Source organism: Lacerta agilis, chromosome 2, assembly GCF_009819535.1.
Source record: "Lacerta agilis isolate rLacAgi1 chromosome 2, rLacAgi1.pri, whole genome shotgun sequence".
Classification (NCBI taxonomy): Eukaryota; Metazoa; Chordata; class Lepidosauria; order Squamata; family Lacertidae; genus Lacerta; species Lacerta agilis.
In genome coordinates this window covers 58,342,686-58,586,478 of record NC_046313.1, presented here as the reverse complement: position 1 = coordinate 58,586,478, position 243,793 = coordinate 58,342,686, and the positions used below count along the sequence as shown (strand labels likewise).

At 42.3% G+C, this 243,793-nt stretch overlaps 8 protein-coding genes across 27 annotated transcripts; 3 read left to right on the top strand and 5 right to left on the bottom strand.

Annotated features, from left to right (window-relative positions):
- Positions 1-2,590: 2,590 nt before the first annotated feature.
- MGAT4B (alpha-1,3-mannosyl-glycoprotein 4-beta-N-acetylglucosaminyltransferase B) lies at positions 2,591-76,446 on the top strand. 2 transcript variants are annotated; one of them, XM_033140264.1, is made up of 15 exons: positions 2,591-3,034; positions 47,379-47,558; positions 48,911-49,051; positions 50,564-50,697; positions 53,829-53,875; positions 56,653-56,766; positions 57,772-57,847; positions 58,782-58,896; positions 60,781-60,911; positions 65,507-65,614; positions 67,114-67,313; positions 68,903-68,981; positions 69,462-69,549; positions 74,085-74,197; positions 75,389-76,446. In XM_033140264.1, exons 1-15 carry the CDS (start codon positions 2,938-2,940, stop codon positions 75,410-75,412), a joined length of 1,647 nt encoding a protein of 548 aa, XP_032996155.1. In that variant the 5' UTR covers positions 2,591-2,937; the 3' UTR covers positions 75,413-76,446. The 2 variants fall into 2 exon arrangements, with proteins under 2 accessions (XP_032996155.1, XP_032996156.1); XM_033140265.1 differs by having other exon boundaries at positions 2,593-3,034; positions 67,120-67,313.
- A 980-nt stretch (positions 76,447-77,426) lies between these two features.
- On the bottom strand, positions 77,427-98,198 carry LTC4S (leukotriene C4 synthase). 2 transcript variants are annotated; one of them, XM_033140268.1, is made up of 5 exons: positions 98,136-98,198; positions 84,576-84,675; positions 80,570-80,640; positions 78,652-78,733; positions 77,427-77,649 (listed from the first exon to the last, which is right to left on the bottom strand). In XM_033140268.1, exons 1-5 carry the CDS (start codon positions 98,158-98,160, stop codon positions 77,538-77,540), a joined length of 390 nt encoding a protein of 129 aa, XP_032996159.1. In that variant the 5' UTR covers positions 98,161-98,198; the 3' UTR covers positions 77,427-77,537. The 2 variants fall into 2 exon arrangements, with proteins under 2 accessions (XP_032996159.1, XP_032996158.1); XM_033140267.1 differs by lacking the exon at positions 98,136-98,198 and adding an exon at positions 90,270-90,586.
- Positions 98,199-99,733: 1,535 nt separating this feature from the next.
- MAML1 (mastermind like transcriptional coactivator 1) lies at positions 99,734-120,889 on the bottom strand. Of its 2 annotated transcripts, none has more exons than XM_033140262.1 (5): positions 120,111-120,889; positions 108,963-110,360; positions 106,538-106,798; positions 104,905-105,016; positions 99,734-103,762 (listed from the first exon to the last, which is right to left on the bottom strand). In XM_033140262.1, the coding sequence occupies exons 1-5, from the start codon at positions 120,534-120,536 to the stop codon at positions 102,783-102,785; spliced, it is 3,177 nt and encodes a 1,058-aa protein (XP_032996153.1). In that variant the 5' UTR covers positions 120,537-120,889; the 3' UTR covers positions 99,734-102,782. The 2 variants fall into 2 exon arrangements, with proteins under 2 accessions (XP_032996153.1, XP_032996154.1); XM_033140263.1 differs by having other exon boundaries at positions 102,783-103,762; positions 108,963-110,357.
- A 6,435-nt stretch (positions 120,890-127,324) lies between these two features.
- Positions 127,325-151,028, bottom strand: CANX (calnexin). 2 transcript variants are annotated; one of them, XM_033140261.1, is made up of 15 exons: positions 150,909-151,028; positions 143,540-143,731; positions 141,674-141,747; positions 140,850-140,908; positions 139,731-139,872; positions 139,023-139,104; positions 137,558-137,750; positions 137,092-137,281; positions 135,091-135,204; positions 132,069-132,225; positions 130,971-131,186; positions 129,210-129,329; positions 128,975-129,101; positions 128,700-128,809; positions 127,416-127,469 (listed from the first exon to the last, which is right to left on the bottom strand). In XM_033140261.1, the coding sequence occupies exons 2-15, from the start codon at positions 143,726-143,728 to the stop codon at positions 127,416-127,418; spliced, it is 1,827 nt and encodes a 608-aa protein (XP_032996152.1). In that variant the 5' UTR covers positions 143,729-143,731; positions 150,909-151,028. The 2 variants fall into 2 exon arrangements, with proteins under 2 accessions (XP_032996151.1, XP_032996152.1); XM_033140260.1 differs by lacking the exon at positions 150,909-151,028 and having other exon boundaries at positions 127,325-127,469.
- Positions 151,029-155,919: 4,891 nt separating this feature from the next.
- CBY3 (chibby family member 3) lies at positions 155,920-162,128 on the top strand. Of its 5 annotated transcripts, none has more exons than XM_033140254.1 (3): positions 158,625-158,973; positions 160,604-160,708; positions 161,489-162,128. In XM_033140254.1, exon 3 carries the CDS (start codon positions 161,543-161,545, stop codon positions 162,032-162,034), a length of 492 nt encoding a protein of 163 aa, XP_032996145.1. In that variant the 5' UTR covers positions 158,625-158,973; positions 160,604-160,708; positions 161,489-161,542; the 3' UTR covers positions 162,035-162,128. The 5 variants fall into 5 exon arrangements, with proteins under 5 accessions (XP_032996150.1, XP_032996145.1, XP_032996147.1 ...); XM_033140256.1 differs by having other exon boundaries at positions 158,625-159,022; XM_033140259.1 differs by lacking the exons at positions 158,625-158,973; positions 160,604-160,708 and adding an exon at positions 155,920-156,556.
- Positions 162,129-168,376: 6,248 nt separating this feature from the next.
- Positions 168,377-183,616, top strand: HNRNPH1 (heterogeneous nuclear ribonucleoprotein H1). Of its 6 annotated transcripts, none has more exons than XM_033140248.1 (14): positions 168,377-168,532; positions 168,750-168,912; positions 176,308-176,436; positions 177,271-177,426; positions 177,604-177,747; positions 178,937-179,075; positions 179,966-180,144; positions 180,227-180,298; positions 180,356-180,486; positions 180,564-180,699; positions 180,961-181,044; positions 181,168-181,218; positions 182,397-182,489; positions 182,865-183,616. In XM_033140248.1, exons 1-14 carry the CDS (start codon positions 168,464-168,466, stop codon positions 182,981-182,983), a joined length of 1,665 nt encoding a protein of 554 aa, XP_032996139.1. In that variant the 5' UTR covers positions 168,377-168,463; the 3' UTR covers positions 182,984-183,616. The 6 variants fall into 6 exon arrangements, with proteins under 6 accessions (XP_032996139.1, XP_032996140.1, XP_032996137.1 ...); XM_033140249.1 differs by having other exon boundaries at positions 176,302-176,436; positions 180,374-180,486; XM_033140246.1 differs by having other exon boundaries at positions 176,302-176,436.
- Positions 170,739-174,711, bottom strand: LOC117041433 (deoxycytidine kinase-like). Its single transcript, XM_033140253.1, has 7 exons — positions 174,503-174,711; positions 173,542-173,657; positions 173,171-173,364; positions 172,676-172,823; positions 171,767-171,882; positions 171,258-171,357; positions 170,739-170,768 (listed from the first exon to the last, which is right to left on the bottom strand). The coding sequence occupies exons 1-7, from the start codon at positions 174,597-174,599 to the stop codon at positions 170,745-170,747; spliced, it is 795 nt and encodes a 264-aa protein (XP_032996144.1). The 5' UTR covers positions 174,600-174,711; the 3' UTR covers positions 170,739-170,744.
- Positions 183,617-184,583: 967 nt separating the features above from the next.
- On the bottom strand, positions 184,584-209,723 carry RUFY1 (RUN and FYVE domain containing 1). 7 transcript variants are annotated; one of them, XM_033140245.1, is made up of 18 exons: positions 209,536-209,723; positions 201,966-202,139; positions 200,875-200,992; positions 199,308-199,409; positions 198,820-198,943; positions 198,207-198,268; positions 197,141-197,206; positions 196,412-196,481; positions 195,651-195,752; positions 195,092-195,208; positions 194,615-194,782; positions 192,594-192,691; positions 191,530-191,649; positions 189,863-189,992; positions 188,984-189,078; positions 187,817-187,865; positions 187,002-187,079; positions 184,584-185,022 (listed from the first exon to the last, which is right to left on the bottom strand). In XM_033140245.1, the coding sequence occupies exons 2-18, from the start codon at positions 202,123-202,125 to the stop codon at positions 184,882-184,884; spliced, it is 1,800 nt and encodes a 599-aa protein (XP_032996136.1). In that variant the 5' UTR covers positions 202,126-202,139; positions 209,536-209,723; the 3' UTR covers positions 184,584-184,881. The 7 variants fall into 7 exon arrangements, with proteins under 7 accessions (XP_032996136.1, XP_032996132.1, XP_032996135.1 ...); XM_033140241.1 differs by having other exon boundaries at positions 209,585-209,719; XM_033140244.1 differs by having other exon boundaries at positions 201,966-202,136; positions 209,585-209,686.
- Between the last annotated feature and the right edge of the window lie 34,070 nt (positions 209,724-243,793).

Sequence of the window (243,793 nt, the reverse complement as noted above, 5' to 3'; positions counted from 1 at the left end):
AGAAAGGACAGAGAGGAGCCCTTCCTAGCTTCTTTTTGTTTTGCATCATCACGAAACCTGAGTTTTTTCTGACTAGCTTCTAGCATTTGTATCCGCCTGAAGCCTATAAAAAGATACAGTTATCTTCTGCCACTGTAACAATATATCTTGCTAGGAATACTGTACTGTATTTCAATGTTTTCTGAGCTTTGCTATTTAATATCGTCCTTGGGGGTACTTGAGCAATTTGTAGGGAAAACTTATCATATTTTGCAATAGCCTCCCTTTGCTGAAAAAGTTCTACAAGCATCTCTGTGTCCCCTCCCTTCCCTACAATAGACCGTATTGGGAGGGTTGCACTGGCTGTGTGGCAGCTGTTCACTGCCTCTTCCAGTTGGGATATTTAAGACTAGGGATTGCTGCAATGATTGACTGACAGCTGTAGGAGTAGATAGAGAGGAACAGTTGGAAGAGAGACATAGAGGGATTAAGGCTAGTTCGTATGCTACTGCAGTTGAGGGGGCATATGTGTGTCTGGGGCAATTAATCCTAGCTGGTGCTGTAATAAATATCCGTGTTTGAGTACTGTTGGGACTACTAGAGAGTTGGGATTGTGTGCATACTTGTGTGAATAAGCAATATAATTTTTGCACAGTGGTGCAGTCTGAAACCAGCCGCAGTCAGTGCTGAACTATAAAAGGAGGAGAAAAAGTCTTCAACCTTGCCTGCATACTGATTCAACCTTGAGTGTATGCTGGCACACAGCATGTTCTAGTGCTGATCCTTCAGTTTAAGACTCTTGACAGAAAATGGATTCCCACCCCCCAACATCTTGCCAAACTCTCAGAAAACTTCACTGCAAATGTTTCAGGATTTAGAACTAGACTGAGATTATACCTATCTTTGGCACCATGTGTTTTATCCACACTTTATTTTTCACTCTTGATATATATGTGTGTGTGTGTGTGTGTGTGTGTGTGTGTGTATGTGTGTGTGTATGTGTGTGTGTACTGTGTGGTGCTGCCTGCAATTATCCAAAGCCCATTTTTATTCTGGGCTCACCTGGTCTGCCTGGCCTACCTGGTCTCCTGGTCTACCACCACCATAACACTTTCCACATTAGGGGGTTGTTTCTAATTGTCTTCTCCTTTGCAAAACATTTTTTAACATCTGCACATGACATGCGTGACCCTGTGTACAAGCAAATGTGTGCAGCATTATGACCTCTCAAACTCCTTTAATTATCCAGATAGCTGTGCTACTCACTGGAGGCGAGAAGACAAGGGAGCTGTGTGTAAAACGTAGTTTTGAAATAATAAAAACCAACAATTGGCACTTAGACCATATCTGGTAACTATCTGTCCAGGAGGGTCCAGTGGCAGACCTGGGATGCCAGGTTGTCACATGGTGCTCACCATATGGGGCTCACCCTAGATGCTCCCTGCTGAAGCTCCCAGCAGCTTCTGACACTCATCACTTGATTACTCAATGCTACATGACTCAAGCTAAATATGAGAACTGCCTCTGCTGAAGAGTATCGAGCTATAGGCAGTATCAGTAATTAAGCAATGAACTGTATGTGTGAATTCAGCTTCATGGAGACAGCTCATGTGTTCTGCAGGGAGCCATCAAATGACCAGACAAATGTTACTGAAGGATATGCAGGTACAGCCATAACTTTGGAGAGACTCCCCACTGTGTGTGATATGAAAGTCCATAGTCAGTTCAAAGATTATGGTCCCTGCAGTGATGCTCCCGTGTGGTAGCTAACATTTGTAAATAATTCACTACAAGGCTGGTGCTGTCATGTGGAGCATGTCTATGCCAGTGCCAACAGCTTCCACATAAATATATATTGGGCAGGATAAGGAAAAGAAGCAGAAGACTTGAACCTGTCTTCAGTCTTCCTTGGAATTGAACCCACTAATGAGCTTGAATGACAAATGCCTCCTATTTATTTTCGGTGCATCATGGTTGCAGAAAAAGACAACTTGGTGGACCATTTACTGAGCACCCATTCACACATGGATCTGCAATTGATGACCAGAAATTTAATGGGTGCACTGGCTCCTCTAAAAAAAAAAAGTATTCTTCTGAGAGGATGGGAAAGCAGTGGTGTTGAACCTGTGACTACAAAGTGTCACAAAACGATTAAATAGCACGTGTGAACCAGAGCAGAAGGCAAAACCCTGCCTGTAATGGTGCCTGAGTTTGCCGCAGGTTTCTCCATCGTGTCCGAGGACCGTGTAACTGGTGTCACTGGGCTTTCCGGAGGTAGGACAAGGTTTCCTCCTCTCCATTATAAGACAGTCTCCCCTCCTTTCGACTGAGGTGGGGGTCTTGCCTTTGGGATGTTCGGCTAACCCAACTATAAGCTCGAACACGGGGGCGTGGGAACGTGTCCTGCTCTACAGGTCGCCCCTACAGTCCAGCGGCTTTCGGCAGCCGCTCTTCCTCACAGCCTCCTCGACCCCGGTTTTCTACACGCGCCCGCCCGCTCGCACGCGTCTGCCTGCACATGTCTGTCGCTAGGCACCCCCTCGCCCGCTTGCGGACTGTTGCCGGCGGCGCCCAGGCGCGCGCGCGCGCGCACGGCTCCTTTAACTCGGTGCTGCCATCTCCGCCCCTTCTCTTCCCTCGGCGGCACGGCAGCCCCCCTCTCTCCTCCAGGCCCGGGGAAAGGCAAACGGCGGCGAGAGCAGCCCCTGCTGCCTGCTGGAGCCGGCGGCCCGGTGGGGCGCGGCCAGTGCATGAGGGCAGCGGGCGGAGGCGCCGAAGAAGAAGGAGGGGGAGGAGGAGGCGGGGGCGGCGAGTCCCGCCCGCCCGCCCGCCCGGGCACTGGCAGCCCCTGCCGCCGCCGCCGCCTCTCCTTGCCGGGCCCGGGAGGCTGAGGCCGCCGCGTAGCGCCCGGGACATGCGGCCTCTCCAGCCGCAGCCATCGCCGAGGAGACGGAGGACATGAGGCTCCGCAATGGCACCTTCCTCACGCTGCTGCTCGGCTGCCTCTGCGCGCTGTTCTCGCTCTCCTGGTACGGGGCCTTCGGCGGGCACAAAGGTAAGGACGGAACTCGCTCGGAGCCTGGTTCCCGCCTTACGCACTGCGCCTGGCCCGGGAGGAGAGGGGAGAGGGAGCCCCCACCCCAGGCAGACCCGGAGGGGAAGAGGCAGCATCTCCTCCCGCCCCAGGGGACCCCAAAAGACCGCCGCCACCTGCTGAGAAGGTCCCCTCCTCGTGCTGGATGAGGCCAGGAGACCCTGACATGCAACTTAAATGTTTTTCTGGGTGCCTCTGGCAACTGAACCGCACTTCGAGTTTTGTTGGGGTTGGAGAGGCGAGGCGTCCCCCGAAAACTACCCCCTCCTCCCAGATTCCTTGACACCTAGCACTGCCTCCTCTTCAGGTCTTTCCTACATCCCAGATTGCTGTCTGGTCATTTGTTTTTTCATCAATTCCTCTTCTGTTTCTGACGCAAAAAGGTTCCCTTTTTCTGAGAAAGTGGTGGTTATTGATTCCCACCTACCCACCACCATTTTTCTCTGTGGCCTCAGAGAGTGTGACAAAATCTGTTCTTTGGTTGTCTCCTTGGAACAGGTTGTTCTCTCACACCCTAGCTCCCTTTGTTTTTGTTTTTTAACCCTTGTTTTGTTTGTGATGCTCTTCGAATGCCCATTTACACAGGATGTTTTTATGTGTGTAGGTTTTTAACACTGTGCTGAAGCCAAAGTGGCCAGGCAGGGCATGCAACCCTTGTGTTCAAAATGGCCCTGAACTTTATACTGCTCAAAGTGAACTGAAGGGGAGGAAATTGAGTTCTCCAGTCTTGACCTGTGCTCTTGAAGACTTTTTGTGTGATATCTGTTAGCTTGCCTGTTGAGGGAAGGCAAGTGGGTTAGCTTGACATTGCATCACTGCTGTCAGTGATTGTTGTATTTATTTAAGGGCAGCCAAGCACTTATCAACTAAAGCAGTGATATGTCGGGTTTGTTCTTATGCCGCTTGTTTTCTTTCCCTTTTTTATGCATTTAGTGCCTCTTTGCATCCCTCTTTCCACATCTTGCATTTTATCTGAATATTAAGCATTTCCCCCATATCTTCATCTGTTGGTGTTTTAAATAAAATAAACATAGTTGTAATCATGAACCTCCCTAAAAGCAATTTACCTCTTCTTATGTTTTGGTAAAGTGATGGCTATGGCACATTAAGGCATTTAAGTAGAACTAGGGACCACATTTGATGCAGGTAGAGCAAGAGACCATTTGGAGGCATGTTATAAGGTCTTCGAGAACTGCTTCACATGCTACTTTTTGAGACTTGTAGCTTCATGTTGGAAAGAACACAATCATGTGTTGAATGGTGGCTCAAGTGTTGTTTTTTCACTCTAAAATGCATATGCTGGGAAGGTGATAGACTATCTGGCAGCTAACTTCATAATGTGGGAGGATGAAAAATATTTGCATCACCACTCACTTGTTTACTTTTCTTGAGCCCACTTCATACATTACTTTTTCATACACAGAAATTGGATCTCCGTATTGGAAAAGGTATTTTCCATGTTAAGAAAAAGTGTTTCATAAAATATGAAAGACAGTGGCTGACCAGTCAGTTATACCCCTGTAAAGTAATTTAATTGGTCACAGTTAATGTATTGTAAATAAAAGTCTTCCCCTATAATCTCAGTGGAACAATCTAACCCTTGCTCCTTATGCACAATAGGAACAAAATCTATCTTGGAAATGTGCATTGTTGGGGCAGGATGTGAATAAATAAAATAAAACTTATACTTGTCCCTCCCAGACCTTCTTGCTGGGCACTTTGATGTATGTATGGTAGTGGCAGTGATAAGGATGACTTGCATGGACAATTACATTAAGAACTTGGGCAAGAATTTATACCTATGATTCTTATCAAGGACTATTGCTGGGGTCCTTGATAACAGGGAGCAAAGAATCGCAACGGTGAACAAAAATAATAAAGTTACAGGTAGGTAGCCGTGTTGGTCTGCCATAGTCAAAACACTGCCTTGTCTTGTTAGCACTGCCACCCACAAGCTAATATATACACCTAGTTCCCATCAGTTATGCTGGAAGAGCAGCAAAAACCCTGTCAATGGTTGTAGGACAAGTTTGCCTTGTGAAAGCAATCATTTCTAAAGTAGGCTCTCTCAAGACTAGTACATTTTTATCTATTCGAGAAAAATTGAGAGTTTTGTCTTCTACCTTCACCTAATAATTGTTATGATGGTCCAGAATATTAACAGAGAGGTAAAAAAAAAAAAGGTCCTGAAATTAATACATGCATGGAATGCATAAACCAGTGTCACACAAAGAGGGCCATGATACATTAAAAGGGTGGGGGGCACCTCATGAAAAAGAGTGGATTGCTATTGGATCTAGGACTGTATTCTGTCTTTACCTGTCAATAACTCACAGTGTAGACAGCTGCAGTCCTGAAGTAGTTTTGGTCATAAAGAATCCATTGTATATATGGATTGATCAGTGCTTGGAATATTTAGGTTTTCCTTTAGACTCTGCTTAACTGAATAAAAGGCCATAGTTGCCTCTGTCTAGTAAATTTAGTGCTGTTTTGTTTTTTACTGTTAGGAATGTAGGCAGCTGCCTTATATGGAGTTAGACCACTGATCCATTTAGCTCAAGAGTTGTCCACATTAATTGGCAGTGGCTCTCCAGGGTTTAAGGCAGGGGACATTGATAGCCATATCTGGACATGCCTGGGATTAAACCTGGAACATTCAGCATGCAAGGCAGATGCTCTGCCACTGAGCTATAGCCCTTCCCTAGTTGTGTGGAATGTGTTTTGTAGAGCTCTGCCAAATCTCACCACCTTCAGTCATCTTACCTGGACACGGGGTTTCTCTTTGCCACTTTACCCAGCTGTTTATACAACTTCTATTAGCTGGCTTCTCAGCAGCTCTTCATCTCTCGGTAAGCTGAGCGCCCAAAGTATTTTGTTTTCATGAATTCTTCATAATATGGTTAACATCATCATCATCATCATCATTAACATCATCATCATTATTATACTGGCCTACCCATGATTAGATTTTGCTATCATGTTGCACCTTACATCTTATAACAGCATAAGAGTATCAGTTCCCATCACATCACTCATGTTTTCCTTTTTAATAGAATGATGTACCGTATGAATGAAGTATAACAAGGAAGAGGAACATATGTGTTTAAAAGTGGATCTAGGTGTGCAGAGGATATAGTAGTGTAGTTAGGCAATTTTAGATTATGTTCTTATGGGGACTGTTTTGATAGTAATGGGTGCTCCTACTCATTCTGCTGAAGAGTGCTGTTGAATTTTGTTCCAGCGCCTGCCTAACGGCATCACTGGTGGTGGCATATGCTTAACATTTTAACCTGGTGAAACTTGTTGCTCCTCTTCTTAACCAGGGTGATTGATGTACACAGCAGAGTACAAGTGCCAGTAAAATACTATGTTATTCCCTTTCTGCATTGATCACATTTGCACTGGGAATACATGTAAGGAAAGGGCATCTGCAAAATCGTTGCCGACAATAATGGGAGCCGCTGATTACGAGGCAGAGCGAATCCATCATGCAGTCGACATCATGTTATCTTTGTGACAGGGGTAGACTGGAAAAGGTGAGGGAAGGACACTGTGCACAATGATTTTCTTTAGCTTTGCCTCCTTTATGGAGCACTCTGCTTTCGCAATGCCCCAAAACAAAAGGTGCATACTGTTAATGGACAGTTACAGGCATGAGCTGTTAGTGCTGCTTTGAGGGTAAAGGATGGGGGCAGCTTTGCTAAGCTTGGCCTCTGTCAAACTGCACTTGGAAGCAACCGCTTAAAGGAATAGCCATTCATGGCTCTTGGTGTTAGTCTGGCAAAGCTAATAGATATTGTGCGTTGCACACTGCTTAGCCTCTTTATTAACTTAGTGTCTCTACTTTTGCTGCTAGTTTCTGCACTTTAAAAGTCATTAGGGCCACATCATCCATCTGTCTCAAGGCTACTTTACTTCCCCTTACCCATTTAAACAATGTGTCTTTGTTACTGCTGTATAATGGGTTTTGGCTTTGTGATGCTTCTGTTACTTGCTTCCTTTGCATTACTCATCAACTAAAAGGTTCTTTCAGCTGTGGTTTAAATCTCATTAAAACCATTTCCCTACAGAGCTTCAGTTAAAGAGATTTGGGGACTGATATCAGTGAAGAAATTCTTTATGGCAGCTATTGCTATTTGGATCCTTTTCTTGAAAATATTACATATGATCTGTTTTGCCACTCAGCTCTTTTGGACACTTGAAAACATGGGCATGTGATTGTGTGTATGATGACTACAAAAGATAAAGGAATGTGATTTTCCATTTAAAAAAGAAATGGCACATAGGTAAGCTCACCTACTGTACTGAGATGATCCTCCAGATTAAAGGAAGAGTCTTTTCTGCAGTTTATTTTTGTTGTTCACACTATTATCTCCTCTTAACTTCATGTAGCAAAATAACAGCATTTTCTCCCTGCCTCATAATTTAAGGGGGTTAATCTTTCAAATTTTTCAAGTGTGTCTATGGACTATGCTCATATTGACTATTTGCAGATAACAAGCAGTGTCTTATACAGTATAGGGTTGTGTCTAATGCTGCCTGTATGTGAGCAGAATGGATTTCCACTCTCACAACAGAGACTTCACTTTCCTCTCTTCCCCCCTGCAGCCTTCCCCTAAACACCCTCAAAATATTCTATGGAGAGTTGGGGGACTCTAGAGCAGATTTAGGGGATGCGGGAAGGAGGAAACCTTGAGTTTATAGAAGAATGTAGGAAGTGCCTGCTGGATCAAGCCAATGGCCCATCTAGTCCAGCATCCTGTTCTCACATTGGCCAACCAGATTACAAGCAGGATTTGAGTAAAAGAGCACTCTCCTCTCCTGTGGTTTCCAGCAACTGGTAATCAGAAACATCACCACCTGCAACTAGTAGCCATTATTAGCTCTCTCCTCCATGAATTTAAGCACTATCTCGGTTGCATTCCATAGTTTATCTACCTGTAAGTGCTGTGGAGTACTGTCTTTTATCTGTGCTTGAATCTTCCAGCCTTCAGCTTCATTGGATGCCATGAGTTCTAGCATTATGAGAGAGTGAGAAAAACTTTTCTCTTGTCTCTTTTTTCCATGCCATGCATAATTTTATAAAATTCTATCATGTCACCTCTTGCCTTTTCTCTAGGCTAAAAAGACCCAAATGCTGTAACCTTTCTTCACAGGCAGGAGTTGCTCCATCCCCTTGATTGTTTCGGTTGCCTTTTCCAGCTATATAATATCCTTTTTGAGGCGAGATGACCAGAAATGTGTACAGTATTCCAAAATAAAATAAAAAATTCCTTCCAGTAGCACCTTAGAGACCAACTACCGTAAGTTTGTTCTTGGTGTGAGCTTTCGTGTGCATGCACACTTCTTCAGATACACTGAAATATCTGAAGAAGTGTGCATGCACACAAAAGCTCATACCAAGAACAAACTTAGTTGGTCTCTAAGGTGCTACTGGAAGGAATTTTTTATTTTATTTTGTTTTGACTATGGCAGACCAACACGGCTACCTACCTGTAACCAGTATTCCAAATACAGCCTTGCCTTAGATTTGTATAACAGCATGATGATATTGGCAGTTTTATTTAAAAACCCTTTCCTAATGATCCCTAGCATGGAATTTCCTCTTTCAAAGCCACCACACACTGGGTTGACATCTTCAATGAGCTATCATCTACTATGACCCCAGGGTCTTGCCCCTGGTCTGTCACTGCCAGTTCAGACCCCGTGAGCACATATGTGAAATTAATATATTTTGCCCCAACATGCCTCACTTTACACTTGTTTACATCGAACTGCATTTGCCATTTTACCATTCACTTGGTTTGAAGACTTCCTTTTGGAGCTATTCACTATTTTTGTATTAAAGACTGAAGAATTTAATATTATCAGCAAACTTGGTCACCTCACTTCTCACTCCTAACTCTCGATTGGGTGGGGAAGCCCATTCTGATGGACAGGGTATAAATATGATGATGATGATGATGAAGAAGAAGTTAAAATGCACAGTTTCAAATACTGAACCCTGGGGGAGTCCATTTCTACTCTCCATTCAGAGAACTGTCCATTCATCCCTACTCTTTGTTTTGTGCAACTTAACCAACACCTGAGCCATATAGCAATATAAAGAGGTTGTCTTTACATCTTATGTCTCAATGTTTTTAGCAATGTGTTCCTCCTTATTTTTTGCACCCTTTTTTGTCTGCTTAAGGGCAGATGGGACTCATCAACCTGGGAAGATAGTCTAAACCTTCACTGCCTTGCAGGATATCTTCGGGAGAAGAAACTGCTAAGGAGTAAACCCTACACAAATCTGGAGTAGAGCCCTTAGGACGGTTGGATGGCACCTTGTACGCCTCCTTCCAGCAACTCCTGCAGCCAAGCTGCTGCCAAACATATTGCTCTGGTTTCCTTTGGACCACATCAGCAGGGCTGAGAAAGGGGGTCTTGTTGTCTGGGCAGCCCAGGACCTCCATACACACTGCCCAGGCTTATGTTGCTAAATGTAGTGCTACTAATGTAGTGGTTTGCCTTCACCCCTGGAGGCACTCTCTCTCCCTCCCTCCCTCTCTCACACTTTCTCTGCACACTGAATCTGTGAAGGAAGCAGAGTTGTGGGTTTTTTCAGCTGAAACCTGCTCATTAGGAAGTTGACGGAAGCCATTTATTTAATAGGCTACCAGGTAGCCTTGACTTCTTCCTGCTGATTGTAGTGACGGGTTTGACTGATGATCTGGAGGTGGGGAAATGCTCTGGTGGCCAAGTAGCAATTAAACGCTTGAACCACTATGTTCCAATGTGGCAGCTGCATTCCACAAAGGAGTGACTCCTTGTCACACCTTCTGAAAATTTTTCAGCAAATTATTTATCTGAATTAGCACTAAGTTCAAACAGAATGTGATCCACTTACCCAATGCAGGCTTATTACCAGCTGGTGATAACTTATACGGATGTCTGTGGTTGTATCTGCTTTTTGCTTAGGATACAGGATAACATGAGATTACCCCCCTCCCCCCAGTATCCAGTAAAAGAAGGATTGACACAATTACACACAAAATTGAATGTAAAGTTGTTCAGTAAGGATGGTGAAATGTTAACAAATGATGAAGAGAAGGCAAAAATTCCCATTTTGTCCCTGTTTTATTTCCAAAAAGGGGTGCAATCTTACATAAGTAGCATAACTGGTATGGGGTGGACTTCATTTTAAGATTGATAAGGAGCTGGCCAGGAAGTGCCTAGCTTCTTAAAATGAGTGCATATCTTTAAAGCCAGATGACTTGCATTTTAAGGAACCTGCTGGTGTACTATCAGGGTCTCTTTTTATAATCTTTTAAGAAATCCTGGAGAACAGGTGCCATGGGCAAGTGTCCCAACTTTCAAAGATCTGAGAAACTAACAGACAGGTCAGCCTGACTTCAATATCTAAAAAGGTAATAGAGGAGTAAAAAGGTTATAGAGGAGTCAATTTGTAAGAAATATATAAGCAACTTTTAAATCCTTGTTTTCTAACTGACGGTCGAATAAAATTTTGATTATGATATAAGCAACTTTAGTGATTAGTAGGAGCCAGCATAACCTTTCCTCCCTCCCTCCTTCCCTCCCTCCCTCTCTCCTTCTCTTCCTCTTCTTCTTGCCAGCATGACTTTCTCAAGAATAAAGTCTGCCAGACTAATCTCTTTTTATCATGTAGATTGTAGGAATGCCGTGATTGTAATTTAACTTGATTTCAACATGGCATTTGACAAAGTCCCCTTTGGTTTGCAAACTGACTGCATGTGGGCCACATGATAGTACCATCAGGTAGATTCACAGCTGGCTGGAAAACCATACTCAAGAGTGCTCATCAATGGTTCCTCATCAAACAGGAGGGAGCTTGGGTCTAGTAATCTTTAAGCCTTTTACCAATAGGTTAGAAGGCATGTAGGAATCCTCATCAGATTTACAGATGACACAAAACTTGGGATGGATAGCTAACACCTCAGAAGAAAGTAATACAATGATCTTGATAGAAGGGAAGGCTGGGCTGCAACTAACAAGTTCTGCATATAGGCAAATTCACCAGGATAGGTTGGGGTATACGTGACTTTGCAGCAGTACCGTATATTATTTCAGGATTGTAGCAGATGACAAAGTTACCATAAGCCAGCAGTGTGGTGCAGCTACAAAAATGACTAATGTGATTTTAGGCTGCATTAGTAGAACCTTAGTTTTCACACGAAGAAGGATATAGACAAATTGGAATGTGTTCAGAGAATGTGGTCTCTAAGGTGCTACTAGAAAGAATTTTCGATTTTGAAAAAACATGAAGAAGGCTTGCTTTGTTTTCAGATTTTAATTCAGCATCATTGCAAAGGTGTGTGTCTGTTATTTGGTTCCCTGTACTTTTGGAGTGGCAGATTGGGTGACAGAGGTGTTGTCTACTCTTCTGCAGTAAAATTAGAGTTGCTGTATGCATAGAACTTGAGATTTTCTGTGGTCCAACATCACTGCAGGGAATACCTGTTGAATGATTTTTTAAAAAGTGTCTTACTGTTTCCATATTGCATTAACACCCCCCTTTTCTTTTTTTTTGCTAAGAGTAAAAGTATTTGCTTCTTTTTCTTCCATCTTTAGGTTAGCTAAGCCTGAGTTATCAGCCTTTTGGGGTTTTAAGAGAGATTATGCTGGAGTCACTTGTTCCCTTTTAAAAAGGAAAGTTTGAAAACTTCTGGTTTTCTAATAATAACAATATAAAATTTTATCAAATCTCTCTTTTCCCTGTGAAATTTTTGCTTTGATTCCTCTTAACTGTTAGAAAACTATTAAGGAGGTCAGGGGAACTGAAAGAACAGAACAAAAGTGGTAATGAAAAAATTGTTGAAACCACTTCAAGATGGCATTTCTTACATGTAGTTAATTTTATCCTTCCTACACATATTTCATTGGCATGTTATTTTTCTAATAGAATATAAAATTTAGTTATGAGATCTCAGCAAATGCTGTTGACTAGTGGTGCTCATCTAACCAAAATAAAGTGTGGGAGATTGTATCCTGGCTTGAAAAATAAGCAAGTGTAAGATGTAGTACCTAAGGAGAAAGGCACATTTCCCCCTTGTAGCAACAGGCATCTCTTGTTGTGATTCTGTTTTTAATTAAAGATCACAGGACATTTCCTTATAATAAGCATTTCAAGTCCTCTGTTGCAAAATAGGTGCTCTGTTCTTCATCTTGACTATCCAGGAACAATTGTGGCACCCTTTCTTTTCTAGTTACTGTAGAGCCTTGTCTGGAGAGTTTAAAGTGAAATGGTTCTCCTGGGGCTAGCAGTTAACTGGATACCTTTTGGTATTTGTTACACTTTGGCTCAGCATTTGCCAGTATCACAAACATTGCAACTTATCCAACCACAGCTTTCTAAGGAACTTGTAGACTTGGAAGGCTCAGAGGTGATGTTTTCTCAACCAAACCTCAACATGTGCTTTGAAGTGCCAACTTAATATGTGAGCCGCACAAAAAAGTGAGTATGTTCTGTGTCTCTTGCAAGCATAGGCAGCCGCACAAAAACACCACAAACCTGACAAGCTTAAGTCCCCTGCACACATTAAAGACAATCTCTACCCACCTTCAAGAGGCATGCCTTAAGGTCCTTCTCCACTGCCATTGGTTCCCATTGAAATTGTCTAATATAAGTAAGACTTTGTCCCCATTATGTTGGAAAGGCTGTTGGAATTATGGTTCTTTTTTCTTGCATGGTGGGCCTGCAAAACTATGGGAAAAGATTTGTTTGCATAGTAAGCTTGGAATTAAAGCCCAACCAATCCCTAGCCCTATTATTGCTGGAAATTGACACAAACCCAGTGATCAAGCACGAGGACCTACTGTTATTTTGTTGACAGCAGCATGACTGGCTAAATCAGAACCACCAGTGGAAACCTGGATTAATTATGTCTGAAGCATGAATTTCAGGCCAATCTTGGAGCCTCTTGCTCCTTAATTGGCTGTGAATCAATTTTGATATGGCGAAAGTGGTCATCTATACCCATCTATTCTTTAGTTGCTACGTCTTACAAGTTAACTGGACAGCATGGTATCTGAAAAGCTAGGCTTTCCAAAATATGACATTGACCAAGAGTTGATCAACAAACATCCACCAAAATTAGGTTAGAAAGTTCTTGTGGGACTGTGCAATTTTGCAGTTTTAAATGGGGTGCATGTGTTTGTGTCACATTTTGAACATTCCTCCATGTAAAATAAACCTTAGCTTTCTCCTTAATGTGCTAGTTTGTGCTGAGTGGGTGGTTTGATGGTTGTTGTTTCACATGGGTAAGCTTAAAAATTGCTGTCTCTCCACTGCAGCAGTTTAGTCCTAGAATTACTTATTTTGCCAGGTGTGTAGCTTAACTGTTTGGTATGAAGACTTGTGGCAAACATTTTCACCATGGTGTTGGTTTACCAAAACCTGCATGTGAATGTTGACTTACAACATGTGCCAGATTGTCTTAGAGTCATGTTTCACTAATCCCGGCTTAAAATCAACCCTTTTATAACTCATTTTCCCACATCTCAGATGGAACTATCCCTTTCACAAACAGGGGTGGGGAGCAACTAATGTTGTTTGCTCATCCTGTTTGGCAGTTGTACTTTGGTATTTGGTATTATTTGTTTAGCTTTTTGAACCAACAGCAACTACATACAGGATTACAAAAGATGTAGCCAAACGGTTGCCCTGAATAATAATAATAATAATAATAATAATAATAATAATAAACCTCATGGTATTTACAAAAGGGGCAGAGAAACAGCTGAGTATATATATTATCTCCTTTTGGAATAATGGTATGACTTTCATGGTGAAACGTTTACTATCCAGTAGAAGAGACCATTGATTTCTGTGCCCATGAGGAAGAGAGCTTATTATTTATGCAGGGTCATTTATAATATAACAGCCTGTGATTTTAGCCCTATTAAAGTGTTCACCTGAAAATGTGTCGAGGGAGGAGCAGAGCGGCACAGCACACACTAGCCCTGCCGCCAACATCCCTATCCCCTCGGGCTAAAAAATCAGACCTTCGTGCTCATTGGGTGGAAGAACTAAAATGGGATTCTTTGTGTGCTCAGCTGAATGCGCTTAGAATCCTCCTTGCACTCTAACCATGCAATATTCCTGATTGCAGGAAGGCTTCTAATAGCATTACACCAAATGTGCTTAGAATACCCTTTCAGACCTTCCCGCTCAGCGTGGGAAGGTCCAGTGGAGCAGGCAGGGCAGGTACATGCAGGGACGTTGGGGGGTGGAGGCCATTCATGCTCACTGCATGCTTTATTCCATCCCCACCCCCAATCTCCAAATAGGGCTTTTGCTTTGTGAAAAGTGCTAGTATGTGATAAGCATGCCTAAGGAAAGAACAGTGCAAAAACATAGTCTGATTCAAAATAAGACAGCTTACTATTGGTCTGTCTGGATTAGTATTGTCCATGTTGACAGGCCCCAGCTCTCTAGAGTTTTAGGCAGACAACATTTCCAGCCGTACTTGGAGATACTGGGTATTGAACCAGGGACTTTCTGCATGCAAAGCAGATGCTCTGTCACTGAGCTATGGCTCTTCTCCATGAGCATTAATATGTGTGGCCAAGGTGATGCACAGTGAGCACATATGTATATGTGAAAGGAAAAACAACAACTCTGAAGGTCAGCTTTGAAGGGAAGCAGTTTTTGGTATTTTCTAAATTGTAGGTCATTGTCTACAAGTTTTGAAATTTGGGTGGCTGTTAATTAATGCACAGATGAATGTGTTCTCCCAGAATACTGAGTTTTGTAGCCACCGTGCATTGAGCACCAAGTGGAACAAGTTTAAAGAGGCTGAGCGGAAAAATGAGTTTGTAACCACAGTCCTTTGGACAAGCTGCAAAAACATACAATGAGCATGATGTAGTGAACCCTTTAGATGAATTAATTCCACTTTGTTCTCAATGCATACCAACGGCAAAAGTCAGACAAATGGCCTTTTCTCCAAATTCCCAAGGAAACATGCTTGGCATGACATTGCACTGTTTACCCTCACCCCCAAAAGGAGCTGTGGGGCGCCATGCCCAATTCCTTTTATTTTGGGCCTTTGAATATGCTGCAATGGTACATTATATATCTATCCTTTGTGCCAAGCCCAGAATTCTTTAGGTGATGTTGAATACTTGACATTATTAATTCTTATTTACAGAGGAGCTGGTTCTACAGCATAAGCATGAATATAATACCCGATTGATGTTCCTGACCAACATACAATCCCTGTGTAAAAGGAACTCAGCAGAATGGAGAATTCTTGCTCCAATATTCTGTGTGACATTATCAGTGCAGCAAATTGATAGAAAAGAGGAAGAGAAACAGTGATAAGCAATATTCACTTCTTCCTACAGTATTCTTATAGATTTCTTCTTGACACTCGGACAACAATTGAGAAAGAAGAAGAATGTAACTTATCATCTGTTGTATGCTGCCATTCCAAAGATACTATTTTGGACTGCATCCAAAGGAGCAGTGCAATCACTGCAAGGATTTCTTCTTGCACAGTGAGATATGCCCAGTGGAGCATACAAGAAGGGGTTAACTCATATGACAAGAAAAGGATCCCCCCCCCCAGTTTCTAGGTGGAAGAGGAGAGAACCTCCCTGCAGTTGAGATCCTGCTCCTGTACTCTCCATTAGTGGGTACAGGGACTCTTCTCTTTTGAGAAGCATAGTCCCCCCCCCCTTATTTTTTTTCTCCCTCAGGGAAGAGTTACAGGTGGGTAGCCGTGTTGGTCTGCCATAGTTGAAACAAAATAGAAAATTCTTTTCAGTAGCATAGTTGGTCTCTAAGGTGCTACTGAAAAGAATTTTCTATTTTCTTAGAATTAGGTGTGGAAAACTCACTTCCTTTCCCTCACATACTGAGAGGCAGGGAAGGTAGGCAGGGCCCTTCCTGCCCTGCAATAGATTGTACACAACAGCTGAGGTAGCTGGAACTCTTTTGGGTCTCCCAGGTGTTGTGACTCTGTTTTCAGCTTCCTGTTCCTCCTGCTGCTTGGAGAGCAGCCTGAATGTCCCATAGGTTTCAACTGGGAATCATTGGACCCTCCCCCAACACACAAAGCATTGGGACACAGACCAGCAAGCCAAGGCTTATACATCCACCATCACTTTCACAGAATATAAACCGTAGATTTGACAGAGGCCTACCTCTACATCTCTCCCCATTTGCCCACCCTTCAAGTTGAACCTGCCCTGGGGTAGCTTTTTATTCTGCACATAGAGTGTATTGAATTTGTGTGGTTTACTCCAGTAATACAGTCAGGACTTCCCACTACTTTCTGTAGCCTTCTCTCATTTTTTCCCATATGTTCTATTCTGTTGCTTAGGATTGATCAATTTCCTCATTGCAAATAGTTATGTTTTTTTATTTAAGTAGATACTGTATAGATATTCCTCTGGACAAGTTCTTACTGCTATTGTAGATGCCAAGTCTGGTGACTGGAGGGAGTTTCCCCATCTCTTCCTGCTAGACAGGGGGAAACCTTCTTCTTCTTTTTGTTTGGTCATCTGACTCTTAAGTCTGCTGAAGAGGCGTTCACTCTTTCCTGTATGCTGCTCTCTCCACTGACCAGAAGAACATTTCCACCACCCCCCACTCTCCTACCCCAGCATGCCCCCTAAATCTGTTCTAGGGGGTTTCTCCAACTCTTCAGAGCAGATATGCGGAGGGTACAGGGCATATGTGGGGATGGGGTGGGGGGAAATCCAGTTATACAACTGGAGATCTTTGTGCTGATGGGACATACTACCCTTTTACCTTTTACCTTACTACTTGGGTATCACCCTCTGGAATAAAACATTTCCTGTGTTTTCTAATCGCTTGTTCCTTATTTGGCTGTAATATCTATTACTTTAGTTAACATATACTGTAGTTCAGGGGAATGTTGCTCTCAGGCAGAAGTCTTCTCAGCCTCCCACTTGCTAAGTCAGACAAGCCTGCCCCCTTTGTGGCATCTTATTTCATCACCTGATAGCCTATTAACATATATTTGCAGGTGTTTTTCCCCCCTAGTTCAAATTTATTCTTCTTTTCACATGCTCTCTTCTTTACTATCCAGAATTCCCAGGCAGATTCCGTGTTTTCCTGTAGATTATTTCTCTTAACAGAGTAGATCTCTACACTTTAATGCAGTCATACATCTCCCATCGACACCAGTCAGCATGAATCGAGATGCTGGAAAACATCTAATTTTCAGCAGGCTATTGGAATGGGATGCATTATGGGTATAAACTTCCAAAATGTCCTCCCTATGCAACACAGCCTGACAATGAAGTCATAGCCTATAGCTATTCTCACTTGTTCAAATGTGCTTCCCCCCCCCCCCCCCGCTAAAGGAAAGGTCCTGCAGTCTCACCTCTTCTCTCCTTTCACAGGAAGAAACTGATTAAAGAATCCCCACAAGCAATGTTGCAATGTAATAGAAATTGCACTGGTCAGAGATTAGATTCCTGCAACACTTTTTTTTTCTTGAAGGGGGAAAAATGTGAATTTGCAACCAAAAGGCCCACTACAAAAAGGAGAATATAAGCTCCAAGGGACAGGGCCTAACTCTCTTGCTTGTGCTACTTGGTAAAGTGCCATGTGTATTAAAGGCACTAGAGTAAAATATATTTATTTCATAACTATGAATTATATAAATTTATTGCATGTAAGACAAACTCCTGGGTATTTTGGAGTGTATTTAAATTGCAAAGCCACACTCTTGTCGTATCTGAGTGAATTTTATGGAAGGACATTATACTACTGTGTAAGTTCCTTCATATTCCCTATTTCATACAGTGCAGCTGTTTCATAACCTTGCAGTTAAGATACTTTGTGTGTGCGGTATAGCATGTTCTGCATTAGAGTTAGATCTTTTGCTTCCTCCCATGCCTCCCCAAGGAGGCAAATTGCTTACCTTTCTTGGTAACTTTGCTCTCTGGTCTTTGACCACAATAAAGATTGATTGATACCTTTATATACCATTTTTATCTTCCAAGGATCTCAAGGTGTGGTATACAGTGGTATCTCAGGTTACAGACGCTTCAGGTTACAGACTCCGCTAACCCATAAATAGTACCTCGGGTTTAAAACTTTGCTTCAGGATGAAAACAGAAATCGTGTGTTGGTGGCACGGTGGCAGCGGGAGGCCCCATTAGCTAAAGTGGTACATCAGGTTAAGAACAGTTTCAGGTTAAGAACGGACCTCCGGAACAAATTAAGCTCTTAACGTGAGGTACCACTGTACATGATTCTCCTCCCTGTTTCATCCTCACAGCAATTCTGTGAGTAGGTTAGGCTACTGTAAGAGATGGTGAGTGGCCCAAGGTCACCCAGTGAGCTCGTTAGGAACTGTAATTCTGTGACGGATCTCCTAACAACTCTCAGTACCCTTAACAATTTGCTTATTTTCAAATTGCTTATCTTTCTTGGTAACTTTGCTCTCTGGTCTTTGACTGCAGTAAAGATTGATTTATACATTTATATATCATTTTTATCTTCCAAAGCAGTATTCTTTGACTGCTTTAAATGTGTGGTGGAGATGTGAGCTGAGACTTTATATGTGATCCCTGCTGGATCCTGTGTCTTGGCCACACATTACTCTCTCCGCCAGTTTTATCTATGGTGTTTATTATTTATTTATTAGATTTTTTTTGTTCTGCCCTGCTTTTAAGTAGCTCAGGGAGGTATTCATACAGTTTCACCCCTCCGTTTTATTTGCACAGCAATCTTGTGAGGATAGGCCAAGAGATTGTGAGTGGCTCAAGACCAGCCGGTGGCTGAGCTTAATAGTGAAGAAGAAATTTGAACCCGAGTCTCCCTGTTCTCAGTCTGACGCTGTAACTACTACACCGGTTCTCCCCCTTCCCTCTTATTTGACAGCAGTAAGCCTATTTCCAGATCTTCTGCCTTACATAATCCTGATTTTAAAATAAAGCATAACTGGTGTAATCTACTGCCATCTTATGTGCTATTAAAACAGTTGTAACAGGAATTAATCAAAGATATTAATGTCTTTAAAACCAGGGTTGGTATTTGCAGATTGATAAAGCCTGCCTTGTTATGTGCCATTCTGTTACATACCTACTTCTTGGACCACCCACTTTTTTTTGGCATCATCTGAATGCAGGTCACTTGACTAAAAAAAGAAAAGAAAGTAGTGATAGCTAGCAAAGCCAATTTTAGCAAAAAGATTGAGGTTTGTTGAATGAGGAAAATGAAGCCAGTTTAGTATGTGAATAACTTCTGTACAGTATAAGATATTTTTTCTACCACTTAAATAAGACCTCTGAGGGATGTGCTTCCTATAACTAAATACTAAATTGTGTCATCACCAGGTTCCCCTCCACAAAGCCCTGCAGTTAAAATGAAACCCAGGGCATTTGCTGACAGTTTTGTTAATAGGGATATCTAGGTTCTATACCTTTCAGTATAGTGAAAGATTTAAGTGCCTGTTGAATTACTAACGCACCTTGAAGGTTATATTGATTTCAAGTTGACTTGTGGGCTGTTGTAGAGAAATCTATGGGAGGACTGCTTGCACAGTGTCCATGGGAATTTTAGTGCTTATTTCAGGAGTGTCTAAAGAAACATTCACTGCTTGTGTGGGAGGGGGAGGAAAAGCTGTGCTAACAGTTTTACAAGTAATATTGCAGCTTTCTTTAGTGAAAGGTGAAAGGAACTCCTACTGGAGGATTTAAGGATAATTGGCACCTGTTATCATTCTCGCTCTCTCCTTTCTTTATAGGCTAGCGTAAATCCCGCTATGTAAGACAGCTCTCCCACGGCTACAATTACAGCGTTGTAACATATACTTGTTAAATGGCTTGCACATATTAATGTGAGATATCTTAGATGCACAATATACATGAAACACAAATGTGTGTGGTGTTTTGTTTTTTTAATGGAAAGTAGCCTGGAAAGGTTGTGGTGATGGGTGGAAAAGTGGTGGTAAAAGGTGGTGTTTGCATTCAGTGCAATCCTGTGCATTTTTCTCTTTAGAGATAAGTATACGTCCTATTGTGTATGTGGAGAATCCTAGATAAATGGCAGAGTTGCAGCCAAAACCTCCCCACTTCCAAAACAGCAGCAGCAGCAACAACAAAAACCACCCCTGTGTTTTCCTTAAAGTTCCAAAAGCATGTTTATAAGAATCCCAGAATTCTGGAATCCCGTGGGAGGGGCGACATTTAGGATTAATGAAAGTACATTTAGGATTAAAATGATTAGTAGGAGAAAGCTAACAAACATCCCTTTCCTTACCAGTCTTCCACTCAAAACCTTTTATCTGCTTTTCATTTATCTGCTTTTCATTAAAAAAAACACACACACACACACACACACACACACACACACACCTTTTTGGGTTTCATCACCAGCATCTGTGTGTAACATATAACTTGGTCCTTAAATATATAACTTCTCTCCTTCCATGAGAGGATCAACCAAGTATATTCTCCATTTGCCCACACTCTTTGGTAGTGTTCCTGTCCAAGCCCCACTTACATGAGCAGAGGTTGCATGGCAGCATATCTGGTGGGCTGCTTTCCTTGTCAGTTGCTACATATTTGATAGGTTTGCAGGATTAAGCAAATAAAATGAGATTTGTTTTGCAGTTAATTAATAGAGAAGAGTACAGTGGAATAAGCTTCTGATTAAATTCCAGATGGGAAAAGAGAGGCATTCTCTTTCTCTAGTCCCACTTTCCTGCTTAAGGGGCTTTAATTGGGATTTGAATTAAAATGAGCCAAACATTGTAAACATGACTATAGAACACCTGTGAGAGGGTCCAATGGTATGGCAAAATGTTTTTTTCTGACCCCAAACCATTGTCTGGAAAAATAATGCAGAGGTTGGCCATCCCAGATTTATACTGTAGTCCTTGCCTTAAAGTTTCACCATTTCCCCCCTCCTCCCTCTTGTATATGATGATGCTTGTAAATATTAGGGAGCATTTGTTACGCCCATTTTAATCATGGGCATACATTGAAGACCGTAACTGGCCACTGTTTTATCTGCCTTTTCTAAATTCAGCTGTAGAGTCCTCTCCTTATTTATTGATAATAAATAAATACAGTGCTTTTCTCTGTCATGTGATAGGGAAGCTTTTGAGCAGAAGGCATTACAGCTAGCCCTAGAAAGTGTGTAATCTTCATTTGATACAACGGTATAGAGATAATTCCAATCTGGATTGAAACTACAAGGACAAATAATGCTTGCACAATCGGCTTATGGTATTCCCAGACATGGATGAAAACTACTAATGGAATAAAGAGGGATCCAGATAATTATCTCAGCTGCATTAACTATCCATCCTTTCAGTAGGTTACTCTTGCTTTTGACACAGTTTCCACAGTCTGGAGTGCTAAACCTGCCTAGATACTTTCAAAATGTAACTGGTTATCTCTTTTTTGAATCATGGAATGGTATTTCAGGAATTGTATTTCTCTTTTGTGTGTTCAGAAGCCTCAGCTGCTGTCACCTACAGGCCACCCTGTCTCCTGCTGCAGTGCTAACCATTTATTTGCAGTTTCCCCCCCCTACTTCTGTGTGCTTATGGCGTTTGCCCTTTTTCTCTATGGTCTAGAATCATAGACCATAGACTTGGAAGGGATGCTGAGGAACATATAGTCCAACCCCTTGCAATGCAGGAATGTGCAACTGTCCCTTACTGGGATTTAACCTGCAATCTTGGCATTATCAGCAGCACGCTCTAACCAACTGAGCTATCTTACTAGTTATGTCTCAGTTTGTAAGGAAGGGTAGAAGAGTAGGAAGTAGGAACTGCGTGGTACTGTATTTTCTAAAGAGTAGCAGATTCAAGTTTACAAAATATATGGGTTCAAACTTCCCACTCAACAATGAGCTCAGTTCAGTTAACATGAACTTGGTCTGCTCCAATCTTTTAGCCTAACCTACATCACAAGCTAGGCTGTACACCATACATGCCATACAAGGAGTATAACATCCATGCCACCCTGTGTTCCTTTAGGGAAAGTTTAGTATAAAAATCAATAATAATAATAATAATAATAATAATAATAATAATAATATATTTAAAACTGTGTACTAAGGAGATTGTCATGCATCTAATCATAGACTTGCTAGCTAAGATTATAGTTTCCTGCTTTTCACCTAAGGTTCAAGTGCTCCAGAACAGTATTGGGATACACAAAGAGAGAAGCTGATAATGGCCTAGTTTGCACAGCATAGTAAACCAAACTATAATTTATTGGGATTATGTGAATGTAAGGGCTCCCAGAGAGGAGTGGCCACACTTTGCTCCTCCCTTCTCCTTTCTGCTGCCACCTTCTGCTGAAACATGAAGGTTTGTTTTTGGCTACAGCTCATAGTTACTGAAGAGAGAGCTTAGCAGCAAGTCCTGGTGTGCATAGCACACTAAGCCAAACCTTGGCTCAGCACATTGCAGCATGGGAGCAAAAGGACCAGGGTTGCACACTTCTCTCCGGGAGTATGTGCAGGCCAGCAGTAAGTTGTAGTTTGGTTTACCATGTGATATGAGCCAGGCCAATGTGACCCACAAATCATTTGGCTATGCAGACAAAAGCTGATTTACACCCTTTAGCAATTTAAGGTTGCAGTCCTTTGAAAAGGTACATGAGAATAAGTCCCTTTGGAGAATACGTGCATAGAATAGGCTGCATGGTGACTGGAATTCACAACTGCTGAGAGTCTGTCTATAATATGTCATTTCTGGCTTCTCTAGAGACTCAGCATCCCACAATCAATCCGTTCACATTTACTCTTAAAAACCCTTTTTGTAGATAACTTTGGGTGCAGAAACCCATATTGGGCATCTCTAATTAAAATGTGACCTGGGAGAGATCTAAATACAAATGCTGCATTAGAACTGCACACAGCAGAACTGTCATAAACCTTTATGTATGTAACTTAATCCACAACTGTCCTTTAGGTTTGGAGACCTAGCATTCAGAAAAGAACAAATGACTGTGAATCCATCAAAGGGATTCGTTTTAATAGGCAAAATCTGTATCTTGTCCCACTTTGCAATGGGAAGGAAAGTTACAGCTGAGTTATACTGGGCATGTATAGCCAGAAGTGACTCATTGTTGTAAGGGAAACAGAAGTCTGGCCTCCTTCCATGTGGCTCTGCTTCTCTATTCATGCTGCTGGGTTTGAGGGAGATGGGATTTTTCTATGTGGAGGCAAAATTTCTACCCAGAACCTCACATTATTGGCCGTGAGATCATTACAGAATATAAAACAGGCAAGGAATCGTTTCAACCCACCAGTAAGATATAATGGAAATAACTTTGGAGTTCAGATCCTGTGTTCACCATGAAGCTGACACCTTTCTCTCCCTCCCCTGCCACTCTGGTTGCTCTGCTCCCTGTTCTGCTCCAAGTTTACCAAATGGTATTGGGAAGGGTTTCCTTTTTATTGTTTGTGTTGTTTTTCAGTGCAGTACATTTGCTACCATGTTACTTACAAGGAAGAGTAATAAACCCATTCCTGACACTGCTTGGTGAGTGTGGAGGAGAGAATGGTGGGCAGATGCTTAGGTCACTCCATTCTCTCCCCGCCGACCCACCCAACCTGGTAATGTTGGGAAGAGCAAGGGCTCTGTTTTGTTCCTCTGATTTCTTGGAAACGGTCAGTCCAGGAGTATTACTGGGAGCAGAGTAGCTGAGAGCCAGCTCCAGTCATGAGTTCTCACTCCCATCTTCATTTTCCAGAGTATTGGTGGGCCCCAGATGGGAGTCCAGAGGCACCTTGGGCAACCACAGATGGTTGTGGCATCTTTCTCCTGGCTTCTTGCAACAAAGTGGTTTCTCTCTCATTTTTAAATGGGATGTTGCCACCTGCCTTTCCTAGTCATTTGGGTGATGCTTGAGCTGGCATGGCCCTAGACCTCTGCCACAAAACCCAGGGCTAACAGCATCACTGCTCTTCCCTCTTCCAACCCATCCCCAGCCCCACTTACTAGATTTATGAATCTAATTGTTTTGTTTCTCTTTTGCTGCAACCAACACATGATTTTGACCTGAGGGTCAATCTCTGTATCCTCCTTACATGAGCAAAGAATGAACAAATATTTCCCTAACAAAAGCTATTTATCAAAAAGTGAGAGCATGGCACAAACACACTGGAGGACTGTGCCAATGTCCAAAATATTTCTGCTTAACAATTAATCTGAATGAGCTCTTGTATAAAACCAGAGAAAGCAATATAAAATACATCCAGATGGGATGAATAAAAAGGCTGGCAGAATTATGATTGTGAATTCGTACAAGACAGCTTCCAGCAGAGATCCTATTTGTACTCGGTAAATCTCAGAAATATATTAGTAGACATACTAGCAGGGATAAAAAGACAAGGTACCTGGAATTTAGTATTAGTGGGCTAGATATAGAAATGGTAGCGGTGTCATTTACCTGGAGTGGCTTGTGGTACCTTGGTTTGCAACAGTTTTGGATTACAACTGTTTTGGATTACAACCACGTCAAACCCAGAAGTGTGTGTCCTTTTTTAAAATTACAACCCTTTCTTTCTTTCTTTTTTGGAGGCCCCATTGGCGGAAGCGCGCCTTAGGTTACAACCTGCTTTGGTTTACAACTGGACCTCCGGAAAGGATTATGGTTGTAAACCAAGGTACCACTGTATTCCTGAGCTCATTTATGCATCCATGGTTTGATTTCCACAGAAGTAGCCATTTTAGTCAGTTGCAACAAGGACAAAAACCCATCTTGTGTCATCTTACAAATGTAATGATTCTATCATGGCATTGGCATTTGTGAACCAGAGCCCCCTTTATCAGACATACAAAGTAAAATTCTGAATTGGCCAGTTTATATTCATTCACAGTGGGGTGCAGTGGATTGTTAATCTTTAAGATGCTGCAGGACTTTTGTCATTCTAATAGAAAATAACAGAACACAAGAGTTTATAATTGGACTGGAATACTTGTTTCAAATAAATGCTGAGCTTTCTTACACACTTGGTTGTGTGAAACACTTATCTTAAGCTTTTTTTTACTAGAAGCTGCTCATATTTTGCGTGCTATTTTTCAGACTAAGAAAAGTAGGATTTTAGAAATGTTGGGGAGATTTTTCAAGCTATAGGAAATTTCTCACAAGGGTTGTCATAAAGCTGCGCAAAACACAAGCAAAATGCTGTTCACTGAACAAAGCATAGAAACAGAGTACCAGCATCTATACATGCTACCTGTTCACCCCTTTTTTAATAGTCTTGAGCTTAAACATTTTAAACATGTTATTACAGTGGTGCCTTGCAAGATGAAATTAATTCGTTCTGCGAGTGCTGTCTTCTAGCGAAAATTTTGTCTTGCGAAGCACCAACGGGGGAAGAGCGGTTTGGAGAAAAAAATCGCGAAAGATTTTCGTCTTGTGAGGCAAGCCTATAGGAAAATTCGTCTTGCGAGTCAGCCTTCCGCTAGCGAATGCCTTTCGTCTAGCGTGTTTTTCGTCTAGCGAGGCATTCGTCTAGCGGGGTACCACTGTATATAACATCTCTCTAGATGCAGCTAATCTGGATATATAGTTTGAGGCATTTGGGGATATGTATCATACATAGTCTGAAAGTGCTAATTTTAGTGTTATATAAAATTGCTTCCTAATCAGTGGCAAAGAAACACTCGGCCTGACCACTTCCATGTGAGAATGGAAAGTATCAGTTTCTTTTCTGGTCATGCGGTTGGAATCGCATGCATGAAATCATGTGAATTCCTGCAGGACTTCATAATTGGATGAAGTCTTAAGATACCTAAGATTCAAAGGGAATGGATTGCATGGCTATGAGCTGGGAGATGGGTTCCTGTTGCTTGCTTTTGCTTCTAGGTCTGTCATACCGTGTTTCTCCTAAAATAAGACAGCCATAAAATAAGCCATAGCAGGATTTCTATGCATTTGCGAAATATAAGCCGTTCCCCAAAAATAAGCCATACCCCAAAAATAAGCCATAGTGACGCGGCACCTCCCATTAAAACAGCCTGGAGAGGCATGGCTATGCAGTGTACTGATGCAACGCGGTTAAAATAAGACATCCCCTGAAAATAAGCCATACTGTGTTTTGTTGAGGGGGGGAAATATAAGACGGTGTCTTATTTTAGGAGAAACACGGTAGGTGTGGCCTTGCTCTCTCACTTTATCTACAGAACAAAACAAAACATTTTAATGTATCTTATCCAAATAGATGTCACCCTTATAAAAGGAGCTGTGGGTTGTATCCAGTGATAACCCTACTCAGAGCAGACTTATTGAAATTGATGGATATGATTAACTTACTTCCATTAATTTTAATGGCTTTACTTTGTTGAACTTAATTGGAAACAGCCCATTGTGCTAAACTTGCCACCTGTTTTGAGACCCAGAATCCATGTTCTGTTTTAGGAAACTTTTAATGAAAACCCTCTTTCTAATGCATTGTTTTGATTACCTTATGCACTTTGGGAGCATCAGGGTGGTTTGCTTGCTTGCTTGCTTTTCTTGCATTTACTGAAAGCGGGGATGGGGGAATGCACCTAATTGTGGTACCCTGAATTCACCACAACACCTGCATAGACTGGTCAGTTGCAGCAGCCTGTGCCTTTTAGACATATTTTTAGTGCACTGTTTGGTTATGATTAATTCTATATCTGAAAAAAGAGATGACATTTACTGGATTAGATTGGTATCTGAAGAAGTGTGCATGCACACGAAAGCTCATACCTTGGTCTCTAAGGTGCTACTGGAAGGATTTTTTTGATTTTTTAATTTTGTTTTGACTGGATTAGAAGAAGCTGTGTGCTGAATATCATGGTCAGCCTCTGGGAGAAGCAAATGGGGGGATATCCTCAGAGGAATTATAAAAGCTTGTAGGACTCCCTAGAGGGAGGCATTAGTGTCTGGTTGTGGCAAGGTTTTGCTGAGGCACTTTGACAGCAAGGACTCTTTATAGCCAACTAGATCTCCTGCAACAAGGCTATTGATTTTAGATGTAGCCCGCTTTGTGGTAGCTGTCCTGTTGGACAGCTGTTACTTGAAAGCCTCTGTTAACTTTCAGTTCACTCCAAGGTTATGGTAAACAAACCTATTATTGTGGTTTTGTAAAACATAGAGGGATTAAGGTACATAAAGAGATAGTTATAGGCTGCAGAAAAATCTTCAGTTGGCAGAGGTACAGCATGTAAATTTCAGGTGTTTTGCAGGATTTATTTGTTGTTTCTATTTACAACCTTATCTTTGCACTACTCACAAGTACAACCTTGCAGATGTTTGTGGCCTGGCGCTGTGAATGGACACTTCTTGCAGGGACTTACCAGTGAACTGGCACCATGCATCTGATACTTGGAAGACAACACTATCAGCTTCATGCTTAATGAGGGCTCTTCCCATCTCTCTAATTCTAACAGCATTTTTGTCTGCCCCTCCCCTTTTATTAATGACATTGTTTTTGGTTGCTTTTCTGTATGTGTATGTAGAAGACCTACAGAAACCATTAATTCAAAAGAGTAAAACAGATTCATTCCAGGTAGCACTGTCAGATTTGCAGGGGAAACAAATTGGGAACACAAATAACTAGTTTTGCCTAGATTTAGTTTTTATAATAACAAGGGGGTGGGAGCTAAAAGTGGCAGAGCAAAAACCTCTATACAGGAGTTGTTATTTTTAAAACTAAAGAAGATTATTTGTTCTTCTAGAATCATAGAATCTTAGAGTTGGAAGGGACCCAAGGTTCATCTAGTCCAACCCCCTGCAATGCAGGAATCTCATCTAAAGCATCGATGACAGAAGCTGCTTGTGCATAATTCTTTGACTTGTCGTGCTGCTTTCTGTAACCTTGACTGCAAATTATAGTACCTTTATACAAGTGAACTGGACCATAAAGAAGGCTGATCGCCGAAGAATTGATGCTTTTGAATTATGGTGCTGGAGGAGACTCTTGAGAGTCCCATGGACTGCAAGAAGATCAAACCTATCCATTCTCAAGGAAATCGGCCCTGAGTGCTCACTAGAAGGACAGATCCTGAAGTTGAGGCTCCAGTACTTTGGCCACCTCATGAGAAGAGAAGACTCCCTGGAAAAGACCCTGATGTTGGGAAAGATGGAGGGCACAAGGAGAAGGGGACGACAAAGGATGAGATGGTTGGACAGTATTCTCGAAGCTACTAACATGAGTTTGGCCAAACTGCGGGAGGCAGTGAATGATAGGCGTGCCTGGCGTGCTCTGGTCCATGGGGTCACGAAGAGTCGGACACGACTGAACGACTGAACAACAACAAGTGAACTACCTTCCCCAGTATTGACTTGGGTTTTATTTTAGGTGATTGGCAAACATTGTGGCACAGCAGCATATAATCCACTAGCAGCATACTATATTGAAACTGCATGTAATCAATGGAGAGAGCCAAGCTTGCGGGGAAGTACCACTCTTTTCCACTTGATTTAAAACAAACCAAGATGCAACTGGTTCTTCCACCCCTAGGATGATGCATATCCTGCCAGGTTTAGAGAAGGTTTACCCATTTCTGAAAGAGCATCACCAGCCAGTTGCCTCTGTGGCAACACATCTGTTTTCTTCACCAACTCTTTAGACATAATGTCCAAGAGACATGACCAGGCCTATTACCTTAATAAAGAGAATGATTTGACAAGTTCAGTGGTTCCTTCTACTACAGATGACAATCTTCCAGATACAATAACACAGATTTGTTGGGGACTAGTCACACGCATAATCCACCCTAACTCCCAAATCCTATAACATATCTGAAGAGGTCTAAAAGAGAGACTAGACATCTGTGATTAATATTTTCTATGATTTTGCTTGTTTTTGCTAATTACTAGCCTCCTGGGCTGTTTTGAAGATCAGAAAAGTATTGCCATGGGATGAAAGGGTTAAAGAACTTCACCAGAACAGCACTTTGTGCAGTCTTCAACTTAAAAAAACAACAATATGAATAAATTATATTTACTTATCTGCTGCCCTACATTTAGCTCGTCTCAGTGTTGGGCTCCATCCTGACGAAATACAATTTCCCTGACCTGCATTTGCTGAAATGTAGGGACTCATTTGCACAGGAGGGTTAGCAGAGATTGTGGTGCTTAACCTTTTCTATTCCTGTCAATTATCTATTGTAAATCCACCCATTAGACATTTCCCCAGTTGGACTTAATTTTGGTCTTGGAGCCTAGCTATTGATCAATACAGAAACCCAGGGTGCATTTGCAGGGAAGCATTGGTGGGTAAGGAAACACTATCATTTCATCTGTTCTCTCTCCTTTACAAGGGAAACAAGTCTGGCTCCAGCATCAGGTTCATTGTGAGAGGCACAGAGAGATGTCCATCCCTTTGATGCCCTTGCTCTAAAGTCTCCAACTTGCAAGTAGCAAATTGTAGGGAAGAGGACATGGTTGGGGTTAACATACCTGAGCTGATAACAATGCAGAAATGGGCACGTACTGCCATCCTAGGCTATGGAAAGGTAGCACAGTGTCTCAGTATTTTGGATGGCACAGAAATGCAAATCCATGACTAAATGGGAGCAATATAATAGATAAGTTACCTAAGCTGTTAGCATCTGTCTATAGCTGTCTGCACTCTGATTTGGGCATTGAAGCTCATAATTGCAAGTTTAGGAAGATGCCTTTTCGTCTCTTCTCCCCCAATCCTGGAATGCCTTGGTCTCCAAATTCCTCAGCCATTCCGATTTGCCAAGTGGATGGACAGGAAAGAAGGGAAGGCTTAAGCGCATGGAGTGTGAGCATCAGATGTGCTGCAGAAGCTTCCTTAGTTCCCAAAATGAATGCCACATTAATGCCCCACTCCACCCAGAAACACTTTCACGCTGTCTTTGGTTTCTAAACATACAAGACTTAGGCCAAAGAATTTAAAATAGTTCTCTCTACTTAAAAACCTTATAATACTGACACACTGGCTCTTCCATTTAATGCCTCCTCCCTTAGGATTTGTGGTCTGATTTGAGGTTGGGGTGGAGGCAGTGGCCATTAAAACTCTGATGGCGGTGTTTTGTTTTAAAGACCGTATTTTGAGACATCATGTTCTTGTTTGGGTGGAGGCTGAAATACCAGTTGAGGTTTTGGGTTTGTGAAGCAGGTTTGCATTTTGGGAGTGAGTGTTCACAGCAGGCGGGCAAGAAGCAATTTCAGGGGGGGGGGCTGACACTGCTTTGGTGCTAGTGCAACCAGTTTATTTAGTGTATATAAGTCCTGCAAGTTTTCAGTGATTTATTCCCATGAGGAAACAGGCGTTCTCTTGAAAGTGGGGAGATGAAATAATCTTTGCAGCTTCAGACTGCTTTTGGGACTTTCCTGCTGGTTTTGCTTAGGTAGTTGTTCCCTTCCAAACAATCTCTTGCTGCACTGCCTCTGACACACCTGTTAACATACCCCCAAGGCTCCTTGCAGTCTTCCATATATATTGGAATTCCTTATTATAGCATGTGGGTTACAGTGGTTACCCACTGTAGTGCTGCCAAGAAGCTTTCCTTTGCTGCAAAGGAATCTTATTGCACAATGACTTCAACACATTTTCCTATCTATGATTAATCTGTAACTGGAAAGTTTTCCTCTCATGAAACTAATAGCAAATGTTCACAGAAATTCTGTGAGTTGGTCTATTTGAGTTGACCTATTAACGAAAGCAAAGTGAAGAAGAGGCAGAAATGCATTCAGCTCCTCTAGGTTTGATTGGTAATAAGAGCCCGCATTTACTGCACCCATGCCGTTATTTCCTCTTGCTCTTGTTAATTTCCATAGAGTTCGTTTTTATTAGAAGGCCTGCTTTCATGCTTGTTTATAATCCCTTCCAACTGTTCTTCTCTCTTGTCTTCCCCCACCCCTTGTAAAATCCATTTCCATAATGCTACTGGGTATTACACAGATTTGCAGAAGCTCTTAATGCTGATGATGTGGGTGAGAATTTGCATGCCCACTTGGTACATATTTAGACTCAGAATTAACGCAAATGGCTATATTTCTTACTCTTGCCAATAAAATATCCTGAACAAAGGAAAAATCAGAAATCATAATGGAGCTCATTTATTGATTTGCAAACTCTAAGCACCACAGAGACATTATGTCCCTGTACTTATTGGTGCAGAAATGTTAATAACTCCAAATTGCTAAGACTTTTATTATCCTGGCCACGTTCCAGGGAGCTACTTCTTTTAGGTGTGTCCTTGTGTACAACTAGAGGGGGTTTTGATTCTGTTTTATTTGGACAACAAACATTCATGTGCTTTTAAGGCTTTCCTGAGTTTCAAAAGCAGTTTGCTACACTAACAGAGCTGCTTTTTGAGGAATCGAGATAAAAGTCCTTTTTTCTGATTTTAAGAAATACAGATTCAAAGCCACGTGGGCATGTGCAGCTAATTTTGTAGTTCTCTAGTTCAGTGTTTTTCAACCACTGTTCCGCGGAGATGTTGCCTGGTGTGCCGTGGGAAAAATTGAAAAATTACTTTATATATAGTCAATATAGGTACAGAGTTAAATTTTTTAACATTTTCTAATGGTGGTGTGCCTCGTGATTTTTTTCATGAAACAAGTGTGCCTTTGCCCAAAAAAGGTTGAAAAACACTGCTCTAGTTTATGTGTGGGGTTTTTTTTTCTTATTCTGTAACATAAAGTTACTCTTGCAAACTATTTAACAAATTTGGGTCGCTCAATCAGCTACAGCTTAAAAGGTGTTAGCACCTATCAGCTTGATAAGTTTTTTTGTTTTGCTATATAACTTGAATTATTTGTCCTGATGAAATATGTAAAGTGGGGTAAAGGAAGAGCAGGGTCAACCCTTGTTGTTGTGCAGTACCCTCCATCCCCCCAAACCCCTCAAGTTTGACCTTCAGAGCATTTGAACTTGGATTCCTCTAATCTTGATATTGAGCTTTTGAATTAGCTTTTTCAAATGCTTCTCCAAATGCCCAAGGACTAAAAAAATGACTCATTTTACTGAAACCTTAACATTGCATAACTTTAGTGAGTTCTTGTTGGGGAGCAGAAAGTGCCAAATATTTGAGAAAAAGAAAAGTGTTACCTTAATTCTACCCTCAGTGTTTATACTTTCATATGAAAGTTTATTTCATTTTAAACCTGTAATCTGAAATCACAAATGATATGAGAAATGTTATAAAAAGTCTAGTAGTTGTTTTTTAAATGTGTTTTATAAACACACACAGTTGCAGTCAATATTGATGCAAGTTTTGAAAAGACTGTTGTAATCAGTTAGGAGTGCTCTTTGTTCAGATGAAGGAGTGCTTCACCTAATGAGACTGTCTGACTTCCTACATGACTTTTGCTTTTATATAGGAAATTTATGTGCATGCTGTCAGTATAATGAGCACACGTCTCTCTCACTTCAGTGCAAGCAGCAGAAAACACTTTGTGTGCTAATTGTATGTGACAGGGAATGTATAACTTCCTACACAAAAGCAATATGAGCATGCATGTGTGTGTGTGTGTGTGTGTGTGTGTGTGTGTGTGAACACACACACACACACACACACACACACACTTATCTTCTGTCCTACTGCCTATGCACTGCCTATGCACAACAATTAAAAATCACAATATCATGTTTAAAAGATACGTTTACATAAAAAATACAACAAAGGCAGGGACTGCCGATAAAACACAACCTCTCAATAAAACACCAGGCATTTAGCTGGCAAAAGCCTTCCAGAACAGAAGTGTCTTCACCAATCAGAAAGTATAACAACTTCCGCCTTGTGCGAAATGGCCCTGAGATGGTGGCTCTGCAGTTACTTGCGCTACTGAATTCTAGCCAGAGGCATATGTGTCTGATGAGACAGATGTTCCCATAGAATAAATCCATAGTTGTACAAGAAACTTGGTTATATCAAGGTTCTGTGGTTTCGTTCCTCCTTGGATATATTCAGATTCTGGCAAAACAATATTTTAAAGTTGGCTGTGGCATCTACTGATCTTATTGGTGAAAAAAATTATTGAAGAGTTGTATTCATTTTCCATGCTTCAGTCGCACATTTGTACATAATAAAAGCTAGCTAGCTTGCTAGCTTAAAACCTGTAAATTGTAAAATAATTTGTATTTGTATAGATGGGATTATGTGTCAATATTTATATATTGCAGTTTGTTTGTTTTTTACAGAATTACCACCTTCTGAGGTAGTCCATTCCACTGTCAAACTGGTCTTACTGTCAGAAAGTTCTTCCTAATGTTTCATCAGAATCTCATTTTCCTGTAATTTGGATCCATGGGTTCAGCTCCTCCTCTCTGGAGCAGTAGAAAAGCTTGCTTCATTTTTCATGTGACAGCCCTTCAGATATTTGAAGGTTGCTATCATGCCACCCCCCAGTCTTTTTCTTCTCCAGATATCCAACTCCCTCAACAGTTCCTCATATGGCGTGGTTTCCACACCCTTCGCCATCTTGGTTGCCCTCCTCTGAGCATGTTCCAGCTTATCAATATTATTTTCAAATTGTGGTGCCCAGAGCTGGCCACAGAACTCCAGGAGGGGGTCTGGCCAAGGTACTATTACTTCCACTGATATGGACACTATACTCATGTTGACTCATGTTGCAAGTTCACCAGAGTTTAAACATGATTCGTGTAAGCAAGGAAAGCTCCTCTTGTGGCCATTCTGCAGTGAAGCTGGGCAATATGAGGACTTGTTTTGAGACAAGCTTCTAATAGTTCACCATCTTATACTGGGACATGGAAACAGGACTTTTTTGCATGATTGTCACAGATGACAAAATATAGTGAAAGCAGGATTTATGGGCTTAACAAAACAGAACACGAAGTACAGGATACTGTTCATAGAGGAACAAAGGAGGAAATGCAATTACGTGCTGGTGATGGTAACATAACTAACAGATGCTTGCCCGCTGAAAACTAAAAACTACAGGTCAATTATGCATGCAGTACATAGTTGCCCACAAAGACCATCTGAAGCTGGAGGGGAAAGTAGCTGCACCTAGTGGATTGGCCAAATCTCAGTGAAGCATAGAAAACACGGTTCTTTTCTATCTCAAGCCCTTTAGGGATTTTAGCACCTTCTTATGACTGTACTGGGTTGACTGGGCCAAATGTTTTTCTGTGCTAGCAAATTTTAAGATTTTTGGGTACTGTAAAATGTAAAATTTTAAACTGTGTTTTGTATCCCAAATATCATTTCTTGATCATGCACCAACTATAGTCTTCCAGCTGGCTTCAAGAGCAGTTTATACCAAGGAGGTTTGCACAGTCCATGCTTAAAGTATGGAAGGAGAAAGTAGGCAAACTGTCCCCAACCCCATCCCCACTGACACCCCCAGCTCATCACCCACTATTCCATCACACAGCCCAAAACTTCCAAATAAAAACTTGGCAAGCCAAAGGCCTATACCGCCTAACAGACTTCTATGAAAATAACAAACCCATATCAACACAAGAAATACAAGACAAACTAGGGGACACCCAAATACCCTAGCTAACACACCACCAATTACATGTTTTCCTAAACAACTCAGCAGTAAAAACAGCAGCCACTAGGCTCTTGACCACCTTTGAAAACCTTCTCCTGACAGCAGAGGGACACAGCAAGGGGATAGTATCCACAATATACAAATTGCTGCTCCACAATCCCACAACCCCCCTCAACACATTCAAAAAAAAAAAACAATGGAAGCATGACATAGGCTACGAAATAAATCCTACCCAATGGACTAAAATGTGGTCTAAACCTCCCTTTAAATCCATCTCAGCCAAATGTAGGGAACTCTCTTTGAATCTTACTTATAGATAGCACCTAACACCATGGAAATTGGCACTGGTTAGTGTTGGTGTTCCTCATTTTGGTGAGGAACCTCACCAAAATCCTGGAGAGGCTGCACCTCCACAGGCATGTAGCTCCACATGTGGTGGGATTGCCCCCAAATCCAACCCTTTTGGATGGCAGTCCTACAAGAAATATGCAAAATAACAAGGCACCCCAGAACTGGTCCTATTGAATATTTTCCAAGTTGCTCACTCATACTATAAAGAGCTTATAACCCACCTACTCTCAGCAGCCAGAAGCATTGTAGCAAGACACTGGAGAGACCTGTCAGGAGTGAACCTGGACCACTGGTACCAAATTGTATGTGAAACAGCATTACTAGAAAAGCTAACTGACAGACTGAAACTGACACAGAGACAAATAAAGGAGGAAGCCTTCACCCTGGTGTGGCTCCCCTTTCTTACACACAAAGCCCAACAAGACAACAAGAATCCGCTGACAGCATACGAATCAATATGGCTAGCTTGGCCCAACAACCCCTCCTCCTCCTCACACACAAAAACACATCTCACTGCAGTCAACTAAAGGCAACCAAGCATGCCCTGAGCTCCCCGCTCAATGTTCTCTCACTGCCCATGAAAACTAATAAATGAATAGAAAGAGAACCTACCCAAGTGACACTGACACAAAAAATCTCACACATGCCCTAAGTAAAAGAATGCAAGTTTACCACCCTGCCTCTCTCTGCACCACTCTTCTACCCCAACCTTATGCTGCATGCAACATGTATGTTTCACATCGAATTAAACTGATCTGTAGAAAAGACTCTACAACCTGAAAATAGAGACAACGCACGTACTTTTGTAACCTAAGAAAATCCTTAATAATTTTTTTTTGATTGATTGATTGATTGGGTTTATTTAACAAGAATAATATTATACAAACAAGTATCCCAGGTTTTCTAATGTCATTTGTATATCACAAAAATAGCATAATAAATATGGGAAAATATCTACAACATAGGTTTTGTTATTAGTGGTCAATGTACAGGTAGCAGTTTATACGAGATATGATATCATCCTTTGTGACTTCCTGACACCTGGTGAAGGAAGGGGTTCTGTTGGGTGTGGTCCGCCCTGGGTGTCATCCCTGAGAGGGGTAACATCATCATGCCGCCCCCCTGGGATGCTCGCCATGCCCCCATGGGCGCCTAATCCATGGATGGCTAGCCCTGTCCCTGGGTGCACAGCATGTGCGCCACTCTGGGTGCCGGAGCAGCTAGCTAGCTCCCCCTCTGCCTGACACTGGCCAACTTTGTTGTGGAATAATTGTGGTGTTTTGCTACAGAAGCATTTTCATACTGTGTGCAAGTTGCTTCTAGCATCACTTATAAACTCAGAATAAGCCATAATTTACTGCCCATCAAGATTGGAATGGCTATGGAAATAAGAGAAAATCTAAATTTGCAAACTTGTCTATGAATTTTGTCAGTTATGATTGTAATTGTATGCCAGAGAACTCTAACTTCAAATCTTTGTTTTCTCTTTCTGGCTAATTTGAAACTGCTCAGAAGACTCAAGTATCTTAGATGCTGTAACGGATTGGTAGGATCAGTATAATTACTGAACTTTTAAATTTACCTCTGCATTACCGAGAATTCAGGTGGCACTGAATTATTAATCTGAGAGTATATACAAGTACTGAAATAATTTTGTGTGTGAGGAGGAATTATATCTGTTTAATACTTTCTAGTGTATGTTGATTAAGAGATTTTTTGAAATGATTGAATTGCACTTTTAAAAAATGTATTTTTGCTCGTGGGAAATCACAATTATAGATAAGTTGCAAAGGGAAGAATTTTTGCTTCTTTGAAAACCTTCCTTCTATTTTTAATGGTTGTCTGGTGAATTCATTAGTCTGCAGGATGCCAAGTGGTGTGCAGTACTTTGCAAAAATAAAAATGCTTTCTGATCTGTACAGTAGCTTTTAAATAGAAGATTAACAAGAATGTTAATTTTACATTAGTTAAGGAGCAGCTGAGAAGTGAGACTTTTAAACAAGTCACAAATGTCAGCTCCTCATTTTAAAACTTTGCTCTAATTTGAAATTTGTGTAGAAAGTGGGATTTAAACCTTGCCGTTTCTCATATGTCTTTATGAAAAGACTTTTCCTGTTGTGTTGGTTAACTATAGTTCATTGGGTTTAACCATCTCTTATATATCTCTGGAATGCTTAATTAGATCCTGCACACCTTACTTCACCTCCAGCCCAAAGTAGCACTGGGTCCTCATCAGATTCACAACTCCTGTCTTTTAGCAATTGCAGTGAGTCATGCTGAACACTTACTGTTTAAAATAGGACTATTACCATTGCACCATGCAGAAATGCTTATGTTCTCTTTTTTGGTAACCAACAGGCATTCATTAACTTAGGAATCCATCCTTTCTATTATGTTATTTTTAGATGTTGATTATCTGCCCCCCCCCTCCCCATAATATGTTCTGTTGTTTATTCCCAGCATGTTTTATTCCCCAATCAAATGAGAATGTAGAAACAAAAACAAAACTCCTGTTTTGTACAGAACAGAGAAAATGCTTAGAAAGCTTTTATTTGTGCTGCACGCCTTGAATAATTAGTCTGTTAATGAAGTAGCTCTGCCGGTAGGGGTGGGGGGCTTAGAGCAAAAATCCACAGTAAAAGAGAGGAGAGCCTTAAACTGTGTGGATCTGCTTTCCTAATATTGGCCTAGTGAAGGCCTAAAGCTGTCAGACAATTGCTTAGGCTGGTGGTTGCCAAACTTCCCCCCACCCCACAGACCACTGAGGGTCTTGGTGGAGCAGTTAATGGTTTTTCTGACTGTTGTAGCAATTGTAGTGTGCTGTGCTAGATGCTGTAGCATTTTTCATCGCTTTTTCCATACATGCTCATGGACTACAATTTGGGAACCCCTGGCTTAGGTTAGCCTTCTCCAGCCTGGTGTTGGGCTACAACTCCCATCAGCTCCGGCAAGCATAGCCAATGGTCAGGGATGATGGGAGTATTAATTTTATTTATTTCACAAAAATTTTACGCCACTTGATTGCAAGAAAAACCCTAAGCAGTTTATGAAAATATATAAACTAATCACCCAAAACATCTGGATGGCGCCAGGTTGGGAAAAGCTGAATAGGCATCCCTGAGCTTGCACCGACTCCTTGCCGTCTCTCCCCACCCCCTTGCATCGTCATTTCCCCCACCTTTCCAGTTTTGGAGTGCACTGTGATTGATGTCACAAGTGCGCTAGAGTTTTGCTAATCATAGTTAGCACCAAATGACAGTTTGCAAACCAGTAGGATGCTACAAAAACACTTGTGCAGACACGATACTAGCCATCATTAGCTCCAAGACTGAAAAGGAGTGGAGAACAGCTCACAAACCAGTGTGGTGCTGTGGATCACCTCCCAAGGGTTAGTTAGGCAGTCAGCTGGCATCACCTCTGTACTGAACTTTTTTGAATGTGAGCTGTAATTGGTTTAAATACTGGTTATGGGGGGGCAGGTCCATTCTCATATTCTAACATGGGTACAATGGTTCCAGTTACAGGTAGATAGCCATGTTGGTCTGCCATAGTCAAAACAAAATAAAAAAATCCTTCCAGTAGCACCTTAGAGACCAACTAAGTTTGTTCTTGGTATGAGCTTTCGTGTGAATGCACACTTCTTCAGATACACTGAAATAGAAGTCACCAGACCCTTATATATAGTGAGAGAGTGTGGAGGGGTATTACTCAGAAGGGTGGTGGGAATGGGTGATTGGCTGATGGGTGTGGAAAACCTGTTGATGACTGTTAACAACTGCAATTAGTCCTAAAGGAAATAGCAAGGGGTGAGATGGCTAAATATAGCTTTGTCATGTATAATGAGATAAGAATCCAATGTCTTTGTTCAGACCAGTCTCTCCGTGGTTTTGAGTTTGGTAATGAGTTGCAATTCAGCAACTTCTCTTTTCTGTCTATTTCTGAAATTCCTTTGTATTAAGACAGCTACTTTGAGATCTTGTATAGAATGTCCTGGGAGATTGAAGTGTTCTCCTACTGGTTTCTTTGTCTTGTGATTCCTGATATCAGATTTATGTCCATTTATCCTTTGGCGTAGGGTTTGGCCTGTTTGTCCAATATAGAGAGCTGAAGGGCACTGTTGGCATTTGATTGCATACACAATGTTAGAAGATGAGCAATTAAATAGTCTTGAGATGGTATGTTTGATGTTGTTGGGGCCAGTAATGGTGTTGTCCGGGTTTATGTGGCAGCAAAGTTGGCATCTGGGTTTATTGCAGGCTCTGGTACCCATGTCCATGTTGAGTACTGTTGTATTATTGTGGGCAAGGAGTTGTTTAAGATTGGCTGTCTGTCTGTAGGCGATGAAAGGTCTTCCTCCCAGAGCTTGAGAAAGGGTACAATGGATTACTTTACATGAGTGCAGAAGCAATAAAAGGTCAGCTTGCAGTTTGGGGTAGGAAAGGTCTACATCAGAACCGGGACACAGGTGGCACTGTGGTCTAAACCACTGAGCCTCTTGGGCTTGCTGATCGGAAGGTTGGCGGTTCGAATCCCCGCGACGGGGTGAGCTCCCGTTGCTCTGTCCCAGCTCCTGTCAACCTAGCACTTTGAAAGCACACCAGTGCAAGTAGATAAACAGGTACCACTGTGGTGGGAAGGTAAACAGCATTTCCATGCACTCTGGTTTCCGTCACAGTGTCCCATTGTGCTGGCCACATGAACTGGAAAGCTGTCTGTGGACAAACGCCGGCTCCCTCGGCCTAAAAGCAAGATGAGCACCGCAACCCAATTGTTGACTTTGACTGGACTTAACCATAACATCAGAACCAGCTGTAAAGGCCTCAGACATACTCTGACATTAGCTCAGGCATACTCCACTCTTTTGCGTTTACTCTTAAAAAATAAAAAATAAACTGCCTTGTGAAGGCTTGCTTCACAAAAAGGCAGCGTGGAAACAACATATTCTCAGAGATGAGGTCACGTTCATCTTGCTACATAAGGGCTTTCTCCCATGCCCCATCCCCTTGTCTAAAAACTAGAAGGCACTTGTGATAAGATCACCCCCTTATTTCTGTAAACAGCAGGTCAGAGATGGCACAGATTATTATCCATCACAATGTTGCATCTGTCAGCTGTGCGCTCCAGCAAGCCTCTTCCTCCTGGCAACTGCCTTGGGCCCCAGACACAGGATGTTTCACTGCAGGAAGATTCCTGTTCCTCCCTTACCATATGGTATAGTGCTTTAGTGTTGGTCTTATGAGCGTTTCAAGAGGCTGAGCTATGTGGATTCACTGGTCTCTGAATGATCACGTGCAAAATTATTATTATTATGTTTTCTCAATTAAAAAAAAAAATCTGATGTGCAGCATTTACTTTTTAACTGTGAGCTTTGGGTGAACATGGTGTGTAATGGGGAGGGGTGTCTCATGGCTAAGCTTGAATTTAGATATATATGAGAACTCTTAAATGTGCATGCTGAGCCACATGTTAAATGCCATTTGGATTATGAATGACATTGCAGCCTCATGGATTTATTTGCACACAGATTGCATTTTTTAAAAACTTCAGAAGGATTATATCATCATAATTCAGGTTGCAGATGATTCAGGTAGGGTTATGTGTTCAGGTTGCAAGACATGAGATTCCTACTAAGATCTTCCTGGCAATGAGGAGTTCGAAAGCAGAACAGACTCTCCTTCCTTGGAGGTTTTCAAGCAGAGATTGGATGGCTGTCTGTCATGTATGAGCTAGCTGAGATTCCTGCATTGCAGGGGATTGGACTAGATCAGGGATCAGCATCCTTTTTCAGTCGTGGGCCGGTCCACCATCCCTCAGGCCTTGTGGGGGACCAGACTATATTTTTTTGGGGGGGGGATGAACAAATTCCTATGCCCCACAAATAACCCAGAGATGCATTTTAAATAAAAGCACACATTCTACCCATGTAAAACACACTGATTCCTGGACTGTCCATGGGCCGGATTGAGAAGGCGATTGGGCCGCATCCAGTCCCTGGGCCTTATGTTGCCTACCCCTGGACTAGATGATGCTCAGGGTCCCTTCCAACTCTACAGTTCTATGATTCTAAATATAACATGTCCAAGAGAACTAGCTATTCAGCCAGCAGCATGGTTGCCCAGTGCAGTGTGAGCAGCCTCCTGACTCAGCTGCCTCCAACAGACACTTGCTGGTAACTCTCATTTGTTTGCTCAGCAACTGCTTATTGCTTTCCATCTCACCTCACTAGTCACTGCTACCTTAAGGTGTGAACCTACTGAGTGGACTTTGTCAGCCTCAGGTCCCTTTCCCAAGTGATACGTACTGTGACGATAATAATGATACCAATTCATAGAGTAGCATAAATATTTTTTAGATGCTGTGTGAGTAAATCTATATAGTTATAGTGGCTGCAGTCCCTATGCACATCTAAATATCCTTGGTCAAATCCTATTTTCAAATCTAAATTGTAAGGGAGCTTTTTTTAAAAAAAGCTGGCAGGAGAAGGGTGCAAAAAAATTGCAGCAAGAAGGGGAGAGTCCAGGGGAGAGAAAAAAATGAAGGGGTGCCTGCTGTTATAGTCAAGTCAACTCCTGATATCTTAAACACATGTGGCCTCTTTCTTAAAAAAAAAACAAAAAACAGCAGCATGCAGTGGGGTTGGTAAATATGGTCATCCCTTGTAAGTCACTGCTTTTGTCTCATTAAATGTTTCCCAGATATGTATTCCTATTTCATTTCAAGTTTTCAATATATTTATACTAGTCTAGAAAGTTTTTAATAATTAGCTGAAATTCTTAGTATTTTCACAGGAGCCATTTCTTGCCATTAAGGTGCACCTGAACTAGCTAATTATTGGGATCTCTTCAGGTTGTTACATGAAGTGGAAAGGCACATTTATTGGATTTTAGGGCCCTAAATAATTTTTTTCAAGGGCATTTCTGTCATCTTGGGCAGGTTCTCTCCTTGATCCCACTGAAGTGCTATCCATCTAGGCTCTGCCGGATTGTTTTGTAAACGGTTCAGTGCAGTACAGTAATACATTTGCCAAGTGGTGCTGTGGCTGTAGATATTTTGGTCAGTGTTTGCTTTGAAATTCAAGGCAGTAAAAGCTGAGTAGCAAATGTGCCAGGTTGCAAAACTTGGCACAGACCCCAAAGTGTAGGTTTTCAAGTCAGTACAGTTTGTTCATTAGCTGGCAAAATACTTTGCCTGATTTGTTCCAGCATACAGCTGGCATGTATGAACTATTTCTCAAACTAGTTTATTTTATGGTTGTAGCATTGTATTCTGGCATATCATTTACAGCATCAGGTTGGAAACTATTCCTGAAATCCCGCTCAACAACACATTTCCTCAAACTTTCTCCACATTTGGCCTCAGAACAATCCCATTCTGAGTTGCGCTGAGACTGATTTTTCTATTATTTACATTATGTTTACTAGGAAACATGCTTCCCGCCCCATATACCGGTATTTGGTTAGCATTGTCATCTTGCCTTAAACAAACAAAAGATAAATATTTGTATGTATTAACTAACCAGACAGGCATCAATATGGTGAATGTGCGGTGAAATGTGGGAGACTGTTTTTTATGCATCTATCACTGCTATAAGTGGCATACATAGCAAACAACTGAACCCCAAATGATTCAGTTTTGACCGCTTAATGTGTCTCTATAGTCTGCCTCCTCGGGTGTACAGCATGGGGTGTTGGTAAGAAGAAGAAGAGTTTGGATTTGATATCCCGCTTTTCACTACCCAAAGAAGTCTCAAAGCGGCTAACATTCTCCTTTCCCTTCCTCCCCCACAACAAACACTCTGTGAGGTGAGTGGGGCTGAGAGACTTCAAAGAAGTGTGAATAGCCCAAGGTCACCCAGCAGCTGCATGTGGAGGAGCGGAGACACGAACCCGGTTCACCAGATTACGAGTCTGCCGCTCTTAACCACTACACCACACTGTTACTTCTTTCATCCTCCAACCTGAGATGCCAGAGATTGAATTTGTGACCCTTCCATTGAGCTATGGTCCTTCACTGAAGTACTTACATGCTTTTTAAAGAAGGCTAAGGATTGCTCCACATTTCAAAATCAGATTAGGGGAAACTAAGAGTATTTCATAAGAAGGTCTGCCTCTGACTTTTAGAATGATGGTTTTAGCTACCGTATTTCTTTGTTTCTGTCTGGCTTTTGTAGGTGGGGGGGGGGACATAGTCTGAATCATATTTTTACAGCCTTTGTGCTAGCTTGAGAACTGATTGCGTTTAATGAAAGGGCTGGTGCTGTGCTATTTTATTACCGGTATTTAACAGGTTTTATTTATGTATCTGGTTTTAATTCTATTAATGTTTAATTGTTTTTAATGATTGCTTTCTCTATGTTTTAAGTGATTCTTGATTTTATCTGTTAGCGACCTTGAGTCCCATCAGAGAGAAAGGTGGGGTATGCATACATATAATGATCATCATCATCATCATCATCATCATTCACAATTAGTGGACTACTTATAAATTGCCTGTTCTGCCTTCACAGGCTAAAATTGTTTGGGATTTGGGGAGAGACAGAGACAGGAAATTGGGAGCAAAGTAGCTCTGAGCAGAGCTGTCAACTTTCCTTTTTTGCATTGGGAAATGGCCATAGCTGTCAACTTTCCCCTTTTTTTGCAATGGGAAATGGCGCTGGAATAAGGGAATTTCCCACAAAGAAAGGGAAAGTTGACAGCTATGGCTCTGAGCCTTACAAATCAGAAGCATTAAAACCAGATACAGTTTCACATTTGAAATTTCCAGCTAATGAAAGGGAATCTCTCCGATGTTGCCTCAGCTTCCCAGGTTAATGAGCAGCCCCACTCTCTGATGAAACAGGCAGATCATTAATGACCCTATAATCGTGACATTTCTCTTCGTACTGCACCTGTGGTGGGGGAATTGGCTTCTTTTTAAACCCTTCTATTCATCTTCCAGGTTTTATGTAAAATATTTGGAAGCAAAAGTTAAGTAGCACCTTGCTTTCCTTAACTGCACTGGGCTGCTCCAGAATTATAACATGGGTATGTTTAGACTTGCCACAATTTTTCCTCCTTTGGGATGAGCAAGACCTCCAACCGGCATACTACTGTTTTGAGCACTGATTTGCTCTTCAGACTCTAAATTGGATCAATTCACTGAAAATGATGTGGAATAATAAGAGGCATCTTTCCATCTGCGATATGTGAATTCTTCCTATTTGTGTACATGCTGTGTATAATTATGAAATGGTCAGAGATTTATTCAGAAAATACCTGAAGGCAGCCCTGTTTAGGGAAGTTTTTAAACTGACATTTTAATGTATTTTAATATTTGTTGGAAGCCGCCGAGAGTGGCTTGGGGGACCGAGCCAGATGGGCGGGGTACAAATAATAAAATAATAATAATAATTAATATGAGGAAGCTATGTCAAATGGTTAATCACAAAACATTATTTCTTATAGTTGAAGTATAGGAAACATCCAGTCCTCAGGCTTAATTAGGCCCACTGCGGCATTTTAGCCAAACCACACTCACCTGACTTGATATTGTTGTTGCAATTTATTACCCACTTTTCACCCAGAGGTCAGTGGGCAGGAAAAAAAGTGACTGGGCCAAAAGTGACTTCAGAAACATTGTACACATGGCTTCTGGAGAGCCAGAGGTCAGCTGATTGGCAGGACCTCAAAGTACTGTGCAAGAAGCTGTCAAACTTGGCTTGTGGGGAATAGGGGTGATACGGATCTGGCCCATCAGATGGATCCAACTCCCCCACCACCTAGTATAACTGGTCCTTATTTTAAACTCTGAAAGCAGTAGTAGGTCTGTGGATATCCTCAGTTTTAAACTTATTTGGAACCTCAGTAAACCTGTTTCCCCCCCCCCCTCTACATCAGGGTGGAGAGCCTGTACCCTTCTCCCACCCTTGGCCATTGGCCATACTTCCTGGGGCTGATGGGGGTTGGAGGCCAACCATGTAAGGAGGGCCACAGGTCCCTCACTCTTGCTCTGTGCTGAGCACATCCTCTGGGATGGGACAGGAGAGCCATCAATAACATAAGCATTCAAGGAATCATTTCTTGTTGTACTCTGTTGAATCCTACTAGCATGTCTAGGTGTAGGTTCCTGCCCCCTACTTTGTGTTCTGGGTCTCTGCATCATATTGTGTGTTTGGCCTTTATTTTGGTAGTCGGCTTGAAAGTACCGGTACTCTGGTTCTCTGAACAGGTTGAATCCATTTTCATTCTTACAACTAGTGTGGAGTTCAGTTTCACATCTTGCTCCTGGAAAGACCTGTTCCCTTAAGCCTTGCCCTTGGCACTTCTGAACAGTTGTTATCTGTTGCAGCTTGTAGAGTCCAAAGGAGGAAAGGGCTTGGCTTTACAGAGAGATTGTTGGATCATGTAAAGGCTGCACTTTAGACAGCGCAAGAATGGTGATTTAAGAGATTTTCTGCAGAATATAAAATACCATTCAATGGTTCTGTATCTGTACTGTTGCACTCAGGTAACGAATACCTTGGAAATATGACTCTGTTGGTGAGTTTGTGAGTCGGCAATGGGCAAGCCAAGCTTACATCTGCCATGAAAAATCACAACCTTTGCTACAGCTTTATTTCTGCCCAAGTGCCTTCTTGTGCTTCATCAGTGTAAATTTCTGTGGAGGAACAATATCTCTGATTTCTATGCCAGCAGGATCTGAGCAGGGTCATCTTGCAGTCTTCACTCATCGCTGATTTTAAGACGGGGAGGGAGGGACTGAGCCAGAAGCCTTTGGTAGATAAAAGTCAGGGCTGGGGGAGCAGCTGCTTGTCCATCACTGCCTTCTGGGTATGTCCTGCTGAAAATAATATGAATTTGACTTTGCCTGCAGTGTACTTCTAGCTAATCAGAAGCATGGTTTACATATAGGACACTCAGGGAATTGCCTAACAGCCTGCTAATTAAATACTCGCTCCATCCATTGATTTTGTTTTCCCAAGAGCTGCCTTGTGCCATCTGTCTAAGGGGGCAGTCTGAGGTCCTGTATCCTTCCCTTAATTATTCATGCAGGTCTGTTCGGAAGCAGCTGGCAGTTCGGATGCAGCTGGAGAGAGGTGCCTTGCAGATCTGACTTTTGAGCCTCTCCTGACCTGGCCATGAGGTGATGGTGGCAAGAATCCTGGTTCTGTAGTCTACATGCATTTTTTTTCATTACAGAGCCTTTGGCCTGGAATTTTAATTTAGCCCTTTTATTACTTTTCCATTCTCTTTAAATTGGTCGCTGCTGGAATTCCAGTTTGTACACAATGCATCAGGAGTGTGGGAAACAATCCGGAGAGGTTTTTTTTAATGTTTTGTGTGTGTGGAGAGAGGCTATTTTTGTGTCTTTCTGGTGGCTGGTCTCGGGAACACTGGTTGCTATAGTAATATTAATAATAACATCACTTAGCATTGTGAAATACCCATTTGAATGTTTGAGATGAGGTTAAACATAAGATTAGTTTATCATTCCTGGTTTCAAATATAGCCCTGAGGTGCGCGCGTGCACCCCCCACCCCACCCCCACCCCCTTTGGTTTTGCAAAGTGACGTTTCCTGTAATTGCTGGGTCTGAAAGGGCAAGCCAGAACAGTATTTCCATGACACAATAGGTTCTCCCTGTTTCCTTAAATGGCATCTTTTAAAATGGCGTTCACTTCCTCAGGATAGGTAAAACATGAACTTAACACCTGGGAGATTAGGAATATCAAATTAGTTACCATTGGTTATTTTCTGAAATGTTTTTTGAAGTCTTATTCAAAATGTCAGGATGTGCTTGGCAGGGCACAGATCCACTAATGTGACCTTACTCCAAATTCAGTGGATCAGCCCACACATGAAGACTCATAAGCAAACAAAACTCAGAGGATGGGGAGGGGAATATAGATCTCTGTGGTAATTATGGTAAAAAAAATATGACATGCTCATCCTGTTGTGTTTTCATTTGCAAATCCTCAGTGGACATGCCAGTAGGCTAACCCTGCCTCCCATCTTACAGTGTGTGTGTGTATGAGCCAATTTCTGACATACTACTTCTTCAAACAAATTACTCCCTTAGCTATTCTACATATATGATCACAGTGAAGCAAAAGAAACTTGTCACTGCTTCCCTCTGTTTTCCTTAGCAGGTATTCTAACAAAATGGGCAATTCTATGTATTGCATAGCAAGCTTCCAGCTCAAGGTGACTTTCGAAGGAATCCAGTTTATATATAAACCATTTAACAGTGACTTTGCTCTCGGCTACTTCTAAATTTATCTGTACTCCTGCCGAAAGGCATTAACCATGAACGCAGGTGTGAATGTTTAGAGGTGTGCAGGACCCAAATGAGCATATTGAACTGAGTAATATACTTCTAGTTGAATCAAAAGTGTCCCCCACCCTTCCAAACCAGTAAGAGGAGGAGGGTGCTCCCTCTTCCCTGCCTCCCGCTCTCCGCATGGTACCAATTTGTCTGCACTACAGAAATCCTTCCTTTTAATAATAATCAGCATTTTCTCTTTTGTGCAGGTGATGTTGTGGATATCTATCAGCGAGAGTTCCTAGCGTTAAGAGACCGCTTGCATGCTGCAGAACAGGAGAGCCTCAAGCGATCGAAGGAGCTGAACCTAGTCCTGGATGAGATAAAGCGAGCCATCTCTGAGAAGCAGGCCCTGAGGGATATAAACCGGACGTGGAGCAGCTTATCTGGTAAATCTGGCTTTAACAAGGATGAGCTCATGATACACTGAAGCTGCAGAGAAGAAGCTTCTCCACAGAAGTGTGCGCATTCACACAGATCATCAGATAGACAGGCATGCCTTTCCACAGGGAGCAGGTCATTTGGATGTTTTGTTGAGCATATAAAGACTGAAAGTATTATTGGTAGGGCGGGTGTGAGTGGCATTAAGACATTTCCCTTCACCTATATCACACCCTCACTATGTACCGGTATGTGATGTGAATATGATGTAAAAAAGGTTGAAAATCCAGTGAAAACATATAGTAATCTTCAACCTGCCAGCTACTGTCACATGGTATGTGAAATCTCTGTGGAAGTTATACTTCTATGTGCTTAAACCGAGTTACTTGTCTCCTCCTGCTTATGATACTGGTCCCTTATGAATTCCCGCAAATATCATTCCTTACACCCACTTGCGCAGTTGTGCTTTCAAATGGCCTGACTGCCTGCTTCTTTCTTTTGCAATTATCCTAGCTTCCCATAGGCCAAGGATGGGGAACCTGAGACTCTCCAAGTATGTTGAATTACAGTTCCCACCTTCCCTGACCATTGGCTATGGTAGCTGGAGCTGAAGCCTGACAACATCTGGAGAGCCAAAGGTTCATCGTTCCTGCTTTGGGCAGCCTTGTAAATGTTGCTTCCTTCTGCAGTGAAAGCCCATTCTTGCCTTCATAGGCTACACTGGTAGCAGAGGCAGCCCGCAGAAGATGGCCTTCAGTGCTCCCTAGTGGTGATTGAATAAGCACTTCAGAGGGGCTGAATGTGGAATTTCCCCCCTTTTCATTATTTATAAAAATTCATGAATGTAATCAAGTGGGATGTATAATATAAATACCATTTTTAAAATAAAAGTTTCAATACAGTTTCTTTTAAACAACACTTTACTACCCTGAGCAAAGTAATTTTTTAATGACTTGTTGGAACTTCTGGTCGCTAGTGTGTTCAGTCTCCACAAATAGCACAGATTTAGTACATAGTAATGGGGCAAAATTAGGTCCTAGAGATTTGGTAAAAGCACAATAATACCAGGTGCAAATTTAGGCCTTTTTGCCAAAGGTTTGGTTTAAGTTTTATTCTTCTCTGAAATGACTTGGGTGTGTGCTTATCTGTCTTGAGCCTTAAATAATTCCTTTTAAACTTAATGGGATTATTGGGTACAAGTGAAAAAGATTGGACTGATTAACCCAAGTTAAGTGATCATCTCAGCTGGCCAGATGGTGCTATGAAGTGGGCATGCCCCTCAAGCTTAACAGTCTCCCTCCTTCCTCATTATAGCATTGGGGGAAATGTCAGAACGTTCCTCTTTTCTTTTCCCAAACAGATGAAACAAAACTGAAACTCTGGAATATCACTAACAAGAATGTGCTGCATCTCCCCACCATCTTCCATCATTTGCCTCATTTGCTGTCCAAGGAGAACAGCCTGCAGCCGGCTGTGCATGTTGGACAGGGACGCACCGGAGGTAAGTGGATGCCATGGGCTTCTTGTTGCTCTTTAGGCCACTTCCCTTCCAACTCTTCCCCCATGCCTACCCTTTCCCAGACCTAACTGGGAATTATCAAATGACAAGCTAAGGATGAATAAGTTGGGTCTTGTTACAGCTGCTGCCATACCTAGGCCGCTTCCTGTGGTGGCCATTTTTGAGAAGCCGGACAGTTGTGTGGCCAGCTTCTGATATGGTTGAGATGGTGCTTCCATGGAAAATAGCTTCCCTTTAGCCGCCAAGGGCATGTATGGACATGAACTTCCCGTCCTTCTCATTCTGTTTGTGTGCACAAGCCAGCAGAGGCTGAAGAAAGCTCCTGGAAATGGTCTCTGGCAGGCAGTTTGCTTTGCTAGAGTCTCTCCTTTCAGTTATGTGAACTGCTCCTTCTGTGCTTATCTCATTATACACCACTTTGTGGCACAAATGGGCAAGATGACCTTCACAGGCTGAGCACGAGTGCTGTGTACCTTCCATTCAGAAACTGTCTTAGGGGTATATTGCCTATGCTATATTATTTTAAGAGACAATGCTTTACTGCATAAAGGAGGGGTCCCCACACTGCACCTTCAGGTACCCCTCCTGGGGCCTGAAAGCCCCCTCAATTTTCAAAATGTTTTTAGTTTTATTTTAGGATGAGGTTGTTTCATCAGGACTTACCTTTCTTTTGGAAGGAGGGTGTTGCCTGCCTTTATGTTGTTGTTGTTGTTGTTTCGACATTTAGGTATGTGCATCACCAGGTTTTCTTCTGTGAAATGGGTATTTTATGGTACCCACAACAGTTTTTTAGATTTGCAGATGTGCCTACTGGCCTAAAAAGATTGTGGGGGCCCTGGTATAGAGTGTCTTTTGAGGATCTGGCTAAGCCTTTGTTAGAACAAACCCAATCCTTCAGAAGGTAAAATACTTAAGTTACATCTCTACTCTTGATTCGCTCAAGTCTTTTTCTAGCAGTGTTGGGCAGATTCTGCTTCCTCAGTCAAAAGCAATATGGTATAAGGGGACTCTCTGCCAGCTTACAATCCCAGCCATGGTGGCCACTGCTACACATCCATCTACACTGTGTTTGAGGGTATTAGCTCATTCTCCAGCAGAAGCAGCTACTGGGTGGTGCAGAACTGCTTTGCTAGCTTTCTGGAATGTGGGTCTCTGTTGCTTACCGGGAGTGGAAGGGACAAGGTGGCCAGGAGGTTGGTTTGGTGCAAACGTAGTGGCAGGATTACCATATTTCGCCCAGTGGTGCATTTGCACTATGCCCATCTTCCTGCTGTCTTGCCCCCCCCCCCCGTGAACAATGATGATCAGCCTGCCATAAAGCTCTTGATGTCCTGTTTGACAAGCTACCTTCATTATCCAGAATATATGAAGAACTTTGCTGAAAACAAGTAGAAAAGGAAATTGTGCTCCTTTGAGATGTGAAGTATGACATGAGAAAGCGTCATACTTTTAGCAAGCTAACTTTAACTATATCTTTGTTCTGCTCATTTACAGTATCGATAGTGATGGGGATCCCTAGTGTCAAGCGGGAAGTGCATTCCTATCTTACAGATACCCTAAACTCTCTGATCTCAGAGCTCAACCAGCAGGAAAAGGAAGACTCTGTCATTGTTGTCATGATTGCGGAGGTAAAATTATCATCTCACCTCCGAATCCAGCTTTGATAACTCCGTATCCCTTTATTGTCCATCTGACAGGGACTTGATGCTGATCCAGGAGCCTGCATGTAGTCATGAAACAGCAGGATGTCTCTCTCCACATGGCTGTGGGCCAACTTCTCCTTTGGCACAGGGAGATAAGTCTAACCTCAGGCTGCTGTCCGACAAGGATCATCGGGCACATCCCGCCAATGGGGCCCAGCGGGCTGTTTCCAGTGTGAAACAATGCTTGGATGCACTCAGCTGTAGAGGGTCAATATGTTAGCAGAAGGCTGCATGGCTGTTGCCAAGAAGGCACTTGTGTATGTCTCTTTAATTTAAATTGCACCCGGCTTGTTGACCTTTGCTCCAGCAGAATGCTAGGCAGCTGTTCTAAAAAAGGGACCTGGTACAAAATTGCCTTAAGGGTGTTCTTTCAGGATCCTGTGCATTTGCTGCCACCCCCTGCTAGAGATCCCAAAAAGAACCTTAACTAAAAAAAAAAATGCCTATGCATTTTGCTGTACTAAATGCCTCTCATCATAACCAGCTTCTGGATTCGAGAGTTAGGATGACCTTTGCACATTAATCCACTGTGGCCACTTTTTGTTTGTGTGTGTATATTTTTTTTCATGTAGCAGTCCCATTGGGATTATTTGTCTCAAGCTTGAAACAAATTAGTTTTTCTTTCTTTCCAGAAATCCTTTCTGCAAAAATAGCCCTCAGTAGCAAATTATTTCTAAGAGAACAGCAGCTCTTAACGACCCCTTTACTGATTCCTTTTTTCAGCATTTATTGATGGTATTTTTGTATGTGAAATTCCTTCCCACTTTGCAATTAAGCAGAAGAAAATGGCTGCATTTGAGGAGCAAATGGCTTCTTATCCTAAAGCGGGAGATACTTAGCTTAGCAGAAAGGAGAACGCAGGGCTGCTTCACATCAGGCCCAGTACAGAATACCTGTATACTCCAGCAAATGGTGAGGCTCTGGAGCCCAGGAGGAGGGACTGCTGATGTTGTTGCCACCATACCTTATATGGCTCAGCTATATTGCAACAGGAACAGTGCAGGGGCAAATACACTGAATGGAGTGCCAGAACAGTGCAGCATGCTTTAATTCACTGACTGCTGCGGACATGGGCAGGCAGTCTACCCACAAGCTACAAAGTTGTCCACGGCGAGGGAAGGGCAGCTACCAGTAGGGGAACATTGAGACCATCTTGCCCAAATTTCCCCCTGTGGCGATCACACAGGGTCCCCGGTCGTTTGATGGACTATTGATCCCTGTGCCACCACGCGCTTCGCTGCCACCAACCAGGATCCCCTCCCTGGTAATAACTTTCACAGTCAGGGTGCAATTTTAAACAAAATAATAAGTGTTTATTTAAAAACTTCAACAACTTAAGATATTGGTTACAACCCTGCCTACGCTCACCACTATACCTCACCACCAACCCTCACAATCAACAACCACCCACCAACCAACTCCCTCGATCAACTGCTTTTCAACAACTCCCTTAACTCCCCGCTCTCTAACTCTAACTGACTCCTTCAGCTGCCCCTAGCTCCTCCCCCTCTGTTTATTGGTTAGCCTAGGGCCAGCCACTTAACCCCTTACTTACTCCAATATGTATACCCTAGAAAGGCAAACGCCACACCCCCAAGACTGGAAGTTGGGCCTGCTTCACATATTTTTTTTCTCTTTACACTTAAGTTGATCTGTAGTGTATCAAGGGCTGTCTGAGTCTCTCTTGCATTTCATGCATGCACTGGAAAGCCTCTGTGTGCCTTTGTTTCTTGTTTTGGATAAGATACTCACGCTGTCCTTTTCTTACTGCCTGGATACATGTTTTTTTTTAAACAAATTATTCAAAGAAAAAAATGGCATGTCAAGTAATTTTAAGGAGCTTGATTGGCATGCTTTGCCTGCAGACAACACATTTTAATGTCTCCATCTTAGCTTTCAGCCAATGTTTGTGCATATTGTGAGAATTTTAAGGAGACAGTGAACTTGAAATAGCTAATGGGTTGTATTTCAGGTTGCCCAGAGTGGAACTCCACTAACTGCTCCCTTGGGCATAAGAGGGGGGTGCATTTTTTGCTGATTTCCCCATGCCTCTGCAGCCCCCTTTTTCTCCCCCAGTTCTGCTCTGAGAAACCTCTGGAAAAGCATGGAAAGTGGCACTAGGGGCTGCCAGGGGGGGGTTTAAATTGGTGAACATCACCTCTTCTCCCCCCCCCCCATTTCTGCAGGAGGCTCTGCTAAAACCAAGTCACTTCCACAAATGAAAGAAGAATATCATTATATATGTATTTTGAATGTGTGAGGAAATTTGAAGATCTGTTGCTCACCAAGACACTACAGTCACATCCACACCCTACACTCACAGAGCTAACATTCCCAGCATTCTTGACAATCTAGAATTTTTTTTGGGGGGGAACCTATGGCTGCTAAAGTGGTGTCTGGGTGCTTTAAGGCACAACTGCAATGGAACAGGCAGAGTTCCTCTAAACTGGGTGTCTGATGAGGAAGTGCCTTACAGACCAAGGCAAGGTGCCATTTTCTGAAGGCACATGTGTGCATCTCATTTTCTGGTGCCAAGTTCTGAGGCAGTTATTGCAGAAGATGCGTGTTGCGTCCATTTACAAAGAACATAAAGCACGTTGTCTTCATTTTGCTGTCTGTATTCCTAGATCAGAAACCACTCCTTGTTTGGGAAACTGAAAGCATCCTTGGATTCTTCCCACCTCCGCTCCAAATGCACTTTTATTGTTCTCTTAACATTGTTTCCAAGATGGTTCTGATCTTGGGCATAAAATCCTGACCTTTCATTCATTCATTATGTTGTTTTGTTGCCAGATCTCACTTTTCAAATTGCCTTATCTTGCTATTAGGAGTCCGTTGAGAATGTAAACGCATACTGCATCTTCTGAAGTAGGAAATTTAAAAATAAAGTGTATCTGGCAGCCCTTGGCAAGACTAGCAGCACTTGGCAACAGGACAAGCATGTTGGCATAAGCAGGGCTAGTAAGCATGATATCTGAGGTGCAGAATATGCATATTGACAACTTCTTAAATCTGCCTGTGCTTATTGACTTATACTCTTCAATTTTCCTTTGCAGACAGATCCACAGTATACAACAGGAGTGGCAGAAAATATCAAAAGCCTGTAAGCAGCATTCTTTCACCCTTTATTACTATTGCATTCATCTCAGGAAAAATACCAATTTTTACCTTTAATTTAAAAATGAGAACAAAGGTTGTTGTTTTTCCCATGTTATGTTTTCTTCCTGAGTAAGGTTTTTCTTTTTCTTTTTTTACTAAGCCTATGCATTGAGTTTGCATGCTGCTTAACCTTTAATTTCCCCTCCCCTGTTAAAACCAGTTGTGAGTCTGCATCAGCCATGCCATCCATTTATTTCCCCTTTGTTTCTTAGATTATCAGGAGAGTCGTTATTTTGGAACAGCAGCATGTGCTATGCTGCCTTTGGCCGGTATTTACGTTGCTTGTGGGCTCCATGTCAGTTAACTGCTGCCTTAAGAGTTACAGTGGTCCTGGGCAGACAGTTCTTGTTATCTTCATTCTACAGCCTGTTCACAGCAGGAGAAGCGGCTGCTTGCCAGCAACACAGACCTCAAACCAAAATAAGGTTTAGTTCCAACATCAATATCCCTGCCATGATGTCCTTTGCTGCATTAGGGTTATATTCTGTCTCCCTGCTGCTCCTACCAGGTCTGCATCTGATTTCTCCAGAGCTCTATGTCAACCTAATAGTTAATTTCCATCTCGAAGCATTCTGTGGGTTTTCCTTTTGCAGTGTCAGGGTTTTCTCATCAATAAGTTGCTCAGGGCATTTTCTGGGGGTTTTAAGGATTTGGATGGGAGGCTCTGGTGGGTTGTTTTTTTTTAATGATTAGCAAACTTGTAGAAGACACTGGGCAGGAATTAGTAGCATCGGTGCTCAGAGGACAGAAGATTGAGAAGATAATGGTAATGGAAGAGTCCCTGACTTCATTACCGCATCTGCATTCTGCATGTTGCCTGTTAATAACAGCAGCTAAGATCAAGACCAGGAAAAAAGGATGTGACCTACTAGCTAAAGTTTTGCTCCCTGGGCTGCACAGGTGATGACAGAAGGCTCTTGTAATAGCTAAGGTGGGAGTCATTGTGTTTCCAGTGCTGATGAAGAGTCTGCGGCTTATGTGGAGCCTGGCAAACTCCTTTCGGCTCTGGACAAGGCCACAAAATTAACATGTCGTGTGTAATGGGCCCTGATGAAATGGATGGACATTGTCTTGGAAAGCGTTCTCTATCAAATGCCTCAAATGTTTCCCTTTTATCAGTTTAGCAATTTTATTTCCAAACACACATGCACGCACACGTGTGCACGCACACAAATGGCTTGCTTTATCTCCCTTAAACTGAACAGGCAGAACCATGTAGGGAGGGGAAACACAGTGGTGGCAAATGCCATCTTTAGTTTAGATGGCTTAGAGGAAAAAGCAATTGCTCCTGTATCAAGAGAACAGCATTCCCAATTAGATGCCACAGTTAAAATAATGCAGAAAGAAGATTAATTGAAAGGAATACAAGGTTGTCAACAGGAAATAGCCACACAGACACCCCACACCCCATAATGAAGCAGTGCATAGCCAGAAAGGCTACTTTTTTATTCCTCAAACCCACTGCTGGTTCCTGTCGCCTTGCAATCACTTGATTAAGGAAAGGCTTACCACAGGGCACATGCTGAAACTGATTATCTACAGGCAAACACTGTCAAAACATGTATTATTTAAGGGCTGCCAAAAGCACAGATGCTTTTTGGAATTTGAATGTGTGCTGGTATGTTGATGTAACCCTATGAAAAGACGTTTAAACAAAGTGAAAAGCAAACGAGTCATTAATTGACCCTTGGAATAATAATAATAATAATAATAATAATAATAATAATGCAGTAGCTCTGCCATGACAGGAAAAACATCCAAGTAGTTGACTTTTCTAAGGAACAGGAAGACAAAATGCAATGATGTAATCTTTGTAACAGAATATTATATGTTGCTTTGGCCTGCCTGGGGAAAGATAAAATGACTAACAAATTTAATAATTAAATATTGACTTAATGAAGATTCAGATCTGCATATAACACAGATAACATCAGAAATAAAATGAATTGGGAACCTGTCTAGTCTAAACTGCCTTGGACTCCTTTGGGAGAAAGGGAAGGACACATATTTAACGAAATTATTTATTTTATTTGCACCCTGCCCTTCCTCCTGAAGGAGCCCAGCCAGCAGACACAGTAATAAGAACACATTAAAAATCAAAACTAAATGCAGTTTTAAAACATTCTAAAAACAGTTACAAACACTCTCAACCAGGTCCTACTCCAACACTCTGCATCATACTGACACACATGGCTAGTGGTCAGGGATGAGGGCAGTTGGGAGTCCCAACAGCATCAGGAGGGCTACAGGCCCCACATCCATGAACTAGGGGGAGAAGCTGGTACCCAGTTGTCTTTTGTAACGATCAGGACATTTAGCATGTAACATGTAAAAATTCACAGTAAACAAACAAGCAGACAGACAAACCCCCATACTGAGCAGCATTCAAAAGTAATGTTCATGTAAGAATGGGGCACGAGTGTGGTAGGAAAACCTAACTTCACCTTCCACAAGCTGCTGTGAGGTATTTGAGAAATCCAAGGCAGGGGTGAGCTTTTCAAAATGGCAACAATTCCCCCTGCTGCTGTTTCTTCTGTTTTAAAATAGGACCTGAAAGCACAGTAGCTCCTGTGGAGGTTTTCTTCCCCAGAGCTTTTAATGTCGTTCTGCCCTGTGGTGTGCCATGATTTTCAAGCTATTAATCGCTAGTGTTGGGTTGCATTCTCCTCTTTGCAGAAAGTGACAGCTTCTTCCTTACCCGTTCCCCCCCCCCCACCTCAGGTTCCCCAATGAAATACATTCTGGCCTTCTAGAAGTTATTTCCCCTTCTCCACACTTCTACCCAGACTTCTCTCGTCTCCGGGAATCCTTTGGCGACCCCAAAGAAAGGGTCAGGTAAGAAAGAAGCTGCTGACTGGATACCTACTGGCACTCTGTGTTTGTCCACGCCTCTCCCCCCCCCCCCAAAAAAAATCATGGTTTTGTAAGAAAAGAAAACAGGCATTTAAAGGGAGCAAGTAGAGGCTGTTGAATGGCCTGTACTTCTTTTAAAAAATGTATTTGCCTGAGCAAACTGCTCAAATTTTGTACAACGCTGTTTCTCTTTTCTTGTGACTCCAATGGAATGTGTGCCTTAGAGCTAGTGCCATTACTCACACAATTGCTAATCATGTGGCAGCTCTTTTAATTTAACATAAGCAGCAGCCGCAGCAAAGAGTGGGTGGGGGGACAACCCTTTGCTCCCACTGCAGTTCTGATCCAGATGTTGTGCCCTCCCATGGCAGTTTGCATCAGGAAGGAAACTCCCACTGGCACCCACAGGGGGAAAAAAAATCTTAATGCAAATAGTAGCCAGAAGGGGGGGGGGGGTGGATAGAAAGCTGCCTTATGTCGAGTCAAGACTGTTGTTGGTTCAGATTGCTTGCACTAAGTGGCAGCAGCTCTCTGGGAATTCAGACCAAGGACACTCCCAGCCCTGCCTGGCTCCAGGGATTGAACCTGGAACTTTTTGCATGTAAAGCAGGTGCTCTGTCACTGAGCTATGGCCCTTCCCCACGAAAGTAGAGACTGTGGCAAGGACAAACTCATGCTGCAGTTACAATCTGGACTGAACCGCCTCCCTGACTGTTGTGTTACTTAGATTTTTAAAACTACATGTTGCTAATCCCATGAATAACAACAGATGTTGTTTGGTCCTAAAATCACCTAGAGTCCAAGCTAGGATGATAGCTATGCACTCAGAACAGATCTGGAACTCATTATGGTCTCAGAATGAGAGTGTACCGGATTCTGAATTCCCTGCTGAACTTGTGTTTTTCTCCATTGAAAGCACCTGCTGCCTGCCAGCAATGGAACAACTTTCTGCCTTGTGTGCCATTATAGTATTTCTCTACTTTATAGGTGGAGGACTAAACAGAACCTAGATTATTGCTTTCTAATGATGTATGCACAGTCCAAGGGCATCTATTATGTCCAGGTAAGTTAAACATTGGCTAAAGTATAGATTCTGTTGCTCCCGGCAAGGAACATTTTGTCTGGGTCCTTGATCAAAACACAAAAGTATGTGTGGGAGGCCTGTGTTTTAGAAGGGGGGAGGGTACATACAGTAGACCATGTTCTTCATTATTTTGATCTGGCTCCTATGCATTGCATTAAAACTGTTAATTTTAACTCTGTCTCTTTCTTGGGTAAGACCTTGGTGTTCTAACAGCAATTGACCAGATGAATTTTGCTACGATTTAGATGGGGAAATGATCCCTTTAATTTTCACAAGATTTGAGGGAGGGCCATAGATAAGGGGCAGAGCATTTGCTTTGAATGCAGAAGGTCCCAGGTTCAGTTCCTGGCAGGGACATGCTCCTGGCTGCCAGTCTGTGTTGACAGCACTGGGCCAGATGGATCAGTGGCCTGACTCAGTATAAGATAGCTTCATATGTTCCTATATCCTGAGTTAGCTGGAGTGGTAGAATGGGGCGTTTTGTTTTTCTAAAAAAAAACAGCATTTCAGCTTTGACATTATGTGGTCTTGACTTGGTAGCCTAACTGTGGAATCAGCATATTGCTGCTGGTACTTTATTATGTAACGTGACGTATAGCAGGGTCTATTTCTAATGCTTGCCTGCTTCCAATGGCTAGAAAAACAAGATCCGTGTTTGATTATGGGAATAGGTATTTTCTTGTATAATGCTGGCATGCCTGGAGCTAATTGACCATGAATTGAGTATTATTCATTATTTTAGTTAATTTAGCAAAAACAAGAAACTGCTGGAAGATTTTGTCTTCCTTATTAAAATCCTGTCCCTGGCTTCCTCCCATCTTCGCTTGTTGGACATGTTGTAGGGTAGAGTTTTTCTTCAGCAGAGTGCATGATCTGTCACGAGTACTGGCATCTCCCACTGTTTGTTTTGTAGCTGGAAGATGATATTGTAGCCAAGCCAAACTATCTCAGCACAATGAAGAACTTTGCTCTGCAGCAGCCATCAGAGGAATGGATGATCCTGGAGTTCTCGCAGCTTGGGTTTATTGGTAAGGCTCCCTTCAACATGACACCAACAGCACCTTCAGGTGCATTTTGCTTAGAGGAGAAACCTCTCCCAGCGGCATGTGCTTCAGTGCTGTGCCTAATTGTGCCTGCAGGAGAAAGAAAAGAACCATCCATGTTTTCAGTTGTGCTTCTTTTGGCACGAATGGAACACATAGTTGTGACAGTTGCACTCTGGCTTCCTCCAAACTCAACGCAGAACACAAAGAACATACAGCAAAGCCAGCCATCTCTAGTTTCACTTTGCTTTTCTGTGTGACACAAATGTTTTATTGATGTGGCTTGTTAAACAGGCCAAGCGTCTTAAGAGGCTCTAGTTACTAGTTGGGAGGAGCAGCTGGTTCATGTGCATGCTTGTCTTGTGGAGATGGAAAGAGAGAGGTGTTAAGCAGCCCTGTATAGGGATGTTTTTAATGTTTGATGTCTTACTGTGTTTTAATTTGTTGAAAGCCACCCAGAGTGGCTGGGGCAACCTAGTCAGATGGGCGGCATATAAATTTATTACTACTACTACTACTATGATGTTAAAACAGCAGAGATCCTTCACTGTTTACAGGTGAGGAAAAAAACAGTCTGTCCTACCACTCCTATCTGGGTGGCAACATTATTGGAAGGGATATGGGGGCACTTAATGCAACTGAATCAGGAACTGGAGAGGTGGCTTTGAATGAAGCCTAACAGGAAATGTTGCTTCAAACCTCCATTCCATTTAAGGAGCAGAGCAGACATGACTCATGGACAAACATTAATAATAATAATAATAATAATAATAATAATAATAATAATAATTTTAACAATTGCATTAGTAGTTTTTCCTTCAAGGAGCTCAAGTTGGCTTACATAGTTGTCCTCCCCATTTTTTTCTCACAACAACTCTGTGAAGTAGGTTGGGCTGCGAGAGTAAGTAACTGGCCCAAGGTCACCCAGTAAGCTTCATGGCTGAGTAGGTATTTGGACCAACTGGTACGCCAAACTGGTTCTCTATAACTTAATCAAGGTTGGGTTAAGAAGTTTCCTCCTCATTCATTAATTTGCAGTGTTTCTGTACCACTTTTCAGTATCACCTGGGCCAGGGAGAGGGCTTTTCACTATACTGATGCAGCAGGTGAAAAGGCCCTGCTCTGAGTGGGTGCTTATCTTGAAACAACAAATGGTACCCCAAGCAGGATCTCATTGGTAGGCCATTAAAGCTCAAGGTGTGTGTTTGTTAGGTTCATTTGTAAGGAAAAATAAATCTGTTTCCAAAAGTTGTAGGAGGCAGACCTATTGCACTCTTAAAATGCAGGGATGGCTGACTGACTGACCTCTGGCCCTGCAGATGTTGCTGAGCTACATCTCCAGCCCCAGGCAGTGAGCGTGGCCAGTCATCAGGGATGATGGATGTCATAGTTCAGCAACATCTGCAGGGCCACAAGTTAGCCACCACTGCTTTGATACTACATTTCTCCCTAGAATAGCACATACTGATTTTAGGCTGTGCCAGAGCAAATGGAGTCCACTCTTATAAAGCCCTCACTGATATGTGGCATTAACTTTATTTACAGTGCCTGACCTCCTGTGAGGGGGTCAGAACATGTAGCAAAATGTACTTCTGACCCGCAGACCACTGTTTGGAGAATAGACTGGCCCCTGAGAACATGGAAGTTGGCCTAAAGTCTTGGTCAAGAGTTGTCTGTAAGAGCACGGCCATATGTAAGGGGTTAGCAGTGTGCCAGTATTAGATTCTGCTAATTGACTCAGCATCAGCAGGCTGAATGCCTTTTTAAAAAGAAGTTCACATCTGTACAGAACACTCCAGGGCAAGGAAAGGGTTGTTTCTCTGATTCAACATGCATTTCTAAATTTTTTTCTCTTGTCCACACTTTCAGGAAAGATGTTCAAGTCTTTGGATCTCAGTCTTATTGTGGAATTCATACTCATGTTCTATAAGGACAAGCCCATAGACTGGCTCCTGGATCATATCCTCTGGGTAAAAGTCTGCAACCCAGAGAAAGATGCAGTAAGTTAACCCCAAATTAGTTGAAATGGTCCTTCTAACTTATGCAGATGTGCCTTTTAACGAAATGATACTGAAATTCTGCAGGGATTCTGCAGTGGGTCTTTCTCTTTTATATTGAGTCTCTTTTAAATTAAATAAAAACTGAATTCTGTTAAGGATGGAATCACTTGTGGTGATGTTAAGGAATACTGGGTGTTGGCTGGAGGGAATACAATTTGTGCTTCCTAAAAGCTTTTACAAGTCATAGGGCTCCTCCCTCTGGCATGCTGTGAGATGCTGCCCAAAAACGAGAATTCCTGGCACTGGAGAGAGATGGGCTGGTTTGCATTGCTTTGATGCAAAATGCTCTCCAATAAAAAACACATCAAATAGTTTGGGTAATGAAGTAATTCTTGCAACTGGATGCAAGGTAGTCAGAAGATAATCATTTGTCTGTGACATCATACTTAATGTTTGCTTATTCTTAAGAGACAACATTTAGTACCAAGAGAAAGACTCAGCTACTGCCTATCTCCTTGCCTGGTTCCAGTCCACCTTTGGCACTCGCATGTAGCCTTTTCTGGAACAAACAAAGCTTGTTCACTCACTCCTGAGCACTTAACACTCAGGAAAGACCAGCAGTTGCCACACAAAGAAATATCTACTTGCCAAAAGAGACACTTTGCTTCCGCTGCAGCTGAGGCTGACTAGTACCTGGTTTGTTGGGTGGACAGTGATTTTCCCTGGTCTGGGGTTTGCCTTGTGGTTTTGCTCTGTGTCAATATAATGAGGTGTTGCTGGTGTATATCTTGTTTGCAAGGCCTTGAACTAGAACATAGTTTCAATGTCACTGTGGATCTACCTTCGCTTGCCTTCCCCTTCCAAATTCCCCCCTCCCGCCCCCTGGCATGCTTTCCAGGGGATCCTGAGAGCATCTAAATCATTGTCTATTTTAAAATGTAACCTAGTTCCAGCATAGATTTCTGGCTCCCACTCCTGCTGCTTGCCTGATTAACTCTGCACAACAGTCTTTTAAACCAGACTTTGCTCTTGTAAATCCTGCTGTGTAGAATCAAATTGGTAACTTGTAGGATTTGTCTCCTTGATTGAAAGTTTGCCTGACCTGAGGTTTAGTGGTGAAATGCTTTGCCTGATCTGAATATCTCTTCCTTTTGTCTGAAAACCAACTTTTAGAGTTCACCCGCTGTAGCTGCTTTCATTAGCTGCATCGGTAACAACAATAAGAAGGCACAAGGCAGAAAGTGGAACCGCTCTTGACTGCTGTGTCCCACTTAACATCAGGCAGGAAGGAGCCCTTTGCTAGCTGCATTCAGGAATTCTCTCATGAGTGGAGCCAGGTTTTTAATTTTCTAAAGTAATGAGAGCTGGATTAGGGGATTATCTTGGAGCAAGGCTTCAGGGAATATGCCTGCAATGCCAAGTGTTGCAGGTAGTACAAATGGTTTTGCGAAGCAACCTGTGTCCGTGAGAGAGGGCTGCCTCAAGGGGCCCCTTCTTACACATATTAGGTAGACAGCTATATTGGCAGTGGAACCACAGGTGACTGCCATTCCTAAAAACGTGCGAGTGCTTGGTCTTAAAAAGGCCTACCCAGCGGGATTTGTGAGTTCTGTTGTTGTTATTTCCTGTTATTTAATAATTTCCTAGCTAAAGATTAACTTAGCAGCTCACCTTGATAAGAATGTACATCCGGACCACCACTTCTTGGGACCAGCCATAAAGTATGTCACACCTCAAGAAACGAGGTGGGAATGCAAACGTGTGACAGACAGGATTTTTGTAGGGGACAAAAATGGGGCAGGGGCAGGGGTAGGTGATGCCTTAAAAAAAGGTCAGTGTGTGACATGGTGGTTTGGGCACATTTCATTTTGCTTTGTCTTTTGCTGTCCTAGTCATCCTAATGGTTGCACGTTTTCCTTCACATAAAATTGCAGGCTAAGATTTTAAATATGTTTTCCTTAATAAATGCTGGCATCAGGCAATCACACCTTTTATACACCCGTTTGCCATTTGCCTCATGAAAGGGAGGCAGGGCAGTGGGGAATGACCTTGGGAAAAGATAATAAAATAGTATTCTTAAGTAGGCAGCTTTAGCTTATTCTAAGAGAAATTAGCAAGTTAAATTAACAAGGTGAATTGGCGCAAGGGTTCAGCGGCATACATCTACAGACTTTTAAAAGAGAAAAAAAGCCTCTAGTGATGGAGGAGGAGGGGTCGATAATGAGTAGACAAGAAGAGAAACAGCTTCAGACTTGAATCTAGACAAGTTTTGTATTTTAGGAAGGTGGTGGTAGAAGTGAAAGTGGTATTAGGCGCAGTTTATACCTCCTTTTCACAGAACTGTAAGTAAAAGAATAGTTTGCGAATGTGCCAACTTCAAAAGCTTATCCTTCATGCCTGTGTGTCTTTATTCTTCATAAGTCTCCTACGTGCAGCATATTTGCATTCACAAATGTATTCTCAAACTCTCCCAGGTGACAGAGTTGGGTAGAGGATTTTTTTTTTTTAAGAAAAAGTGCCACAGATTTGCTTGTTACCCATCTAGAGTTGTTCAAAATTTTCTCTTTTACAAACTGGTGGTAGAAACAGGAGGTGGCTCAGTTTCCTCTTAGCAAAATAGTATTTTATGAACAAACAATACAAACATATGAAGTTGGGACGAAGGCCCATGATTTATCCTGACAGCTACTTAATTAATTCAACAGTAATGGCACATTCATGAGACTCCCTACACCAACCAGAAGGTCATAGCCATAGCTGTCAACTTTTCCCTTTTCTTGCGAGGAATCCTATTCGGAATAAGGGAATTTCCCTTAAAAAAAGGGAAAAGTTGACAGCTATGGTCATAGCATCCAGATGCCCAAGGCTGCCTCTTTCCCACCTCCTCATTCCCTGACTAGCAGGTTGCTAGAGATCAACAATACATTGCTGTTAAGGCTTCATATAAACAGCCAAGTGTGTATCAACAAGATGAAGGGCAAACATGTGTGCACAAGTTTATATATTTATTCTAATCATTATGTTCCTAGTGAGATCCTAACACATCCACCTCTCTTAGAGTTGAATCTAGCAGCCTGGCTCAGTTGAAATCGAATTAAAGAACACATTCCTGAGCTGTACTTCATTGTGACTGGGGAAAATGGCTCACTAGTGGTGACACCAGAATTGAGCTGTACAGCTGATCTCAATCCATATCCATCATCTTTTAAACATTTTTAAGAAGTTGAAATACCGGTCAAGGGAAGATAGTGGTCCACTTGGAACTAGACCTTCATACCAACTTCAATGTAGATGAAGGCATAAGGTAAAGGTAAAGGGAACCCTGACCATTAGATCCAGTCGTGTCCGACTCTGGGGTTGCGGCGCTCATCTCAGGTTACTGGCCAAGGGAGGCGGCGTACAGCTTCCAGGTCATGTGGCCAGCATGACTAAGCCGCTTCTGGCGAACCAGAGCAGCGCACGGAAGCGCCGTCTACCTTTCCCGCCGGAGCGGTAGCTATTTATCTACTTGCACTTTGGCGTGCTTTCGAACTGCTAGGTGGGCAGGAGCAGGGACCAAGCAACGGGAGCTCACCCCGTCGTGGGGATTCGAACCGCCGACCTTCTGATCAGCAAATTTGCTTCATTTTGAGGTATTTGTTTTCAGGGTAGTAAATATGTATTCAAAATACTTTTACAACACTTAGGCTGTGTACACACTATACCTTTAAAGCATGTTCAAAGCACATTCTATCTCTCAAAGAATTCTGGGCACAGTCGTTTGTAATTCTGTGTAGGGTAAACTACAGGGACCATAATTCTTTGAGGAATAGAATGTTTTTTAATGTCCTTTAAATGTAATAGGAGGGATTCAAAGTACAGTCATACCTCGGAAGTCGAATGGAATCCGTTCCGGAAGTCCGTTCGACTTTCAAAACATTCGGAAACCAAATTGTGGCTTCTGAGCTTCCTGCAGCCATTTGAAGCCACTGAATCCCTGCCGGACGTTCGGCTTCCAAAAATATCTTGCAAACTGGAACAGTCACTTCTGAGTTTGCGGTGTTCGGGAGCCAAAATGTTTGAGAACTAAGCTGTTCGAAAACCATGGTACGGCTGTAGTGCTGTGGCAGTTTTTTAGTCAGCACAAGCATTTCAGCTTGCCACATGGAACAATACTCTCTCTCTCTCTTTTCCTCTGCTCCACTCTCCGGGGTTGTCTCGACACTCCACAGAGCCCATTTCTGCTGAATCCCACCCATTGTGTGTACACAGACTTAGGGTGAAGAAGGAAATAGCAGCTTAAGTGTGGTTTGGACATGCCTTCTCTGAAGCCACTTCTTTCACACTTACAGTTGAAAAGTAATTGTGTCCCTAATGACAAACTTGACTGAAGAGGTGTGCATGCACACGAAAGCTCATACCAAGAACAAACTTAGTTGGTCTCTAAGGTGGTACTGGAAGGATTTTTTTTTTCCAACTACGGCAGACCAACATGGCTACCTACCTATAACTCGACTGAAAGTAGTTAACCAACCTATTTCCTACATTGTGCTTCCTCCTAAGCAGGAAGCACAAATCTTGAATTTTTAAATTTATTATTATTATTATTATTTTAGAAACATTGTGACAGACAGAAGGCAAACCTGAGGATACGCTTCAAGCCCTCACTCTTCCAGCACGTAGGAACCCACTCCTCCCTCGCTGGTAAAATACAGAAGCTGAAAGTGAGTATGTGACGTCATAGCACTGGGGAAACTGCATCCCTATGCATTGGGCAAATTTATATGTAAAATGTGATAAGTTTTCAAATAAGTGTAGCAGTTTAGGCAGGGAAAGCAGGTGCTTTCAAATGCAGGTGTCTTCCCTAGGGAAGAGAGGTCAGCTGTGCTTCTTCTGCAGAGAGGGAGTGGATGCTTCACTGACAGAGTATGAAAGAAATTGTTAATGGCTTGGAAGCAAAGGGGAGACATGGGGTCGGGAGCCAAGGGAACTGGAGCATGGCAGGTATCAACTCTGATTAATAGCTGCTAGCCAGCATCCAGTAGCTATGTGTTGCAGTAGCTTTAAAAGCCTCATATCAGCAGTGTTCTTTGGAAAGTGAGTCTGGGCAGAGGACAGGAACTCCATGCAAATATTTGACTGTAAAACTTGGGCATCATGGCACATTCGAGAGTTGTACTAGTTTTAGTGAGCTCTACTAAAACTAATCTAAAGGGCCAGTTCTAGGATTCTTAAGTTTTTCTCTCTCTCTTTTACTTCACACAGATTTTGGTTCTCTTAAGTCCCCCCACACTCTTTCTTTCTTTCTTTCTTTTCCACCCTTTTCCAAGGAGAGGGCTCAGGAGAGAGGGGTATTGCCAGAGGCATCACAGAAATAGGGAGTTTTGAGGACAGAGTGAGAAGGGCAACGTTGCATGGGTGTTATTGGAAGGGAGTTCCAGGCATATGGGGCAATGTGAGAGAAAGGGCAGACAGAAGTTGGGATGGGGTGGGAGGGAGGGAGTTTGAAGAACAACAGTTATGCAAACTAATATTTGCTTATTTGTCTGTTTCTCATTGTTTTATGTATACCCCTTATAGATTTTATTTTTAATTAAGAGGGTTATATATTTTTTCTAAACAAAAATAATAATAAACAGTCTTAGTCAGGGATATATTGACATACAAACGTGGAAAGAAAAGGGGAGCCAAGGCTATGGAGTGCTTTTGAAGATAAGAGTGAGGGGTTTGTGCTGGATCCCAGGGTGGACAGGAGGCCAGTGCTAATATTTAAAGAGAGGCATCGCATTGTCTGAGAGACTGGAGTGATGAGAGAGGTGAATGATAGAAATGAGGGGCCTGAGCAGTGACAACAGAAGCCCAGCAAGGAAAAGGTACAAAGGCGGGAGATGACTGGATTGTGAACCAGAGTTTCTTGCTGGGGTGTATTTTCACAATGTGCAGGCAGAAGTGACATGACTTTGGTAATGGACTGAATATATAGAGGGAGCAAAGCAGAGGGAGAGAACAGAGATAAAGCTAAGGTTTTGTGAAGCCCAAACAGCAGCCTGGATGTTGATGAGGTGATGGAGAGTGAGGCTAGGGAGGAAAGATTTAAGGCCCCCTTAATTAAACCAGCCCCACCACTACCTATGCATCAGAATAGCAGTATTTCCATAAAAGTGCAATGGGAGTAGGAAACACAGTTTTATATAGTTTAAATTGTTTTGCTTTTACCTTGCATGTTGAGGACAAAGATTTTGGAAAGCAAGCACTTCGAAAAGAACACGTCAACCCTCCTGCAGAAGTTAGCACCAGTCTGAAAACCTACCAGCACTTCTCCTTAGAGAAAGCGTATCTGAGGGAAGATTTCTTTTGGGCATTTACCCCCACGGCGGGTGACTTCATACGCTTTCGCTTCTTTAAGCCCCTACGCATTGAACGGTGAGTATGTGGGGATTTGTGGGGGAAGATTAGCTTGACATTTAAAAGTCACTCATCCCCTCTCCCCTCTGGTAGAACAAGAGTTCATCTGAAAGGCAGGTTGAATCTCATCCACTCATCGCCCTGCTTCTCCCACATACGGCCTTTTAGCTTTCAGTTCTACCTGCACAGCCTTACAGATAGTAAACTAAAGCACAGACGAAATTAATTGGCTTATTCAGTTACAAAGGGAATTCTACCCAAGTCTCCATGGTGCCCAAGTCACCTAGACCCCATCCTGCTTTCTAATAGGGCATGCTTAATTAGGTTTTGTTTGTTTTTGGTTCCGATACCATTGTGAATCGTGTATAGTCAAGATTTGAGTGCTTTCATGAAAGTTCAGCCTGTCTGTGTGTGTTTTGCCTCATTTTGATACCACTAAGAAATACTCATGTGCAATAGGAATGAGGAACCTGTGGCTCTCCAGATGTAACTAGACTCCAAATCCCATCAGTCCCAGGCATTGATATGAGGCTCATGAGCGGGAGAATTCTGTTGCACTTATGTCTTGCTTGTGAGCTTCCCATAGCCATTGGGCTGGCCCCTCTGGCTTTTGTGGTCCAGCGGTCTCTGGAGGGCCAGGGGAGGAATTTAACGTAGTGCTGAGTTTATTGCATCAGCTTGCCAAACAGAATGATCTCCCCTCTCCTTCCCCCATATGCTGGTCTAGGGCAGTGTTTTTCAACCACTGTTCCGCGGCACACTAGTGTGCCGTGAGATGTTGCCTGGTGTGCCGTGGGAAAAATTGAAAAATTACTTTATATATAGTCAATATAGGCAGAGAGTTAAATTTTTAAACATTTTTTAACATTTTCTAATGGTGGTGTGCCTCGTGATTTTTTTCATGAAACAAGTGTGCCTTTGCCCCAAAAAGGTTGAAAAACACTGGTCTAGGGGTTCCCCTCACACACACAATTTAGGAAGGCAGTGGGAGATGAGAGGGCAAAAAGTCCTATTGTGCTAGCAAAAGAATTTTGCACTGGCTTCTACTAGCAGAACTCATGAACTAAATCTGGCCCCTGGTCTACAACATACTGGTAAATCATGTGCAGGAATTATGGGGAAATTGAATGTGGTATGTAGAAGTCCATTTGTTTGTCTGATAAATTTCCCTGAGCATTTAATGTCTGGGGTGGGTGGGTGTTCTTCCTCTCCCTCTCTCTCTCTGCCTCTCCCTCTCGATTTGTTAACATGGGAACGTCTTGTGTGTGTGTGGCTTTACCCTTCCCAGAATCCGTTCAGGAAGCACAGGGAGTCACTTCTTACTTTTCCAGCTTGGTATCACTGAATAGTGAACTGTTCTCATCACAGAAGTAGATAATTGCACTTCTTACTGATATTCATTCATATGTGATGGAGTGCTTAATTTGCAAGCGCAATCAAACAATCAGTCCATAATTAGTTGTTTGTGCACTTAGAGTCATCTTTCTCTCAAAGAGGGCTTTCTGTGGGAGGAGAGGCCCCTGTTGGGTGAGCTTATGCTTGGTGGGGTACTTCTGTGTTACATCCCCTATGAAGCTGTGCATTCATTGCTGGTTCCTGCCCCACAGGTTTTTCTTCCGCAGTGGCAATATTGAACACCCTGAAGACAAGCTCTTCAACACAACTGTGGAAGTATTACCTTTTGATGTAAGTTTACTGAGCTTACCATAGGAGTTCAGGTGAGGTGGGAGACCAAGGTTTAGGAGATTATAACCCAGATTTTTGTTACTTTGTGGTTGGATACCATGAGAAGAATATGTATGGGGTCAAGGGGCTTAGCAATGGAAGCTTCTGAGAAGCCTGTGCCACATAATCTGAATTCTAATTCCTGGGGCATTATTCCAAAACCTAGGAGCGAGCCTGCTTATTCATTCTCTACTACCTGTGGCATGAAAAAGGTAGTCCTTACAAGGTATCTTTTAATAGCCTTTTTTGCCCTCACCCCCCCCCAAAAAAAGTATATCGAAGGTCTTCCAGCAACCCAGTATGCTAGAGTAATTCTGTGTCTCTGAAAAAGTAAACATTGCCTGATGTTTTATGACCATAGTGGCTTAAACTGTACCCGCAGCAGGCTGCCTAAATCCTTCTTGCTGGCTTTTTGCAAAGATTGTCTCTTTTCCTGCACAGAGTCTCCAGTCAGATAAGGAAGCACTGCAGGAGGGAAGAGCAACAGCATTCAAGTACCACAGGACATCTGACGGCTACATACAGATAGGTAAATTGCTGGTTCAAGGCAAACAGCAGCCTGCTGGTTGTGGATAATGCACTGTGGTATGTTGCTGTTCAGATAACACAATTACGCAGAGAGTGATTGCATGGAAGGTTTCAGGGGTGGGAGACAAGCTTATCTTGAATTAATTAGCATCCCCCACCCCACCCTTGACCTGGAATTTAGAGTGAAAGTCATTCACTCAGAACACACATGACATTTTTGTCATTTTTCCAAGGGTTAGAATTTGCATATGTCTTTGTTTTAAAGACTTTGCTGAGGTGGATTTTCTTGGCTAACACTGTGCAAATGCAAATGTTGACAACACTGCAGAGGTCAAGTAGTATGGATAAACCTGAAGGACGGAAAGAACAGCTTGATTATAAGTTAATCTCAAATTGTTCTTGGGGGCAGTAAAAAAAAAAGGAAATGAAATGAAATGAAAAGTGTTTTCTCTTTAGTTCTCTTCTTAAGCACATTGATGTGTGGAATCAGTGGAGCCTGTTCTCATGTGGTGTCTTTTTATGATTGGAGCTTTGGCGCTCTGTGGCAGAAACCATTTACTGATCCTGCTGCTCTTTCTGGGCAGCTTCCAGCATCATCTCCTCTGCCTACTTGCTTTCTGAAAACAATTGCAGGAACTAAGGGAGCAAATGGTTACAGGTTTACATCTTCCTGCCTGTAGGAATGGTATCTTGTTGGGTACTTGTGGGTCTGAAACCCTACTCTGAGCACTTTCCACATTGCCAGCCAGTGACTGAGTCTTGGTTGCTTTGTTACCAGTTGTTTTTGTTTTTTTAACAAGTCAAAAACCATGCTAGGGGTTGGACTTAGATTACGTACCTCTGGCCCCAGTAACTTTCAGATCTCACTGAGCGTCTGTGTGTCTGGGATTGGGGGAAGGATGACATGGAAGAGAGATGTTTTGTATTTGAAAAGTTGCAATACCTCCAGGGAATAAGGAAAAGCAAAAGGGAGCAGGAACTGTAACATCAGAAGTGGTCCTCAGCCTATGCATTTATTTTGTGTGAATCAGAGATTTCCTTGATTGTTGAGAGGCACAAGCTATAGCTGAGCAAGTATCATAGCTGCACCTTGTAAGCAATCTGCACATTCTTGTTGCTAGAATGGCTTAAGCCTCATTTAGCACCAAGTCTGAGGCTGCGTACACATTAGTGGCCACTTTTCCAAGTCATATTTGCACATTTCTGTACACACCAGAGGTATGTCTTCACCCAAAGTGCATTTAGCTGTTTGGTTTTGCTGTGCCTTCAAACCCCATTTATAAAACTGTGATCTGCACATGCCCAGCCCAGAGGGTTTGCAGTCTTCTTGAAAACAGGCTGTTTTGGAATTTGAATATGATTTATGAGTACAAAATACATGTGCTATACATCTCAATGTGAACTAAGTCCACAGGTATATTTAGTTGTCTGTCACTTTAAAATGCCCTTGGGTCCTTTCCTGGCCACTGCTCACTTGTAATTTAAAGTCTCATTGAAGTGGCCTTTGGGGAACGTTAAGAGAAATAAGTTGAGAGTGGGAAGGATTTAAGTGGTGGCAGGAAAAATGGAGACTCTAGCAGCGCAGGAAAGGCTTTGCAGAATTTGGTGGATTTTTGAAGGCAGAGGTGGTGACTAGCTGGATAAGACAGGAAGTGCTTTTCCAGGCCTAGGAAACTCCATGATAGCTGCAGCAGGAGAGGACAACCAAAGTGAGATGATGTCACAATGTTGTTGTTGTTTAGTTTGTCCGACTTCGTGACCCCATGGACCAGAGCATGCCAGGCACTCCTGTCTTCCACTGCCTCACGCAGTTTGGTCAGACTCATGCTAGTCGCTTTGAGAACACTGTCCAACCATCTCGTCCTCTGTCGTGCCCTCCATCTTTCCCAACATCAGGGTCTTTTCCAGGGAGTCTTCTCTTCTCATGAGGTGGCCAAAGTATTGCAGCCTCAGCTTCAGGATCTGTCCTTCCAGTGAACACTCAGGGCTGATTTCCTTCAGAATGGATAGGTTTGATCTTCTTGCATTCCATGGGACTCGCAAGAGTCTCCTCCAGCACCATAATTTCAAAAGCAATTCTTCGGCGATCAGCTTTCTTCATGGTCCAGCTCTCACTTCCATACATCACTACTGGGAAAACGATAGCTTTAACTATACGGACCTTTGTCGGCAAGGTGATGTCTCTGCTTTTTAAGATGCTGTCTAGGTTTGTCATTGCTTTTCTTCCAAGAAGCAGGCGTCTTTTGATTCCGTGACTGCTGTCACCATCTGCAGTGATCATTGAGCCCAAGAAAGTAAAATCTCTCACTGCCTCCATTTCTTCCCCTTCTATTTGCCAGGAGGTGATGGGACCAGTGGCCATGATCTTAGTTTTTTTGATGTTGAGCTTCAGACCATATTTTGCGCTCTCCTCTTTCACCCTCATTAAAAGGTTCTTTAATTCCTCCTCACTTTCTGCCATCAAGGTTGTGTCATCAGTGTATCTGAGGTTGTTGATATTTCTTCCGGCAATCTTCATTCCGGCTTGGGATCCATCCAGTCCAGCCTTTCGCATGATTAATTCTGCATATAAATTAAATAAGCAGGGAGACAATATACAGCCTTGCAAAACAGGGAAAGCAAGGAGGGAAGCAGAGTCAAATAAGAGAGTCTGCATTCCATGCCAGAGCTAGAAGCTTGGATTTGATGTGCAAAACAGCAAGGTACCAGCATTGACTTGAGGAGAGAGGTGACACGATTGCACAGGGTGTGACAGGTGGGTGGAGAAATTTTACCAAAGGTGTTTCTAGTTGACACGAGAAAGGAAAGACTGCAGGCATATTGATCAGGACAATAAGTTACAGTAGACTTGGAGAGGCAGGAACTGGTTGCAAATGATAATTTTAGCAGAGAGAAAATACTTGATTTGGGAGATGTTGAAGAGGAAAAAGAGGCAATGCATGGTAATGGTTGGGATAGCAGAAAGAGAGAGGCAAGAAGATTATTCCCTGCTGCTTTTAAGATGGCTGCTCATTTAATGCAGACATAGATTTCAAGAGTACATCATATCCATACATAGCTTCAGTTAGCAAGGGCAAATCTGTGGATCAATAGCTATTTTCCCTTAAAATGTTACATCAACAACAGGCAGTGCTTTTTTCAGCAGGAACTCACCAGAACTCAGTTCTGGCACCTCTTTTTCTAGAAAAAATAGCACTAACAACTGGCATTCTCCATGTGCCATCTTAGATGGGATGTTGCATGTGTGTGTAGGGGCACCCCCTTTATGTTACGGATAGTGTCATTTTCATTACATAAAGATCAGTACACAGAGAATGAATTCACTTTTGTTTGTGAGAGACAAAGATTATAATATATGATAAAGCAGTGCCACCTACTGGACAGCTGCAGCTTTGCAAAGCATAAAAACATGGAACTAAATACAGTGCTACCTCATCTAGCGTCCGCCTTGTCGAGCGCCTGTTCAGTCAAACGTCCGCGGCAAACCCAGAAGTACCGAAACAGGTTACTTCTGGGTTCACCGCATGCACAGAAGCACAAACCGCTCTGCGCGCAGATGTGGCGCTTTGTCCAGCGTCCTTTTCAGCCAGAGACCGGGGCTCTGGAACGGATCCCAGTCGCAAAACGAGGTACTACTGTATTCCTTTAAGTTTCTTCAGGGGAGGGAAGAATTGAAGTTTGCAGCCATTCACACCACAACTTAGTGTAGTGATATTGTTTGGTGGTCTGTAACTGTCATGGTTATGTCTTGTTTGGATGTTGCTTTTTTTAAAACAGATGTCAATAGCCACATCCTTCCTCTTGGGCAATATGGTATTTTCTTTCAGAAAAAAACCTGTGTGTGTGTCTACGGGGCATAACTCATTCACAAAGTCATTCTTACTACTACATGGTTGTTAGCTCTGTTAAAAAGGGAAGAGGTCAGTGTGTAAAAATTAAGCAGGAGGGGAAGCCAAACCCAGGAGGCTGCCTGCATTTGAAACACCTACACTGAGCTAACACGTGGTTCGTCACCACTAAATATTCAGATGTGTGTCATGTGGCATTTTAATGTTAACATGACCACGCCAGGCTTGCCGTACATATTTTGGGTGATAAGAGGCCCTTGACAGAGAGTAACCCTGCAGCAAGTAGGGCAATAATATTGTATGACATGCTTATCACTTAACAATCCAGTCATGCAATTTCACACAAGGAGTGGTTTTTATAAACCAGGTCAGCTTGTAGAACAGTGGGTAGGAAATGTTTCCTCATGAGCACGCTCACCTAGAGCCGGTCACGTAGACTGAAAAGGGGAGTCCGTTTTAGGTAGCTCCACTGACTTCTCTGAAAGAGGGAGATGGTGGCTTAGGAGCCACAGCAGTTACCATGACTGACTGCATCTCACATTGCAAGCAGCGCCCCTTTGTTTTGCTGGAGTCAGCCTGCAGAAATGACCCCCTTTTCACCATGGAGAGCTGAGCGTGCAGTGGTGTTGCTGCCACTAAGAGGAACTGAGAGTTGTCCTGAAGTTTATTTTCTTTGTCCATTGTGCAGGCTCTTTTTCAAAGGGCATTGCTGAAGGAGAAGTGGACCCTTCCTTTGGGCCTCTGGAAGCAATACGGCTAACCATCCAGACTGACTCTCCCGTATGGATCATCTTGAGCGAGGTAATATGTTTTCCTGGGAAAAACTCCTTTAAGTGGGAGCTGCTGTAATCACCACCCTTATAAACTTTCCACCAACTGATCTGTCTAGGCAGGACAGGGAAAGAAAGTTCTTGAAAGATACAGTGCCTGTTTAGGGCCATTGCCTGCTATGCCCCAGACAATTCTATCTGGGGCACAGTGGGGAATTTTAAAATTGTGGCTTGTAACTGCCAGGGGCTGAACACAGATGCCAGTTGGCAATACAACCTGCTGGGGATTCTCTGGGCCTTTCCCCAGGCATGCATTCAGTAAGTAACCACAGTAATTGACCAGAGTCCTCCATAGAGACAGGCTTAGCTTCCTGACAACCACCTTCAAAGGAGCAGTCCCCCACCCCCCACAACTCAAGAGACCTACCTCCCAAAGCCAAAAAGGAGAATGTATGTTGCTTAGAAGATAAAACACACTTTGGTGCTCAGATGAACAGGAGTGGTTTGCTTATTTGGTTGTTGCATGGGGCTTGTGAGGTTATGTGCCAGTGTGGTGTAGTGGTTTAAGAGTGGTAGACTCATAATCTGGTGAACCGGGTTCGCGTCTCCGCTCCTCCACATGCAGCTGCTGGGTGACCTTGGGCTAGTCACATTTCTTTGAAGTCTCTCAGCCCCACTCACCTCACAGAGTGTTTGTTGTGGGGGAGGAAGGGAAAGGAGAATGTTAGCTGCTTTGAGACTCCTTCGGGTAGTGATAAGGTGGGAAATCAAATCCAAACTCCTCCTCTTCTTCTTCTGCAGATGGATTTGGTGAAGTAGAAGCTTGGTAATCAGATCCTCTAGACCAGGCTTCCTCAACCTCGGCCCTCCAGATGTTTTGGGACTACAATTCCCATCATCCCTGACCACTGGTCCTGTTAGCTAGGGATGGTGGGAGTTGTAGTCCCAAAACATCTGGAGGGCCGAGTTTGCCTATGCCTGCTCTAGACAGCAGTTGCACCCACCTGCAGCTATGATTTTATGTCTTTAACTGTGAAATCCCTCCCCATTTCCAACAGAGATTTCATGGTGTGATTTGCTTCAGGTACGGTTGTCCAGAAGAGACAAAACTCTTTTCTCTTGCACTTGGCATTAATTAATAGGGCAATATTCTAGAGAAGAAAAACAGATTTGCCAAGCTCTGACCTTTTTCTGTTGTTTTGCTAATCCATGTACTTTTCAGATATTCCTGAAGAAAGCTGATTGAACTTCAAGACACAGGAATAATGCACAACATGGCTGTCAGCTCTTCCCCTCTTCTTCCTCTTGTCTATGAAACTGCAGACACAGCAGAATAGGAGCAGCCTAGTCAAAGGTGCCTGCTGAAGGGCACCTGCTGCTCCCAGAACAGGAAGAAAATGTTGGTGGTGAAACTTGGCAGGGCCTTACAGGTTTCTGGACCACGTTTACTGGGAGAAGAGAAGCATTTTTTCATGCACAGGTGCTGGACTGAATTTTAAAAAATGAAGCACTAGTGCTGGCCTATCTTGGATCCAGCTGCTTCTGCAGCTGCAAAAAGAGGACCTTGGAGACTTAACTTTCCGTGTAAAAGATTTGTTCTCCCCCCTTCCTTTGAGCAAGGACCACACACTATTCCCATGCCTCTTCCTCTCCCCCCCCCATCCCTGGCCCCTTGGGTGTTGATTCCTGAATGTATCACTAAAGGGTGCATTTAGAAATACGGGTTTAAGGACTATGAAGGCTAACTGCGAGGGCAGCTCAACTGTCAAGCGAAGCACTGATGCATCTTGGGAGGAAAGCACCTCCGGCCCCACGTGTGCAAGTAAAAGCAGTTGCTCCAGACTAAAGCTGAGGATTAAATATGAGGGGTAACTGGTCTGGGGTGGGAGGGAAGGGATGTATGGAGGGGACAGAATGGCAGGGAAATGAAAAACCACACTGTGCCTGCCAGGGTTGTACATGTGCCCTTCATACAATAAGAGTTCCTGTTGAAGTCTCCAGTGTCTTCATGCCTTGAGAATGAGTGCTAAAGTCCATCCTTTTAAATCCATATCTGTTATTTACTGGTTGGTGTGAATTTCGGAGAAAAATAAACCATGTAGGCCAGTCCTCAAATGGTAGGGATTAGAGTAATTAAAAAAAAAAACCAATGTCTCTAGCTATACACTGGAATGCGTTATACTACTTTAATGTGCTGTATTTTTTATTATTGGATACATTTGATTTTTAAGTATATCTATATAAAATATATATATTAAAATGTGCACTGTAAGATTTTAATTCAACTTAAAGTAGCATGTTTTATTTTACTGGCTCTTTCATTAATTAGGAAAGTCGGAAAGGCAAAGCATGATTTTATAGGGCTATTAAAAGTATGACATGTTTTCTGTACAAACACAGCTAAGACAGATTTTGCAGTGGGGAAGATTTCTATTTAAACCAAAACCTACAGACACTTCCTCTACACAGCAACGTATTTAACCCACTGGCCCTTAACGTCGTCAAACTGCATGTTCTCCTCCTTTGTCACAGGTATTCTCCATGTGATAGGGTGATCCATTAGTGAACTCACAATGCTAGTAGGTTCCCTTTGGCGGATAGCACTATGCACAAATGCAAGCGAAAGGGTGCAAAATAGTTGTGACCAAATCAAAGGCCGCCTTCCCACAGGCACCAAAGCTCACCAATGAGGCATAAATAAAAGCAGGGTTGTGGTTTCCAAGAGGGAGGACTAACTGGAGCACAAAGTACAGCCATTTTGCATGGAGGAAGGTCCTACTTTGCCTGAGAGTTGCAGCCACACCGAAGACATTACTGAGTTAAATGTACCTATTGTATAAGGCAGCCACACGTAAGCAAAGGTAAAGGCTGATAGAAAACCTCAAGGAGCGGGGGGGGGGGAGAGAAGCTCTAAAACAAACTGAAATCCAACAACATCAGAAAGACCACAGGTTAGCCCTCACCCTTACCAGAGATAGTAAGTTCTTGCTTCGGACAGGAATTCACTATGAGTTCACAGCTTGGTTATGATAGATACTGTTTAGAAACCATCATGTTGGAACAGGGTTTCTGAGAAGCAAACCGGGCTGGCATCTCAGAGCTCACTGATGATTCCCAAAACTTGCTGGCACATATAAATATTTGTTACTCTGACCCAATGTCACTTTTAATGTAAAAGCTGTTGCAACCACAACACAGCTAAGAAAATGTACTGTCACAAAATTGCTTTTTTTAAAAAAAGAAAGAAAGAAAGATGTACAATCATTTTAATTTAAAGAAATGAAATGAATGTTGGAATGAAAATTGAAACCTATGGTGTCATAAGCAGGATAATTTACCAGCAGAAGGGCACTAGACGCTGACTCAGAAGCTTACTTCGGGAATAAAAAACATGGGTGTGGCACAAAATAGATAAGGAGCCCTGTCACAGACAAGCCAATAAGAATGAAAAGAACTCCAGCACTGAGGTACAAGGGTGCGAGTCTGTAGGGAGGAACAAGAACACAAGATGTTAGTTACTATTAGGATCGGGTGGTCAGTTGTGACACTTATTAAAAGTTTCTCTTGGATAATGATTTCCATAGTAATATGATAAATAGACTTTGAGACAACTGCAATTAGTTTGAAAGTATAGAAAGTTTTAGCTCTCACAACCTCATGTGTACCATTTGTTACATCTGGTTTTAAATCTTTTTCTAATTTATTTGGACCATTCTGATGACAACACCAAACAGAATTTCAACAAATAGAAAGTTTTTCATATAACACAGGATCCTGTTGGAACCGGGAACCAAGGGGGACTGGTATGGGATGTAACCATACAGTTACTTACAGGACTTATGAAGCTCCTATCCAGTGACCCCCTTCCTGTTCTCTCTCCTAAGAAAGTCATCAGTCAAGTCCCAGCCCCACCCCTCTAAAATGATTGCAGGGCAATTATCTCCTGACATGGGACATCCTTAAGCAGGACTGCCAGTACTAGGCCACATGCAATGATACACCTGTGGAACAGCAGGATTGTGGGGGTTTTCAAAGAGGTTTTGTAAAAAGGAGATCAAGAATGTGAGCCACCTGTGGTTGCTAGAGCAAGGTATTGCATTTTCTTTTACCTAGCTTTCAGTAAAGTGGTCAGTTGGTTTGTGGGGTGTATCATTTCAGGCTGCAGTTGGAGCTCACGGGTTTAAATGGACTGCTGCATCAAGAAACTACAACACATGCCTACACATAGAAATCTAGATGCCAGGAAAACGGTAATGCCCCTGATACTTAGTTTTCTATAAGTAAGGAATGTTTTTGGTATGGAAGAGCACTCAGCTCCGTATGTCCCCCGCCCATCAGTAGCCTGAAGGGATACAAGGTTAGGCTGCCATCAAGACTTCAGATGGCAGCTAATATCCAGAGGTGGCATACAGGCAGTTGCCTATTTGAGAGACAAGCTGACTGGCACATTGAAAAATACAGAGCATTGTGCTTAGGACAACTCACCTTCCTTGAGCACATCGTGCATATCCACTAAAGTACTGATAGCGAGCAATCAGATAAAGAACCCCACAGCAGGCAGCCAAAACTATAGGAGGAGACAATCAAAGTAGTTATTATAGAAAGACTCTGGAAGATTTACCCTACTTTCAAACAAAAAACCCATTAAAAGCTTACACTTACAATTCCTGCTCTTAAGCACTATGCTACAGCAACTCACAAGATACATCCAAGCACACAAAGTTCTGCAGAAGTCAATATCCATCAGTTATTTGGAGGAGGGAACTTTGGAGGCCTTTAATCTGAGGTCACAACAGCCCCTGCATTAGGTATAGGTAAAGGTAAAGGGACCCCCTGACCGTTAGGTCCAGTCATGGATGACTCTGGGGTTGTGGCGCTCATCTCGCTTTATTGGCCGAGGGAGCCGGCGTACAGCTTCCAGGTCATGTGGCCAGCATGACTAAGCTGCTTCTGGTGAACCAGAGCAGCGCACAGAAATGCTGTTTACCTTCCCACCGTAGTGGTAGCTATTTATCTACTTGCACTTTGACGTGCTTTCAAACTGCTAGGTTGGCAGGAGCAGGGACCGAGCAATGGGAGCTCACGCCATCGCAGGGATTTGAACCACCCACCTTCTGATCGGCAAACCCTAGGCTCTGTGGTTTAGACCACAGCGCCTTACCTTAATAGTGAAAACAACTATTTACCACACCATCACTACTTGAAAGCATCCTGTGCTATTGTGCCACAATAAATTTGTCAGTGTTTAAGTTGCCACAGGACTCTTGTTGTTGTTGTGACTTAAGCATTAAAATAAGCCTCTGAGGTCTTCCAAATGAATTGGCACCAACTTGGAAAGTCATACCACCTCTCAGCTAGAGGTCAGAGGAGAAGGATTCTACTTAGCCCTCCCCCTGACAGCATAGTGACTTTCCTGGAACTTTAAACATTCCCTCCCCACCCCCAGGCTCTGGAATTACCATGCTACCACAACCAAAGGGAATTTGGGGAGTAAAGGACTTGCTACGTGGATTGGTTCATTATGTCACATGCTACACAAAACATTTTCAAGAAGCAGCTCAAATGAGCATTTGTTTTCACCCTAACTTTCACAAACTTGCAAGCAAAACTGAGGGTAAAAACATGTTAAGAGTGGCTTCACACATTACATGTGGCAGACACAACTGTTGTAGGTTCACCATTGCTTCCTGCAGCAAGCAAGTCAAGTACAGACAGAATACTGACATCTTAAACCCCCTGTGTGCCTGTATCTCTGATTGGGCCATGACTTAAATACAGGTTATATTAATCACACTTTGCAGTGAAAGACACCTGCAGCAATCATGTTTACCATGAATATGTGTGCAAGTGGCAGTGTGTGCATGTGTGAGTGAGAGAGCGCATGTGTCTGCACATGAGAGACATAGAGCATCTATGTGCAGGCAACAGCCAACATCAGCCCAGTGGAATGAGGCCCCTGAGTGGCCACCCATCGTATCATGTGATCTTCAGAAGCAAAATAAGTTTCCCACTTCTAACCTGAAGCATGAAGCCACCTCATTTAAAGAGCAGAAGACTTGAACCCTTTGCTCAAAATATGCAGTAAGATTATGTTAGCATAGGGTGAAATCCAACAGAACAGTTAAGTGTCTTGTTCCACCAGCACAACGATTTCTACTGGCCCAAGAGAAAGTTCTCCCTCTCTCCTACTCCCACACCAGGCAGGGAAGAGGGGTGGGGGGAAGTCCCATGGCACAAACAGAACTCTTGCACTGACATGACACGGCAGCTGAGTGCCACCCTTTATGTAGCAACAAACATCATTTTGGAGCTGCGTAAGTAGCACAGCGGCAGCAGCTTAGCTGACAAAAACGTTTTATGCTTTTCACATTAAGAGTTTTATGAATTAAGGTTTGCTTTTTACCTTGATGGGAAAAGACTCCAGCCACCCACAAGAGGGAAAGAAATATTGGGAAGTATTCGGTGCAATTTGCTCTAAACAAAACAAAGAAGAAAATTAATTAATCTGTAGTTTGGGGATGGGGAGATGACACACAATGATGACTGAGGCTTAGACCCTGGATAATATCCCACCTAACCAGCTTATTTAATGACTGGATTTATCATGAAGCACCCCACACTGGGAACAATATCCTTATCTGTAACCCGCAACACTATGGTCTACTTCACACTGCAGAGAATGGACTGTACCACTTTAAGACATTTTACATGACTGAATGTCCCTGCAAACAAAACTCTTCCCTGAGATGAGGATGTCAGAGAGAAGGCTGGAATAGAACCTTTCTCCCCTGACCTCTAGCTAGAAGGTGAAAGTTGGTACCAATTCATTTGGAATATCTAACAAGCTTATCTTAATGCTTCCTTGACATTTCATGAGGCAAATGCAAGGCTCTGACATGCTCAATCACTGCAATGAATATGACAAGGGAGAAGAATCCAGGTACTATCTGATTGTGACCATACTACTCTGGTACTTGGCGGGTGAGGAACGGCAGCAAGGAACTCCTGTTGAATGCAGAGAATCTAAGATTTCCATTAAAAAGGAACAAAGAAGTTGTTTCTATTGCTGAGAGATACTGAAAATACAGGGGAAATTTTGTGCTATGTAATTCACTATGCTTATATACTGACATCCATGTTCCTTGTGTTACGATTAAGGAAAAAACACATCAATGGGCTCACATTCAAAAATTCAACAAACGGGAAACAAGGGAGGAACTGGGTGGGGGTAGCAAAGGAGACAGATAACAAAGGACACATAGGCAACTATATTCAGTGATGCACACACTTAGGCTTAGATGCAGTTTGGTCAAGGGAGGTTGTGCCAAAGCATTCATGGAAAAGGAGAGGTGAAATTTGAAGGAACAGCTGGCACCCTACAAGTGTTCTATGAGGCAGTTCGAAGCACACACACAGCAAGGGGAAAAGGGTAGAGTCATTTGAGAGGAGAAGAGCTTCAGAGGTAAGAAGAGTGGAGGTTGTGAACAGGGAACTTCAGAGCAGCCAAGAAAAAGCATAGGTCCCAATGCCGGGGTGGGTGGGTGGGGAGACTCTACTTCCTTCATTCCCAGAAGTGTGTACTGATGCATACTCTCTCTGCTCTCTGCTCTGTAACAAAGTTACTGATCCAAAAGAGGAACTTGCTTATTGTTCTGTGACTGCTAAGCTAGATGGGGGGGTCTTTTTGAAAGTCTTATGTATGCTGTGTTGACTGGATCACTTCTGCCTGTATGCATGCCACTCTCAAGGAACTCTGAAAGGTTAGCGTGATGGGATGAAAGAAAAGAGGCGGGGACAAGTACTGCTTGAAGGTTTTCAAGAGAAAGGATGAAGAGGTCACACTGGATGTAAGAGCAGACAGGAAGCCAAGAGGGAAGAGATCTAAGCAGTGGTATCACGGAACTGCAGCATTAACAGAGGTGGACATATTTGCCATTGGAGAGCTGAATAAAGAATAAGGGGAGTGAGGTGGGAGAACAACACAAGGTTTATTTATTTAATCGTTTTAAATCTCACACAGTCCAAAGAAAATATATATAAAATAGAACATATAATAAAATGAAATAGCTATTAAAATCCATTAGAAACCATTCAAAATAGCAGAACAATTAAACAAATCTGATTAGCCACCATCTCCAAACAGTGCTCTTTAGGTACATTACAGAGCAGGAATCTCGAGCATAGGTGCCACCACTCACAAGGCCCTGCAGGCCCTGCCCCTTATTTCAGTCAGCCATATCTTGGATAAGGTTGGCATGTGGGAATGGGCACTTGTTTCCCCAATGTATTCTAGAGTTTAGGTCATTTCAGGTTTGAAACTGCCCAGAAAAAGATTTGTTGTCGTTCAGTCGTGTCCGACTCTTCGTGACCCCATGGACCAGAGCACGCCAGGCACGCCTATCCTTCGCTGCCTCTCGCAGTTTGGCCAAACTCATGTTAGTAGCTTCAAGAACACTGTCCAAGAACACTGGGTGCCAATAAATTTATCTTGGCCCTGGTAGTATCTGCTTCCTCTGCATTGTATCCATCAGAGAGACATACTAGCACACTTTGAACTGATTGAAGTTTCTATTCAGCCTTCAGAAAGATAGGCCGATGTAAAGTTTTGTTACAGTAGTCCAATCTGGTGATTACCAGTACACGCATCAATCATTAAAAGTCTGAATAGGATACAGCTGGACACAGTAGAGCCCATTTAATTTTAAATGACACACATGTGTGTCTGTTTATGAACAGATGTGGGTGGACTGATGCTTATTTTTAGAATGGTAAAGTCTGCAGGCGGCTACATTCAGCTGAGAGGCAAATTACATATTATACTGCAGCTGTGTACAATAAAGGCCCATGGTCCTCTTTGCTCTCATAAAACTCCCACTGGAGAGAAAATTTGCATTGGAGAGGTGAAAGCTACTTTGCTTTTCCTCTGAAAATTGTGGGTAGCAGGTTTTGCCCACAACTGTGTTCCACGTACATGCTTAATTCACAAAAATGGGCCTGGAACCTGGAGGGAAGGTTTAGAGGGAAAGGGAAACATCCAATAAGTGAAAGGTGAAGCCCTCCATTTCTCCCTGTCCTTTGTTCAAAGCAAATTGTCCCCTCCTACCTCGAACTTTGAAGATACGGGGCTATCAGTGTGAAGTACAGATTGCTCTTAAGCAGTTATCACTTCAGTGTAAAAACAGAAGCATCTTCTCTGATAGAACTTACCTGTAAACCCCCCCCCACATATATACTTTGTGACTTTCCATGTGGACACAAGGGTATATGACCATCACTGTTAGTCTATGGCAAGCTTTACTACCTTTAAAATGAATGTGTTAATTGGAACCCATAACAAGGTGTTCACCTTTCTGCAGAATTTAATAGCTCTACTCTTGCAGTTGGAGCCTCTCCCAAATAAATAGCTGAGGGCTGGGAGTGAGAAGAAGAGAGAGAGAAAATGCAAGATAATAATAATCCCTTTTTTTCATACATTGAATGCAGGCTGTCACGATGTCTTTGCAAAATTCTAAAAGCAATTTTAGCATCTCCTTTGAAAGTGTCAGTTAGAAACCAGAGTAGGTGGTCAAGTGAGTTGTGCAGAGGTGAGTGGGTAGGAATTCTTTGCTAAGCAACGCCTCCCAGTCACAGCTTGCTCTTCCCTGCCATCAGAATTCAGCTGCATGCTGGCCAAAATGCTAACCAAGGGACAAAATCACAAGGGCCACGAAATCACTTCAATGCCAAACATTCACTGAACTGCAGAAAACTCAAGACTATTTGTTCCACAAGTGTTGCAATGTATGGAAGGTTTGGTGTTCAAACTCAGTGATCTTGTAGTCACATCACACAGACATGAAGCCAGTGAGTATAATACACAGTTGTTACACAACTACGGCAAGAAGTAGTATATGAAGAGTCTGAAGAGCAAAGTGTATGTGGTTGCACCTCATCTGTGCCAACAGGCATGTCAGTGTCTCTTAAACTGGTCAAAGGTTTCATCAAAATGTCTTTGCCTGTTCTCACATTGGCCAACCGCATGACTGTGGGAAACCCCCAAACAAGACCACAGCATCTCCTGTTGCTGCAACTCTCTTCTAAGAATTTTTCGAACGCAATGTTTGGAGATGATGCTTTGCCAGTCTATGCAGCCTGCTGAAGAGACTGAAATGGGGGCGGAGGAAGTATGTGGTTGGTTAACACCCTGATCACATAAAACATGTGTACACAGAATTACAGCTGCTGATGCCAATAGAAGTTGGTTCTAAGTATAGTTTAGGAACTAAGTATACAACTGTACGGTAACCAATGTCCCCACGTGACTGGAAGTATGCCGTTGGGAGATATGTCTACTTGGAGCAATCTAGATTCACATCTCCAGGGGTGGCATGGAAGGGAAAGGAAGGGAAGGAGGAAGAAGGTTAACTTACTGAGCTCTAAAGATCCTTTCAAATTCTGGAGGACCTGAAGTCACAGGAGGAGAGACTTTGCACTTCCGCCGAACGTAGATCACCTGCATGGCAAAATAGGCTGGATGGAAAGTAAAACAAGGAGGAAAGAGAAGCCAGTTATTTCACCCAATGAAGCACAATGGGTTCCCTATTGTTTTTTAAAATTATGTTTATTACACTAAACAACAACCAATAGCAGCTAGTTGCACAATGGATGATAACCAGTATGCCTATAGTTTGCTCATCTGCACTGGCAAGCACCATTCATGTTTCACTTGCAAGAGTAATAAACTAAAGTCTCATTCATTACAGAATCATCCATTTGCAAACTACCTTTAGTCTCATCATCCTGGTCTCGCCTTCCTCTCAAGAGCAATAAAGGTGCCTGAAAAATTCTAAAATTGTGCAGCCATTGAACAGGGAGGTCCAACAGACAGGTGGCCAGGCATGCCTCCAGAAGGAAAGTCTCCAGAACTGGGGCACCACTACCAAACTGGAGCCATGTGGCTCTCCTCCCCCAACTCCATACACATCCTAACTGGAATGATGCTCTTTTAACATCCTCTCCATCTTATGCTCCAACTGCTCACCCTTGGCTGAGAGACACAAATGTTATTATGGCATGAGCTTTCATGAAATAGGAGTCCACTTCTTCAGATGCATGCAGTTGTAAAACGGAAAAACTGTTGGAGTTCAATGCAAAAATGCAAAAAGATAGCCTGCCACCTGAAGTTTATGCTTCATGTACCTGACAAAGTGGATTCTGGGCTAGAAAAGGGTTATCCCAGGGATTGGGAACTTGTGGCCCTCCAGATGTTGCTGAACTACAGCTCCCATCATTCCAAACCACTGGCCATGCCAATAACATCTTGGGCCACAGGTTCTCCATCCCGAGCTTGTGCCACAATTAATCTGTTAGACTTCAAGGGGCCACAAAACTCTTGTTTTTGTCCCTAATACCCAAACCATTTTCACATTTTTAAACATTTAATTAAAACAGCCTGTACGTTTTCTTTCCAAGCAGTGAAAGCTAGAAAAATGACAACATTTAAATTAACATTTTGATTACACTCCATCCACCCTAACCAAGAGGTGAAAACTTGAGATATAAACTTGATTATTAAGAAAAATGGTTGTACAACATCTCCCTCTCCCTTTTTATCTTCGTTAATGGAATTGGCACCGTCATCAGATCAGTTCTTGAATGACAGTCTCTAGCAGGCTTCCTCAACCTCGGCCCTCCAGATGTTTTGAGACTACAATTCCCATCATCCCTGACCACTGGCCCTGCTAGCTAGGGATCATGGGAGTTGTAGGTCAAAAACATCTGGAGGGCCGAGGTTGAGGAAGCCTGGTCTCTAGTAAGGAGTGAAATTATAATTAAGCAGCCCCTCAAGACCATTGAATTAAGCAAAGAATCAAACCAATGAGGCCATCGCTTCTTAGAAACACAACAGCACAGATTTGCTCCCAGCTGCCCTTAGTCTAGCATTGTGGCTTATCCTAACACAAGAAGGCCAATAAAATCAAGACCTGAGTTCTGCGCTGTGAAGTGACAGCCAGCCATGCTCTGTCCCAAGATACCCATTCCATCTCCTGCCCACCCCCACCCCACCCCCTGCATTTTCCATTTCTCTACCAACATATACACAGAATTGTATGGTCTCTGGGATTGCTCAGTCCGCATTGCACTGTCAAGTGAAAACCATGGAGGGCAGTCAAGATACAATGACTGGAGAACTAGGTGGCTAAGGGGCTGAATGTATCTAATAGTGAAAACTTTAACAGCAATTGCTATACACCCTGGTACTTCGCTTTCAGAAAAAGAGATGCCAGAGCTCAACCCTGGCCAGGGAAAGGGGACACGGATGGGGACACCCACACACCCCACTCTGAATTGGAAGGTCTTCTTTTTTATTTGTATATTTAATTGGGTATGTGTATGGCCTGCACCAGAACCTCTAAGCAGCTTACAAAAACACAGAGAATCACAAAGACAAAAGTTATTACACATGATTATATCTCAAAAACAACCACCAAGCCCCTCTGTTAAACAAAACTATTCATAAAAGGAAATTCCTCATACCACAAGAAAAAGTAGTGACCCCAGCAAACAAAAACATTCAGTTAAAAGATGTTAACTCTAAAACCTTACAAACTTGTGCTACATTTAGGACAAAACACTTCCTAAAGTTACTGAAATATTTGGAGGGAGAAAAGAACGTATTTCCCTGCTCTCAAAAAGACTTCACAAAAAGGGCAGTCAGGCAAGTCTCCCAGGAGGAAGCATTTCATAGATATAGGAAGAGAAAGCCCTCATCCCTAACATATGGAGACCATGAAGGATGTTCACTCTGCACCTGATCAAAGGTGAAGCCCACGCACTACAAACAGACAACACTGTATCAATCTGAGGGTCCATAAAATATGGTCTTTAGCTCTCTAAATTAAAGATGCCAACATCAAGGTGACAAGGAGAAAGCAATACAGATAAGAATTCAGCCCAGGTAGCAATGGTGGTTTGAAGAGAGCCTGGCAGAGGTTGCCAACCCCCAGGGAAAACTAACTTCCGCCCTTGTAATGATTCTGCTCCATTTTCCATCTCAGCAAAGATCTAATCACAGAATCATGCACTGCGTGAAGTAAACTATTAAAGGTTTGCTCGCTTATTAAAAACAGGTTGTGGGAGATCTGACTGAAAACTTGGTTTGTTTCTTAGCCAGTTGCTTCCTGTTGCACCCTGCTTTACTTTCCGAGGGGCATTTCCCGACATCACAACTGCCTCTTATTCCCCAATGATTTTGCTCCATTCTCCATTACCTCCATCTCAGTGCTGACTGCTTAGGAACACTGCCTTTGCAGCACAACATCTTGACGGTGGAGCGGGCATTGAATCTATTTCTCCTAGATTATATTAATTTTATGTCTTTTTTTACTCCAGCACTCTGCCTCTCTTACATTGCCTCGTTCAGATTCAGTCTTCCTCTCCAAAACATCTCTTGGTAATGCTTGGCTCATTTCTCTGGCCACTTTCATCTCTTCCATCATCATCTCCTCAGGCTTTTAGTGTGACTTTTATTCATGCTCCTGCCTTTTTATCTTACTGCATGCTCTAGACATTCTTTACAAATTACTTCTTCACTCCGTGCCTACTCTCACTCCTTTTTCTCTACTGTCTTTCAACTCCCCTTTTCCAATTTGACTCCTCGATCTCTCAGCTCTTATTTTTCCACATACCTTGCATCTCTCATTCATATCGCTGCATGCAGACCTAATCTCTAAGCGGTGTGAATTTCCAGGGGTTAAAGGTGCTTACCTTTGTGTTTCCTTTGAAATGAGGGACTCTGGAGACTGTGGTGTCTTTATGGCAGAAGGCTTATTTACACATATATACAACCTGAGCTTACAATGGAGGGGTTCACAGCATTATCACCCCAAGAGGATCTTGCTTCCCTCAAAGCCACAGCCTTGGATTCCAACAGAAATCAGGCATGGCTATGTCTCCCAGATGCCCAACCTGCAACCTGCCAGCATCTAGCTTCTAGCTCACATAATTCAACTCTCAACTCTGGCCTTTGTCTTTCTAACTCTGACTTCCTTTGTCACCTTAATGGCCCATGCTTAGAGGACCATTACCTTACCAGGAAACTAGCTTAGCTGTTTCAGGAATTGAATAAACCAATATTTATTAATTGTGAGTGCCTTTAAGGAATACTTTAGTTGCTGCAGAAAGCACTCTATAAGACCTGCATTCCTCAGCTGACTTTCATGTTTCTCTGCCTCCACCCCCACTGACTTAGTCCAGAAAAGAAAGGGACAGATTTATTAATTGACTAAGGATGTCAATTTAACGGGAAAGCCAAAATGATAGAGAATATGACTCATATTAGCCTGGGTACTGCCTTTCCAAGGTAAAGATAAGATCACTCTGGCTTCCTGCACAAACGCTTCATTATTTTTGTTTCAGTGGGGAGGGAGCATAATTTCCTCTATTTCTGAAAAGTAGGCATGTGTACAGTTCCTTAAGATGCCAAAACAGCCATAGCCATGCATAAATTGGAGGTATCTGAAAATGCGGAGGAACCCCACAGTTTGCAGAAGTACCACAAAAGAAAAAAAAATGAGGGAAGAAACCCAGGAGCAGCCCAGTGAGGTACTGACTTGACTGTTTGGGGAGTGGGGGAATGGAAAACCAGGGGAGCAGGGGAATGGAGTAGCACAGGGGAGACATGCCTGATGGACTGGAACAAGGAATGGCAGGGCCTCCACATGGCAAAATTCTGTTAGTCAGGGCTGGCCCACCCATGAGGCAAGGTGAGGCAACAACCTCAAGTGGCAGGATCCACAGGGGCAGCTGATCCCTATGTTGCTTGTTGCTGATGTACATACTCAGTCACCCTTCTTTCCTAGCTGGGAGGTGGGGCACCACTTTATGGTTTGCCTTAGGTGCCAAAATGTCTTGGGCCAGCCCTGGTTACAAGTCCTACTTGCTACAATTAAGATCAGTCTTAAAACACACACATACACACTGTTGATTTGCCATCAGGTTTCCATTAAGTTGATTATTTTCTAGAACTCTATTACTAATACTCAAACCTGGTTCCTAAAAATGTGCTAGGACAACTGAAATAAAAAGTAACAAAAAACAACTGCGTAATGTGGGGCCCATCAGCTCCTGTGAGATTGCAGTCTCCTCTTTGGGGGAAAAACCCTACAACTTAGAGTTTTACTTTTGTTGCAAGGGGAATCATAAACTCATGAAAGTTTGTAAGTGAAGCATCCACTTCTGCTCTGCATATTATCCCCTCATATGAAGACCCCACTTGTATGAACAGGTGTTTTTTTTTAAAAAAAGGGTAAGACAGTTCCCAGCATATCACCAGAACAGACTTTCAGATATTATACATCAGCACACAATAAACACACCACTCTAGCTGACATATTTAATTGGCCAAGCTGTCAATATAAGAATTAAAAACAAATCTCACTGTCAGTTTATACCACAACTAAAGGGTTGGGTTTTTTGTTTTTTTGGAACAGGCTATCTATCAAGTCCACATTAAAGTCTCTTTATATTGTTGCCAGATTTGAACAGTCTTGATCATTATTCTTTCCCCTGCTCATTATGTAAAAAGAATAAAGTTGATTTGAGTGCCTTTTTAAGTATTAATCTGCCGTTGCATATGAAATTGCTAGGATGCAATAGAGACACTTTACATTCCATGTACCTCACTTTATGCAGTGTTTTGCTCTAACTCCTGGAGACAGAGATTTAAGTCATCTTGTTAGTACTCAAGGTTTCCCATGAGAGAAGCCTAAATTCCCTAGCAAATTATCCCTTTGATTTAGTTCTGTTAATCTTGACCCTTCTTACAATTTTGTTTCTTTAGGCAATTGTTGGAATTCTAATGAACAAACGTTTTAAAAAGTTGTTTACACCATTATCAACATTGCAAGTATGGCTTACAATCCAGTTTCCATTCCCTGCCACTCTAAAATAGAAGGCAAGAGTTGCAAGTCAATTATATTTTTAGACTTTAAAGTTCATATTTTTCTCCCAACAGCCACATCAATGGTGCATATTTCCTATTTAACTTGAGAGATATTATTTGGCTCATACTGCCTAAAAAGAGATATTAAACTTGTCTCTAATAGTAGTGGCATGTTCCTTACCTTGTTCCAAGACTCCCAGGACAGTAACAGTGGCCAGCAAGGCTATCTGATGCAGCATGCTGGATCTTGAAACTGCGAGACAAAAGCGAGACAGCTACAAAGCTACACAGACTTTGAAGCTATGACTTTTTTGCTCTTTAATATATGCCCACAGTAGCTGTCAATATAATCAGACAGCACAACCCTCCATTTCCTCTTCCAAAGGGCTGGTTAGTTAACTCACTGCCTGCTGGATGTTTATGACTGGATCCCGTCAACAGTGGTACTGTTGAAACAGTCTGAGCTTCATTTACCTATTCAATAGTCTATTGTTAAGATGTGGGCACCTAGCCTTTTACAATGAGCACTATATGCACCACTTCAGCCATGGTATGATAGGAATTAGTGATATTTTCTTTTCTTTTAAATGTCATTCAGTTTTGAGGCCAAAGATTTCTTTTTGGACATTTACTTGCTCGCTAGTGAAATACTGAACCAATGTGACAGCAGATGACCACCTCAGCGACCAACCTTTGTTTTCTTGCTAGCTAAAGCAATGCAAATTAGAAACCATGTGCTTTCAGAGTAAAGCAAAAACACAGCATAGACACATTTGATTAAGCAGATATAGTCACACTGCTTCCTTCCTATGAGTGACTTGCGAACGGGTGAGAATGAGTGACATCTTATGAGCACAGGTGCATGTACACAGTTTAATCCAATTTGCCCTCTGGACAGTCATCTCGGATTGACTCACATCCCAGAGTTGGTTAGGTCTTCCTTTACCAATTATACTGGCTGTGCCTGTATATGTAAGGTTTTTAGGTATGCAAGGTTTTTCTTAAAAAGTCAAGAAAACTTATTTCCTGGTCCTGGTCCTGTTTCTTTTCCCTTCCTGATCACTTTGTCTAAAAGGCAGCATTGGCTGCTGGGCCCATTTCACATCTTATGGGACACTGGGCAGGACCTTCTGGTGGCAATGACAGGCAGAAGCAACAGTGCCCCAACTACTGCTCTGAGCAGCATCAGGCAGTCACCATCTTAATTTCCCCACAACTTAGAGCAGGATGAGAATCCTGTGGCCCTCCTAATGTTATTGGACTCCAGCTCCTATTTGCCCTAGCCAGCACCACTGCTCTGCCCACCAGTGAACTACTTGGCTCCCTTCAAGGTGTTAGCATCAGTGTATCAAGTCCTAATTGGCTTGGAACCAGAGTGCTTAAAAAACACTTAAAATATCAACAATCTTGGGACCTACAACCAACAGGGGAAGCCCTGTTGGTGCTGCCTGCTTTGTGGAGGAGACAACAGTGGATCAGCAGGTTTGCTCGCTGCCACTTTGGGCCATCTTCCTTATCATCACTCTGCTCCTCCTGCATCCTAATTTGAGCGGTGGCAGAAGCAGGAGGAGTGGATTTCCAGGCTAGACAGGAGGAGGAAGGCGGTGAGCAGTGGTCCCAACCAGCCAGACTGGGGATATGGCCTTCTACTGCACATGGGGTACTTCAATCAGCACTTCATTGGCTAGAGCCTCAATGCACTTATTCAGCTTTATGTTGACAGTTTCACCAAAGGTGCTTGTGCTCCTTTGAACTTTGCTGTCCTGGACTGTTTACATGGATCTTGTTTTATGAGTTGTTGTGAATTATCCAGAAATGGGCATCTTTCCTGTTAACTTGTGAAGCCTGATCTGCCCTGAGGATCAAATGTAAAGGCAGTAGAATTGTATTGCTGATGTGAAATATGGCACATCTCTTTGCTTGAGGGAGGAAAAATCTGAAAGCTGTAAGCTTCCTGGAACCTATAGCCCAAGATCAGTATGATAAGAAACAGCTTTGTACGCCTGGGAGAAAGGCAAAGTGCTGCTACTCAAGAGTAAGATTCTTCTTACCCTTTTTCTTGCAGAATAGGTGGCCGTCACATGCTCTTTCTCTAACTGTATTTCCAGAGGACCATCTCCCCACACCTAGTTGCCAGAGGTATTGTGGAACTGTGGGTCCAAGTGATCAGCAATCAATGCCTTCCACAGCCTCGATTATGTGTGTTTTGTAGTTGCACAAGCTGTATGGCCTTCCTCAACTACTCCTCGAACGTCACCCAGGACTGTAGCTTGTGAAGCATGTTGTTTCCACCATGTAGGATGATTGGGCTGTCAGGTTTGCTTCCTAGAGATTCTTCTGTTTGTTTAAAATATTTATAAACCATCCTTCCTCCAAAGGAATTCGGGGCAATGTACATAAAACAAAAAATCATAATATTAAAAAAGAATAGCAGCAACTCATTAAAACACCAATTCAAATATTCCTGCTGAGGATTAAATGTCCCACCACCAATCTACAAAACTATGGAAAAATAGAAAGTTGACATCTTTAGACCAACAATAATGGCATACATTTGTAGGAGGATCATTCCAAAGTTTGAGTCCTACCAAGGAGGCCTTTCTATATACAACCACCCTCCCCAAAATCCAAGTGGGAACTACAAGAAGAACTGCTGCCACCTGATTTTAAGGAGCAAGTTAGCTGGTAATGGAAGAGGCACTCCTGCAGGTATTTGGGTCCCAAGCTATTTAGGGCTTTGTATACCATTGTTAATAATTTGATGCAAACTCAACTGCACACCTCCCACCTGCTCACTAGACATGGAGATTGCCCTGGGGAGGGGAACCTGGAGGAATGTGTAGATGCTGTTGATGTGTTCTGCTTCTCTTATTTTGCAGCAGTCCCCTGTAGTGCAGAGACAGATGATATTTGCCATTGTCATTTAAGCTGGGCTCTCATACAAAGGAGGACACTTGCCTGCCATGCTTGCTGTGCTGCCTAATTTGTCTGCATCTACTGTGGCCGCAGCTGTAGGTGCCACCTTCATGTGAAGAAGTGGATGTGACATTACTTTATTATTGCCAGAAGAAAAGGAGCTGGCATTTATAATTGTGGCAGTGGTGGTTTGCTGCTGCTTCAGAAGGAAGTTGTTTTCCAGAACAAGATGCTGTAGAAGATAATGTTCTGTTGTTTTCTGAGTTTTAGGTACAACTGGATGCAGAATAGCAGCAGACATTATCTCAATCAGGGACACTTCAACCATGGCTAACGCCACATCCACATCAAGTGACTCTTCTAGATCCTCGCCTCAAATTTAGTGGAGACTGATTAGAATGCTTCAACCATTCATCTACTGCCCTTACAGCCCTCCTTTTATTGCAGAACACTGCACAGGTTCAGATGCTGTGCTTGATGCCAGTGGAGTACGGCTGCTGTGGTCTTCTTATTCAGGAGGACACCACTGGTGTAGAAGGAGAGGAGACTCTTAATGCATCTACGCTTCTCCAAGGATGCCCATATATGCTTCATTAAGATTTTCACTGCATCAGCAAAAAAGGACAATGAATGATCCAAAAGTTTAACAGATGCTTTTTCAGTATAAACACACTTCTGTTGTGATTCCTGCAGTGCTGGGCTTGACCATGTTATCTTGGTGGCTGAGTCATAGAATCATAGAGTTGGAAGAGACCACAAGGGCCATCCAGTCCAACCCCCATAGTCCAAATGTCACCACCCATGACTTCAAAAAGGACTGGATGCAATTACCTGGGAAATAAAGACACTCCAGTTCTTTTTGAAAATTTGGGATAACTCCCATTGAACATGGTGGAACTTAATGGTGTGACTGAGTTGGGCAGGGGTAGAGGGCATCACTATTGTAGATCCCTCAAGATAAAGGACTGTTCATACATCTCCATTTCTCTGCCATCTATAACTTACTTTTTCATATGTCCAAGCAGCCAACAAGTTCTCTACCCTTTTCCTGCCATCCCAGGCTGTGCCCTCCTGCTGTTCCTCCCTGCCTCCTATCACACTGTCAAAAAGAAATCATTTCCTTTCTAGCTCTCTCTCTCCCATTCTGTGTCTTACACACACAGACTCCACTGACCAATGCATAAACATTCTGGATGGCTAAAGACACTGACCTATCAGTACAGCAGCATACATGGTTAAATGAGTCCACCTTGCTGCTGCTCCTCCCCCCAAATAAACATTCCTATCTGGATTCTGGGCTCCAAGAGCTGAACATTGGCATAAATGCCTTGACCTCCAAAATAAAACTTGTGCAACTCTTGCCATTCTCTGCACTACCCTAAGACCACCCTCAGTCCTTCCAAGTAAGTCACTTTCTGTATCGGCTCCAGCAGCCAAGATTTCCCCCTCACTTCCACCAGCTGTCCTGGGCCACACACCAATAGTCATACGCAAGCTGTTCACAATGCATTTTTCAGGTATTGTGAATGCCTTGATAGATTATCACAGTAAGAAAATACTGCACACAGATTGGCAAAATGAGTGCCAAACACAAGTCAAGCGTTAAAACAAAATCCAGGGAATGCAAATCACAATTCTTATTTGAAAAGGCCTTTTCAAGGGTGGTCTTTGTTTATGTGCTCTCATGCATGTGTGGAGGAAGGAAATGTAAAACAAATCATCAGATGGTATTGATGATGCAGGGATAGATTTTCAAATAGCAAATCTGCAGCAGTAAAAAACAAACTGTATTGAAGATTATACTTGAATACAAATCTTCCTGTTTTGAAATGTCTAATGTACTTTCTTAAAGCACTTCTTGAAGCTTATAGCAATGTCAAAACTTTAGATATCTCATAGAAATAGGAGGCAATATCAAAACCAGAGTAAACCCATTGATTTAAATAAGTCTGCTCTTTGTTTAGTCGTGTCCTGATTCTTCGTGACCCCATGGATCAGAGCACGCCAGGCACTCCTGTCTTCCACTGCCTCCCGCAGTTTGGTCAGACTCATGTTGGTAGCTTTGAGAACACTGTCCAACCATCTCGTCCTCTGTCGTGTCCTCCATCTTTCCCAACATCAGGGTCTTTTCCAGGGAGTCTTCTCTTCTCAAGAGGTGGCCAAAGTATTGGAGCCTCAGCTTCAGGATCTGTCCTTCCAGTGAACACTCAGGGCTGATTTCCTTCAAAATGGATAGGTTTGATCTTCTTGCATTCCATGGAACTCTCAAGAGTCTCCTCCAGCACCATAATTCAAAAGCATCAATTCTTCGGCGATCAGCCTTCTTCATGGTCCAGCTCTCACTTCCATACATCACTACTGGGAAAACGATAGCTTTAACTATACGGACCTTTGTCGGCAAGGTGATGCCTCTGCTTTTTAAGATGCTGTCTAGGTTTGTCATTGCTTTTCTCCCAAGAAGCAGGTGTCTTCTAATTTCGTGACTGCTGTCACCATCTGCAGTGATCATGGAGCCCAAGAAAGTAAAATCTCTCACTGGCACCATTTCTTCCCCTTCTATTTGCCAGGAGGTGATGGGGCCAGTGGCCATGATCTTAGTTTTTCTGATATTGAGCTTCAGACCATATTTTGCGCTCTCCTCTTTCACCCTCATTAAAAGGTTCTTTAATTCCTCCTCATTTTCTGCCATCAAGGTTGTGTCATCAGCATATCTGAGGTTGTTGATATTTCTTCCAGCAATCTTATTACCAGCTTGGGATTTATCCAGTCCAGCCTTTCGCATGATGAATTCTGCATATAAATTAAAAAAGCAGGAAGAGGGAGATAATATTCAGCCTTGCCGTACTCCTTTCCCAATTTTGAACCAATCAGTTATTCCATATCCAGTTCTAACTGTAGCTTCTTGTCCCACATAGAGATTTCTCAAGAGATAGATAAGGTGGTCAGGCACTCCCATTTCTTTAAGAACTTGCCATTAGTCTGCTCTAAATATGACTAATACTGGATGTCACCCACTGTGTAGTTTAACTGGAGGCAAGTGAAGAACACAAGACTTATTTGAAAGGTATTTTCATATTAACATCCTCCTGCTCCGTTTCATTTTTCCACACTAAAGGAGCTGATAAAAAAATGGAATTTGCAGATGTATTCAAATTACATTTGCTTAGAAATCCCACAGGATTCAATAATGCAGCTCAATAAAGTGTGCAGATGACTACAGTCTTTTTCTGCAAGCCCTGTGCACTGAGGGACGGAAGTGAAACAAGAACATGTGCCTTGCTTGCTCATCCCTGAACCATCTAGGCCATCTAGGGTGCAGGTCTGATATCAGAATACTGTCAAAAATCTGTGGCAACTAAGGTAAGATTTTCCAAGGCATTTATAATGCTTTCTCCCTAGGAAATACAAAAGAAATTCAAAAATGTGTGTGTGAAAAACTGACCCAGTATCCTCCTGAGTCTAAAATCTACTTTAGATTTATTTATTTTTAACCTCTATTGAAACACATTCCAAAATAATTCTAAAAGTCATGACACCTGTGAGGAATAGTCCATTTTTCATGGATCATTATCTTAAGATGGCAGAACAGACTAGAGTGAGGCTCTCTGTACAACACCCTGCAGCCAACTCTACAGCCATGAACTCTAGAGAAACCTGCACATGTGCTTTTTAGCAAGTGGATCCATGGCAAATGGGGCTATAAAGTCTCTTCTGAATGCCAAAGGACAAGTTGCTACTCCACAACTTCATGGTGTGATTCTTATGACAGTCCTTAAGGCATGGCAGCCTTTCTTAAAATCCATGCCAGCTCTGTCCGTTTGTGGCCAGTATGTTGCACCCCTCTTCCACCACCAGAAAAAGCGGCTCTTTTTAGCATCTTGTACTGCAGTGTTTAAAACCATAAGTGAAACACACAGCTAAAAGTTGCATCTCTACTGGCCTAATTTAATATACAACTGATGGCTGAACAAAGTTTGGCAACTCATTTAGCAAGCCCTTAAGTGAGAAACTGATGCAAAAGGTTATTGATACAGTAGAGCAGTGGTGGGAAACCTCATGCCTAATTGCCTATGGGCCAAAATCCAGGCTCCCTATCTGATCCTTAAGGGCTCTCGCCAGACCACAATACTCTCTGCTCAGACCATGCTCTTCACCAGCCCTATTCCACCCCACCCCAAAGTGGCTTTGCCTGTTCAGAATGTATCCATCTCTTGGTTGGCTAGATGAAGAGGTGGATGTGGGTGCAGATGTAGAGAAACACCCAACTTCTGAACGGCTGGGATGCAGCTTAGAGGTACATCTGTTGCTCCACTCACTTTGGTCTCTGGCCCTACCCACCAGTTGCATACAGCCCCTGGTTGCCCAGGAAGGAAGGGGAAATGCCCTAGGAACGGAAAAGGTTCCTCCGTCCTGTGCTGGAGTATCCGTGTACAAAGTATCTCAAACCAAGGAAGTGTTAACCCAATCCCAAGACCCTGATGTAACCCCAAGATCCCTCTGATTTAGCAGCAGCAAAAAGTGGGGGAAAGTAGACCCTGTTTAAACTTCTCCATTCAGCCCAGCACCCTGATGGGAATGGGAACTGCCGCTTCCCCAGTCAATGAGATCAACAATCGTTTGATGAGCATGGAGGGCGCAATAACTGCTCCTCCTCTGCTGGCCTGCACAGATCAGCTGAGGAGCGGGAGCTCTGTGTGGCTGGGTCCATTCTCTGTGTGTACATGCAGGTGATGACATCCATCACTGGCATACAGACCCGGGCAAGTTAACCAAGGGTGAAAGTGGCCCTCAAGCCAAAGGAGGTTAGCAACCCCTTATCTAATAATTGCACGTCTTTGTATAGTGATTACAAAACACACAAGTATCTGAAACGGAATAGTCTATTTTCCCCCCGAGTGATACTGCATCAATTAAGGGTTCAGACTAGAATATATTCTGTAACCACAAAAAAGATTAAAATAGACTCTCAAACTAAAGGCATAATTGATTTCTGCAAAAGATCTGCACTAGAACTGTGAAAATCGCTGATTCAGCTTGGATGGACTGATAGAAGACAGAAATACTTTATTTTTGTTCTGATGCAAAACACGATTCTTCAGTTTGAAAGGGGAAACAGATAAAAGTTACTTACCATGCAAAGCGCTGGCTGCTATCATTCTGTGGTCTCTGCATTTGTCATGCGAACCAGTAGCCTACAAAGCTGAGTTTTCTTGGAAAGGAGCAAAAGAACAACACACAATTGTACATGGGATTTTACTCTAATCTATACACAATAGCAACAGCAGTTAGGACCTCCTCATACATTTAACATTTTAGGTGTATAGTAATCCCTCATTTTATGTGCATTTGAATTATGCAATTTCAACAATACGCATTTCAATTTTAACTGAACCTATGCATAAAGTGAGGGATTATTGTACTTCTAAAAATGCAATAATTGGGGTTCTCCCAGACTTGGTACTATCAATGAAGGTGCAAACAGCATCAGTGACTAGGAGCACCTTTTATCAATTCTGGATGATTCACCCGCTGCACCGCCATCTTGAGAAAGCAGATATTGCCACAATAATTCATGCCCTACTTACCGGCAGACTAGATTACTGATAACACACACTCTTGTGGGGCTGCTTTTGAAGACTGTCTGAAAGCTTCAGCTGGTGAAAAATGCTTGGAATATTTACTTGCGATTCTGTACTGCAATTGTGATTCTGTACTACTTTTAAAGCCCTAAATGGCTTGGGACCAGGGAGACCCATATAAATTTTCCTGACCTTGAATACCTAGTGTGAGGGACCACTAGCATGGTCTATCAGGCTGGCAGGTACAAACGTTTTACTTTAAGGTGGTCAAGTAAATAAAAAGAGGTGACCCAATTGTTATGGCACTCCCTCCTGTGGGAAGTGTGCTTATTGCTGCTGTTTGTGAAATTACTTTTCCCCATTATTTTATGATGTGAACTGCCTTGAAAGGGCTATATAGCCCTGAAAGGCATTACACAAATGCCCACATAAATAAAACATGAAGCAAGAATGTAAACAAATACCGGTATACATCATAAAGGTTAACTTTGTAGCAATCCCGGAGTTTGCCTCTTCAAAATGAATGAAATGGCCCTTAAAAGAGCTTAGAGCAACACACCACCTTCTTTCCAGTGTGTTAATGCTTTTCTACTGTATAATGTTTTCTACAATGTAACTTGCATGTCTCCCTAGTGAAAAATGATGTTAAGAAAATGCCTGTTTTGCAATTTCCTGTTAAGGTAAGTGAATCCTATATACATACATACACACATATATCATTTTGGATGTTTTCCAATATACAAATATGTTGAACATTTTCATTTCTTCTGTGATTAACAAAACCTAACATTGTATGCTGAATGCCTACAAGTGTCAAACAGGCCAGCAATTCAAAATGGTGAAAAATAGCTTGTTTCCAGTATATAACAACTCTTCATGTTAAAGGGTACCAAAATGTGATAAGAAATAAATGGGTAACATTAGTAAAAGCTTTTTCTACCTATTGTTGAAATACTAAACAACAACAATGTTCTTGACTTTCAAACATATTTTAGTTCTGTCTTTCAATATTAGGGTTAGTTCAAGAAAAGGGAGAGAGTTAAGTTTGTTTTCTGCCAGATAAAAGGAACCAGAATTTTAAAAATCAGTCTCCACAGCAAAGCTAAGCTATATGTAGTTCAGGTGATGCTTCAGAAAACACAACTATTTGTTTAATACACTAGCAAAATATTTATTTTTTATAATGACGTAACAGAAGTGAAATATTTCTTTTTGGTGTGCCACAGTAATTGTAGTTAAAGAAAATAAATGGATTAATGGGCTCTTTATACATTTCAATGACAAAAAAGGCTAGCATCAAATTTGAACTGTTCATTTAAACAAGTGTAAAATTTATCATAACCACCCCCGACACACACACACGCACGCGCACACACACATATTATATATATATATATTTAAAGAATTATAGTTTTAAAATCTATAAAAAGTAAAAAATATACACTCAGATCTAACTCTTATTCAATCTTTAATATAAAACTGTAAACATTTATTTACACACAAAAAATGTGTAGTATAGAAAACTGAGCACCCTTTTCGATTCAGTTGTAGGGGGTTTGGAAGGCAGTGGATGTTGAACACCTTTTCACCTGTCCATGACCACAGTATATAAATAAAGCTGAGGCAGCAGGCCAGGTAAAGCTCAGGGGAGCCACATCTTATTGCTCTAAAGCTGCAGCAAATGGAAAGCTCAAGTGCAAATTCATTTATGAACTGCTACAAGTGGCTGAAGGGCAGCACTTAGCCCTTCCCCACCCAGCCTCCATAATCAATTATGACTGGCAAAAATATTCTAGGCCATTCTGTTTAAAACTGTATCTGAACAAAGTTAAAGAACGTATATCCACAGCTGAAAAAGACATTAGCATTTTACTGGACATCAAAATCTGATTGCAGCATTAGAAACACAAGGGGTTTCATTTTCTTTTGACCTAAATTATATTTAGGAAATCCAACTAGAATTTAGTATTATTTAATTCCTTAAACCTACTATTTTTCAGTGTGCCTGAGGGAGAGAGAAAAAATCAGCAGAACCCAGACAATTAAAAAACTATGAGGCTCCAAACACCTCCAATAAGAAAAGGAAGGCACGCTGGTGCAAAATTTCCGAACTGCTTATAAGCCAAGTTCAATTATTTCCATATCTAACCCCTCTCCCTGCCCCTGCATGTGTTCCCTGGCCAAAAAAATAAACAGAGATTAAAAGATTTTCTGGTGACATTTTGGACCAATTTTTTAAATACACCGAGCTCACAAACAATTTCACTCAATCGCTGACTTGTGGAAAATATTAGTAAATTTAACTCTAATCTAATTTACTTATAGTATCAGTCATACCAATGTTTCATTCATTAAAATGAGCCGCCTCTTAGAAAATGGCATTTTAAAAATATACAAACAATGTGATTTGCTTCAGTTTGGACATTCAGCAGTGAAACCATTCATCAACATGCAGCTTCCACGATTTAACCCCCATCAACAGTCCATCAAGATACAATACAAAAATCTGTTTAGCATGGCATACATAACTTGCTCATGGGTGGCAAGCATATAAAACAGAACTAATATCCATGTGTAATTTGGGAAAAGATTAAATAAAAGTAGTGTTAAAGCGGATTTTTTTTCCAAAGTGCACATCTGAGAAAACACTGCAGATACAGTAAAATATTTCCTTCCTATGGTTCAACTGTTGTATCCCTTATCCATTTCCCTGTCTAAAATATCCCAAAATCAAATCTTCACACTTTTCTTATGTAGAGATGCTCCTGAATAGGCCTGAAGAAAATTCTTTGATTCTCAGTGACAGGTGTGATGAATTAAGGAGGTAAACAGTCCTGTTCATTAAAGAACAAAACCAGACCCAGAGTAGGGAACAGAGGTATCTGTGCATCTAAAACAACTTTCAAATTTATTACCTTTATAAACGAAAGGTTAAGGCAAAAGGTGGTTTGTTGGCAAGCAGAAGAATTTTTGGTAACCTGTTAAGAACAATTCTCTCTTTTTCTTGCCCTGCATGGGACTATCCCTACATATGTATGAAGGGGTCTCCAAGAACCGTGATGAAATAGCAGCATCTGCTTCACTGGAGATTAGTCTACATATTTCTAAAGAGATTAAATCACTAAAAAAAAAATCCCCAAAATATGGGGGCTCTCACAATGGAAGAACCTTTAATAAAGTATTTCGCTTCCCCGGGCTCTCTGTGCCATTATTGCAAAGTTTTTCAGGTCAGTAACAGTTTCCAAGGCACAAAACTTCCTTCGCTTGCTTGACCAAAAGTAACAGATCCTGTTCTTATTGGTACAGCATATGTGTGGCAACAAAAGATTGCTAATTATAAATGCCCTCTGAATCCAAGAGAAGAAATAAGCTGTGATCAACCCAACGTTCTCATTTAATGGATGCTAAAAAGGAGATAGAAAAAGTGCACACTTGATTTTAAGCTGATTCTCCGATTTAAAAAAATATCATCAAAAAACCAAGAGCTCAGTCTTCCCCCACAGCAGAGTGCAAATTGCTTAGCTTAGTAAGCCATAAGCTATTTTAGAATGAGGTTCCCAGCTTAGGGCTCTAGCAACCTACTGCTCGACAAGTTTTAACACTCAATGATCTTCAGCACAGAAACCCATCAGCTATTATTATTGTGAACTCTCATATCTTGCTTGCCAAGTATCACTAGGGACTAGAAGAACGACTTCTCAAACTAAAGTAGATTTTGCAAAGAAAGTGTTGCACAATCTTTCCTCAGAAAAAGGTGGCAGAGTGTTAACTTTCACTAGTTTGCAGGTCAAGTTAGAATCAAGAAACCTGTCAAGCACTAGTTGTAGAAACGATTGCCTTAACACTGAGTATTTTGAGTCTTCCTTGCTGGTTTACTTTCTGCATCACCACAGCATGGTTCGCATTTAAACCTTCAACAGAAAAACACTGTTAAAATTGAAACTTCTGAAGGGCTGGCTGGGATGCACACCAAACTGACCAGGACTGTTTCCATGAGCAGTGTTCCAGACCCACTACAAAAATGAGAATGTTATATGCTATCAAATTGGGGCATACTTCTCATGCTGTTAGACTCAGAAGGGAGCAGCTCCAATATATTCCCACTAGTGCCTGTGAATTTTCTCAATTCCACAGGTATTTGGTCCAAAGATAGTTGTAATTAAAAATAAAAGATTCGGGGGGGATCCCCAAACCTCTTTTTAATGATTCCCTAACAACTCATCCAAGTCATTCATCCATTCTTCTGAAGTCCTGTTTTTCAACAAAGTGTCTATAAGATCTGTATCCCCAGTTAAGTTCGGCAGTCCATTACCACCAGATGGGTTGCTGTAGGCAAAGGGCAGTTCCTGACTGGATGTCCTCACTGGATAACCTTGACTACAATGCAGATTGGCTCTGTTAGGCAATTGCTGATTTTGATTCTGGCTGAAAGAATTCATATCTGGGACAGCTTGATTCATGCCTGGCAAGACCTGCTGTGATGGGACTGCCTGCTGGGTAGGAGGGTTTGTCCTCTGCTGAGCACTTATAGATGACAACATCTGTCCAGAGACAGCAGAGTTCATGGAGGTCATCGGCCTGCTGGTGTTGAGGCTTACCTGAGGCATTCCTTGCGCAAACTGTTGATTGGTCAACTTTAAGTGAGTCTGCTGCATATGGAAAGTGGAGTTGGCAGTAAATGTCCCTAAACCACTGTTCCCTTGTGCCTGGTTGTTCATATTCGACATACCTTGGTGCTGCCATGATTGATTTTGGACCCCAATAGATGTTGGCATCCTTGCCATTTGCGGCTTGGATAAGTTGGGATTCAGTGCTCCTTTACTGTGCTGCTGAGAAATGCTGGCAGTTCCTAGGGTGCTCTGTCCATATCCAGCAGGAAGAGCAGTGCCCTGTGCCAAACTGGGTTGTCTTTGCATTTGTGGCTGTCCATTGGCACTTGGATTTGCATGCTGTGGAACCATCTGTGTCATACCAGATGCCATGTTGTACAAGGTGCCTCGCTGAATGCTCTGCAAACCAGGATACTGAGTTACTCCTCGATCTTGCTGATTACTGCTTGAGGAGACAGAACTGTGTCCTGTGCCAATCTGGATCATATTCTGAGTTTGAGAAAACATGCGTGGACTACTGGAGTTAGACTGGCCTAAATTATTTACCCCTGCCATCGCTGGAGATGAGCCTATAACACAAAATGAGAGTTTCAACATTTATAAAAACTAAGCAGAACATATCCTCAATTTAGGTGCAGCATTACACATATACTGCAGCAGGCAGCATTTTGTAGCTGTATTTAGGGCTCATTGTCTTGAACCTTGAGAAGTGCCAGCAGAAGGTGACTTTCCTGCCACCATCTGAGCTGGCTGCTTAAATTTAATGCAAACATAGGGTTGATTGACACAGTCACATTCCTTCACACATAAGCCAAGCCACTCCTGACCGTGCATGTGCCCAAACAAGACAGTGTTATTGTAAACTGGATGATACATGGATAAAATCACAACAGCAGCTATTTTCTCAGCTGCTGTAATAACAGTAATTAGGCAAAATTACTAGAACACTGGGAGCACAACTTTGGCTGTATCAGAGAATGAAGAAGCTCTGAGACTAGGACAACCTGTACCATTATATATGTGTCTACTTCATTAGTGCTGCTATAAAGTCTATAGCGAGGAAGAGGCTGTAGGGCAGAACAGGAGCACTATGCTAACTGCCAAACAAGGGCAAGGAAAAAGAAAACAATAATGCATGAGTTCTGCAATACAGGGGGTGAATTCAAATGAACCACTGATGTGGAAACCTCTGTCCTCATTCACAGCTGTCACTTGCACATATTGAAAAGCTAGCCAATCTGTGTTGGAAATTCACAGTGAATACGCACTAACATGAAAATTACCATCACCACATGCAAAAATATGCCAATCCAGTTTGTCTCCTCTGCCACTATCCTAGTACTGAGCCCTCCCAAAATTAACATACTTGATTTAATTGATAAGATAGCAAGTAAGGAAGATTATCAGCTTACGTTTCTCTTTAGCAGTGCTACCAGTACTGAGAAAAAATAAAATCCATCATTTGCACACTTCACAGTAGAAGTGATTCCTCTGTAACTTGTATGGATGCAATAGTTTGGGGTTTTTTTTTGTTTTTTTAAAGGCCAAGCACTTAAATCCAGAGCATAAGATTATGAATTATGGCAGTAAAATAACATTTTAAAGTTAACTAATGACCAAATCCATAGAAGCTGAAGACACTTTGCTTCTGCATACACCTCTCCTGCTTTCCAGCTAGTCTTTCACAAATCAATCCCACAGTCCTATTTACCTGTGAACTGTTGTTGATATGGATTCTGTGTCTGGTCTTGGTATTGAGGGGGTGGTCGTGTTAGATGCCTCTGGAGCTGTTGCTGTTGTTCCTGATGATGCCTTTGCTTTTCCTAAAACAGGGCAGATGCAAAGCTATAAGAACACACAGCCTAAACTTTGCCATAAACAATGCCTTAATGTACACAGCAATGGTGCATATAGGTTGATCGCTGTCTCAAGCAGTCTACATTCACGTTAATAACATCATAAAAACAATTGAAGAAAAAATGCTACTGCCTAGTATGTAAGAAAATCAAGGCTGCTGTATACACTAAAATAAAACACAGCAGAATATATCACAGAAGGTGCTAGAAAGGGAGTCATATCTATAAAACAATGAGCTTCACTCAATATTAAACTGACATTCCAACTAGGCAAACTGCCTAGAAGAATTTGAGAACAGTTAAGCCTTTTTATCTAAAACAGAAGGGAATGTAGAATAACAGATTTTGCCTTCCACTAGAGTTCACAGATTTTTGTGCTGTAGTTCCTCTCTAGCAAACATGCTCCAAAGTCAAGGAAAAGAGGTATTTTGAGGGACTCAACATCCACATTGCAATGCCTCCTCAAATAAATTTATTCAAGGGGAATAGTGTGACATTTTAATCCTGAGGTTCGTTCATCATGTTCAAGTACAGTGAAAAAATTCCTTTGGGATTCCAGCAATACATTGCTGTACCTTCACTTTAAATAAATATGGTAGTACAGTATACCAGAACCATTTTTACACTGCACTGTGGGGGCTAAAGAACAGGATCTGGCCAGATCTCCCTCATCTCTCACAGGAACCCTCCAGCACATTATCTGGTGTCACAATGTCATCAGGAGAACATTTTTTGTCCTTAAGGTCTGAAATCAAACTGCAACCAAGTGCCTTTCAAAACATTTCACAAGATGTGACAATCTGCTCATCAATGGGTTTTGCAAAGCACTTTGCAAGAGGCTTATCAGGCCCTGACAATCAGCTGATAGGCGGGTCTTGCCAAGTGCTTTGTAGAGCTACTAAATACTTTTTTGTTTAGGCAAGCTTATCCAGACATGTAGAAGCTGCTGAGTGTTTTAATTTCATTTTAGCTTACTGATTTTAATTATTTTTTCATGTTTGAGATACTTGTTTTTAACTGATCTTACTAATATTTATTGTTTTATTCTTTTGTAAACCAGTTTGAGGTGTTATTACAATCCTTTTTTCTAATGATTTTTTTATTTTTGCAAACCTTGGAGATCCATTCAAGTCTGCTGTGTGTGCGGGAGAGAGGTTACCATTTTGGTTGCACAAAAATTCATATTTACCTCTGTGCTTTGTCAGGAGCTAATGAAAGATATCAGTGAGGAGGAAGGTGGTATGTGACTCTTTCTCTGTAATACATGACTGTAATCCCCTCCATTTTTGTTTGTTTGTGGAGCAGGAAGAGTCTTCAGTATTATCAACAGGCAGAACTGAGCTGCTCTTATACAATAAGCATAACATGCACCTTGGCTTCAGCAAAACCTTATTTAATATAATAGGGTAACAGGAAGGAGTTCAAGTCCATCAAAATAATAAGATGAATACAAAAAGGGAAAGTTACACTTATTCTGATGTCCCCTACCTGTTCAGCAATTAGTTGCCTCTGCCCCATTATAAACTGTTTCTGTTGTTCCATTAACAGTTGTTTTTGTTGCTGTTCCCTCTGTTTCTGCTGATCCAGTAGCATTTGGTGCTGCTTCATTACAGCTGCTTGCTGCTGGCTGTTGAGATAGGCTGGATTGCCATGGTTACCTGCCATGGAAACATTGGGGGACTGTGCATTCACACCAGAGCCGGGAACAGAAACAGGAATGCGAGGAACACCAGCAGAAGGGTTTTGATCCTATAGAAGCAAACACATAAATTGGATGGGAGGCCTAGAATTCAGTTTGGGAACACAGGATTAAATCTATGATTCTGCTTCTGATGGAGGACTTGTCATATATTCATAGCTATCTGCCGAGAAGTGATGCTCAACGTAATTTTAGTTTTGACTGAATTTTACTTTAATTTTGATTGAAATCCACTCTCTTATTATGATGCCACCTTTGTGCAAAAGCACAAACCAGACTGGAGAAACAGAGAGACATATTTCCATACATTATAAAGTGGGTGGGGAAGTACAGGTCACAGTCCCTTTTCACCACCTGTGGGGGCCACTTACCAAAGAAAAATAGGTGTGGCTTTCACTGCACAAACACACACCACAGACTTAGATACATATACACATACAACACATATCTCACACAGCACGTGTGTGCGCACACGAACGCATGCGCGCGCGCACACACACACACACACACACACTCCCATTCTTTCCTCTCCTAGCAATTATGCTTTTTCAAGTCCAACTGCTGGAGGAGGACTGCAGCAGCAGAGGGCAGCACAAAGATCACCTTTTCAAAAAGGCTTTAAAAGTGAGTACTGCTTTCAGCAACTATTACAATGTAGCAAAGATGATAAATGAAAGTAAGCCTGTCTAATAAAAATCTTCATTAAATTAAAAGCCACTTCTGAAGATGCAGCAATCATGCATACTAACAGTGATACTGAAACAAAACCACACAATGAAGTCTGAGTCTGTTAATGTCTAGTGAGTGGTAAGCCAAGATCCATGAAATGGCCGCATGGGGCAGCAGCCATCCAGTGACAGGATTCAAAGAACCTCATTGTGAGAAGAAGCCCAAAGGGCTTTTAAAACCAAGAGGATTCATTAAATACAGCACTGAATAGAAACACAGCACACATACTTTCCAATAATAAGGAAAAGAAATGGATTTCCTCTATGGGTTGCACTCTCACTGAGGGAAAACCCCAACATTCTGATGCAGCTTAACAGTACCCACTATATGTGATCTGGTACCCCTGAAGTAGCCACTTTTGTAATATACAGTGGTGCCCCGCTAGACGAATGCCTCGCTAGACGAAGGCATTCGACTCTAGCGGAAGGCTGCCCCGCTAGACGAAAAAGTCTATGGGGCTGCCTCGCAAGACGAAAAATTTCCATCTTTTTTTTTCGTTTTGCGGAGCGCGGCTGTCATTGCCGCTCCGCAAGATGAAAAACCCGCTAGACGAAAATTTTCGCAGAACGAATTATTTTCGTCTAGCGGGGCACCACTGTAACTTACATTACACTGTAATAACAGTGGTATTATTCATTAAGGAGGTGGAAGCATTCTTTAAATTTCTGGTTGGGTTTTTAGACAATTTACACCAGAGATGGAATGTATATCCTCAATGGTCAAAACAGTTATCCATCTTCATTAAGGCCTGATTTTTCTGGCTCTAGGTTCCCATAAATACAGTATGTGAGGTTCAATCCTTACCCTTGGATGATTTCAAGGAAATGAAGACTAATAAAGCCCTATATGTAGTGTTAGAAACTGAGATATAAAAGCTAAGAGCTACCGGTAAATGGCATCTTAAATCTAGGTTATGGGCACCACCGCAATGGAGTGTCTAGGCATGCTTTTTTATAACAAGAATACAAAGCTGAAAATGAATCTAAATCTTATGTTCATTTTTCGCATGGTCTAGTCCTCATCTTAAGACTGCATAAAACAAAACCATACTTCCCCTGCCCGCTCCCCTAATATTCTTATGAGGGTCCCTTCTCCAGTCTTCAGAGTAACTAGTAATATCTCATAAGAAACTTCAATCCTAGTCACACCTATTCAAACAAAATAATCAGAGCAATGAAAAAAGATCTCCTAAAATTTAATTAGAACCTTTTTATCAGATCTTGAAGAACTGTATCCCCGTCTTTATAAAGATTATTGCAGTGACTATCTTGGAACAGAAATAGTATATTATCATGGCATTTATCTTTTCAGAGAATATGAGAAACAGTATGTTTCTTTCTCAATTAAGACTGTTGCTATTTGTCATGTCCATTGTACTATTTTACATTAAGCTCTAAAATATGCACCTTACAATGGAACTACTGTGCTCTACTTATTCAACCCTCCTCATTTACTATGATCAAACCTTCTACTTCAAGCACTTACCTGGCTGTGTGGCCCTAGAGGTCTATAAGCAGTATTTCCAGACTTCTTCATGACAAACATCCCATTCTGCTCATCGCTCATATGAGGCAGAGTAGGTTGCTGACGCTGCTGCATGTATGCCAACATTGGAGACTTGTTCTGTCCAGATACTGTAACTCCTTGACTGCATTCTTTGTAATGTGAAAGAGGTTTCGTATTCCCATAGTCTAGCACAGAGTTTTGACTAGATACAGAGTTCTGGTTTAAGCTGTTTGGTTGATGGCTTAACATATTTCCACCATGATAATTAACTCCAGCCCTCGGAGAACTCTTGTTTGGCATACTAGACATCATGAGTTTCTGGTTATTGAAGTCCTGTTGGTAAACTGAAGGGCTAGTGGGATTTTCCATAGTGTATGAAACAGCTAATGGACTATGTGAAGGTCCAGACTGCTGCCAGCTAGGAATCTGGTTGGGTTGATGGACTTGCTGTTGGTTCTGCAACAGCTGATCTCTCTTCTGCTTAGCAGCTATCTGTTGAAGCTGTTTAGCAGATGACATCTCTTTGGCAACCCCTGTACTTTGACCAGATAACAATGAATTAGGAAGAGGCCTCTGAACATTCTGAGACTGGCTAGATGGCTGCATCATGGACTGGTTGGAATTTTCAGTTACTGACTGACTAGAAGGCTGAATCATAGTTTGAGAATTACTAACTGATGGAGAAGCAGCACTAACAGAAGAGGTACCAATGAACGTTGTGCCAGCAGAAGTAGATCTGACTTGTGGGGATCCCATCTGCTCTTGTTCAAAGTCTGCTGGGGAAAATTCAGTCTTGATAATGATGTCCTGTGGTAATGGAGTTTGTGCAGCTGAATTTGAAGCATCAACATCCTTCTTTTCCTCAAAGTCTTCTGTAAATAGATCTTTCATATCCTCATCAGGCACGGATCTGTTAAGTTCATCAATGAGCTCCTTCCACTCTTGCTCATTAAGGTTAAGATCAGACATCAAATTATTCTGAGATATTGAACTTCCTGGTCCCGTAATCATACAAGGAAGGTCATCTGGTTCTTGTTTAAGCTCCTTGTTAATAACCATAGCAAAGGGGTCGTCAGCATCACTGTTTCCATTCAGCTGAAGGTTAGAGTCTGGCAGACACTTTTTGTTGATGCCATCTAGACCCATGGAATGTTTTCCATTAAGCTGTAAGGTGTCTCCACCAGAAGATTTGCTGTCAAGCTGGTGCAGAGGTGATGCAGGAGGGATTCCATTAGAGGAGCCACTCAATCCAACAAGACCATCATCATGACACAATTTCTTGGGAACAGAAAACATGTCCCCATAGCCATTCTGCTGGTCGCCATTCTGCGGTGAAACAGAACTATCAAGTTTCCTTTTGACTGTTTCATGGAGCTGCTGAAAGAGAGACAGTTCTAAATTAGTTTTATGCCTCACACCATGTGCCTTTTTGGTTTTTTTAGTCTAGCAATCATTCTTTTAGATACCAAGCATCATGGTTTTCACTGCAGTTGAAAAATTGCAGGGGAATAAAATCCCCTTTTCTTTAACTACTTAAAACCATGTGATTTTAAAACCCGTCTGCTTTGGAGTTACTAAAATGCAACAAGACTTGCATCTTTCAAGGTAACACCTAAGGTAACCTTGGATATCTTTCCCCCACATCCCCCCCCCAACAATGCTTTGTTTGCCTGGGCTCAGCCTCCAACACCATTATGAAGTATAACCTGGGAACTCAGTGAAAAGTCTGAGAGCATCTGAGGTTACAGAAATGCTGCACCATTAAATCTATTTAGAAAAAGTAGCAAAACCAATTTAGCTTTGTTTCCAAATCTAGAATTCTCATTCAAACTTCTTAATTCAGGAACATATTCCTTTAATGTGGGTACTTAAAAAAAACCTATTTAATGGAATGCAAGCAATAATTATTAGCAAAACAAGATGCGGTACAGTTCTGGACGACACAATGTGCACCTATATTTAAGAATTGCTTTAAGGACATTCTAAAATTCTCTATGAGGCCTAGTTATGTGGCGCAACAGGGAATGCATAGAAATTCAGTGGAATTTGGCAAGCGTTTCAAGCAGTGTTCTTTAACTGATTATTAAACTCTTATCCAATTTTCAACTATATGCTATGTCAGTCTTCCTCTACCCCTTTTCCTTTGGTTATTGTTTTATTCCTCCATTGGATCAATATTTTTCCCCATTTAAAGTCAACTACCTTCAGTTGGAGAGAACTTTGGGGTTGAAGGGCAGAATACAACCATAATAAATAAGAACTAAGAAGATACTGAACTTCCTGTATTTTCAATTATCAGATTATTTGCATTTTGGTGATCCTCCTGTCCATCAATAAAATATTACTTACCTTGTAATTTTCCAAACCCATGCAACAGTATTTTCAGTGAAACGAATATCAGAACATGTAAACCTGCATTACTTTCAGTTACTATTAGATTTTCGGAGGCAGACCACATTGCTGACCTACTCCACACAATTTGTAAAATCAACTTTTGCTATATATTTTCATTTCCTTAGTCTTATCTGACTACAAACTAACTGGTCTATGTTCCTATATCACAAGATGATAAATTTACTAGTGAAGATTTTCTTCCCACAGCAATTGCAATTGACGATCCATGCTCTGTTCATGAGCTATGATCCAATTTCTTATTTTGTAGTGCCCTCTAGATGTAACTAAAGGAAACAGCAAATTGTTTAGCCATTGAAGTCCACAATGTCTTATTTGTTCTCTGGTACTATCCTCAAACTACAATATTAATAAGTAATCTCTTCTCCCATGAATCAGTTGATTTTCAAGCCAGTTCAGATGGCGCATTTTCCAGCTTATTTGCACAAACAATTGTATATTCACTCTAGTTTTAGTGGCTGCTTTTGTGAGCTGGGATTTTTGTGCCACTTTACTAACTTTTCAGACCTTCACAACTTGTCACCTGTCAGGTGCTCATCAATCCCATTATACTGCAATCCCAATCAGACAGCCAAAAACAAGAACTTGATGCTCTTGGCACACTGCCAAACATGTCCACATTTAACTTTGTGGCTTGTATAAGCCAGATTTAAACATCATAGTACTGCAGTAATGAAAGAAACTGTACTTGTCCAAGTTTCCCCTTCACTATAACTCTTGAAAGGAATTCTATTTCAAATTACACAGCTACAAGTAGAGTAAACTCACCTGCAATAATTTCACTTAAGAATGAGCTACTGTATAATAATAAATAAATCTTATACTACTACCATGTTTCTCCTAAAATAAGACATAGCCATAAAATAAGCCATAGCAGGATTTCTACGCATTTGCGAAATATAAGCCATTCCCCGAAAATAAGCCGTAGTGACGCGCCACCTCCTATTAAAACAGCCTGGAGAGGCGTGGCTATGCAGCGTGCCGATGTGACACGGTTAAAATAAGACATCCCCTGAAAATAAGCCATACTGTGTTTTGTTGAGGGAAAAAATATATAAGACGGTGTCTTATTTTAGGAGAAACACGGTAGTAACAAACTCATTCTCTAGGGCTGATCTGTATGACGCGAAAACAATACCATTCACCCACAAGAGGGTGCTATCAGCTTACTTGAAGGGATTCCCCCCCCCCCCCACCAAGGGAGCCAAAACACTCTCCAAAAACACACAGTAAGGACTGAGCATCCTCAGTGGCTACAAAATGCTACAAGCTGGATGTGGGTCAGCAGCAGAAAGGAGAATTCTGGGGAAAGAAATGGCTGCCTGGTACTCTAAATGGGAGCACTCCACACTGTTGTGGTTCTCATTTGTTTTTCAGTGTTACAAAACTATTTCACTGCAAACTTAACACAGACAAACAAAGAATGCAATAGTGCTTCACTCTTAATTATTCTCAGTTTAACCAGAATACTGTGAACATCACGATAGTGTTCTATGACTTTGCACATGCATGAACTTTGTATTTCATTCTTTAAGACTCATGTAGTTGGCAGTCTACAAAAAATGGGCAAAATGTACACTACCATGTACAGCTCTCTCAAAAGAGCAGTTTACAACAGCTTAGCAAGTGAGTCAGATAGCAGCCCCACCAAAGTATGTCAAGGCAAGAAAAACCTGTTCTAAGATGAAAATTTAAAGGAGAGGAAACAACTGAAAAATAATTCAATACTGTCTGCCAAGATACTACATCCTTTTGATCAGTTTAAGGGATGCCAGACAATTACACTGAATTAAAAATTAATGAAATTGTTGTTCTAGCAATGTGTGTATATTTAACACCCTGATAAGTCTTTCTTAAAAACATTCTGTTCTCTGCTTTCTGAACAGAATAAAAAGGGAAATACTGGACAATTTGTCTGAAGAGCAATAAAAATGTATTCATCTGCTAATAACAATGTTCACAATTCCTTTATTTCCTACAAGAGTACTATTTATTATTATTATTATTATTATTATTATTATTGAATTTATATACCGCCCTATACCCAGGGGTCTCAGGGCGGTTCACAATGTGAATTATCTCCCCGATCAAATGTTATTTGATCTACAATAGAGATAAACAGTTTTCTAAAATACTGTATTGTAAATATAAAATATTTTAAAATACTTATTTCTATATTCTACATATTTCAGTTAAAAGCACTGAAATATAAGCAGATTCAGAACCATGTTAACAATTTGTTCCCAATGCACAAACACACAATGACCTATCTGAAGGAAAAAACAAATTTGAACGGACTTTAATGATAGAGCCTCTACTCCTGAGCTCAACCTATTAGTGAAGTACTGTATTTTTCCATGTATAAGACTAGGTTTCCCCCCTTAAAAATAATGTCAAAAATTAGGGGGTGTCTTATACTCTGGGCAATCTCCCCTCATTTTCTTAAATCTGAGTCCCCAAAAATAGGGAGCATCTTATACATGGGGTCGTCTAACAGACCGGAAAATGCGGTAATTCACAGCTGCAGTAGAAACTTTTTTTTTCTAAATCAGAACTTCTGTGACTTATAAAACAAAATGCTAGCCAGTCCACCTCTTTTAAAGTTGAACAGCATTACTGTTGCTCTGAGTGCTTTCTATCTCAGAAAACACTATTACAGTAAGATGAAATGAGACTTGCGAGAAGACAGCATTAAACTGCCAATAGCATACAGACTAGTAAACAACACCCTACCTCAACTTGTTGTGCAACAAGTTAATCAGCTTGTTAGCAGAAACTTCTATCCAAGCACTGAAAGCAATTGTGGGTGTAATCCCACAAAATGGTCTGCAGTCATTTCAGCTCCACACCTTGCATTACTACAAGCAGCCAAAGCAGATCTTAGGCATGCCTGGAAGGCAACTATCACATGGGTTACAGGCAATGTAACTGTTATCAGTACTGTTCTGTCTCTAATCAATCACAAAATCTCCATATCAGGATGGATACACTGCTTGGGGCAGTGGTGCTGCCTGCAAAATTTCTGGGTCCCAAGTACACCTATGTGTACCAAACCATGGCTCCCTGAACTACAGAAGTGAGTAAGGTAAATGACAGACCCCTGATGAGAGTACACCACAGAAACATGTGGATACCACTATTTTGTTGGTAAGTGCCTACATGTGAAAGGGAGAACATTAATTACAAGTAAGGGACTTAGATTCTAAGTTCCTATGAGTGCAAGTCCACACCTGGGGTGCTGCCACTACCTGACTACCAGAAGTGGGGAAAGGTGATATTTGCCAATTTCCTCTTCCTATGCACTTCCTGTGCCCCAGTAAAATCTCTTCCAGAAGGCTGGCAGATCCTCTGAAACAGCATGGGAGGTAGCTGGACTCATGTCACTTTCATGAACAGTAGAAGCTGCTTCATTTGTGGAAAGGCAATTCAGGATGTAGCGTTTGACATCATATTCAATTGTGGTGGTATATTCATTGATAAAATGTCCCCAACTTGTGCTCATTACCACACTTAATGGTAAAGCAATTTGGAGTTTGACTGCTCAAAAATAGGAGCAGATCCATCCACATCTTTTCCAGCAGTGCTTAAGAATGTTGTTTGGTTTGAAGGAAAAACCTTGATGGCGATAAATACCATCAAGCATATAGTTTGCACATTAGTTCCTTGATGCTAAACATGAAAGGGCGGATAACCAGATTGTATGGTACTTATATCAATATAAGTGCTTTTTTTGTTAAAATATAGATTGTAGATCATCTAAAAATTAGAAGTTTAACCCATACTATATGGTCACATTCTGTATGGTCACACTGTATGGTAAAACTGTTCAAAAGCAAGCATAAAGTTGTTATTATCCGCCCTTCACCCTAACATCTCAGGGCGAGTTACAACAATTAAAACACAATGTTAAAAACAGTTAGTCATTAGAAGGTCATTAAGAGGTCTAATCAGGCTTTTCTTACCCTTTTGCTTTCCTTTTGGCAAGAGGGTTACCGGTACATAGATATCAACACCTGAAAATAATCAGGTGATGTGGAAATTCAAAACCAGAAGGCTTAAGGGAAAATACTAGAGCAGGGTGGTCCAATGCATGGCCCTCAAAGCCTTTTTTTTTGGTGGCCCTCAGCAACATCTGACCCCCCCCCAGCCCTCAGATGTGCTGCAGATGTGCTGTCTTCATGGGTAAGCAAAGCACTGAACTTTGGGAAGGAGATGTGAGGGCTATAGGACCCTGTCAAAGACTCGCAACTTGCTTACCCAGCTTTGGAAAGGCAGTGTGAGGGCTGCACGGTGTACAGTGGGACCTCAATTTACGAGCTCCTCGACATACGTCGTTTTCAACTTCCGAAACACTTCCGGGAGAAAAAAATGGCCGCTGCTTCCAAATTTTTCAACCTACGAATGGAAAGCGGCGGCGCGATACCTCGACCTACGAGTTTTTTAATGCAGTTTTCTCGACCTACAAATTTTTTCCCCTCCGGAGATAGCGCCTTTCGAGTTACGAAAATTTCGACCTACGAGGGCGCCTTTGGAACGGATTAACGTCATAAGTCGAGGTACCGCTGTATGTGAAATATTGGCATATTCCTGTAGAGTGTACAGGAATCAGATGATCTTCAGGGTCCCTTCTAACTCTATGGAAGATTCAATTGCTTTGCTTAACACTTATTTTTGTGACAATAAAGGGTGGAACCCAACATTGCTACTATAGCAGGAATGTCCAAAGTCGGACCCCCTGAGGCAGTTTATTTATTGGGGGGTCAAATCCTAAAAAAGCTCAACAGCTTCAGTCCTAAAAAAAGCTCAACAACTACACATGTTCACTTCATCAAATCTGGCCCTCTTTGAAAAAAGTTCGGACACCCCTGTACTAAAGCAACAAGGAATCACCTTCTACCCTCTGCAGCTCCACACCTGCACACCCCAAAACGTTTTCTGGCAGTCTCTCAAACCTACAAAGCAGTTTTTTAGAGTGTGTGAGGACTGCAGGGGGGAAAGAGGGAAGTGAGCTCCAGTTGTGTGAGTGGAAATCTGTTCTGTTCATGCACTGACAGCATTGGATACAATGCAAAATATGTATAAAACAGAAAGTTATACAGTTATGTTTTATGTTCTTAGCCATTTTCCTTTCTGAAGTGTGTATTTTAAAGTGTACACTTTGAAATGCAACAAAAGTTTAAAGTATCAAGGAATCTACCAAGCTCTACTTACAAAGTTTTGAACAACCTTCTATCCTGGACACATACCATTTAAGACATTGTCAGATCACAGGGCCTTCTTACAACCTCACTGCCAGAAAAAGATTAAAGTGACCCATCCTTCTGACTATGTCCTAGCTCTGTCCAGCCAAATTCTAAAACAGACAAATGACTAATAGGTCAGGCAACTCCCGGCTCTACTAGATGCAAAGATCACAACCTAAAATGTCATAGAAATGGTTACCTGGTTTGTTCCTTTTCTCATTCCCTAGCTTACTAAGGGTATCAGTATCATTTTGTATGCATCTTTCAGATGGGTTATTAACCATACTGACCTAAACAGCTTTAACTTTAACACTTTAACTTTACCAACATAGTTAATTTTCTTTGTTTTCAATATTTAAAAATCACTGTGAGCTCAGGCACAGAAGAAATTCAAGATTAGATATGTCAATCTCTTGCATCAAGAATAAATAGCAATATATTACAAGGAATGTGAGAGATTTTAATTTTTACTTTCATTTTTCTAGCCAAATATTCAGTGACCAATAAAGAGAATACTTCTTCCTTCCCACTTAACCTTACCCACTGGAGACTTGCCAATAGCCACTGGTGATAAAACTGAAGCATAGATTAGTAACATTTTATCTACCATAAAGGATGAAGGCACACAGTTTTTAAAATTTTGTAGGAAAAAATAACATGTTTCAGTGTCAGAGGCAGTATATCTATAAATACCAGCTTCTGGGATTCACAAGTAGGGAGCTCGCTGCTGCACTCAGATCCTGCCTGCAGGCTTCCCATAGGCTTGGACACTGAAGAGAGGATGTTGGATTTAATGGGCCTTGCTTATGAAAAAGTGCTACAGCTCTATCATTAATGCATTTGTACAAATGCACTTGGGAGACAGCTTAGATGATTATTTTAAAAGAACTAGAGGAGGAACCAAGTCCAGTCCAGTCAAGCTTTGCTAGAAAATTAATGTATCGTACATTAGGGGGGGGGGGAATCACTGGATAATACCCAACCATATTGTTCCTGCTGTAATTAATTTGGTTTATGTATTTAAATGATAAAATATTACACCTAAAGAAAGGAGCAATGTTGGATACAATATGCCCTTTGGATACAATCCGATGTATGGTTGCTTATTTTGACTTAGGGACCATCTACAACTAATAACATAAGTAAGCAACTTTCCCCAAGGCATGTCCTTCTCTTCAAGGCTGCTGAAATGCAACTCAAATTACCATGTTAATTAATAAATTCTAAGAATCCATTAGAAATACATAAATATTCAACCCTTACTTAAGACAATGAAAATATGCTTATGTGATGTCTCTGAGTCTTTACCCATCCTTTCACAGACCTATAATATAAAGCACAGGTAAGGGTACATGGAGAACTAAAATCCCGACAAATTTATAGTATTCTACCTCTCCAGTGTATCTGGAATTATACTTCACTATTTCAACACAAAAGTTACAGTCAGAAAGTATATCTTCCAATTCCAATAGGAGTCCAAAATTTTGATACTTATTTTGGAGAGGCCACAGCACAATGATTTGCCTGTCTAAAAGTCCCAGGTTTAAATCCTGGTGAAATAATCACAGAAGTTAAGACTAGGAAAGGCCTTTGCTTCAGACCTTGAAGCACTGATGCCAGATTGAATAGACAGTTGCAGCTTCATTTTATTTTTTAGATGTGATCAAAGTAGCATTCAAAATGTGCCAGGCACCTGGCACATTTTGAACCTGGCCATCGGCCACTTGCGACCAAGTGAAGATGCCCGGGTGCCAGGATAGTGCCTGATGTCTCCATCATCTGGAGTGCATGCCTGGGCATCCTTGGATCTTGACCATATTTACACACTAGCAATTCTATCCACTATATTTTATCTGCACAATCAGAATGAATTTCGGGAGCCACAAAGTCATATTGAAAATTATTATTTTCGAGCTTTCTGGCCCCAAAATGGCAACTAGGCATTCTGTTTTGGCAAATGTAGCCCTGGTTTAAGGAGCCATTTGGCGCCTAGCTTATATATCTAAGTTTCTAACACTGGATCAAAGGTGAGCAAACCTAAACTCAAAGGCATCATCTCAATGTGAACATGAAACATAGTCACCTACAGCTGTTTGGGACTACCCACAACAGCTTTACTGTTTCTTATTTGTGGCTTTCTTAACACGCCGTCTAACTGATTTTTCTACACCTTGCTTCAGCCCCAAAGCACTGACCTGATTCTACAGGGAAAGCTAGCAAAACCTACCCTTTTACAAGGAAGACAGGTATCATCTTTACATCTTTAAACACACAGTAGGAAAAGGCATAAACAGTCTTCTTCATTTTCCACAAACTCATATTCATGTTGTGGTGGATTGAGTCATTGGACCAATATGCTTAGAAAACCAGAACAAGCAGGCTCCACTATATGGAGTAAAATTATCAATTTCTGTGTATGCAGACATTCCATACCAGTTTCCAAATTGGTCCCTAAACCCCCATTAAAAACTCTTCATACTGAAGCTCCCCCTCTGTTACATAGCCAGTATGACAGGGACTAGACCAGTTGCTCACATACAGTAACCTATCAGGCAATATTGCTGTGAAAATAAAAACTGTCTCCCATGTGAACCACTCTAAGATCCTTGAAGAAAAAACAATATATAAATGGGAGAAATACAGTCCTTATTTTTCCTGCCAAACGACTATCTGCACAGGCTTGTTACACTGGGCACCAGCAGAGCTTCAAGAACATTTCACCAACTTTCCTGCCTGCCTGCCTGGATCATTCTCATGCCACATTTCGCTGTAAAGCCAAGATATAGCAGAGAAGACTCCCTGGAAAAGATCCTGATGTTGGGAAAGATTGAAGGTACAAGGAGAAAGGAATGACAGAGGACGAGATGGTTGGACAGTGTTCTCGAAGCTACCAACATTAGTCTGACCAAACTGCGGGAGGCAGTGGAGCTTGGTGTGCTCTGGTCCATGGGGTCACGAAGAGTCGGACACGACTAAACAACAACAAAGGAAGTAAAGAATCGCTTTACCCTTTATTTTGCTCATAACATAACCGGAAGCCTACCATTTCTTACTTTTCCTACATACTTTTCTAGAGATCCACGCTTTTTCCTTAATCACTACTTACATATGTACGCTGCCTTAATAAGCTGGAAGGGACGAGACTATATATATATTTATATATGGCGGGGAATAGGGTAGATAGAATCAGCAGAGCAAACAATCAAGTTTCTCCTTCATGCACAGCTGGAGCGGCCCGGGGGGAGGTGGAAACAAACAATCCTCTTATCTTGTTCCGAATATGAGGAACTCGAGCTCTGAGAGAGGCCTCAAACCTCTCCAGCCTTATTAAAGGAAAGTTCACTCCAAGCTGAGGTCGTTTCTGACCACCGACCTCAGCGTTCACGGCCCTACAGGTCCTTTTCAAGGGGTGGTGTGGATTCCCCCGGGCAAAGCCCAAACCAACCCCGGGGCCCGCCAGCTGGGACCTTACCGCGATGAGGGCGCTGCTCCGGCCGTGCTGATGCTGTTGCTCACCGCCCGCGGTGTCGGCGTCCAGGCCATTGACTCCAGGCCTGTCGGGAGGAGCGGAGGTAGAGGCAGAGGAGCCCACGGAGCCCGGGGCCGGAGCAGGGGGAGGCGGCTGGGACGGGGCGGCCGGCGGAGCAGCTGCCGGGGGAGGCAGAGGCGGCTGGCGGTGCTTCCCGGCCCGCTTGGCCTTGGCCTGCAAGCAGCGCTGGTGAAGGGCGAAGGTCTGCTGGCGCTCCAGCTCCAGCCGCTCCGGGGACACGGCCTGGTAGCGGGACTCGCAGGCGCTGTGATGCCGCCGGCACAGCTCAATCCGCCGGCGGAGCCGCTCCATCACCGCGCTGTGTCGCGGAACCACGAACTCCGCCATGGGGCAGGGGGGCAGGACCATGAGCCGAGGGCGAGAAAGGCAACGCGAGAGACCAGGCGGCCGCTTCACTCCGCCATGGCTGGCGGCCAGAGACACCGGGCAACCCTCACAGCCTCGGCTCTCTTCCCCTGTAGTCGTCGTCGTCGTCCTTCTCCTCCTCCTTCGCTGCCGCCACCCTTTACAGGCCGGGGCCGCCCCGCTTCCTGCCGGGAGCCTGGCTACGCGCCGCCGACTTTCCCTCGCTCCTGCCCCGACCCCAGCTCAGGCCCGGAGCCACCCAAGCCACCCGCTTTCCATTGTTATCCGCGCCTCAGTCGCCGCCATCTTGAAATTGTTTTACCCCTTTTCCTCCCTCCCCTCCCCCGCCGAGAGCAAGCCCCAGCGAAGAAGGCGGAGGAGTTTCCTATGTGGTGCCTGACGTCACGGCCCCCGCACTCATTGCTCACGGGGTTTAACAGACAGCAGGACAAGCCTATCGGACGCGAGAGGGGTGGGTGGGTGGAAAGACGAAGCAGAGCTCCCTTCCCCCTCCCCTCCGCCTCTGATCTCTTCTTTTCCCCTCCCCCACGCCACCCCGCCCTTTCCGGAAGTGGGTAAAGGGCGGGGCTTTAGGTGTGATTAAAAGGTGGTAGAAGCTGAAACTTTGCTGCCGCTCCGCCAACCAAGGAAGGGAGAGATGGTGAAGTACAGTACTTGAAAGAGTGACTTAGTGGTAGTCTCCTTGGCCTGAAAAAAAGAAGCAACAACTCGTGACTGAGTATTATACAAAGCTTAAGGCCAAAATTAAAAATGTAGAATTATCGCCCACAATTCATTTAAAGGAAAATGCCTACCATTTTAGGGTTGAGGCTTTTGATACATAGAAAAAGCAGCACACAAAGCCTGTAGGCTTTATGCCTCTGTCGATACAGCACGATACGACAATTTAGTCAACTCCCCCCCCCATTATTCTTGAGAACGTAAGAATCCTGCTGGATCAGCCCAGTGGCCCATCAAGTCCAGCACAGCCGATTGGATGCCTGTGTGGGAAACCCACGCGCAGGACAGAAGGATAAGAACACTCCACCCCCCTGCGCCGCAACTGATACTCATTTCTGCTCCCTGCCGTGAAGAAGAGCAAGGCCACAGTCCAAAGATTAAATACTTTTGTGCAGCTGTATGGGTCTGATAGTTTTACTGTCTAAATACTTCATTAATTGGGCAATATAGTTGTTCAACTTCAACACAGGAATGAAAACACAGCTACCAGCAGCAGAAACATTTCTTTTGTAGACTATGGAAATTTGGAAGCTGTATTCACAGAAGCAAACAAACAAGAACTTCTGACTTCTTTTATGAAGTAGACGTTTTATCAAGACATTTTACCATTTAGGCAACACTGCCCCACCTCAACCCCCCTCCCAATCAAACGTTTTGGAGTGAAAATACATGAATGTTTAAAAGATCTGGTCAGATTTTCAGTTAAGCATTGGAAGCCACCAACTCTGGAATACTACACAGAATAGTGCATTGAAGTGTTGAGCTTTAATTAAACCTATAAGATAATAATTGGACAAAATAAGACAACTTACTCCCAGACTAGTCAGTTAAGGGGGACGGGACGACGACACATCACATTAACATCCCAAATGTCTTTGAAGGTGTGGTGTGATTGCTTTGATGTGACCAAGCAATGAAAGCTTGCAAATACGGATTAGAGTTTAGTTAGTTAGTGGCCAGAGGACTGGAGATCAGTCTACATCCCAATCCCAAAGAAGGGCAGTGATGCTCCAACTACTGCACAATTGCACTCATTTCACACACTAGCAAGGTTATGCTTAAAATTCTACAATCACCTCCTGGTAAATAGAAGGGGAAGAAATGGAGGCAGTGAGAGATTTTACGTTCTTGGGCTCCATGATCACTGCAGATGGTGACAGCAGTCATGAAGACAGTTATACAGTGGTTCCGCTCCTTCCTCCTGGGCCGTGTTCAGAAAGTGGTGGGGGGGTGAGTGTTCAGACCCCTGGGCTCTCAATTGTGGGGTGCCTCAGGGTTCTGTCCTCTCCCCCATGCTTTTTAACATCTATATGCAGCTGCTGGGAGAGATCATCAGGGGGTTTGGGCTGGGTGTTCATCAGTATGCAGGTGATACCCAGCTCTACCTCTCTTTTAAATCAGAACCAGTGAAGGCGGTGAAGGTCCTGTGTGAATGTCTGGAGGTGGTTGGAGGATGGATGGCGGCTAACAGATTGAGGTTGAATCCTGACAAGACAGAAGTACTGTTTTTGGGGAACAGGAGGCAGGCAGGTGTGGAGGACTCCCTGGTCCTGAATGGGGTAACTGTGCCCCAGAAGGAGCAGGTGCGCAGCCTGGGAGCAATTCTGGACTCACAGCTGTCCATGGAGGTGCAGGTTAATTCTGTGTCCAGGGCAGCTGTCTACCAGCTCCATCTGGTATGCAGGCTGAGACCCTACTTGCCCGCAGACTGTCTGACCAGAGTGGTGCATGCTCTAGTTACTCTCGCTTGGACTACTGCAATGCGCTCTATGTGGGGCTACCTTTGAAGGTTACTCGGAAACTACAACTAATCCAGAATGTGGCAGCTAGACTGGTGACTGGGAGCAGCCACCGAGACCACATAACACCGGTCTTGAAAGACCAACATTGGCTCCCAGTACGTTTCCAAGCACAATGCAAAGTGTTGGTGCTGACCTTTAAAGCCCTAAACGGCTTTGGTCCAGTATACCTGAAGGAGCGTCTTCACCCCCATGGTTCTGCCCGGACACTGAGGTCCAGTGCTGAGGGCCTTCTGGCGGTTCCCCTGCTGCGAGAAGCCAAGTTACAGGGAACCAAGCAGAGGGCCTTCTCGGTAGTGGCACCCGCCCTGTGGAACACCCTCCCACCAGATGTCAAAGAGAAAACCAACTACCAGACTTTTAGGAGACATCTGAAAGCAGCCGTTTAGGGAAGCTTTTAATGTTTAATAGATATTATTATGAAATTAAATGACGCCTGCTTCTTGGGAGGAAAGCAATGACAAACCTAGACAGCATCTTAAAAAGCAGAGACATCACCTTTCCGACAAAGGTCCGTATAGTTAAAGCTATGGTTTTCCCAGTAGTAATATATGGAAGTGAGAGCTGGACTATAAAGAAGACTGATCGCCGAAGAATTGATGCTTTTGAATTATGGTGCTGGAGGAGACTCTTGAGAGTCCCATGGAATGCAAGAAGATCAAACCTATCCATCCTTAAAGAAATCAGCCCTGAGTGCTCACTGGAAGGATAGATCCTGAAGTTGAGGCTCCAGTACTTTGGCCACCTCATGAGAAGAGAAGACTCCCTAGAAAAGACCCTGATGTTGGGAAAGATGGAGGGCACAAGGAGAAGGGGAAGACAGAGGATGATGGTTGGACAGTGTTCTCAAAGCGACTAGCATGAGTTTGGCCAAACTGCGGGAGGCAGTGGAGGATAGGGGTGCCTGGCGTGCTCTGGTCCATGGGGTCACGAAGTGTTGGACACGACTTAACGACAAGTTTTCAGGCAATTTTATCTGTAGCCAGTTCTACAAAGGTTATAGGAGATTAAAATCTTACCATGTCCACAACTACTAATGCTAAAACAAATCCATCTTTAGAAACCTATATGAACAAGCCAAGGCACTGTATTTTGATGACCAGGATTGAAAGCAAGGTGCAATTTACTTGAACTATTCCATTTCTGTAATTTAACAGTTCAGCTTTCTTAATCCAAACAAAAGGATGTTATTCATGAAATGTTGCAATTCAGAGATTTTAAGACAGTTAAGCCTGGGCTCAAGGTATTTCAGTAGCACATGTGAGAATGGAGAACATTTTACTGTTGTGCCTTTTGTATGATGATAATGTCTTCCAGTACTTATTTTGTATCTGTTATTTTGTCTATGTCCCCATGAAGCATAGACTTTTCTTCAGCATTTGCTGAATCCTCTGCCCTTAGATTAGCTGAACTTTAAAAGATAAAAATATAGCAGACTAGACAGTAGAAAAATTGTGATTTAAGTTTCTTTATTAATCAGAGCAAGCTTACATTTGTTTATAACTTAACCAATATATTTATATGCATACCGCATCTTTAGATTTTTTAATAACAGTCAGGACTTTTTTTTAAGAAAGTCACAGTCTTGTTTGCCAACACTTAAGGGGTTTGCATCTGAAACTTGTATGGAGGCAATACTGGCATTTAGAAAACTATAGTGAAGAGAAGGCAGCAGGGTGCCAAGAAATTAGTCTAGCACCATATTTACTGCCACAGATTAAGTGGAACCAAGCACTGAAGATCCAAGATACCTTTCCCCATTCATGGCTGATTGCACGAGACTCCAGGCATCTGTAACATCCACATCTCAGTGGATTTTAACATCAGCATTTTAAAATTTAAGCAAGTTTGCAGTGTAAATATCCTATGAAAAACCACTTTTTCATTGTATACCTTGCTTAAAATCATCTACCTTTTACTCAACACACTAATAACAGATAGATCTGAAATTGCTTGAATGCAGTTTTATCTTTTACATAAAATAAAAAGTCAAATAGGTAGTCTAACAACTCATTAACCTTGAAGTCATCCTCTTTGAAAGGGAACCTTTTCCTTTAGAAGTCTTATCAAGGTACCAATGCAGTTTTAGGATTCAGCTTCTTCCCCATTATATCTGTGTTGGCAATAAAAGATTTCCTACAGCTGAATGTTTTCTTCAAACAAACAAAAATAATCATCCTTCAAGTCAGATAGAATAAGAGCCTCAAATTATTTGGAAACTTCAACTTACTCCATAATATGCAAATTCGTTCTTTAATCTGAAATTGTTGATGGGGCAATCCTCTTGTGTGGAATATTTCTTAATATGGGTTCACAATTACATACCAGGCTCAAAGTCTTTAAGTAGTACATTTAAAACAATTGATAAAAATGATGTAGTGCTTAGCAAATTTCACCGATATAAAAAAAGCCAAAAGATGCATACAGGCATATTCTGAAGAGGTCCTACAAATGCCAAAATATATATTACTTTTAGCTTCAAATTAAGGATTGCCTTATGACTTTCATCAGAAAAGGAAATTAACTTCCCTCAGTCTGGAAGAAAGAGGAACACACCAGAAATGAAGAATAATTTAAGACTGTTCACAAAACACACAGCATTAAATAAAGTATGTTACAATTAGCACAAACTGGGGTGCTGAATGGGGCACTGCAAGTCAACCATGTGAGGGGAAAAAAGACAGAAGAGGCAGCTATGGAAGCAATTTCTTTTTATCAATTAATTAATCCTGTGAGCTCTGTAGTCTCCAATGAGAACAGCAACACTATTGTGGAAAAACAAACAAACCAGGTGCCAGGAAGCATACCTGAAAAGCATATATGCAAATTTGAATGAGAAAATCATACCTTAAAGAAGCAAAACCTCTGTGACTTTGAGAACCTCTTATCCACACATAAAAATCGGGAGTGTCTCTATTCAGTGCACATACAGTAGTTTTGCCCAGAAGCTTAAATGGAGAGCAAAAGGTGGCAATGCATTTACTTTCTTCTCAACCCCCTAGTCTTCCAATACAACAGCACAGAATTACATTTTATCTTTAGAGGCAGAGTGTGTATTCCACAAAAAAAGGGGTTACAATTGCTAGATACAAAATGCAACACATTTTTTAAAAATTTATTCAGCTGGAATTGGAACCCCCTACATTAACAATATAGTTTGATACATGAAGAGCAGATTGAGACTCAAAATGGTACATATACCCAGGAAGCTTTCACATGCTCCTTCCTTAGCCGCAAAATACTGACATTTGCTTTTGGTGCAAATCTTTAGATTGGCTTGCCTTTGCTTCATCTCCGCGCATGAATGTACATACAATGGCAATAATGAGAATGTTAGCAACACTGTACTATCCAGTGTTTGGACCCCAGAAAGTAGTTCTACCTTTGAGATTAAAAACACACATCACAAACAGATTTAATGAACTGAGCATATGCATTCTATAGCGGCTAAGCTGCATTCTGAACAAACTGCATAGCAGCAGCAGAAGCTAGAACAGGAGGAATTAGTTTTAAAACCATGGGGGGCGGGGGCGGGAACTGTTTAAAAAAAAAACAAAAAAAACCCAAACACCATGAAAATAAATTCTATACTGAAAAGAATTCCAAGGCCTAAATCCAGTCTCAGTCTTAGTAACCTAAACCAGAACTTACTCACAAATTCAAGTTGATTATGAATACTGTTTTCACTGGGCAGTACCCATTACCAATATATGTATTTCATGGCCTCATTATGACCTTCCTCCAATAAGAAGGAAAGTCATTTAAGCACTTGATAATAGTTTCTTGAAATGGATTTGAGCTCTCTCTATCCTATTTGACTGAAGTACAAGTTTTAACGTAACTGACCAGCATACTTTGACATGATCAAACTAAGGGAACTGTGATGTATAAATATGTTCATTTTGGTAAAATAAAAAAGAAAAGTAAGAAAAATAAACATTAAAAAATTGTATACCAAACAATTTTCTAAGGTTTGCTGTTCATTTCCATTGCTAGATTAATACATTAAGTTTAGCCAAGGTTTTGAGACTGGCAATTCTATCATTCTATTCAAAAACAAAATTCTTCAAAACAAAAAAATGTTAGTTATTGTAACATTCCAGAAATTCTTAGCTGGGTTGTGTTAAATGCATTCTTTTTCTACAGGAATACTCTATTTAAAAACACAATTGCGAATATTTTACTGCTAACACTCATTTACACTGGAGAGCATTTGACAGGAACCTGTGGATGGTGAAGTCTGAGGTGTTGTTTTTTTATTTGAGTTTCAGCAAAAGGTATCCAAGGTCCTCTCCCAAAACCATGTTGGGGAAAATTAATCAGATCAAGTTTTTAGGATATTTCAATCTCTTCTTGGTTTTCTGTTTCTGGGGGATCTATTCACAGTTTCTTCCTCCTGTAAAGGTAAAAGAACACAACTCTTACATAAATATGAAGTCACTTCCTGTGTTCAATTTCCTCTCAGGTTTAGAAAGCAGTGAGAAAGTATCTTTGAAGTTATTCACTGGGATTTGAACAAAACATTAGGAAGAACTTCCGAAAGATATGAACTGTTCAATAGTGGAAAAGCCCATCTCAAAAGGAACTAGACTCTTGGTTTGAGGTTTTTAAAAACAGGTTAGATGGCCATCTATTATTATTTATTAAATTTGTTAGTTCCTTTTATCTTGCCCAGGACATTCCTAAGTGACTCACTAACGAACAGTCATACATACAGACAACACTTCCACATAAATACATTAGAACCAAGAAGAAAAAGAAAAACATTTAAAGCTAATGTTCTTCAATTGAACTGTAATAATAATAATATAATATAATAATGTAATGCCTCCCCCCCCCAAAAAATTGAGCAGCTGTTATTGGTTGGCATAATGTCTATGATAGTGGATTATCCAACAGAAAGCAGGCATACAGTGGAACCTTGGGTTGCGCACTCAATTTGTTCCAGGGTGCCGTTCGCCCCCCGAATAGTGTACAATCTGGACGGTGCTTTCACGCATACCGCGCTTCTGTGCATGCGCGAACTGCGCAGAAGCGTCCGCGCTCCGTGTTGCACTTCCAGGTTAGCGGAGTAAGCAACCCAAACGTGCGCAACACGGAGCGTGCACAAACCGGGGTATGACTGTAGAAGGAAGTTGTCTGATCACCTTAAAATAGTGGTTCTTCATCTTTTTTGTGATGCTGTAGTGCTAGATTTCCTGTACTAGCAAGCAGGTTGCACTAGATAAAGGATGCAGAATCTGTGGGCCTCTAGATACTGCTGGACTACAGCTCCCATGACCATTGGGGCTGATGGGTGTTAAGAGTCCAACAACATCTAGAGGGCCATGAATTCTTCAACCCTGGACTAGGATCCACTTATATAAACTACAATACTCATATCAACAGTACTGTCTTTATGTTGTTTGCACAAGCTTTTCAAAATTTATTTGAAGGTTACATTGGCTTTTCAGAATTCACAAAACTGATTCCACAGGTTATGAAGTGAAATGATCCCATCAACTGATGGCACTGAGGTTGCAATTAAAATTTAGGAAGCACTGCATTGCTGTTTGGTCTTATAAACAGGTTACCACCTCCAGGCTAGCTCTAGTGCAACGCTTTACAATTAAAAAAAACCCCTTACCTCTGTAATAGGTTTGCTATCTTCTTCGTCTTCATCTTCCTCCTCCTCCTCTTCTTCCTCCTCCTCTTGACTAGCACTTCCTGCGTCACCATCACCTCTCTGCTTTTCTTCTGAAGTGTGTAAAAAGGTTTTATTACTATTATTTACAGGATACTTGTGTTTTCTGCTGACTATTCTCCAATTCAACATTAGGCTTCAAATTTTAAAATATGTAACTTTATAAGGATAAAGCTTTAGTGATTTTGGGACTAGTGAATATCATCAACTTTGCTTACCTGGCTTTTCTTCATGTATTTCTTCTGCTTCTGCTTCTCCCTTGTCTTTTTCATCCACTTTCTCTTCCTCATTTACATCTGGCTGAGGAGCATCAGTCTTTTTGTACTCTGCAGCACTTGGCTGTTTCTGAAACAGTTGTAGGAATTCCACAAGTAAGTTTCTCAGAGACTATTCACTTCCAATTCCAATCCTACTTAACATACTTTTGAAACCAGTTGTTTCCAAAGCACACACCTTTCCAGAGCAGCAGAAGAGGACAACAAGAAACACAGGCAGAGCCACAGTAAGGATGTAGACTACCCAAAGCCAGGGACGCTCTTCAGCAGCTGCCATCATCTGACCCACAACACCGGGCTGGAAGACAAATCAAAATCTATGAAGTTCTGTGTACTTAGCAGTGATTATGGGGCAATATAGCAAGAGATCTAACAATCACCCAACCATGGAATTTTGTCCCACCCCCCAGCCAAAAAGCCCAGGAAAACCCCAAAAAGAAGCTATGTGATCTGTCCAATCACACCTCTCCATTCTTCAGCCAACCAACGTAAGGTAAACAAAGAAGTGAAAAATGCTCTCTATAAATGCATAGCAAGGTTTGGGTACTAACTCCTCATGTTTCGATATGAATTGTCGCATAGGGCACATTTGTAAAGTGGGATCTGTGTGTTTATTAACTGAAAAGAGACATACAAATCTGTTAATGACCAAAGAACAGAACGAGGTTTGGAGTACATTGTCAGCTCTGTTTCTCCTTTATATCTGTAGGTGAGGCAGTGGAAGTGCTGGACCGGTGTCTTGCCTCGATAATGGACCAGATGAGAGCCAACAAACTGAAACTCAATCTAGATAAGACTGAGGCACTGTTAGTAGGTTGTTCCCTAGACCGGATGGGTGGGAGATCACCTGTTCTTGATGGGGTTACTTTTCCTCTGAAGGAACAGGTTTATAAATTGAGTTTGGAGGTACTCCTGGATACTTTGATGTCACTTGAGGCTCAGGTGGCATCAGTAGCGCAGAGTGCCTTCCATCAGCTTTGGCTGGGGGTCCAGCTAAACTGGACAGGGATAGTCCAACTACTGTTGTCTATGCTCTGGTAATCTCAAGATTAGATAACTGCAATGCGTTATGCGTAGGGCTGCCTCTGAAAAGAGTTTGGAAACTTCAGCTAGTGCAGAATTCAGTGGCCAGGTTGCTCACTGAAGTAAGACAGTGTGAGCACATTACACCGATCCTGGTCCGACTGCACTGGCTACCAATTAGTTTCCGGGCCCAATTCAAAGTGCTTGTTTTGACCTATAAAGCCTTAAAGCGGCTCAGGACTGCAATACATCAATGACCACCTCTTTCCATATGAACCTACTCAGACCCTGAGATCATATTCTGAGGCCCTTCTTCATGTGCGTCCTCCACAAGAGGTCTGGAGGGTGGCAACACGAGAATGGGCTCCCTATCTATGGAATGCTCTCCTCAGGGAGATTCACCTGGCACCTTCACTATACACCTTTAGACGCCAGGCAAAAACGTTTCTCTTTAACCAAGCCTTTGGTTGATTGACATCCTATGCCCTTTTAAAATGTGTTGGAGGGGTTATAGGGTTGTTCTTCTTTTTATTTTGATTATGTATTTTGTGGTTTTATACAGTCGTACCTTGTGTTGCGAACGCTGCGTGTTGCGTTCGCCACGGGAGACAAATGTGCCAAACCCGGAAGTACCGGAATGGGTTACTTCCAGGTTCAGCGGTTTGCGCATGTGCAGAAGCGTCAAATGACGTCGTGAGCATGCACAGATTCGGCGCTTCAGGATACGGACCTTTCAGGTTGTGAACGGGGCTCCGGAACGGATCCCGTTTGTGACCAGAGGTACCACTGTATTCCGATTTTATCCTGAAATCTGTGGGTATAGGGCAGTATACCAATTTAATTAAATAACAACAACATTTGGATTCTAATCTTTGTTATCCTGCCTGTTGTCAGAAACAAAGCTTTTATTTCTCACCTCAGCAGCGCCATCAGCTGCCTTCTTCAGACCCCATCCATCATTACCCCAGTCATCTGCCACTGCCCGATCTGTACAGATGATGAAATTATCAAATAATATGTCCGAGGTCATAGACCATAACTCGAGCCCAAGAGCAGCAAAGGGGGTCATCCTGAAAGGTTCCAAGTCTTCAAAGAAATCTGGGTTTGGAATCTTTCTTGGCTTCCAGATGCCCTAATGAAAAACAGAACAATTATAACACAAAAATTCATTTTAATGACCCTTCAGAGATTCCTGAACAGATTAGAAAACTTCATTTTATTCTTGGCTTATATACACAATCTTGTTGAAATCTATATATACAATGTATTGTTATTTCCCTTCGTTTCTTGTTTTGCTATTTTCCCCACTTCTGCAGCAGGTGTCTGTCCACTGTCCATGGCAGAGCACATGGTGTGTATGGAGAAAATCCCAGGTTCAGCTTTTCACATCTCCAGGAAGCAGGGCTGTGAAAGACCACTGCCTAGATCCTGTAGATAGAAACTCTCTCATATGGAGATAGACTACAGGTCTAAATTCAAATAAGGACTTTGTGTGTGTGTGTGTGTGTGTGTGTGTGTGTGTGGTGTTGTTTTTTAATCCACTTAGCTTCCTAAAATTCAGGCACACATCAGTAAAACATTGCTGGAAGTATTTTAATTCTACCCTGCTCTTACACTACAACATGTAACGGCTATATTTACACATAATGATACCCCAAGCATGTTTAGCCAAAATGATTTTCAATTGCTCTTTGCCTTATGCCTCTGTATCTTGGCAAGTTTTTTTGTGTGGCATAGCCAAACAATCCATGGGTAAGTCAGGCTCTTTGGTTTGGACAAAACACCAAACCATAGTTTTACAATGCTATATTTTATTAGCCAATAAACCACTTCACACTGTGGTTTGTTGATGTGCTAGATTCAGAAATTAACTCTGGGTAAACAAACCATGACTCTGTGTTATGTACTAACCAGATCATAGTTTAATCTTAAATAGCTGAATAAAGTAGCAGAGTACAAATAATGTACCCTGAAATAGAGTATGAAATATAATTTGTAATACTAGATAATTTACCTGGTAGTTAGGGTTATCAATCATGGGTGGTTTCCATTTGCCTTTATAGTTGGGATTGTCAATTGTGGGACGTTGCCAAGCACCACAACCAGGGGCAGATTCACATTTAGGATTTGCAATCTGAGGTGCCTCCCACTCTCCATCCATATCTTCATCCCTGAAAAAGGTAGCACAATTTTAGGACTCCATTTATTTTTTAACAAAAAATTTAAAAGGTCTCTGACCTATGGTAGAAATTTTGAAGTAGAAATAATCATCAGTGTTGAAAATCAAAATACACCAATTATGCTAGAATTCATTACCTTAAAGGTAAAGGGACCCCTGACCATTAGGTCCAGTCGCGGACGACTCTGGGGTTGCGGTGCTCATCTCGCTTTATTGGCCGAGGAAGCCGGCGTACAGCTTCTGTGTCATGTGGCCAGCATGACTAAGCCGCTTCTGGCGAACCAGAGCAGTGCACGGAAATGCTGTTTACCTTCCTGCCGAAGCGGTACCTATTTATCTACTTGCACTTTGACATGCTTTCGAACTGCTAGGTTGCCAGGAGCAGGGACCAAGCAATGGGAGCTCACACTGTCGAGGGATTCGAACTGCTGACCTTCTGATTGGCAAGCCCTAGGCTCTGTGGTTTAGACCACAGCACCACCCATGTTACCTTAGCATAATCAAATAAATTCAAAGTTTAAGCAAACTCATTTTATAATAAACTTGTGTCAACAATTCAGAAAATGCACAATTTAGCTTATTTCCACTATTTAAAGACCACCTTTTGCTAATATACACTGTTTAATAAAATGAAAACACAGAAGTGAAAACCTATGTTCATTAAAAAGCAAAGCATAAGCACATTAAACTGAAACAGCAACATACACCTCTGATCCAGAGCAAGCTAATCAAATCCACTGCAAAGCCTGGGTGAACAGAAATCTTTTCCCATGACAATGGAAACACATCAACTAGACAGCCAATTGTGCCTCCGGGGAATGAGTCCTAAAGGCAGGGAACAACCCTCAAGAAGGCTCAACCATTGAGGCAATGGAGTAAAGCCTCCTATGCTGAACTCAATGCCCAGGCAGGCTGGTATGCAAAGAGGTACGCCATTAATTTCACCAACAGCATTCTGCACTAGCTGCAATTTCCAGAGAGCGTTCATCAAGGATAGCCCTACAAACAGCACATTAGAGTAGTTAAGATAGGTGGCTGCCAGAGCATGCAAGACTGTGGAGAGGCTATCCCAAACCAGGAATGACTGTAGCCAAAAAACCAGCTACTCCTCGCCACTGAAGCTACTTGGGCTTCCGATCAGAGACACGACTCAAGCAGCATTCCCAGGCTATGAACCTACTCTTTCCAGGAGGAGTCAGACTCAATCCAGAACAGGTCACCAATTTCCCAGATCTGGAAGCTACTGCAGAAATAAGTTACAGCAATAACTTGACTGGGACTACAACACTTTCAGAGTTACTCTGACTAAATCTACCTGCAGGTTAGTATCTCCCTCCACCAAGTTATCAAATGAGCAACCTAGAGTAATTTTTGCCTTTATATGCAGCCAGTAAATTCAGGCAGAAGGCTGTATTCAGCCAACACTCACTACCTCTCATATAACATCCACCAGTAAGGACATGTAAACTCCTACCCCTACGTTACCACTCAACAACAGGCAAGTCATGTGTCTCACTCTGCCTCACTGCCTGCACCAGGTAACCAAACGCCCAATTCCAACACCACTGCCACCTATGAACATATATATATTCCACCCATCTGGTCTAGCAAACCACCCACTAACAATGCCTCTAAGCTGGTGAGATACAAGTAATGTTACATAGCTTATAGGTTTTGCTCAACTACTAAATTCCTCTTATATGCTGAGTTTTCTCTCACCCTAGCTAATACAAAATTTGGGAATACATGAAATTTCACAACTTGCTTGCACCTTTGTGTGAGGAATACAATGCTGATCACACTATCTGTAAAGCCATTCACAGTTATCTTTCTTTCTTGATTAATCTTATCAACAGCTGCTTAGAGCAATCTCTTCATCAGGCAAAGTCTTAAAGCTGTTGTTCAACCTCCAGCTTTGATTGAACAATAGACTTTGATTACATCAACTTGTGCATATGAAAAGTCTTTTAAGAAACAAATCCAAGAACTTCTGGCTTCGGCCAGTCAGGGCAAGGAGTCACAAATCTACTATAATCAAATAATAATTCAGATCCAAACTCCTGAACTCCGCATTCTGTTTTCTTTTGTGTTGCTCATCTAAATGAGTTCCAATTGTAACCATAACTAGATGGGCTTGAACTAACTATGCATCATGTCTTCCAGGCGTGACCATATATAATAAGAGCGTGCCACAGCAACTCCCATGTATGTCATTCATACAAAATGACAAACACAACTTTGTAAGAAAACCTTCTTAACTTACAGATAACAATAACATCAACCTGCTCTTTTGCTGACTATCTGGACTATCTGGGCCAGTAGCTATGGTCTTTCATGTGCCATATTTCAATGATCAAGTTCACTATGACCATTACTCAGTTTCATTTCAGTCAAAGAAAGGGTACAGACCAATGGTCCATGCAATCCGGCCTTTCCCTATAGACCAGAAGAGCTGCTGGGCAGCAGTTTGGGGAAAGCTGGACTAAGCAGAAGCTTTCCAAAAAGCCCAGTGGCACATTAAGGCAACAGCTCTCACCTGCTTTTGAAAGTGGCAAACAAGCCAAGTGTCTGTTTCAGACCAGTAACAGAATTGTGTTTTTCAATCAGTGAAAAAATGAACCTGAACACACAGAATATATTGAAGTACCGGTACATCAGGCCATGTTCCACACATACAACTAGATGCCAAGAAGACATATTAAACACAAAACAGAACAGAAGTTTAAGTACCACACATCTGGAAATACTTGTTGTAGTTACTAAAATGCTCACCAAAAAAAAACCTATTTTAAAGATCACCAGCAGAGTTACTATTTTAGTTTGAAGACATTGCAAAGTGGAATAAGTTTTAACTTACCAATCTTCTGGTTTCTCTGCATCAGGATCAGCAACATATTCTGGTTCATCATCTAGCCAACCTTCTGGCTTCACAGCATCCTCATCTGGAATCTTAGCAGGAGCATCCTCATCCCTAAAAGATGGAAGAAACCATTAACATTTTCAGGGAGCATGTTGCTCTAGACCTGTAGATGCTGGGAGCTTCTGGGTCATTTCTGGGTACAACTCAATGTGTGAATCACCTTAATGTCCCCAACAATTTAAAAGAAGGGTATCTTTGATCCTGCCCATCTCTTGTGGTCAGCTGGAGAGAACCACCTGCATGGCCACAGCTGGTAACAAGAGAAGGGGCATAAAGACTTCTTTAGGCAAGCTTTGGTTTGCCTTCTGTTTAGTCTTTCATTTCCAAGTTATTTCACTCTGTTGTATCATTTACAATTGTAATAATTGTGACGTTACTGTATCATTTAATTTTTTTAGGGTATCATAAGCTATTTGGAGCACTGTGACAGCACGAGAAGTATGGTTAATAAAATAAGGCCTTGCTACTAAAGAACACCAGCTGTCCTCCATTTTGTCCCCACTCTCAACTTGTTCCTCAGGTCTCCAGTTGTCTGTAGCTAGCAAGCAAGGAGGGTGTGCCTGAAGAACCAGCCACTGCCACCTACTGACAGACAAGAGATCATCCTGGCTCTCCTTGCCTGGGGCTAAGGAGCTCTTAAAAAAGGTAAAGGACTCCTGACTTAAGTGCAGTCGCGAACAACTCTGGGGTTTTGGCGCTCATCTCGCTTTACTGTCTGAGGGAGCCGACGTTAGTTCCACACACCCGGGTCATGTGGCCAGCATGACTAAGCCGCTTCTGGCGAAACCAGAGCAGTGCACGGAAATGCCATTTACCTTCCCGCCGGAGCGGTACCTATTTATCTACTTGCACTTTCGAACTGCTCGGTTGGCAGGAGCTGGGACCAAGCAACAGAAGTTCACCCCCCCCCCCACGGGGATTCGAACCGCCGATCTTCTGATCGGCAAGCCCTAGGCTCAGTGGTTTAGACCACAGCGCCACCCGCATCGCAAGGAACTCTTATAAATGCAAAGCAGATTATGTACTAATGCAACCAGGACATGCTTTAATTAATTAATTGACTATTCAGAGCCATGAGTTTTGGTGTGTCTTCCCAACTTGCATCCAACACCCACATTCAGGGTCAAGTACAATTCAGTCACCCTCCTTCCTCTTTTGTTCATCAGGAGAAAGAAAAATCTACTGGTTGACACCCACTACCCTTCTCTCCTCAGAAAAGTAGGCAAAAATCAAGGAGGCTCCAAAAAATCTGCGACAAAGGCTTTCACCACTTCACCAAAAAAAAAATAAGTGACTGATCCACTGGGACCAAGCCAGGCCAAACAAGCTCATGAACAAGTTAACAGGCTGGCAGTTGGACCAACTGCTATGTTTTTGTTACTTTCACTCTCACTTTGCTAAGGACTGGGAAGCAACACAGAATAATTGGCCTTGCAAAAGTGCTTAAACTCCCTTCCAAGTTATGTCATCAGCAAGTGAAAGCATAGCAGTGTTACAGATGGCGACATAAGAGGTAAAATGTGGTGCTATAAACCTGGTTTTTCCAGTCTCTAGCAACTGCCACCAATTCATTCCCCTGTCAGGTGCTAAGTTGGGCTACATGCTGGCATCCAGAGACACAAAAGCAGGGGGATCAGCAGCAGCTAGCTCAAGGCCTTTCTAACAGCACAGACTGCAGAAAAGACACAGACTTCAGCTGATTTGTGAATGAATCTGCAGAAGAATAGTCAGACCAACTCCCCTCAGCCTATTTCTAACCTTCCTGAGGTTCAAACACAATCAAGTCTGTAAGGATTACCTAGAAAACCAGAGAATACGCTAGGAAAAACTAGACTCCAGTTACTGTACTTCCATTTATGCTTCTTTTCATGCCACTCTCAGAAAAAGCTGTTGTAGCAAGCTTCTCCCAAGGTTCCTTAAATTTCAACAGCTACTCACCAATCATCTGGTTTAACAGCATCTGGGTCTGGAATCTTAGCTCTCTCATCCCAATCCTCTGGCTTCTGGTCATTTGGGTCCTCTATCTCTCGTGGTGGATTCACGGCAGGGGTCATATCAGAAAGAAGATTCCCACTGTTTACAACAGTTTGATCAACCAGGATTTCAAAGCTGTTGTCTGGGTTCAGAACTAGGATGACCAAGGAAAATAAAGTTAACTTGAATACTTTTGAGAAGAACCTATAAAAATATAGGTTCAAGAAGGTCCATTTCCCTGCTTTATAGTCTACTCTTCTGCAGAAAGTTGTTCTATCATTAAACGTTTCTTACACAGGAAATAAAATAAAAAGCTCTTTACTTCCTGCTTTACAATACATTCCATTGTTGCAAACAGCCTCTCCCACATTCCATAAAAGCCGTCTGCACTTGACTTTCACAAATAAATCCAAATATGTGGTTGCTTTACCCAGTGTATAAAGATGAGTCTTCTTATCAGTAAAGTAGTTCTTCAAATCAGCATCAGGACGCTTTGCATGCTTCTCCTCATACATGCCCGTTTTGGGGCTCTTGTGCCGGAAGATGAAGTGCAATTTATAGTCTTCTCCACATTTGTCGGGGCCAAACATGATGGTATAGGGAGTCTTGTCATGGAATTGATCCTTAAAAATATAAATATTGCCCAAGCTTCAAACACACAGCATAAGTTAACTTTCAGGACAAGCTCATCTTATGAACACTTTGATTCTACAAATCTAGAAATCAATAACCTCTATATAAGCAGACTTATGTCAACCATAATTGTAAAAGTCTAAAAAATAAGACTTTCCTTATTAGGAGTATTAATAGTGCAATTCAGGAACCTGAAGTTTCAAAAACTGCTGTTAACACTGCACCAACCAACTCATAAGTCATGGATGCTTAGTCAAAAAGTGAAATTCATGCTACCGATTCAAGGGCATTTTTCATGGTATTAGCATATGAGATGTATGAAATGTGCTATCTAGAGCAGGGGTCGGCAAAATGCAGCCCATGGGCTGCATCCAGCCCATGAAGACCATTTTACTGGCCCATGAGCCGCCCGCTCGGCAAGTCCCACACACTAAACCACGCAGGGACTTGCCGAGCGGTGCCAAAAATGGCTTCCGCGCAAGCGCAGTTTTCAGCATCTGGGTATGCGCAGAAGCGATTTCTGGCACCGTGGACATGTATAGATACGATTTCCGGCATTGCACTGCACCAGTCCAGCCCACAGACGATCTTTGTGGGAGTGATCCGGCCCATGGCCAGTAAACCTTGACGACCCCTGATCTAGAGTAATCCAAAAGGCAAGGAATTAATAATTTTTCAGCAAACACAGACTTGGTAGACCACAGAAATCATGAGAATAATGATAGACCCACAAACTGCTCTAACTGTAGATAAGTAGGCCAGCAGACTACTCTTATAGCCACAACTAGTCCTTGAACATACGCAGTTTGGAAGTGAAGTCCCAAGGTGTGTTCACGTTACTGCTTTAGAGTGCAGTGACATTTTCCCTCACCCGCCCATGCACTTCTTAGCTCTCCCACCCCCCAGAAGTTCATATCAGCGTGGCTTCATTACTGTCAGGTTCTCTGTGTACACACCAGGGGACACTGAGGGTGGGGGTGTCTTTACTCTATGCAAAGAAAGGTGTGCAAACCTTAGCTACAGACAAATTAGGAATGACTTAAGGATGCCAAACAGTCTGAAGCTGGTTGGAGAAACAATGCATCAAATAGTAGTATTTTATAACAAAGCACAGGGTATGTATTTTGGATAAAAATAATAACCCAGCACTGGAAACACAGTGAGTGTACAGTAAACATAGTTGTGGATACAGCCCAACACACATTAGGAACTAAAACTCAGCTGTATGAATGAAACTGGAAGACAGTCCGCACATCACTTACCAGGTTCAGCTCATGAGTTTTCGAAAGCAGCTTTACATAAGCACCACCACACTCAATTCCATTCTGGAAGTTGACTTCATACCTAAGTTAGTTTGGAATATAAAATAATACTCTCATTTAAAAAAGAAAACCCACCTCATTTTTTTCCTGAAGGCAATGACTAATTTCAAGCAACAACCACATCCTCCTTTCACAACTGAGGCGGCATTCTCGTCTCACCTCATATGCTTCAATTCTTTCTCTGGTGCAACTCAATTCAGAAATGGAACCCCACTTTTAAGCCATGTTTTTCAATTCTGGCTTGCAACAAATCATAATTTTCCCAATTCATGTCTCACAGCAGATACTGGTTTACCCAAAGCACCAAATGAAAGACATATCTAGAGTGGAAACCTGAAGCAAGTCCCCAATTACCAAACCATGGTTTGAACATTACAAGTGAAGCAAGCTTATAGTCCAGATTGTGAGGAAGGCAAGACATTTTCACTTTGGTTATGAACAAAAAAAAGCCTATGGCAGCTACTATCCATTGTACAGAATCGTCGGATTTTGCTGTGAACTGGCAGAACCTGCTTCCACAGAGTTCAGTTCTTATAGGCTTATATACAATACAGTGAGTGCATTTCCACAAAGTGCATTTCCGCTGAACTTAGTTGCTCAGTGTATACACCCATTCATTGCTAGATAGAGAATAAAAGGGTCACTTACTGTACAATGAGAGGCTTGGAGTCGAAGACAAAGGGTTTGGTGAGTTTGGCAGAGATTGCATGATGCTTAGCTCGAGAAACCAGCACAAGTCCTTTATCCCCTGGTAGTTTAGTATCCTTCATTTCCTGCACTTCCCATTTGCCTATTAAAAAGCAAGACAACATATCAGGAAGCCCATTGCTGTTTTAATACTCTATTCATAAGAAATCACACACACAACCATGTCATTTCTACTCACCATATTTACATAAGCAGCCAAAATTTCATTGCACAAAATATCAACCACTTTTAGAACCCATACGCACAATTCAGCTACCACTGACTGCAATAAACTACAGCTCTAGTTTATGAGAAAATACAACTTTCCACAACACACAAGGAACTTTGCTCAGGCGAGCAATTCATCCACAACACCGCCTAACTGCAACCTAGCAATAAACCAAATTCTATACAAGTAAAAATGAAATTGTTAGAATCAGGTATGTGCAAAGTGTTATAAAGGCCAGCTTTATGCAGTGTGTTTTTCACATGAGTGCTATTGAATAGTTCACAGAAATGTTTAAATGCTCTACCAGTACTCTGGCCCAGATCTCACTGATGCAGTAAATCTGTATCAGGTCTGTACAGTTTTGCACGTGGGGGCTAATTTGACTGAGTGTTCTTCCATACAAAAAAAACCCATTTCTTCCACAGAGAACAACATTTTAGGAATAAGGTTAGATGGTTTCTATGTGGAAAACATTTTTATTTATTTATTTGTATGCATACAATCACAGTCCAGATGTAGGTTTATCATCTCTGTGAGAACTAGGCCACTAGTGCCACAGAAAGACAAAGGTTTAATAGAGATTTAGCCACATTTGAATCTTAGAATTGTAGAGATGGAAGGGACCACAAGGATAATCTAGTCCGACCCCCTGCACTGCAGGAATTTTTCTCCCAACGTGGGACTCGAACCCACAACCCTGAGATTAAGATCTATTACCCACCCTTCACCATAAGGTCCCATGGCATATGATAACAATATAATCAATTGTTATAAAAACAAATAAAACAGTTCCAAACAAAAATACCCCAGTCATTGCATACAGGGAAGACCAAGCAAACCATTATACTCACCATCATATTTGGCTATTTCATCATCTATATCATCCTTTTTAGCTTTAGATAGAACCCACCTAAAATTTAAAAACAGTTGTTTTTTGTTTTTTATTTAAAGCATCCCCCCCACCCTCTTCAGCCGAAAAAGTTCCCAGAGTGGCTAACAAGCAAGCCAGTCCCTGCCCTCAGGTTTACAATGTAAAAGACATAGCAAAAAAGGAGAAGTAAAAGAATGGTAAAGGAAGGTAAGCAAACTGAGGCACCAGATATGAGAGCGTTGCATAGCTTAAATGTTTAAACACCTTTTTAATCTTCTGTAATTACATAACTTAGTGAATTAGTATGTCTTGCAACAAATTCAATAAATACGCATATTACCAAATGTCCATCATTTGAAATATTTAAGCCTAAGAACTTGCAACTGAATGACTCACTGCTAACCAACTGCTGGCTCTGTGATTGGTGCACTATAACTAAGATATACTTTGGCAGAGATGCAAGGCAGGGCCTTCTGTTTCAACACCTAGGCTTTGAAATGCCATGCCCTAAGACACACATCTTCAACCTTTTCAGACCCAGGACCTGCTTTTAATCCCCACATGCATCTGAGGACCCACTTCTTAATCTTTTACCATGTATCTGTATGGTGGTGCACTGTGATTATTGGTTGCTGCCAAGTACCTGTGTACATTTTGCTTTGACTTTGTTTAGAATTGCTTTTTCGTTATGTGAGCTCCACTGAATTACTCATACTGAGGCAAAAAGGATATAAATGTTTTTAATGCACTCAACAGAAATATCTCTCTTGTAAATCTACTAACACCTCTTGGGCTTAAACTTACCCTTCTAAAGTTCCTTTATCGAAGTTCTCAGCAAAATAAACGTCTCCAGTTGGGACTGGGGCCTTATAGGTAACCTGATTGAGAAAGATGTCCGATATACCTTGATAAGTGATATCTTGAACAATATTATAAACCAATTCATATTATTTGTGATCAAGTAGAATTGACAAATATGCTTTTGGGTACACAATGCACTCGTTGTGACAGCACAAGTATTTCCGTTAGTGCAATAAAACTTCCCCTCCCTCTCCAAATTGGCTCTGAAGGGTTGGGGTAACCTCCTGAACATATTTGGGGTGGGGGGAAAGGACAGGCAGGAGACGTTGTACTAATGGAACATATTGGATACTGCTCATAGTTTGTATGTTAATATCCCAAACTCTTCCACTTCCTATTGAACAGCAGAATTACTGAAACAGCTCTTCACTGGAAACAACACTACAAATAATGGTTTAGAAATTTGAACTCATTGCTTTACTCTACTTCCTACTGCAGATACCAACCTGAGGTTGTAGTGTAGCACCATGCTAGCAATTCATAGGATAGTAGTGAATGAAATATCAGAACTACCACAAGGGGATGTCCTTCTCCCCTTGCACCATCCCCAAATCTGCTCTAGAGTTTTGGTGGAATTTAGGGGGTATGCAGGAGGATAAATCCTTGTGCTGATGAAATGTTCTCCTCAGCACTACGATGAACGCAACCCATGGCTCAATTTTCATGTTCCTTCTGCCTTAAAGATCTAGGAGCCCAGAAGGCAAACATGAGAGAGTACTAGGCATACAGTCATACCTCGTGTTGTGTTAGGTTCATGTTGCATCTTTTCAGCTTGTGAACGCGGCAAACCCAGAAGTGTATACTTCCGAGTTTCGCCGCACACGCGTAGAAACGTAATTCACACATGCACAGAAGCGCTCTATCGCGCTCTGCGCTTGCACAGAAGTGCCACTCTAGTTGCGAACTTTTCGAGGTGTGAACAGCACCCCGGAACAGATCATGTCCGCAACTAGAGATACCACTGTACAACACAAAGCTATGCTGCATTGCTATAATGTCTTGGTATAGTTCTATGATGGTGACATAAACTGCTAATATAGTTGTATTACTGTTTCCAAGCATAACTAATTCCAATGTACATGATGCTACTTTCCCACTGGTATCATCTGTATGAGATTCACATGTCGACAATGCCTACTCTGTCCAATTTCCACATTAATCTGCACAAAACTGGATTTAAACAGATGTTTTTGAATGTGTTCTCACTAAATATACATTTCTAAGCATATATGCATTTTAATATGCAGTCTGGTTCGTTTTTAGGTGCAACAACTATGTCACACAAGGATAACTATCTTCTGATCCACACAGAAGACATTGAATGGATCAGTTCAAACTAGAACTCAGAAGAATAAGTTCCCCAAGCATCCCTATTTATTAACACCACAGCAGTCAATATAGTACCCACCAGATATAGCAGACTACAACTCCCATCATTCCTTACCTTTGGCTATTTTGGCTGGGGCTGTTGGGAGATGCAGTCCAAAACATATGGATAGCGCCACATGGGCTTTCCTTACACTACACCCATGCAAACAGCACAAAGCTTTAAACAACCAGAGAAGCCTCTCTGGACAGTGCAGCAACTTAAGTTGGGATGAAGGAATTTTCCATATCTTTTCAGGGAGCAAGTTCTAGCAGCCAAAGGAAAGCAACAACTTCCAAGAGTGCACCCCACTCAGATAATGGGCAGGTTAAAATTCAAATTATAGCTAGAAAGCTGCAGACCTGGTCCAATCACCAGAATGAGGGAACTTGCTAATAATTTCTTTCTTGAGATCCACACTTGAATTAAGTATTCAAACAAACCTTAGGGAGTGGGGGTGGAGTGCTCGCTTCATGCTTCAACTCTTCTACCTCTTCCACACCATCATCAAGGTCATCTTCAATATCTATTACGTCGTCGCCGTCATGATCGTGATCGTTCGTTTCATGTGCCAGGATAGCAGAGGCTCCAGCTAACAGCAATGTGGCACACAGCAACCACTTCTGCTTCATGGTCTATACATAAAGGTAAAAAATGAGCATGAGATATCACTACGCCAACCAGCAAAGGAAAGGGCTAATCAACATAAATCAACATATACGCACACTATTAGACATATGCTATCAAAACGATTCTCTGTTCATCACTAGGTCCCAGGCAATACATGCACAAAAATGCTATTTAATGGTATAGACCTGTGGTTTTCAACCTTTATGAGTCCCCAGTTCCCTTAACCGATTACTCCCCTGTGGGATACCTGGTAAAATCCTGTGCTGTTTTGTAATTTAGCAGTTCTGCCTATCATTTTTTTAAGGCTTAAAAACAGTAGAGCTTTGAAAAGACTTTAAAAAATTGTGAGTCATTCATTGCCCTGCTAAAAGTTGTTTTTATAAGGTGGCACCCAGTAAAATAAAACTGAAACAGGATTATTAAACAGCCCCAACTGGCAGCAACTTAGGGCATGAAAATAAAAAGGAACTCTGCACATACTCAGACACCCTTCTCCTTTGATTACAACATCAGGCGTCCCAAGGGTGGACCATAAATATCAGGAAGGAGAGGCTACTGTATCCAAACAACACCCTCCCCCAAGTAAGGGGCTGTTGCCATGGGACAGAATATGGAACCCCCACCCAAGAGAAAACAGGAAGCAGTCCCCATAGCAACCACCCCCTTCCTTCTTTAGCTTTGAAGGTCACTGAGGAACTCCGCCTTGCCATGTTCTAACTTCTGAATGGCTTCTTCACTAGCTCAGGCTTCTTGCCATGGCTCCCATGCTGAAAACACATGCTTCCAGTATGAAATGGTTACTTCTGGCATGTAATAGTGACATAGACAAGCACAGAAGGAGGAAAAAAGTAAAGTAGCAGTGCTGGTTCCATGGAGACACAACTTCCTGGTTCCTTTTAATACTACTACAGGAGCTCCTTCCCATCCCTTCACTTCAAATAATGAAGAGATTTATCACAACCAAACAAGTAAAACTTGTAGAGGGGCTTGCAAAAGCTAATGCAGCATGAATGAGTCAGAACTAGCAGCATGAATGCCATACTAGAAACAAGCATATCAATTTCTCTAAGTTTCATAACTGAAAGCCTTCTCCAAAAACACAAAGAGAGAGAGAGAGAGAACAGAGACAGAGGGCGACGCTGGTCAGATGGTCTTACCTCTGGGCCAATGAAAATCTCTGCCTACTGCTACATAAACATTTCATGAACACTGCCTGCATTCCTTTCCAACCTTCAGGGGTAACTATTTTCTTTTTTTGTCCAAGGGCAGTATTCAATGATGGCCAACCTCAGTGGACCACCACAAGCCAGGTGCACATGGCCAAAAAGAAAGCAGACACCCACCTAGACACTCCCATATATACAATACACATTGCCGCACTAGCAACATCAATAGCTGAAAGGAATTGCCCCAGCACTTGTTTCCATCATGCTCCTTTGTTCCACTGAGAGTAGCAACAGCAGTTATGGTTAAAAGCACAGGTAGCAGAGCAGTGGCGAGTCTCTCTTTCTCCAGCTTCTCTGTGGTGGCGCAGAACAGCCTGCTACCATTGAGAGCAGATTGGAGTGCTCAGAAAACAGGAAGGAGTACGTCAGAGTACTAGTGAAACACTGGAATAGATCAGAGTGCCTCTTTCTGTTCCTAGAGGATTCCTGGTTGTTTGTAATGGTGGCAGGTTGTTCTACAACACCATTGCTGAAGCTACCACTGAAAATACCACCACCAGTCTATTTTGGCATAGGTTGATGTGCCTTTTGGAAATGGCTTGGTGAGCCAAATCAGGCCAACCAATTCACTACCCCTACAAGAACTATGAAAAGTAACCTTTTACTAAATAAAACCATTAAGCAAGACAAATGTTTACAACATATGTCTGCATGGCAGTATGCCTCACCTAGAGGGGCTTTTTCAAATATAAAAAGGATTGCACAATGCCGGTGTGGTGCAAAGAGCGCTGGATTCATTCTGGGAGGTGAGTATTCAAATCCCCCCCTCAGCCATGAAATTCAGTGGGTGGCCTTGGCCAGGCACAGCCTTCCAGTCCAACTTCTACATCATGGGGTTGTGTGAGCATAAAATAAGTTGGGGGAAGAACCATGAGTGCTACTTTGACCGCCTTGGAGGAAAGATGGGATATACAGGTAAACTAATTCTTCGGTCATATCTCTAGGATTCCAGAAAAGAGGGCCATTTAAAAGCTTGAAAATATCATACACAGGAGAGAATGGGACATTAGTATACCTCTCCCCCCAAACCAGAGCTTTAAAGTTCACCCCTACATGGTCAAGTTACTTCTGAAAAAACAAGGAAGCTAATATTTGGTGCACATTTATTAGCCTACCACATATTAGAAGATTTTAAAATGACACATTTTTGCACAAATTTGGAAGTGATGGGTAAGACACGGGGCTTAGCATCTTTCTCATTAGCCAGTCCATGTCCAGCAACAAACAGCTCCTTCCAACTCCACATTCTGGAGGGAACAGCCCGGATGTTGATCATTTCACCAAGTGCCAGGGAACGGAAGAGACTGCCATGCACACTCATGTATCTTATATCATACATTTGTTAAGATTTCTAGTGTTCTAAACTGTTTTCAGAGCCTATTATTATTAAATTAAATTTGTATACTACCCTATACCACAGATCTCAGCTGAAAAGAGGGGTGGGAATCCAATATTTCCTAAGAGGTCCAAAATCAAGCACAGACATATGCTTGCAGACCGGTTCACTGAAATGACAACATTTTTGTTTATATAATAAATACAAAGATGCTTGGGACACACTCTTATCCCAAAATGTTCAGCCTACTCCCACATTAGTGAGAATCCTGTTACAGAGAAAGCTGTAACACACAAAATCCAAGACCTTAGTACTATGAAAGTCTGGATCTTTCTTAGGTCTTGCAGTCAAAACTTGGACATGACCCCAACATTCTAGCACAGAGCAAGCCAAATTGTAGAAATGATATAAACCTAGGGATGTACAACTTTTGTTGCCTCTTCATTCTGACTATGTCTTATATGGAGGGGGAGAACATCCAAAAATGGATAGCTGAGATGCACATCTGCTTCCAGAATGCAAGTACTTAGCTCAAGTACATTCTACAGGACAGTGATGCTTAGCTAGAGTCAATACCTCTGCTGAAACTGCATACAGGACAACCTGAGAGTACGTTGGAGATGTCTGTCTTTTAAAGGTACTGTATTCTGCTACACTCCCTTCGTATTCTGATTTGTGGATATTACTACCAAGTGTTTGTTTTCCTATTTGATTAATTTGGCTTTCCAGCAAATTCTGCTTTGTAAACAGATTGTTTCTACCGTGATGAGCATTTGTCGCCTGCAGAAGAAAAGCAAATTAGTCTGCTCAAGTGATAACCAACACTTCTGTCCTTCTGCCATTAGAAAAATAGCCTTACTGTATAAGCAAAAAGAACCAAGGTCTACACAGCAAGCAGGTTAATTTGCTTTTAGCATTTAATTTAGGGTACTAACTACAAAGTGGATCAGGGTATGTGTAGATCCTACAGAAGTAGAGGTAATTGACAGTTTTAATTTGAGTGATAGAACCTTTCTCTTCGGAATCAATATGCCTCTGAATATCCAATGCTGAGGATAAACAGGAAAGGGGTAGCCTTCGTGTTCTGGGGGAATAAGCCAATTCTTATGAGAGAGTTTCCAAGAAGAATTATTGACTGTTTTTATCTCCTTACAACTGTTTAAGGAAGTTCACATCCAACTTGGCAAACACTGGAAGTTTTTAGAATACATGCATGAATATTTAACATCCAAGTTGCCCCTTTTCTATATACCGGTATCTTCTACAACTTGTCTTGAAGCAATTAAAGCAAATACTATTATGTCGTGCACACCAAGCACTAATTGTTAAAGGTTATTAAGAGTACATGGGAAAGCATTTGCACATTGCTTTATCTGTTCTTTTGAGAAAAGCTGCATGTTTGCAAATACATTACAAATGGGATTTGTAGCAAGTTAATAAACACCTTTGAGCTACCATGTAGTGTGTTTTCAGGTTTAGCTGAAACAGTTCCCAGCTACTGAAGAGTGTACAGTTGTAGGTATCTGAATGTGTGTATTACCACTCACAGAAATAGAATGTGAAGTTAGTAACATACTGGGAGGTTCTATGCTGAGAACAGCGTGATAAAAAAGAGCAACATAAAGTACTTTGACATAATATGAAGCTAGGAGACAGAAGAAAACAGCTGGACATATTTCTCTTCTTCGAATCCATATTTTCCTATTCTAAATGCAAGCCCACATACAAAATCACATCCCCCCTCAATATACAGTTTAATACAGCATCTCATGGGGGGTGTAGTTTTTTAGTCTTTATTTCTGAACCAGGTTTTCCAACATACAGTGGTCAAAATGCATGCTTTTCTACTCAACTATTTTATGCTGTGAACTTCCCTGAGAGCTATAGGTGGAGAACAGCATACAAATTTAATTAATAAATAAAATATTAAGGGGCTATTGCCTTATCTGCCCTAGTCCTAGTGAAAAAAATGAGAACACTTCTGACATTATTATTAAACCCATATGACTCTCTCATATAACTCTCACCTTTATTTAAATTTTGTGCAGCAGTAGTGAGTTAGTTAAAATTGTTTTACAGGCCAGATTTGACACAGTACTATGAAATTCTAACCCCTTACCCAGGGTTACAGAGGGTATTAGGTTCCACATTAAGTGTATTTCTTAGATCAAACGAGGCTGACTAGCAGGAAAAGATTTCATTCAAGTCTGCACTGCACTGAACTAGCAAGTCATCAATATTTTAAATCCATGGTTCACTGTGACCTGAGCCTCCATAAATAACAATAAACAGTTGTTAAGGGAGGTACAGTTCAGCTACCATATATCTGTGGCCAGCATTTGAAATTCACCAGGCGCCAGATACATTTTGCACCTGGCTATGAGCCACTTGTGACCAAGTGAAGACACCCAGGCACCAGTATGTTGCCTGAAATCTCCACCATCTGGAGGTACATACCTGGGGATCATTGGATCTGGACTGTTTTTACACACTAGCAACACATCCTGTACAATTCTATCCACTGTATTTTATCTGAACAATCAGAATAAATTTCAGGAACCAAAAAGTCATATTGAAAAATGACTTCTGAGCTGTCTGGCCCAAAAATGGTAACTAAGCATTCCATTTTGGCGACTGTAACCCTGGTTTAAGGAGCCATTTGGCACCTAGCTTATATATCTGAGTTTCTTTCCAAAAAGGGGGGGGGGGAGATACACATAATCTATTTTAAGATGGGGCTTCATTCTTGAGGTGCCACAGAGGGCCTCCAAAATGCAAATTCCAAGCCACTGTTCTTCCTTCCAGCTTTGGAACCTGCAGCACCAGTCTTGAAGGAGCACAGCAGCCCTTAGAACTACATCACAGAAGATTAGAAGGGTGCCAATAGCAGCTGCCCCTCAATGTCTCCTAAGTGGGAGGGCAAGAAGGGAAAATTACTGGTAGCTTGAGTGTGCACAGTGGGGGAGCAATGTAGGAAGGCAATGAAGTCAGACTCTACCACTGTATGTCCCTTTACATACAAAGCTTTTAGTTATTTTAGGAAACCACACCCACCAGCTACTTAACTCCATATCAAATAAAGGTAGTGAATCGTGTTTAAGGCAACACCTAAACCTCTCAACATATATAGGAAATTTCTGTCATTTTCAGTTCAACATAACTGCAACATAATAGACGCAAGTAATTGTTACTACTTGTGCCAATATAATACTGTACGCCAATACTTCCCCCCCTTAGTATTGTGTGAACTGCAGTAAGTTACTACACTAAAGCAAACTGGTAACTTTCATGTGCATGTTATCCATTTGAAGTTCAAGGCCTCTATAGTTTAGAGCATTCCTTACCCTCCCTTTGCAGTTCACCTTTGTCCTCTTTCTGCTTTCACATAGCACACTGCAAAATTATCACTTCCTTCTTCACACCAGACAGGACTTTTGCCCTTATCTTCTTTGACTAACCAATTCCAGTAATAAAAAAATAATCACATTCACACAATTGTTGCCAGTAATCTATATTACCATAAGTACAAGCCAGTCTTAAGACTTAATTTTAACTTCAATTATTTTATGTTGCACATTTCCCTGCCCACGCAATTATTTCCAGAGTTATGTGTCCTGGGAGACCTGGTACTCTGCATAAGTAGTTCAGCACTAAAATAGCTTAAATTCCAGTTTTGCGAATGCCCACTAGAAAATACACAGCAACAAAATGTGCAAAGCCATGCCCAAGTCATCAATCCATTCAAACGTCACCATACATGACTTATACTCCATTTTTTTAAACTAGCCTGTGCCAAATCCACTCCCATGCCCCATATTCTTTTCTCATGTGTAAAAGCGCCACAAAAAAGTCACAAAGTCACGCATATTCTTTAGACCCAACAGGGGGCAGGGAGGGTTCCTGCGGTGAGGCCGCGCTACCTCTCCCACAACCGCCACATTTCTCCCACCTTCCTTTTCTGATATTCAAGAACACGCGACGTGAGAAACTGTGGGATCCTTCGACGCCCCGTGTCCCCAGCCCAGTCGGAGGCCACCCCCCCAAAAAAAAAACTCCAAGGAATGACCGCGCAGACCTACCAAGTGATTAGTCATACCGCGCATGTGCTACTCGCGAGCAGGTCTCACGGCACTGCCACAGCGATCCACATGACCTAACGGGAAAGGCCCGACTTCCCCACTCGCGGTGCGCCTGCGACACCTCTCCTTCCTGTGCACCCCCACCAAAAAAGAGGGGAAAAAACCCCAGCAGGCCGGGCCTGGCTGCTCCTGGCGGGCCCTGGGGGGGGGGGAGTCTCAACCAACCAGACCTTGCGGACCCACCGCATCAATACCCACCCCACAACCTGGCCAGACACTTTAGGCCTTACTGGCCCCCTCCCCCGTCACTCTCATCTCCCCTCTTTTAAACCCCATGGCCCACTCCCCCCCCTACATGCAATGGTACAACCCACCCCTCACCGCCCTCCCTGGGATCAACGTACCCCCCCCCTCCAGAGTCCCGGCATTCCCTCCGCGGGCAAGTGAGGGGCTGCCCACCCAAAGGCTTCTTCTATTCCACCCTGTCGAATTCGAGGGATAATTCTTTTTTTGAGGGGGTGGGAAAGACTGGAACGCTCACCTCTCGGCGCACCCCACCCGCCGAAGCACTCGGTCGTAGTAGCCCCAGCGGCTCCTGTCACGTGCCCCTCAGGAGAGTGAGTGAGAGAGAGAAAGAGAGAGTCGTCGCCGCCAGCCGCCCACCCACTCCGCCGCCTCTCTTCCCAACCCGAACTCCGCCTCCGACGCTCGGGTGCTTCCCTACCCCATTGATTCCGGCGGGTACTAACTTCCCGCCCTTGGATTCACGCCTGGATCCTATTGGCCAGGAGGGCATGTCACTTACCGAGGCTCTCGCCTTCAGCCACGTCCCTACGGCGCTGCCCTTCGTGGAGCGTCCCTATTGGCTCCCTCGTCTCGGCAGGAAGACCCCGCGGATTGGGCGGCAGAGGCGGGGAAGGCGGAGTGTCGCGTGAATCGGAATCCCGAGTCATTCTTTAAAGAGACAGTGGGCTTGCTTAGAGGGAGGCGTTTTTTGCGTGGTGGTGGGGGGGTGTAGTCTCGCGCGTCGTTCCGAGAGGTCCGGAGCGAGGCGTAGTTTGGGGCGCCTTTTTAAAACGGCCACCGAACGTTTCCATAGGCAAAGGCAGGGAAGTGTTCTTTGAATGGAGTGGAAAGACGGTGAGGAAGGGAGGCAGCAGTGGTCTGTATTTCAGCACCTGTTCAGCCTGCAGCATGTAAGGCCTCGCTCATACGCTATAGGACGGAACCGGCATTACTACAGGTGCCACAAAATACCCGCATTTGTAAGAACTATGTCCTTTGGCAGCACCTGCACTTTGGAACTCCCTGCCTATTGAGCTCAAGCAGGCACCTTCACTGCACTCTTTTCTGGAGCCTGCTAAAAACATTCTTGTTTAGACAAGCCTACCCAGATGCATAAAAAGTTGAGATGAATCTGCACTAGTATTAAAGGAGATGTGTGAATTTTTTATTGATTTTACTGTTTTATCTTTTGAGAACTGCTTTGAGGGTCCCCCCCCCCTCACACACAATCAAGCGGAGTATAAATTTTACATAAATTCATATAACGGTGTACAAAAAGCACACATACAAAATTATTGTGTACCTTTGGGGCAGTTTGATCCACCACCTCTGTCTTTTAATTTTTTATATTTTATTTTCATAAACGAACAAGCATCTAACAGTATTGAAGCATAGGATTACTAAGAATGATGCTTCTGGTGAATGACTCTAGCCCAAGAAAGCTTATTCCATAATAAACTGGTTAATCTTTAAGCATACATATAGATATGGCTCCAAGGAAAATTACTAGTATAGCTTTACAGTTTTTCTGTTTGGTATCTATTCAGTTTTGAAGGAAGGATAAGTCAATCCATTTCAAGTGGGCAAACCAAGGAGAGCTCTCTTTGGGATACCTGAATACCCCACCTTCACGCCAGATGGCACTGTTCACAAAGGCACTGTCCTTGAACACGGTACATTGCACCAGTCCTTGAACCAAGTATCATTGGCACAGTTGAATTTTTTTGTTTTGTAATTTTTTGGGTGTATCCAGATTTGACATGATAAGCTGATAATCACGAGGAGCTAGTTTAAGAAACAGTGTCTTACCTGCTCTTCTTGTTTAGCACACACATTGTTTTTTTATGCACTTCAGACAAATCAGATTTTCTTAACTGAAATACTGTATCCTGCTGTTTGTGTCAAAACTAAAACACAGACTACGCACGTCACCCAGCTTCCTGTTGGAATTTTCATTGGAAGCTTTGTTAGGGGCAAAAACATAATGTCTCTGTAAGTCAACATAAGCAGGAGGCTTCTTTTTTAAATATTTTTTTATTAAAAGCAGGAGGCTTCTGAAGCCAGTCAAGTTCTAGACTTGGACTGGGTAGGAGGTATTGGATTATGGAATTTGGGCTGGAAATCCAAAAACAGCTGCTGACAGAAAGTGGGTAATAATTTAAATCACAGCATTTTAAAGCACTTTTAATAAGCCTGAGGCTCAAACAACTTATGATTTGTTATACAAATCTATTTAATATGGGGCTTATTAAATACTGTGCCTTATCTATAATAACTAATGTTTTCAATAGTCCTGCAATGGCAAAGTAGTTACTACAATTTTTTCTTCAGGGGTGGGGGGATATTTTAGCAGTGCTTCCAGAAGACTGTGATAAGGATAAGGTGGGTAGCAGCAGGCATACTGATTCAGTGTGCTCAGTATGTGTGCAAGATATATGAGACCTTTGCCAATTTTCATGGTGGTCACTATTACCGGGTAGATTGAAACACAGACGCAAAGATTAAAGGCATTAGGAATATGTGGTGTAGTCAAAACAAGGAGTTACTTAGAACTTGTTTTGCAAAACCTTGAATAAATCTGAAAGTTTATTGTGTAATGTTTAACTAAACATTGTGCAACCAACCATGGGCGTAGCCATTTTTTTGGGGGGGGGGTGCACAGCTTGAGAATAACTCACATGACCCATCAACAGACATACAAACCCTATACCTTTCATGCTAATACTTGCCACTGGTACTAACATATGTTTGTATAGATTAAATCTGCAGGCTTTAATTAATCAACCAAAGCTTTGAATGGATGTTTATTGAATATTTTAAGAACCAGTATAAACAAATACATAGCTTAGCAGGTCTTGAGTAAATCTAGCAGAGTTGAAATAGATAATAGTTTTTAATAGATAACAAATTGGATGATTAAAAAGATGTGGATTACGCAGAGTAGTGGAAAAGCAAATGAACCAGGAAAAGGGTGGAAGGGAAGTCATATGGTATCACCTATAATAAAGTGCAAGTGTCTCTGTGTCCAGTCTGTGTCCATGGGATTGCGCTACTGCGCATGTGCCCCACGGACAGCCGTTGGGACTTGGAGCGCAGAGACTTCGGGCGGCCGGACGAAACTGTTGAAGCGGCGGGTGTGTGCGGGCACGCGGCGGGTGTGCGCTCGCGTGGACTTCTAAGCGGCAGCGGCCGTTACAAGTGGCGGCGGGCGAGCTGGCTACGTCATGCGGCTCTCGCGTTGTTAGAAAAAAACACGAGATAAGCGAGAGCCGCTCAGTCAGCTCTGCGCATGTCCCCGACGTTGCTAGGGCAACAGTTTGACCACATATGTTCTAGCGCCCGTTAATTTAACGGGGTTAATGTACTAGTATGTATATATGCTGTATTTGGTATGAAGTTGTAAGTGGGATAGGGGGAGGCGGGGGAGGGTTAAGTATGTTTCTGTTTTTGAAAATGCAAACAAACAAACAAAAAACAGACATTCAAACCCTATCCCTCTCATGCGAATACTTGTCACTGGTATACTAATGTGCAGATTAAATCTGCAGCCTTTAATCAACCAAAACTTTAAGCACAGATTCAACCCTGCTTGATTATTAGGTGCGGCTGAAAACAAGCAAAACTTAAGTCATTTTACATACCTGAAGGACCTGCCATTCTACAGGCTGTACAGATATCCTAGACTGAAGCTCCCTGCATCTCAACTAATCCTGAAGGGATAGCTTACAGTGGTACCTCGGGTTACAGACGCTTCAGGTTACAGACTCCGCTAACCCAGAAATACAGTAGTACCTTGGGTTAAGAACTTTGCTTCAGGATGAGAACAGAAATCGTGTGACGGCAGCAGCAGGAGGCCCCATTAGCTAAAGTGGTACCTCAGGTCAGGGCCGTCTTAAAAGGATCGGCCACCGCGGCGCAACGATCCCTCGGCGCCCCCGGTGGGCCGCCTCTCCGCCCACCTCCCTCCCGCACTGGCCGCCCCTCGGGAGGGGGGGTGGGCTAGCGGGAATGAGGGGCGTGGCGCTGCAAGCTGGCCGCCCTCTGGAGCCCCAGCTGGAGCGCTGGGAAGGGCGCGCAAAGCCCCGCGCCGCTCCAGCGCCATGCCCCTCATCCCCCGAGGGGCGGCCAGAGTGGGAGGGAGGTGGGTGAGTGGGGGATGAGAGGCGTGGCGCTGGAGCGGCGCGGGGCTTTGCGCGCCCTTCCCAGCGCTCCAGCTGGGGCTCCAGAGGGCGGCTGGCTTGCAGCTTGCCCGCCGGCGCGCGAGTGCCCGCCCACGGGGGCGGGTTGGGGAGGGGGCGCCCGGTATGCCGGCAGGTTCGCGGGGGTGCCCCTGGGGGGCCCGGCGCCCTGGTGCGCCGCACCACCCAGCCCCTATGACGAGACGGCCCTGCCTCAGGTTAAGAACAGTTTCAGGTTAAGACCGGACCTCCAGAACAAATTAAGTTCTTAACCCAAGGTACCACTGTATTTGGTAGATCCTGAGACTGTTGATCTCAGGGTCCTGGGTTCCACATTGAGCAAAAAGATTCCTGCATTGCAGGGGATTGGACTGGATGACCCTAGTGGCCCCTTCTAATTGTCTCTGCCTTGTGGACCCTACAATTTTATTATTCTAATGTGCTGAAGACCTCCTAGGTAGAAAAATGTCAGGTATCATATTTTTTAAAAAATAGGTTGGAGTATGCACAATTCATATGTATATACATTCCTTCTTTTTAGACATATATCACTTCCTATTTTCTTATACTAACATATACCATACATTAAAAATCCATTTAATAAACTTTTAATGAGGTAATTAGTGAACAGCCCCAGCATATAGGAGTCATGTGAGTCATCTCTCATTTTAGCAGTTCCTTTGGCATTAAACATTAAATATTATGTAAACAAAATAATTTTAACAAAAATGTATATTTTAATTCACCCCACACCATGAAACTTTTGGTTTTTTCTCCTTAAAACAATAGTCCCTATGGGATTGTATCTATCTAGCCATACTCAGAATAGAGCCATTCAAATCAATGGAGTTATGTTACCCATGTCCATTGATTTTAATGGATCTGCTTTTAGTATGATATAGCTGGATACAGCCTATTGCTTTTAAGTTTCAGCTTTAATGGGCAAAATGTGTGTGTTTGCCTCCCGAGTCACTATACTTTATAAGCACAAAGCAGGTAATATATTCACTAAATGTTATAGTAAGCATCCAGTTTACAAAGAGTAGCAATTTACATTCTACTATCAAGAGTGTTGAAGGCCTAATGAAATATCCTGAATCCGAGAGCTATAATTTCAAAAGAATACAGGTCAGTATCTAGGATGCAGTGCATCTCATACTGAGCATCAATGTATTTCCCAGCATGTGAACAAACAGCCTGCCACAAGTGTGTGAAAAAAGCCTGCCATGAAATCCCAAAGTAGCAATGGAAATGAGTCTACTTGAAGCTACTCTTTGTGATGCAGATGTGTTACACAGGTTGCCATAGTAGCTGCATCCATAACAAAAGGGAGCCAGCTGCAGGGCAGAAGTAGGTCAGACTGGTCTAAATAATACTCATTTTGATCAGAAAAAGCACATCCAGATCAGTGAGGGAAAGAAGAGGAGAAATGGGAAGGCTAAAGACAAGAGTTAAGGATGGAAAGTTATGATGTTAAAAAAGAGAGAAAGAGAAAAGGTCTCTTGTTCTTTTCAGGCCAAGAAACAAATTCAGAGGCAACCTTTTAACTGGACATTTATATTAAGTTTGTCTTAAGACAGATCTAAAAGAGTGTGCAATTGGTAGTAAATGGCCCAACTCCATTTTGTTTCTAGAGGGGCATAAATCCTCTCACAGTTAACAGCCCAATCCAATGCATAGTTTACTTGAAGCATATCTGACTAAATTTAATGGGACTTCCTCCCAGGTGAGTGTGCACAGGTTTGCACTCCAATTCTCTTCTGACCCACTTCGGTCCGTGACCAAAGGATTTAGGCTCTAACTAGCTCTGACAGTGATTTGACTTTTGCGTAAGATTTCTAAGCATTCCCAAATAAATATAAAGTGCAGGTTGTACGTGATCTAAAGCAGAGAAGTGTCAGTCAGGAGGTGGGTGCTGAATATTTTCCCCAGCTATGGTTTTGTCCAAAAGCTGCTTTGCCGTGACCAGTTTTCTCCAAACAGGGCTTGCTTGTAAGGAAGGGGATCCTAGGGCTCTTTCAGACAACCTGTTTATCCAGCATTCATCCTGATTTGGTTGCACAAAGCTTTTGCAATTCTTATACAATGTCTCGTATTTGGTGTGCATTTTGTTCTGATTTGTTTATGGGGAACTTATATGAGAATAAGCTTTCGTTCCGATTTGCTTGTGGGGTGTTTACACATCTTTCCATTAATAATTTGTTCATCCACACTTTCCCCATTTCTTTCCAAACTGAAAAGTATGGATTTTTAAAAATGGATTTGTCATTTGTCATTTGCTAGGGTGACTTCAGTCCACTTTGATTATGCAAAAATAAAGCTCCCACAAAATACTGAGATTGATATTAAACTGAGTCCCAGTCTCCACTATACATTAAAAGTATACTTATTGCCATGCCACTTTAATCAGTCATTACTTCCTCCAAAGAATCCTGGGAAGTGTTGTTTGTTAAGGGTGCTGAGAGTTATTAGGGGATCCCCAATCTTCTCAAAGAGCTACAGTTCCCAAAGTGGTTTAACAATCTCTCTTCCCAGGGAAATCTAATAATTGTAGTACTGAGAAGCACATAGGGAGTTCCCTATGTGCTTCTCAGGGAGCAAACTATAGTTCCCAGGATTCTTTGGGGGAAGAAATGACTGCTCAAAGTGGCATGATACCACAAATGAGTTTTACTCAGAGTATACCTCTTAAATTAATGGGCCTGACTTAATAATGTTAATTAATTTCAATGGGTCTACTCTACTGCATTCTGGTCTAACACTAAAGAAGATCCTTAAAGCCATGTAGGCAGCTGGAGTGACCAGCTCAGAGCTCCCTGCATACTGAAATCCACATAGATAACAAAGGTTACATGACCCATTTCATCTCAATGCAGGAAATGATGACATGGTCTTAGCCTGATAGAACAGCTTTCTCTATAGTTTAACTTATTCACGCGCTAATTAGATTCAAACATGCTGGAATCCTACAGATTGTTCTCTGACTTACTCCATACATTTCCTAATAATGACCTTTGAAGTCCATACACCTTGAAGTAGTTGCATGAAAGCTACTATATTGTTTGAAGTTGATTTTCAAAATGAATAGCATCAGAGAGTTGGGACCTTATAACATGCTTTAAGGTTTCCAACTAAGTATCTTAGGGAGTCTACAGAAAGATAAAAATATATGCAGGAAATATACTCAAAGAACATATTAATTGCTACATTTGCACAATACATCCTTGTGTCAAATATGAACCAGCAGTCTGCATTTTTAAAAATTAAATACTTAATTTTGCATTTTCAAAAATACATCTAACAGGAAACTCCCCTCCCTCCAGACAATCCAATAATGTTATTTTTTTCCAGTTAGGTAAGTAACAGGTAAGTTTGTAAATACTTCAGCCATTGATTTTGATCTCTCTGTTCAGATCAAGAGTATCTTGCATGTCTTCCTAACAGGTTATTCCAACGTGAACCATTTGTTGATGGTGACGAGTGGCAATACAGCAACCCTGTCTTTTCTAGCATGTTGAATAAACATATGCCAAACTGTTCCAACGTCCTCCTTGCCTTTTATATTCTGCAGTGTTCCAAGTTGTTTTGTCAGTTTCTCCATTTGGGCTACATTCCATGCTCGCCCCCCACCATGTCTCTAAATTCAGGTTGGTAGCCGTCTTCCAATTTTGGGCCGTTAGCTACTAGCTGCAATCATCAAGGAGGTTAGGAAGTCTTTGACCATTAAATCTATACTGTCACCAGTAATGAACAGGTTATTGTGCAAATGTCCAATATATTAATTAATTAATTAATTATGAGTACTTTGCCCAGTACAGGTGCCATATATGTAAATAGTTAACTCACCAGTTTGTTTTAATCAGCTCAAGCTAAACACTGAGCTGATTGCTGACAGCAGTGAAGCACAGATATGCACAACAGGGTGTCTACTGCCTACAAAAATATGATTGGCCAAAGTAAGAAAAGTAATTGTGAGACACTGCAAACCACATGATGACATGAGGCAATCAACATGATGTCAGGCACAATTTTTGCATGTGTTACTGAAAAGCAAGAAACAGATTATTTCCCATGCCCAACTTGTTCATTTCTGAGGTTTCAACAGAAGCAAAAAATTAAGTGACTGCAACAAAGTACTGTCTGGTGAGCAGAGTATTTTGAGAAACGGAAGAAAATGTTTTTTTAATGGCTGGTGGGTGACCTGCCTCCATATGTTTGTTAGAAAGCCTTTTAATAGGTGTGGCAAAGTTGTGACGGGTTTAATTAGAAGTGCCTCAGATAAAACAATGCATCCTTATTAAACTGAGATCCAAATTGCAAGCTGTAGCCAATGTTAGCCCTACTCAGAGTAGACCCATTGAAACATTGGCTAACCTAAGTGAATAGAAGATAGTTGACTTCAACCCTGCATTTCTTTAATATTTCCCTTAGTACGTGTGCTAACTTCAGCAGCTCCTATGGCTGCACTGAGTTCCACAGAATGCTGTACAGTGGGAAGACGGAATCTCTTTACACCCACCAGAGTCCTACTGCCACGAAATGACATGCTCTTTTACTAGCAGAAGGAAATGAGTCATATGTTGACATTTGTGTCAAGCTCACCAAGGTCTTCGCCCTAGAGCCAGTGGGCTTTCTTAGGGCTAGGGGGAGGCAAGTAAATGAAAAAATGCATTTGTATGACTTTCTTCATTGAGGAAATGATCCAGGAAATGATCAGACTCATTTAACTTTTAAAATAAATTATCCAATGGGGTAAATGGTCTTCTCATGCTGCTACTAGGATCCATGTTCCAAATTATATTGAGTTGTTGCATGGAGGTGCTAGTGATTTGAGCAAGGACAATCCCTCAAGTAAGTGTGCTGTTTTACATCAATCCCTTGCTGTTATTTACGTGGAATAGGACTTAGGCAAGGAAGAGAAAAGGCAGCGGGGGAGGGGGGATGGGAAGGTGTTGGTGATGTGACAATGGCACTGCCAGCCAGTGTGAAGCTGGGTTATTATAAGACTGCTATCTGTACTCATTAATAATATCATCCACTGATACTGGAGAGGAGATAGGTCAATGGCAGGGATGAGGAATCTTATTTATAATACTTCTATACCTGCCTCTCACCATAAGGTCCCAGGGCAGGTTACAATATAATTACATAATTAAAAACAAGTAAAAAAAATTATTCCATGAGAAAAACAAGCAAAAAAAAAAAAGCCAAACAAAAGGAGCACTGTATAGACACTGTGAGTCGCACAGAAATACTTGGGAGTACAACACCTGTTATCCCTATTGTGTTTCTGGACTACAGTTTCCATTATCCCTGACCATTGGGCATTCTGGCTGGAGCTGATACGGGCTGGAGTCCAACAACACCTGGAAGGCCACAGGTTCCCCATCGCAATACACCAGATAATAGTCAATCTCTTCCCCCTGATAGTTCTGTAAGGGAAGGAGCTGGAGGGTCCTCTAAACAGATATTTATCAGCATCCTTACTAAACTACAATTTACAATTCCCAGAATTATTAGGAGGAAGCCATGTATGTTAAACTGGCATAAAACCAAAGTAACTGAGAGATATACTTATCCCCCCCTCCAGTAATATTGGTGGCAGGCACTATTTGAATAAAATGTAATCCCACTCTATTTCCTCAGGTGCTGGAGCACAAACTTTACACAACCCAAATACCAAATAGTGTTGTTGTGTTTACTCAATTTGTCCAAAATGAAATGGGGGCCACCCCAATTGCTAACTTGGGGAACTTATTTCTATTACCAAAAGGACTGCCTCTTTCCACATCCTTATGACTAGGTATGATCCTCAATGAAGGGATTTCTGTGGGTCTCTCTACTCCCTGATGCTAGACGAGACATGATATGACTTGGGGTAGGTCCTTTTTCATTGTTGTGCTCCACATTTAGAACTTGCTTCCCAAAGGAAATATTAAATTTTTGTTGAAGACTTTTAAAAATGTGCCCAGGCTTTTAAATAGGTTAAGGTTGACTGATGGGTCAATCTGTCTTCTTTTTTCTAAGGGATTATATTAATCATTATCAATAATGCATCCCTTGGGAGGTTGTATACCAGAAAAACAATATATAAATTATTCAGATAAACAAATAAAAACTACTCTGAAAATTTATTCCAAAAATGAAACCATCTGGTTGTAAATATTAAGATCATACCAACAAGAATAAGTCTTTCTGTAAAAAAATGATTTAAATCAAGTCTTACTGACTAGTGATTTAAATCAAGCCTTACTGACTAGTGATTTAAATCGTGATTTAAATCGATTTAAATCAAATCCACCCTGTGTGTAATTATATCCCCTTCTGCTAGGAGGGGCAACATTTTATTTCTTTAAAAGGCCCAATGGCGAATAATAAATAAAACACACACACACCACTTCTGCCCTGGTGTGCATAAACCAGAAGGGCTTAGGAAGTGGCAGCTTCTCCACCACAGAAGATCCTCACTACCCGGTATCACCTTAGGACTGCACTGTTTTGCAATAGTTGCCATGACAGTTAATCTCCCTGTCATTCCTCCCCACAATGTCATAGTGTAGATATTGCTTCTTGTTGGTTGTTGTTTTTTTCATTTTAGCAATGTCATATAATGTCTCTGCTCCTCTGTAATACTGCACCTGTTGGCTTTCTGTTCCAGAACTTTCTTCTGTAGGACTCTTATTGACATCCTCCATCCCTAGCTCTCCTCATCATGGAAACCATTTCTCAAATTATGCAGGATGTGCGTGATTACTGGGCTGATCATTTTTCTCAAAGATTTGTACCCAGGCGGCCGACACTTCGCCAAACAACCTCTTTGTCCACTTACTATCTGTTGGACTACAAAACCCGGCAAGCTGAACTAGGGATGGATTATGGCCCTCCAAGTACTCAGCTGAACAAAGCCAAGTTTGTCTTCCAGGAGGGTGCGTGGCAGGGTGATGGTGTCCCTCCGCAGATGCCCTTACTACAGTTATATTCCTCCTCCTCTCATCATGATAAGGAATCACCTAACAAGGCCCTGAAGAAAGCAAACAAGGCTCTACTGGAAGAGAACAATTACTTGAAGCTGCAGCTTGAGCTGCTAATGGACATGCTGACAGAGACCACAGCACGACTACACTCAGTAGAGAAAAAGCTGGACATGACTTCATGGCACCCAAAGATTAAGAAGCCAAGCAAGGTGCTGATGCTCCGGTCTTAATAAACATCTTGGACCCAAGACCAGAGAGAATTGTATTTCTGAAGAAGTTTGCCTTCCCATGTCCAGACATTAAATAAAATCTTGAAGAAAATGATTTTGTAATGGATTTTGTTTGATGGATCAATATTTTTTTATTGCTCCATTCCCTGGAATAGCACATGGTTTTTATATTTTGATCTCAGGATCATAACAGAAACAAGCCACAAATATACCTGCTCTCTTTTTTTCCTACTTACAATATCATTGATAGGCCCGCCTCTTAAAAGCCAACTTACATCTGTGATTCAAAATATCCTAGCCCATTATATGTTATCCCAACTGACAGGCTACCGTATATTTCACGGCTATCACTGAAATAATTCTGCCGCTGAATTATAGTATATATTCTTTTCCATCCATCTCACACTTCATTTCTATGTACTGCAATGTGTAATCACAGAAGTCCAGAGCTATCAGAAACAATACATGAAATGCATTAGAATGAGCTGCATGATACTGTTTTTGACTGATTACTTGGATGACATAGAATTGCTTGTGAAACTCCTTAAGCCGCTGGAGGACAATGCTACACCAATTTGGGCAGGGTGGGGGGAGAGAGAAATCACACTGTCACTTCCCCAATGCAAAGGGAGAAATCATGTGGAGCTTGGGGCATGGTAGGGAATAAATGGAAGTTAGCTGGAATCTTATGCTTACTTGTGGCCGGTGTTACCTCCAAGAATGAAATGTCACACATCCAAAAGAGGCAACATAATTTAATGAATGAAATTGTATGAATGAAGTCAATGGAGAGCCACAAACAACCAAATCTGACCTTTACTCTCCCTTTCCACCCCCACAGCAACACTAGAGGACAGGACTCCTAGTAATTCAGTGGTCAGTCACATCACAGCAGCAGGGATCCAGCAGGGGAACATTTTAATGTATCAAAATGTGCAGTGTGGGTAGAGAACTGGGAGTAAGAAGTGGGAACCATTTTTGATGGGGCCCTTTGCAAAAATGTAGCACCTTGCACAACTTACAAGCACATATAACATGATAATAATGGGCATAGCCAAGGGAGGGCTGCCCCCAAGTCAAGTAAATCAATAAAAAAAAAACTTGACTGTGGTTCTAACATGAAGCCTCACCCCCTCCAACATAAATCCTGGCTACATTGATGATGATAGGCAGATAGCACCCTAACCTAAAACACTTACTTGTCAGCAACAATAGACCACAGAGCAGGCACACAAACACTGGATCAATACAGGTATCTACTTAGGCAACACTATTACAAAACAGCCACAACATCAAGGGTTCAATCATCTGCTCATCTTCCAATGTGATATCGGCCAGCAATGCCTTTCTGCATTCTCTATGGAACGATCAGGCCAGTATTGAAGTAAAATAAATTATTAGAGATCAGAAAGGGTGGTCTTTAGGGGGGGAAAGGGGAGAGCATTTCAGCTTCTGTGAATATACTGAGTTTAAAGGGGCCATTCTTAAACAGAATAATTTCAGAGGGAGTGTGAAACAACAGGACTACAATTTCTTAATAAATCTAATCCTAATGTCTGTATCCTGAATCAAGATAATGGGTTTTATCCCACTACATGTGTTCATTAGTTTATCAGTGCTGGGATGTCCATGTTACCATGAATGCTGCTTTGAACAACTTGGTCATGCCTCCATGACCTTCTAGCAGCCCCACCAAGTCCAATGGGCACCAGTGACCACTGACTAGGGGCCTCAAAAACTGAATGTGGCCCAGGACTCCTTGAGAGGGCCTAGCTACAGCACCTGTGGTAAACCCAGTAGTTGGGCTGCTCCATTTCTAAACCTCATAACATTCCATATAAAGGCAGGCAGATACAGCTGTTGAGTTGGCCCAGGAGAAAAGAACATGCTGTCAAGTCCACTTTTCTTGGCAGAAAGAATTGCTACAGAAGAAACTTTCACAAATATATAAATCCAAATCTAATCAGTAACACTACAGTGCACATCAATATTTTATTATAACTCAAAAGCTCTTCCCCCACTTTGGTCTTTGTGACAACTGCTTCTCTTTTTTACCTTCATCCCTGGGGTTATACAACATTTCACTGGAAACGTTCTTACTTGGAAAATTATGGTATAGGTTGATACTTTAAACTTATCTTTTGCTGACTTGGCTCCGAGCAGTGGCTTCTGCCTCTTTGCCATTTCAGATAAAGTAGCAGCTCTTATCAAATCATCTGCAGCTGTTTTAAATGGTATTAGGGTTGCTCTTTGCAATGAACAGAATGGGCATATGGCAAAGTTGCTGAAAGCCAGGTGAAGCTGGAAGGACAGTGCCAGTTCCCTCAACATTCAAGGCTGTATTTCAGATCTATTTTCCGATCTGTGGTTCTGTTACCAGAAACTGGTAACATTTCCCCCCTCTCTCAGACTGGTACAGTATATACAATATCCAATATGCTTTGTTTTTCTAGCGTATTGCATGCCTTGTTGATACAAATGGATAAGCAGATTGTTGCAGTTTATTTAGAAGGAAAACTGGCAAAAGACATGTAGAAATCCAGTTTATCTTTTAACTAATCAGACAACTTCTAATATAATTCACCACTGTATGCCATTAGTCCCTTTGGATATTTTTTAAAAAGAAAAATAGTGGGGATTATCCAGCCAAAATTAAGCACTCTTTAGGTTGGAAGTAAGTCTAATTGAAGTCTAATTATTCAGCCTTATATGCAGGCAAATCAACAGCTAGAAGTATGCATCATAAGCAGGGAGTTCCAGAATGTAGGAGCTGTCATGCTAATGGAACCAATATTTTAGCCTACTTCACTTTGCTTTAATATTCAGCTTGATAAAAAGTTCTAGAGACTCAAAAACTTTTGTTACATTTTGGTTTATCATACTACTTCAAAATGAAAGCAAATGTATATTACCGGTACCTCTTCCCCAACTTAGCTGATTTAGTCAGTTTTTAAAGAAAATGTTTTTTATGTGGCTCACAGAGAATTGGTAAATAGCACCATAGGAGTCGTCGTCGTCATCATCATCATCATCTCTGCTGTTAAATAAACTTTGTTTCTGCACATCTTTTCTCCACTGCCCTATATATAGCTCTCTGCCCTATATAGTTTAATTAGAGATTCACACCTCACGTGAGGGATACTAAGGAGCAAAGTAGAACTCATACTAGACCAGGCTTCCTCAACCTTGGCCCTCCAGATGTTTTTGGCCTACAACTCCAATGATCCCTAGCTAGCAGGACCAGTGGTCAGGGATGATGGGAATTGTAGTCTCAAAACATCTGGAGGGCCAAGGTTGAGGAAGCCTGTACTAGACTAATAATTTACCTCTTATGCCTTAAAATGCTTTCCTTTTCTAATCTTCTGTGACCCACATGTATTGTTGCCCAGCCAAAATTTGTAAAAATAAGGAATAAGAATTTATTATTTATACCCCGCCCATCTGGGCGGCTCCCACAAAAATATTAAACAGAAGAAAACTTCAAACATTAAAAACTTCCCTAAACAGATGTCTTCTTAAAATCAGATAGTTGTTTATTTCCTTGACATCTGGTGGGAGGGCGTTCCACAGGGTGGGCGCCACCACTGAGAAGGCCCTCTGCCTGGTTCCATGAAAGCTCATACCAAGAACAAACTTAGTTGGTCTCTAAGGTGCTACTGGAAGGAATTTTTTTATTTTTTATTTTGCTTTGACTATGGCAGACCAACACGGCTACCTACCTGTAACTGGAACACATCTCACAGTGATGGACCCGCCAGAAGGCCCTCGATGCTGGACCTCAGTGTCTGGGCTGAATGATGGGGGTAGAGATGCTCCTTCAGGTATACTGGGCTGAGGCCGTTTAGGGCTTTAAATGTCAGCACCAACACTTTGAATTGCGCCCGGAAACGTACTGGGAGCCAATGTAGGTCTTTCAGGCCCGGTTTTATGTGGTCTTGGCGGCCACTCCCAGTCACCAGTCTGGCTGCCGCATTCTGGATTAGTTGCAGTTTCCGGGTCACCTTCAAAGGTAGCCCTATGTAGAGAGCACCGCAGTAGTCCATGTAGGAGATAACTAGAACATGGGGTAGAGGACAGAACCCTGAGGCACCCCACACCCAGGGATCCGAACACTCATCCCCCAACACCACTTTCTGAACGCTTTCTGAATGTTTTTAAAAGGAATATCTGCTATCAAACTCTGCTTAGATAGAATGTTTTGCACCTAGTATGTCTGACAAGTGCTTTGATGCGACAGCCTTTTAAAACATTAAACTAAGGGACAGCTTTTTATATATAAACAAGCAGAACAATAAAACATCAGCCTAAGTACAATGAATTCAACCTCTGACTTCTCATACTTGCTAGGAATCATGGCTATATCATATACCATCTGAGTCTCTCCAGAATGAGCTCTGCATGATCAGAGGAGAGACACATCTTACCAGATCTTCACAAAGTTATCCTATTTTCCCCACTATGTCTTTCTCCCTGATGACAATGCTACCTGCCACATGAAGAAAACCTGCATGGTATATTTTCCTACCATCTTCCAATGCTTTGCTTTTCATATGTGCTGCTACTAGGAGGTGCAGCCACCAGGTCTTTGCAAAGAATTGACCCCCCTTACATTATTTTACGTGCTGAATTCTTTAAGAGATAACAGTAAGATTGCAATCCCATAAAAACTTTCTTAGCAGTAAGGCCCACTGAAATTCATGTAACTTACTGCAAATCAAACATACACCAGGTGAAGTCATTAAAAGCAGGTAGACAAACTTTTTGTTGGTTTAACCTTTGGATGATACATTCATGCTAAGAGAAACCAGAGACTTTTCTGCAAGTGGACAAACTTGGACTTTAAACTTTAGTGCTCTACTATGCCAGCTCAGAGCAAGGATCAAGAGATAATTGGCTGTATGTAACAGAGATGGGGGAAGGGGGATAAGGCCCACAGTTGAGGAACAGCCATAGTACTTGCATTTTCTGCTTCTCTTTATCTATCTCTCTCTCACACACATACACACACCGCCTTAAATTATGGAAGATATGCACTCCAGTACAGGAGAGGTCAGCACAATGTTTTAAGAGCTTTAAAAAACAAAAGCAAAAGGTTGCCAAAATTGTGAGCTGCTGCTGGTGTGTCTTGGTGTATTGCTCTACACACTTTTGACACTTTTTCACTGTGGTGATGCAACAGACATTCTTTTTCATGGGTTTAGCTGGGATTTGGGGGGGACGACAGGCCTTTTGTTAGGGGGCGCCGAACCTCAGTTAGCTATGTATTTTTATTGATTTTGGGGGCCAGCTGCCCCTCCCTGTCTACACCCATGTTCGTTTTAGAAGTTCACAAAGTAGCATGGGGGGAAAGTGTCACTTGTCACCAGTCTTAAAACAACACACATATGCTAGCAGCTACAATTAATGTGGTACTGAACACATTGTGTGTCAGGTGTGGAATGTTGGGGAAAGGTGAAATTTATTTGCCACATTTCTATCCCACTTCGTCTCCAATGAGCTCAAGGTAGCACACATGGTTCTTCTCTTTTTTTATCTTCACAACAACACTGTGAGGTAGATTAGGCTGAGAGGCTTTGACTGACCTGTGAGCCTCATGCCTGAGCAGGGATTTTAACCCTAGTCTCCTAGCCCAACACTCTGGAAGCTAAATTGATGGGAAAATACCTGGCTTCCCTGCACCAAGGACATACCCTCCAACATTTCTTGGATGAAAATAGGGACGTCCCATTCCATAATGATAATTTTACTATTTTTAACCCACACATCTTACTGGGTTGCCCCAGCCACTCTGGGCAGCTTCCAACATACATAAAAACATAGGTAAAACATTAAACATTTTAAAAAACCACTTCCCTTTACAGGGCTGCCTTCATATGGCTAGGGTGTGTGTGTTGGATAATGTCATACCCTCCAACATTTCTGCAATGAAAATAGGGACATCCTAAGGAAAAATGGGACATTCTGGTATCAAATCAGAAACCTGGACATCAGAAAATAGGGACACTTGGAGGGTCTGCAAGGATACTACTGACTGCCCTTCGTTGGCCCCTCTATTTAAGTCTGGAAAGGCTCTTCAGATCATCTCCTGGAGCAGAACCACCAGCGGAGATAAGGATGCAGTTACTATGTGACGGAGTAATAACGTCCATAGGATTCCAGTAGCTCGATCCACAGCTCCAGCCCTAGCGCATTCCGCGGCGTTCATTTCTTCCTCGGGAGGATCAGGGACTGCAGCCCTGGGGTGGTCGATGCAGTAGGTCTCTTTCCACCCCACCTGCCCCACAGACCCCCTACCCTCAAGGTACAAAAGAGCCTTGGCGCTTTAACGGAGAGCAAGGCATGGGGGAGACGCTGCCCCTCCGGTCTCCTCCGTAGCCAAGCGATTGGTTGGTTCCGCCGGACGGGAATGGGGAGGGGTTACTTAATCTGATGTCACAAGCCTACAAGTGGGGGGAAGGAGTTATTTATAGAGGCGGAGAGCAACTGCGAGGAAGCCTGGTGAGTCTGAGCGAGGAAGCAGGAGGCGCGCGCGCGGTCGGATTCGGCCTTTTCTCAAAAATACAATCTTCCTTAATTTGAGGTGCGCTATGGGGAAGCGGGGGGGGGGGGAGAGAGAGAGAGAGAGAAGGAAGCGACGCCAGTTCCGGCTGGGGAAGCTGGACGAGGGCTTTTTTTTTTTTAAACCACCTCTCGTATTCTTCCTTCATTGTTTTAGCGCCACGCTCGATTGATCGACACCGCCAGCCGCCTTGATCGTCGCCGGGCGAAAGACAGACTTGCGCGCGAGCACGCACACACAAAAAGAACAGGGGAAAAAAGGCCCGACGCGATGGATCCGTGCCACACTGAAGAAACTGGCCCAGAGATCCCCGGCCTGGGTGAGTGGGCGCCGCCAACTGGCAAGGAGGCGGCGGAAGGAATTCGCAGCCGTTAAGGCCGTTGTTGCTGCTGATGCAGCTTTCGAGCGCTGGCGCAGATCGAGGGAGGGGGGAGGGGAGGGGCTTCGGCGCAGACGCCTTGGTCCTCCGCTCTGCCTGCCTGTGTAAGTCCAACGAGGCTCCCTCATCCTTCGCTCTCCCGGCCCTCTCCGTTTATATGCTCTACGCCTTCCTCCTTTTCTCTTCCCTTTCTTCTCTCTCCTCCCCCCTCCCCCGCCGCTTCTCTCCTTTGACCACGTCCTGCCTCCGCCATTGTGGTGGGTGTTGCCCAATCTGCGCGCTCGGCGGCCATTCCGGGGCCTAGGCGGCAGTTGAGGCGGTAGAGCCGCGCTTGGAGGCAGCCGCGGAAGGAAACGGCTGGAATCGGCCCGGCCGTTGGCCGCCTTTCTCCCGCTCCCTCCCCCGCCGGGCCCTTGTTTGCTTATAGTGAGGCGACGGCAGGGAAGAGAAGAACGTAACTAGCTCTAGGACTGCGGGGGGGAAGGGACCGCGCTGTAAATAGTGTGGGGGTTTTTTGAGAGAAGAGCTGTTTCGATAGTGGAAATACCCGAAATGGAGGGTAGCGCGACACGTGACCGACGGCGGTTCGGAGACTGGTCGGGCGTCGCGCGACGTGGGTTGAACTTATCTCAGTTCTCCGCCCCGCCCCCGCCCCCCGCGTTTCCTTGCACAAAGCACCGCGCTGTTTTCTCCGCGGCGTGTCTGCTGAAGATGGCCCTGCCATGTGTTGCTGGCACGCTTGGAAAATAAAAATAATAGCCTCCCCGACATCTTAATCGAGCCATAAAGAATTGGTTGTAATACGGGCTGTGCTGGGTTCCGGGTTTCAGGGCGCACGCGGCAGTGGCTGTTTAGCAAGATGCCAGATTCCTTCCTCTCCAATTATGGAACTAGCAATAGTCTCAACTAGCCAAGAGGTCCTTTACTCAGAAGTATTTTAATTGCTCTGCTTCATCTACCTAAGCAAAGGTGAGGAGTAAGACCTTTATGGGGGGGGGGGGAACTTAAAAGGAAAACTTGTCTTTCTGTATAAATAAAAAAAAGTTCCTCTGTATTGCATATAGTCTCACTCCAGAGCACTGTTGAACTTCGACTTGCTTCTAAGGTAAAGGTTATTACATTTCATGGTTCTAAACTATTTATTTTCCTCCATAATTTCATACAACTCCCACCCCACAAAAAACACTGCTAGTCTTAAATCTTGACATTTCTCAACCTGCCAGTTCTTACATTATGAACCCCTGTAACTAAGAAATGGGTGTATTGATAAGAATATCCTTTAAATGCACCAAAGAGTGGCCTCATGCTGGTGAGAGATCTGATCTGTCTCAATTTAGTTCCTGAAAGCACGTGGCCATTATAGTACTTGTGAATGTACTGGCCTTGTTGTCTTGGAGAAAACATTTGCTGCAGTCAAATTCTGATGAAGGCATTCAGAGGTTTTATTTACAAAATCTGAACAAAACAACTTTGTAACAACTTCCAAGTAAATTTTTTAGACACTTCCAGTAATGAATAGAATTTCTTCTAAGTTGTATACTTTAGCAAGATGCACAAATTCTCTCGTTTTACCTCAGAAACTCAGAGCACAAGATGAGTTGGTTCTGAATCCCAGTGTCTTGAATAGCTTTTTACATCTATGTATTAAAACTTTACTTTTCTGCTGGGTAGCAACTTTTCACCGTACGTCCATACAAAGAAAGCAGGGACTGTTGACTGTACAAAGTTATACATGAGATAAAATGGCACTTCTCCACATATCCTCCTAGCTGCTAAGTTGTCAAAAAAGCCTTGACCTGTAAAAACAAGATACCTGAATGAGGTATTGAAAACAATTCTGATCAAAACCCTAGGCAAATTTGATACAAATGACAGTATGGGAACAGCTAAGGTTTAAACCAGGGGTCAGCAAACTTTCAGCAGGGGGCCGGTCCATTGTCCCTCAGACCTTGTGGGGGGTTGGACTACATTTTGAAAAAGTGAACAAATTCCTATGCCCCACAAAAAACCAAGAGATGCATTTTAAATAAAAGCACACATTCTACTCAAGTAAAAACATGCTGATTCCCAGACCGTCAGCAGGCTGGATTTAGGTGATTAGGCTGGATTCGGCCCCAGGGCCTTAAGTTTGCCTCCCCATGGTTTAAACAGTAAAGTTGTAAAGAAGAAAAGGACAGTCTGCTATGGGCCATTTAAGCCCTCATGGAATTTCTGACTACAAAAGGTAGATTGAACTAAATCCGAAGCAAGTGGGCTTTAAAAAACATAGGATGGAAGATACTTACTTTTTCCAATAAGTATTCTTGTTTTATTTCATCATTTTTGAAATCATCATTAACATCTAAAACCAAAACTGGTATGTCTCTAAGACTGTCAAAATCCACCCTACAAAACAAAATCCACAAAGTTCAGTGTTTACGTACATTTAGTGTTAACTTGGAAAAAATCTCAATTAACTTGAAAATAAGGAATCTCAATGACATCCCATTTGTTTCTAAACTGTTTATGAAATTTGTGGCTTAAACTTCCGAGTCAAGTTAGGGTTGCACCTGCATCTCCTAAAGACAACAAGCACCACCTAAAACACTTTTAGAAGTATGTAGCCACTGTGTTGCAAGGTAACACTTTTTGACATTTCAGTATGGCATTATTTAAGTTACTTTTAAGAAAAAGTAATATAATGAGCTAAGCATAATAATCTAGTAACTGATTGCAGTGATAAAAATGGTAGGCTTTTTGTTGTGGGGGGCAAAACTAGCATAATGAAAGTGTCAAAGCTATAAGAGTTCCTTACTTCATTGTCTTCTCATAAAGCCAGGTTTCGTGTTTATAGTGAAGGTTTTCTAGATATTCCAGTGGAATTCCTTGTTCTTCTTCTCTGCCTCTATGGCGTAGCCTCTCCATGCATTTCTGTAATTTGTAATGTCACAATTTAACATTTAGCACGCTGAATTATTATGAAAAGTTCTCACGTGTATCTAACTAATCTTTACCTGCAGCGAATTGCTGTAAATTTATATCTACTTAGACTTGTATACTTTACATATATATAAAATGAGTGCTACCTAATCATCAGTGTTGGACTTTGAAACATACTTGAAGTGGAACTACTTGGGTATACTAGCTTCTTAGACTTTAATATTCAGAACTTTTCAATTAGCTTAAATACAGCCTAATACTTTGATTCAAAGTATGCTGACTTGGAAGGAAGTGTGATTAACTGAATTTGCTCCCAAGTACATAGGGTTAGGACTCCAGCCTTCTCAATGCTTAGTAAACTTAAGAAAATGGATTGCAGGCTCCTGACAATGCAAAAAAAACATTGTTAAAAGGTTACAGAAGATATTTTATTTTCAATTTAAATGGATATCCTACAAATAAGAATGTTTAAAAGGACTACATAAGTCCATTGTCTCTCTGCAACAGTGTTTAGGTAGATTCTGTTGACATCAGAATGTCTTTTTAAAAGTTTTGAGATCTAGGTTTACAGTGCTCTAACTGAGCAGGACTGTTTCTGCATAAAATTAAGCATCAAGTTGCTGTTCATGAATATTGGACTAAAAGGTAAGATTGTGTATGGTGTTTCAGAACACAACCGCTGTGCAAATGGGGAGTTGCCTGTACTCTACTCAGTATCAGAGCTCCTAGTTCTGGTACTATTATTGCATCTAAAACTAGTCTGTTTGGGGAGAAGGAAGCATACCTCAGGGGTAGTCCTGAGGTAGATAATACCATCTAGCTCTAGGCTGGAGTCAAACTGGTTCAGAAGCCATGCATGCCAGTCCTGATAAATTGCCCACTCTGTTTCATTGATGTCTCCCGATTCGAATAAGTTGGAGGCAAACACATACCTGTAATAGAAAAGGCTTTTAAATGCAAATTGATACTGTGTACTCTAAGAGATTCAGAATGCTACTTTGGATCACAGCTGCTGTATACCAGAAATAGGTGTTTTTTGGACATCATTCCTGACAATTAGCCATGGCTCCCTGTTGCTGATTAAGTCAACATCTGCAGGCCCACAGGTTCCCCACATGAAAGCAAATCCAGTGGACTCAGTGGGTCTTTCACTGTATTGTTTACATTTAAAATGACTATATTGGATGCATACTTCATATTTTATTTTAGCAAGGTGTATGTAAAGTAAGCCCCTTAATGCTACCAAGATCTATTTCTGTAAATGTATGCATGCTCTTACCTATCGCTGTAGACTGATCTCTCAAAAAACTGTACAGGATGTTCTGCTTCAAGTAACTTGGCAGAAACTGGTTTTAATTGTGCTTTAACTCTACTCAAACAGGCGTAAGTCTGGAATGTATAAGCCCATCTTGTAGGTTTGCTGTACAACATCTGAAGGAGATTTCCACCACTCTTTTGAGAAGTTGAAAGTTCCTGGTAATGATAAAAAAGAAAGTGTTAGTAATCTTGTCACTTGGTTGTTAGACATACCGTCCTTCTGCAAAGCATGTGGCGTAATCTAAGAAGCATAAAGCATTGCTATTACATTGACTATTTCAACATTTGTGGTATTGCAACATTTAGCACTATAGGGCCAGCATGCTTACTTACTTCAGACTCATTTTCAGTTGTCTGGATGTTGCACCACTTGGCAATTGGTTCAGGAATTATTTCCCACTCATCACTGTTTCTTGCTAGTAGTTGGACAAATGTGGACTTCCCTGCAGCTGTTAATAAAATTCAGCTAGTATTGGGATGAGACATTGGTGGTATAATACAGAGAGATACACAGGCCTTTCCAGAAGCTGGGGTATTAAAACACTTGCAAGGCTAGGCTGTTCTGCTGCTCCTAGGAATCCTATTTACCCCTTCCTCCCCAAGCTCCTGATTCGGAATGCATTTATAATGTTGTGTAACTTGGTTTTCAATCCCCAAATGACAAAATATTGTGTGTTGTGTGGAAGGCATGAGGGCAGAAAATAAGTGTAGTTGGAGAAGTATTGGAGTATGTATTGAGTATGAGAAGCTCCAGGTTTTTATGGCTTTCTTTCTTAACCCCTGCACCCTTTTCATTGAAGCCTGCTGCTGTTTCAATCCAGACCTTTGCAGTGACTTGTCTTAAAACTGCTTTTGTTACTATTATTTATTAAGGCCTTCTAATATTCTATAAGTGGATGTTCTATAAGCATATACTGTGAATCTATTCAGTAAATAGGTAACAAGGACAGCCTTGAGCGGTGTTTTTAGCAGAGGTAACAGTGGATGCTCGCTCGCAAGTCACAGGCGAACACAGCACTGCCCATATCAGTGTTTAGGCGCCAGCGCCTTAATTCCCGCCATTATCAGCGTCCGTCTTCCTAGCTGTAATTTGGCGCCGGAAGACGTGCTACTGGAACAAACGGGAAAAGAGCACTCCACTGCCGTCCCAATAGCTCTGTCTCTATAAATAGGAATCCCTTCTTGAAGCAAAGGCTTCATTTTTGCCACCGTTAATTTACAGGAGTTAGTTTTTAAAAAGGCAGACACCAAAGTTCAGACATTCCTATAGGCGGGTCGACGGCCAGGCACTTACCGATATTCCCTTCAATGGTGATTTTCTTAAGGCGCTTTTGGAAGCTGCGGTCCAACGCGCTGGGTCTGACGCAGGGGCGCTTGGCGGGGGGATACATGGCGAGCAGTCTTTGTTTGCCTGGCCTCAGGAAGGAACTGAGGCGAGCTCTTCCCGCGCCTTCGCGTCTCTTCAAGAATCCCGCCTGTGCTCAGCCAATCCATAGCGGCGACCCGCCTCTGCTTTTTCTCCTGTCCCGCCCTCTTGGCTCTGCTGCCAAGGAGAGCTCGACCCTTCACTCCCGCGCCCTGGAAACTGCCGCCCGCCCTTGTAGGGAGACGCGGTTGAAGTTGCTTCTTGCAGTCCTCGCCTCTATGTGTCGGCAGGATCGGTGCAAATCTGCCGTTGTCTTGCCGCGTGTCTCCCCTTTCACAAAGTGCCTCTGGCACTCGCTATTTCAGGTTGGAGTTGGGTTTCGGCTGTATTATTGGGGACTTTACAATTGGTGCCTATGTTGTAGTAAAGTTGCCATTTTCATGAATTATGGAACCAGAATGTTCCATAAGCAGAATTGGGCGCACGAGGTCGTGTGGAATCGGGTTAAAGTGGAAAGAGGTAGAATAATTAGTTGGGGCTTAATTCCCCGATCATCAAGGGAGTAGCATTAAAGTAAATACTCTCTAAAAGCATGTAAGGAATCGTTAGGTCTGTGTAGCCCGCAGCATATTTTATTAAGGTACTTTTAGCGCCATTTGTGTTCCTGTGCCATTTTGAGCTGGAAGAGGCTAATTATACCGACATTGTACATTAGTCTTATACTGGTATAGCTTGCGGTGCCATTGGTTCTGTCTTGAGCGAAATGTGATTTGTCTTTGCTGCCATGTTTGATAGCCATTCCCGTATGCGTTGAAAGCACGTACAACATGGATGACTCCACCGCTTGATTATGCAATGAAGGGTATAGGCCTAGTAGTCTTGCTTGTAAGGGCAAATCAAAAGAGCGAACTTGAGGGGAGGGGGTTGGCTTTGTTCTTCGGCGCATGCGTACGATGAGTGGGGATTGAGTTGGGCAGGCGCAGGACCAGAGCAGTATCGGTTGTTGCGGGAGGGGGCGGCGGAATCCTACCAACTTTGTTTTACTCAGAAGTAAATACCATTAAGTTCACTAGGGGTGCACTCCCAAATAAAAGCGCACAGCGATTGGTAGCCTTCGACTAGCAGCGGGGAGGGGGCGAGGGGAGTTTTGTCTGCTACGAGTCATGCGCAATTGGCGCTTGTATTTTCGGCGCGGGGGAGGGATGGGCAGACAGCGCAGCGCATGCGCCGGGTGGGGATGTACGCGCACGCGCCGTGTGCTGCATTTTCGGCCACGCCGCGCAAGAAGCAGGTGAGCCCCCTCATAGTTTTGTAGCCGTTAGTCCTGTTCCAGTTCGGGTTCCGCGAGTATATTTTGCTTCGACTAGCAAGGGGCCTCACTGCCCAGCTGGTTCTTCGGACTGCTGTCGACGACCGAGGCCTGTTTTTTTCTGAGGCGGCGCCAAGGCTCGGCCGAGCGGAAACGCAAGTCCTCCGTCGGCGCCATTTCATAAGTGAACCCAGAGCGCGTCGCCGGCGCCGCCGCCCGGCCTACTGGGTTCGTAGAGGCGAAGCGACCCTAAAAACCGCCCGCGGGGGACCAGCATTTCGGTTTGCCATGTGTACGTGGGGAAGATATTTGAGAAGTGGGGAAGAGGGAGGGCGAGCGGCGAGTTTGGGCGGGCGAGTTGCCCCGTTGCCGATCTTCTGCCCCACTCAGTGTGGCGACGTCTTTGTTTGCCCCCTAGCAACAGAAGGCGAAACTGAGACCACGCTCACTTCCAGCATGATGTTAAACACGGAAGGCGGCGAGGGGTATGTCGTGAAAGTGCGAGGGTTGCCTTGGTCCTGCTCCGCGGATGAGGTGCAGAGGTTTTTCTCCGGTAAGAGCCGTTCGCGTGTCTACCCCCCCCCCCCGGTCTCCATGGAGCAGGCTCCATCCCTTACTCAGTTACTGTAGTGAAAGGTAAACAAGCTGTAGAGTTGTTGTTTTTCTCCATACCCTTTCCTCCATAACAACTTAAGTGTTGCAGGTTAGATTAAATCTAGAACTCTGAATTAGAAAAGGAGTAAGATGGACAATTAAGTACTTTCCCCTCTGGTAATAGGGGAAGCTGCCTTCAAGGATATAACAGTTCACAATTTAGGCTCCAATCCTAACCTCACTTATCTGGGAGTAAACCTCATTGGATTCAGTAGGACTTACTTTTGAGTGGACAATGGTTAGGTTTGTGCTGGTTAGAGTTTACTTCAAATAGTATTAAGGACTACAATGCTTAAAACTGCAAAGAAATGAGAATGACAGCTCATGGTAATGAGAACAGAAATAAAAAAAGATCATAAGGTTATGTTTCCTGTTGCTTTCCTTTTTTTTTATAAGATTTTTATTATTTTCCATTAAAACAGAAGAAAAACATAACATAAGCACCAACATTAACATGTTTCCTGTTGCTTTCCACCCCCATAATGTTATTATGGCTAAGTTGATTTTGCTTTTGTTCTTTTTTGAAGTTACACATATAATTACATAAATAATATATTTTGTACTGCAGGATGAAACTGTTTACTTGAAAGAACCTTACTGACTTCTACTGAGATTTCAAGGGCACACTTTAGATTGTAGCCATACAAGCCAAGCCTTTGCACAGTTAAAGTCCTTGATGAAGTTAGTGGTGCTTCTGACAGTGTGTTCAACTTCTTCTTCTGCTCTTTCTTAGAATGCAAAATACTAAATCAATCTTCAGGGGTCCGTTTTATCTACACAAGGGAAGGAAGACCAAGTGGAGAAGCCTTCGTTGAACTGGAGACCGAAGAAGATGTGAAGCTGGCATTGAAAAAAGACAGAGAAACAATGGGACACAGATATGTTGAAGGTTTGGATTGAATTGACATAGTAACTGACTTAAGTAGCTCTTCAGTTGGGTGGAGCTTAGATGCATGGTTATTCTTCTGTGTGTATGTAAATGTGAACCTGTTCTCCAAATGAATGTCGTACATTGATCTTTCTGTGCCATGTTCCAAAATTCATTAATTCTAAGTGCCTCTTGCAGTCTTCAAGTCAAACAACGTTGAAATGGATTGGGTTCTGAAGCATACTGGTCCTAACAGCCCTGATACTGCTAATGATGGTTTTGTACGTCTTAGAGGACTTCCATTTGGTTGTAGCAAGGAAGAAATTGTTCAGTTTTTCTCAGGTATGTGGGGTATAAGTTCTAGCTACAGCTGTATTGGTAAAGATTAGATTTGCAATGGCACTGAAGTAATGCCTAGCCAACTAATATTAAATAATCGTTGAATGGCCAATTCTGTATGGTTATGCTTTAGGTGTTTTTAAAGACAGAATAGTTTAAATTATTTGATAATTTGAGAACTGCCTCTTAAATTTGATCTAGCAAGTAAAACTTTATTCCACTCTAACCCTGCAAAGCTTTAAGGATTAACCAATGGTTAAACCGTAAAGATTGGAAACAAAGTTGCTATTTTAACTCTTCCACTCCACTCAGCCAAACATTTAGAATGCTTTCTTAAATTTGAGATTATTGAATAAATGTTATAACTGTAGCTTGGTTGGATGGATGGAAGGAACTGCTCACATGTTGTAGTAGAACTCTTTATGACATGTAAAAGGAATACAGACAATAAGTATTTATCCGATAGGTTTAAAAATATTTGCTTCAAGGTTTCGTATGTCATAAAGTAATTTGCTTTGTTAAAACTATTGAAACTGAAATGTTAAAGCAAATGGAAGTGAGCATTGCATCAGAATGTTTGGAATATATTGCAGTAGTCCAGATAAGTGTGAATGTACTCTGATGAATTGTGATGAACAGATCAACTTGCACAGTGTTAGATTTCTATTGAAATATCTTTTCCTAAGTTGTTTTTTCTTCATGAAATTTAATATGTATATACAGTGTCTTGAAATGAAGTGTTTATGAAAATGAAAATCTTTGATTTTGTTACTAGATTTGTTAAATGTTTTGCATGAAATTATCTTTGAGTTTAATTTGATTCTTGTTAAGATCTAGAATTGACCATGTTATATTTTTAGAGGAATTTTAATTGTTAAATTCAATTTATTTATTAGTAAATTGCTGCTTTAATGTTTTTCTTAACACATCCTGCACTAATTGGAAATAATATTAATCAAAATGTTACAGAAATGTCTTTTATGCAAGCAGGCTGAGTTAAGAATCTTAAATAGTATGTAATAAGTATTTCTTGTTGACATGTTTCTTTTATAGTGTTTAATAGTATGGTTTACTGATTCTGCAATTTATAAAGTATAACTTCTGGTGTATTTTAAAGCTATAAGAAAATCATGATTGGGCTTGTGATGTTAATATTACCCCCCTACTGGGGTTATTTGTCCTTGGGTTGAAGGGTTGGAAATCGTGCCAAATGGGATAACATTGCCGGTGGACTTCCAGGGGAGGAGTACGGGGGAGGCCTTCGTGCAGTTTGCTTCACAGGAAATAGCTGAAAAGGCTCTAAAGAAACACAAGGAAAGAATAGGGCACAGGTGGGGATGGATGGTTGGTTGGATATGTCCCTCTTCTTATGGTAAACTGTTATTAAATCCATATTCTCTCTTCTTAAGTGCTCACCTCACAACATGTAATTTCATGCCCTACTAACACCCCCAATTTTATAATGAAACGTTAATTTTTGTTATGTTTGTGCAAACTGGCTGTGAAAGGCTAGTTCAGCTACCCTTCCCTAGACCTCTCAAAACTGTTCATTCTGAACAAGTTTAAATAATATTTAAGGAAGTTGAGAGATTATGGCTTTAAATTTTTCTAATAGCACCAATTATGCCTCTAGCTCTAAAGACACATAGCATTTTATTACCATAAGAAAATGTGATTACTAAACTTGTTCTATATATTGATGTAACATTTTCTTGTATAATTTTTCACATAAACACATAATTTCCGAAAATGTCACAAAGGGATTTATTCTAAGTTTTGTGACGTATTAATTGAAGCATGCACCTTTTTGCATTTGCTAATTTGCCATGCAAACACATAGGATGGGCTCATGAGCACACAGTGCTTTTTGGAGTGTATTGATGGATTAGAATTCTGGTGGAGGCTGGATTTCTAACCCTCTTACATATTGCCATATGAGCAAAATATGGGTGCTGTTGAGTGGACATTTGTCCCTCCAGTTGTGATTCTTCAGAAGCTTAAACTAGTTTGCTCTCCCTAACCCTTAAGGTTGGGATATCTTAATGAGCAACCTCAAACTGATTTACTGAATTAGCCTTGGATTATTTTCTATGACTAAACGTAAAAATTCTGGCTTAAAATTGCCAGTTCCAAGGCTGTGGTATTGTAATGTATTATATTGTATAACCTAATATGCAAATAAAAAAAATCTCAACTAGTTCTATGTGTGTGAACCTTTTAGGTACATTGAAATCTTCAAGAGTAGCAGAGCAGAAGTGCGCACTCATTATGATCCTCCTCGCAAGCTTATGGCCATGCAGAGGCCAGGTCCTTATGACCGGCCGGGCGTGGGAAGAGGCTACAACAGCCTTGGTAGAGGAAGTGGTTTTGAAAGAATGAGACGTGGTGCATACGGAGGAGGTAAATATATAGAGCTTTCTTGTTCAAAAACAGAGTTCTGTTGGAAGATTATTTTCAACATACTCTAAATTGTGGGTTGCAGGTTATGGTGGCTATGATGACTATAATGGATATAATGATGGCTATGGCTTTGGATCTGATCGATTTGGAAGAGGTAAGAATTCTTGATTAGGGCAATTGAGGAAACCTGTCCTACATACAAAAGATTTAGAATGGACTGTTTCCACAGGGATGTCGGACCACAGATATGGGGATGGATCCTCTACTTTCCAAAGCACAACTGGTCACTGTGTGCACATGAGAGGATTACCTTACAGAGCTACAGAGAACGACATTTACAATGTAAGTGACTGTCCTGACATTTTTATTTGGATGATGTGTTGCTGCATTGAATTAATGACTGTCTCTTTTCTACCTAGTTCTTCTCGCCTCTTAATCCTGTAAGAGTACACATTGAAATTGGGCCTGATGGTCGAGTAACAGGAGAGGCAGATGTTGAGTTCGCTACTCATGAGGATGCTGTTGCTGCAATGTCCAAAGACAAAGCAAATATGCGTAAGTTAAAGCTCCCCTGCAGATGTATGCACTTTTTAAAAAAACTGTTGTATAGTAGAATGAATCTGTTTACTATACTGGCTTTGCATGTTAACATTGTGTTAACTTGATGAGTGTGTGATGTTCACTACTGAACATCACATGATTCTCAGCATTGAACAGCCTTCAAATTTTGCATCAAGGTGGCTAAGTTCCTTGTACTGTGCATGAGGTAAGCTGAACTGTTTGTGTTCAGAGCATTGCTATTTTTTGTTTCCTTAGAACACCGATATGTAGAACTCTTCTTGAATTCCACAGCTGGAGGAAGTGGTGGTGCATATGGCAGTCAAATGATGGGAGCAATGGGTATGTGTAAGCAATTCAGTTTCATGTTGTCCTGTTGATGTTTAACAAAACTGGCTAATTTTTACAGCTCTGCTTATTCTCAGTGGCCTAAAACTAATATTCAACATTCTGTCTTAATCACAGTCAAGGAAACGGAAGGGGTCGTTCAAGATTGGAACACGAACACATTAGCAGGTATATAAACCTTTTGGGTCTACCATTTTGACATTTAAGCCGTTAAATAAAAACTGCATGTGTGAATGCTAGTATGAGTGATTTCCAGGGTGCAGAGTGGTAACATTGGGCGTTTGGGAGAAGAGATGATTATTGTCCGTAATATTGCTACAGTTTTCTACCTACAGCAGTCACTTCTGGGAAGGGGAGGGTAGGGATGTTGAACAGAAGGTAGAATTGAACCACCATTGTGGTATAATCATTTTCAGTTTCTCTTATTGGATGTCCTGTTAAACTTGAATATCAGGTTTTGCTTGTATTAAGAAGTTTTATTCTGAAGTGGTGATTGGTTTTATTTGTATGGGGTGTATATGCTGTTTTAGTAGCACTTTGCAGAATGGCTTCATGCTTTACAAGATACAATTAAGTTAAAGTTAACTTAATATCCTCAGCTGCAAGAGATTTGCAGAGATGTGAAATGGGTTACCATATTTTGCATTTAGTTTGTACATAAATGTAGAAAGGTGTTCTGTGTCAGGTGCAGGTTTCCTAGTCACAGCTTGGAAATGCTAACTTCTTTTGACACCTCCCCCGAGCTGTTTAAAGCTACATACAGTGGTACCCCGGGTTACGTCCTTAATTTGTTCCATGTTACAGTACGTAACCCGAAAAGGATGTAACCCGAATAATTCGTTTTGCGCATGCGCAGACGGTGAAAACGCTTCTGCGCATGTGCGAATCGTGTGCGCTTCTGAGTTAGCGGAGTTCGTAGCCCGAAGCGTACGTAACCTGAGGTACAACTGTACTGTATACAAAAGGGTTTGTGTTGTCTGTTAGCCACATAATGAAGGCTATGCTTTATATTGCCAGATGCTACTTCAGATTAGGTCAATAGGTTTGAAATGAATGATGGCCAAGAAATAAAATAGTTTCAAAAGGGGGGGGGGAACACCCTCCTCTGCTTCTAATTCAATTGTTCATATAATGTGAAAACTCGGGTGCTATAAGAATCTATAATTGCTTATCTGCAAATAAATTCCTGACTGAAGAACAAATTGGGAAGAATCTTCTCAAATTAGAGTTCAGGTACACAGTGAACTAGGAGCAGACTTAGCTTTTTTAGGTAGCATGTAGGCATATGCTTTTTGTAGAAGGTGACTGTAGCAAAGTTCTTAACATGTGTGTCCTTAACTTGAAAGGAAGTCAATCCAGTTACGGTGGTCCAGCTAACCAGCCGTTGAGTGGGGGTTATGGAGGAGGCTATGGTGGTCAAAGCAGCATGAGCGGATATGGTAAGATGTTTTTATTAGTATTGGATGTGTTACGCAGTTAGATGCAAGGATCAACTTGTCTTGAAAAAAAATTAAGTCAAAATATTATATTGTCCAAATACTTGGTTCCAGCTAGAAAATGTCTACATGAACGAGTAGGAAAAGCTTTCAGTGACTAGATTAAAAATAAAAAAAATAATAAAAATTAAAGGAAGATGTTGGGTGATGCAGAGTTGGATCCAGTCTATATGAAGCTAGTTTGCCACTTCCATTGTGTGATAGTACAGGCTATAAAGCAAGATTATAAGGATAACTTGGGGTGAGGGAAATGTGGTGCCATGTATGTAAGTGACTGCACTTCTGCACTGAATTGTCTTTATTTATTATCTGTCTTAGGCAACCAGAGTGCAATGAACAGCAGCTACTACAGCAGTGGGAATCGTGCATCCATGGGAGTGAATGGCATGGCTGGAATGTCGAACATGTCCAATATGAGTGGGGGCTGGGGAATGTAACTGGTCTCCTAATTTTTGGTCAACTTTTTTTAAGAAAACGAAACAAAACAAACCAGTTTAACAGTTTTGCAATACAAGCTTGTGATTTATGCTTTACTTGTACGTGAAATCAGGATCATTTTAAAACATACAGGTTCAGTATTTTTGAATATGCTGAAACATTCATCTAGGATATAAGTCAAGTAAAGAAGTTCCTGTTAAACAATTTTCAGCTTTTTTCCAGTTTTTGTTGTAGGAGTGTATTTGAGCAGTAAGCGTATTTAGGTTAAAGCTGTTTCAATTATGTTAAATGTTGCTCTTATACCATATAACACCAGACGCTGTTTTCAGAGCATGTTCAAGAACATGCCTTTTTGTACAAACAAGATATAGGAGCTGTGTTGGAATCTCAAAAGTGAACATTTGGCATGTTAGTTCTAGTTTTTTCTTTTTAATATCTTGTAAGGCACATTTAAGCTTTTTAAGTTAATGGGGAAATGTGAGACGCAATACGGCTACCTTTAGGATTTTGGTCTTGGTGTTCGTATGAAATCTGAGGCCTTGATTTAATCTTTCATTGTATTGTGATTTACTTTTAGGTGTTTGCGCTCAAGTGAAAATTGTTAAAATAAAACTTCCTTTTAAAAACTGGAACCTCTCTTGATTTGAAATGAGCACTGTGTTCCAAGCAGCAATTGCTGCCACCAGTTTAGTAGTTTCATCCAGCAGCAGAAAGACTCAAGAGTTGTCAATAACCACTGAAACGGAACTTGACAAAGAATGTAAACTCTAATGCTGAAGAAGATCAGGCATTACCCACCACTATTCTCTATTTTCCTATTAAAATAGTTGGGTGTTCTGGTTAGCTTCTGTAGATTTAGGGAACTACTTGGGGTGCCTCTTCATTCCCACGTGTGCCTGTGTCACATGACTGCTGTTACCTATAAACTCTGGTGTAGACCCACTTAAACCTGAATGGAAACCAAGAGGCTTAAGGGCTACACAGGGTTGTCTCCAATGAAGTCATCCTGTTACAAGAGGACCTTGTGCTAACGGGAGGGTCCCATCTCCTCGTAACAGCCCCTAGCAGTCTGCTCTGGGAGTTGGGAAAAACCGCAGAAGAGATGTTTACAGGTGGAAGTCCTGCTAATGAACATAAACACTGCATACACCACTGTTTCATATTTCTTTGAACTTTCACAAATGTAAAGAAAAATATCCTCACTTTGACATGTTTGTTGGCTTCTGTTCAACTCCATTGCAGTTCATATCACCACCTTGTAAGCAAGTTTTGCCATATGATTTTTTTTGCACATGGTTGAAGTCACTGTTAAATCTGAATTGCAAGAAACTTGCAAATATTGATGAACTTGTTTAATTGCATTTAAGTCTTTATTGCGAATCACTATTTTGTAGGTGCTTTAGAAACATTATATACTCTATTTACTTTTGAAGTAAAGGCACATTCTTTACACATTACTTAAAAAATTATTCCATAGGGATTAAGATTGACATTTTTTTCCTTTAACATATAAATCTAGAGGAATTTTTAAGTGGAACTGTTACAATAGGTAGAGGGATTAAAGTGTTGAGAAAAGTAATGTTTTTTAGAGGTCAAATGTAAAAGTACAAACGATAGCTTTTTACATCTTAAAAACAAAACCAGAAGTATGACCGCATCTCAAGACTGCAGCACATTGAGCACATTTAGAGTTATCTCGGCAGATTCTATGCATTAACAATTTTTATTATTTTTGTAAGCCCAATTTGTATAAATTAAACCTCGTCCCATTCTATCATGGGAAACAGTACCATAAGAAAGTTGTGTGATACATACTGGTGGCATTTAGATTCCCAAAAAAGCAAACATTTGGTTCATTCTCGGTCTTAAATGATTTTCCTGTAGACAAGCCAATGTCTTAGGAAGAAGATGAACATCTCTGAAGCAGTAAAGTGTGGCAAGTATCACAAACTCTTACAGGCTTTGGATAGGATGGAAGTGCAAGTTCATTGCTGGAACAAGTGTTGCAAAAGATGTCACCGCAGTTTCGACAGTGGTGCTGCAAAGGCAGTGAAAATACAGTATTGAGACTATTAAGCAAAAGCAATTCTTAAATACAGGCTCCAAATCAAAGGTAGCTGTCCGCAAGTCTCACTAAGATAAATGGAAATAAAGTCAACTTGCATTCCTGAAGTGCTACAATAAATGAGTTGGGGCTCAAATTGGGCTGAAAGCAAAGGAGAGTTGTAAACAACAAAGCCTATGGTCTCAATCAACAGCATGCATTTCAGATAATTTCGTATTTGTTATCTAGGGTAAAAGAGTGGTTTCCTGGCTTCATAAAACAATTCCAAATTTGCAAACTCAACATAGCCCCAAAGGAGCTGCTTCTTAAAAAAAAATTATTAAAGATTTCTTAGTTTACAAAAGTACCACATTGCCTCTTTCACGTTTTCTACAGATCAGTTTCATGTGTTGTGGGCTAATTGTGAGAAGATTTCTTTAGGATTGCATTTTACCTCACGGAACGCTCTTCGGCTCTGTTCGGCCGTTAAACCACATCTCACTTTTACCCTTTGTTTAAATTTTTCGTAGCTAGATAGTTCATCTTCTCTCAAATTGGAGTAGATTTCACTTAGTATCCCACATATTTGTGGTCTCAGATACATCATCCAGTTGTCTTCATTTATTTTAAACTCAGTACACACTCTTTCAAAACTAAAAAATGCTTCTACATCGTCTCCCTTCACAAATTTCGGAAAACGTTTGAGATTAACTGAGGTAATATCACTAGTGGTTTGACTCTGAGGTAATTCTGATCTCACTTGAATTTCCTCAAGCCTCAGTCTGCCTAGCGGTACTTTTTCCATGGCCAATCTTTCAAATTCTAATTTTAATTTCTCAGACTGAATTCTCTCTTCAGTAGCAGCCCTCTCTTTTTCTTTCTCAGCTTCTACTTTAGCTAATAGCATTCTTTCCTCTGAAGCTATTCACTCCTCCTCTGCCTCAACTCTGGCCATCTCTAATTTAATTTTCATCATCTCTAACTCTGCATTAGGGTTCTCTCTTGGTTCCGCCTCTTCAGCTCTCTCATCACCTTTAGCTTTCCTAGCTTTCCTTAGATGTGCCATTTTTCTGCCAGAAAAATAAAGTCGTCTGATTCCCAACTAAACAGGCGTGTGGGTGATGAATTCGAATCACGACGCTGCCACCAATTAATTGCAACGAACCTCCCTTTCACACTCCCCTCCCCTGTTACTAAGTTTATTTATTTATTTAATAACAGTATGGAAATGGTTTATTGACTATTGACAGATAAATTGTAAACAGATAACACTGGCAGGATTCTTGTAATAACCTGCAGTTTCATAAGAGTATATATTTAAAGAAGGCAAATGAATGAACAAATAAGTTAATTTGGATATGCAGGAGATATAAAAAAATAATTTAGGGAACCGCAGAAAGAGGGGGGAGGAAATCAAGCTTTGAAATATCAAAATTATTGCAAAATCATTTGGAGCAGTATTTTGTATATTGTGGATACCATCCCCTTGCCATGTCCCTTTGCTGTTGAGGTTTTCAAAAGTGGTCAAGTTGCTGCTGCTTTTACTACTGGATTGTTTTAAGGAGGAGCTGTTCCTTTTGTACAGGTCTGTACATTAAGATAATTCAACTGAGGAAATATTTCCTCAGCGGTGGCACTCCAATTTTGATATACTTTCCCCAGAAGCAAACTTAGTATCAGGTCTTTGATACCAAAACATAATAGTATCCACCAGGTACTTGTTTGCTGATGCATGTCTTGGGACTGAACTGGGATGTTACAAACCTAAATTCCGTAGGGTGGGAAAAGCAACTATTAGTAGATGCTTCAAGGCTCAAATTTACTTTTTCTGCACTTTCATCCCTGATGCTGCTTGTTGCTGTTCTATAAAGGGAGGTCATGCTTTAGAAATTGCTCTCTCTCCCAGGCAAGTCTCCCAGATACATGGAATAATTCAGAATTTTACCAGGAGGCTTGTTAGCCCTTTATATTACCTTTCTTCTTGAAATGGAAAATTCCTTCTCACATTGTTTACAGTGTGTTGCTTCGTCATCTTTTAGCCATGTATGACCCTAAAACAAAATGAATTATTTCAATATACACCTTCTCATGTAAGGCACCAGTGAGGCTGAATGGCTGTCTAGGTAATGTTGGCTTAGCCATAGCATCAATTATATCTAGCATTCCCCACTTCCTGCCATCCAAAAGTGGGAAAAAAGCTGGTACCCTATCCACACCTAACTGGGTGTAAGTGCCAATCAAACATAATGGGACTCGTTTCTGAATAAGCATCCAAAGGACTATATGTTATGTAACTGGTAGTGTTCATTCAGACCAGAGCAGGGGTCAGCAAACTTTTTCAGCAGGGGGCCAGTCCACTGTCCCTCAGACCTTGTGGGGGGCCGAACTACATTTTGAAAAGAAATGAACAAATTCCTATGCCCCACAAATAACCCAGAGATGCATTTTAAATAAAAGGACACATTCTACTACTAATGTAAAAAACCACTGATTCCTGGACCATCCGCGGGCTGCATTTAGAAGGCGATTGGGATGCATCTGGCCCCCAGGCCTTAGTTTGGGGACCCCTGGACTAGAGCATGCCATGTTTAGAGAACAAAAAAAGGTATTTAAAAGCTGCTACTACAAGAAGTTTGAAAATGCCACACTCGTGATAACTGAAGCAAAGTATCCCATGCTGGCAGGGGCAGAGATGCAAATAATGAATCAGCAGCAGCAGCAGCCGCAGCAGCAGCCATCACCAACCAGCTTGCTAATAAATGCCAGAATGCTGTTAAAGCTGCAATACCTTTAATGCTTTATTGACTTCTTTAATATCTTCCATCTTAAGCTTGGATCTAGAAAAAATAATAAAATTATTAGCAACATTTTACATTTGTATTGTGCTTTACAGTATTCAGAGGACACCACATACACTGTATTGTGATTCTTACAATAACCCCCACAAGATCCATTATTATCATCATCATCATCATCTCCACACTGCAGATGGAGTGGGGCTAGCGAAGGGTGAAACAGTGGTTAGTCGAAGGCAACTTGGTGAGTTCATGGCAGAGGAGTGTTTCAAACCAGTGACTTCCAATTCGTAGCTCATCCTCTTACTGATATGCAAGCTCTCAAGATTGGTGAAATGTTTCTAGAAGGAAACACATTCCAAATCTAAGGGACCAAAAAGTTGCCTTGAGCCACCCATATTTCCATCCCAGTAGCATGTTTCTGAATCACTTGCTCCCTATGCAGCATCTTACTGACTTTTAATAGCAACATCCTCTGTACTCTTTCGCGCTGTGCAATAGCAAAGTTTTCTCCCCCTCTCATAATATTAGGAACCTGGGGCCATCCAATGAAATAATAATGTAAGATTTAGGAAGACAAAATGAGGTGCTGCTTATTCATAGCTAAAATCATGGAATTTGCTCCTACAAAGGAGCAACTTTGATGACTAAGAGACAAATTCATGGCTAAAGCTATCAATAACTGCTATTGATGATGGCTATGCTCTACCTCCAACCCTAGGGATCGTATGCCTCTGAATGCAAGATGCCAGGAACTGCAAGCAGGGAGAGAGCGTTCACACTCAGATCCTGCTTGTGGGCTTCCCTTAGGCATCTGGTTGGCCACTGAGAACAAGAAGCTGGACCAGAATGGGCCTTTGATCCAGCAGGTCTGTAAATTATGTTTGAAATTGGGAGTCACATGGTATGCATCCTGTTTACAGCTGCGCCTCTGCAGTTTTCTGCAGGAAACACTAGTGTAGCCATGACAAAACAATTGCCATATAAAACATGCTTTAGTTGAGATTCCTGCATTGCGGGGAGGTGGACTAGTTGACCCTTGGCGTCCCTACCAACTCTACAATTCTATTATTCTTATCTTACACAAGTTAACTCAATAATGCAACCTCTCTGGGAATGAGAGATGAACAGAATGGGGCCCAATATCAGAACATGCTTACTGGCTAAGGTGAAGCCCCATTTCTTGAAGGGCTTGCTCCTGTTCTTCGCAGACCTTTTCCAATTGCTGCTTCTCTTCCTGCAGTTTTCGCAACTCCTATAAAACAAAACACAAAAAGGCTATATAATTTTCATTAGGGAATTCCTCCTCCTCCTCCTCCGCTATTTTGAACTTGACTGATAAGATCTCAACCTTATCACTTTGGGGTGAAGGAGAGAAAAACTGACTACCTGCCGTTTGTAAAAATGTATTACAGTCATACCTCCAGTTGCGGGAGGCACGTTCGCAACCCGCAGCATTCATAGCCTGAAGCGCCGTGTCTGTGCACACACGTGACATGATTCGGCGCTTCTGTGCATGATGTCATTTTGTGCTTCTGCGCATGTGCCGAAAACCGGAAGTAACCCATTCCAGTACTTCCGGGTTCGGCATGGTCCACAACCCGAAAACGTGCAACCTGCAGTGTTCGTAACCTGAGGTATGACTGTACCTTGCTATTAAGCCAACGAATGGTTGACTTTGCCTTAACTATTAAGAGCAACATTCCATTATGTCGAAAAAACCTGCCTGTGGAAAGGCTGCTAGTCTTAGCCATGGCATTGTTGACTGGCTTTACTCAGCCTAAGGAGGGTGCTCACTTGATCATTTGCTGATCAGAGAAAGAACAGTTCTTCCCTGGTGGTTAAGTTTTCTTGAACCAGTAGCTTACAACAACCCCTGTACCCTTAAAGGAGAGAATCTGCCACGTTACATACTAGTAGAAAGGCACCCAAGTTACTTCCCCACGTTTCCTGTCATGCATTCTCAAAGTTGATGCCCTACAGAGGTTCTGGACTACAGCATTTGGTCTGGCTGTGATTTGGGTTTCCAGCTCACTTACTTTTTTTAACCCTTCCACTTGCTGCAGTTCTGTTTTTAGCAAAGCTGTAGTGTCCTTCTCTTGATGCAGCTGATGTTGCAGGGTCTGCCGCTGCTCTTTCTCGGATTTTAATTCTCTCTCAAGAGTTAAACTGTTTTAAATTCAGAGACCAAACAAACGCCAAGTTAGAAACAAAGCTTGTTTAACAGCAGTGTTCACTTCGCTAGAAATTCTTGAAATAATTATGGGGGTGGGGCGAGGTAGCATGCCACAAGGGAGGAGTTTTGAATTTCTGTGTAGATAGTGGATATCACTTGGGAAGATAGGTGAACTAATGCCAGTGTACTGGAAGAAGCAAAGATCACCAGTGTCAAAAATGATTCTTCAACATCAACTTCGTCGGACTGGTCGTGTTGTTCAAATGCCTAATTATCGTCTTCGAAAGCAACTACTCTATTCTGAACTTAAAAATGGACAGTGTAATGCTGGTGGTCAACAAAAGAAGTTTAAAGACTCTTTCAAGGTAAATCTTAAAAAAGTAGTATAAACACCGACAATTGGGAAACACTGGCCTGCAGGCACTCCAATTGGAGAACAACCTTTGCCAAAGGTGTCATGGACTTTGAAGACACTCAAACTAAGGATGAAAGGGAGAAATGAACTAAGAGGAAGGCAGGTTTGGCAAACCCTCACCATGATCAACTCCTGCTCGGAAATCTATGTCCCCACTGTGGAAGGATGTGTGGATCCAGAACTGGCTTCCACAGTCACCTATGGACACCGTTAAGACCGTGTTCATGGAAGACAATCTTACTCGACGACGAGTGATCGCCAAAGAAGATGTAGAGAAAAGCTTGTGGAAATGGGTGGACTCTGACTCTCCTGCTTCTGCCTCTCCCTAGCAGCCCCAGAGATGTCTATGAAGATTGGGGCCCCCTGAAAATGGGGCGGGCTGTGGCATGGGAGGGGGTGATCCCTGCAAAATTGAGCAGAGGCACTTTCCACAAGCAAAATTCCAACTCATGCAAGGCCTCTATGCCCACTTTTAAGGAATTGCTCCCTTACCCCTCAACCCCCTCCCCCACCACATATAGCAGGGGGATCCAACCTGCAGAAGCTTATCTGGGGCTGCCAGGGGGATAAGGAGATGGGAAAGCCTGCTTCTGCCCACCCCTTTCCACTAGCTCTTCGCTGGATCCAACTGAGTGGCTGGGATCCAGAGAGCTACTTTAGGCATGTGAGTTTCTGGGTGATGTTTTCTTTTAACAGCACACCCTCATTTTGGAATGTCTCTGTTTCACGAGTCATTTGTCATGTTTCTTGAACTGAGCGCTGCTAAGAAATCCAAATTCATAGGCTTCTTTGGGACATGCATGAAAATAGCTATGCAGTTCTTCACTTCTTTAGTCCCAGCCAATAAGAGTGACAGCAAGTTAAGACAGGCCCTGCCTTTAGATACTATAGGCACAATCAATCTGAAGGAATATATGGAAGAATGCATAAGAAATGACAATTCAAAATGATCACAGCTCTCATATCGTATTAGAAAGTTTAGTGTCAACTAATTTGCTACGCTGATGCATCTTGTTAGCTTTGTGGCTAGCTGATTTTGTGAGGCATTTAAGCTGTGAATTAAACGCCCTGTTTCCAGGACAACCAAGGATAAACAATACATAACACAAGGTTACCACTTGTTATCCAGCTGGATTAGCTGCTGTTTCAAGGTCACAATTTTGCCACCCAGTTCTTGTTTCAGTTTGACATTTTTTTCTTCTGCGACCTGCCTGGCCTTTTCTGCATGCTGCAATCTAAAGAAGAAGAAAAAAGATACACACACAAGCTACATAGAACTATAGTAGTCTTTCCCTTTTGCCAAAGTTACTGCCTTTGAACACACCCTTATCATGCATGTTATATTATGCACAAACATTTCACACCATGTCAGTAGCTACTGCAGGGTAGGTAGGTCAGCCTTCAGCACTCTGGCCCACAAGGGTCTGCCTAAGTTACCCTGTCCAGCAAGGAGACAGATGTTCACCAGTACTAGCCTGAGCTTGGGGAAGTTGAGCCAATAAGCTTATGTTTTCAGCTCCTAAGGAGACCACCAGCAGCTTCAGTGAACAGTCCTAACAGCTATTTAAGCCCCATGTGCCTTGAGGGAGGGCAGAAGAAAAGGCAGCCAGGCAGCTCATGCCATCAGCTCCTGAAGGCACCATTGAGCGGCCTGAGAGAATCCTGTTCTATGCTTTTAAACTGTTGTTTTAGTATGTTAAAAGCATAAATCACCTTAGGGTGCATTGGCAGAAATGTGGCATATAAATGAACAATTCTCTTAAAAGTACAACTTGCCTTTCCCTCTTGCAAATTAATCAGTTTTCCATTCTGCCCAAGGGCACCCCAAACCTCCCCTGCATGGCTCTCTTCCTTTCCCTCCCCTGATTTTTCCACTATATTGAACTTTCTCACATGTCTGCCTTATCCTTCTTCAGCATCTAGCACAGGGGTGAGGAACCTCAGGTCCAGGGGCCAAATTAAGCCCTCCAGGGCTTTCTACATGGCCCTTGAGAGTCTGGCCATGCCACTCCTGATCACAGAAAGATAAAGGGGATTACAGGAAATAGGTCAGTGGGTCATCCATGCCTTCCCTAGAAACATGTTGCGCCCATAAAAGGAAACTAATGTGGACTTTGGAAACATTAAAAATTGGGGAACTAGGCAGGTCACAGCTAATCAGGCCTATGGAAGGGATTACCTGCCCTCCATCTGCTTGACAGAAGACATCATTTGATCCGTTTTGCCTTCAAAGGATGATATCGCTTCACTTTTCTGCTGCAACGAACCTTCTGCATTCTGGAGGGAAACAAACAAACTGCTCACTGCAAAATTGTTCTGTAAATACAAAACCCAAACCATTCCAGGGCCATATATGATTAGCTTAGAAATGAAACAGGTCAGAAAGATACTTCATCATGTCTCCCTCTTCATACTGAAATAGGTTTTTTTCCCACTTCAAAAGGCAGAGAATAAAGTTGCCTCACTAATGTAATGCTAGAACAGGCAACCTGGAGGCAAGAATCAAGGAACTAGCTTAACCTTGGGACCCGAGAAAAGATGAATTAGACATCTGAAATTAAGTTTAATACTCTACAGCCTCCCAAAAGCTAAACCCAAATTAGTACAAGGAAATCACTATTGTGCAAGCCCCATCCTATGTCTATATACAAACCATGTGAGTCTCTCACATACTTTTAAGGCATCTCAGAAGAAGAAAAAAAGATTAATGGGATTCTCTCACTGACCCTTAATACTATCTATCATCCAAAATAAGCAGAGATGTACACAGGCCTTGCAATCTTCAGACCTCCTGGCCAAAACAAGTGACTGAAAAACTAAGCTGATTAGAGAGAGATCAAGAGCCATGTTTCCCCGGGAAGTTCCTTTGGTTCCTATAGAAAGGCTGCCATGGCTAAAGAATGTTTAGCTAAGCAATCTCCTGCCTTTCAACTGTATCATGTGAAGAGGCCCTTACTCATAAGCAGGAAGTTTTATTTTTCTTCCAGCCACTAAGAAAGTGAATGAATGTTGTGCTCACTATACATCATTGAGTACATGAAAAGGGCAGGATTCATCTTACCAGCCCTGTCAGTGGAAGCCCTGCGCAAGGACTTCTGCTTGGGCAATGGGGATCCCTCCAAACACATGCCCTAATAGAGTCAAGGGGTGTCATGAGAATCCCCACTCCAAACAGAGTGCAGGGGGAGAAAAGGGGGGGATTGTTCCAACTACCAAGATGGAATGCTTATTGGAAGAGTGCAATGTTAAATTCTACCCAAAATGTATATTCATGCAAGGTTGGTTGTGTCTACTCAGAATCCTGACATTGTACCTAACAGGGTGACAAATCCCCACAATAAAAATTAATGTAAGAAACTGCTATATAACTGAACCAGAAGGTATATTGCAGTTGAGACAGAGGGCCATCCAATAGCACCTTAGAGACCAACTAAGTTTGTTCTTGGTATGAACTTTTGTGTGCATGTACACTTCTTCAGATAAACTGAAACAGAAGTCACCAGACCCTTATATATAGTGAGAGGGTGGGAGGGGTATTGCTCAGAAGGGTGGTGGGAATGGGTGATTGGCTGATAGATGTGGTAAACCTGCTGACATGCACGCGAAAGCTCATACCAATAACAAACTTAGCTGGTCTCTAAGGTGCTACTGGAAGGATTTTTTAAAAATTTTTTGTTTCAACTACAGCAGACCAACACGGCTACCTACCTGTAACTAAAACAGAGGGCCATGTTTTATGAAGCTAGGAATGAGCATCAGGTCTGTATGCACTCTTCCTGCCATGCTCGCTTTGGTTCATTTGGATGCACTGGGGAACTCTGGTTTAAACAAACCAGGATCTCTCCACTGAAGCCAATGTATAAGGGGAAGGAAGAATGTGTGGGCTTGGGCAGGCCACTCTCCTTTTCAGTTCCCCATTTATAAACCTGACCACAATAGTGATCCTACATCAAGGGTAGCCTGTGTGGTGACCTCCTGTGTTGGGGACCATAACTCCATCATGTCAGCATGGCCAGCAGTCAGGAATGATGGGAGTTAAAGTCCAAACATATATGGAGGGCTGCACACAGGCCACCCCTGTGCTACAACGCAGGGCTCTTGCAAGGATGAAGCTAATGATCAGAACGCACTGTACACATTTAAAGTGTTATGCTCATACCTAGTGAATAGGTTGCTTCTCCATTTACTTAACAAATTTACCTGAGATTTATTAAACATCTGCAAATTGATAGCTTTAACTTCCTCCAGCTGCTGGCGAAGTGCCACCAAAGTGTCCTGTTTTTCGTGAGTATCTTTCTCCAGGAGCTTCATAGCAATTTCCATTTCTGTTTTCATTCCAATCTGCAGCTCCAGCTCTTTTTCCAGCTCCTTTAAAAATAAAATTCAAATCTGCATAAATAACAAATATTTTCTGTTGAGCCGTGTAAAACCTGACCCGTGTGAACTTGTGCTTTTATAGATTGTGTGACAATGGCTGGAATCAAAAGAATATGAAGACTGCTGCTGAAAGCATGCTGACACACTATTCTGCACCCTCCCCCAGTAATCCCCACCCCCATAGTCCCAAATAGGATCAGGGGACCCCTGGCACAGCATCCAAGCAAGCTTGCTACGATGGTGCATACAGAAACTGAACAAACAATGATTTGCTCCAGTTAATGAATTATGGTGTTTCACCGTTCGGATTCTTTTCTCCTCTTTCAGTTGCTTCCAGACATCACTGTACATTTCATCCAGGCCTTGCCGTGACTGCTTGTATGTTTCCAGTTCAACTTTGGTGTCCTGTTTTGTTACCTAGAATAAAAGGTTATTTGAGAAATCAACCTATTGGTAGATTAGAGTAGGTAAGTTTCTCACGAGAGAAATTATGCTTATTTAGAAGTGGTTCTCTATCTACAGACGGTATTAACTACAGGAAGATATGTGTCTCGTATTATTAATTTATTAATTGTCCTGAATATATATAAAATAATCTATCAGGAAAAGCTTGTTGCAACAAAAATGTTTTCAATTGTTTCTAAAAGCTACAAATACAGAGTGCCTGTTGTATTTCAACGAAGATGTTCCCCGAAACAGAGGCAGCCACAGTGAAAGTCCTTCTGCAGGCTCCTGATATTTTAGGGACTTAAAGGAGACTTTCCTGCACAAAGTGACCTACAGAGGTATGCTAATGTTTAAATGGAAAACAAGCTCCTAGTTCGACCTCCACACACATCAGCTACATACTGTATCTGACCTCGACATGCTTTTCGCTTCGTTCACGGATTAGTTCATTTTCTTGCTTCAGCTCCTGCTGCTCTTCCTGAAGTGCCCTGATCCGATCAGTTGCTGCTGCCAGCTGACAAACAGAGGTGGGTGTGAGAAGAGAGGAAACAAACCACCATGCATCATCTGGATGAATATTAAAAAAAACATCCCATTCAACTTCCGCCTGAAATTAAGACCAGGCAAGCTCATATTTCATAATTCAGTCACTAAGGTGGATACAAATAACTGTTGTTGTTGTTTTTTAATTCCAAGACAGAAACTGGCAAGTTTTTCTGCTGATGAACATTCCTTTCAAAAAGGAGGCATGAGAGGGAAAACTTCTCAGTATTAAAATGGTCAAGTCCTTCTTAGTCCAGACACTGTGTAAGAGCTGTAGCTCAATGGCAGAGCACTTGCCTCTCCAGGTAGAGATAAGAAAGGTTCCCCTCTGAAACGCTGATGACTTGCTACTAGTCGGCATCAGCAACACCAAGCTAGATGGAGCAATGGTTTAACTTGGTACAGAAGCAGCTTCCTATGTTCCATGTACCTTTAGGTTGTATACGAGAGGAAATGAACTATCTGGCTCTCCTCACCATGACCTTTCCAGTTTCCCAATTCATATTAGTTTTGCTCTGCTCAGGAAACTCATTTGATAAGATTCGCAGTTTCAAGAAGGAAGTCACTTCAAAATTTTCAAAAAAGGAGCAAGCACCAGTAGCGACTGAAATAAACTTGAGCACCACAAACCTCTTCCTGGAGCTTTGAATTGGTCTTCTCTAGGCACTCTATCTTGGTCTGCAGATCTCCAACAGTGCAACTGTGACAAAAAGATTACCAAGACCTGCTTAACATTAGCCACTCAAAAAAGGTGGAGTGTTGAAGGGAAGTCTAAGCAACCAAGATTTATTCTGGTTTTTTGTCCCCCCCCCAAAAAAAAACACTTAGCGCTCACAGTTTAAGAAAATTAATGAAAAATATGATGGTATTCAAAACAATATTATTGGATTGTAAATATGGGGGTTCAAAGTGGGGGAGTTACAAGGCTAGCAGAACTAGGCGCTAGAAGAGCAAGACAGTACTGTGGTACTTTGGTTTGCAACCATCTTGGATTACAACCATTTTGGATTACAACCACGTCAAACCCAGAAGTCCATGAAGTCCATGTCCCCCCCCCTTTTTACAACCCAATTTTTTGGGATTACAACCATTTTTTTTGAAGGCCCCATTGGCGAAAGCGCGCCTTGGGTTACAACCTGTGTTGGTTTACAACCAGACCTCTGGAACAGACTGTGGTTGTAAACCAAGGTACCACTGTACGAAGAAAAGGGGCAGATTCCCTCTGAAGGAATAAGCATGAAAACATTTTTTCAATGGTATAGCATTCCTTAAACTGCTAATGTAGCTAAAGCTGTGGTCTTAAACATGGGGGAGGGGAAGAGGACAGGGGGAAATCAAGTTTTCACCAAGGAAGCCTACCTTAGATGGCGGTTAAGTTCTTCTACATAATGTTTCTGATCAAGCACAGCAGTAATGCCTCCATCTCTGATATTGAAATAAAGACGGTATTTTAAAGAATGGCTCATTCTCTCAAGTGCAACATTTATATTAGAGACATTCCAGAATGGCAGCCATATAGGTTCTCTTGCAGCAAAAGCAACAGGAGCTTTGTGGCATCTTAAAGACTAATAAATGTATTATGGAATAAGTTTTTTTGTGGACTATAGTCAGTTTGCCACAAGGCTTGTCATGTTATATTAGAGGAAAGTTATCATACAAGAAGCTACATATGCATTATATATGCAAATACTCTTCCTTTATTAGGACCAGTTTGGTGTCAACAAGATGTGCAGCTGGATTTTTTAAAAAATGACAGGGGACAAAACACTCCAAGGGATTAAAATCAGCCCCACATTCTGGCCACCAAGGTCAAATTGCAGTTGCACCCAAAATAGAGATACTGAAAAAAACCATTATCAATATGAAAAGATAATTAGCACACCAATGTGTAAAGACACAACGAAACTGAGTTTTAAAAAATTAATTCTCCGCACAGTTAAGAGCAGGTAAAAAGCACAGTTTTAAAAGCTCAGTCAGAAAAGCACCCAGGACTGCAATGGATGCAGTTTTAATGCATTGTTATGAGTTATACATATTATACAAATAAAAAATGTACAGGTTTTCTATGCAGCTCATCCAGGTTCCCCAGTTAGCAGAGCACAGCTCCTTCAGTCCACGTTAGTTCAACAAGACAGGTGTGTAGGACCTGTGTGTAGAAATAGGGGAATGGTATAGGATGCCTGCCCTTAAAATCAAATTATGAGTGGAACTGGAGGAAAGGCCGCTGAAGCCAGAATTAGCATGTTTGATCCTCTATATATTTCCTCTGCCCTATTTTTTTTTGTCAATAGCCTTTCTATATTCCATTTCTCCCACTCCTCTCTTTCTCAGAAAGAACTAAAGAAATCCCTAAATATGGGTTCGTCTACTTCAATTAAAATTTCTATTAAACAATGATTAGGAACATAAATTCAACCTTACATACTCTTTGCTACTGTCACTGTTTTGTGTATCTTTAAGGTACAGGGAAAAATCAATCACTGCAACCTGAAAAGACAAAATAAGATTTATTTACAATTCAATTAAGTGCCTCAACAGGATTAGCTATGCTTTACTTATTTTCATACCTCTCCTCCACATTCTAATAAACAAGTTTTAAGGGAATAAAGCACGGGAGGCCAGCTTTTTTTTCAGCCTGGGGGATGCATTCATCCTTGACCAACCCTCCATGGGGTGCACCAGCCAGTGCTGGGTGGGGTCACCCCACAAAATGGAAAGGAAGGAAACACTATGGCTCATAGTACAAGAAGTGCTTTTGGAAATGCTACTCATAAGGACTCAATTCACACACAAAGACATACACTGGCCTTAGCACAGTAGGAGGCTCTCCCATATGGCAGTGAGTAGGGAAAAGTGGTAGAAATCAGGTGTCCAACCTTGAATGAGCAGAATTGCTTCTGCTTGCTTAATGCCACCATATGACCCCCTGGCTTCAAGACAGATTAAGACTACTTGGATAACATAGGCCTGAACTACACACAAGTTATTCCTGGTCTACAGGGTTGTTTGTGAATGTTAAATATCACTCCTAAGTTCACCTGGGTGTCCAAATCTTCTCCTTTTAAGCAGAGATTTGCATCAATGACATTCAGTCCCACAAGTAGACCTATGATCACAGCTCCTTCCTCTTCCATCATTAAGGCATCCTGTTCATAAAATTCACTAGGAAAGAAAACAGATAATTTAATAACTATGGGGGGTACTGTTTTATCCACCTAAATTAAGAACAATTCAGTAAAGATTATACTGAGCTCAGTCCTTCCTATCAAGTTTATGGTCAGACTACAAGCACTAGTAACAGAAGGGAGATAATGCAAGCTGGCTTTCTCTCTCACCCCATACCCTGCACCCTACCCCGTGCAACAGCAGCCTCTGAAAATCTTCTCTCAAGGGTACTGTAGTGGGCTGAGGACTGCCAGCCCCCTTTCCATAGGCTTTTCTCTGGATCAAACTCATTTACTTTAGATGCTTCCCTGTGTGGCAAGATGTGTTATTCCATAATAATAATAAAAAGTTCCAAATATACCTCAATAGATTCTTGTGGTCCAGGAGTACTTTCAGGTAGTCTGCCAGTTTCTTTTGCATCACAGCAAGATAAAGCCAAGCTCTGCCTCTTCCAATTGGGGTCCTACAATTTCACAAGGACACCAGGTGTCAAACATGCTTTCCACTTGGTATATAAAAATGCATCTGATAAATGTTTCTGCAGTTTACCATGAATACCTATTTCCTGCAACAGATAACTGTTTATTATATGAGCCAGATAAAAAACATTTAGGCCTACACGTTTATTCATTGCCTTTCCTTTAACTGATTAATTAGTGAATTACCAATTAATTTAAGTACTGTAATACCCAGTGCTTTTTTCTGGGGGTATGCATACCCCTAAACATTTTGTGAATCTAAGTTTGGCCTCATTGAGGGGCAGTATTTCAATATGAATAGGAAAATGAGAGTACCCCTAAACATTTTTTTAAAGAAAAAAGCACTAGAAATACCTTATTACAGAAGATTTGGAAAGAACATTTAAGTAATGGGAATATTGTCATGAAATTCTACTCTTATTGATCCAGACGTATAGTTAGCAGAGTAAAATCTTAAACACTTTGCAGGATTCCCAAAAAATAGACCAGAGGCAATTAATATTTCATCCAGTAGAGCTTTACTGCTACTGAAGCCAAATGAGCATAATGGTCACAAATCCAATGCAATCAGGATTGGCACTGTCCATAAGAAATCCAGTTGCAGCAGACTAAACTTAAACTTACAATAACCTATAATAAGTCTAAACCTTAACATTAAGCATACTATGTACAGAACATCACACCAGTAGGAAAAGAGATAGAAAGAGAAAAAGTGAAACTCAGGCTCCTTCTGGCCTATTTTTACAGTCAGCATGACTTTGACAGAAGAGATAAGAGAACCAGTTTAAGGCAGCTGTACTCAGCTTCTCTGAAGGAATAACCAAATCATCATGAACCTTCTGCTTGTTTCTTTCACACAAAGAAGCTTCCAGAACCCTCTTGAATTAATTAGAATAGGAAAGATCTCTACATATCAGATCAATACTTTCTGTACTAAGAAATGCAAACTGACAAATATGGACTAACAGTTGATTACTGGGAAAGACATATGGGCAGGTCTAAATAGTTAATATAGAAGCAGGTCCTACTGAGATCAATATGACTTTTCCCCAGTACCCACTTTAATGTTTCTCTCTGGCATCTGACACCTGTTGAAAACCCATTGCTCTGAATTGGCACAACAATTCTTATAAAGAAAGAAAAAAGAAACCTGTAATAATTTTGACAGTCTTAAATGTAAAACGTTATTGGTAAAAGCATTAAATGACAGGAAAAAGTAGCTAAATTGTCACTGTATACATCAATAGCATTAGCACTGGAAACCCCCATCAATAAAGGATACTTTCAGTGAAACTTCCCCCATCTTTTAACTTGAAATTAGCCCATCATCTTGTTAACAAATCAACCCATAAAATATTATGAAGGTATACGAATACTATTAGCAACCTCAACCTCATTCCTTATAACAATTTGTTCCCTTAACCTCAACCTGAATCTTTTAAAACTCACTTTAACTCTGGCAGATTTCTGACACTTGTTGCTAAATCTGATGCTTCTGGACAAAGTTTCTCCACCATCTCTAAAGGTCCAAAAAATGATTTGTTCTGTCCAATGAAACTCTTCTTAGCTAGATAAAAGGAAGGCAATGGAAAGGAAATAATGTTGCTTTATTTCAGTTTAATGTGTGTAAAGTAAAAAGGTTCACAACAGTTCAATGAACATAAAGCAAATGTCAAACAGAGAAAGCACACTTAACAAGGGAAGGAGTAAGCATCATTAAACATAGTGGAACTTACTTCTAAGTAAACATGGATATGCTTGCATAATTAAGGTATTTTCACACCTCACATTCAGGCTACAATTCTGCACACACATACCTGGAAGTAAAACCAACTGAACACAGTATGATAATACTTTCAAGTAATATGATTGTGCTATGAAGTTCTTTTTAGGAAAACAACCCCCCAACTTTGCATTCTGCAATTTTATTGTAAAACTTTTATGACAAGCTTGAACATTTAGTTTAAAATGGCAGCCTATCTCAGTCACGCATTTGCTACATTCACACTTGCAGACAAGTAGCAAGAGGAAGGGTTCAGAGTCATCTTTAGTGCCACACACAACAATGCTCTCAATGCTATTAAACTTGTTCCATTTCTCATCCTACAGAGTTCTAGAACAAGATCTGTAAGTGGTCCAGCAGATGGGCCTTGCTTTAATGGTACTTCTGTTTCCTTAGTAAAAGGTAAATTGATGAATTAATCAGGCTATGAATTCCACTTCAAACACATAATTCCTTTTTGTTTTATCTATTACACCTTCTAAGCATTTTCTCATGACACAAACCACACATTTTTAATGACTTCTAGAAATATCTGGTGGTTAACCTGCTTATGTGCACAGTTAAAGCAAAGAGCCACATCAATTAAAATACTCTTACAATGCAATCCTATATATGCCTATTCAGAATTCAGTGGGGGAGACTCCCAGATAAACTGGTTAAAGCTGCAAGGCTATAATCAAAGGCACATCCATAAAAGGATAAGAAAAATATACTATTTGAAACCACAAGGCAAAACCAATACTGGAAGGAAGCACACCTTTAAGTCCATGCTTGAGACAGTGTTCCATCACAACAAAGAACTGTTGCAGAGGAGGGAAGTCTGAATCAAGGGTCCGACCCAAACTCAGAGCTGACTGGATTAAGACTTTAACACTCAATTTCATCATGTTCATGAGATTTGAACGTTCTTCCATCATGTGGAATTTGGCTGCTGAACAAATGTAGATACACATACATATTAGAAAAGAAACTGAAGTAAGATTGGTAGACTTATTCTCAAAACACCAAACCCCACAAAACACCATCTTGCTTCATAGTTTAGCACAACAGAAATATTGCAGAGGTGGTGGTGGAGGAGAAAAGAGGTAACAGAAAAACCAAAACAATCCAAGATTTGTTCTGTTCATATATCAGGAACTATATATACACCTCTCTTCTTAAGACAGTGAATGTTCATGAAACAGATGCACTCTAGAAAGGGTTGAAATGATACAGTTAGGTGGTGTGTGTGTGTGTGTGTGTGTGTGAGAGAGAGAGAGAGAGAGAGAGAGATACAGACAGACAGACAGACAGACAATTAACAAACCAAGGAGCAATCACAGACCTTTAATGTCTAAAATACCCACAAGCATTAAAACACACCGCTTATTCCCACCCCAATCACTGTTAAAAAGAAAGCAGTGAAAACATTTTTGGTGCAATGTTTTAATTGTATTTTGTGTCTCCTATGAGAATGACAGTCCTAGTTATGCCCTAATACACACAGAAGAGCTCATAAGGATGGTGACACAGAGAAACAAACACCTGCCAGTCAGACTATAATGGAAGCCCCCACGGATCCTGCCTTGGTACGACCCGCATTCTGCAGTGAAAATGAAAGCATCTTAACTTCACAGGGAGAAGGATCAGAGCAGCGAGATCAACGCTGGAAGGAGGGGAGCAGAGCAATAGCAGCTTCCGAGCATGTTTTGCCTTCTGCTCTCCTCTGTAGTCTCTTTCTGGCTCACACAAACACACCTGCATTTTGGCAGCTCAGTGCTAATAAGCTTCCCGCAATGTGGGTTCCCCAGGGAGGCTCCCACCCACCACCACCCACCACTTATACGACCCCTCAGCAGAGGCCTCGATAACCCCCCTCCCCCCCGCTTAATTCCCCATTGGTATCTCACCTTCACCTGGCGTTACCAGAGCAACACCTCCCTCCCCCTCAAAATCCAAAGAGAGGCCCTTCATTGGTTAAAGGCACCCAAGCCGCTGATCGCCTTCCTGCAAGCCAATCGGGACGCCCGGTGCACAAGCCGGTGTCTCGGATTGGCCACAGCCAGCGATCTGCCCTCCCATGTTCCTACCGGCCAGGAAATGGTTTTAAGGCCCAGCCGCTACCGCAGCCTTCATTGGGCAAACGGGGAAAAGAGGCTTTGGGCAGAAGCGGCGCGACACTGTAAACAAGGGAGGGGTGGCGCCATTTTAGTTGTCTGGTCGCTGTTACTTTCTTAAAGGCCTCCTCCTCTCGTCGTGGAAAACCAAACGCGAGGATAATGAATTGATAGTCACCAATGGATTGATACATACTATAAATCTATGCATGTCTACTCAGAAGCAGGATCCACTGAGTTCAAGGTGGGGGGGGGCTTTCTTTCAGATGTGAGCATAAAACTGCAAACTAAATCAGAAGTAAAGGCCCTTGCAATGGCTGGGGTGTTTTGTTATATTTGAGAAACAATTCCTTAAATGAAGACTATTTTAGAGCATATGAGATATTTCAGCTGCATTTAATTTAAAACAGTCATGGCCAGCTTTAAACATAAAGGCAATTTATGTATACAAACTGAAGCATTTAACGGTAGTAGTTCATATAGAACTGTATAGAATTGATAACTGTTAAAAGTTTAAGACACTTCTGAAAGTATACATATATTGCTTTCTCAAACATGAATAATCTGATCTTAAGTGTGTATTCATACATATCTCCCTCTTGAGTTCACTGTAGCTTCCTTCAAAATAAGTGTGGGTAGGTTTGCAGACTTGTTTATTTATTAGAATATTTACAAACCACCAACTCATTAAATATATTGTGGTGTATAATAAAATCATTAAAACATCAAAAAAATCTAAAACCGTAAAATACAGAACAAAGGACCAACAACCTTAGTCAGAAACAACTTGGGTTGCTTTCATTGGAGCTTCTTTCTAAGTAAGCATGCCCAGCAGCCTGAAACTCACAATAAAACATTTCAGAGATACAATAATCTGCCAGCAGTTATCCTTCAGCAGTTTACAGTGGCAGAACAGATCAATCATAAAAAGTGTGAATGTGCAAGCAACATTGAGAGGTTTTTATCTTTTATTTTCTTGATGGTAATTCTGAAACACTCAGTTAACTGTGATGTGCAGAAATCAGTGAGGGAAATTTTGGTCACTTTTTTGTTGTCATAAATTCCAGCTGTGTTAGTTTATTGCAGCAAAAATCCATCTGCTTAAGTGAACTGTAGTCCACGAAAGCTTATGTCATAAAAAATTGAGCCACAATACTCTTGTCATGCCACTTTAACTGAATCATACAAATTTTAAGAATTCCTATATAAATCAGAATTCATAAAAAGTTTGTAGCACCTGCATTTCTCAAAAGCCTGATAAGGCTATTTTCTTACTTGCTACAAAAAAGTGCATTGCCTGCCCATTGGGCAGTGTATCATATGGTTTAATGCTCCAGTAATCAGGATCTGTTTGTTAGCTAAGGTGGGGTGGTATACACATGCCTCTAAAGTGGCACAATAACCCAGTTAGTCTTTGTCAGTAAGAATATAAAGAACAGCCTTGCTGGATTACACCAAAAGTCTTATCTTGTCCAGCATCCTATTCTCATAGTGGCCAACCAAATATCTATGGGAAGCTTACATGATTTAAGACTACTGGAATGCCATACTATTCTATTTTTCAGGTTTCCATGTACAGTGGTACCTCGCAAGACGAATGCCTCACTAGACGAAAAACTCGCTAGACGAAAGGCATTCACTAACGAAAGGGTGACTCGCAAGACGAATTTCCCTATGGGCGCGACTCGCAAGACGAAAAATTTTCATTTCCCCCCCGTCAAACCGCACTTCCCCCGTCCATGCTTCGCAAGACAAAATTTTCGCTAGACGACAGCACTCGCAGAACGAATTAATTTCGTCTTGCGAGGCACCACTGTATTTGTAGGTATTTATATTTAGTGAGAAATACCCTAGAAATTCCCTAGAAAAGACCCTGATGTTAGGAAAGATGGAGGGCACAAGGAGAAGGGGATGACAGAGGATGAGATGGTGGACAGTGTTCTTGAAGCGACTAGCATGAGTTTGGCCAAACTGCGCAAGGCAGTGAAAGATAGGCGTGCCTGGCGTGCTCTGGTCCATGGGGTCACGAAGAGTCGGACATGACTGAACAACACAACAACATATTTAGTTGCAGTGAATTTCTCCATGCCCTTATTGCCTTCTATTTCTCCAACGTATTTTACACCATGGATAAAAATACAGTGTCTTAAAAAAACCTGAAGGTTGCAACTAATGTTAGTCATACTCAGAGTAGAACCATTAAAAATGATGACCATGACTAACTTAGGTCCCTTCATTTCAGTGGGTTTACTCCCAAGTTGAACTTCAATCGATAAAACCCTAACAAGATTATTCTTTCAGTACCACAATATTCTGTTTTTGCCATAACACAAATTAACATGACTATTCATATAAATCTTGCATCCCAGTGTTGGAAAATTGTTTTAAGTTCCAGGACTAAATGTTTAATCAGCTTACCAGTCCTTTGCAGGAATAGAAGAATGATAAAACAGCCCAGTGGGACTTATTCTCAAGTGGTGGACGTACTATGCACAGTTGTTTGGGAGTAAGCCCCAAATAACGCAGTGGGGCTTGCCATTGAGTAAACATGCACAGAGAAGAGCATTGGTAATTTGCAACACATTTGGGTCTCCTAATTTTCCTGCATAACTGGCTTGACAGTAACAGCTCTCTCTCACAGAGCTGACATCTTGTTCCCTTCCAATTAACTTAAGAGTTACATTTCTACACTAGGATATCCCTTTTTCTTTACCCTTAGAGTGATTTTTTCCCTCCTGGAATTTGATAATACTCCAAATATTATATATAAGTCTGGTAAAGGTAAAAAAGGTAAAGGAACCCTGGAGTAAGCTACAATTGACATCCATCAGCCTTTATTTAGAAATTTATGGACTTTTAATAATCGATGAAAACATTTTGGTTGCCTAGATTTAGTAGTTACAACTTTATGCTCTATTTCTACACAATTGTGTTTTTATATAGTCATCTAAGTCATTGTCACCTGATACAGTACAGGCAATCGGTGCAAGTCATTTTTCAACTGAACTAAACTCTCCAGGAGAAACAATACAGTACTTAAAAACACAGAATTATAGAACTGTAGAGTTGGAAGGTACCCCAAGGGTCATTTAGTTCAACCCCCTGCAATGCAAAAATTAAAATACTAAAACAGATTAAAATTACCTCAGTTTTCCAAACATCTATACATCAATGAAATAGGTAGACAAAAGAAATGGTAATGCACTTCAGAATAAATAAAATGCAGTCTACTATTACTGTTTTATCTTTTGCAAACCTCTTTGTGATTTTCTACAATCAAATGGTATATCAATTTTATCAAACAAATAAACAAACAAAGAGTTTGCTAGAGTTTAGTCCTTGAATCTATTTTCAGTTCCACACCTCAACACTAGAACATGTGAAGGAGATGAACTCTGAGCATGCTGTTGTTTGCTTCCGTCTGCTTCGAGAGGCAATGGTAGCATACACCTTCAAACCATTGGGAGAGTTACAGCGCTTGCTGTGACAAGAAACCAATATGGGAGGGACATGTTTTATTGCAGCAGGGAGAGATGAAGGTGCCTGGTTTTGCTGTTACAGGTGTGCCATGGCATTTCTTTTCTCTGCACTCCTCATAGCAGCCACTTCTCCTCTGCTTGTTGCTGTGTGTACATGACCTGAATGTCTGTCTCCAGGCACTGTGGTAGTCTGCAAGAGATTCCCACATGGTGGGATTAATGTTGCCAGCCTTCATGTTACACTTGCAGACATCTTTGTAACACAGAGTTGGTTTGCCAACAGGCCTAGTACCTGAAGCCAGCTTCCTATAAAGCACATCCTTGGGGATCCTAACATCTTTCATTCTATGTACGTGACCAAGCCAGCATAGACCTCGTTGAGAAACAACTGCGAATAAACTTGGAATGTGAGCTTGGAAGAGCACATTTTTGTTTGAGACTGTCCTGCTATGGGATGCCCCACAGTGGGATGCCTGACACAGTGCATATAGAAGGCATTGAAGTGTTGCTCCAGGCAGGTGTTAAGGTGCCCACCACTCATTTCCATAAAGCAGCATGCTCAACATTCAAGCCTGGTCATTAGCATCACATTTTCCCATGCCCTTTTGGGGAGACAAGCCATTGCTGTAACTGCTTTTCCAATACACTTGTCTAGCTCTGCATCAATGGAGAGGTTGCTGGTTATGGTGGAGTCCAGGTAAACAAAGTCATCTACCACTTCCAGCATGTGGTCACCAATGCTGGTGTGTGGAGTGCTGGCGATGTCTTGACCCAAGATGTTGGTCTTTGTAAGGCTGATGGTAAGGCCTAACTCCACGCAGGCTTGGACAAAATGGTTGATGAGTTTCCTTGCAGTGTGCTGTCAAGACTGCTTCATCTGCAAACAAAATCTAGTGGATGAGAACCCGCCACACTTTTTTTTTTTGGCATTGAGACTTGACAGATTGAACAGACACCCCGTCACTCCTTGAATGGAAGTACACACTATCTTCAGTCAAACAGAAGGCATAGGAGACCAACAGGGAGAAAAATATGCCAAAGAGAGTTGGAATGAGAGCACAGCCCTGTTTCACACCAGTATTAATAGGGAAGGCATCCGAGGATGAACTGTCATACTGAACGGTGCCACACATGTTCTCATGGAAGGACATGATAATCTTGTGCAGCTTAGATGGGAACCCTATCTTGTTGAGCAGTGCGAAGAGTCCTTTCTGGCTGATGAAGTCAAAGGCCTTCATCAGATCTATGAAGGCAATGTACATGGGGCCATCCTGTTCTCTGAATTTTTCTGGTGCACTGAGAAAATCATGTTGACTGTTGAACTCTGAGCTCTAAAGCCGCATTGTGACTTGAGATAGACCCTGTCAGCAAGTGACTGTATATCTGTTGAGAACTACATGGGTGAATGCTTTCCCCAAAGTACTCAGCAGGGTACTATAATTGTTACAGTCATGGCAGTCACGTTTGTTCTTGTAGAAGGTCACACATGTCTTGTGGCATAGATCCTGTTTCCCAACACTGCAAGAGAAGGCCGTGGAGGTGAGTCATGAGGGAGCTGAGGCATGCTTTCAGCACTTCTGTTGGAATTCCATCCTGTCCTAGGGCTTTCCCACATACCTGAGACATGCAGACTCTGGATGCTGTCAACTGTTGTGTCAAAGACCATGTTTTCCTGTGAGTACTGTTCTTGATAGTTCTCTGCCCATTGCTTCATCTGCTTGCTGTGGTCTGTGATGGTCTCTCCAGACAAGGTTTTTAGTGGTGCAGTTTTTTTCTACTGTTGGTTCAAAGGCATTCTTCATGTATTCGTATATTTTGCGAGTACTGCCACTATCAGCAGCAAGCTGAATGCTCTGACACAGCTTTAGCCAGTAGTCATTGACACATCTCCTGGCAATCCTCTGGGCATTGTTCCTTGCACTTCTCAGTGCAGCAAGCATCTTCTTGCAGGGCGCACACTTTTAGTTCAAAACAGCCTTGCACTTTGCAGTGGTAACAGGCTCCATGTTCTTAACGCTGGCCTCAAACCAGTCAGGGATCTACTGCTCTCTGCTGTGCAGAGTGGTTTTTCTATATCTGTGACACCAAGTACAAAGCCTCAGTCTGGAATTTGGGGGAAGTGTTCCTAGGTCAATCAAACATTAAGTACATACAAAGAGCCCTGCTGGAGGCAATAAATAGCCATCATGACTAGCATCTTGATAATGTTTTAAAGGGGGGGGGGGAGGTAGCAGAATAATCGATGGAAGGTAACACTATCTAAGTCTGTGACCATCACCAGCTCTTGCAGTAGCAAATCCCAAGGTTCTAACATCATGACAGACGGGGGGGGGGGAATTTCTCACTCGGCTTCTGGCGTGGAGAACGCAGCTCCCATCAGCACAAGCAGCCAGGGATGATGGGAGTTGTAGTTTAGCAACACCTGGAAAGCGGCAGGTTTCCCCACACCACGTGCGTTTTATACGCTTTCTATCATGTCTCCCCATCCCAAATAAAATGGAAAAAACCATAAATGTATCCATCTCATGCAGGCAGCCTTGACTTAAGCCTAGCCACCTCCTATTCCCCCAAATACTTGTGTTTATATTGGGTCACACTGTAAGAAAGCATTCCCTCCGCCGGGCGACCAATGCTTCCGCCCCCCACCGGCAGTTTAGGAAATAAAAAAAACCACTTGCTGCTTCTTCGCACTCCACCCGCCGCCCCCCTTAAAAAAATAATTCATTATCACAAGCAATAAGCATGGCCCTACTTGGGTTGGCTGGGCTGTCATTGCTGAGCGGTTTGGGCACGAGTCCTACCAAAGCTGCGGACTTCAGGGCGCTCCCATAGCCGGCTGCTAAGTTTTCCGAGGCTTTCTTGGCCAGCGAGAGGATGGGAGCCGGCCACCGCGAGTCCTCGGCCGGCCTCTCTTTGCCGCCGCCGCCGCCCCTCAGCTCAGGCGCTTCGCAACCCTCGCTCTCTCCCGCGGCGGGAGCAGCAGGTACTACTTCGCAACTCTGCCCTCCTTCAGCCATCTTTGCTGGGTCATATGACGCGAGTCAGGAGCCCTTGGGCCTCGGCAACTTCTTCCTGTCCCTCTCGGGTCCCTCTCGCTGACTTCCTCGCCCACAGCCCTGGTGTGGCTGCTCTGCACTGTCGCCGAGGGAGGAACTTGGGCGGGCTTACTTCTGAGGAAGCGCCTCTTTAGCGCGCGCAAGGCGAAGACGACTTTTGCCTCAGGAACTTCGCCCCCTTGGGCTCGTTTGACGTGGGATTGCCGCGCTTTCAGGCCGCAGCCTTGCACTCACCTGGGACTGAGGGAAACTCGCGGAAGAGCAGGGTGTGAGGTTGCTGCTTTTGCTTAGGGGAAGGAAAGCCGGGGTCCCGCCGACCTGAGTTTAAAAGCTTCCAGGCTTCCAGGTGGCAAGCTTCTGTGCAAAGGGCGGGGTGGACAAAAGTTGTTTTTCGAGAGATAAGAACTACCTTGCGGACTGACCAGGTCAAGGTCCATCCAGTGTAACACCGTCTCCAAAGGCCCAGACCCAAGAAAGGCTGGGTGAAATAACTTCTGCCCTTTGCCCCCAGCATCTAGTAAGAATAGAGAAAGGGCTTCTTCCCAAGTTGGAAGCTTTCAGTTTGGGATGGATCTCTCCCTCTGATGCTCTTTAAAAAGCATCTAAATGAAAGGCCATCACCAATCTTGAAATGATTTATTTTGCGGGATGGAATAAAGTACCGTACCAGAAAGTTTGTGCAATTAAAGCGGGCACTTTCAGACGCTTGCTGTTTTGGGACAGGATTCAATCACATACTGGAAAATTCGCACAGTTAACCCTGATTTGGAGATCTTGCACAATAAACCCCCTTCCCCCCAAGTTCGGACTTGATGAAATAAGGGAAGTGCCCAGAAAGTATAATGGGAAGCGTGGGATAAAAATTTCTTGGCATAGCGTCTGTGCAAACAAATCAGAAGGATCACTAAATAAATAGTCAAATGTTATTTATCCTCCATTCATGTTGATTGAATGTTCAGTAAACAAGACATCTGGACTTTAAAGAAAGTGCAGTTAGGAAAGTGACAGGAAAATGCACTGAAAAGCATAGGATGAATGAATGATTAACAGGAAGACATGTAAGTACTGCACCCTGCAAACAAATCATGACAAATGCTCAGTAAAGACTGCACGTAGTCTAATCACTGTGGTAAGCTTTGTGCAAGCAAATCAGGATGAATGTCGAATAAATTGCTGGCATGGGGGCCTACGGTAGCTTGGACTTCAGTGCTGTTCCAAGCATGGTATCATGAACCATGAGCTTTCACTGCCACCTAGTGGGTTGATCTGGTAAATTACACTGCCTCTAGGGAACTACTGTACTCATTTTGGAAAGGAGCAAAAAGTGGAGGGGTTCGCAATAAACTATTGCAATGGATTCTGTGGTTGAACCCTTAATGATTCGCATGCCACCAATCAAAGACCAAGCAATAAAGCTGTGAAGCATGAGATTTCAATGTCTTTCATGTGTCCTCTGCTGAAACCTAAATAAAAAGGCACTGAGGTTTCTGTGTAACTAACTGTCTGTGGGTAGACCATACTCATACCACTACAATGATCTCATCTACTTGGATGAAGGTCCTAGTCCAGGACAGTCTAACATTTCATACCAAGTGGACTGCAAGAGTACTTCAATACTGAACATGCAGGCTGCGTACTGCCTAGTCACGGGGTGGTGGTGGGGGGAATGTTGAGGCCCAAATCTGAGACACCCCAGCCCTTAATGTTGCTTTACCAAAGCCTGGTAAGCTAGGCACAGGGCTTTGGGAAGGAGGCACAAGGTTTTGACAGGGTCCTAGAGCCCCCCATCTCTCCCAAAGCTGAGAAGGTGCTAACTAGGCTTTGGGAAGGATAGGGAGGACTCGCACCCTGTCAGAGCCCTCACACCTCCTTCCCAAAGCCCAGCACCTCCCTTACCCAGCTTTGGGAAGGCAGCATGGGAGCTGGATGGGCATCTAATGTTGCTGAGGGTCACCAGAAAAAGCCTCAAGCGCCGCATGCATTCCTCAGGACCCATGTTGGGGCACCCCGGCCTCGTCAGTCGCACCTCAGCCTTCAGAAATGCAATCAAGAAAAGCTCTAACCATTTGGATGCATTTTGCCAGAGGTTTATATGGAAAAAGCATTCCCCCCCATGAGGTCGTCCCATGAGAAAATAGAGAGGTTTCCCCCCAGTAAACTGCTACCACATTTGCAAAGCTAAGCAGGTTTGCAAACTGGTTTTAAATTGGGTGGGGCATGGGGGACTGTGTGTGGAGATTCCCTCATTGCAGGGGGTTGGGCTAGATGACCCTTGGGCTACCTTCCAATTCTATAATTCCATGATTCTATGTGTTTTAATTCACATCTAATTTATTTTTAACTGTCTGCCTTTAGAAACAACAACTTTTAAGTTTGTTAAATCTTTCTATTGTTCTCTTATGCTGTTATATGATATGCAGATTTATCATTTTTTATGTTGGATTTTATTGTCATTGGGCAGTGTATATATATCCTCTTTTAAAGCCACTCAGTTAACTACAATTTATGATGTGGGAGCAAATTCCATAGTTTAATTATGCATTGTGTAAAGAAGTGTTTTCTTCCACCAGTCCTCAGTCATCCAACATTGGCTGGATAGTCCTGAGTTATTGTATTAGGAGAGAGAGGCAGAGTTTGGCAGCTGGTCCTTACTGACACCATTTTATTAATAACAAATACTAACCTTTTCTCTTTCTAATTTCATTCAATACCTTCTCTGACCCTTTCTCCTCAGAGGAGGGAGACCTACCTTTTTTCTTCTTGCTCCCACAAACTTCTCTATCTCTGCCAACATTTATTCAGCATTCAAGGAGTTGCTGGTGCTGGCCATCAGTCCAACCAAAAGGCTATGGGATGGCCAGGGGAAGGAGCAGGCAAGTGAAGGAGGGCATGGGGCAGGCACCTGAAAATGACCCAAGGCCCACCAGGAGGTCCCAGTCCACTGCTTGCTGTAGGCAGAAAAGCCCAAAATGTTGCAACCTTTCTTCATAGAGGAGTTTTCATAGTAATTGCTATTCCACTGGAAACTGATGGACAAGTGCAAACTATTACTGTTGGCCCCTCTCATTGGTAATTTTTGGCTGTAAAGGTAATTTTATTTAAAGGGAAGTTATAAAAGTCTAATATTTTTAAAAAGCTGGTTCCTGAGTTTCATTGCATTCAAGCATGACCAAGAAGTACTCGGTTTCAGCCAAGGGGGCCCAAAATGTGTTCCTCGTCCCAGAGAGTGGGGATTACTGTGGTGAGCACAGGGGCAGATTTCGCTCCCTCCACCTTAATGTATCTACTTACCTTCTGTGGTCCCAAATATGAATAAACCACAGGCTCAGCTGGCTTCCACCCAGGCATTCCATGGCCATTCAGTGTATATTAATTTTTATTTACGGATCTGATATCTTAAAGGCTGCTATTCCTACTGAACCTATTGTTAGCCCAATAAAAGTTCCCTAGATTCCCTCCCTCTCTCAATGATTGGTTCAAAAATGTGACAACTACTTGTACTTAACTGTTTTTGCTCACCATAACTTCAAAGTGTCAAAAGTATCTCTTCAGATAAATTTCAATTTGGCTACTCTTTCATCTTTAAGGCTTGGTTCTGGTTTCCTAGAGATTTTGCTTTCTCTCTATTTTTATACAACTTTTCCAGATATTAAAATTTGCACACGAAAGGCATCTAATCATCTAAATGCTGAGAGACAGACTATGATATAACCAACTTACTTCCCGCAGACTTAGACTTCCAACAAAACTCAGACACCTGAGATTCTGGCTTGTTGAAGTGAAAGATTCAGAGTTTCAGATTAGAAGAGAAAAGATTATATATGTTGCAGGGTTCTCCTCCAAGCTTCAAAAGGATGGGGAATTTGTTGCTGCACAAAGATACCTTCCATTCACATGGAACATCCTTTTTGAAGTGCTGATTTGTTTGTTTGTTTGTTCTGCTCGGGATGGTTATCTTACTAATAAGGAACAGCCAAGGGACTGTGGGGATGCGATAAGATACTTCCTTGGGTCACACCAATTTGTTTCAGGGCTTAAATGAAACCACAAACATTGTAGTCATGCAGAAAAATAACAACTGGGGCAAATTCCTTCCTTCCTGAGGTCCACAAGAAGTTCTTATGAAAAGTTCTACTTTAAAGCTGGACAACAGCTGTGACTGATGTCTTGAGTGCCTGTGGGTGAGGCAAACTGTTGGGGAAGGAAAATGAGTTTGGACCAAACTATACATTACATTGGAAATCTATGATCAGACCCCCCCCGATTCCCCCCCAGTTTCATTTATAAGCTGTTTTCTGAGTGGAGCAGGGGCTCCAAATTAGAACAGTTGAAGGGGGGGGGACAAGGGAGAATTTGGCTTTTCTCTTCATTATTTCCCCAATCTACATCTTCTCACCCTTACCCCATCATTGGTTGCTGATTGGTCTGGTGGTAAAAAGGATTTGTATCCCAGGATCTCACCTTACATCCTTCTGCTGCGTGTATTTCTTTCAAAAAGTGGTGGCAGCAGGGGGAATGACAGCTGCACTTGCACTGAACAGCAACTTTACCATTCTGTGAATCTTATCACGCATCTGGAGCAGATGTATTAGTAGTCAGTGTCGAGAGGGGGGCGTTGCTTACCTGGTTTCCCAACACCACACATTATTGCCTGTGCCAACCCTGCTGGTCACTACTGGCAAAATGTATCATCAATATAGTCATTCCAAAATTCACTGATTTGGGGTGCCGTGCTTGATTCTTGCCTAAAGTTTGGCATCAGGTCTCTGGCTAGCATTAGCTTCATCTCAGAACAACTTTTTGTGCAGACAACTGGGATTTAGTGTTACCACAGTGAACATCAGTGAAAGATTAGCCCAATGAAAAGTATTATGAAGTGGAAAGTGATTTCCTAACTACCACTCACAAAGCACTGATTTTCATGGCAAACCAAGGAATATAATTTTTTTTTTAAAAAAATTGTTCTATGTATGCTGCTTAGGGATTCTTTGATTAAGTGGCTTCTACATTCTTTCCAGACAAACAAAATAGATGATTGGATTAATCTGTTTCCTATAATGATGGATCATAGTGCTTTCCAATAGATGTCACTGTAGCACTTCCTTACTCATATTGGAAATCTGCACTTCACAGAATAGGCTTTACTTACTCATACCCCTAGCAAATCCACTATACAGCTGCTTAGTAAAACCACACCATTTTCAAAGGCTAATTCCCCTGACACATCTCAGGAGATTACTAAAAACAACCCTAGTTTATTAAGGCACACACTTATATCACAGGGAGAGAATGGAGTAAAATAATGTTCACCATTAACTCCCCACTATATAGTACACAGGATACACTTCCTTCTAATTTTCCTCATAAATAATATTTAACAGAAGAGTAAAAAAAAAAAGTATTTTAATTTATTTTTAAAAGGGGAGGCGGCACACTAAATGAAGCCAATAGAATCTTAACGCTATGAAAATATATATCCCCTACATTTTCAGATACTTGCTCCAAATTGCAAGTATCAAGAAACACACATATTTGGTACGTTATATTGCCATATAGTGGCAGTTCAAGAATATGTGTCCTCTCAAAGCATTTGTTTGGCTAATGCCAAACAAGTGGACAAATACCGAACCCTTTTAAAGCTCATCTCATTCATTGCAACCCTGCTGAATGTGATGAGTCCCAACTCTATAGGAAGCCACAACAGAGAAGTTTGACTCAGAGGGAAAACATGGAAACATTTGTTTAAGGGGAGCTGCTTTAGTCAAGATTCTGTGCTGCTCATTGGGAAGCTAAAACATTAAGAAAACACTGCTTAATTAGATTTAGGAGGGGATACTATATTTGGGAGTGAAGTGATAGTATAAAGCACACAGGTAAACCTGGAATTTCCACCTCCAAAAAAACATTCCAGTGATTTTACTTGCAAGTAGTTAAGGTCTTATGTTTTGTTAGAGAATAGCCAACATGCTTTTCTGTCTTTCTGCTGCCACTGAAGTGGTGTGGGCACACATTCACTCTCTGAGAGCCTCTCTGAGAGCCAGTGTGGTGTAGTGGTTAAGAGTGGTAGACTCGTAATCTGGTGAACCGGGTTCACGCCTCTGTTCCTCCACATGCAGCTGCTGGGTGACCTTGGGCTAGTCACACTTCTCTGAAGTCTCTCAGCCTCACTCACCTCACAGAGTGTTTCTTGTGGGGGAGGAAGGGAAAGGAGAATGTTTGCCGCTTTGATACTCCTTTGGGTAGTGATAAAGCGGGATATCAAATCCAAACTCCTCCTCCTCCTCCTCCTCCTCCTCCTCCTCCTCTTCTTCTTCTCCTCTTCATTTGCCCAATAATGGAGTCACAAGTGCTTGTAGGGTTGCTATTTGTCCTCTTTTTCATGGGCAGAGTCATCAAAGCAATCCATAGTTAAAAGTAGATGTTGGCAAATGTGTCCTCTTTTTTGCTCTTCAAAATATGGCAACCTTATTTATGCTTCCACCTTCTACTACTCTGCGGCTGGAGCAACGGACGCTATAAATTCTGCTACTTCTCTTAAATTCTCACTTTTAAAAAGCCTCCTGATGATTTATGGGAGAATCTTGCTTTTTGACCTTAAAAGAAACACTAGTCATCGCTTACCTAAGGAGCTTTTAAAGTCATTATCTCCAGAGACATTGGCTGTACCAGAGGAAGCCATTTTAGGAAATGAATCAGCAGCCTGTCTGACATTTATAGAACTGCCAGAGATGTAATGATTGATTCTGGGGTACCTAAACCTACTCTCCTGTACAAAGTTTATCGCTAATCAGAGAGATGTTCCACTGAAAGTTGCTGAGAACTTCAATCTGCCAGCTGCTGCCGATCAGTTTTGCTCTTGGTGATTCAGCTCTTTTTGTAAAGCAGGCCACTAACTGTAGGATGCACAAGATTTGCTTTTAACAGTGCAATCCTATGTCTAGCTATTCAGAATCAAGTCCTGTTCAATTCAACGGGGTGTTCTCCCAGGTAAGTGTGTAGAGCAGCCTTCCTCAACCTGTGCTCTCCAGATGTTGGATTCCAGTTCTCATCGGCCTCAGACAGCACGACCAATGGTGAGGGATGGTGGGAGCTGTAGCCTAAAACATCTAGACAGGGTTCCAGCCCCATTTATAAAGAGAGAGTTCAGTGGTTTTGGCAAGAGTTAGTAATCGAGGAGTAATTATTACAGTTGCCAAATGTCCTTAAAATAAAGCATCCCGAGGGAGCACCCCAAATTAGGGAAGGAGCACGTATTATATGTCTTACAGATAACAACAAGGCTATAAACAGTAAAGATTTGTGGGCTTTTACTAGGATTGCCAGGCCAAGCTCTGACAGGCCTTTTACTAGGTGTATTGTGTGTGTGTGTTTTTTTAACCACTGGAGTTACTGTGAAAGGGAAAACAATGCCAGGTGAGATTCTACCTGCTATGCATCTCCTAAAGCTGTAGTTCTCAAACTTTTTTCACTGGGCCACACTTTCAGAATAAAAATTTGCTTGCACCACATCATTTTTTTCTTGATAAAAAATACATTGGGAAACACAAAGATTACTAGCAGTGCTTGATTTATAACATAGAGCACAACTACTTTATAATATGATCATGGGGCATCCAGAAAGTATAAAACAGTATAAAACAATACAGTATAAAAAGTAGGGAAGTATAAAACAATACAGCTACATAAGTACATGAATCATTTCCAAAATATAAGTATAAATGAGTCTCTTTCATAAATACTCTAAGTATGTATACAAACTCAGTGAGAGGTGTGAGCCGTGCTTTTGCTGGGTAATTTTATTCGGTCTCATTTGAGACAAACTCATCAACACAAATAATCCTTTCTCTTTTCTGATCTTTCATATTTGTCAGAGTTGAAAATCCCTGCTGTGTGTGTGTAGCTATTGATACAATACCATACTTCACTATTGATACAATACTACTTCACTATTGATACAATACCATACTTCTCCTGTTACACCAGTGTGGCTTGCCACACCCTTTGATAACCACTGTACCACTGTAATGCACAGGATTCAAGGGTTAGATTGTTTGGCAGATAATTGGGCCAATCCCACTTCTTTCTTTCTTTGAGTGATTTTTTTCATCTAGGCCCGGGCATATGCTTTGAAGTGATTGTCTGGAGACTTTCCTATAGACAGAATTGTCACTTTTGAAACAGTTTCTGGGTCTTTCCAACACATAAATGTAACAGTTGAAGCTTTTTCTTGCCTGGATATAAGTCTTGAGAGATGCACACTCCCACCACTTCAGCTCTGATGCAATCCATGTTTCCATGCTGCTTCATCAGTCTGTAGGTAACTGAGCCAATGCTGCTCCTTTCATTTGTTTATTTTATTGCTCCCTCTGGGATCACAAATAAGAATATCCAGGCCAGGGATGGAGAATCTGTGTTTCTTCAGATGTTGAACTACAGCTCCCATTGCCCCGATCGTTGGCTGCGGCAGAAACCAACAATATGCAGAGGGCCACAGTTCCCTGTGCCTGTAGTAGGCAACAGTCCCCCCCCCCACTGCTTTTTTCTGTCTGAGTAAGAGCCTCATCTGTTAAATGCCTGTGTGTGAGGCTGCCTGTTGAAGGTACACAAAGAAGGCTGATTATAAGGCTTAGGAGGAGCCCTAGTCTGGGCTGGAGAAGCCTCTTGTCAATTCCACCATGGCTGTGAGTCCAGAATAACAGTCAGATTCAGGGCCACCTCGTCATAGATGCTGGGTGGCATGGTGCGCCAGGGTGCCGGGCCCCCCAGGGGCGCCCCGCGAGGTGCCCCCGCTCGCGCGCCGGCGGGCAAGCTGCAAGCCACCCGCCCTCCGGAGCCCCAGCTGGAGCACTGGGAAGGGCGCGCAAAGCCCCACACCGCTCCAGCGCCACGCCCCTCATCCCCCGCTTGGCCACCCCCCTTCCCGAGGGGCGGCCAGCGCGGGAGGGAGGCGGGCGGAGAGGCGGCACGCCGGGGGCGCCAAGGGCTCATTGCGCCACAGCACCGATCCCTTTAAGACGGCCCTGGTCAGATTCCAGCCATGTTTACTTGCTGGAAAGTCCTATGGACTTCTAAATAAGCAACTGTATACGGTACATCTGGTCAAAGTATGTAATGTGTGAAGTTTTCAGAGGTCTACTAGAAAATGGAGGAAATGGCTAACTATTTACAGCTGAGGTGGGGAGCCTCAGGCCTAAAGGCTAAAGTGGCCCTCCAGGCCTCTCTTTCTGGCCCTTGGGGACTGTTCCTAGGCTCTCCTTGAGTGCTGTTGTCTGGCTAGAATGTATGCTTGCACTGTAACGATTCCTCTTGGGCTGGATGGAGAAATGCATGTGGGGCATGGGTGAATGTAAAGACCTCTGGCTTTCATTGTACAAAAGTCAGAGTCACGCTTTTTGCTGCACCCACTTTTGCTTCTGGACCTACCCACCACTGACTTGTGGCCCCCGGAAGGTTGCCTATGAGGGAATGTGGCCCTTGATCTGAAAAAAGCTTCCCCACCTCTGGGTGAGAAAAAAATGCATTGATTCCCCTTCAGGGAAGAAGAACTGTTAACAATTATAATTGTTTTTGAATACTTTGGACTAGTTTTTGCTGATGTGGTTGTTTCTTTTTTTTTTTGTTTCACTCCTTGTCTTGTGTTTTACTTTGCTTGTTTATTTGTTTTAGCTCTTACTGCGTTTCCCTCTCCCCCCAATTCATTGAAATTTGCTTCTATTTTACAGAGGAACATGAGGTGTCAAGTATTCTTTGTTTTGGCTTCCTAAAAGATAGTAACAGTTAATAAAGCCCTGAAGTATTTGATAAGAAAGGGATATAAATATAGATTAAACACACAAATTGAATGCAATAGTTTTAAAAATATGATACATCTTTGGTTAGCAGCCATGAAAATTACGAAATAGGACTTAAATAGCCCTCATAAGGAACTCAGCATGATTCCGTTGATGCAAAATAAACATGTTGTGAATTATGGGAGAAAATTAAATATTTTTGTTAAGCTAAGAAAATGCAAGGCACATTCCTAATATGATTTCAAACACCACAAGGACGGAAAATAAATAAAGATGAAACTGTATGAGTCCAGCCAAATTTCAGCACTTTTCAGTCCCATTGATTTTAACTGGATTTAAGGACTCTGCTGAGATCTGGGTTCCTGTCCTATGGAGAATAACCCACAGGGGCCCTGCTAGGATGAGAACGTTGGCAACCCATCCCTATTCCTCTGTTTGGCTTCCAGAATCCCAGCTCCAGCTCTGATGCTGGCCACCATAGCCAACAGCTGTTGTTTATTTGTGCTGGTAGGGACCCCATCTCCACCCACCTTCTCATTCTTCTCTTCTTAGTCGGCTTTAGGATAGGACTTGGAATGGAGAATGGAATGGAGATCATTGTAAAAGTTAGTGTGTTTAGTGGTTAGAGTGTTGGACCATGACTAGGAAGGCCTGGGTTCAAATCCCTCCTAAGGCCACATTGCTTTCCTTGGACCAGTCACACACACTCAGCCTAACTTACCTCACATTTGTTGTAATGACCAAATGCATGGGGAATAATGATATGCATCGCTAGAGGGCTGAGCCCCACAACTGGTGAGTCCCTAGCTGTCTGCCATATGAATTTGGCAAATAAATGAGCATATGCAATTTTTATGCAAATTTATATCATGGGTCCATGCCCCTTTAAATACCTAGCAATGGGACATGTCATTTTAGGGGTGAAACTTAATTTTTGTAAATTTATTCAGTGAAGGATCTTAAAAATATGTTTTAGGATTTGTGGAATTCAGACCTGATATTATTGTTGTGATTGGGCAACATTTAGCTTGGCAAGGCTGTTTGATGAAGAAGCACATAAACTGCTTTCAGAAAACCAAATAATTTTAATTTTACCTTCTGGATTGTTGTTGTTGTTCAGTCGTTCAGTTGTGTCCGACTCTTCGTGACCCCATGGACCAGAGCACGCCAGGCACCCCTATCCTCCACTGTCTCCCGCAGTTTGGCCAAATTCATGCCAGTCGCTTTGAGAACACTATCCAACCATCTCATCCTCTGTCGTCCCCTTCTTCTTTTGCCCTCCATCTTTCCCAGCATCAGGGTCTTTTCCAGGGAGTCTTCTCTTCTCATGAGGTGGCCAAAGTAATGGAGGATCTGCCCTTCCAGTGAGCACTTCAGGAATCTGCCCTTCCAGTGAGCACTCAGGGCTGATTTCTTTAAGGATGGATAAGTTTGATCTTTTTGCATTCCATGGGACTCTCAAGAGTCTCCTCAAGCACCATAATTCAAAAGCATCAATTCTTCGGCGATCAGCCTTCTTTATGGTCCAGCTCTCACTTCCATACATTACTACTGGGAAAACCATAGCTTTAACTATACGGACCTTCTGGATACTAAATACTAAATAATAAAAATAATATTAATACTTGGCAATCATTGTTAATGATCTCTATGCAATTTTTACGCACATTCTACTTAACAAGCACAACTACATTAAATTAATTCAACCAAATATCTTTGGAATTCCCAAGTAGTGTTGCAAATTTATAGCTCTCCCCATTTTGGGATTTTGAAAGTTGAAAAATTCAACATATCCTAATCTATCAAGATGGAGACTGGGGATCTGGCACCCTACTGGGTTCCAACTATTGTTGCATCAATATTTGTTATGGGTAGTTTTGACATAATACTTGTTTGCACATATATTTTCTGGGGAAACATTTACATTACTTTTGGCCAAATACGTCATTTCCTGTCCATTTAAACTTTCTTTTTGGTATGGTATTGTAATTTTCAATATTTAAAATGCTACATAGCAGCAAGGCCCAATATGGTAAATGATATACTGATTGATTGTTGAAGTAAGCCTCTGGGAAATATGTCTCAGCTGAGACAGGTTTTTTTAAAATAAGAATAAGGGGAGAGGTATTGAGGTATTGAGGTTTTGAATTTTGAATTTAAATTTTGGTTTTCAAACTGTCACTCTTCCTGTGTTGTGAGCTGCAAAATATGACCCATCCAAAGCATGCTTCCCACAGCTGGAGACAGTCAGCCCCTCCCTACACCCCAAGAAGCCAACAGTAATACATATGTAAGTGCAGTTGCAGTTAATGTCACTGGCTGGTGCTAGTGATGACAGAGCTACACAAGATGTGCTTTTGAATGGCAGGTTCTAGTGCTGTATCACACATATCACTACCCCTAGTTTCAAATGAGGTGCCCAAATCACGCAAAACATCAAAGTCTACACAGAGCCTCTCTTTTGGAGATGGTCCTAACTGAATCTACCACCACCTGCCCAGATATACTTGGGAGATAGTGCCTGCCTTGCAAGGAACATTTCACAGTCTTCCAAATACTTGTGGAGTGTCTGAACAAGGAACTCCTGGGTCTAGGGCACGTTCCAGCCTGTGTAGTGGGAGGCCAAGCCTAGTGTGTGGAATGAAACCCTTTTAGATGCAAGCTTCTGGTACAAAACAGAAGTAAAACAAGTTTTATTTATTTGGTAGATTTCTTACCCACTCTTCACCATAAAGTCTTCGGGTGGATTACAACAATACAATATACAATTGTAAAAAACAGATAAAACGGTTACAATTATAAAACTATTCTAGATGGAATGGAAGAGTACAGATTCAATAAAAGAAGTGGGCCCCATAGGACAAAACAAAAAAACTTACGGTAACCACCAAAGTCCAAGGTAAAGAGGTGCATGATAACACCAGGGTTGCAAGTTCGAGCCCCGTAAGGGACAGCTGCAAACAGTATTCCTGAATTGCAGGGGGTTGGACTAGATGATCCTCAGGGTCCCTTCCAACTCTATGGTTCTATGGCTGCTAAAAGCACCCATTGCATATCAGAGGCTCAGGAGTCCTCCCCTCTCCACCAGATAAATATCTGTACCTGAAAATACATGAATTTGTAACATCAGAATGATACATACTTTTGTGGCAAAGAGAAGGTCTATCAGCTTTGGAATGATTTCTAGGTTCTTATCCCAAATGCATTCCCCGCATCTCCCCTGTCTCAAGTAGATTATAAATTCGCCATTAGATTTTATGCCTCTGCTTGAGTCATTTGTGCAGCTCAGTGCTTGCAAAACATGAATTTCAACAGCTTGCCAGAGGTTCTCGTGTATAGTTTTGCTTGATAGACAGTGAATTTCAATAACACATCAGGCCAGTGCCTCCACATCCTGATGTTCCTGGCATAATGAGGTCTTCCACAATAACTGATGGTCTGGATCAGTTCTGCTTATTTTATTATACTTGACCAGGGTATAAGCTGGAACAATAAGTGAACAATACTGAAGCTTTTGATTTCTCATCCTCAAAACTTTTTTTTAAAGCAGCAGATAAACCTTGATTTTTTTTTAAAAAATCTATTTTATAAAGTACAACAATATAAATGGCATTTTTTTATTTACAAATTCAGTTCACGTAAAGCAAAGGCTTAGTCAGATGAGTACCTTCAACCCTGAGGTTTTTATGTTTTCTGGAAAAACAAATAAAATCACTTTCAGTGTCCTGTATTAGTTTTATGGTCTTGTGTTCTTTCTTACACACTTCAGTGAGCCAAACTTCAAGTGAAGTTTTTTTTTTTTGGGGGGGGTGTATTATTCATATGCGCTGCAATAAAATATTGTTACAGTGACTAGGCAGATATTTCCAGAAACCAAAAAATGGAATGTGTAAAATGTTCTGGAATTAATAGGATGAAGAGAAAATGAAAAGATGACACGACATTGAATCTCAACAGCTGGATACCAATTACTGTTCTCATTCTCAAGCAAACAGAGCAATTCGGTGGAGGTATCCTTCTTGGCCCACTTCAGGCAGGCAATTTAATTAGTGATCTTTCCTCACTTTCAAATAGCAGAATAATTCTTTTTTAAAAAAGAAGTTTCACCTGAGGTAGGAAAATCTCAGCCTTCATTTCAGAGAGGGCATTGCCACTCTTCATTATTTTCCACTTTCATTTTTATAAAATTACACCTGTCTCACCCTTTGATAAATCCAATAGCTTTTATCTTTTTTATATGCCCCTAAGAGGAACCTCAAACATAAAAGGGATTCTCTTGACTATGGAAATAGCCTTAAAGAGCCTAGATTAGAAGCAGCAAAGTGAAAATAGACATTATGGAACCAATTACCCTTTGTTTCTTGCTACTTGGGTGGTAAGGTCACAAGCTGGCATCTGTGTCGGCTTCTTTGACAGAACGGTGGTTGTGAACTAGGATGCAGCTACAGCTTCTTCCATGTAAGTCTTCTCGTTATCCTGACACCAATCCTTCCTCCTTACCTACAGGAGGTTTGTTTGTTTTTTCTTGTGTGTTTGAAGAGATAATGATGGGTGAGATGTATGGGGAAGAAGCAGGACAAGAGAGGCTTAGGCTACATTTTTACTGAATTTTAAAAACCAACAGACAATCAGATGCAATCTCTGGGTTGTCACCATCAATCCGGAAAGAAAAGATGCAGTCTGCCTTTTTTCCACTGGTTATTGCTGAAGGCATGCTCACAGTATTGCTATGGTTTTGTGAGTGCCAGACTCCTCTAAATCCCTGGACCCAGTAAGTGCTAGAATTTAATCAAGGCTTGCTTCTCCCATAACCACAGAGTTGGATTCAAGAAGACATCAGCCATAGCTCTCAATGTGGTTGTCCCTCTCTTGAGCTTGCTGCTTTCCGTCTCAGTGACATCACTCCTAACCTCTCAACTCTAAACTGTGGCAGTATTTATTGCGGTGGGAGGCTCTACCCATTCACCATCTCTCACAAGCCCTTTGGTGCTTTGTTCTTATAATGGCCCATCTGCGATCCACGTATGCATTTGCTCCCTACTGTGGACACAGCCAAGGAAATCTCCAAACAGCCAGGCAATGCACTGCCAGTAGGGGAGTGGCAGAGGTTCTCTCCATGCCCGAAAGATGGAGTGGGGAGGAAGGCCTTGAAGGAGGATTGTGAAGGATGTGAGGTAGTTTGGGAGCCATTGGCCACTAGGGTAGCTGGCAGGCTTCCCTTTCTGTGACACAAGTTATGAACTGGGGCTAAGCGGATCTAAGTTTAAATGTTGAGTTATGATGCTCACTGCTTCTCTTCTTAGTTCTTGCTTTAGCTCCTTATGTAAAAGGTTTTGTTCAAAAACAACCCAGACAGCCAGGAAGCTGTACAAAGAAAAAAGAGTGTGAGAAGCACGGCCAGTGGGAAGGAGAAATAAATGAGAAATGCACAGAGTGAAAATACTAAAGGGTTTAGATGCCATTGTACTAGTCAGCCTTTTATTATTTGCTTTGGAAAAAGTATAATTAAACAAAGAAAAGAAAGAACTGAACAAAAATCTGTTTCAGTGGCTTGGCTCGGATGTTCCATTTGACTGTGGAGACTCAGGCTGCTAATTTGCTACAGAGATTCTTTGTGATCTTTTTTTTTCTCAAAAAGGGTGGTTGTTGAAAGACTAGTATTTCCTTTGCCTATAAAGATGAAAGGCATATTTATTTATGTATTTTAATTCCCAGAATTGTTGCTTTAAAGTGGGATAGCACTTACATACCGCACCATAAGCTGTGGCATAGCACCAGCAACCGCCACCACATTTCTCCATAAGTTCCAATGGCATTGGCTCACTTTGTTACAAACCTTTATTTTCTACTTTGCTATTAAATAGGAGTAGGTTCTTTGTGCCTCGAGCAACAGCATGCCAGAGATAAATTCTGGTGCAGCTTTCTCTAGCACCTAATGTTGTTAAAGGCGCAGGATTCCTGCCAGAAAAAAGGTTGGTCATTGTACCACACCATGAATAGTATCCTTAACATATTTCTATTGCTAACTCTATTGCTAACACTTTAATTAATGTGTGTTTCCACGTCTGCAAATTATGCTTTCCCTTCCTTTCAATGCAATAATATAATCTCAAGTGGGGAGAAACAACCTGCCTTCTCATCTCTGGCTTGCCTACTGTAGATGGTGGCCTGTCACAGGACTCTGATGCAACTCCAATATTGTAAGACTGGTAATGGTGCAAAAGTATGCTAGTTTCCTTTAATGGACCCCGCCCCCATTTCCTTCACTATCGCTGTTCTCTGGTAGGTGGACAGGTTCAAGAGAGGACAGAGCTCCTGCACCTTTAGCTGTAGTGCTTTTAAAAATCTGGACACACTACTTTCTAGCCACCAACTTGGATGCCTTTAAAAGAGGATTAGACAAATTCAAGGAGGACAAGGCTATCAACTGCTACTAGCGACAATGGTTTTGTTCTACCTCCACTTGGAAGCCAGTATGTCTCCGAATGCCAATTGCTGGGAATCGCAGATAGACAGGGTGCTGTTACGCTCAGGTCCCGCTTGTGGGTTTACCATAGGCATCTGGTTGGGCATTGTGAGAACAGGTTGGGGGAACTAGATGGTCCATTGGCTGATCTGGCAAGCTCTTATGTTTGCCACCCTCCAGCATCTACTGCCTGAGGGAGGTGCCTCACTCTGCCAGATGTTAGAGATGGCTCTGCACTCCTGTGGTTTTACTGTATGTGAATCAGAAATCCTTCCCTTTCCCCCCAGCAACTGAATTTGTTGCCTGTGACTCTGGCAACTCAATTTGCTTTCTTGTTTTGGAGTCAAGTGGTTGCCAAGTAACTTAGCTGACCCAGAGTTGTTAGGAGGCGTAGCTTAGCGATTGCAGCACCTGTGCAAATGGACATGACAGTGACACAGTTATTGCTGGATGAGTGCTATGAGTTAATAATGGTTTTAAATCTTTCCATGTTTTTTTTCTTTTTTAAATGTTAGGTTGCTTTTGAGTTTTTTTTAAAAAACAAACAAACAAGCAAACAAACAAATAAAAATAGAGGATGGAGGATGGAGCCAAAATTGCAGGGAGGAGCAAGAAGCGAGTTTTGGATTGAGGAGGGGGGTATCACAACACCCCTGACCTAGCAGGAGACTTCCATAGTAGGGTGGATGTTATCATTTTCACTTGCTGCCTTGGAGTTACTAAAAGCTGCCTTGGAATAAACTATAAATGAAACTCATCTGTCAAAGAAACAAGAGGAATATTTTCTGCTGTCATCAGAATTTCTTAGTGATCTGTAATACATTGGGTTGTATCCAGTGCAATCATCCTGTTTGCACAAAGACTTCCTCTCCTTCTCCCCCCCACCCTGCATGCTCCAAATCTGTTTGTGTTTCCCCACAACCCTCTGGAGCAGACTGTAGGAGAACACTAGGAAAGGGAGAGGAAGTCCTGTTGCATAGGCAGACGTCCTTGCACCAACAAGACAACTTAGCTGGCTAAGGCCTAAAGAGTGTGCGTGCACACACGCATGCTTCTCAAAAATTTTCGAAAAACAAAAGCTACCGGTATATTTCCTTTTTATCATTAATGTAAGCCAGCTAGAAGAGCACCTTTTTATTTCCACACAGAAAATTAATGTTACAAGTCGCCACCTCTTTATCTACCGGTATTTATACCCTACCTTTCTGCTTATCAGCTCTCAATGTCACCTGCATAATAAGGACAAAGTACAATGAGCAACAAACCCCAGCAAAAACAATAAGCAATACCCTACAATTGTAAAAACAACAAAAATATAAACTTAAAGGCTTAAAAATGGCAGTAAAAAAATTAAAATAAAAACCAACACCCATTACAAGCTATGCAGAATATGAAGGTCTTTAAGCAGGGGTCAGCAAACTTTTTCAGCAGGGGGCCGGTCCACTGTCCCTCAGACCTTGTGGGGGGCCAGACTATATTTTGAAAAAAAATATATGAACGAATTCCTATGCCCCACAAATAACCCAGAGATGTGTTTTAAATAAAAGCACACATTCTACTCATGTAAAAACACCAGGCAGGCCCTACAAATATGGTAACCCAGAGATGCATTTTAAATAAAAGGACACATTCTACTCATGTAAAAACACGCTGATTCCTGGACCGTCCGCGGGCCACATTTAGAAGGAGATTGAGCCGCATCTGGCCCCTGGGCCTTAGTTTGGGGACCCCTGTCTTTAAGGAAGTTGTTAAAGTTAACAGGAATTGGACCAAGTAGGCTTGCATAGAAAAGGAGTTCCACTGGTGCTGTGTCACTACAGTACAGAGAAGGCCTTGTTACATATAGAGGGAGAGAGAGAGTACACAGTGCTATTTTTCTAGAAAAAGAGATGCCAGAACTCACCATGAACGCATCCCGTATTCTCTTATAATGGCAATGGTGCCCATCTGACAGGTGCCGGAAATGAGTTTCGGTGAGTTCTGGCTTAAAAAAAAGCCCTGCTTTTCACCAAAGCCTTAAATCTGAAACATAGATTTAGATTTGATTCAGTAGGGTGAAATTTGACAAGGCACATGAATATCCTCCCAGTTTTGTTGTTTTGTTAAACTGAAATGCAGCTGCAATTTTTGTATGTTTGTGTCTGTGCAAATCCAATCAGAGATGCATTGGGGTGTTGGTGTTGTGGAAACCCTTCCCTGTGGCCCATCTTTCTGAATAAAATTGCCTTGCTGCTTTTCACGGGAGAAATACAAGGAAGTATATTTTCTTCTATAGATTTTTTTAAGGGAAGGGGTGAGAATCGTGATGGCAGCCCACAGGAAACAGTGAATTGCTGCTTACTCCTGTGTACTGCTACTCCAGCTGCATCTCAGCCCTTTTCCAGCTGTACTTCAGCTTTTTAAAAAATCAGGAGGCTCCTCACACATTTCCTGTGTCTTGTCTGGTTTGGCTCTGACAATGAAGTTTGGTTTGGGATGTGATCAGAATGCACTATGTATTTGAAAAGCTGCTCACAGCATCTCACCCCAGTACTCTTTCCACGCTCACACAGCATTGTTTAAATATCTTATCAATGTGTTGAACCAGCATGATCTTGCTTGCTTTTAAGATTTAGTGTGAACAGGGATATGCATTCTGGACCACAACCTGGTTTGCCAAGTGCTGGGGGCAATAATTTGTGGTGGCTCACCTCCTTCTAAGAGGGCATGCTACAGAAAGTTTGGTTGGGGGACTATTTTCCCTCCTTATCCTTGTGGGAATTATCCTGTGCATCTGAATACCAGTTCCCATAAACTACTGGAGGGGATAGTGCTCTTGTGTCCTGTTTGCAGGTTTTCCACAGGCATTTGATTGTCTACTGTGAGAATAGGATGCTGGACTAGATGGGCCATTGGCTTAATCCAGCAGGCTCTGCATGTGTTTTGTACATTACCATAGGGTTCCTAGCTATTTAAATTTATCTCCCTTACTCTTAAGCATTTACTTTGAAGCCTTTGGAAACTGTAATCTGTGGATGTGGAGTGAGTTGTCTGCAGTATACTGATGAGGTGAAGCAGTTAGTTGCTTCCATAAATTTATTGGTGCATTTTCAAACATTTCTAAAGAGCCATGGAATCCAGGGCAGCGTAGACTAGAGATACAGTAAATTAAAATTATCCACAACAAAATACAAAAAACCCCACCAAAAATAATATATGAAGAAAATAAAAGACAGTGTAAAGTTTTGGTTACCTTCACCTTAAAATGATATTATAGAGCTGGAAAGGGTTCAGAAAAAGGCAAATAATTTTTTTTTTTTAATAAGAATTTATTAGCATTTTCATAACAAAACATAAACCCACACCTACATATATAAATCAAATACAAACACAAATACAATTCTTCTTGTTTACACACTTAAGAAAATATTCTAGTTCCAGATCTTGACAGTTGACTTCCCCTGCCTTCTCTCCTTCGGTTTTAAATCCATGTTCTACTTTAATAACATCATCTCTCTAAAAATTATATTCATTTAAAAGAAAATTCGAACCTTAAACAAAAATCTTAGTAACAATTCTTTAAATCTTAACAAATTATTCTTATATCAAATCTAAACTATTCTTCTTTCCCTTAAACTGCTGCTAATAACAAAAAATTTCAAAATATCCCTTTTCTTGTTAAAAATTAAAATAAAACTTAATGTCTTAACCCTCCGATTTCAGATTACCATAACAAAGCATTAATATTCTGTACTTGACACACTTCACCCTATCCCCCCTCTGTCCAATGTCCTTCTCCATCTTTCACCGGAACCACTCCTCAAATTGTCCTCTTTTCTTGTACGTCCACAGAACCAGACACAGTCCCCACCAGTCCTTGCATCGAGCATCAGGATACGCTGTTCATCTTCTTTCGGCTTCTCCCATTCAATGCTGCATTCTTCTATTTGTAAATATCTTAATTTCTTGCCCATCGCTCCCGAGCTCTCACCTCGGGGGCTGGATATAACATTCCTCGCCGTCCCCGGGCTGCCACCACCGAAGGACGTTTCTTTTTCCGGGAATCGCCATGCCGTCTCTCTCAATTTTTCAATCATCTCCTTCAGCTCTTTGCCAAGGCTTTCTTCCATAGTATCGAATATCTGAAAGGTCTCCTCTGTGGGAAGTAGATTTTTCTTCATATCCCCACTCAAAACCTTCAATTTCTGATTAAGCAGTTCCAGTTTCAATATAATAATCCTTTCTTCATCCGTTAGTCCAGAGTTCAAAACAATTTCAAAAACAAAGCCCAACATGGTGAGGACGGGCATAGGTATCAAATTTCAGTTTCTATTTCAATGTTATCCATCTTGTAGCAGTAATTTTCCACTTCGGTTCAGAGTCTTCGCAGCCATTTTCTCTGAAACCGGGGCGCAAAGACCAAAACTTTCAAATGGAATATTCTCCATCCTCTTCCTCCCTAAAGGGAGATCTATAAAGTCTCACTCATAAAAAAATCTTGACAATGTAGCCATCCAGTAGCAACAGTATCACAGTCCGTTATTTTCTTGCCACCGAAGGGAGACAGGCAGACTTCCTTTATCTAAAGCCTCCCGGATCGTTAAGTCTTTAAGCTCAGCAGTTAATCCAATCAAGTACTCACGACCTCCGGGCTTCTTTTCCTTTCATCTCTCAGGGAGAACGTCGTCGCTCGTCACGGCCAGTACTCGCCGCTTTTCTGCCCGGTTGGGGCATTTCCCCTAATGGCCCAGCTCCGCGCTCCCTTCACCCCCACTCCCCCTTTACAGGGGGAACGAGGGAAGGGTGCGTAGCCTAGCGGGCCCGCCGGGGAGCCCGAGGCGCAGGACGCTCTTCCCGCGCCTCACCGGAGCCCCGCGTAGCGGTGGCGGGGCTCCAACCCCCGGGCTGGACTGGGTCGCCTCGCTGCCGAGGCAACCCAGCGACCGCCCGTGATGGCGACCTCGCCGGAAGTGCAGAAAAAGGCAAATAAAAGGATCAAGAGACTGGAGCATCTCCTCTATGAAAAGAAGTTAAAACATTTGGGCTTTTTAGTTTAGGAAAAAAGAAGAAGAGTATGGTGTGGGGCATGATATAGGTGTATAATATGTATGTTTTGGAAAAAGTGGGTAGGGTAGAAACCTCTGGGTTGTTGTTTTTTTAAACATGTTGTAACACTAAAACCCAGAGCCATTCAATTTGCTGATTGTTGGAATATTCAGGACAGACAAAAAACAAACAAACAAACAATTTCTTACAGCGCATAGTTCAGCTATGGAATTCACTTCTTCAGGAGGCAGTGATCACCACAAACTTGAATAGTTTTAAAAGAGGACTGGACAAGTTCATGGAGGATAAGCCTATCAGTGACTTCTAACCATGATGGCTCTGCTCTACCTCCACTGTCAGAGGCAACATACCTCTGAGTACCAGTTGCTAGGAATCAGGAGTGCCATCTCCTAGGGGCTGAGCCCTTTTGCTCTCCCCCCCCCCAATATTTTTGGGAGGAAGCCAGGCCCCCACCATGTTCAGTTGGGGTGAAGCAGGCCAAGCACAGAGCTGAGTGCGGCACAGCTTCAGTGGCCGGCTCCTTCTTTTCTTCCTCCTGCAGTGGAGGGGAAGGAGTGGGGAAGGAGCTGGTGGCAGCAGCAGGAGGAGGAGGAGGAGGAGGAAGAGCCGTGGCCATTGGAGCCGCACTGCTGCTGCACAGGCGCTGTGCTGCCGCTGCTTTTGGCTCCTCTTAGTGCCATCTTGACGTCATGCGGAGCACAGTCATTGGTCATTGTGACAATAGGCTGCTTTTCTGGATGGGCCTTTGACCTGATCCAGCAAGGCAATTTTCATGTTGTTCTAGTTGTTGTTGCTTAATTATTTGGAAGTATATTTTAGGCAATCTTCTGCTGAAATGGAGTTTATAATATTGTTAATAAATAAATTCAGGCCAGTAGTTATTGCTAACCAGGAAAGGTTTGGCTTGCGGAATGGATCAGAGCGGTATGAAGCTCAGCCCTGTGAATTAGTACAGACATAACCAACCATTGCTGATATTTACACAAACCTTTGCTGCCTATATTTACATAAGTGTGGCTAGTCCCCGTAGCCAATCAATATGGTATGGAGCCTAGCAAGTCAGTAAAGCTAACTAGAGTGAAGAGGCAAACTTCCGCTAAGCAAACTGCATCTAATGCAATGTAGGAGGACGGAAATGGAGCAAAATTCTTGATGAGGATGAAAGGAATTTCTACAACTTGCAGCATATCTTTTCGCCTCTTGAGCAATTTTGAGGAAAAGGAAAAGTGAAGAAATGCAGGCCATGGTGGGGTAGGGGCAGCCAAATCCACCATCATTCTGTGGCAGGCTTCTTCAACCTCAGCCCTCCAGATGTTTTGAGACTTCAATTCCCATCATCCCAGACCACTGGTCCTGCTAGCTAGGGATCATGGGAGTTGTAGGCCAAAAACATCTGGAGGGCCAAGGTTGAGGAAGCTTGTTCTGTAGCCTCTGGTCTTCAACGCAGTGCCCAGAGAGACCTCCTACATTACCCACAAAGCCTCTCTGGCCACAGTCTCAGCCTTGACTAGCCCAAAGTCAATCAGGGTCACAGCACCAAAGTCTGTGTTAGAATGTGCTAAAACAATGGATTGCTTGTATTTTCATACTGCTTCCACATATTGTTTTATTATGGATAGTTATATTCCAGTGTTTTAATTGGATTGTTTCATTGTGTGCTTTATTATGGAAGTTTACTTTAAAGTTTGTGGAACTGTTTTTTAAATATTTTGTAAGCCACTTAGAAGTCTATTTTGGCATTAAGTAGTTGTTGATAATAATAATAATAATAATAATAATAATAATAATAATAATAATGTAAATAACATAATAAAATATTTCCCACTGTCTCTATATTAATTTCCCCACCACTGCAGATAATTGTTTTAAAATGGTGGTCAGATCTTGTCAGTACTAGACTAGGATTGCCATATTTCAAAATGTAAAATTCCTGACACCAGCAAAGTTGTTGAGCTTTTAAGAAAAACACCAAAATTGTTGAGATCTCACCCAAAATCCGCTGACATTTTGCCAATTCGGCAAAATTCCCCCGATGCCATTTTTACAGCTGAAAACCAAGACATGGCAGGAATTTTCCTGACATTTGGCAAGCCTGTGCTAGACAAAAAAAAGGGGGGGGGGAAGAGGAGGGATCTACACCAGGCCCAGTATCAACAATAGTAGGCATTGCGTTTGCCCAATAATGCTGTGTGTTGAGATTGTGCCTGCAACCATGCACCCCACCTCTGTTCCCAGAGATCTTACGAACAGGATTCCCCCTTACCTGGATTTCTTCTGCAGCTAATGTGATATAGAGGTGAGTGAGAGATAGACAGCAAGGTTTACCATATGGCAGATCCTCCAAGTGTCTCTATTTTCCAGGAAGAGTTCCAGATTTACAGAAGCCATCCTGGTTTCTGATTTCATCCTGGAATGCCCCACTTTCCCTTAGGTACATTGGAGAAATGTTGGAGGGCATGGTTGGACATCCCCATTTTAATTGGTCATGGAGTTATGTCACCCCTGAGCTAAGGAGATAAAACCTTTAGAAGACATCTGAAGGCAGCCCTGTATAGGGAAGTTTTTTGATGTTTGATGTTTTATTATATGTGGGGATAACCAACATCTGGGACAGCCAGTAATTCCGGAGTGCCTGCTCCCACTGGCTGTGAAAGGGTCCTTTGGTTATGAAGCTGAAGGTCGTGAGATTGTTGTTTGGAGTTCAGAAGGTTTCTTTGGAGTCACGAAAGCTCCTCTGGAGTTACGAAGGCTTGAGGTTCCAAAAAGGAAAGGATAAAAGAGGTGGCCAAAAATAAACTTTAGAAATAAAAGAAATAAAGACTAAGAGACTGCAGTCAATGGTGGAGTTGCGCTCTACTGCTCTGTGTGGCTTGGTTTCTCTTTCGCTTTCTCTCTTGGCTTGTCTCGCATGGTTGTTCTCTCTTGGCTTGTCTCGCACACTCTACACACCGCTAGAGAGAGCAGGGGCTAAATATTAGTAAACTGAACAACGTCATAACATCATCATTAACCAATCACAACACTGTATCTGGGTGAGTTTCCGGGCGGGAAACTTCTTTCCGACCGTTACCAAAGGCTTTTTTGGCGCGCTTTGCCTCAAGCGCGGAGGGATCCAGGCAGCAAACCTCTGCCGGATCTCTATGCCTTCCATGCATAGCGCGGAAGGTTACCAAACTGCGGCAAGGTGCAGGAGCACCTGGAAACGTATTCCCACAATTATATTTTTATATATTTTGGAAGTTGCCCAGAGTGGTTAGAGCATCCCAGTCAGATGGGTGGAGTATAAATAGTAAAATGTCCCTATTTTCATCGGAGAAATGTTGGAGAGTATGATATGGACAATCAGCCAAATAAATATAAGGGAGATACTAGCTGGATGGGATGCAGGGATGCAGCCTACCCCCGCTGGGCTAGGTTTCAGTCTCTGAAATTGGCTGGGGCCAGACTGCACAACAGAGTGCTCTGCACGCTCAGGTTCAAAACATAATAGCACCAAGCAGTAACAAGCCGAGCCCCAAAGCAGAGTCAACATGAAGCTTAGATCAAGTACAAGAGAGCAGTTCCCTAAGTCAAATGCAGTCCAGTGGCAGAGTCATGGGGCAGAGGCACTAGGAAAATTGCAGGCACAAGGAGTGGAAAAGGCATATGTTGTTCCAGTAACTACCAGATTTCAAGTGAAGGTTTATATATCCTGGCCTCTGACATCCTGTCCCAAACCAGCTGCAGATGCTTAAAGCTGCTTGCCAGGCTCTCTTTACTGTTGTGTGCAGTTACAGGTAGGTAGCCGTGTTGGTCTGCCATAGTAAAAAAACAACAACAAAAAAAAATTCTTTCCAGTAGCACCTTAGAGACCAACTGAGTTTGTCCTTGGTATGAGCTTTCGTGTGCATGCACACTTCTTCAGATGCACACTTCTTCTGAAGAAGTGTGCATGCACACGAAAGCTCATACCAAGAACAAACTCAGTTGGTCTCTAAGGTGCTACTGGAAAGAATTTTTTGTTTGTTTTTTGTTGTGTGCAGTTATTCCTAAGGTGCCCTTTACTCTTGAGGAGGAGGAGTGTTCCTGAGCTCTCAGGAACCAGCCAGCTGCTTGAGCCTAAACCTTCAGGTACTCATACACATGGGGGTTTTGTGGTGTGTTGCTCCTGTGAATAAGGGTTCTTTACTCATAGGATCTGGGTGCTGGGAATAGTTCCTTTAGTAGAATAAAAGCCAATAAACATCTTGATAGCACTCCACTTTTAGACGTAGATAGGGGAATCTAACTGAGCATCCACATGCAATTTGGAAATAATCATTTGTAGCTTTGGAAGATTCCCCAAAGCTGAGCAGTGTAAAGCCATGTGGAGTGGGTGGGCTGGAGAGTGTAAATTAAGCCCCTGGACACAACAGTCTCTGATATAAGAGGTTTTAAAGGAAATTTAGTAAGGAGATCAGAATTTAACAGGCGTTTAAATGATGGAAAAATAAAATATTCCAAAGAGCACACAGCAAAATTCATTCACCCTAGCTTGGTGTTCTAGCCTATAGTCACTGGTTACAGACCATTTAGTAAAAATAAAATAAGATTCCAAACTGTCTTAAAGCCCACTTTATTCTTTAAGAAGAAAAGGGGATATTGATGAAGGAATAAGGAGGACTCAAACTTTGCTCTTCCCCTAAGCATTGCTAATATATTTGAGTTCTTGTTCCTCCAAAGAGCAGGAACTGACTAGCTGAGAAGCTTCACACTCCAGATTATAGCAAAACCAGAAAGAGGCAGAAAATTGGCTTATTTTGCTGTGAGGCACTGAACCATCACATCTCCAGTTACAGAATGTCAGGCTTGATGGCGCTAAACCTTCACAAGGAAATCAGCAATGTTTCTTGGCCATGATGAAAATACTTTACTCAGTTGAGAACAAAGCTACAGGTGTTTGAAAGGTGTGAAGCTCAACACCATGCCAGAAAAAGAGACCTGTATTTGTATGCCAATATTCAAGCAAGGGCTGCTAGAAAGAAGGCTAGAAAAAGGTTCTCTTGACCTGTTTTTGTATAGAATGGGTGGTGTAGGCAGGGCCGTCTCATCCATTTGGGCTGGTGGCGTGGTGCACCAGGGCGCTGGGCCCCCAGGGGCGCCCCCGCGAGCCCGCCGGCATACCAGGCGCCCCCTCCCCAACCCGACCCCACGGATGTGTGGGCGGGCGGGCGCTCGTGCGGCGGCGGCACAGACCTGTCTTTGAGCGCAGCGAGCGGGGGGGGAGCTGCGCGGCCCCGCCGGCGGCCTCCCCCCTGCCCCTATGGACGGCCGGGTGCTTGCGCCGCCCACGCTCTCCCCCGGACGCATGGGGGCGCCGGAAGGATCGAGCCCACCGGCATACCGGCTGCCCCCTCCCCAACCCGCCCCCGCCCCCAAGGGCGGCCTGGCGGACGGGCGCTAGTGCGCCAGCGGTGCAGCTACTGCTGCCCATGCCGGTCCCGGGCGGGCTGCGAGCCGGCCGCCCTCGCCTCCCGTCCCGGGAGCACTGGAACGGTGCGCAGAGCCCCGCGCTGCTCCAGCGCCACGTCCCTCATCCCCTGCTCGCCCACTCCCCTTCCCGAGGGGCGGCAAGCACGAGAGGGAGGAACCGGAGAGGCGGTACGGCGGGGGCGCCGGAGGGATCGCTGCACCACGGCGGCCGATCTCCTTAAGACGGCCCTGGGTGTAGGTGGCGGTAGCAGTAGCAGCAGGTGTGGTAGTGGTGGGAGTGGCGGCAGGGCAAGGCGGCACTTCCTGTTTTACCTCTAGCAGCAAAACAGGACACGACACCCCTGCTACAGAGCAAAATGTGGACTCTAGTCTTTGTTGACTCTTTGGCTGAGGGAGAAGGGGAAGGAGGGCTGAGTCCCTCTGGAAGATCAAAAGCCTCATTCCATAACTTTCTTGTGGCTGTGTGGTTAGAAAGATGCGTGGTTAGAAAGGAAACCCTGCCTTTTATTCTGTTGAAAAGTACTGTTCTCAAGTAAGGATAGGTGAATTGGTCTATTCCAGTCTTTCTCAGTTTCTTATTTTTTCCAGCCTTAAGGCCAGTTCTCCACATTTCCACATCATTTTGCTTTTTTTTTTAAAGACTTCATGAAAATTCACCAGGATTTTAGTGCAAAAGTATCCCAAAATGGGCATGTTTGTATGCCTTTGTTGTTGTTTAGTCATTTAGTCGTGTCCGACTCTTCGTGACCCCATGGACCAGAGCACGCCAGGCACTCCTATCCTTCACTGCCTCCCGCAGTTTGGTCAGACTCATGTTGGTAGCTTCGAGAACACTGTCCAACCATCTCATCCTCTGTCGTCCCCTTCTCCTTGTGCCCTCCATCTTTCCCAACATCAGGGTCTTTTCCAGGGAGTCTTCTCTTCTCATGAGGTGGCCAAAGTATTGGAGCCTCAGCTTCAGGATTAGTCCTTCCAGTGAGCACTCAGGCCTGATTTCCTTAAGAATGGATAGATTTGATCTTCTTGCAGTCTATGGGACTCTCAAGAGTCTCCTCCAGCACCATAATTCAAAAGCATCAATTCTTTGGCGATCAGCCTTCTTTATGGTTTGTATGCCTAGATTTTGCCTAATATACAAATTTTTACAAAGCACAAGCTTAATAACATAATGCATTTTTGTTACTATTTTCATTCCTTATGCACATTTTATCTTTGCATGCGGGTTTTTGTACACATTGCTTGGCTGGAGAATGGCACTGCAAAACTGAGAGAAGTGCAAATTTTGGAGGATGGTTGTGATTCAGTCCACATATTGTTTCACCTTTAAATGTGTGCTGAACCAAATTTCTCCCCCACCTCCCTCTTCTTGAGTTCAGACTCCCATTTATCAGAGGTGGAAATGAACCTTCCACCTCTTGCCTGTGGCATCACCATTTCCCACTAAGCTGCTGCTGGCCACCTCATGGTGCTGCTTCCTCTGAGCTTTTCGTTGGAGTCTACACACTCACTCACATGATTCTGCCCTTGCAGTAGGCTCACATGGACACCCCCAATCTAAACATGTGTATGCAATAGTTCTCTCTCTCTCTCTCTCTCTCTCTCTCTCTTTCTTCCTTTCATGTTGATGTGGCTTTTCAGATACAAGCAATCTCTCAAAGTAGCTTACAGCTTAAAGCAAAACATCGATAAAAAATTACAACTAGGGCAGAGGTGAAACCAGGATTGAGGAATCTGTTTTCTTCCAGATGTTGCTGGACTGCAGCTCTCAGCAGCCCTGACCACTGGCCACACTGGCTGAGGCTGATTAATTTGGAATCTAACAACATTTGGAGCACCAGAGCATCTTGACGCCCTTTTAGTATTCCCACATGGTAAGAAAAGGCAATTGCTCTTCCATGTTATCTCATTTCAATGTTTTGAATTTTTGTAATTTGCTCTTAGCTGTTACTAAGGTGGAGAGGAAAACAAACAAACAAATTAATTCACTGATACACACACACACACACACACACACACACACACACACAGCCTCCCTAGTGATGTCTGTTTTGAACCAGCCAGGTGATAAAGTGGAGACCTTGAATATGTCTCAAGAATTGTACTGGGGCAGGAGCTTAAATTTATCCCTCAGAACTACTCACTAGCATGGAAAGTTCTTGAAGTCTATAATTTAGAGAGGAAATAGGCGAGGCACAAAGTATATGGGGACACTTTAAAAAATGTGTTGCAGAGAAGAGTTTACGTGGCAAGTGCAACACTGGGTAAAAGGCCAGAGAATCACAGTCCTGTTAAGGTCTTAGTTATTGGATGAATTTTTGCATTCATTTTATAAGTGATGCTTGAAAACAATTATTTCATACACTTGACACAAATATTTGCTTTAAATTTCACAAACACATACTTCAAATTTTGTAAATGCATGCAAGTACTGGTGTGCTTCCAAACTGTTTTTTAAAAGCACTTTAACAACCACATCTCTCCTTCCTCTGCAAATTTATAGGCTTTCTCTGGATAACGCTTTCATCTGCTCTTCAAGCCAGATGTTAGAAACAAAATGTACCAGATAGTTGACCTTTATTCCCCTCCTCACTTCACCCATTTAAATAAATATTTTGAGAGAAAAGGGGGTGGGGTTATAAGCCAGAGTAATCAGAGGACCAAAAAATACCATAAAGAGTGTTTATGGCCCTAAGATTATACATTTACTACTTCAGAATTTTAAAAGTGCTTCTCAAGTTGTAGTTTTATCTTTGGTTGTAATAAATTACTGTTCAGGCATTGGAAAGGCATATCTGCATATTTCACAATCAATAAAAAGCCAATAGCTGAGGATTAAGTACAGTGGGTGCAATCTAGAGTCCCATATGCTGTAGATTGTAGACTGTCCCCATGGACACACTCATGTACTCATGAAAGATGCAGGAAGAGAGAAGCAGTTAGTATATTTCTCCAGCAGGAGGCTCATGGCATAAGCCAAAAGACTAACACCAGTACCCCTCCAGTCCACTCAAGGCACTCTTAGGTGGGAAACGTGGGCCTATTCCTGTCCCAACAGGTGACTCTCAGTATCTACTTAACATGGGGTCTAAACTGCAACAAGTAACTTCATTAATGTTAAACCCAGGGATAGTGAGAAGGCTTTGTAGACTTCCATAATAACCACAAAAGAAATACAGCCTTAGGTATCTAAGTGTGTGTTTGTGTGTGTGTAGTAGTTCACCTCACACTTATATATTTACTTATTTATCTGAGAACTTGGTAAGGTAAGGTAAAGGACCCGTGGACAGTCCAGTCCAGTTGAATTCAACTATAGGGTGCGGTGCTCATCTCCGCTTTCAGGCCAAGAGAGCCAGGGTTTGTCCGCAGACAGCTTTCCGGGTCATGTGGCCTGCATGACTATACCGCTTTTGGAAGTCAGAGCACATGGAAACGCTGTTTACCTTCCCACCGCAGCGGTACCTATTTATCTACTTGCACTGGTATGCTTTTGAACTGCTAGGTTGGCAGAAGCTGGGACACAGCAATGGGAGCTCACTCCGCCAGGCGGATTTCAACCGTCGACCTTCCGACCTTTTACCTTTACCTGAGAACATGAGTCAGTTAAAAAAACTACAATATGCAAACCTTTATATTCACAACAGGAGGGAAAGGAGAGAGAAATAAACCAATTAGCAAACCCAGCCAATTTCAGCATTAGAATAACAGCAAAGTGTCACTGAAATAAGATGTAAAAACAAGCCTTTTGCTTGCACAAGGCACAAAGCACAAACCCCACTTTTTCCTCTCTACCTGAAGTCAAATGCAGTTGACAAGACACAAACGAAACATCACCAAAAAAAAGACACACCCTTTATATGACTGAGGCCGAACCACGTCTTTATTATTATTCCAATACAAATATAGAATCTCTGCTTTTCAGTGATCTCTGATATTTCTACTGGTTTTCATCTGTTTCTGCAGATAAAAAACAACTAGCATATATGTAGATATATTTAAAGATGCAGTCATGACCCCGCAAAGTCAGTTGAACTCGCCTCCACCAGCTAATGTCGCTGGAGATTAGGGTGGTCAGGCGAAATACTTTACAGAGGGCAGACCTCCATCTGGAGGGCTGTCTGAGCCAAGTCCAGTTCATAGGCATTAGTATACAAAGCTCTATGCAGCTTGGGACCAGGATACCTAAAAGAAGATTTTATCCATCAAATATGCAAGTGATCGCTGCCTTCTGCAGCAGAGGGACTCTGGAAGATTGTCGGGGTATGGTTGCTGGAGCTCCTCGTGCACGGCCTTGGATTGGTTATGCACGAGGTACCAGTTGCGGGGAAAGTGGCCAGCGTTCCGCGTGCTTTTGAGCACGGTCGCCGGCCAAGCCTCACAGTCTGAAGGATGATGAGTAAGCCAATTGAAGACTCTGATGGTGTGTGAGTTCCTAGTTGCCTTCTTTAAAGAAACGTTGCCTCGTGAAATAAAATTTGTACCCTGACTCTGAATAGGCGGACCGATTTACAGAAAATTAAAATTTTACTTTACTCCCCCGTTAACCCCAAAGGAAGACAGACACCGGTAGTATCTTTAGTGGCTTCGGCAGAACCCGCGTAGGCTCGTCCCCTAAGCTAAGTTCTCCTAGACTTAAAGACCCTGCGCGCCCAATCTTCCGCGAGGCTAACTAAATAAACTAAAACCGAAATATCTTCCGCGGGCCTAACCCTAGGCTAACCTAAAGAAAACCTAACTAAGGCTAAACCGAATGATCTTCCGCGATCTAACTCTAACTAAAGAAAAACCCATCCAACCCGTCCAGCCCGCTCCTAGCCCCTTAAACTAAACTTGACTTCAACTAAAACCCAACTAAAAAGAACATAAGAAGAACGTGCGATCTCGTGCTACTCTCTCACCTAAGCGGGGTGCCTCTGCCTTTTATTAGGGAACAAACGTGACATCATCATAAGTACTTTAACCAATAAAATCACTGTTGCTGCCCTCCAAAAAGGCGGGAAGCAAGTTTAACGCTCATTAACAACTTTGAACATGACCGGATCTACAAAATAAAGGCGGATTAATCTTGTAAGTGAATCACACTATTCATTCATGCTTTCACTTTCACTTTTGCGCGCAATTATACCAAAAGTAGACCTTAAAAAACCCATAAAATAACCAATAAATTATGAATCCATGGCGGATCCGTGAAACGTATTCCGACATATCATCTTTCTTTTTTTGTTTTAAATTAAATTATTTTTGATTTAGTTATATAAAAAAAAGAAGGTTAGAGATATCATAAGCATTTATCTAACACAAACATTACCATTTGTTTTGATATAAACCTCGACATGAAAAGGCAGAGCGTCAACAGTGCCAACAGCGTCCACATCAAAACTGTGATATAAACACTGGCAACACTATCAACATCCATCCCCCTCATAAGAGGAAATACTTGTACAATAATGTAACAATAAAATCGTGAAAATAACAAACCACTAGCCAAACATAAAAGGTGATCGATCCGATACACTGTAAACCTTTTTAGGTATATATAAATACTTCAATATGTAGTGTAACACAACAAATCATCTTATAAGCATATATACTTTCGCGTGCAGCGTAAAACAAATTACTCCCCAAACACAAGAGAGGACCTGATGCAGGTCCAAAATTAAAAATAACGGATAACGACTGCCCAAACATAAGAGAGGTCCCGATCCGGGACCCAAAATTAAAGTATAACTAGAGCTGGGGCTACATGGCCTACCCAGACCCCTCCCCCATTTTTTTTAATTTTTTATTTGGAAAACTTAAGTAAAATGGATAAGGCAACATAAAGGGTGTGTGGCACTGAGGCTACAGAATCGAGGGAACTTTCAGGAAGACAGATTCTGGACTTACCACAGCGACCACAGGTAACGGGGAACTAGGGTCCGATTCCAGAAAGGGGATTTAAGGCACCTACGTACAAGTGGTTTGCGCCACAAGAGGGGATTTAAGCTACCTACATAAAGGTGTCCCAGCCAGGATGAGGATTTAAACCATCTACACAAGGGTTTCCAGCGAAACGATATTAGATTTAAACCAGCTACATAAGGGTCTCCCATTAACAGCAAGAAACAGAGTGAAGGGAAAAGCTGGGAACCTGGTTTACTGCCAAAGGTAGCATATAGAGGGGGAATCTTTAAAATAAATAGGGGTACCAAAAGGGTAGGACGCCACCAGACTTGACATATATATCTTGAACAAATCCGAGAATGACCAATTCTTTGACCAAAAGAAATATAAATGTTACCACATTTTGAACTACAACTTTTGCAAGCACAACGTGGAGATTTAGGATTATTGAAGTAAAACATATATATATAAATATATCTATGACTAGAACTGCACAAAGATGATGCTTTGACCTTACATAAACATTTCCATATCATCAAAATTGTGACGCTCTAAATGGAAACCATTTCAGAAAAGCTTTGCATATATAAACATCCATATCATTAATTATCAAGCTATAAGGAAAACACATGTAACATGCGAGGCGGATATTTCAAGAAGCATACAAAGGCAAATATGCAATTTTTACAAGTACAATATAAAGTACAAGACAGGTTTAGAACTGCAAAATGGTGTTGGAGAGGAGGATGAAGACGATGAATGAGTTGCCGGTCGTCTTCTTCTCCGACTACACATGACCATGTAGAAGAAATAATCCTGGAACTCAGGAAAAGTTCATGGAGCTCAGGAAAGTACTGAAACATCGAGCTCTGAAGAAACAACGATACCTGTAGAAGAAAGGAGGTTAAGCAAGCAAATCAAGGTGATCTGCTAGTGAGTGCAGGTATGGGAATAACTGGAACAAATCTAGGCAGCCAGGAACCAAGGGGCTGCCCAGAGGCAAACAAAAAGGCCTAGGCAGTAGGAGGGTAAGGCAAACTGCCCAGAACTCAACTGGTGCTGTTAGTTGAGCACTTTTGAAGAATTGCTGCATTTGACAAGGCGTTGGGCAAAAATTGCCAGGAACCGTAGTTCTCCCTAACTGGACAAACTGTAGAAACGTATTGTTGAAGAGTAGAGGTTGAACACACAAACGAAGGCGGGCAGCTGGAAACCGTAGTTCTCCATGGCTGGGCCAAATTTTAGAAACTTCCTCTTAAGGAACAGAAACAAGTCCCTTGCTTTGAGAAACTGGTGTGTTCAGACAACGAGTTGAATATT

Excerpts from the sequence above, each read along its gene's own strand:
- CANX (XM_033140261.1), bottom strand. The coding sequence starts at position 143,728 with ATGAAGCAGAAGTGGTTGCTGTGTGCCACATTGCTGTTAGCTGGAGCC. Across the intron at positions 139,105-139,730 it reads TCCAAGCCTCTCATTGTACA|GTATGAAGTCAACTTCCAGA; the intron begins GTAAGTGACCCT and ends AAACTAACTTAG. Across the intron at positions 128,810-128,974 it reads AATACATGAAGAAAAGCCAG|AAGAAAAGCAGAGAGGTGAT; the intron begins GTAAGCAAAGTT and ends TACACACTTCAG.
- RUFY1 (XM_033140239.1), bottom strand. The coding sequence starts at position 203,161 with ATGAAGGGCCTCTCTTTGGATTTTGAGGGGGAGGGAGGTGTTGCTCTG. Across the intron at positions 191,650-192,593 it reads GTCAAGCAGATGGAGGGCAG|ATTGCAGCATGCAGAAAAGG; the intron begins GTAATCCCTTCC and ends CTTCTTCTTTAG. Across the intron at positions 189,079-189,862 it reads AAGTGGAAGGGTTAAAAAAA|GAGTTGCGAAAACTGCAGGA; the intron begins GTAAGTGAGCTG and ends TTTGTTTTATAG.
- CBY3 (XM_033140259.1), top strand. The coding sequence starts at position 161,543 with ATGGAAACCATTTCTCAAATTATGCAGGATGTGCGTGATTACTGGGCT.
- MAML1 (XM_033140262.1), bottom strand. The coding sequence starts at position 120,536 with ATGGTCCTGCCCCCCTGCCCCATGGCGGAGTTCGTGGTTCCGCGACAC. Across the intron at positions 110,361-120,110 it reads GGAGCAGCGCCCTCATCGCG|CAGCTCCATGAAACAGTCAA; the intron begins GTAAGGTCCCAG and ends TCTCTCTTTCAG. Across the intron at positions 105,017-106,537 it reads GGCAACTAATTGCTGAACAG|GAAAAGCAAAGGCATCATCA; the intron begins GTAGGGGACATC and ends GCCCTGTTTTAG.
- HNRNPH1 (XM_033140246.1), top strand. The coding sequence starts at position 168,464 with ATGTCACAAGCCTACAAGTGGGGGGAAGGAGTTATTTATAGAGGCGGA. Across the intron at positions 177,748-178,936 it reads AATTGTTCAGTTTTTCTCAG|GGTTGGAAATCGTGCCAAAT; the intron begins GTATGTGGGGTA and ends CTTGGGTTGAAG. Across the intron at positions 181,219-182,396 it reads GAACACGAACACATTAGCAG|GAAGTCAATCCAGTTACGGT; the intron begins GTATATAAACCT and ends TTAACTTGAAAG.
- MGAT4B (XM_033140264.1), top strand. The coding sequence starts at position 2,938 with ATGAGGCTCCGCAATGGCACCTTCCTCACGCTGCTGCTCGGCTGCCTC. Across the intron at positions 57,848-58,781 it reads AGGGCATCTATTATGTCCAG|CTGGAAGATGATATTGTAGC; the intron begins GTAAGTTAAACA and ends TTTGTTTTGTAG. Across the intron at positions 65,615-67,113 it reads GTAAAATACAGAAGCTGAAA|GTTGAGGACAAAGATTTTGG; the intron begins GTGAGTATGTGA and ends TTTACCTTGCAT.
- LTC4S (XM_033140267.1), bottom strand. The coding sequence starts at position 90,327 with ATGCTGCATCAGATAGCCTTGCTGGCCACTGTTACTGTCCTGGGAGTC. Across the intron at positions 78,734-80,569 it reads TGGAGTCTTTTCCCATCAAG|TTTTGGCTGCCTGCTGTGGG; the intron begins GTAAAAAGCAAA and ends CTCCTCCTATAG. Across the intron at positions 77,650-78,651 it reads GCACGATGTGCTCAAGGAAG|ACTCGCACCCTTGTACCTCA; the intron begins GTGAGTTGTCCT and ends TCCTCCCTACAG.
- LOC117041433 (XM_033140253.1), bottom strand. The coding sequence starts at position 174,599 with ATGTATCCCCCCGCCAAGCGCCCCTGCGTCAGACCCAGCGCGTTGGAC. Across the intron at positions 172,824-173,170 it reads AGATCAGTCTACAGCGATAG|GTATGTGTTTGCCTCCAACT; the intron begins GTAAGAGCATGC and ends TTTCTATTACAG. Across the intron at positions 171,358-171,766 it reads CTTTATGAGAAGACAATGAA|GGTGGATTTTGACAGTCTTA; the intron begins GTAAGGAACTCT and ends TTTGTTTTGTAG.